At 41.1% G+C, this 288,358-nt stretch overlaps 4 protein-coding genes, 1 long non-coding RNA gene, 3 other non-coding genes and 4 pseudogenes across 22 annotated transcripts; 6 read left to right on the top strand and 6 right to left on the bottom strand.

Annotated features, from left to right (window-relative positions):
* Positions 1-8,044: 8,044 nt before the first annotated feature.
* Sinhcaf (SIN3-HDAC complex associated factor) lies at positions 8,045-33,173 on the bottom strand. 5 transcript variants are annotated; one of them, XM_021165507.3, is made up of 6 exons: positions 32,954-33,173; positions 19,537-19,683; positions 17,051-17,150; positions 15,355-15,481; positions 13,397-13,547; positions 8,045-10,007 (listed from the first exon to the last, which is right to left on the bottom strand). In XM_021165507.3, the coding sequence occupies exons 2-6, from the start codon at positions 19,662-19,664 to the stop codon at positions 9,848-9,850; spliced, it is 666 nt and encodes a 221-aa protein (XP_021021166.1). In that variant the 5' UTR covers positions 19,665-19,683; positions 32,954-33,173; the 3' UTR covers positions 8,045-9,847. The 5 variants fall into 5 exon arrangements, with proteins under 5 accessions (XP_021021166.1, XP_029334592.1, XP_085695878.1 ...); XM_029478732.2 differs by lacking the exon at positions 32,954-33,173 and adding an exon at positions 32,712-32,896; XM_085839752.1 differs by lacking the exon at positions 32,954-33,173 and adding an exon at positions 31,426-31,504.
* On the top strand, positions 32,958-33,734 carry LOC110296748 (uncharacterized). 2 transcript variants are annotated; one of them, XR_015047538.1, is made up of 2 exons: positions 32,958-33,082; positions 33,602-33,734. It is a non-coding gene; the product is annotated as an uncharacterized LOC110296748 (long non-coding RNA). The 2 variants fall into 2 exon arrangements; XR_002378204.3 differs by lacking the exon at positions 32,958-33,082 and adding an exon at positions 33,218-33,390.
* An 18,498-nt stretch (positions 33,735-52,232) lies between these two features.
* On the top strand, positions 52,233-52,355 carry LOC115031369 (small nucleolar RNA SNORA3/SNORA45 family). The gene has a single exon (XR_003837010.1). It is a non-coding gene; the product is annotated as a small nucleolar RNA SNORA3/SNORA45 family (small nucleolar RNA).
* Positions 52,356-73,237: 20,882 nt separating this feature from the next.
* Positions 73,238-189,771, bottom strand: Dennd5b (DENN domain containing 5B). 4 transcript variants are annotated; one of them, XR_015047537.1, is made up of 24 exons: positions 189,278-189,771; positions 169,725-169,790; positions 168,534-168,551; positions 165,769-165,878; positions 154,129-154,795; positions 140,644-140,831; positions 130,231-130,767; positions 127,110-127,341; positions 121,686-121,836; positions 118,188-118,281; positions 114,088-114,219; positions 112,059-112,211; positions 105,571-105,649; positions 104,353-104,434; positions 101,698-101,826; positions 98,673-98,794; positions 95,387-95,532; positions 92,521-92,639; positions 90,772-90,959; positions 86,471-86,553; positions 85,798-85,924; positions 83,818-83,992; positions 78,564-79,246; positions 73,238-76,892 (listed from the first exon to the last, which is right to left on the bottom strand). XR_015047537.1 is itself a non-coding variant. In XM_029478754.2 (23 exons), exons 1-23 carry the CDS (start codon positions 189,402-189,404, stop codon positions 79,063-79,065), a joined length of 3,909 nt encoding a protein of 1,302 aa, XP_029334614.1. In that variant the 5' UTR covers positions 189,405-189,771; the 3' UTR covers positions 73,238-79,062. The 4 variants fall into 4 exon arrangements, 3 of the variants coding, with proteins under 3 accessions (XP_029334614.1, XP_021021528.1, XP_021021529.1); XM_029478754.2 differs by having other exon boundaries at positions 73,238-79,246; XM_021165869.3 differs by lacking the exon at positions 168,534-168,551 and having other exon boundaries at positions 73,238-79,246; positions 189,278-189,770.
* On the top strand, positions 89,774-90,178 carry LOC110297087 (large ribosomal subunit protein eL27 pseudogene; annotated as a pseudogene).
* On the top strand, positions 126,581-126,986 carry LOC110296453 (cytochrome c, somatic pseudogene; annotated as a pseudogene).
* LOC115031472 (U6 spliceosomal RNA) lies at positions 138,244-138,352 on the bottom strand. Its single transcript, XR_003837091.1, has one exon. It is a non-coding gene; the product is annotated as a U6 spliceosomal RNA (small nuclear RNA).
* Positions 156,021-159,060, top strand: LOC110296455 (nucleoporin SEH1 pseudogene; annotated as a pseudogene).
* On the bottom strand, positions 159,299-159,402 carry LOC115031470 (U6 spliceosomal RNA). Its single transcript, XR_003837090.1, has one exon. It is a non-coding gene; the product is annotated as a U6 spliceosomal RNA (small nuclear RNA).
* Positions 189,772-234,186: 44,415 nt separating the features above from the next.
* Positions 234,187-247,725, top strand: Etfbkmt (electron transfer flavoprotein subunit beta lysine methyltransferase). Of its 7 annotated transcripts, XM_021165085.3 has the most exons (7): positions 234,190-234,364; positions 236,827-237,143; positions 238,106-238,215; positions 239,518-239,926; positions 242,661-242,791; positions 245,873-245,962; positions 246,040-247,725. In XM_021165085.3, the coding sequence occupies exons 4-7, from the start codon at positions 239,634-239,636 to the stop codon at positions 246,078-246,080; spliced, it is 555 nt and encodes a 184-aa protein (XP_021020744.1). In that variant the 5' UTR covers positions 234,190-234,364; positions 236,827-237,143; positions 238,106-238,215; positions 239,518-239,633; the 3' UTR covers positions 246,081-247,725. The 7 variants fall into 7 exon arrangements, with proteins under 7 accessions (XP_029334717.1, XP_021020739.1, XP_021020737.1 ...); XM_021165080.3 differs by having other exon boundaries at positions 234,189-234,364; positions 237,111-237,143; positions 245,873-247,725; XM_021165078.3 differs by having other exon boundaries at positions 234,189-234,364; positions 245,873-247,725.
* A 5,434-nt stretch (positions 247,726-253,159) lies between these two features.
* Amn1 (antagonist of mitotic exit network 1 homolog) lies at positions 253,160-287,239 on the bottom strand. Its single transcript, XM_021165500.3, has 7 exons — positions 287,115-287,239; positions 282,777-282,909; positions 281,195-281,339; positions 268,729-268,946; positions 267,326-267,382; positions 265,085-265,196; positions 253,160-253,702 (listed from the first exon to the last, which is right to left on the bottom strand). Exons 1-7 carry the CDS (start codon positions 287,150-287,152, stop codon positions 253,629-253,631), a joined length of 777 nt encoding a protein of 258 aa, XP_021021159.1. The 5' UTR covers positions 287,153-287,239; the 3' UTR covers positions 253,160-253,628.
* On the bottom strand, positions 256,988-257,574 carry LOC110296739 (large ribosomal subunit protein uL6 pseudogene; annotated as a pseudogene).
* Positions 287,240-288,358: the final 1,119 nt, after the last annotated feature.

Raw genomic sequence — 288,358 nt, 5'->3', positions numbered from 1 at the left:
GCTCAGTGCTGCTCTGGACAGGCCTCTGGTAGTGACATGCCCAGTACTGTGATCTCTGATACTATCTCCTACCACTAACTATACTCACCAGCTCTTACCTTTTACATTAGCTCCCTTCTCTGGATCTCTCTCTCTCTCTCTCTCTCTCTCTCTCTCTCTGCCAGTGCATGTGTGTGAATAGAATATCCTCTAGGACTGCCATTTAGCATGGGTGATGTGGGTTTTCTGACCAAAATATGAGGTTCTTGAAATCAAACCCAGGAGCCTTTCATATGCTAGTCACATACTCCACCATTCCATTTTATTAATCCCATTTCCCTCTCTACTCTTTTCTGTCTTCCTTTTCCTTTCTTTTTTTATAATACAGTTTTATTAAGAAGAATGCTCATTTATTTGTTTTAGTAGTGAGTCAAATGCATTAAAATAAATTTAACTTCTCATTGTTACTGGGTATACTCACTTGTTTTACATGGCATCTTCAAGATCTTCCTATAAACACTTGTCTTCCCCCTCTTCCCCTTCCTTTCCTTTTTCTTTCCATTTCCTTCATCTCTTCCTCTTTCTCCTCTTCCTCCTTCTCCTCCTCCTCCTTCTTTTCACACTTTTATTTTGAAGCCGGGTTTCAACTCATAGTCCTCCTTCTTCAATCTCCCCAGTAGCTGTGCAGTAAGCACAGCCCTAATATATGCATTTTGGCATAGCCACTTCCTTCTTTAACCATTTGCTACAGCAGAGCTTCCAGTGTTTTCCTCAGGTCACAGAAGCAATACTTGTAAGACACAACCATACAGTGTACTACCGCCATCTTCTGGACGAGCCAGGGCACCAATTACTGTACCATGAAAAAATGTTGTAAGTAGCCGTAGCCGGGTGTGGTGGCGCACGCCTTTAATCCCAGCACTCGGGAGGCAGAGGCAGGTGGATTTCTGAGTTCCAGGACAGCCTGGTCTACAAAGTGAGTTCCAGGACAGCCGGGGCTACATAGAGAAACCCTGTCTCGAAAAACCAAAAAAAAAAAAAAAAAAAAAAAAATGTTGTAAGTAAACTCTCCCTTTTCCCATTTTAAATTCCATTCCCTGTGTCCAGTCCCCAGGACCCAGTCCCACATATATACCGCAATCCCTGAGGATACACATTAGCCAAGGCCTACAACTATTTCAGAGTACAATCTTTCCTTCCCCTCCAAAGCAGGCCCCATGCCTCTGAGTCTGATGAGTAAGACAGATGGATACAGAGCCAGGGCTATACAGAGAAACCCTCTAAAAAAACCAAACCAAACCAAACAACAATCAAACAAAAATCAACAACAATAAAAACTGCCCACACATAGACACAAAATAAATGTTTAAAAATAATATATATTTTTAAAAAGATGACAAGTTACTGGCAAGCTTTGGCAGACCATGCCTGTGACCCTAGCATTTGACAGGCAGAACCAGGAGGATCAGGAGCTCAAGATTATTCCTACCTACATATAGTGAGTTTAGTCCTCCCTGGGCTACATTTAAAACAAAACAAAAGACAGGTATCACCGTGCCCTGGAAACCCTGATATAGACTAAAATATATCTGGTTCAGCTTTCTTAATGCAATCCGCAATCACAATGGTGTGCTTCAAGTTATTTTTTTTAAGATTTTCATTTTTGTGTTTAATTATGTATATATTATATGTCTGTCTGGGGGGAGGGGAATGTATATGTTGAGTGAGGACTTCCACAGAGACCAGAAGAGTATATCAGATTCCCATGTAAATACAGGCTTGCTTGACAACCTGAGTTCAATCTCTGGGATACACACACACACACACACACACACTAAATAAATAAATAAATAAATAAATAAGTAATAAAGCTGGGCAGTGGTGGCACATGCCTTTCATCCTAGCACTTGGGAGGCAGAGGCAGGCAGATTTCTGAGTTCGAGGCCAGCCTGGTCTACAGAGTGAGTTCCAGGACAGTCAGGACTACACAGAGAAACCCTGTCTTGAAAAAAGACAACAACAAAACAAAACAAAATACAAATAAATAAGCAATAATTTAAATTTTAAATTAAATTTTAATTTAAAATTAATTACAATTTTAAAAATTTAAATAAGACAAACAATAAGTAAATAAATTTAAATTAAAAATATGCTGGCAAGTATGAAGCTGCTGTCAATGGTTGCTGGCTTATTCACATTGCACTTTTCTGGGCATGTGTCTGGCAGACTTCTGGGAAAGAACATGCAGAGGACGACATCAATGTGCTTCTTTCTATCCTTGACAATATGTAAACCCAACACTCTGGAGGCTAAGACAGGGCTGTGGGCGCTATATATTGAGACTGTCCCAAGAAAAAATGAGTAGACTGGAAAGATGGCTCAGCAGTTAAGCACTGACTGTTCTCACAGAGGATCTGAGTTCAGTTCCCAGGGCTGCTAGCTACCAATCCTGATTCAGTAACCATTTCCAGCTTCTGAGAGCACCAGGAATGCACATAGTGCACATAAGCATACAGACAAAACATTTATACACAAAATATTCACATACATTGTAAAAATAAATTTAAAAGAAAGAGGTCATGGGTGAGGGTCTGAGTTTAGTGTGGTCATCCTGCTTCTGCTTCTCAATTCTGGGATTATCCTGGCTAAACAAACAGGAACAGATTGTAAATTGAGTGTGGTGACTCAGGCTGTAATCTCAACACTTAAATGGCAAGCTCAGGCAGGATTCAAGTTTGAGACCAGCCTAGCTAAAGTGAGATCCTGGGGGCCAGGGGGAGTGGAGGGGTTTGCTGGGTGGTTTAAGAGACTCAGGTTCTATTCTCAATACTCACATGGCAGCTCACAACTTTAATTCTAGTTCCAGGGAATTCAAGACATATGCATATAGGCAACACACACACACACACTAAAATAAAATAAAAAACATTTTAACACTTACATTTGGGTTGAAGTAGCTACTTACTAAACTATGGGTGAGGCAACAGATTAACTCATCTTTGCCCTAAAATATTAGAGTGACCACTTAGTGAGTTTACCTAAAATGAGGGTGTTAAGAAATTTTAAGTGTTTTCTTACTTTCTCTAAATGATTACCTGTACATATTTATCTGTGAGTGTGTGTGACTGCCTAAAGGGCCTTGGGTAATCTCTATCACTTTCCCCCTGTTCCTTCAGAGACAGCATGATCAACTCAAGGATAAATGTTTGTGTGGACCTTATTATGGGGGTTCTAGGATGCAAACCTCAGCCCTCAAGATTAAGTCATTCTCCAGCCAGTAACATTTTGTTGTTAAAGGGTGGGTGGGGGAATGCCTACTGGGCATGGGAGCACAAGCCTTTAATCCCAGCACTCAGGGAGCAGAGGCAGGAAGATCTTTGTGAGTTCCAGGACAGCCTGGTCTACATAAACCCATCTGAAATTATACAGGTCCTTCCTTCCACCTCCCTTCTTAGATAGGGTTTCTCTGTCTAGCCCTGGTTGTCCTGGAATTTGCTCTAAAGACCAGGGTGGCCTGGAACTCAGAGATCTACTGGGCACTGCCTCCCAAATGTTGGGATTAAAAGCATGTGCAATCACCAACCTGTTGAAATCCTGTCTTTTAGAAAAGTATCCCTACATTCTTAACATGTTTTCCACTAACGCCACCTGTGGTGCACCAGAAGAAAATTGATTGAGCCTGTTTCCTGGGACAGTTTTCTCAGTACTTCAGCCCACTTGCAGTCTATGAAATGTTTTTGTTACTGAACTTGGGGGTTATAGCCAATCCTCTACTGAGGATTGTGAGTCTGAGGACAGGTAAACTCCCTCTAATTGAAGCTGAGTTTGCAACCTGGTGTTAAAGTTCAGAGGCCCCAGGTAACCGGCAAAGAGGCTATAGAACTATAGGGGATTTGCCACTTCCCATTGGAAGCAGGGACCTTGAGTGATGGAATAGTGAACGGTAAGTTTATCTAAGTAGCTCAAGACCAAGAATACACTTGTGACTTAAACAGCAACACAACTGTTCAGTTCCTTTTCTAATACTACCAGGGACCTGCTTAACTTGAGGCTGCTGAGTCATTATTTAAGACTGAAACATAAACACAGGCACAAACCCCATCTTTCCTTGCAGCTGCAAAATCCCCTGCCTGAAGTTAAGTGCAGGTAAGCTATGTAAGTATAGACATTCTAAAATAATTTCCTCCTTTCCAGACATGGAGACAAAAGGGCAGCTCTGATTTTAGTCACCTTCTACACAGAATGAAAAGATTTGTCTAAGATCCCCTAGACTCAACATACCACAATATTAAGTAGCCTTTGCCCATGGTGAAGGAAACATGATACCAACAATGAGTAACCAAGCCGGGCGTGGTGGCGCACGCCTTTAATCCCAGCACTAGGGAGGCAGAGGCAGGCGGATTTCTGAGTTCGAGGCCAGCCTGGTTCCAGGACAGCCAGGGCTATACAGAGAAACCCTGTCTCGAAAAACCAAAAAAAAAAAAAAAAAAAACAATGAGTAACCAAACTCCACTGCTAGCTAGAGAAATTGTCCAACAGGACCCTCTGGCTCCTTTCTCTCATGAATGAGCCCATGAAACAAACTACCTACCTTTGATCCAACTTGGCTGTCTCCTCCTTTTCCAGTCCCAGTTCATTAAACATCACACAAAAACTGCCAGGCATCAGGATGCTGGATCAAGATGGACACTGGACTAAGGGTGCCTGGAGAACTTCAGCATGACATTGACAGCTGGCACTGAGTTCTGGCTGTTTTGAAGCTGTTTTTAACCCAGGATTTCATATACCTCAGGTGATCTAGAATTGTGATCTTCCTGCCCCCACCTTTTATAATACATTTCAAATCGGCATTAAAAAACAAAACTGGGATTCTGGATCAGCTGGAAGAGTGTTGCTGTCAAGTAAGGTGAGGACCAAAGTTCAGATCCCTTGTATCCAGTCATGTTGGGGCACAGCTGTAATCTCAGTAGTGGAGGCAGGAGGGGTCCCTGGTGTTTCTAGTTATGCCACAGCTTTAGTAAGAGATCTTGTTTCAAACACTAAAGGCGTACACATGAATCACACACAAACAGGTAAACTCATCTTCCATGACCAGCCTTTGCAGGAAGCAGAAAACTTTTCTGGATTAAAGAGGCACTGGCTGCTGGACCATCAAGCTAGTTTACAGAGCAAACAAATGTGGGCTGGAGAGTTAAGATCCCTGGTTGCTTTCCTTTTCCAGAGGAAGGAACACCAACGTACATAAATTTAAGAATAAACAAATCATTAAAAAAGCAAGCAAGCAGGCTGGAGAGATGGCTCAGCAGTTAAGAGTACTGACTGCTCTTCCGAAGGTCCCAAGTTCAAATCCCAGCAACCACATGGTGGCTCAACCATCTGTAATGAGATCTGATGCCCTCTTCTGGTGTGTCTGAAGACAGCTACAGTGTACTTACATATAACTTTGGGCCGCAGCAAGTGGGGCGGGACAGAGCAGAGGTCCTGAGTTCAATTCCCAGCAACCACATAGTGGCTCACAACCATTTGTACAGCTAGTGTATCATATACATAAAATAAATAAAAAGCAAGCAAACAAACATTGCCTGATGGGGTGGCACACCCCTTTAATCCCACCACTCAGTAGGAAGAGGAAGGTGAGCCTCTGAGTCCGAGGCCAGCCTGGTGTACAGAATGAGTTTCAGGACTATGAGGGCTATAGAGAAACCCTGTTTTGAAGAAAAAGAAAGCAAACAGGAATCAGAAAAGCAGGCTTTATTCAAGTTAAACTCTTTTTTTTTTTTTTTTTTTTTTTGGTTTTTCGAGACAGGGTTTCTCTGTATAGCCCTGGCTGTCCTGGAACTCACTCTGTAGACCAGGCTGGCCTCGAACTCAGAAATCCGCCTGCCTCTGCCTCCCGAGTGCTGGGATCAAAGGCGTGCGCCACCACGCCCGGCTCAAGTTAAACTCTTTACACTTCCACTCAGCAGCAGGTTTGTTTGTTTAAGAATGGTGGTGATTTGGATAAGAATGGCTCTCAAAGGCTCATATATTTGTTTGAATGTTTGGGCTGCAGCTTGTAAAAGTGTGGGAAGGATTAGGTGTGGGCTTGTTGAAGGTATGTTACTGGAACTCCGCTTTGAGGAATCAAAAGCCCATCCAGCTTTCTCTACCTCTAGGTTGTGTCTCTCTCATGATTGTCTCAATCTGAAAGCTTTCAGCTTGATTCAGCTTCATGCCTGACTGCCTGCTGTCAAGCTTCCCACAATGGTCACTACTGACATTTCCTTCTGAAACTGTTAAGCAAGATCCCAATTAAATGCTTTCTTTTGTAAGTTTCTCTGGTCATGGTACAGAAATGTAATTAAGACTGAACTTTACAGGACTTTTGATCAGTGTTTGATCACTTGGCTCATAGGTGTTTCAGAACAGATCCACATTCCTACTTCTGTAATCAGTGGTAACATTATAGATCAAAATGCTAGTGTGTTGGTTCAGTTTGTCCTAGTTGGTTTGCCAATTTCACAAACCTAGACTTCTCAGGAAGAGAATCTAAATGCCTCTGTGTTGGTTTAAATAAGAATGGCCTCATAGGTTCATGTATTTGAATGCTTTGTTTCCAGTTGGTCAGCTGTTGGAAAGGGTTAGGACATGTTGGAGACGGTGTGCTTTGAGGTTTCAAAAGCCCAGGCTAAGTTGTTTTACTGTCCACTGACTACTGGCAAGAATGTAAAGCCCTCAGCTACTTGCAAGCACCATGCCTGCCATAACAAAGTAACCCTCTGAAACTGTGAGCAAGCTCTCAACTAAATGCTCTATCAGAGGTGCCTTGGTCATGGTGTCTCTCACACCAACAGAATAACTAAGGCAGCCTCCATAATATGTGGCACATTTTCCAGACTAATGATTGATGTGGGAGAGCCCAGCTCACTGGGGAATTTGCCAGGTAATCCCAGGTTGTAGAACTATGAAAAGCAAACAGTCAGCAGCTTTCCTCTATGGTCTCCGCTCCAGTTCCCACCTTGACATTCTGACTCCTGGCACTGGAAGGACAGAAGCAAACAGTCTATATACAAGCTTTCCAGCTCACAGAAACTGGAATATGAAGTCTGAGAAACATATTTTATATATAAAAGCACCCTGACTCTAGGCACACTAAAGACAAAGGAAAAAGCAATCTTGATTGTGCCACAGCACATGTGAAAAGGTCTGAGGAAAATGGTGAGAGTTTTCTCCTACCTTGTGGGTTCTAGAAACCAAATTCCAGACTGTGAGGCTTGGCAGCACATACCCAAAGCCATCTTACCTGCTCAACAGTGACTACTGAGGCCAGTCTGGATACAAAACTGTCTTAAAAACTTTGTTTAAAAGTTCCATGTTTGATTTCATTTCAGTTTCCTCATAATTCTGTAAAGTTGTTTCACACAAATGTCCCGGTCTAACTCTCCCCACAGATAAGCAACCCTTGTCAAGGACATTCCATTAATGTTAAAACCACTACACAAAGTCCTTTGTATGTTAGCTGCCATATCCACTTATCCTAGAGTCTGAAGACTTTTCTACCCAATCCTCTGCTCATCAAAAATTAAGCTTGGAGCTGGAGAGGTGGCTCAGCAGTTAAGAGTACTGACTGCTCTTTCAGAGGTCCTGAGTTCAATTCCCAGCAACCACATGGTGGCTCACAACCATCTGTAATGTGTATCCGGTGCCCTCTTCTGGTTGAAGACAGTGACAGTATACCCACATACAAAAATAAATAAATCTTAAAAAAAAAAAAAAAAAAAGCTTACACCATGTCTCCATGAAAAACATTTCTTAAACTTTATATCCATTTTATGTAAATGGATGGTTTTGTCTCCACTCATCTGTCCCTCTTGTGCCTGTCTGATCCCCAAGGAGTACCAAAGATGTCAGAGCCCTGAGAACAAGAGCCAAAGATGGTTTTGAGCTGTCATGTGGGTGCTGGGAATCCATCTTGGACCCTCTGTGCAAGTACAGTTAGTATTCTTAACTACTAAGCTATCTCTCCAGGTCCTGAAAAAACTCTTACCAGAGACATCTAAAACAAAGTCATAAGACAGCTTTTATTTTTCTAATAAGACTAAATTTATTCAATACCCTAGAGTAAAGTTTTGATTATAAGTATCCAACAGTATAAAAAGTACAAAACAGATCTGTAGATTTCTAATATATTAATACAAAGTGCATGACTACATACAGTACATCCTACAGGCAGAGAGTGGAGGGGGAGAAGGCTGTGGTTGAGGTCTAGTAATAAATAAATAAATACAGAAGTAGAGATGATCCATCAAAGTATATTCTACCACCAATACTGCAGCCAAAATGTACAAAAAAAAAAAAAAATCCCATGTCAAAGTAACGCAGGAGAATGGTAATGGCTGGACTCTGTATTACACCAGGGTTGTGGAGAAATGGCCCACTCATTGGGCTGTCTGTGCATGTGGTAGCTTGTACTAGGTAGGTTTTTCCTAAAAGGAAGAAATACACAATGTAAAACTATAGGATGCCACAAACTGTGGCTTCTCCTTGTTGTGAAACTCTAAAAGACTTTTAAAAATCCAGTTTCTAAAATAATCATGAGGAACAGAATACTAAGGCAGCCACGTACACCTCCTCTACGAGGTCTCAAGTGGCACTACTGTTTTTCCTGAACTCTGAGAAGAGGCAATTAGACAACTTCAGTTGGGTTCCACCGAGAAGCCAACCGAATCATTGAGATCTAGAGGTGTGGAGCTCCATTCAGTTTCTTGATGTTAAGAAGCCAACCCAACCCACCAACTTAGCCTCAACACACAACTCTTCTCTTCTAGTCAACTTTAAATAGTGAGAGGAAAACAACGAAAGAACAAAGCCCCAAACCCTAATAAGGTCTATGACAAGGCAAAGAACTACTCTATAGATAAAACCTCCACAAAGGTCAACTGAGGTAATCCAGAGCTAGAACTGAATCATGTGGATTTCAGTGAATCCGAGACAGTCATGTTAACACCAATGTCAATTATTTACATACTGTAAGCCCTCTAAGAAACGTGTCCCAAGCAGCATCAACTGTGCCCCGTGCATCCCCAGGACTTACACATTCTGATTAAGTAGTTTCTAACGATGTGCTCTCTACTTTGTGGTGATGCTTTGGTACTATCCCTAGTCGACCTTGCCCATCCTAGAGGCAAGGCCTTCCCCAGAAGGAGATCTGGTTCTGTTTTACAAGATCCACATAAAGTCTTTTATCAATATGAAGATAAAGGGAGGCGACACGGTGCTACTTGTGTGTTCAGAAATTTGTTTCCTCCTTCAAGCTATTTGCAGAAAGCTCAGTCTGTCCTGCTTAATAATCAGTAGTACAGGTCTGACTCATCAGGACCTGGCAACGCCTTAGCATTTACAAATTTTAACTACCTTCTAGGGGCAGGTCATGCTACTGAGTTATGACAAATTATCATGAGGGAAAACAAGTGTAGCCAGCCATTTAAAAATGCCCCAACCACTGCCTCTCCACAGAAAGACTAAACTACATATGGTTTATCACACAACAAATCCCATCTCTGTCCCCTGAAATTCCCCTAATTCCATTCATTAGAGGGGATTTAAAAAAAAAAAAAGACTTAAAGAGCACTTTACAGCAGCATTCAGCTTTCCTATGAAATACTCAGCATCTTAAATATTATGTACACTTCTTTTTCTTGCAGTAAGCTAGAGACTGGCTTCAGAGTTTGTTGGATGAAGGGTAAGGACAGTAACCCATTAAAAACTATTCTAGAAAATGTCTTTTGGCAGAATAGCAGGTATCCAAGTTAAAAATAGGAGGGTCAGTTTGTTTTGTGGTCTTTTCAAAGTTTAAAACGCTCTTTGCTCCCTTCTAAATGAACCTCAGTCACCACTCCTGAGTGGAGATGGGCAGAGGCGCTGGCCCCTGCTCCTCGGGCTTCTCGGCAGCCGCTTTCTTACTGCTGCAGCAAGGCTTGAAGAGATGAGTGTCGATGAGGACTTCCCCAAAACGGCCCTTATAGATGATCCCACAACATATTTTCTGTCTAAAAAGAAAAAGAAAACATGGAAAAGAAAATATATTACAAACATGCATTTTCTGAAGTTGGCTCTCCTCTTCATGTAGGATCCAACTCAGTCAAGCTTGGCAGTAGGGTCTCCTTTACCCTAAGCCATCTTTGCAGCCCCGCAGATTCTCTTCTCTTGAAGCACTTTTTGGTTAGATCTTTTTAACAAATTCCACTCTTCCCTGAATCTCTCCACATCTTTTTTCCTTTTTATTTCCTTTATGTCTATGCTCATGTTTAGGATTTCCGTATTTTATCAATCTAGGATACTCATCAGATTATTTCTAAAAATAAGCTTGCTTATCCCACCTCTACTTCCTAAAAGCAGTCATCATTTGTCCATACATCTTTATTTTGTGTACATGTTGTGTGTGAGTGGTGGTGTGTGCACATGTACATGTCTGCAGAGACTAGAGATCAACAATAGCAGTCTTCCTCACTGCTCCGCACCTTATTTTTAGGCAACACCTCACCACTTTAGTTAGACTTGTTGGTCATACATAGCACAAAGGCCTGGAATCCTATCTCTCCCTTCCCCCTGCTGAGGATCAACCTCAAGCCCACTTGTATTATACTGCCATTTCCATTTATATGGGTTGGTTTCTATTACTTTGTTCTGGCTAATATAATTTTACTGCCTCTTTAATTTTTAAGCTATCTTGTATAGAATATACTTTACTGCTTGCTAGAGTACTAAGTGGTCTTTCAATAGTTAGCTTTGAGTATCATTACTAAAACTATAATCACTAATTAATTTGGGTTCTATTTCTGTTTGGGAAGAGCTAGGTACAGACTGAACCTAGGTCCTTACACATATTATAGTAAACCTATGTGCCCAGTCCTGTTCTAGCATATTACTTCACTTTCTCTGTTCCACTTTTTTTTTTTTTTTTTTTTTTTTTTTTTGGTTTTTTGAGACAGGGTTTCTCTGTATAGCCCTGGCTGTCCTGGAACTCACTTTGTAGACCAGGCTGGCCTCGAACTCAGAAATCCGCCTGCCTCTGCCTCCCGAGTGCTGGGATTAAAGGCATGCGCCACCACGCCCGGCTCTGTTCCACTTTTTTTGTCTTTATTTTCCTGTTTGGCCATCTTTTATATGGGTTAATTTATGCTAATTCAGCCACTGGCTTTTGTTACTCTTTCGAATTCTAGCTACTCAGTATATATTTTATTTAGCTAGCATCTTTAATACCTCAGACAAATTAACTAGCCCTTGCCCTTTATTTTATTATTTTTAATATATATATCTTTGTGTGTATAAAGGTGGTCACTGAGGCCAAAAGATATCAAATTAGCTAGGGCTATAGTTATAGGCAGTTCTGTTAGCTGCCAGACAAGGGTGCTAGGAGCTGAACTCAGGTCCTCTCTAAAAGCACCAACTGCTCTCAATTGAAACATGCTTTTAACCACCAAGCAAGCTCATCAGCTCTTCTTCATTTTAAACTTCTACAATTATATTGGGGGGGGGGGGCGGTCTTCAAGACAAAGCTCTGTAAGATTAGGCAGGCCTCAGAGAACTGCCTGTCTCTGCCTCCCCAGTGTGGCATGCATCACCACCATGCCCAGCTTATAGTTATACATTTTTTTTTAAGTATTTCATTAAATTCACCTCAATATTTACCACTTATTTTTCCATTCCTTTAATATCTGAGATCTCTGAGTGTCGTCGTGTAATGAGGTTACTTTCCAGTCAAAATAATTTGGTTTTGAAGCAGAGTATGCAGCCCAGGGCTGCTTCAAATCCATGATCCTCCTTCCTCAATGGGCTATGGGCATGTGACATCAGGCTTGGCTCTTGTCAATTATGCACTTGTTCATAAAGTGTATTTGGTGGGGTTTTTTTTGTTTTTGTTTTTTAGCTAAATGTAATTTAGGCTGATCTAGACTCACTATGTAGAACAGAGTGACCTCTGCATCGCAAGTGCAGGGATTTAAAGGCCACCATGCCTGGCTCAGAACTAGTATCTCTTGGCCAATTGAAGACATATATACTGTTTTCTGGCTTGCTTTATGCATGTTTCTAAAGATTCGACTTTGTGTCTTAGTTGTTCCTGTGAAAGTAGTATTATTTTGTCTATACATCCTGCACTGTTTTCCATCTTACAGTTCTCAGCACATCTACAGAAAACATCTTTTTTGGGTTTTTTTGTTTGTTTTTTGTTTTTTCTTTTTTTTTTTTATAATTTTTTTTTTAAAACCCTACAGTTCTTTTTTTTTTTTAAAGATTTATTTATTTATTATATTTAAGTACACTGTAGCTGTCCTCAGACACTCCAGAAGAGGGTGCCAGATCTCCTTACGGATGGTTGTGAGCCACCATGTGGTTGCTGGGATTTGAACTCTGGACCTCTGGAAGAGCAGTCGGGTGCTCTTACCCACTGAGCCATCTCACCAGCCCCTGTTTTTTGTTTTTTCGAGACAGGGTTTCTATGTGTAGCCCTGGCTGTCCTGGAACTCACTCTGTAGACCAGGCTGGCCTCGAACTAAGAAATCCGCCTGCCTATGCCTCCCGAGTACTGGAATTAAAGGTGTGCGCCACCACGCCCAGCTACAGAAAACATCTGTTTTCTGGTTCTAGGAAAATATTTCTCTTTTAAAATTGTCTTTTTGGTCTTTGATCCACTTTGCATCTAGTCCAAGTGTTCCCCCATTACTAATGACAGCTGTAACTGCCAACTTGACATAATCTAGAATAGGACTGAGGTGGGAAAACAGTCTAGATTCTGCCACTCACAGTGGGCTGAGCACAGGCACACATGGTTGACACATGTCCCCTGCCCTTGACAGTGATGTGATGTACCTGGTTCTCTCAGGCTTCTATTGCTGTGTCTCCCCCTGGGTGATGGACACTACTATGAAACTGTGAGCCAAAATAAACCCTTTCTTTCTCTCCAAGTATTTTATCATCGCAAGCAAAAAGGAAACCAAGGCACTGTCAGAACAGCCAGTCTATTTCATCAACATAAATTTAAGTACCCTGATTACATTGATTTTTTTTTTTTTTTTTTTTTTTTTTTTTTGGTTTTTCGAGACAGGGTTTCTCTGTGTAGCCCTGGCTGTCCTGGCACTCACTTTGTAGACCAGGCTGGCCTCGAACTCAGAAATCCGCCTGCCTCTGCCTCCCAAGTGCTGGGATTAAAGGCGTGCGCCACCACGCCCGGCTTTTTTTTTTTTTTTGTACATTGATTTTTTTTAACAGAAAGAACACGCACAATCCAAAGTCTGCTCAATTCCTGCTAAGCCAATGTTCTATTAATGCCACCAGTTACCTGTCAATACTCTCAACTGCTACACACATAGAAAATGCCGCAGCCAATGGCTGAGATAGGCTGGTGGTGACTATAAACAGATTTCTCTTTTGCTTTTACCTTTTCCAGTAGGTAAGATCTAAGAAGGAAAAAACCGGAGTTCTATTAGAGCTGGAAGCCATCTCTGTATCTGAGCCCTCATCTGACTGGTTACTGTAGCATGGAGACTGGGCTGGAGAGGCACTTGAGGTGGTGCTGTGAGCATCAGAGTCTGCATTTAAAAAAGAGAGAAGACATTTCATTTCAGCTGCATCATGGCAACACCAAAGTCCAGGTGCTGCCCCATCTCTAGCAGGGAAAAAAAAACTTAAGGAAAAAGGTAATTTACTAGCTTAGAGCTACAACAGCATGTTTGCACCATGTATTTATATGCCAAAAAATAAAGCAGGTACAGCCAGAGCTATGTAGAGACCTGATGTCAAAAGCAAGCAAACAAACAAACAATGAATGAATAAATAAATATATAAATACCAGAAATTAAGCCTTTTTGGTTGATAGATATTATGCTATAGACTGTAAAAGATTACAAGCACCACTTAGATCTCTCATCTATCCAGGACATGGACAGAACAAACGGCCCTGCAACCTAGAGGAACAATTACTAGACATTACTAAACACTAAGACCTAATAAATTTTGTGGGTGTGCACGCACAGATGTGTATACACCTTTGAAGACCACAGTTATCTGATGCCCTGACGCTGGAGTTAGAGACAGTTATTATCCACCAGAAAAGGGTAGTTTTCTGGGCATCCAACTTCGGCTCCCTAGAAGAGCAGCTGCCTGCTGACCCATCTCCTCCTCGGCCTTATTAAAACACTTTTCTGCAGTGCTTACAAGGACAAGAAGTACAGTTTAGTAGTGATGGGCTTCCCTGGCACACATACAAAGCCTTGGGTTCGAGCTCTAACATTACAAGGATGATAAAAGGTTACAAACCTAAGGATCTCACAGATGCTAAGATATAATTACAGACAGTGAAGAACTGAAATTGTAAGTCTTAATAATCACTGAGGATCAATCAGTTAGGCACAAAGGCATATGGGCAACAAGCCAAGCCTCAGAATCAGGACCTCCAAAATTCCTAGCAATTTTAATTTATCTTTATTGCAGTGTAACTCACTAAATGCATAAAAAAGAGACAACAACCTGATCATTCTACCTGCTGTGAACTACATTATTAATATGAAATACTCATGTGTTTAACCCAGCAGTTCTACCTCAGGGTGAAACAAGTATTATGTAGTGTTAAGAGGCTGCTTCCCTCCTGAGAATCGAAAGTCTAAACTGAATATGTAGATAACAACAAACTCTATCAACCTATATGAACCTAGTATGAATTTGACTTTCACATTCTATCCCCTATACAACACATGTGTCTTACACATGAAAGGTCAGAAGCTATTTTTCTCTATGTGAGTTATGATTTCTAAAGTTTCTTTCCAAAAAGTAACTTTTTGGTTGCATGCTGTGTCCACCAATTTGCTGCCCTTATGTAAAAAATACAGTAAGTTAGCAGCACACAGTCTAAAGACACAGCCTTAGTATGACTTGAAATAGTAGCTACCTACTAAGTATGTGTGTGTATGTGTGTGTGTGTAGGCATACACATTCTGTAGCACATATGTAGAAAGAAGTCATGGGATAACTTAATGTGAATGGTTCTTTCCTAATATGTTGGTCCTGTGCAATCAGAACTCTGGTTGTCAGGCCTGGACAACAACCATCTTTCCAATGAGCTCTTTGCAGACCTCCACCCAGGTTTTATGTGGGTGTGGAGCTCTGACTCCAGCTGGTCCTCATGTTTTTGCAGCAAGCTCCTTATCCACTCCAGGATCTCCCAAGCCCCTTTAGTTACTTTAAGATATCAGAGCTATAGTCACAGAAACAACAACCAAGCCAATAGTGCCTTCCAAAGGAAGTGGGAACTACCTCGTACTTAGCAGACTATACACAGAAAATAATCCATTTTCACCCAGCCCCAGTCAAAAACAAAACAGTGTTCAACAGCAAACTTACTGTGGCGTTTAAATTCCTTCTGCAGTTTGCTGATCTGGTTGCTTTTCATCCTGTTTCCAGATAGAGTTTTCACTTTCTTTGGTTTCAGTGTTGTCTTTAGACTAGGGCCTGCTCTTGCATCTACCACCTGGAAGAAAATACTGAATATTTAATACCACTTAGGCCCATGTTTACCTGAGAACCAGTTTTATAGTCTTGAGTGTGAGGGTTCATGGATATCTCTACCTGTTACACGACGTAAAATAAGCACTACTTAAGGCCATTCTGCATGCTAATCCCTAAACTTTATCAATTACAGAAGCATTTTCTCTCCCTTGTCTGGCATAGCATGGTTCTACTTAGGCCTTCAAAGTAAAAAGAGAGTCATCACCTCAAATAAATACCACATGTGTGATTTTTCTCAGATAAGCTATTTAAGAAAAGCTTATTTTATATACCAAGGTCACGACCCATAAGAATCCTACTGTATAGTAACTTAACACTATCAAAAGATAACAGCACTGGGTTGTGTAAAGAAAAATGTCTGCCTATCTAAGAAAATTATATATAAAGCAAATTTCATAAACCCTGGCCAGAGATAGTGGCTCACACCTGTAATCCTGATTCCTGGGAGGCAACTGAAGTTCAAAGTTGTCACCTGTCATACTGGGAGCTGGAGACTAGCCAGGAACACATGAGACTTTGTCTTAATAAATCAAAAAAAAAAAAAAAAAAAAAAAAAAAAAAAAAAAAAAAAACCAAACATTTGGAAAAAAAACTGATAATATTATAAAAGAATTTAACAAAATTCTAGACTAGGGGACTCTGAACACCACAGCTTTATTCTTGCATGCTTCAGTCCCTGGCACACACACACAAAAATTATTTGGGGATAGAAAAATGGCACAGGGATTAAAAACATTTGCTGTTGCTTGCAGAAGTGAGTTTGGTTCACAATGTTCACCTAACTCCAGGAGCAGGGGATCCAATATTTTCTTTTGGCCTCTGCAGGCACCAAGGACATGTGGTGTATTACATGTAGACACTCATACATATTAAAATAAAAACATCTTTTAAAAAAATAAAAAGTGCTGCTCATGTCATCTAAGTTAAATTATGAGAGGGCTGCTTCCCAGCGGACTAGACAGCCATGCCTAGCACCAGGTAGTTCACGACTGCCTGCACCTTCAACTCCAAGGGGTCCCTCTGGTTCACTCACACAGGTGGAATACACACAGAGAGGTAGATATAATTTTACAAAACTGCAAATATATCTAAAAACACCTATTATGAAAATTCTAGTGACAGGAGCAAAAAGGCCAACAAAATCCACATCTACACTGCTGACTTGATCACAGCTTAAATATAGAACAGTACCATCTAGCCTTTTCTTTTATAGGCACCATCTCATTTAGGCCCTAGCGTATCTCTATGGACAGCTAAGAGCTTTGTAACCTACCAGAAGTCTACAACTAGCAAACAGTAAACACAAAAGGCAAACAAGACCAAATTTGTACATCATGAGTTCAAAGCAGCATGCCACTCTTGAAGGTGAAGAGGAACTGTGTCTAAATCAGAATTACTAGTCTAGGAAATGCCACGCCAGGCTAGTGGTTTTCTTTATTCTTTTAGCCTTTTCTATCCCGGTGATACAGAATTTCCTAAATTGGGGATGGTGATGTTAACATTGTTTTAGATAGAAAAGAGATGAACTAACGTGATTCCAGTTTTTTTTTGATCCTGCCGGCAACTTCTTCCATCTTTTCACAAGCAGCACACAGGCATTACAGATGTCTCCTGAGCGAGTCTCATGCAACCTGACAGGAAATCAACATGTCATCATGCTTTGCATTCGTGAGGACTCTGTGTGGAGACTTCTCTTGGAGAAAAACACATCCACTTATGGTTCATAAATGCAATTTCTGCCGATCCTAACATATTCTTTCCATTGTTTCTCTAGTACATTTCAGATATAAAATTAATGTTCTGGTAGTGGTCCTACACCCACGTTTAAGTGAGTAGCACTAAGTGGACTCAGTAGCATCTTAAAAGAATTAAAAGCAAACTATGTATTTTATGTATTGGTTTTAGACAGGATTTCACTAAGCAACCCTGGCTGTCCTGGAACTCAATTTGTAGACTGGTCTGGCCTCATAGACATCTGCCTGTCTCTGCCTCCACAGTGCTGGGATTAAAGGCAAGTACCATGGGAGGGAGGGAGGGGGAGGGAGGAGGGGGGGGAGAGAGAGAGAGAGAGAGAAGAAATGAATGAACTTAGGCAGTTGAAGTTGGGAGAGTGGTGGAAAGGATAAGGATAGATTTGATGAAAACATGAATAAAGAAACAAACTTCTCAATTAAAAAAGAAATTAGCTTAAAGAAACCCAGTCAAAGCCAGGCGTGGTGGTGCACGCCTTTAATCCCAGCACTCGGGAGGCAAAGGCAGACGGATTTCTGAGTTCGAGACCAGCTTGGTCTACAAAGTGAGTGCCAGGATAGCCAGGGCTACACAGAGAAACCCTGTCTCGAAAAAAACCAAAAAAAAAAAAAAAAAAAACCAAAAAAACAAAACAAAACAAAAGAAAAAGAAACCCAGTCAATCAAATCAATGTATTCCAATTAAAAAATCTTTAAGCCAGATGTAGTAGTGCATGCCACCTTTAGTTCCAGCACTTGGGAGGCAGGGACAGATGAATCTCTGAGTTCAAAGCGAGCCTGGTCTGTATAGTGAGTTCCAGAACAGTCAAAGCTGCACAGTGAGAGCCTGCCTTAAAACAGGGGGGAAGGAGGGCTGGAGAGATGGCTCAGCGGTTAAGAGCACTGACTGATCTTCCAAAGGTCCTGAGTTCAACTCCCAGCAACCACATGGTGGCTCACAACCATCTGTAACGAGATCTGGCGCCCCCTTCTGGAGTGTCTGAAGACAGCTACAGTGTACTTACATATAATAAATAAATAAGTCTTGAAAAAGAGTGGGGAGGAGGTGGCTAGAGATGAGATGATTCAGCGGTTAGTTGGGAGAACTGACTGCTCTCTTCTAAAGGACCCCAGTTCACTCAGTTCACAACTATCTGTAACTCCAGTTCCAGGGGACCTGACACCCTCACAGAGACATGCATGCAGGTAAAAACCAATGTACATAAAACAAAATTAGTAAAAGTATTTTTAAAATTAAATTCACTTAGTTTTTATGTATGTGTATCAGTGTGTGTGCCATGCGCCATGGAGAACAGAAGGAGCAGGATCTCCTCAAACTGGAATTACAGAGTTGTCACGTGGGTGATGGGAACTGAACTAGGGTCCCTGGAAATGCAACACGTGTTCCTATTGCTGAGCCATTTCTCCAACCCAAGTGCTCTACATACATATATATAATATGCTTAGGAGCAGGAGAATCTCTAGAAACTCACAGCCAAGTAGCCTGGCCTAAGAAGCAGAAAATACATAGAATAATCACCTGTATGCCAAGGATCAACACTCACGATTGCCCCAACCCCCAACATGAATCCCACAGCACATGCAAGCATTCAAACGTGTCCATGCACCAGGCAGTAGTGGCAGAGGCAGGCGAGTTTCTGAGTTTGAGGCTAGCTTGGTCTACAGAGTTGCAGGGCAACCAGGGTTATACGCGCACCCTTTTCTTGAAACAAACAAACAAAATCAAAACAAAAAACAAAAAGGAAAGGTACATATGCACTCAATCAAACAAACCAAAATCAATGTATGTCTCATCAAGTGCAGGTGTGCACATGTAGCTTTTACTATGAAAAATGGTTCAGTATTCAATATTTTATTCAAGTATCTCTTGGAAAGTTAACATGCTCTGTTAAGTTTCAGGGCAGAATATTTAAGTATACTACTACCATCCTCCTCAGCAAGTTAAAACTATAACTGTTTTCAAAAACAATGCAGAAAGAATACAGGAGGACCACTCCTGGTCAGAGAATAAGGATACATTTTTAAAATACACTTTTAAGAACAAAAGGGTTTGTCCAGCTAAAACCATAAAGGGCTTCACAAGTAATGAGGCAGAGTAAGCAGTCAGTACTAACTCATTTTAAGAACATGAAATCCTTAATACCCAGGTATTAGAAACTAGTGATTTTAATTATTAGCACATAGCTCCCACTGCTTTTCATGGAATTATCTCCACATTTTTCTAAAACTATTTTTCCCTGTAAGAATGGAACGTAATTAATCTTACCCAAAACAGCTCTGGAAGTCCTTTTCGTAACGTTTACTGTCCGTGAACCGGGAGCTGGAGGACTTGGCTCTGCATATACAGCAGCCCTCTATACTTCGGTACATCTTTGGCTTGTGAAAACCAAACATCTTTTCTTCTGGTTCAAAGCTGTAAAGACAAGGGGATTGAGGTCAATAAGAAGAAACCATGCAAGGACTTTTCTCTACTCCATAGCACAGGGAATCTTATAAAGAACCAAGTCGAACAAACTGAAGAAGGTGCCCCAGATCTACTACTCTGTATAGTACCAGGGCCAGTATACAAAGTATATAGAAAAGTGTAGTTCACTAGGAGGCATCCACTACCTCCTTTGCTTTGCTAATTCTGCAAATACTCTAGAAAGGGGATAGCATTATCAACTAATAATATATGACTACCTGTGGCACCTAGCAGCATATAGAAGCCATTCTGGGCTCCAGGCTCTCTCAGTATCACAAATACCTGTATTACCTTTCAAACTGCACCCCAGTCCTTCTCACCTCCCCTTTTACCCTAAACTCCCTCAAGTGCCCTCCCTCCAGCTACTCATCCTTCTTAGAACCCAGCTATTGTCACTGTGCTCTCTCTATTCTCTAACTCTGGTTATTCTCGCTTCTTCTCAGAGAGCCCTGGCCATGTGCAGTCTACTGTCTCTCTCTGCTCTGGACTCTTTCTGATGCCACTGGCCATTCTCACTCTCATATCTGTAATAAAAACCACATCATGGAGCAGTCGTGTTTGCAGTTTCTCACATACCCCACACGCCATTAAGATTGAGCATAAAACTTTAGTTACAATAATCTTGGTATTTTGTGCCTTGAGTTAATCCAATTCCCTGCTAGGAAAGTGTGTGCATTCACCATGACCACTCTGTCCCTAGGGAACAAGAAGCCACATATACATCAACCTCAGGGGGTAACAGCACTGACTGTTCTTCTGAAGGTTCTGAGTTCAAATCGCAGCAACCATATGGTGGCTCACAACCATCCATAATGAGATCTGATACCCTCTTCTGGAGTGTCTGAAGACAGCTACAGTGTATTTACATATGATAAATAAATAAATCTTTAAAAAAAAAAAAAAAGAGAGAGACAGTGAATGCTCAGTGTGGTGGCACATGCCTGTAATCCCAGCACTAGGGAAGCTGAGGCAGGAGGACCTCTGTGACTTCAATATGTGGGTGGAGGGACAATAAACAATGCTAACTTAAACCCCAATGGACCAACCAGACAGAGAATGTGTGGACCAATTACCACAAAGGCATCATACAAAGCAAGAAAAAAGGGACAATTTCCTTTGTATAACCACAGAACCATCTTTATGTTATTTCAGAAATAAAAGGGGGGTTGGGAGTATTGACATCAGAGGGGAGCTTCTTCTCAAAAAAAGAAGGGAAAAGGGATGGGGGAGAACTTTCATGAGGGGGTACTGGGAGGAGAGGAAGGGCTAGCATTGGGTCGTTAAGGGAATATATATATACATGAATGCAATGTCTGAGCAACAAAGCTTCCTTTCTGCTACTAGATTATCTTTTGCCCGAGTCCAGTGTTGTTCAGTAAGCCACAAAAGGTACAACTAGGGAGGTTCAGAAGGAACCTCTTTCCAGAGGCATGTGTATCATTTTTTGGAGATTGAAGAAAGTCTGAAAATAATGACTTAGAAAAAAAATTCTTCCTCCTCCTGAGTGCTAGGATCAAAGTCATGCAAAAGTGGATGAGTAAGATCAGTAACACACTTTAATTATTAAGTCTAAACTAACAGCTACCTGTAAAATCTGTTAAGACAGAAAGAAACCAAGTAGCTGGAACATTAGATAGTATAAGGAAAGTGAGAACAGTGCTACATAATACACAAAACTAAAGGACAAGACTTGCAAAGATGAGATTTGTTTTTCTTAAACTGAACTCATGGAAAAACTATCAAGAAATGTCCTTGCAAGCAAATGCCACTTTGGCTATATAGTATCAAATGACAGACTCAAGAAAGTAGATAATGTAGTTCTTGAATGTGCATATTTCTGTTTCTTCTCTAAACACCCTGGCCATCAAGGTCAAAAGTCTGCAGTTCCTCTTACAATCATCAATAGCACTAGGAAATTTCAGCCTCCTCCGGAGCAAGGACAAAGGAAGTACACACAGCAAAGCTGTCTCCAAATCTACCCTCACTCCCCTTCCTTCCTTGCAAAAAAACACCATGTCAAAACTACAGGGCACTCAGACTATCTGTGTAAGCTGTGAGACACGCCTTCAAGACTGGATCCGAAGAGAAGCCAGGTTGGTCATTTACCATACTGACAAGCTGTGAAGAAATGCTATGGCCACTGTTTGACAGTGAGACTTTCATTTTTAACCAACAAGTCATTGTCAATCTTTAATTTTCTTGGTGAGGACAAACACAATAGTAACCCACCAGCCCCTGTCAAGTGGCTTTTAATAATCCACCGGGTCCTGCGGCCTGGCTTTTGCTAGAAAAAGGATTGAGTGGGAGCAGAGAGACCCAGGGTCCAGCCTCTTCTAGACTGTGCTGTGTATGAGAAATGAAGCACTACTCAAAGAGCACCCAGGAAGTCTTTTATTGGACAGACTTAACCCTCTTAAAGCCCCTTCTGAGCTGCCCTTAAGAGGAACCTGGGAACCTACAGCAAACACTTTGTTTACAGCGACCTAGTTAAGTGCTGATTTGTATTTAACCATTTTGAGGTTTGGAGAACCCTGAGATTAGCTGAAAGTATTTTCATAAAAGCAAAATCTCTAAAGTAAATTCACAGTCACAGCAGACCTCCCCACCCCCACCCATCATATTCTATCTGAGGAGGTGGTAGGTGGGTCTGGCAACCTGGTAGCAGTCCTTTCTAAGTTCCACCTCTGTCAAGTCAAACAGTAAGTGGTTCCTGTGAAACTGTCTCACTTGCTCAAATTGCTTGGCCAGCCAGCTAGCTATGCATCGTATCTGTACTGGCAAGCATCCTCACCACGCCATTCTGCACCAGATGCATTCACCTGCTTCTGACTGAGCTTAAGTCAGATGCAGCTCACAGCAGAGAAGACCCCACACAATCTCATTTGCGTGTATGTGTTTGAGAAACAAAGTAAAAACTATGAAAGGACTTTAAAAGTGCGATTTCTTCCCTAAAGGTACAGATAGAGAGGGTAGTGACAAACTGAGTATCTAAACCCACAGAACTATATGCATAGCCAAGAGTAAATTTTATGACACACAAACTGCGTCTCAAAGTCATAAATGCACGTAGACCAGAAACCACAAGCTATGATTTCTCAATTTACTATCCACAATAAATAATTAATATGTAATAACATATCCATTCAATATATGCACTCCTTCCTTTAACTTCCTTGTATAAATATCGTATTCTTATTGATATCGAAGTATGGCTATTTTGTTACAAAGTGAATGTCTCATAAAATTATAGAGGATGAATGACTATAAACACTATGCTCTATTAATAAAATCAAAGGTACTATTAGAACAACAAAAGAGGTGAGCTAATCTTCCATATGAAAGATTAAGGGCTAAGTTGGAATGATGGCTCAGGATTCTTACTCGTTCTCAGGATCCACAATTTCTGCTCCAGGGCATCCAAAACTCTGCTGGCCTCCACTACATACTCATGCACACAGCACCCCACCCCACCACAACACACACACACACCCCACACACAATCTTAATCACAGTACAAGGAATTCAGGCAAGCTTGGACCATATGAGATCCTATGTAAAATCAGAAAAGAGCCCACGAAAATGGCTGAACACTTAGGTGCACTTGTTGCTAGAAGACACAGGTTCAATTCCTAGCATACACATGGTGACTCACATCCATCTAACACCCCCTCTTGGCCTCTTTGGGCACCAGAACACATGTGGTACATAGACACATATGCATGCAAAATACACATAAAACATAATGAAAGCAAAAACAAAAAAACATCCTTTATATTCACTTTCTTGGTGTCTCAAAAATTGAAAGAAAGAAAGAAGAAAAAAAAAGATCAGTATATGGGGAAGGCAACTGTGGAAGTCAGAAAGAAGACAGCCCTGTAACAGCCCAAGAAGCACAGAGCTTTCAAGCAAAAACAGAAAAAAGAACCAGCGCCCTCCCCCACTCCAGCCCCAGGCAGAATTAAGAATTCTAGTAAAGGGGTTGGGGATTTAGCTCAGTGGTAGAGTGGTTGCCTAGCAAGTGCAAGGCCCTGGGTTCGGTCCTCAGCTCTGGAAAAATAAAAATTAAAATTAAAAAATTAAAAAGAAATCTAGTAAAAAGCTATTCCTTGCACCTAACATAGCGACCCTCTTCTATTCCTACTTAAATATCTGAATTCCCTGCTCATCGCCACAATGGAGTGTTATGCTGGAGCCTGCTGTATGTACATTGTAATACTTTTGTTTTTAAGAAGTAAAATAAAATAAATAGAAAATAGTGGTATCCTCGCTTTATCCTATTCCACAGGCTAGTATTACACCACATCCTAGTAAACATTATATTATCACACCTTCATTCACATCAAGGATCTTAAAAAGCAGAGAGCTTGAGTAAATTTCTTAAAATCAAAATAGGTGGAAAGATACCTACCTGTTAGACACTCCACTCCCCTGCAGATACTACAGAATAGAAAGAAGGAGGACACCTTTATAAAGCAGCAAAGGACACAGCTATGGACAAAAACAAAAGGAACTAAGAAAAATCCAAAGCCAACTTTGAAATAAAGACAGAAAAGGAAAACGGAAAGTCAACATGAAAACCCACTGATGACCACATGGTGGGGGGGGGGGGGGGATTCCCAAGTAGCTGCACTTGCTAATGGTAGTATCTGAATTAACTGGGAGCAGCTTTCTGTAACCACCTGTGCTCACAGGACCCAGCAAACAAAGTGTAACTGGAGTAACACCCTCCACAAAGGGTCAAGAGAAAAAGTTTCTCCCACTGCCAGGCCATTTGGCTGCAGAACTCAATGAAAGCCACTCACTGATCAGCGCTCAGGGACAGCAGGAGACCAATAAGGCATTACTGTTTCCTCCCCTCTCCTAGATACCTGCCTACTCCCTGCAGTAAAGCTTCCAAGTTTACCTAGAGTGCTGAATCTCAGAGATAGTCCCCACTTGTTTGCTAAGAGCTCCAAACATATATCCTATCTCTCAGAAACCATATGCTGAAGCATTTTTAACTGTAGTTGCATTTGGTAGAGCCTAAAACTAACAAGAAAGGCATCCCAACTCATAAACAAGTCTACTGAGATAGCAAAGGTTAAAAATTAAGTCACAAACCCAGGCCTCTGAAGTTTAGATGATTTAAAAAAAAAATGCTCTTAGGGAGGAGACTCAGTGGTTAACAGCACTTGCTGCTCTTTCAAAGGAAGGCTTCCATGGGTACTTGAATTTATGCACATACCCAAATCCATAAACCCATTTAGAAATAACTAAAAGTAAAATCTTTTTGAAAAAAAGAGAAAGAATTGCTTCTAGTCAAGCATGCTGGCACATGCCTTTAATCTCAGCACTCAGAGGCAGAGGCAGGTGGATATCTGTGAGTCCAAGGCATCCTGGTCTACAGAGCAAGTCCCAGGACAACCAGGGTTATACAGAGAAACCTTGTCTCAAAACACAAGAAAAACAAAAAATTGATTCTGGTTTCACTGGCCCTTCAGTAACATTAAAGTGAAATCTCAGTTCTTGACAAGTATATGAAAAATACCGGGATACATTTTTCCTTTCAATTTGGTATGATCTGCACATAACTGAAATACAAAGTTTTCTATTCCTAGAATATATATCCTGGGTATTCGACTGAGTGTTTTCTTCAGGAAAATGTAGGAATGACAGATACACACCTGGCCCAAACTTCAGGTGCATTCCTAAACTTCATGTCATCTTAAAATAGGGCTAAATCCCAACTCTTGCATATTACACACCAACAGGGGGGCTGGTATTATTCAGCAAGCATTCTTCACTGACAGCTGCTTTTTGTGGTGGTAAGGATGGACCAGGACTTGTGTATCCACTATGCTGTACTTCTAACTCAACTGACAGTTTTGTTTTAAGGCCAGCTCCTCTCCAGCCACTCTCCCTCAACATCATATTCTACCATTAGTTTGGACTAGTCTACTCTCAGGAAATTCTCAAACATCCTTGACCAGATCCAATCTCTTCCTTTTGTGACTACCAACCATTCCAACCTTGAAATGCCCCAAACTGATGATAACACTGCCCCTACAAATCTGCTCTTCCTTGGTTATGATCCACGGCCATAGATAAAAATCTGAAAAATTAACTGACTACTTCTCACTCTGTACATGGCCCTCCACCACATCTCAAAGGTCCTTAGATAGTCTGCTGCTTTATTTACTTCTCTGTCCATCTTGGAGACTTATCTTCTACAATTCAAATATTAATCATCCTTCCAGGGTACCAAACTCTGGTTGCAGGATAAGCTCTGAACTCCTTGGCAATGAATTCAAAGCTTTTCAGAATCTAGTCCTGCCTACCAGCTGCTCCCACCTTGTAATACTGGTATTCCAAGAGGGCCAAATCAAGATTTCACAACTAGCCACTCCAGAACTCAGGCTGATATTCTGTCTGAGATGGCTTCTTTTCTATCCCTCACTAGGAAAATTTTATTCATAAAACTTTTCGGGGCTGGTGAGATGGCTCAGTGAGTAAGAGCACCCGACTGCTCTTCCGAAGGTCCAGAGTTCAAATCCCAGCAACCACATGGTGGCTCACAACCACCCATAATGAGATCTGACGCCCTCTTCTGGAGTGTCTGAAGACAGCTACAGTGTACTTACATATAATAAATAAATCTTTAAAATAAATAAATAAATAAATAAATAAATCTTTAAAAAAAAAACTTTTCCACGCATTATGAGGAGAAAAAAAAAAAAAAAAACTTTTCCACGTCTTCATTCTTTCAAAACTCACTTAATTTTTATTCATGTGTATGGGTTTCTACACGTGTGGACATATTGATGTGTGTGGGCCCAGTGGCGGTGAGAGAGAGAATAACTGGTTCCCTATGGAGCTGTGTTGTATACATTAAGATCTGAACTTGGGTCCTCTGAAATTCATGCACATATCTTTGAGCTACCTCTCCAAGCCCCTCATCATTACAATTTTGTTGTTTTGTTTAGTTGATTGTTGAAGATAGGATTTCTGGATAGCCCTTGCTATCCTTGAACTCACAATCACCTGACTCTGCCTCTACAGTGTTGGGATTAAGGATGTACACCACCACCAATCAGCTCAACTTTATTGTTTTGAGGCTGTCACATGTTCAGGAGGTCCTGAAACTCACCATATAACTGAAGATGACCTCAAATTCTTGATTCTCCCCCTACATCTCCCAGTCTGGGATTACAGGACTGTGCCACAAAGCCTAGCTCTTTCACACATTTATTTATTAAAATGCTTAACAAGTAGGATCTCTCTTATTGCTTAACTCTGGCCAGGTGGTGGTGGCAGCACACAACTTTTTCTTTTTTTTAAAGATTTATTTTAGCCAGGCGTGGTAATACATGCCTTTAATCCCAGCACTCGGGAGGCAGAGGCAGGTGGATTTCTGAGTTCGAGGCCAGTCTGGTCTACAGAGTGAGTTCCAGGACAGCCAGGGCTATACAGAGAAACCCTGTCTCGAAAAACCAAAAAAAAAAAAAAAGATTTATTTTATGAGTACACTGACACTCTTCAGACACAGCAGAAGGGGGCATCAGATCCCATTACAGATAGTTGTGAGCCTCCTTGTGGGTGTAGGAAGCAGAAGCAAATGGATCTCTGAATTCAAGTTCAGCTTGGTCTATAGAGTAAGTTCCAGGATAGCCAAAGCTACACAGAGTGTGTGTGTCTCTCAATAAACCAAAACACACACACAAAAAGTTAACCTTGGCAGATCAAGAAGTCATACATTACACCCAGGTACTAACCCTATACACAAAAATGGGCATGTGCTTACTACCAAAAAAGCAGGATAGCAAAGATGAACATAAAGGCAGTGACTAGAAAAATAATTATATTATTATAAAGAAAATAATAATTTATAATAAGAATAATAAAAATGTGAAGACTACAGACATTGCTTGGCAGTTTAAAGCACTTATTGCTCTTCCAGGAGACCCAAGTTTAATTCCTAGCACCCACATGGTGGCTCACATCTATTAGCTTCAGTTCTAGGGGACCTGAAATCTTCTTCTGGCCTTTGCAAGAACCAGGCACATACTTGGTACACATACATACATGCAGGTAAAACATTTATACACATAAAATAAGTGAACAAAAAGATTTTAAGTTTCCAAAAGTAACTTTCTAATCTATGGGTTCCTGTAGTTTTTAAAAAAAAAGTTTTAAATATTTCCAGAAAATGTAAATGAAATGAATTACTAAGAAGATTAATGGTAAACAATTTTTATAGCAAATGGTACAAAAATATTACTATTTCAAGAGGGGGACAATTAGAAGAAATGAGCCTACTTCAACCTAGCATTCATTAACATTAACCAGATAAAAATGTCAAACCCAATCAAACTTTTAATAGATGGAAACAAAATACACAACTAGAAATGGAATTATTTTAGCTCAGGTTTCAACTTTTGTACTACGACAAAATAAATCTGTAACAGCCACTAACTATCTGTGACTTTGCATTCCTGGTGGAGAAAGAAAGCCTTCTCACCTTGGAAACAAATGCCTTTCTTTTTTTTTTTTTGGTTTTTCGAGACAGGGTTTCTCTGTGTAGCCCTGGCTGTCCTGGCACTCACTTTGTAGACCAGGCTGGCCTCGAACTCAGAAATCCGCCTGCCTCTGCCTCCCGAGTGCTGGGATTAAAGGCGTGCGCCACCACGCCCGGCACCTTTCTTTTTTAACTAGATTTTAAAGATTACTTCTACAATACTAGAATTCTTAGTTGCAGAAACAATTTGAAAGAAAGAAAACAGATTTGAGAACCAAATGACATCAAGAATTTCCTACTTAAACCTGTAAGAACTCAAAAGTGAGGGACCCCAGGGTGGCACCGCAGAGAAACCAGGAACAAAGTACTGACATTTACTAGGTCTTCACCGGACTTTTTGGTGTAAAATGGTTGAATCAGATCTGGAATGACAAACAGAAGTTGAGGGCAGTGTCTTCCCAGAACTGGTTTCTGATGGTGGGGGGAAGGGGCCACACACTCACTCACTCTTTTCATTCAGCATTTACTGTTTCTCTGGGCAAAGCAACTGACCCACGTTTCAGTGTTATCTTCTGTAAGATGTCCACTTCCCAACCCTGAGGACAGCAGCCACTTACTTTCACATTTCAGTCATTTTCAACCCTGTGAAATTAGGTATTACTGCCATTGTCAAAGTGAATCAAAAGAATTGCAGCTTCCCACCGGAGGTATTCTTTCTTTTGAGACAGGTCTCTCTGTGAAACCCTGGCTGACTCAAACTCAGAGATCCCACTTGCTTGCAGGCCCCTTTTACAGGTGTCACAACACTAAGCATTCTGAACAATTAAGTTAGGGCTTGAGAATTGTGTTACCGTTTTTCCCAGTCAGTCAGTCTTATCATCTCCAGAGAAAGGGAAAATGATTTCTTTTAAAGAATTATTTTTAGGTACTTAGGAAATAGTTCAAACCTTAAAAAGATTTCTTTTATTTTTAATTATGTGTATGTATGTCAATGTAGGTGTGTGCACAAGTGTCAGAGTGCCCAAAGAGGCCAGGAGAGGGCGTTTGGTCTTCTGCAGCTTACAGGTTGTGGGACACCTGGCTGAGTGCTGGGATCCCATTATCAAGAGTTTACTTAGGAAGAGCAGCAAGCAACCCCAAAGGACATATTTCTAAAGCTTGGCATAGGAAATTAATTGTCCTCAAAGCAGCCTTAAGAAGTTGGCTTCAGATTTTTTTTTTTCCCATTGAGGCTGGAGGAATGGCTCAGCAGTTAAGATTGATAGCTGTTCTTCAGGACCCTGGTTCTATTCCCAGCACCCACATGGCAGCTCACAACTCCAGTTCCAGGGGATCTGGCACTCTCACACAGACATACATAAAGGCAAAATGCCAACACACATAAATTAATCTTTAGAGAAAGAGAGAGATCAAAACAAGAAAAAAGATTTTTCCATTTAAGTTTATTTTAGTTGGCTGGCAGTGGCATGGGCCTTTAATCCCAAGCATTTGGACTGCAGAGGCAGGTGGATCTCCAAATTCAAGACCAGTCTGGTCTAGAGAGTGATTTGTATGTAGGACAACCAAGGCTACAATGGAACCCCTGTCTTGGGGAGGAGGGTGGCATTTTATACCTGTGCAGGCAGCTCAGTGGTACAACACTTACCTAACAGGTGCTATACAAGCATAGCAAGTTTTGAGGGTGGGCATTTAAAACAGGGCTGGCAAGATGGCTCAGCCAATAAAGCCTGACCACCTACCTGGATTTGATCCCTAAATTCATGTGGTTGAGAGATCCAACTTCCCCAATAGTCACCTGGCCTCATATATGAATATATACACACACAGATGTTCTTTAAAATTTCCAACCACCCACAAAAATAAAGGCAGTGAAGACCTTGCTTTTCTTTCTCTCTTAACTCATTCAAATCTCTCTTAGGAACACCATTTGATAATATAACAGAATCATTTAGTTCTACATGATGTGTGTATAGACTTTCCTAGGAAGCTGAAGTCTTGCAGTAAGTAATCTACTTAAAACAAAAAACAAAACAATGTTTGCAAAGTACCTCATGTTATTTTCACAGGTCCCTGGAATCACCCAAAGGGAAGCCAAGGTTGTAATATCCAAGGTTTTTAATTTTCTTGACACACTCTCTATTCACTTCAAAAAATATTATTTCCCAGTCAAGGCCACATCTAGATGAAAACAAGCTAACTGAAACACAGGATTAATTGTTAAAGTTGCAACAGATATGGTGTTGCTGGCGAGATGTCTAGACTGCAAGCAAACCCCAAATACCAAAGAAGCATCCATGTGTCAAACGAGCATAATTTTTGAGCTATGCCTGGAGCCACATACCAAAAAGTTAGCTTGAAAGAAGTGTAAGAGGGTAAGTAGAAGGTCAGTCCCGTTCCCAGGAATTGTGAAACTAGCACGGGCTCCCCAGCTGAGTGATTCTCTGGCAACTTCTCCCAGCATCCTTTATCTCGGAAAGGCCCTACTCCCCAGATGCAGCAGTTCTCAAGGTTATCTAAGATTTATCTGAGTCCTGCATACTTTAAGGTCAAAACACAAAACATCCTCCAGATCATCCTCAGAATACTTTAAATGCATTTAGGCGTTGCCGGGACTCAAAAAACGAACCCCAGACTTTCGCGTTCAGTTTTGCAGCACAAAAACCATTAAAATGATTTTCAAGTCTGACAAACTTCAGTTCAAAAGCAGATGTTTTCCGGACACTGCTAGAAACAAGTTTTACGTCCACCTCTCACTAAAAAAGTTGCCCGATCCTTCTTTAGAAAGCATTAAGAGAAGACGAAGAGCCTACTTGAAACGAACTCCTAACATGGAGGGGGAGGGGGGACACGGTGCACGTCTGGCTCGTAGTCATTCTTCACCTGCAGTAAGGAAAGGTGAGAAGAAAAATAACAAGAGGCGGACTGGGGTGCTGGTTACCAGAACTGCACTGTCTTAAAAGCCGCCCAACCCAACCTGCCCTGCGCCTCGCCGATCGCCCCACGTGTAAACACACAAAGAAGGCACGCACCGCACCCCCTAGTTCCTCAGTCTCCACTTCCAAGAGGGGCAAGAGCCGGCGCCCCGAAACTTCCCCGCGTGTAGTCGGAGGTCCTGGGGTAGGGAGCGGAGCTCCACTCCTGGAGGGAGCCCAGCGCTCCGGGGTCCCCGGGCACCACGCTCCATCCGCCGCCCTCACCTGCGCTGGAACAACGGCCCGCGCCCCGCCGGCGCCGCCCGAAGGCCGCGCCTCTGCTCCCGGGCCGCTCCGCACGCTCGGCCTGACGTAATTCAAACATGGCAACAGTTCCACTTCAAAGGCGGATGCACGGACCTCCCAGACGCGGCCTCCCCTGCCTCGGAGCCCCCGCCACGCGTGCGCCCCGCCGAGTAGCGCTCCGTCGCGCCGCATGGGTGATCCGCAGGCCGAGGCGCCCCCACGGACACAGCCTCGCTGAGCCGCCGCTGAAGTTTCCGAGAGGACCTAAGGGACAAAAGCCGCCCCGCGCCCCGCCCGGCCCGCGCCTCTCGGGCACACGCGGCCCTTTGTTGTCCGGCGGCATCGGCGACGTCGGGGCGACCGGGACCCGCGCCCGGGGACCCACGCGAGCTCGGGTGTCCTGAGCCACTGGTCCCTGGAGCCAAACTTTTGCGGAGTCCCGGATGAGAAACGCCCGGAGGTCCCCGCCGCCGTGCGTATGCTGCGAGTTGGCGACTTTCGCTGTGCTTTGGAAACTGGCAAGACGCCATCACCAGGAAATCACATTGTCCTGCTCCCGACAGCCCCGACGGCGACCGCAGCCCGCGGCTCACTCCGAGCTGGACACTGAGATGTAGCACGGTCGCGGCCCTAAGCACGTGGCTTGTCAGGTGAAGCACACACAACAAAAAGAAAAAAAAAAAAGAGTTGGGTGCCTCACGCAGCGGACCGCGCCGCCGCCTTCATCCTCACTGTTTGGTGCCGCGGGCCACGGCCACCCCTCCCGTGTTGCCCGCACCTACGCTACAGGTGACCAGACGGACAGCGAACTTTGGGCTGCAGACCACTCGGCACCGGCCGAGTGCAAAGACCGCGTGCTGCGCGCTCATTGTCGCAGCCGCGTCCCTGCGGACTTCTCCAACAACGCCACGCCGCGTGCGTCGCGCCACCCCGGCGCTGGCCCTCACCCGCTGCCTTCAGCCTGTGTGGCCGCCGGCTCCAGGAACTGGCAAGTTAGTTTCCTAGCTCCGGCTTTGTTGTTCACCCTCGTGCAAACACCATCGCGAGCGCCGGGGTAGCGCAACACGCGGGTGCACGCGGAGCCCAAGCCCCTGGCCAGAGCAGAGCCCACATGGGATCTGCGACCCCGACCCTGCTCTCCGGGTCGGCAGGAAACACTACGACTGAGAAAAGTCATTGTCACCTTCAGCGTGGATGCAAGTCCGCCGCTGCTCGTTCGTTTCCACGCTGCACTCACTTTCCCCACACCCTGACTTTCGGTTTACCTCAAATATCCTCAATTAAGAAGCGCATCTCCAACACCTCTGTACAAAAGAATCTGGAGTCCGGAGAGCACGAGGGCAGCGCTCCCCGCAATGCCATCTCCAAGACAAAACTTCCTGTGTGTTTGTGTATGGGAAGGACGGAGGAGGCGGGGGAGGTAAAGGGAGGAAAGGAAAAAAAAAAATCACAGAAAGCAAAACCTCGGAGACAGTTTTGCACCGATGTCCGGACTAGAATCACTCACCTTCCACGCGCAGCAGCGTCCCCACGGTGCAAACTGCACCAGGCCAACCTCCTGCAAGCACTCCCTCCGCCAGCGCCGAGTCCAGAAAGATTGTCTCCAGCAGTTCTTCAGTTGCTACCGCGGACGGAGGTATAGATTCCGCTTTCCCTCTGCGCAGGCGCGGCTCCCGGGACCAAATTCTCTTGAATCGAGCTGATTTGCATACGGGCGCGTGCGCGTCGTGGGCTGGGCGGGGAGAGGGCAGGGCGTCCGCGCGCGTTCCCGCGGCCTCTATTGTCCTTTTAAGGGGAGAAGCGGCGAGGCGCGGGAAACGCGGCGGCCCGCAGGGATGGGGGCGGGTCCTGCCTACTCAGCAACGTCACGTAAACAAACGCACCCCCAACCCCCGGGGGGAAGGAGGCGACGCGGGGGCGTGGCAGGACGCGTAAGGTGTAAAGGTGAGGGTTGTCCTCACCGAACGGCACCCCTTAGGACGCTACTGAGCTTGGAAAGTTCTGGAAGCTGCTTTTGCAGCATTCGCGCACCTATGCCCAGGTTCTGACTTGAGGTGGCAGAGAAAGTTGTCGTGGAACCACTCACTTAGTTTGTACTTGTTCCTGCCTTTCCTAAATTCTGTTTAAAGGTGAGCTTTAACATTTTGTCTTTCAGGGCCTGCCTGGCTTGTGAGACTGCTCAACTGGTACTTTCAAGTCTGACCACCTGAAGGCAAGAACCAACTTCTGCAAATTCGCTCCGCGCACCACAATGCACACACAAATTAAAATTTCAATTCTCCAACAGAGTTTTCGTTCTTTGGGGCTTTGATTATAAGTCGTTTAATAAAGTCGCATTTTGCCATGGTCCATTCAGTAATTCCCTCTTGTCCCTCTCAAACATGACCCAACCCATAACTGAGTGGTTTTGCTTTGCTCCTTTGGACTGAAGTTTTCAAGCCTCTGCGAATTTCATGGTGGTAATTACCGTGGGAATGGTGCCACTTTCTGAAAACACACAAATCCTCCAGCCGTGAAGAGCTCCTCTGCCCAGAAAAACCACTTGTGAGGGGAGAAAGTGGAAGCAAAATACACACTATTCCTTGTGGAATATACGATAATCGAACATCAAAATGTTTCTAAAGAAAATCTAAAAGGGAGGTGATTCTAGAAGAAAGGGAGTAATCTAGAGAAAACAAATAGGGAGGTTCCAGAGAATGAGGAAGGAGGAAAAAGGAGGAAGACGCTTAAGTAACTTTTCAGATGAAAAAGTAAGAAATGAAAATATAATTGTGATACTCCTTAAGCCCAGCAACCCATAATACCTGGTTCAGTGATCCTGGGAGGATAGGTAGGAAAGAGAATGTTTTTTCACCAGAACTTGATACTGGTCCGTTGCTGCAAAGTGTGGAAATCAACTGTAAAAAAAAAAAAAAAAAAAAAAGATTCACTGCTTTCGCTGTATGCAGATTCAAACAAATATTTCTGAAATGCTACTTTAATTCAATAGCCAATTCCTAAAACACAGTTTAAACCTACTTGTGAAGACCTCAACGTTTTTTGTTTTTTTTTAAAGTTCTGTAACACTCTTACTCTAAAGGAGTAGAATAAATAAACCTGAACAACTGTCACTAAACCAGGCTGGCCTCAAACTTAGAGATCCACCTGCCTCTGCCTCCCAAGTGCTGGGTCTCAAGACATGTGTCGCCACTGCCCAGCTACTCTTTGAATTTTTACAAACTGTTTTTTATATTTTTGAAGATTATTTTTCCATTTACTGTTAAATATGTGCTTGTGTATGTCTTCGCATGAGTATGTACATTTGAATACAGTTGCTTGCCTAAGAGGCTAGGAGAAAGAATTAGATGCCCTGGACCTGGGGTTAGAGATGGTTTTAAACCACCCAACACTAGTGCAGAGAAACAAACTCTGCTCTTTAGGAGTGGGTACATGCTCCTAACCACAGAACCGTATCTCCAGCCCTATAAACTATGTATCTGGTATTTATGGATCAGAACTTTTCTCTATGCTGAGCTTTGTTCCTTGTGTGTCTATAGGTTTTATCTCTCCTCTTTGCCTAACATCATCTCAGGGACCCTCTAGTAGAGATGCCAAGTCTTTCTCAATTACATATAAAATAAAACTTGGTTGTATCAACCCAACCAAATAAGAATAAAGAGGTTTTTACCCAAATTTTTTGTCAAATTATGTTAAGCTTTATTTTCTGTCAGACGGGCCTATGTCCCCTAAAGCAGGGGGGGAAATAGCATGGAACACAGGAGAAGAGAGGGTTTATATGAACCCCTAGACTGCAAGGCTAGGGGTTTTCAAAGGTTTTTGGTTACATAGGAACTTGGCAGAACAAATCAAAATTATTTAGCAAAACTTCTTATCCTATCATGGTAAAAGGTAAGGTAAAGGGTGTGGAACATGTCAAATTCCAGAAAATAGTTCAAGACATCGTCAAACCCAAGCTTTACAGAAAATGGGAATGAACTTATCTTGACCTTCTAATAAGATGGCTTTTAATCTTAAGATGGAGTCAGGCTGGTCTGTCAGCAGTTAGGGAGTTACTTCAGTGTCTTCCATGTTCAGTGGTCAGTGGTTGGTGAGTGAGAAACTACAACCTTCTCATTCCTTGTCTGTCAAATTGACAATCAGTGTTCACCACCACAGATGCCTAACAAACATCTGTTAAATGATGTCACTATCAACTGTTTTTGTAAACCCAAATGACAAAAGAATATAAACTTGGGTGGGACTGGAGAGATGGCTCAGCGGTAAGAGCACTGACTGTTCTACCAGAGGTTCTGGGATCTGATGCCCTATTCTGATGTGTACTCATATACATAAAATAAATAATTCAAAAAAAAAAGTGTACGCTTGGGCAGGAGAGATGACTTAGCAGTTATCACTACTTTAAAGCTCTTACAGAGCTTTGGTTCCCTGCATCCACACTGTGCCTCAGAACTTTGTAACTCCAGTTCCAGAGGATCTGATACCCTCTTCAGGCCTCCCTGAGCACCAGCCACACAAGTGGCCCATGTATGTTAGGGGCCACAGTAAAGAGCTTGCCAACATGACTGCCCCATGATATGGTTAAGGCAAAGGTGTTTGTGGCAAGTAAAAGAAGAGTCCAGAGCAGAGAGAAAAAGCAGACTGAATATTGCCAGTGCTAAGGAGCAGGAGAGCAGGAGAGACCATAGAGGGAGGGAGAGTAGTGGCCATAGCAAGAAGATAGATAATAATGAGAGAAAGAATAGTGAGAATGGCCAGAGATCAAGAGTAAGAGAAACAGACTTAATGTGGCTGCCAGGGCTATCAGTGAGAGAAGGGACAATAGGAGGAGCAGCAGGGGAAGCTCTTAAAAAAAAGGATATCTGGAAGGAGAGACCCCCCTGGGGAAGTGAAAAGGCCCAGACCTGGGTAACTGAAATTTTTGTAGAGACTGAGGGAGCCTAGAGGGAGCATGGGCTTTGACAAGCAGCTACAGGTACACATCAGTGGAGAGCTGTATGTTACCCATTTTGAGACACGGAAACCAGTTTCACAAGTCCCTGAGGAATGCTAGTTTTATTTAACCACTAGACATTCCCCCATAGTATGGGTTGAGTTGGGCCTAGACTCAATTTTGGACAAAGTCCGTGGCCTGCCCTTTTTGGGGGAGGGGGGTGCTGACTAGTTTTATGTCAACTTGACACAAGCTAGAGTTATCTAAGAGGAAGAAAAAACCTCAATTAAGAGAATGCCTCCTGGGTTGGAGAGATGCCTCAGTGGTTAAGGGCACTGACTGCTCTTCCAGAGATCCTGAGTTCAATTCCCAGCAACCACATGGTAACTCATAGCCATCTGTAATGGGATCCAATGCCCCCTTCTGGTGTGTCTGAAGACAGCTACAGCCACAGTGTATTATTCATATACATAAAAAAACAAATTTTAAGCCAGGCGGTGGTGGCACACACCTTTAATCCCAGCACTTGGGAGGCAGAGACCAGCAGATTTCTGAGTTCGAGGCCAACCAAGTCTACAAAGTGAGTTCCAGGACAGCCAGGGCTACACAGAAAAGGAAATGCTTCCATAAGACAAGCCTATAGGACATTTTCTTAATTAGTGATTGATGGGGAGGGCACAGCCCATTGTGAGTGGTACCACTTCTGGGCTGCTGCTAGTCCTAAAGTCTATAAGAAATCAGTCTGAGCAGGCCATGATTAATTAGCAAGCCAGTAAGCAGCACTCCTCCATGGCCTCTGTATCAGCTCCTGACTCCAGATTTCTGCTCTATTTGAGTTTCCATCCTGACTTCCTTCTACGATGAACAGTGCTGTGGAATGGTAAGATAAAGAAACCTTTTCTTCCCCAAGCTGCCTTGGTCTTGGTGTTTCATTACAACAACAGTAACCCTAACAAAGATGGAGCTGGGGGTGGAGTGTTTTGTCCTTTGAACCTGACAGTCTACAAACATACATGTAGGCAAAACAACCATAAGCATAATTTTAAAAAAAAAAAAAAGAAAAAGAATGTAAACTCATAACCACTATGGAAATCATCAAGACGTTTCTAAAAAAAGTTGAAAACAGGCACTGGCAAGATTGCTTGTTCCCAAGCTTGACAATCTGGGTTTGACCTCCAGGATGCACAAGGTGGAAGTAGAGAACTGACTTCTGCAAGTTGTCCTCTGACCTCCCCAGACATACCATGATGAATCCCAACCCTACCCCACCCCATCCATACAACATAAACAAAAGTGATTTAAGAAAACATGTTAGGCCGGGCGTGGTGGCGCACGCCTTTAATCCCAGCACTCGGGAGGCAGAGGCAGGCGGATTTCTGAGTTCGAGGCCAGCCTGGTCTACAAAGTGAGTTCCAGGACAGCCAGGGCTATACAGAGAAACCCTGTCTCGAAAAACCAAAAAAAAAAAAAAAAAAAAAAAAAAAAGAAAACATGTTAGGGCTGATGAGATAGATGGCTCAGTGGTTAAGAGCACTGACTGCTCTTCCAGAGGTCCTGAATTCAAATCCCAGCAACCACATGAGATCTGACGCCCTCTTCAGGTGTGTCTGAAGAAAGCTACAGTGTGCTTACATATAACAGTAAATACATCTATTTAAAAAAACATAACAGCCAGGCGTGGTGGCACACGCCTTTAATCCCAGCACTCAGGAGGCAGAGGCAGGCAGATTTCTGAGTTTGAGGCCAGCCTGGTCTACAGAGTGAGTTCAAGGACAGCCAGGGCTATACAGAGAAACCCTGTCTCAAAAAAAAAAAAAAAAAAAAAAAAAAAGCCCAAAACAAACAAACAAACAAAAAAAACCATAACAAAACATATTAAGCTAAAGAAAGCATTGAACCCACTTCAACTTTCCTACTCCTGATGTGTGCACCTAAGGTCTTGAAGACATACCTGTATCCACCATGCTTACTGCTGTACACTCACCGTAGCCAGAAAATGGAAGCAAAAAGCAAACAAACAAACAAAATAATAATACAAATAAAACTTTTTGTTTGTTTGTTTGTTTTCGAGACAGGGTTTCTCTGTGTAGCCCTGGCTGTCCTGGAACTCACTCTGTAGACCAGGCTGGCCTCAAACTCAGAAATATACCTGCCTCTACCTCCCAAGTGAAAATAAAACTTTTTAATTGGTGTGTGTGCATATGGGAATGTGTGCACATGAGTGTGTAAGTGTGTGTGTGTGTGTGTGTGTGTGTGTGAGAGAGAGAGAGAGAGAGAGAGAGAGAGAGAGAGAGAGATGAAACTAGAAAGGGGATCGTGAGAGCAAAGGAAGAAATGGAAAGTGAGGAAATGTGTACATAAGAGAACAGAAAGTCAGATTATCTGGAGGAAGAAAAAGGACCAACTAGATCAGTGCATGGCAGAACAAAGGGAGAACAAAGTATAATGATACATATGGATAAAAATGGCATATTAAAATCCATCATTCTGTAAGCTGACCTATATTTTTAATTGAAAAAAATTCATAAGCCCAAATGTGGAATAAGCACTGCTTTCCTTAGAAGATAAGCCCACATATGTGAGGGGGCACTGTGAGGATAGGGTGGGTGAGGTTACAGAGAGCAGGGTAGACCACAGGTTAACAGAATGACGTGAAGGTGTACAGAAACACACCTAAAACGTTAGCACAGAAACCACCACAGAGAATGGACACAGGCTCACAGGCCATGAGATCTGGAAGCATCTTTGTCATAACACCCCTTTCTCTTTGAAGAATACTCATTTTGTCCAGCTTTCATCTGTTTGAAAACGTTTATGACCATAGAAGAATAAATGAGTCCAGCTTCCTAAACTCTCCCAGACTTGTAAGACAGCAAGAATACTAGATCAAGGCTGGAGAGATGGCTCAGTGATTAAGAACACTGACTCTTCTTCCTAAGGTCCTGAGTTCAATCCCCAGCAACCACAGGGTGGCTCACAACCAACTTTAATGGGATACAAAGCCCTCTTCTGGTGTGTCTGAAGACAGCTACAGTTTACTCATATTCATAAAATAAAATAAATAAAATCTTTAAAAAAGAACACTAGATCAAGCTGCTTGTCCTTTGAATAGGTGACCTCGGGGAATGGAGACCTGGGCTTATGGAGCCCTGGGCAGGAATGTGGTTGAATAGCTTATCATACATGCACTGTAAAGACTGTTTTCCTTTTTTCTTTTAAGATTTATTTATTTATTTATTATATGTAAGTACACTGTAGCTTTCTTCAGACACCCCATAAGAGGGTATTAGCTCTCATTTAAGATGCTTGTGAGTCACCATGTGGTTGCTGGGAATTGAACTCAGGCCCTTCAGAAGAGCAGTCAGTGCTCTTAACTGCTGAGCCATCTTCCCAGCCCATAAAGACTTTTCTTACCTGAGGAATCATTTTAGATAAGATTGCTGTTTCTCCGTTGGTAACTTTATAACAACAAAAACCTGTGTGTCTGTGTGTGCGTGTGTGCATCTGAGTGTGTGAGGTGAGCTTTCCTCAAACCTTATATACTAAACATCATGGGCTGGAGGAGATAGCTCAGTTGACAGAGTGCTTGCCTAACAAGCAGGAAGACAGAGTTCAATCCTCAATTCTGCATAAACTGGATGTAGAGGCAAATACCTGTAATCCCAGCACTAAAGGTGTGGAGGCAGGAGATCAGGAGTTCAAGATCAGCCTTGGATACATACTAAATATGAGGCTACCTTGTGGTACACGAGACCCTGTCTCAAAAATAGCAACCACTTCTGTAGCTCTCGTTACTGGCTAAGTGACCAAATAGGAGACTAGAGTTGATGTTGCCTCAGCCAGCAACACCCCTGACCTTCTGCCTGCTTGTCTCCCCCTCTCCCTCCCCCAGGCAGTTCTTAGAAATGCTTATCTCCTCCAGCCCTGAAACTGACCAAAAGTTCCTCTGGCCCTTTGTCAGATGAGGATGATAAGACCAGTTTCACAAAGGGTCCTGCCCCCATAGGTAGAGGAGAAATGCTGAAGAATCCTGACAGACAGGCCTTGCTGGGTTTCCTACCTGACAGTACTTGATTATGTCATCAACTTCTGGTCCAATCCCATTGCAATATTTCGGTGCATTGTTTGATCATACCTACCTAAAGAAGTTTCCATAAAGACCCAATGGACATGGTTCAGAGAGTCTCATTTTGCCTGAGCACATGGCTGTTGGGAGTGGGGCTTGTGTGGCAAGGGTTGTTGGTTGCCCTGGTGCTGTTTGTATTCTGATGTTAATTCTGCTTCCTCAAGGGGGACAGCCCAGAGGAGGAGTGGATCACGTACCACTCAGGTGACTTCATATGAACCTTCTCCCATTCAAATAAAGGCTAGAGCCTGTGATTGGGCAGTGGAAGGGAAAGGTGGGACTAGAAGTTTTAGAGAGGAGGGGGAAGAGAGGAAGGTAGGAAAGATGGAGGAAGATAAGGGAGAGGAGAGGAAGTGAAGATGGAACAAAACCACATGGCCCAGAAAATTTGCAAGTAACAGGGATGTCATACCTGGAGAATAAAGTAGTGTAATGATAAATCTGTCCAATCTAGGCATGCAGCTTAATATTATAACTGTGCTGTGCGTTTTTGCACAGGCATATTGGAGTTGGAGATTTACTACAACAACTGTGCCTAGAGCATTCGATCCTTCACACTATTACATGACAAACATGTTTCCCTGAAGTCTGAGAGCTATTTAAGTAAATTAGTTGTAAATGAGACATTCTAAAACACTGACTGGCAGTGATTGAGCAAAACCATAGTTGAAACCATTGGGGCCTAGTGATGAACCTCCACCTCTGGGATCTGACACTATCTCCAATAGGTGGTTGCAACACCGTGCTAAATTAAGGGAGAAGAGCTGAGCATGATGGCTCATGTCTATAATTCCAACACTCAGGTGGCTGACACTGGAGGATTGTCACAAATTTCAAGCTTGCCTGGGCTATACAGTAATTATGAAGAGCAGAAGTTCAGGGTCAGGTTCAAACATAAGAGAATTCAAAGCCAGCCTGGTTTATATAGTGAATTCGAGATCAACCAGGGCTATATAGTGACACCCAGTATCAAACAAAAACAAAACTTAGGAGAAAGAGTAGGTTGTAGCTCAGTAGTAGGGCACTTGCCTACAATGTGTGGGTTCCCTAAAATTCCCTAGGGTCAGTTCCCAGCACCACAAAAAAAAAAACAAATTGGGGCCCATAATCCATTGTCAGTTACATACCCGCTCTAAGTCTCAGGAACCCCTACATATGTTTCCCGGTGGGAGTTAGTCTTGTGCACTGTGTATTCAGATGCTGATTTCTAAGTCCAGAGATCAGTCCGGATGTTAGCATTGTCTTGATAATTGAGCCATCTCCCCAAATATTTTTGACTGGGTAAGAAAGAGCTGACTAAGGCTGGGCAGAGAAGGTAGGACTTCTGATCCCAGGGCCAGGGGTCTCAGGTAGAGAGAAGTAGAAAAAGAACCACAAGGAAAGAGGTAGAGACCAGGAGGTTTCGCCATGAGGACATACATGGAGCAGAGCAAGCCAGGGCAATACTCATTTTGAAGGTACAGGACCACATGTCTGAGAGGTAAATACTTATAATAGATGTTCATCTATTCTATCTGCCCAGTCATAGTACTAAAGCTTGTGAATAAACTTATTAGGGCTTTGTGTCAATTATTAGAGAGCTAGAACAGGAAGAGATAAGGTTTTCATGCTTAAATTACAGACTACAGGTATCAGAGGCAGCCTATGCAGTGATAGGAGGAACTGAGTCTCGGTTTGTTTTGTTTCTTTCTTTTTTTTTCTCTCCATCTACAAATAGTCCTTTCACAGACATCTTTGATATCAATATTATTTTTAAGTGATGACATTAGAGATTCACCAGAAGTAGGAACATAGCTGCCTGGAACCTCTCTCATTTGACTGAAAACAAGCTGAGGGGAATGAAGTTGCCTTACGTGCCTCATCAAGGACTGAATCATGTCTGAATTGCTCCTTCAGGGAGCTATAGACCACAGGAGACAGACAGTAAGACCACTCATCCCCATACAAACTATCACAAAAGCTCTTACTTTCATCGTTCTAAAAACACACTTAATCCTTTCCCTGGTCCTCCAAGAACCTGCCTTTCATTCCCCTTAGCCTAGTAAGACTACAGGCAACAGAAACAAGAAATCCTAACTTCCCCTCTGAGTAATTTAACACTAGGTACTTTCTTCTGTGTGCCTGACGGATATTAAGTAAACTGACTCTTCCCTATCTCCACTGATTTTGATTGGTAAGGCTTACCCATACAACGTACTTAAAGCCAACTGACTGTAGATGTTAAGCACATCTACAAAACACCTTAACAACACCTAATTCAATTAAAGACAGTACAAAAGCCTAGCTGAACTGATTTTTTTTTAAGATTTTCTTTCTTTCTTTCTTTCTTTATTTATTTAACACACACACATATAATCCCTGAGCATATATATATATATGACAAGTACAATGTAGCTGTCTTTGGAGATACCAGAAGAAGGCATCAGATCCCATTACAGATGGTTGTGAGCCGCCATGTGGTTGCTGGGAATTGAACTCAGGACCTCTGAAAGAGCAGGCAATGCTCTTAATCGCTGAGCCATCTCTCCAGCCCCACTGAACTGATTCTTGAAACTACCATATGAGGGACAACAGGATGAGGGAGATAGGTCAGTGGTTAAGAGTACTTCCCAGGGCTAGAGAGATGGCTCAGAGGTTAAGAGCACAGTCTGCTCTTTTGGAGGTCCTGAGTTCAATTCCCAGCAACCACATGGTGGTTCAGAACCATCTATAATGAGATTAATGCCCTCTTCTGGCTTGCAGGATCTATGCAAGCAGAAAGCTGTATACATAATAAATAAATAAATCTTTTTAAAAGAGAGAGAGAGAGAACAAGAGAGTACTTCCCATTCTTGTAGAGGACCAGTGTTCAGTTCCCTCCACTCACCCACTCGGTGACTCAAAACCCTCTGTGACTCCAGTTTTTAGGGTCCCAAAGCCTTCTTCTACCCCCCTCCCAGATAACACACACACACACACACACACACACACACACACACACACACACGCAAATGAACAGGTAAAACACAGAGATGAAGTAAAATAAGTCTAAAAAAAAGTTTTTTTGAGACAACTAAAACCCTAAAGAAATAATAGAATGTATTGATTAGCCAAAAGAAAGTTCCAGGTTTGAGGCTCAGAAGCAGTGGTTTTCAGGTATTCTTCTTCATTCTTGCTCTGTCTTGGCTTGAAAATTTGGTATATGTATAACATCTGGCTGGTTATAGCTAGAGAGGGTGGCCAAATGACCAAGTGGCACATGTTGATGAGCAGTTAACCCCTTCCCAATAAGGGCCACACTTTGAGTACAGTTCATCCTAGGGAACATATTCTCCTGGATGCTGTAGAAAGAGCACTATGTTACTAAAGATGAATAAGGAGGAGACAGGAGTTTGAGGCCGGCCTCGTCTACAGAGTGAGTTCCAGGACAGCCAGGGCTAAACAGAGAAACCCTGTCTTGAAACAAAAAAGAAAAAAAAAAAGAGGAGACAGCAGTTAAAAATGAGGACATTTTTCTGAACCATGAGGCTGCTGGCTTCCTCTGAGTGGTGGCAGACTGACCAATGAATGCAGTTGCTTTAATCAGTTGGAGTTTAAGTAATTAGTGTAACCCTGAGCACAGGTTTACAAGCTTTCCCCTTTGGACATAAACTTTATTTAACCGGTGTTTTCGTGAGATTCATTCCTATTTTTAGGCTTGGGTTTCTTTCTAAATGACATGTGAGTATGGCTTGTAGATAGCTTGGCACTTGGGCAACTGTAATAATGAAAGCCTGCAGCAGGAGGATTAAACCCCTGCGTGCCCAGGTTGTAAATTGAGTCTGGATATACTTCACTTACTGAGTAAGCTGGTAACTTGTTGCCAACAGAAACCTAAAGAAGCACTTTCTGCAATTAATACATTAACTGTCATTAATGGCTTTGTTTTTTTGCAGACCAGCCAACAGCCTTGGTCTTGGTCTTGATAAACAGGTTCTGAGCTCAGGAAGAACAGGACCAGCAAGGATCCAGCTGTCAAACGCTGCCTGAGTCCCAAGGCGAGTTAAACCTGGAGGTTAGAGGTTCTAAAGACTCCATCTGTGTGTCAGGAATGATTGGTGACATATTTTACAGCCGTTAGTCCAAATTTTACTAAACACTCACACCTTTACTACAATGCTGAGGGTAGCATGCCTCCCAGCTCCCCAGTTCTCCAAACACCATGCATTTTCCTACTTCTACTTCTAAATTACCATTTTCAAAAGCTCGCAGGAGATGGCTAGGGTGACAGGAGCTCAAGGCCAGACTTGGCTGCATGAAACCCTGCCTCCTAAAAACAAAACAAACAAACAAATGAAAAAACAAAAAGAAGGAAAGAAGGCAGGGATTGATAAAGGGAAAAACAAACAAACAAACAAAACCTTTTGGATTCTTCGTGTTTTCTTGGAGGCGTCTCAGACCCACAGCTAAGACAGAGAGGAGTTAATGCCGACTAGAGCCCCTGATAAACAATGTGAAGGAACAGTTATCAACCTGATCTCTTTAGGGGACACCTTCCCTGGGTTGCAAGAATCTAATCTTTACACCTATTTTATCACTTGAGAAAATGAACTTGAGACAAGCAACTCAGCTCTCATGGCTAATGAGCATGGAATCAGTCCTTTCCAGAGGCTTTTAGATGTTTTTTTTTTTTTTTTTTTTTAATTGTGTAAATGTGTACATGCCCACACGGAGATCACAGGACAAGTTGTGGGAGTTGATTCCCTCATTTCACTGTGTGGGACCCAGAGACTGAATTCACATTAACAGACTTGACAGCAAGTGTTTTTACCATGAGCTATCTCGCCTGCCCAGTGTAGTAACTTTTGATTTTAAATATTCTAGGCTTAATCCAATTGCCTTCAAGCTAGCATTTTATCTACTTGGTGTTTAGGGACAATTTCCTAGGAGAGGGCTTCCTCTTCTCAGTCTATAGCGTTATTATAAGTATATTGAGACTGACAGAATAACTTCAGTGTGGTGGATGGTTCCCAAACACTAGTTCACTTTGTTCAAACATAATCACTTTGCATTTCTGACCCGTTCTGACAGCTGGCAAAGGACACAACAGAGAAAAAATTTTTTTCTTTTTGTTGGGGGGTGGGGGAAGAACTGGGATGGAGGATGGTGTTTGAGGCAGACACTCACACAGTCTTGTCTGTGATTCACCACATAGGCCAGGCTGCCCTTGAATTCACAGAAATCCTATCTCAATGTCCCAAATACTGGAATTACAGGCATGTACCACCAACACCACCACAGAGCTCCACTCTGCCTCCACTTTCAGTCTCCTGGCTGTGGTGTGAGAGACTGGTCACATAGCAACGTGGCTCTCTCATGTCGGTGATCTCATCCAAACATCAAACACACTTCTCTGAACAGAAAGGTAAGAAAGCTCCACTGTGAGGTGGGAAAGGAGATACTACCAGCATGTTCCTATAGCAGCTGCTAATAAACACAAGAGTCTGGTGTGACTGGGGAGGGAACCAGAATGTTTCTCAGTGTCCCTGGAACTTCTAACACAAAGGCTGAATTACCAGAAGCAAGACTGACCTGGGAAAGACCCTCAGTAATGAATTCAGAACACTCACACAATCACCTCACCGAGCTGAATGATATATTTGTTTTTCTTTTCAGTCAAGGTGTGGTAGCACAGGACTATAATAATCCCAGCACTCAGCAAGCAGATTCAGGATTGCCACAAGCTAGAGGCCAGCCTGTCTGGGTCAACAAGGACAATCTAGTAAGACACCATTTCAAATAAGCACTTCTTTCTTTTCTTTCTTCCTTAACCCTCCCAGTCTCTCTCTCTCTCTCTCCCTTCCTCCCTCAGTCTCTCTCTCTCTCTCTCTCTCTCTCTCTCTCTCTCTCTCTCTCTCTCTCTCTCTCTCTTTCTTTCTTTTGTTATTTGAGACAGGGTTTCTCTGTATAGCCTTGGCTGTCCTGGAACTCACTTTGTAGATCAGGCTGGACTCAAACTCAGAAATCTACCTGCCTCTGCCTCCCGAGTGCTGGGATTAAAGGCGTGCGTCACCACGCCCAGCTTTTTTTTTTTTTTTGGCCAGTCTCTTTTTCTCCTTCTTTTTTACCACTGAGGTACATTCCCAGCACATATTTTACTTTTACTTTGACACATAGTTTTATGAAGCCACCTAGGCTGACTTTGAACTTTCTTTTCTTCTGACTTAGCTTCTGAAGCAGCTGCTCCATGGATCCAGCAAAATTTTGCATTTCTTTTTCTAATCTTTTTTTTTTTTTTTTTTTGTGGTTTTTTGAGACAGGGTTTCTCTGTGTAGCTCTGGCTGTCCTGGAACTCACTTTGTAGACCAAGCTGGCCTCGAACTCAGAAATCCGCCTGCCTCTGCCTCCCGAGTGCTGGGATTAAAGGCGTGCACCACCACGCCCGGCTCTAATCTTTTTTTTTAAAGATTTATTTATTTTATGTATATGAGTACACAGTTTAGTTGTACAGATGGTTGTGAGCCTTCGTGTGATTGTTGGGAATTGAACTTAGGACCTCTGCTTGCTCTAGTCAACCCCACTTGCTCTGGCCAAAGATTTATTTATTAGTATAAGTTCACTGTCGCTGTTTTCAAACGCACCAGAAGAGGGTATCAGATCTCATTATGGGTGGTTGTGAGCCACCATGTGGTTGCTGGGATTTGAACTCAGTACCTTTGGAAGAGCAGTCGGTGCTCTTACCTACTGAACCATCTCACCAGCCTTTCTCCCAGCTTCTCTTTAAAGGCTCCACCTGGTTGATAGGTAGTCAAAGTATTTGTGATTACCTCAGAAACATCAGCTTCAAGTGCCATGACACTACATGTGGGAAGAACCACAGTTCTCGATATTTGAGTGTCTGTTACTCAGAATCTGATATCACACTGGTCATGTGACCTTACCAGCCCTGAACATCTCTTGGCTCAGTTTCTTCATTTCTGTAAAGAGATAACTATTGTATGAGAGAAGAATCTATTTTCAATAAAAAAGATTTCTAGGGAACTGGAGAGATGGCTCAGTGGTTAAGAGTACTGATTGCTCTTCCAGAAGTCCTCAGTTCAATTTCCTGCAACCACATGGTGTCTCACAACCATCTATACTGGGTTCCAATGCCCTCTTCTGGTGTGTTTGAAGACAGCTACGGTGTATTCATGTATATATATCATACATATATAAAAAGAATCATATATACATATGTATATGATTCTTTTTAAAAAGGTTTATATATGTATATATAAATATATATGTATATATTTTAAAAGAGGTAACAAAGCATACTTCACTGTGAAGATTAAATGAGGTAATATCTGTGGCATTAAGATGATTATTAAATATAACTCTTATACTTAAGGTTAATTATTATTAGCTCTTATTAAATGATACTTGAGGGCAGATGAATTTTACTAGGTGTTGCAATTACAGCTGAGCAACTGCTCACAGAATACAGTTGTGCTGGGACAGAAAACTTATCAGTACAGTATAACTAAAAAAAAAAAATGGAAATACTTCCTAAAGAACGAAACTATAGCAGTTATGGTAGTACATTCCTATAGTCTTAGTATACAGGAGACTAAAGCAGCAGCATTGAAATATGTTTGAGGTCAGCCTGGGCTTCATAGCAAGACTATCTTAAAAGACAAATAAGGCATGAAACGTAACAGCTCATTTAGAAGAGTGCTTGTCTAGCAGGCACGAAGCCCTGGGTTTCATACCCACCATCCCATAAACTGGGTTTGGTGGCCCTAGGAAGAAAGAAGCAGGAGGATCAGAACTTCAAGGTCATAGTCAACTACACAGAGAGTTTGAGGCTAGCCTGGGATACTTGAGACCCTGACTCAAAAGCAAAAATAAAAAAGTAGGGGCTCGGCCGGGCGTGGTGGCGCACGCCTTTAATCCCAGCACTCGGGAGGCAGAGGCAGGCGGATTTCTGAGTTCGAGGCCAGCCTGGTCTACAAAGTGAGTGCCAGGACAGCCAGGGCTACACAGAGAAACCCTGTCTTGAAAAACCAAAAAAAAAAAAAAAAAAAAGTAGGGGCTCTCCGATGTTTTTTTCACCACTTTCCTTCAGGATATTTTCTACATATTTTAGTTATGTATTAATAGTATTTATTTTGCATTCACATTTACTTAATGTATTTTCCCCATAAGTTAAACATTCAGTGACTAGAAATCACGTATCACTTTATACCATTCATCCTTCCTAAGGTAGCTGGGATACATGAGGCCCTTAGCGGTGGTCGGGGGGTGAATAAGTACATGTCCTCTTGGACTGGGGGTGTACTACATGGTAGAGTGCTTTTAGTGGTTCTAGATTCAACCTCTAGCACCAGGAAGGAGAAAATCCATGTCCTTCTAGGCATCTTCTGTGGAAACTGATACCACAGTTGGACACCAGCAGACATCTCAAGTACACTGCTCTGCAGTCTTCTGATGGCCCTGTGCAAGTTTAACTTCTCATTCCTAGTCAAATGCAGGTCCAGATGTACATGACTGAGGCAAGCTGAGCTTTAAGATCAACATTCCTGGCCGGGCATGGTGGCACATGCCTTTAATCCCAGCACTTGGGAGGCAGAGGCAGGTGAATTTCTGAGTTCGAGGCCAACCTGGTCTACAGAGTGAGTTCCAGGACAGCCAGGGCTATACAGAGAAACCCTGTCTCGAAAAAACAAACAAACAAATCAACATTCTTGGCAAGGCTTTTAACCCCAGTATTTCAGGGGTGTGGGGGTGTGGCGATGCAAAGGGGGAAAGGTGGACAAAGACAGAGATGAGCCTATCTCTGAGACAGTGAGTTCCAGGTCAGTCATGGCTACATAGTGGGGCAGACTGAATTACTGCTGAAGCACCCTCATCTCATTACAAGATGATTCTGGTCAAGTATTCTCTATGGACCCTGCCTCACTGAGGATTAGATCTAATCATAGCTATCTCCCCCGCTGTATCCATCGAGGCTGCGCTCTCATCTTATTACTTTTGTTTTTATTTACATTTTTTTCTTTTCTTTTTTAAAGTCTTTTTTTTTTTAAAGGATTTTATTTATTTTATGTGGATGACTACACTGTCAATATCTCCAGACACACCAGAAGAGGGCATCAGGCCCCATTACAGATGGTTGTGAGCCACCATGTGGTTGCTGATAATTGAACTTAGGACCTCTGGAAGAAGTCAATGCTCTTAACCACTGAGCCATCGCTCCAGCCCCCATTTTTTTCTTATTATTATTATCTCCACGCCTTCCAGTCCTTACCCTCTTTCCCAGATCCACTGATACTCCATTTCCCTTTAAAAAAGAGCAGGCCTCCCAGGGCTATCAACCAAACAAGGCATAACAAGGTGCAATAAGTCTAGGCACCAACCCTCACATCAAGGCTGGGCAAAGCAACTCAGAAGGGGAAAAGGGTCCCAAGAGCAGGCAAAATAGTCAGAGAGACCTCTCTCACACTTTTAGGAGTCCCACAAAAACAGCAAGCTGACAACCGTAACATATGCAGAGGACCTAACTCAGAATCCATGATTGTCCTCTTAGTCTCTGTGAGCCTCTGTGAGCCTCTGTGAGCCTCTATGAGCCTTGCTTACTTGATTCTGTGGGCCATATTTTCATGGTTTCCTTGACCCTCTTGCTCCTATAATTCTTCTCTCTCTTTCACAGGGTTCCTCAAACTCCCCAAGGAACCCGATGGAGATCTCTAATTTGGCCTCTTTCTGCCTATCTTTGGCTATGGGACTCTAACAACTGTTGGAGGAAGCCTTGGGTGACGATTGGGTACTCATCATGAGCCCCTTCTTTGTAATATTTGGCAGAAATGGCAATGAAGATCCTAGAAGGGGGTAGAGAACACATGGATATATAGATGTTCCAATCAGTGGTCCCAATGGCCATGAGACACCAAATCTTTTGGGTTCAGACTCCATCTTAGAGAACTTGACCTAAGATTCAATGCAAGTTAACTAACAGGCTGGTACCTATCGCCAGTTTCCAGGCTACCCTGCAACAAAACTTGCGTCTAACATTAGTTTCCAGGTTATTCCCCAACAAATCTAAACTCCCAGGTTACAAGCCGCCCTGACACTTCACTTCCTAACAACCACCAATTTAGGAGGAAAGCAGAAGTTAAGTTTATGGTTTGGCTACCAGGACCAGCCAATTATGTTAAAGGCCATAATGTCCCCTGAATCAGATGTGTACCAGGCTAGATATCTGTTCTTGCGTCTATAACTACTTGCCTTAAACAAGGCTCAGGGCTCCACCTTTCTGTTGCCGATCACAAACAGGAAGAAATCAAGAATCATAGAAAAAGAAATACAACCTGTAAAAAACTAAGAAGCCCAGGGAGGTGATGAGTGGGTTGAGAATACATCCAGAACACCGTGAAAACAATTGCAAGTAGCCTGTTTATGGTCTTTGTGTTTTAGTGGTCTCAACTGGAAGGCACAATAGCAGCACTGGAGGACCCTGGTGGAAGCTCAACAAGAGAGACCTACGTGTAAATGTAAACAGACCTCACTTCACCTTAGTTACTTGGGAAAAGGAACAGGCAAGGAACAGTTTAGAGGGCTATGAGTTGGAAATTGACACTTGATGAATAAAAGCCCTTTTTTTTTTTTTTTTTTTTGGTTTTTCGAGACAGGGTTTCTCTGTGTAGCCCTGGCTGTCCTGGAACTTACTTTGTAGACCAGGCTGGCCTTGAACTCAGAAATCCACCTGCCTCTGCCTCCCAAGTGCTGGGATTAAAGGCATGCGCCACCACGTAAAAGCCCTTTTCATGTCAGTATTTGCTGTTGTTTTGGATTAGAGACTCATGTAACTTTAGGCTGGCCTCAAATTCATTTTGTAGTCAAGGCTGATTCCAAACTCTAAGACTTCTGCCTCCATCTCTTCATTATGCCTGGCTTAGGGCTTTTGGCAAACATTTTCAGCAGAGTGTTGGACAGAATAGGATAGGCCCAACCCTCATGAGAAGAGAGAGGGAAGGGAAGCTATTCAAAAGAGCAGTGCAGAAAAAGAAAGAAAAAGAAAGGAGGCAGTTTTACAGAGACAGGTTACACAGAGAGAATAAGTTAGACACAGGTTAGAACAAGCCAGAGAATGAGAAGGAGCCACAAGTTTAGAATAGATTGCCAGAGTTAGTTTGAGGCCAAAGCAAAGCAAATAGTCAGAGGCTGAGAGAGAAGCCAGATTGAATCAGTCAGTTTGGAGAGGAATTTGAGCCTGAACAGTTGAGTTATCCAGCTAGCCAGAAATCAGAAAGAACAAGAAAGAGTGAGCGTATTCAGCTGTAAGTTTCAGAGGCAGAAAACATTCTAAACCAAGATAAGATTGTACAAAGACTAGAAACTTCCAGGACTAGGCCTAGGTTAGGGACGGAGGCAGTGAAGTCACAGAAACAACAATTATATCAGGTGAATAAAAGTCACATTTACAGTAGAGAGAGCTAGAGACAAGACTCGGAAGTTAAGAGCTTCCCAGTATATACATCGCAATGTCTTACAACTCCAGCTTCAGAAGATCTGACACACTCTTTTGACATTCATAGGCAACTGCCCTCATCTACACATAGTCTCATGGGTACACATACTTTAAAAAACAACAACAATTTAAAAACTTTTAAAGGCATGGTAACACGTGCCTTTAATCTCAATACTCAGAGGCAAAAATATTGAGAGAGGCAAGCGAATCTGTGAGTTTGAGACCAGCCAGTGCTATATAGTGAGACTATTAAAACAAAACAAGGACAGAAGACTAGAGTCACATGCTGACATGGTGCTTTGGTACTCCTCCTGGAGGAGGATCTACAGGTCTTGATTCACTGGTGGGAGCCTTCAGTGCCCCTGTTAGTACCTAGACCAGAAACATGTCCTGTCTGAAAAAGAGCACAGGAAACTGAAGAAAACAGCTGATGCCAACCTCCGACCTCCACACATGCAGACATGAAAGAACACACCCAGCAACACATAAAACACCTGCACACGTTGTGGCGCACGCCTTAAATTCCAGCACTTGGGAAGCAGAGGCAGGCAGATTTCTGAGTTCAAGGCCAGCCTGGTCTACAGAGTGAGTTCCAGGACAGTCAGGGCTACACAGAGAAATCCTGTCTCAAAGAAAAAAGAAAAAAAGAAAAAAGACCTGCACACAACACATCAAAAGATAAATTACATATATATACACATACATGAATATACATGTTTATAGGTATGTTTATAGTATGACAACTCAATATACATATACAGTAAACAGAGGACATTAATTATTATAATTAAATATTCTTATAGTCCTTCTTTGAATTGCAGTTATTTATTTTAACCCTTATATCAGAAAGCCAGTCACAGGACATATGTCAATGAGCACGTCAATGGCAATATTTAATCCAACTGTACTTGTGGACACTTAGACTTGAATTTCATGCAACTTTTAGGTTTTACAGAATAGTCTCTTCTTTATTTTTTCCTTATAACTTAAATGTATGTAAATTAGTCTCAGTTCATTGACCTTATAGAAAAAGGTACAGGTTGTACTCTGTCTGTGACCTGAAATTTGCTGACTTTAGACTTGTTCTAGACTTTAATTTTTGTGTTGCCCTGATGAACTAATGTCACGAAAGAGACTCACTATATAAAAAAGAAATGAAAGTAGTGGGGGGAGGGTTTGGGGGACTTTTGGGGTAGCATTGGAAATGTAAATGAAGAAAATACCTAATTAAAAAATAATTAAAAAAAAAAAAAAGAAATGAAGGTGTGATGGTTTGTATATGCCTGGCCCAGGGAGTGGCACTGTTGGAAGGTGTGGCCTTTTTGGAGTAGGTGTGTCACTGTGGGTGTGGGGTATAAGACCCTTATCCTAGCTGCCCAGAAGTGATTATTCTGCTAGCAGCTTTCAGATGAAGATGTAGAACTCTCAGCATCTCCTGCACCATGCCTGCCTGGATGCTGCCAGGTACCTGCCTGGATGATGATGGACTGAACCTCTGAAACTGAAAACCATCCCCAATTAAATGTTGTCCTTATAAGAATTGCCAGGGCTGGTGAGACGGCTCAGTGGGTAAGAGCACCCGACTGCTCTTCTGAAGGTCCAGAGTTCAAATCCCAGCAACCACATGGTGGCTCACAACCATCCGTAATGAGACCTGACGCCCTCTTCTGGTGTGTCTGAAGACAGCTACAGTGTACTTATTTATAATAATAAATAAATCTTTTAAAAAAAAATAATAAGAATTGCCTTGGTCATGGTGTGTGTTCAAAGCAATAAGACCCTAAGACAGGAGTTTAATGTTCTTTGGCTTTTTTTCTTTTTCTCCCCCTGGTAGGATCATCACTGGGTTCAGAGAGTTTAGACATATAAAGTACTTATAATTGTGCCTGACTTATGATTCTCCAGGAATCATCTTGTATGTTTGTTTTCATGATGCTATATAGACTTCTAGAGAAATTTTCATAGTTTAATTAGCAAACCTCTAATTTTAAACACTGAAAGTTTCTTTTCTTCCCTTCCTGTCTTTCCTTGGTTTTGTCTTTTCTTTCTTCTTTTCTGCCTTTCTGCCTTGCTGCCCAGGAGATCTGAGGGGCCTGTTCTCAGTGCTGTTGTCAGTGAGGGGCTGGGAAATTACTTTTCAAGTTAAATAAGAAAATCTCTGTTTGTGATGCCATTCCTCAGATTTTAACTGCTGTACTCATTACCATGCAGTTTAAATTTTTCAGGATTTTTTTGCTACCTGTAAATAAAGGCAACTATAATACTATTTTATAAACTGAAACCTCACGTTATAAGAAAGGCCTTTGCAGCCTGCAACTTTTCAGCTTAGAACCCCTGGCCTCTAAGTTCCATTGTCCCAGGCTAACTGTGGTTTCCGTACTGTCTACACGATTCAAGTTGGGAATCTGGGCTGACCATCTGCTTTTCTTGGCATTAGATTGCTTATTGCTTACTGCAAATGGTTGATTTGTAAGTCAGTCTTTTGTGAGTTTGGTTACTGTTGGCTTCTGCTTTGAGTGATTGCCTCAGCAGATCTAGAATACTCAGCTCTCTATAACCAAGGACTTGTGGTCTAAATAAAGTCATAAAATTATATTTATTTGTTTGTTGGTTTACTTATTTGTTGTTGTCTTTTTGAGACAAGGTTTCTCTGTGTAGGCCTAGCTGGGCTGGAACTTATGATGTAGACCAGGCTGGCCTCAAAATCAAAGATCTGCCTGCCTCTGCCTCCAGAGTATATACTACCACTACCCAGTTAAGTCACAAAATTCTTTTTTTTTTTAAAGAATTATTTGTTTATTTTAATGAATATGAGTACACTGTAGCTGTCTTCAGACACATCGGAAGAAGGCATCAGATCCCATTATAGATGGTTGTGAGCCACCATGTGGTTGCTGGAAATTGAACTCAGGACCTCTGGAAGAACAATCATTGTTCTTAACCACTGAGTCATCTCTCCAGCCCAAGTCACAAATTTTTTTAACCAGCCAAACTCATTTAGCTTCACAACATCTTGATTATCTTAATTACCATCATTGACAACTAACACTAATTTTATTTATTTATTTATTTATTTATTTATTTATTTATTTATTTATATGTTGTTGGTTTTTTTTTTCCCCCAAGACAGCCCTCTCGAAGTTCAAAGCCTGCCTGATGTACAGAGCAACTTCTAGGACAGCCAGAGCTCACAAAAAAACAAACAAACAAAAAATTATTTTTCCTTTTTTGATAGTTCAGGGTTTCACTATGTATGTAGCTCTGGCTGTTCTGAAACTCACTATATAGACCAGGCTGGCTTCAAACTCACAAAGATCTGCCTGCTTCGGGTTCCCGAGTGCTGGAATTAAAGGTGTGGGCCACTATACCTGGCTTTTCTGTTTTGTTTTGTTTTAATGATTTTACTTATTTTCTATATACATTGATATTTTGCCTGCATGGATGTCTGTGTGAGGGTGTCATATCCCCAGAGACTGAAGTTACAGTTGCGAGCTCTTATGTGGGTGTCGGGACTTGAACCCCAGTACTGCGAAAGAGTAACCAGTGTTCTTGACTATCAGGTCTTAGGTATCCCAAGTTAGTTTGGAACTTACTATGTAGCCAACAACGACTTTCAATTTCTGATCCTCCAGACTATAGGGTACAGCTTATTCTGTGCTATGCTAGGAATTTATGAGTGCAAGACATGCATTCAGCCAACTGAGCCACATCCCCAGTCCCCTAGTATAATGTGTTTGGATCTTTTTCTGATCATGCTTAGATCTGGGCAGTTAAATACTGTCAGGTGATAATCATGGCTGATTGGAAAAATAACAAAAACCTGGAGTTAGTGATCTTCCCTACCAGTTCTAATCTGAATAAGGAACAGAATATGAAGACAGGTTTGACGACTGGAGAATGGAATGATATGTGTAAGTCTGCTGACAATGACAGGGGGCACTTAGCACACCACCATTGTATTTCCTGGGCTTCTGGATCTTCCATGGCCACATCCATCTGCTGCAGGACTGGAACACAAAGGTGCAGTTATCTGACTACGAACAGGAGCAATACCTCTCCTCCTGAGGGGCAGGGGCAGGTTCAGGCACATCTGTTCTGGCATTAGAGCTGGTTTACAGCAATCACCTAAAACAGCAGGCCTGAGAGTCAAGCCAAAAAACTAATAACCCAGGACTATGGCAGAGCACTTATCTAACAGGAGCAAGGCTCTGGGTTTGATCCTCTCTACACAAAGAAACAAACAACAACAGGAAAATAAAAAACAAAACAGTTATACAGAAGTTACAAGGTGTAACTTGCCTATAAGCCCACTATTCACAAGGCTAAGGCAGGAGTGTAAGGCCCACTGGGCTACATAATGAATTTAAGGCTAGCTTCGGCTATATATCAAGACCCTATCTTGGGAAATAAAACAACCAAGCAATAAAAACAAACATAAAAGTCCCTCAACAAGCCAGGCAGTGGTGGCGCATGCCCTTAATCCTAGCACTTGGGAGGCAGAGGCAGGAGGATTTCTGAGTTCAAGACCAGCCTGGTCTACAGAGTGAGTTCCAGGACAGCCAGGGCTATACAGAGAAACCCTGTCTCGAAAAACAAAAACAAAAACAAACAACAACAACAACAAAAAGTCCCTCAACAACATTACCTTTAAATTTTTCCACCACACCAAAAAAAAAATGTGGCATCTTGTCAACTGGATACCAGTATCTTTTAAAGGCTGGTAGTTTCACTCAGTAGTAAGTACTTGCCGGCATTGGAAGAGCCTTGGGTTTGAGCCTCAGTATTAGAAAACAAACAAAAACAAAACCCCAGAGTTTCTTTTGTTTCTTACATTGCCAATGAAAAATTAAGATTGTTAAGCTCTATTTATTTTATTTTTTTTATTTAGATTTATTTATTTATTATATGTAAGTACACTGTAGCTGTATTCAGACACCCCAGAAAAGGGTGTATCTCATTAAAGATGGTTGCTGGGATTTGAACTCAGGACCTCCGGAAGAGCAATCAGTGCTCTTAACCGCTGAGCCATCTCTTCAGCCTTAAGCTCCTTTTAAAATACACAAGTATTTGCATACCACAAAATGTCCTACCTGCCATTTAGTTTTATTTCAGAACAACCTTGGGAAATGGCTTCCCAGCCAACTCAGAGAAGATGGTCAGGTCAAGTCATGTCATAAATGACACAACTGAAATTCAGGAGGGATTCTCTTTCTCTAACCTACTCCCTTTAGTAACCATTTAGCCATGAATGTGTACCACAGTCCACTTATGCAACCTCAGTACAGAGGACCGAAATCAAAGGAGTGTTGGAGGACTCACAACAACTGGTTGGGAGACAGCAGTACAACACAGTGGGACTGCCTTTCTTTCCCCAGGCACTCTCTATAGAGTTCAGGGACCACTGTATTGCTGCATTCCAACCCTTCAGGACCCGGTGACAGACAGGCCAGGCCAGGCTTCAGGTGCCCTCAGGGGGTGGGATGGGGTGGGGGGTGGTGTGGTGATGTCGTTCTTGCTCTGCAGCTCCAAAACGAGAAAGTTGCTAGAAGACACCAGGCTCCACTTTCCAGTTTCACTTCTGCAGGGACCACACACACACCCCACTGGGCATTCCACCCCTACTCTTCATTCAGAAAGTTCCAGGAGAGTGCCCTCCTCCCCCTCACCAAGTTCCCTGCAAACATCTGTTGACAGTAAGAGGCAAGGATTAAGAGGACCAGGGAGAATCGTGCCAACTTCCTCCCTTCCTCCCTTCTCTCAGTTCAGTACCACAACCTGGAGGTCTGAGTATGAACAAGACACTGGTCACTTATAGGAAAGGCTACACGGCTAGAGATAGCAGATACAGACACTTGGCCCTAAAACAGGATGGTGAATCTGGTGTGGAGGCAGGCAGGGGTTCCGTGGCAACATCGTTTAATTAACTTCCCAAACACACTGTGTAAGAAATCTGGTTTGCTTGACAGAGCGCTGCTTAACTAATCTTTCCTGAAGTAGTGGGAAGCTGCCTGCTGGGATGCCCCTTAGTGAAGAAAGCCTTGCACCCCAGGCCCACCCACAGGAATGGTGCTGAATTCCTTTTCCGGAGCGCCACAGCCAGACAGTCTGAAGAGCAAGGGTGAGCAACAACAAAAAACTACAGTTTGCAGGCTACTCAGCCTCAGAGTTTACATCCCATTACTGATTAATAATTCTGCTATTCAGAATTGCACCCAGAAATAGCGCACTGGAGGGAAGTGGCTTATTATGTAGGGGCAGGAATGCCCGGAGGTCAGGATCACAGCGGGTATAAGAGTCACTTGGGAGGTTGAAGGCTGCATACATGTCACAGTATCCACACTATTATTATTAATTATTATTATTAATTATCTGGGGAGCAAGCAACAGGGCTGAGTAAGAAGAGAGGGCAGGAACTAAGAATGGTTAGGGCTGGTGGCACACACCTTTACTCCCAGCACTGGGGAGGCAGAGGCAGGCAGATATCTTGAATTCAAGGCCAACCTGGTCTACAGAGTGAGTTCCAGGACTGCCAGAGCTGCACAGAGAAACTCTGTCTCCAACAATAACAACAACAACAAAATTTCAAACAAACAAACAAACAAACAAACAAACAAACAAGAATGGCTAGGGCAGTGAACACAGGCAAAATTCAGTACGGCTGAGAGAGGACGAACTTGCAAGTGTGTGTGTGTGTATAAAAGGATCTTTTATGCTCCTGATGTAATTGTTGCCTCCAAGGCTTACTGTCTCAGTCTGTTAACTTATACGGAGTCCTGGAAGCTTCTAGCCTCCGTATATAATCTTATCTAGGCCTGGAATGTTTTCAGCCTCCGAGACTTGCTGCTGAATAAGCTCACGCCTTCCTAGTTCTTTCTGATCTCTGTCTGGCTGTCTGGTTCAACTCAGCTGTTCTGGTTCAAAGTCCTCTCTAGACTGACTGATTCTATCTGGCTTCTCTGTGGTTCTCTTGAAAAAAGGGCTGGCTCTCTTGCAGATGAAGACCTCTTTTTTTTTTTTTTTTAAAAAAAAAAAAAAAAGAGAACTTCATCCTGGTGGCTAACGTGGAAGAAATGCCTTTTAAAATATTAAAAGTGGAATGGAGCATGGTGGCACATGCCTGGAATCAGCACTGGAAAGACCAGTGTGGACTACAGAGAGAGTCACTGACTTGAAAGAGAGGGAAGGGAAGGTGTGAGGAGCCGCCCTCACAGTCGCCCGTTACAAGATGGCGCTGACATCCGCTGCTCGTAGTAAAACGTGCGCAGGCGTCAGGGTATCTTTCCATTACCTGAGCCCTGCCTCTCTTGTGGCGTCATCTGGCTGATGGTGGGCAGCCAATCTGGGTGGTGCGCGTCTCCAACCGTACTTCGCAGCCTATAAAAGGGAAGGGTTTTCTGCTCTCTGGGTCTCCTCTCCGGAAGCTGATCATCTATCTCTCGAGATGTATTAAAGCTTTACTGCAGAAGGATCCGAGTGGCCTGCGTGCGTTTTGCTGGCGAGACGGTAGCGTGGGTCAGGAAGGGAGAGCCAACTAGTAATCCTAAGCCAAGGTAGTGAGTGACCAGAGAGGCAGATGGAGTGTTAAGTCATTAAAAAAAACAAAACAAACAAACAAACAAAAAAACTATGGAAAATGGATCAAACTCAGGGTTTCATGTATGCTCAGCAAGCACTCTAGTAACTCTCCAGCTCAGCTTCAAGTTCTGCTATGTTGGATAAGCTGGTTGGTTGCTCCTACACTCACAAAATCCTCCTTCCTCTGATTTTTAAGTGCTGGGATTATGAATACAGCATCATGCCCAGATGAAAGCACTAAGGGCCTTCTGGCTTGAGTCACTAAGAAAAGTCATTCTCTGAGATGAAGTCCAGAAAATGGACGTGGTCAAAAATCATGTATGTTGATAGGCGAATGAAGAGGGATAGAGGTCTGGAGAGCTCCTCAGAGGAATGGGGATAAATGCAGACTAGAGCATCAGAAGCATCCAGATGCTGATTGTGAGCGATATACAAATATTCAAGGGTGGTCATAGACACAGAGCCCCACCTACTACCACAAAGAGCAGCATGGGAGGAGGAAGACAGAGAGCTGAGAAGCACCAGGTCACCCACAGACCTGCCCTCCAGTGCACAGCAAAGATGGGCCATTGATACCCATTTATGGGAGGATGTCACCCAGGGTCCCACCAGCTGCTTGGCCAACCTGCATCAGGAACTACCACAATGGGCAAGTATGTGGTGGATGTTCGAGTTCAGGAATCATCACTCAAACCAATCAAACACTGATCTCAGCTAAGCAAGAATAGTTAATTGAATGCACACCAATAATACTGGGCATCCAGGAGAGCAAAAAGGACTGTGGTCCCAATCTGCTCTCAAGGTTGGCTTTTTATAGGAAAAACCAGGTTCAAAAGTTTAAAGTGCAGCCAGGCGGTGGTGGTGCACGCCTTTAATTGGCACTCGGGAGGCAGAGCAGGCAGATTTTTGAGTTCGAGACCAGCCTGGTCTATAAAGCGAGTTCCAGGACAGCCAGGGCTATACAGAGAAACCCTGTCTCGAAAAACCAAAAAAAAAAAAAAAAAAAAAAAAAAAAAAAAAAAAAAAGTTTAAAGGGCAAGGAGGGGAGTAATAGGCTTACTAGGTCAAGTATTGCCAGCTAACCTTTAAGCTGTCTGGTCCTGAGTAAGGTAAGGGTGGTAGTGGATAGGTGGATAGGTAGTGAACAGGAGAATTTCAGAATATTGAGATAAGAGAGCATGAGTATTATAATCATAACATTTTGGCTTATTATTAGCATTCTTCAGTGTCAACTACAAAAACCACAGTGAGCTCATATGTAGGTACAGGAAGGGCTGCCCAGTGGTCAGTTCTGACTCAAGCCATCTTAGACATAACAGTTCATATTGACCTTTGATTTGATGGGTCCTGTGTAAAGCTTTGTGGAATTTTATTTTATTTTGGTTTTTTCGAGACAGGGTTTCTCTGTATAGCCCTAGCTGTCCTGGAACTCACTCTGTAGACCAGGCTGGCCTCGAACTCAGAAATCCGCCTGCCTCTGCCTCCCGAGTGCTGGGATTAAAGGCGTGGGCCACCATGCCCAGTGAGTAGCCTGTTTTGAGTGGCCAACCACACTACCATGATGAGGTTAGCCCTAGCTGCTGCTGAAGCCCATGTCTGGGTCTGTGGTTATGCAGCGGCAGAGGTTAGTGTTGAGGTCCATGACTCATTTTACCACTAGAGAACATGGGGATAGCCCTAGTTGGAGCAGCTGCTGGATACCATGTAGATGTCTAGGGACTGTGCAGAACTGGCCCCACCCTTCACTGGTTGTATTGCTCTGGAGAACTGGCCTCACCTCTCACTGGTGGCAGCACCCCCAGGAGAGTGGGCTCTGCCCCTCACCCAAGCAGCACAGTGAAGCTGACTCTGGTGGCAAGGACATGAGTAAGCCAGCTCCAAGGTGGGAGAGCTGACCCTGCCACTCATCTGCCATAGGGTGGCACAGGCACAGAGGTGATGTCACTCCCCCAAACCCTACCCCATTATCACCTCTGGCAGTTGGGAAAACTGCCCACATAATTATGAGCCTGAGAGAGCTAGACCTGACCCTCACCAGCTGCAACACTCCAGAAAGTAGGCCCTGGACAGCATAGCAGAGCTGACCCCTGGTGGTGGGGATGCAGGTGAGCCTGTCCAAAGATAAGGGAGAACTGATACTCCACTCCTTTGCCTTGAAGTGTCATGGGTGTGAGGGTGATGCTCTCCCCACCTATCACCTGCAGTAGTAGGAAGAGCTAGTCCTGAGGGCAGAAGAGCTAGCCCTGTGTCTTGCCTGGGCAACACAATGGAGCTGGCCCTGATGGCAAAGGCACTGGTGGGTCAGACCAGGAGATTTGAGAGCAGAAGAGCTAGTCCAGCCCCTGGAAGACTGCAGCACTTTACAGAGTGTCTTCAGCCCCTTTGACTGCGCATCACAGTAGAGCTGGTCCTGGAGGCATGGGTGCAGGTGAGCCAGCCCCAAGGGCATGAGAGCATGATTAGCCAACCCTGCCTCCTGATAGTGTCATTGGGTAGCCAAACCTGAGCAGTGCTGCAGAGTTCATCCTTGTGGTGAGAATAGGAAAGAGCTGGTATGCTGATCAGCTCAGATGCCACCCAGGCCCAGAATCAAGGCTCTGAGCTGGCTCACCCTAAAATCTGTATCATTTGCAAATGGTTGTGATGGATGAAAGGGCCAGTCCTACTGATCCAAAGCTGCAGGATCTCCATGACACAGGGCAACAAGAAAACTGAGGGGTTCCCAGTGAGGATCCAGTATTGATGGTATCACAGAAGCCAGAGGTCTCAATGAACCAGAACAATGACTCATTGCAACGAACACTTGCAATTGAAGATGTGTGGATAGAGGGGTATACTGTGGACACACTGTGACATACTACAGGTTCCATGATGAGATGTTTTCTATGGTTTGTTCTGGTTGATTTATTTATTTGTGTGTGTGTGTGTGTGTGTGTGTGTGTGTGTGTGTGTTTTATCTTGGGGGGAGGTTGCAATGGCAAAGGGCAGATATGAGGATATGGAGAGATGAGTGGGACTGGGGTGCATGATGTGAAACATACAAAGAGTCAAATAAAGTAAAAAAAGAAAAAAAAAAGATTAAAAACAAAAGCAAGCCAGGCCAGGTGTGATGGTATACACCTTTATTCCTAGAACTCTGGAGGCAGACGGGTAGTCAGTTTTATATCTTAAAGAAAATAAGCCTGAAGCAAGAAGGTGTGTGTGTGTGTGTGTGTGTGTGTGTTTCACTCAAAGATATAAGATGGAAGCATGACTAACTCCTCAATGAGTTAGTACATATATATCCCAGAATCCCTTCCTTGATCCAGTTGCTTAAATAGCCTCAACTTCCCATCCATCCTCCTTTTGTTGAGAAAGGGTCTCTCTATGTAGCCCTGTCTGGCTTGAAACTCACTCTTTAGACCAGGCTGGCTTTGAACTTAAAGATCAGCCTGCCTCTGCCACCTGAGTGCTGGGTTTAAAGGCATAAGCTACCATGCCTGCCCCAAATTCTTTTATCTATATAGGATGAGAGTAGGAACCTGTGAAAGGTAACCCGTGTCCTTGGTGACAAAATGAAAACAAACTGATTGATCTGATTGTTACATTTAAAACTTTAGTAGAAAATTTAAAGCAAGTATTCAACAAAGTGACTTCCCACTACAGAGAAAAAACAACTATAAAATATATCCATATACTTAGTACAGTGAGGATGCTTGTAATGATGGTTAAAACGAAGCAAAGGAGAGCTGTACTATAAATTAAATGGTCTGTGACATTTGTAAGTCAGTCATCCTCCACATAGGGTTGGTAAAAGAGCCCAGTAGGCCAGTGAAGGGCAGGTTACGGCCAGGTCGAGTGGTTCCCAGTTGACCCTCACTCTGTGCTGGAGTACATGGCTTCTTCTATTGCCTCTGTATTTTTCTTTTATTTAAAAGTTTTTATTTTTGAGATTATACTACAACTAGACCATTTCTTCCTTTCCTTTCTTGCATCCAAACCTTCCCATACATGCCTCCTTGTGCTTTTTCAAATTCCTGGCTTCTGTCTTCATTATTGCGATTACATGCAATATATACATGTGTTTCTAAATATAACCTGCTTAGTCAATATAATGTTACTTGTATATATGTGTTCTGGACTGCCCATTTGGTATTGGATAATCAACTGATGTGTTCCTCTCCAGAGGAGATTGTTTTTCCTGCTCTCAGCATTCCTCAGTTCCCTGTAGTTCTTTGTGTAGAATGAAGCCTCTTGGGCTTTCCCCCATCCATATGGCGTGTCTGTTGATGCATCCTTGTTCAGTTCATTTTTGGCAGTCACGTAGGTGAGACTTTATGAATGTAGCTTCTGTCATTCCAAGAGACACAATCTCACAGCAACCCCCCTGATCCTCTCTGGCTCTTGCAGTCTCTCCACCCTCTCTTCCACAATGTTCCCATAGTCTTCGGTGCAGGTATGTTCTATAGTTTAATCAGTTGGAACCCGGCTGTACAACTCTGCATTTTGATTAGTTGTGGTTTTGTGAGTCTTTGTTTGCAAAGAGAAATTTCCTTGATGGGAGGTGAGGAAGACATTTATCTGTGAGAATAAGGACAAATGTTTAGATTGTAGTTGAGGATAATGCTGGTAAAGTGGTAGTTGTGGACTCTCTTTCAAGATTCAAGACTTCACTAGCCCTGGGGAGCTATCTAGGTTTCTAGTACCAGGCGTGTTTCCTCTCTTGTTGAGTAACTCTTAGGTTCAGTTAGAGAGCTTTAGTTATTGCCAAGGTACACATGTCACTACTGCACCCTGAGGGGTATTGTGCTGTGCTGGTATTGCTGTGTCTCATAGGCATCAATAGTTGGGTAGGACTACTGGTTGCTTCTCTCCTTTGGAAGCTTGCATGGCACCTTCTGGTACCATGGAAGCTTGTCTTCAGGGAAGAAGTATTCAGGTCAATTCAGGCTTGGGGGCTTCTAGGTTCTGTGTTTGAAGTGCAGTAGGGACTAATTTCCTATCCCTGGGGACAACCAAGGGCAATAGCAATAGTCTGTATGATTTGGGAGTCTCTTGAACAACCCTGATCAACAACTCACAAAAGACTCATCATGTCTAGTTTTTGTAGTCTTTGGCTCTTGGAGGGAGCACTGTCAGCCCAGATGAGAAAAGTTCATTTAAATTATATATTTTTACAGCAGAAAAGAATTACATTTTTTTAGATAGTTAATAGTGATTTCTTATATTTTCAAAGATCCTAACTTATTTATTTTACCCTCCTCTCTCCCTTTTCTGTTAGCCTCCCTCTCCTCCTCCCTAAAGAGTCTCTTTTCTCATTTCCTTGGACAGATGAGTTGCACTTTGCTTATTCCATCTCTATTGCTTCCTGGCACCTAGCACACCCCCACCCCCACCCCCACCTCCACCCCACCCCCATCTCCGTATTGGTCCCTTTTTACTTCCCCCCTTTCTGCAGTCACTCCCAGACATCCGAAGATTTGAAGCTCAGAGATTCAGAGAGAATGTTCAATGTTATCTTCGTGGGTCCGTTTTACCTCACTCAAGAAGATCTTTTCGGGGGCTGGAGAGATGACTCAGCGGTTAAAAGCATCGACTGCTCTTCCAGAGGTCCTGAGTTCAATTCCCAGCAACCACATGGTGGCTCACAACCATCTGTAATGAGATCTGATGCCCTCTTCTGGTGTGCATGAAGATAGAGACCGTGTATTCATATACATTAAATAAATTAATTAAAAAAAATCTTTTCTAGTTTCATTTACCTGCAAATTTCATGATTTCATCGTTCTTTAAAGTGGAATGGTATTTCACAGCGTGTATGTACCACATTTTGAACCTGGCTGATCCTGCTGAGTAGGAGCATGTGCCAAGGAGTGTATGTACTCTATTTTGTATTTGGAAGGTAACTTTGAGACTCAAAAGTCCATTAAAAGTTCTTCCCAGCTTCTTGAGTAAAATATGCAGCCAGGTAAGGACCAAAACCAAACCTCGGCCCCTCTAGTCTCACACACAGCCGTCTGGCAGCAGGCCCCTTCAGTCCCCTGGAAACAACACTCACAACTCTCCACTCATTCTCCCTCTTCCAAGATTGACTTGTTCCCCAGTTTGGCCCTTTCCTAGCAAGATCACAAGATATGCATCTATTTTTCATGTCTTATACAATCCAATCTCCACTAAACCATGGGGATGAACACAAGGAAGCCCACACCCTCACTTCTTAGTGGCTTACTCAGCGAAACTTGCTCCAACACGGTGTGAGTACTCATTTTACACCACTTGGTTCAGTCAAGGTAAGTCACGTAGCAGAAGACTTTGGCTTCACCTTACTGAGGATTTCACTGATCTCCAGTTCCCTTGGGTTTTCTACAGACAACTCAGGGTATTTCTTCAAAATGAACTTAATCTCAATCTAATTAATCCTTAGATTCAAATAATTTTTTTTTTTAAACAACACAATAAGGGTTCTTTGTGCAGCTCTGGCTGTCCTGGAACTCACTCTCTGTAGACCAAGCCCACCTCAAATTCAGAGATCCTCCTGCCTCTGCCTCCCAAGTGCTGAGTTTAAAGGCATGCGCCACCACTACTGCCAAGCATTAAAGGGGTTTTTGTTTGTTTGTTTGTTTTTTAATCAGAAGGACAACATGAACAAAGGAATAGATATAGATAGATAGATAGATAGATAGATATAGATAGATAGATATAGATAGATGATAGATAGATAGATAAATAAAACTATCTATTGAAACCAATAACACTCTGGGAAATGTAATTTACTTTTTACACTGTTGGAAGGATTCTAAATCAAGAGCTTTAAAAAGCTCATATTCTTCAACCTAGGTAATCCCACTTCTATAAAAATACCCTAAGGAAATAATCAAGATATACAGCCAGGGACTTATGAGCAGAGGTATTCATTTGAAGAGGTATAACTGGGAAAGGATTAAGTGTCACTAGCAAACCCTCCCACACTAAAATGGAATGGGACGCAACAAGAATTTAAGTGTCCTCTACCCTGCATTGGACATTTGGCTGGGTGAGCAAAACAGGTAAGTCCTCAGACCCCTGGAATGAAGTCTCTAAAATCCAAGGGCAGTCAAGAAATCTAAGTTTGCTCACATTGTTTCTAGAGTCTGGTACAGGTGACACTTGACGCACTGAATCAACTGCAACTTCATCTTTCTGCCACGAACAGTTTCCAAATCAGAAGAATTTTACCTCAAAGGATCTTGGTGCTTCCTTTCAAAAGCATATTGAAAGTCCCTGAAGTAACCTGACACCAGTGGGCAATTGAGGCTCTGGATTGGTTTCTAGTCCAAGGAAGTTGCTCAACCACCTCTGGGGCTGTTTTTAATCAAATTCATGAAAGAAGGGATCATCTCAATGTTTCAGGTCTTTTTCAATCTAGTAACTTGGAGGCTGTGTTGTTAACTACCTGTGAGTACAGGAGTCTTAACCTCAGTTCAAGAGGGAGGGTAACTGAAACCCTTCATCAGAATCCGGTCATGAAAAGATGACAGAGTCATCTGAACAGAAGGGGAGTCCAAGTGTTATAGTGTGTGAGCATGTGTGCTTGTGCATACATGTGTCCAAATGTTATAGTGTATTTGTGTGCATGTGTGTATGTGCCCAAGTGTTATATAGTGTGTGTGTTTGTAAGAGAGGGAGAGAGAGAGAGAGAGAGAGAGAGAGAGAGAGAGAGAGAGAGAGAGAGAGAGAGAGAGAGAGAGAATACTCAGGTTCCTGTCTGTATCCTATCTTGGGTTCTGCTCCTCAACAGAAAATATCTTCCTTTCTTTTCAGAGTCCATGTTCAGCAATAGTATAGTGTGGGCTGGGAGTGTTGGCTCAGTGGTATAATAATTGCCTCAAATATAACAGGCTCTATGTTTGATACCCAGCACCACACATACAAAATAAAAAACAAATCCAAAAACCAAATGCTAGTCATTATTTAACATTTTAGTTATGTGGCATGTATGATATAGGTGATTTATAGCATTTTCATTCCAAGTATGATGCTTTTATTGCTACCATTTTTTCTGTGTGTATGAAATGTTTATATCCATGTTCACATGTGTGGGGATGCATATGGAGGCCAGAGGCTGATAGGAGTCTTCCTCAATCACAATGTACCTTATATATTGAGAGAGAATCTTGCTGGCCAGCTTGCTCAGGGATTCTCCTATCTCTACTGAGGAAGGCTACCACGCCTACCCAACATAAGCACTAGGGATCTGAATTCTCATCCATTGGCCTGTGAGGCAAATGCTTTATCCTCTGAGCCATCGTCCCAGCCCACTTCCTTTTCTCCCATGAGTAAACAACTATGAGTCTGGCTATATATCCTTGGATGGAACTCACTATGTAGTCCAGGTTAGCCTCGATATTCCAGCAATCCACATGTGTGATGGAATTACAGGTCTGAACCACCTTTTCCATGTTCCTGTTCCTTTTTACATTTATTAATGTGTACGGATGTAGATGTGCTTGAGTTCAGTGACGACAGAGGACACACGAGGGTGTTAGATTCTCTGGAGCTGGAGTTACAGGCCATTGTGAGTCAACAACTGTAGGTTCTTCTAAGAAGTGAACTCTGGACTCCAGGAGGATCCACAAGTACTCTTAATTGCCATCCTGCCAGTCCCTTGTTTCTATTCTTCTAATGGCAAAACAAAAGCATGAGGAGTTCCAGGCTTTCAGGGAAGTGACAGCCCGTCACTGGTCACTAGGCAGGAGCTCTTCACCACTGGCTGGTCTCTTCCCAAAGGCAACACAAAGGAGCACCCTGCTTACCCCTCTTTCCTACTGCAGAGCAGGACATTCTGGCAGCGGATTACCAGCTAGGAAGTGAGAAAAGTCAGTTCTCAGACCGTGGATTAGAAGGGTGTGTTTATATAAAGGATACCCAAACTACTCTAGTCCTCTGCTTGCTTTTGAAAAGCAAAGAACTCCTGCGAGTCCTGATCCTCCACAGTGCCTGGCTCCTGTGGGGGTGTAGGGTGGGCTCTAGAAACAGAGTAATAATAACCCATATGCTCCCCTAGGCAGGAGGAAGTACAGTTTGCATCTCAGAGGAGCTCAGACTCTGGGGCTCAGTTTAGCAACCTTTTTTTGTTTTGTTTTGTTTTTTTGAGACAGGGTTTCTCTATATAGCCCTGGCTGTCCTGGAACTTACTCTGTAAACCAGGCTGGCCTCGAACTCAGAAATCCGTCTGCCTCTGCCTCCCAAGTGCTGGGATTAAAGGTGTGTGCCACCACTGCCCGGCTTGGGGCTCAGTCTAGACTCAGAGCCTGGCAGTGAGAAGCTTCATGACCTGCTTGCTGTTTTTGCTACTCTGAAGCAAGACTTTGAGGTTAGTGTTCTGCAAACTTCGGAATATAAAAGGGTCTTTGAGCCAGGTGCAGTGCACACGCTTGTAGCCCCAGCCATCAGGGAAGACGAAGCAGGGTGATTGCTTGTAATGTGGACTAGCTTGAGGGACAGAGCAAGACACGAATCTTGCTGTTATCAGTCTAAAATTCTTAAATTTCAAACCCAGGACAAGCAGCTGAGGTGCCTATTTAACATAGCAAAGTAGACCTGGCCTCCAGGTTCTCCCAGCATCCCTCAGTCCCCACTTGGTAAGGGGTATGGCAGGGATACTTCCGGTCCAAGAGCTGGGCTTCCCCTCCCCCAGAGTCTCTTCCTTATATAATCCAGCCATTTTAGTTCCAGGTCCTTTTTGTACCTCTGGCCTCCTGTACCCTCTGGTCTGCTGTGCCCTCTCCTCTCTCCCTTCCCCTCCCGCTCTACCTGTTGGCATTTCTTCTAGGCTCTGCCCCATAGTTACCTGGCAACAGCTAAGTATGCCTGACTCAGTATAAAAGGGGCTGCTCACCCCTCCTCTCTCTCTTGCTCTTCTTCTTCTCTTCCCTTTCTGTCCCTTCTCTTCCCATTCCCTCCCCACTTTCTCCATGTGCTCATGGCTGGCCTCCTCTCTCCTCTCTCTCTCTCTCTCTCTCTCTCTCTCTCTCTCTCTCTCTCTCTCTCTCTCTCCCTTTCTCTGTCTCTATTACTCCTCAACTCCCCTCCCCCATGCCCTAAGTAAACTCTATTCTATACTATTTCTATACTATACTTTCCTATGGCTGGTACCTTGAGGGGCAGGGATGCCTCAGCATGGGCCTGCAGAAGCACTCCCTTCCTCCATACCTTACCATGTATCCACCAAACATATCTCTGGCTTTGTTTTCTTTTTTTATAAAACACAACACTACCCCCATGTCCCAGCTTAGTCCGACCATGTCCACTCTGGACTCCTTCAGATGTCTCTGCCTCTGGCTATGCTCTCCTTTTTATCTACAATAAACTTTCTCCTCAATCAGACCAAGTATTAAGGAATTAAGTATTAAGGGTCAACAAGAAGATTCTGAGTAAGACCAGGCATGGTAGCATATTCTTTAAGTTCCAGTATTCAGGAGGCAGAGGCAGCGGGATCTCTGTGAGTTCAGTGCCAGCCTAGTTTACAAAATGAGTTCCAGGACAAAGTCAGAGCTATATAGTGAGACCCTGTCTCAAAACAAAAACAAAAAACCAACACAACACAACAAAGACTTTGTGGTAAAAGACACTTGCTACCAAATCTAATAACTTGAGTCTGATACTCAGAAACCACATGGTGGAAGGAGAGAACCAACTTCCCACAGCTGTACTCGATCCTACACAAGTGTGTGCATACACACATATACACACAAGATAAATAAATGTTAAAAAAAGTGTAAGATTAATTAATAGGGGGTGAGGCAGTAAATCCCTGTAGAATATGTGCCCAATGTTCAGGGAGAACCTCAGCCCCAATCAGTCCACCAAGGTACTACTACTTTCTCCTCTTCTCCCTTCTCCCTTCTCCTTCTCCTCCTTCTTCTTTTCTTCTTCTCCTCCTCCTCTTCTTCTCTTTCTCCTCCTCCTCTTCTTCTTTCCTCCTCCTCCTCCTCTTCTTTTTCTTCTTCTTCTTTCTTTTTTTGGTTTTTCGAGACAGGGTTTCTTTTGTGTAGCCCTGGCTGTCCTGGAACTCACTCTGTAGACCAGGTTGGCTTTGAATTCCGAAATCCACCTGCCTCTGCCCCCCCCCCCCCATGTGAAAAGAAAATAAAACTTTTTAATTGGTGTGCATGCATGTGGTGTGCATACAATAAGAGGACTGATTTCAGAGAGCGATAAATGATGGACTTTAGGTCCTTGGCTGATATAAGTGGCAGAGTTTGAGTCTCAGTCAGAACAGTTCTGGAAGTTAATCTTTCAGCCATGACAGATAAAGCAAAAGGATGCATAAGGAATCTAAGCATCTGGGGGAAGGGAAGAAGACTGTACAGATGCTTCAAGGTTAGGAGCACTTGCCGCTTCTGCAGAACTCACTTTAGGTTCCCCGCACCCACATAGCAGCTCACATCCATCTGTACTGGGAACACTGTGTCCAGGGGATCCAATGCCCTCTTTGACCTCTTCAGATACCAGGTATGTGCTTAGAACATACATGTACAGAGAGGCAAAATACTCACACATATAAAATATAATAATGCACCGGGCAGTGGTGGCACATGCCTTTAATCCTAGCACTCGGGAGGCAGAGGCAGGCGGATTTCTGAGTTCGAGGCCAGCCTGGTCTACAGAGTGAGTTCCAGGACAGCCAGGGCTACACAGAGAAACCCTGTCTCGAAAAACCAATTTAAAAAAAGAAAAAAGAAAGAAAGGAAGGAAGGAAGGAAGAAAGAAAGAAAGAAATGGACTGAACTAGGTGTGATACCACCTTTAATGCCAGAACTTGGAGGCAGAGGCTACCAGATGTTTGTGAATTCCAGACCAGTCTGGTTACATAGTGAGTTCCAGGCTAGCCAGGGCTACATAGAAGGAAGACCTTGTCTCAAAAAACTAAACAAAACAAACAACCCAAAAAACATATTTATGGGGGGAGAGGTGCATAGAGAAATGGCCGAGTAGGTAGAGCCATAACAAGTAGGACAAGCAGGATTTGAATCTCAAGAACCTATGTATATTAGAGTCAAGATTCTCTAGAGGAACCATGTTGGTGGAATGAATACACAGTAAAAGTGCTCAGTGAGCTGGGTCAGTTGGTACAGACATTTGCATACATGTAGGGGAAGTGAAAGTCAGTCTTGTGAAGGACAACGTAGGATGGAGAGCGAGGTACCATAGGCTCCTGCAACTCCTCAAAGAGTCCTGAGCTGCCATACAGGGCATTAAATCTAAAATGGCTCCCGAGAACACCTAAGGCCAGGGCAGAGGCTGCTTCCCCCAACCCCGCCACCTAGCAGGACGATGCTCCTCCCACTCCTGAATAACCTCATCAGGCAGGGCTTTCTTTGGCGCACAGTGAAAGTATGTTGAGATATGACTGACCAAGGATTTAGGGGTTTAGGATTGGCTCAAACACTGTATATAAGCTTATGCACTGTGTAATAAACTCAGATCTGTACTCAGATGTTGGTCTCTTGAGTCTGTTTTCCCCAGGATTTATCATGTGACTCTGTTGCCTCCCTCCACCCCACCTCCCAATCCTCTGTCCCAGTCCTATACATACAGGCCTGACAACCTCAGGTCAATTCCAAGATCCCCAAGGTGGCAGGAGAGAACACTAATTGTACAAATGCACAGTTGTACCTGGTTTAGAGATTTTTTTTTTTTTTTTTCCGAGACAGGGCTTCTCTGTATAGCACTGGCTGTTCTGGAATTCACTTTGTAGACCAGGCTGGCCTCGAACTCAGAAATCTGCCTGCCTCTGCCTCCCGAGTGCTGGGATTAAAGGCATGCGCCACCACGACCAGCTTCAGAGATTTTTATTACTCAGAACATTCTCTATTATGTTTTCTTGTTTATAGTAGTTAATCTTATGCATCAACTTAAATGGGCCAGGCTATCCAGATTTTGACTAAACATTTTTCTAGATGTTTTGGAGAAAGGTTTTTTTTTTTTTTTTTTTTTTTTTGAGACAGATTCTTGCTTCATAGTCCTGACTGGCCTAGAATTCACTATGTAGACTATGCTGGTCTCAAACTCAGATTTGATTCCCAAGTGCTGGGATTAAGGGGGTATCACCATTCATCATCACCACCCCCTTTAAAAATAAGGTTAGCATTTAATGAGTGAAAGTATAACTCAGTGGTAGGATGGCTATCTAGCATGTGCAAGACCTTGCATTTGATCTCCAGCATCCCAATGCCCCCCAAATAGGAATTCTGCTGAGCAGAGCAGAATGTCCCCACAACATGAATAGAACTCATCTTATTAAGTTGAGGCCCTTAATAGAGCAATTGTATAAAGAATTGGTTTTTCTACAAGGGGTAAGGTTGAGCTCACTTCCCCCATCCCTTACTGGATAATCATATGTTCAGCAGATTTTTCTTTCCTTCCTCTTCTGTAATGATTTTGGTTTATCTCTGTTTTTTTGTTTGTTTTTTTGTATTTGTTAGATTTATGTATTTATTTTATGTATGTGAGTACACCGTCACTGTCTTTAGACACTCCAGAAGAAGGTATCAGATCCCATTACACATGGTTGTGAGCCACCATGTGGTTGCTGGGAATTGAATTCAGGACCTCTGGACGAGCAGTCAGTACTCTTAACCTCTGAGCCATCTCTCCAGGCCCCTTATCTCTGGTTTTTAAGTCTCTTGTTTTATGAAACTTTTAGTAAGAGCCACCAATAGTAAAACAAAACAAAAAAGTATCAACCCCACAGTTTTATTTGTAAAGAACAACGCATGAAAAGTCATATTTAAATGTACTCCAAAACCTGAAAACCCATGTCAGTTTGTCTGATATGTTAAAGTGCTTGTCACAATACTCTTCAGATTTTATATTATGTTCAGATGGGGGAGGGGGGAAAACTCCAGTTCTGACATACATTGTTAATAATACAAAGGAAAACAGTGTATAATTTAAATGCAGAAATAGTAATTAAAAACAAAACCAACAACAACAACAACAACAAAAACACAGGCTATCTTTATATGTGGCTCAAGTGTAGCATAAGATTTTTTTTTTCTATGTTTTATATCCGCATTGACTGACAACAGAAACTCCTTACTACCTATGCCAATATTTGTTTAAAATACATATTGGGCTGGGTGTGGTGGCGCACGCCTTTAATCCCAGCACTCGGGAGGCAGAGGCAGGCGGATTTCTGAGTTCGAGGCCAGCCTGGTCTACAAAGTGAGTTCCAGGACAGCCAGGGCTATACAGAGAAACCCTGTCTCGAAAAAACAAAAAAACAAAAACAAAAACAAAGAAACAAACAAACAAACAAACAAAAATCTTGGATCCAACACACAAGTAATTGGACCAAGCAAGCATGGCTACTTCCTAAATCGCTAAGGACATGACAGAACCCTTTCAAAGAGGGGGAAGTTTATTTGATGAACTTTTCTTCAGTCTGATATAAATATGAACACCTCAATGTGTCTTTCTGAAATCAATTTTGATCTTATCCTTGAGAGAGGGAGAGAGACATCAGATTTGGGTGGGGGGGGGCAGCTATAATCATCCTTGAGTTTATTTTCTTTTGCTGGAGTGCTGCTTAGGGCCTTGTGTAAGTATGTTAAGCACATATAACACTGAACTCACTCCAGACCCTCCTTGGATGCCTTTTATCACACTGCAAAAGCAAACTTCTTTAAAAAGCTTAACAGTCCATTGGATTGAGCAAAATTGTACATGTATTCTTAAAAAAAGGGACAGGTTATTTTTTTTTTTTTCTGTCTCCCAGTTATTCTAAATGATATTACAAAAAAAAAATAGTTACATAAGAAACAAAGATTTTGGGCTGGAGAGATGGCTCAGAGGTTAAGAGCACTGGCTGTTCTTCCAGAGGTCCTGAGTTCAATTCCCAGCAACCACATGGTGGCTCACAACCATCTGTAATGAGATATGTAATCACATCTATAATAAGCTTCTGCTCTGCAGGCATACATGCAGCCAGAATGATGAATACATAAAAAGTAAATAAATCTTTAAAAAAGGAGAGAGAAAGAAACAAAGATTTCTAAAGACACTGATGCTTGCCAGGTGTGGTGGTGTATGCCTTTGATTCCAGCACTTGGGAGGCAAAGGCAGGTGGATGTCTGTGAGTTCAAGGCCAGCATGGTTGGTCTATAGAGTGAGTTCTAGGACAGCCAAGGCTATGTAAAACGACTCTAAAAAAAACAAAACAAAACAAAAAAAAAGCAAAACTAAACCAAACAAAAGACACAGAGGCTTAAAGATACCATTTACTCTATCAAAGCAGTAGAGTACTCTGTTGTCAATCAATAAAGGTGTGTTAATACTGAAATATATAAGTTTAGAACGCACTTTCAATACCATGAAAAGGGTAGACTAGCTTCTGTAAACTTCAGAGAAAACACAATTTCCTAAATGAAAACTCTATTGAAAAGCCATTATTCTTAGAAGATATTTCACATTATAAAGAACTCTCTTCCCAATACTGTCAAATATTTCCCTGGCCTTGTCTACTACTTCCTATTTTAGAGATATTGACACATGTCAGACACAAAGTACTATGTACATAGTCTTAATCTGTTTTTCATTACATTTATACATGTGCTTATTGTCAGAAAAGGAAGTAGAAGCAAATGTTTATTATTCATACAGTGCTATAGAAGTTCATTAAAATAAATTTTTTAAAAGTCATGTTAAATAAATCCTACAGAGCTAGAAAAGGTACAATAAATACGAACATTTAAAATGAATTTTAGATGAAATTCAACAGTTGTAAATTTTAGGTTTCCTCCATCAGATTTTCATTCCCAGTGGAAACAGGGTCAAGTCAGAGATCTTCACTTGTTCCTGGCAGCCTGCTTTCTGACTCACAACTCTACCTCACATGGAGAAGCTCAGTCATTGTGAGGTACTAAAGTACTTCCTTCTTAAAGCATTGAGAGCTTTTCACATATAATATGCAAGCCACTGTAAGGCCACCAGAAATATGACATGAAGGTTAAGATTAGAGATTTTATTACTCAAAACAAAGACTTGTAGAACAAGCTTTTGAAGAAGTTAAAAATTTGGCAATTTTATTTGTGCTGAGGACAGAACCCAGGGTTTTGTATTTACTATACAGGCATTCTACCACTGAGCTACATCCCCAGCCACAGCACATTTAATAAGATATTGTTAAAAAAGATTTGTTTTATTTTATGAGAGTTTTGCCTACACATATGTATATTCACTATGCTGGGTGCCCAAGGTGATTAAAAGAGCGCATCAGATCCTCTGGAACTGTAGTAATAGGTGGGTGTGAGGTACCATGTGGGTGCTGGCAATGAACCTGGGTCTTCTGCAAGAGCAGCCAGTGCTCTTAACTGCTTAGCTACCTCTCCTTGCCAATTTAACTTTAAAATTATTTATTTTAAAGGTACTATGTAGGATATTAATCTTGGTCCCAGGTATTTGCTTTAAATTTATTTGCACACATGCAAATAAATAATTTTGATTTTCATTTACTATGAGGTGATTCTAAAGCTTTGTACTAAGTTTTTTTTGTTTGTTTTTGTTTTTTGTTTTTTGTTTTTTTTTGGTTTTGGTTTTTGGTTTTTCGAGACAGGGTTTCTCTGTGTAGCCCTGGCTGTCCTGGCACTCACTTTGTAGACCAGGCTGGCCTCGAACTCAGAAATCCGCCTGCCTCTGCCTCCCGAGTGCTGGGATTAAAGGCGTGCGCCACCACGCCCGGCTGTTTTTTGTTTTTAAATAGCACAGCAAGAAGGATGCCTGTTGTATGGTCCTTACAGAAGTCAGCTTGTACGATTATATGCATCTGTTTTGAGCAATCTGTTACCATTGTGATGCATTTCTCGTATTGATTCAGTTTGTTATAGGTCACATGAGAAGTCTTACTTTTGTATCATTTGCAATGGGTAACCCCAAATTCAGTGGAAATATTTTTCTTTTTTATCACACCCTAAGGTCTTTACAGTGTTTCTACATATTAAATTTATTCTGTAAGGCTAAGATTTATCGCCAGTGGGAAATTCAAAGGAATGGACTATGGGTCAGTCAAGCAGCTCCCACGAGGCCCAGCTGTCTGAGCAAGGCATAAGGCTAGCCATTAGCCCATCCAAAGGACATCATGTGGAACAAAAAACTTTATAGGTAATTTTTTGGGTTTTTTTTTGGTACTACTTTTTAAGTAACAGTTTTATACTTAAGCTGGAATGCAACTCTGCTCCCATTTTTAACAACAGATGTAATGCCTAGAGATTAAGAACAGTTTGGGGGGCAGGGCACTCACATGAATCCCCTCATTTAGGAGGTAGATCTCTCCAGGTGAGCCTGGTCTACAAATGAAGTTCCAAGGCCAGCCAGGGATATACAGTGAGATCCTGTTTCACAAACAACAAAACAATTTAACGCAAGTTTCAGTCCTTATTATTATGCATCACAGAAATATAGCTTCATATCTGTACAGTTGACTGAAGATTCAACAGAAGAAATGCTACTGAGTAAGAATGTCTCCAAGGTTGGTTTCATGCACTCGGGTGTGGTAAAAAGCATAAATTCTAAACCTTGTGTTGTCAAGGGGGAGAGGGCAAGAATACAAAGTCTTTGATTTGAATGAAGAGGCTGTACTTGCTGTTGGGACTCAGCTGTGGAATACTGACTTAAGAGTCCACCAAGTGCTCAGCATCAGGATGGCCCCATGGGAAAAGACAATAAAACCCTGGGATGCACTGTATCTTAATTTGTGGATGTTTCCTATAGTAAGTAGATTGGTCTCTAGAATAGTCTCATTCTACTATAAACACCCTTATTCTAAGTAAACAAACCACTGGGTTACACAGGTCATCTAGAGACATGTTCTAAGCCCTTTCTTTCCATGGGTGTGTAAATGTATTCTCGGCAACCCTTTTCTTCAGAGTTTCTGATAAAGGGCATGAGGTACTTGATCTATTAGTCCCTTCCTCCAGTAAACAGGAAAACAGCACTGCTGGCAAGAGCCCAGGGCCCTGAGATTGCACACGGATCCTGAGAGGCCATGGCTTGGGTTTTCAGCTACAACAGGGAATAAAACCTGGAGCTCTGCCGAGGCAATTTTGCTACTAACAAGGTATCATCGGTGCCTAATTAGAGTTCCGAAACTTACTCACCAAAAGATAAAGATTTATGTAGTTGCTAACATTTACTTAACTTAAAAAAATAAATAAGCTATCAAACTAGAAAGGTTTCAGGAGTTCCTAAACTGTCTCTTGAGTCAAATTCACTCCTCAGTCTGCCAGAGTGGCTTTAACTTCTCTGGGACAATTGCTTTACTTTTCCCTGAAACACCCAGAAAGGCTTCATTCTTTCTCTCAGCCTCTGTTATTTGCATTATCATGGTCAACAAATACCTTCACAAAAGCATTCCAAATCACACTGAGACCTCCTCCTTCTTCCACATTCCTTTTATTTCCTGAGAGGGGGATGGGGAGGACAGAAGGAGTGGCTGGAACCTAACAAAGACTGGGCTGGTAGTTTAGCTACACTTAAAGAGTTTAGATGGCCAAGTTAAAAGTCACACTGTTTCTTGCAGTTATGGCTATATGATTGATACTAAAATTCATTATCTCAAAAACCTTGTCAAAGAACAGTAATAAAAATTCCAAGAACAAAGCCTCCAGGCTAATCTTTCAAAAGTAAAGAAGTTAAAGTCCCATGCTTCTCAGGGCTTCTTGTGTTTGCTTTCCAATTAGCCAAGCTCTTGGGATCTGGTATTTGCTTGCGCTCTCTCTCTCTCTCTCTCTCTCTCTCTCTCTCTCTCTCTCTCTCTTTGTTGAGATAGGGTCTTGCTATGTAGCTCTGTCTGGTCTGCAACTCAGATGTACGTGCCCCTGCCTCCCAAGTGCTGGGATTAAAGGTGTGCACCACTAAGCCTTGCTGGGGTCTGATATTTAAAATACTTTAATTATCTTTTCCTTGTGCCAAATGAAAAAGTTCCCAAAAACTAAAAAAAATTACTCATAATTTAAATGTATTAAATGGTTTATAACTTAAAAGGTACAACGAGGACTGCTTACACTCTGTAAAGCTGTAGACATTCACCACACACAGGATGGGACTCCAGGAGGGATGGCTGCTTCAGGACAAAGCATTCTGGTTCCTTTGTGAGACCTGGAGGGAAAAAAGAAGCCTGCCTGGGTTGCACTATGTACACATTTACTGGCTTCTTCCTGACTAGCACCACTTTCCCCACCCCCAACATTTTTAAACTACTTATTTAAGTCACAGGGATATTCAATCTAAGAAAAGTATCTTATTAGAGTAATATAATTTCTTAAAGATAGCATATTTACACACTTCTAACACATGAAAATACTCTATTTTATACTAAATTTCAGGTTCAAATGAACTACAATACAGCACTTTGCCTTGTCTGCAGAGTGGAGACTGTTCAAACTGGGGCTTCTAGTGCACTGCCCCGGCAGTGCTCACTATGGTCAGACCGGTCCAGATAGGTCCCCATAGTTACGGAAGCTTCAGGAGCCAGGGGTAGATGAAGAGTTTCTGCCGCCTGCTTTACACATCCACTCCTTTGATTAGTGATCCTTCCAAGACTATAGTGAAATCCTGAATGGTCTGAAGAATTCGGATAAGGGAGTTGACAGTCATGTGGTCTCGAAGCAGTGCATTCTCTTCATACATTCGGGTGATGGCAGGACATTCTGCTAGCAATGGAATCCACTGTGGAAGCAGGTGATCCCTACAGACCAAACAGACACAGCACCTGAGCTCTAACAGATACAGTGTAACTGGCTCCCCCTTGTGTCTTTCCCTTTAATTATCAGCCTGTTGAACAATACAATGGGACTACTTTTGTTTCCTATTCAATTCTGTTCCTCAAAACCCTAGGATGACTGGGTGTATATATTTCTCTCTCTCTTCCCAATATGGGGACATTGAATAAATCTCTCTTCTGCTTCTTACTATGCATTTTTCTTGTTTTTTTTCAAGACAGGGTTTCTCTGTGTAGCCCTGGCTGTCCTGGAACTCACTCAGTAGACCAGGCTGTCCTCAAACTCAGAAATCCACCTGCCTTGGCCTCCCGAGTGCTGGGATTAAAGGCGTGCGCCACCACGCCCGGCTTGCATTTTTCTTTTTTTTTTTTTTTAATATTTTTATTACATATTTTCCTCAATTACGTTTCCAATGCTATCCCAAAAGTCCCCCTTAGCGCCCCCCCACTTCCCTATCCACCCATTCCCATTCTTTTGGCCCTGGCATTCCCCTATATTGGGGCATATAAAGTTTGCAAGTCCAATGGGCCTCTCTTTCCATTGATGGCTGACTAGGCCATCTTTCGATACATATGCAGCTAGAGACAAGAGCTCCGGGGTTCTAGTTAGTACATCATGTTGTTCCAACAATAGGGTTGCAGATCCCTTTAGCTCCTTGGGTACTTACTCTAGCTTCTCCATTGGGAGCCCTGTGATACATCCAATAGCTGACTGTGAACATCCACTCCTGTGTTTGCTAGGCCCCAGCATCGTCTCACAAGAGACAGCTATATTTGGGTCCTTTCAGCAAAATCTTGCTAGTGTATGCAATAGTGTCAGCGTTTAGAAGTTGATTATGGGATGGATCCCTGGGTACGGCAGTCTCTAAATGGTCCATCCTTTCATCACCGCTACGAACTTTGTCTCTGTAACTCCTTCCCTGGGTGTTTTGTTCCCAATTCTGAGAAGGTGCACAGTGTCCACACTTTGGTCTTCATTCTTCTTGAGTTTCATGCGTTTAGCAAATTGTATCTTAAATCTTGGGTATCCTAAGTTTTGGGCTAATATCCACTTATCAGTGAATACATATTGTGTGAGTTCTTTTGTGATTGTGTGCATTTTTCTTAAAGATTTATTTTATTTATATGAGTACACTGTAGCTGTCTTCAGACATACCAGAAGTGGGAATCAGATCTCATTATAGATGGTTGTGAGCCACCATGTGGTTGCAGGGAATTGAACTCAGGACCTTTGAAAGAGCAGTCAGTGCTCTGAACCACTGAGCCATCTCACCAGCAGCTCCTCACTATGCTTTTTAAACTTAAGAGCAGTGAATGCTCTTAACTGCTGAGCCATCTCTCTAGCTCTTGCTTTCACTATTAATTAGGCTCTTTTACTTGGCTTAACCAGGACAGGTGGCTGAACCTGGCTTGTTCTGGCACAAGGTATGATCCACAGGTTAGGCAAAAACAGTACACAACGTACACACACTAGTATTTTCAATTGGGAGGGTAGAATGGTGCACAGTCCAGCCTCGTTCTGTGTTAATGTTAGCACAGTCAGTGAGTGTGTGTAAAAGAGAGCACTGACAACGCATTTGGTACTCCACCATCCTGCCTGCCTGGGAGTCAGAGAGCCTAGCTGCAGGTTTGTGATGTACAAACTTCCTCATTTTCAGAAAGGTATAACAATAGGACACACTTGTACAATGTAGGGTCTGATTCTTCTCTTCAGAGACCCTGGTGCAAGGGGCTGAACTCTCCTTGCCCACCCTTTCTCCATGTTGTTGCCTCTTTTGCCTGTCCACTAGGTAAGTTAAGTCTCATTCAGGACCTGTGGCTCCTCCCAGTACTTCTAACCTTGCCCCTACCCTAACCCTCTCCCTCCCAGGGGTAGGCTTCCCTTCCCTTAGCCTGATTTTGACTAGGCAGGTCTTTTGGCTCAGGCTGCCTCTCTTGGTCAGTGTCTCTGCTCTGTTCTCCTTTTCACTTCTCTCCTCTCCTGCACCATGTCCTTCCCTCTCCCTGCTTTCTTCCTTGTCTCTACAATAAGAATCATCTCCATACTTTAGGAGTGTGATGACCACCTCCTCTTATTTCATTTTTTTTTTTCATTCAGTTAACTACTTGGCTAGTGAACTCAGTACCCATCAACTCCTGAGTAAGTGCTGGCTAGGCAAGCATTTTCTGTTGAGCAATTCATACCTCTGCCTCTTTAGTTTGTTTAGCTTTTTTTTTGTTTCTGAAATCAGGTCTCCTTATTCAGCTCATTTTGGCTTCAAATTTGCCCAGAGTAATGAGGGTGGTGATGAATGAGTTAAAGGCAGACATTCATGACTTCAAAGTTAAATAGCAGTTTATTTCCTTTACTTTTTTTATATTACTATTATTATAATAAATATTTTTGGTGGTGCTAGGGGTAGAACCTCATGGTCTTTTGCACTCTGGGCAAGTACTCTACCACTGATTACCATTCCAAGCTTCTTAACTTAAAAACAAAACAAACAAAGCAAACGAAGGCTGGCAAGATGGATCAATTGGGTAAAGGTGCTTGCTGCCAAGTCTGATGACTTGAATTTGAACCCTGGTTCTACTTTCCCCTAAACACACACTAAATCAATAAATGCAATTAATAACATTTGAAAAATCAGACACAGCCAGGTGGTAGTAATACATACTTTTACTCCCAGCGCTCAGGAGGCAGAGGCAGGAGGATCTCTGAGTTGGAGGCCAGCCTGGTATATACAAAGGGAATTCTAGAACAGCCATGGATAGACAGAGAAACCCTGTCTTGAAAAAACAAAAACAAAACAAAACAGACACTATGGTGGGCCACATCTTTAATACCAGCACCTGGAGGCAGAAATGTCCAAACTCAGCTTGGTCTACATAGCAAGTAACAGGATAGCAGGACTACATAGACACTGTTTCCAATTAACCAATCAGTCAATCCGACAGACAGCAAAACAAGGTGAAGAAGTGAGGCAGGATAGAAAGATAGTAAAAATTATAAGGACCTGAGAAGGGAGAAGAACATGGCCACAGAGAAACAAGACAATTAACAACCAGTTAGAGCCTTTCTCCTTTCCCAGATAAAAACCTACAACTTCCCCATACCTCCCTTCTCTCCCTGCTCTTTCTCCAGGTGCTGTGGACTGAGTCTAGGTCTTTGTGTGCACTGGTTAAGGGTTCTAGACTAAGCCATATCTCCAGTCCTTTTTTCAGTATTTTGAGACAATGTCTCACCAATTTCCCTAGTCTGGTCTTAAACGTGCTCTGTAGCCAAAGGAAGCCCTAACAGCACTTGTCTGTCTTTGCCTCCTAAAGAGCTGGGATTACAGACCATAAGGAATGGTTGTTTTCTTAATATATGATTGTGGGATCGTTTGCTGACTATTTAGGACTCATCTATTTCCTATTTTCTCACTTATGAAATAGGAACATGAGGGCTGGAGAGATGGGTCAATGTTTAATAGCACTTGCTGCTTTTGCAGATCTGGGTTCATTTTTCCAGGACCCACTCTCTTCTGGTCTCTGCAGGCACCTGGCACTTAGCACATACACACATCCATGGAAAAACATTTATTTATTTATTTATTTATTTTTTCTTTCGTTCGTTTTTGGCTTTGAGAGACAGGTTTTTCTCTGTAGCCCTGGCTGTCCTGGAACTCAATTTGAAGACCAGGTTAGCCTTGAACTGATGATCTGCATTTCTCTGCTGGGATTAATGGTGTGAGCCACCACTCCTGGCAAGGTGAAACATTATACACAAAATAAAAACTCAGAAATCACCAGGCAGTGGTGGTACACGCCTTTAATCCCAGCACTTGGGAGGCAGAGGCAGGCAAATTTCTGAGTTTGAGGTCAGTCTGGTCTACAGAGTGAGTTCCAAGACAGCCAGGGCTACACAGAGAAACCCTGACTCGAAAAACCAACCAACTGGGGGTTGGTGAGATGGTTCAGTGGGTAAGAGTAAGACTGTTTTCCGGAAGGTCCTGAATTCAAATCCCAGACAACCACATGGTGGCTCACAACCATTAATGAGAGATCTGTAATGAGATCTGACGCCCTCTTCTGGCGCATCTGAAGACAGCTACAGTGTACTTATGTATAATAATAAATCTTTAGAAAAAAAAAAAAAGAAAGAAAAACCAACCAACCAAACAAACCCTACAGAAATCTATTTTAAACATGGGTAAATCAGGAAGGGGCTGGAGAGATGGCTCAGTGGTTAAGAGCATTGACTGTTCTTCCAGAGGTCCCGAGTTCAATTTCCCAGCAACCACATTGTGGCTCAAAACCATCTGTACTAGGGCCTGATGCCTTCTTCTGGTATGTGTGAAGACAGCTACAGTGTACTCATGTACATAAAATAAATCTTTTTTAACAAATGGGTAAATCAGTTGCTATTGTAACAGAAAGGTACCAAGAAAACAGCAGTCTCATAATAAAAGTTGGAATGAAGAAAGCCAAGAGAAAAGGGCATAACCTGGTCTAACCTTTTCTAGAATCATATACTCATGTAACAAAATAAGGAAAACATAACTTTGATTCTGTACCTTGTACCCAGGCAAACTAGAATCTGGAATTTGCCGTCCTTCCCAATGTTCCTGGGTGCAGTGTTAATAGCATTCACGTAGTGGCAGAAGGTTTTGCTTGATGGTTTCTGAATGAGCACATCACCTTCATTGTCTAAAATCTGGTCAGTGGTTTCAAAATAAGCCACTGCTTTCTCTGAGGAAGAAAAGCAAAATCACACTACAGTACAACAGTTGTTTATAGAAATGTCAACATTTGGTATGTAGTAAAAATCATCTAATTTATTCTGGAAACTCTACTGAGGCTTGGCATCATAGCCAGCCCTCTGACCCAAACCATTACTTTTTCACTTATTTCAGAATGAATTACCAAGATCTGAGCAGTATGCTCCCTGGTGTGGTAGTATGAGGACTAAAGGCAGGTGCCACCACAGCCTGGGAGGAATTTATATTTTAATCAAGACCATATTACAGAAGTTTGTTCTTTTCAAATACTTTCATGAAATAGAAATTGACATGAAAAAGCAAAAGAATTAAAAATAAAAAAATAAAAGAAAAAAAAAAAAAGAAGACCGAAAAGGAAGAAAGGAAGGAAAGGAGAATTATCTCCTAAGAGTCAACCTTTCCAGGAATAAGAACACCATGGCCATCTGACAATTAAGGTGGTGCCCTCTCCTAGGATGGCTGCCTTAATTACGATTATTAAATAAACATAAATGGACATTATGGAGTAAATCTGAGGAGAGACATAGTATGTAGACATCAGTGTCAGGAGCAGTAAAATTCTAAGGTCTTTAGAAAAGGGGGAAATCACTCTTAGGCACACTGGCAACTTTCCTTTCTTTGCTAGAAAGCTCTGATCTGATTCATGTTGGCCTAATTTACAAACACAAAATGATGTACTGGACCTTTAAACAAACTGGGAGTTCTAGAATTCTATATATCTAAAGACAAACATAATCCCAGCACTTGGGAGGCAGAGGCAGGTGGATTTCTGAGTTCGAGGCCAGCCTGGTCTACAAAGTGAGTGCCAGGACAGCCAGGGCTACACAGAGAAACCCTGTCTCGAAAAACCACACACACACACACACACACACACACACACACACACAAAGACAAACAAAACAAAACAACCCAAATCAAACCAAAAAAACCAAAACCAAAAAACCAAAACAACCAACAAAAATCACAACACTTAGCATGCTTTTAAAGACTTATTTTGACCAAAATGTGTATGACAGTTTTGCCTTCTTGCATGTCTGTCTGTGTACTATGGGAGTGTAGAGCCTTCAGATGCAGCACAACACATCAGATCCTCTAGGAGAGTTAGAGAGTTGTAGCCATCATGTAGATGCTGGGAACTGAATGCAGGTCCTCTGGAAAAGACGCCTGTAGACACCTGTGCTCTTTTTTTTTTTTTGGTTTTTCGAGACAGGGTTTCTCTGTGTAGCCCTGGCTGTCCTGGCACTCACTTTGTAGACCAGGCTGGCCTCGAACTCAGAAATCCGCCTGCCTCTGCCTCCCGAGTGCTGGGATTAAAGGCGTGCACCACCACGCCCGGCTGACACCTGTGCTCTTAACTAATGTGCCATCACTCCAAACTCCTATTTTATTTTATTAAATACTTATTTTGTGTGTGTATGTGTAGGGGTAACTTGTGGGAGTCAGTACTCTCCTTCCAACTTGTAGGTCCCTGGGATCAAACTCAGTATTTTTTGAGCCCTCAGCAGTCCAAAACATACTAGTTTATTATTAACTTTCTTTTTTTTTTCTTTTTAAAGATATGGTTTCTCTGTGTAGTCTGGAACTCTGTAGACCAAGCTGGCTTCAAACTCAGAGATTTACCTGCTTCTGCCTCCTGAGTGCTGGGATTAAAGCTGTGTGCTACCACCACCTCCTAGCTTATTATAATTTTTTCTTCACTCTTCAAAATTTTGGCTTCCTGAGTTTTTAAAGAAACAGTTCAGTGGCTTTATAGTAACATGCATCTACTTAATTTACCTACGAAGTCCCAGATGAAGACATTCTTGTGAAAGATGCGGGTAGATTTGAACCCATGATGGAAAACTTGTTCAAGTGCAGCAACCAGGCCATTTTCTCCACACAGCAGCACTGTGAGGCTTCCTCTCTGTAAAGCATAATGTTAGCACAGTGACAAGGGATTCTGTTGTTTCTATGCTTAAAAAAACACTAGATGGGCTGGAGAGATGACTCAGTGGTAAAGAGCATTGGCTGTTCCTACAGAGGATCTGGTACCCCACACTATGGCTCACAAACCTTAGATGTAGTTCCAGGGGATCTAATGCCTTCTTCTACCTTTCCAGGCACCAGGCACAGATGTGGTACACAGATATACAGCAAGGGAAACACTCAAACATATAAAATAAAGTAATCCCTCCCCCCCCCACCCCCCCCCGTGCAATAACAACCACACAAGAGAATTAAAGAGCTGAGGGTAGCTGAACAGATGATATTTTTGTAGCCAATAGAAAGCTTACAAATGAGCCCAGTAGTGGTGGTGCTACCACTTAATCCCGGCACTCAGAGGCAGAGGCAGGTATATCTCTTGAGTTTGAGGCTAGGCTGGTCAACACAGGAAGTTCCAGGTTACATAGAAATACCCTGATAAGGGGAAATAAAAAGTCCCACCATACAGTTTTATTGCCCAAAATACCTCTTTCTCAGGTTTGTGAAAATGCTTCACAATATTGTTCACAGCTTCTCCAATTCCTTCTTGGATCTGTCCAGCATTGGGTTCTGCAAAAAATAATTAACAGTGTCTACATCCTGGTGAAACATAAACCAAAATACTATGGGATGTTCAACTGTAAGTCTGCAGGAAACACTTCATCCAAGCAAGCTACCTTTTTCAGAGATTTCATGGAGTTTGCCACTGGACAAACCGGCCAAGCCCAAGGCTTGTGATACACTGGAAAAGAATTCAAGAGATCCTGAGACTTAATTCCCAGTGAACTACACTGCACTACCTGCAAACTACAACCCAAGCCAAGTGTCTAATTTCCTGTTTGTTTGTTTTTTTCTCAACTGAAATAGAAAAACAAAACAAAACAAAACAAAAACAAAGAAAAAAAAAACCACTCCTCACTGGGACAACAGAACAAGTTATCTGGTGCAATGATATGGCAGGTTCCTAGCATGAAGTGCCAGTGTTCTGGATTTGAGGGGTGAAATGGGAAGACTCTCTTTATCATTATTCGAAGGTTCCCTGCAAGGAAAGAAGCCAGACAGAAACCATACAGTGCCCTGGCCAGAAGACAGCTTTCCTTCCCTTCCTGGCTGGTCACTCTCCCTGCTCCATTCCTGCAGTGACCACTTGTTCATCATTGCCTCTTTCTAGATAGCTTGATGGGCTGCCTGAATGGGACCTGAACCACGGTGGTGATTTGATGAGAACAACCCCCTCACAGGCTCATAGACTTGAATGCTTGGTCCCAGTTGGTAGAACTGTTTGGGAAGGACTTGGAGGTGTAGCCTTGTTGAAGCAGGTATATCACTGGGAGGGACTTGAGGTATCAAAAGCCTACACCATTCCTAGTTACAGCCCCCACCATCTCTGCCTCAAGACTGTGGTTCAGGGTATAAACTTTCATCTATTGCTTCAGTGTCATGCCTGCCTGCCTGCTGCCATGCTTCCGGCCAGATGGTCATGACCTTACCCACTCTATCAATCCCAAATTAAATGCTTTTTTTTTAGAACTGCTCTTGGCCATGGTGTTTTAATTACAGCAATAGAAAAGCAACTTAAGACAAAGCCACCTTGTCTACCACATATTACGACTAGTAATTTATTTTTAGGGTCTTATGTAGTCTCAGTTGGCATCAAACTCACTATGAATTTGAGGATGGTTTTGTCCTTCTGATCCTATTTTGACACCTTAAACAGGAGAATTATGAACAGGAGCCACCATGCCTGGATTATGTGGTGCTGACAGCTGAACTGAGAACTTCCTTTTTGCCAAACTACAACAGAGGTACTACCTCCATGTGATGGTTTGGATTAGGATGGCCTCCATAGGCTCATATACTGGAATGTCTCGTTCCCATAGGGGTAGACTATTTATGAAGGACTAGGAGGTGCAGTGTTGGAGAAGGAAGGTATGCCACTGATGATGAGCTTTGAGGTTTCAAAGATTGATTTATGTATGTATGTATGTATGTATGTATGTATGTATGTATGTATGTGTTTTGTCTGCATGTCCATCTGTAATCTGAAGAGGGCATCAGATCCCATGGGACTACAGTTATAGATGGTTGTGAGCCACCATGTAGGTGCAAGGAATTGAACTCAGGACCTCTAGTAGAATAGCCAGTGCTCTTAACCAATGAACCATCTATCCAGCCCCAGGGGTTTCAAAAGCCCACTCGAGGCCCAGTTTCTTTCTTTCTTTGTGGATCAGATATGAACTCTCAGTTGCTACTCCAGTGCCATGTCTGTCACTATGATGATCATGAACTAACCCTCTCAAACTGTTAGCAAGGCCCCAATTAAATGTTTTTTCTTTTTTGTTTTTTCCCATAGGGTTTCTCTGTGTAGTCTTGGTGGTCCTGGAACTTGCTCTGTAGACCAGGTTGTCCTCAAGCTCAGAGATTCTCTTGCCTCTGCCTCCTGAATGCTGGGATTAAATGTATAAGCCACTACTGCCTGGCTTAATTGCTTTTTCTATAAATTGCTTAGGTCATGGTGTTTTGTCATGGTAATAGAGCAAGCAGTAACTAAGTCACCCCCTACCACCAACCCCAAGAATAGTTTTAAAATAAAAAAGGTAAGCAAATTTTACCTAGAGTCAGAAGTAGAAATAGGTAATAAGAAGAAAATGGAGGTGTGTGGGCTGGGTGTGGTAGTGCACAACTTGGAAGGCAGAGGCAAATGTAGACAGATCTTTGTGAGTTCAAGGACAGCCTGGTCCTTGAACCTATGTATAGTGAGTACTAGGCCACTGGGGTACAGAATGAGACCCTGGCACAAAGCAAAGTGAAGCAGAGCAAAGCAAAACAAAACACAACCAAAACAAAATGGCATATGTATGTACACCTTGTAACTACCTGTGACTCCAGTTCCAGGGGATTCAATATCCTCTTCTGGCCTCCAAGGATAACCCCACATACAAATCAAATCAAATCAAATCAAATCAAACCAAATCAAATATTTAAAAGGAAAAGGAAATTGTTTAGTAGAACACAAGCTTAGCACATATAGCTTTCCTTTCACAGAGATTATCATAGTGATATGATAGGCCAGGCAAGGTAGCTCACACCTTTAATCCTAGTATATCAGAGTCAGAAGCGGATGGATATCTGTAAATTCAAGGCCAGCCTCGTCTACATAGTAAATGCCAGGCCAGCCAGCCATAGTGAGACACAGTCTCAAAAATAAAAGGTGGAATGAAAGAATGTGTGTGTGTGTGTGTGCTCTCACGTACATCATGCAGATGAGAAAGTATTGGGTTTTTTGAGACAGAGTCTCTTACTGATCTCAGAGCTCATCTATTGGCTAGACTTTAAGAAATCCTCTGACTGAAGGTAGGCTTGTACATAGGTGCTAGAGATCTAACCTTAAGTCCTTAGGCTTGTGTAGCAAGCACCTTACCTACTGAGTCATCTTCCTAATTTTATCTATCTTCTTTCTTTCTGTTTCTTTCTTATTGATTTTTCTTTCCAAACAACCCCTTGAATCTTGTTTTTTATTTATATATTATTATTGTTGTTAGTGTTATTATTATTTTAAAAGATTTATTTTTATGAGTACACTGTAGTTGTCTTCAGACACACCAGAAGAGGGCATCAGATTTCATAACAGATGGTTGTGAGCCACCATGTAGTTGCTGGGAATTGAATTCAGGATCTCTGGAAGAATGGTCAGTACTCTTAACTGCTGAGCCATCTCTACAGGCTGAATCTTTTTTTTTTTTTTTTAAACAAAAGCCTTTCTGCTGGGTGCCGGCTGCTTGCTGTAAAAATGGGCAAGTTGTTCATGAAACCCAGGAAAGTGGTGCTGGTCCTGGCCGGACGCTACTCCAGACGCAAAGCCGTCAACGTGAAGAACATTGAGGATGGCACCTCAGACTGCCCTTACAGCTGTGCCCTGGAGGCTGGAATTGACCGATATCCCCGAAAAGTGACAGCTGCTATGGGCAAGAAGAAAATTGCCAAGATCAAGTTCTTTGTGAAAGTTTATAACTACAACGACCTCATGCCCACAAGGTACTCTGTGGATATCCCCTTGGACGGGACTGTTGCCAACAAGGATGTGTTTAGGGACCCAGCTTTGAAACACAAGGCCAGGCAGGAGGCCAAGGTCAAGTTTGAGGAGAGATACAGGATGGGGAAGAACAAATGGTTTTTCCAGAAGCTTCGCTTTTAGGTATATTTTTGTTTTCGTCATTAAAAATTAAAACACACACACATGTATATATACATACATACACATATATAAAAATATATGTGCATGTGCATATATGTGCATGTGTGTGTATATTTGGAGAGTCAGGTATTTACATATGAGTACATTTTGCCTGCAGAGGCCAGAGGTGTGATCTGTCTAGGCTGGAGTTACAGATGGTTGTGAACTGCCTGATGTAGGTGCTAGAAATGAAATTCAGGTTCTCTGGAAGAGCAATATATCCTCTTTACTGCTGAGCCATCTCTCTAGCTAGGGCCTCTTACTGAACCTGGTGCTCTGTATTTATGTGGCTAGGCTGGCTGGTCCATGAGTTCTAGACACTCCTGCCCCCTATTCCTCCCAGCACTGGCTTGCAGATGCGTGCCTGAGCCTTTCCCATGGTTGCTGGGAATCAACCTCAGATCCTTCTGCTTGGGAAGAAAAGCACTTTACCTTCTGAGTCACTTCTCCTGCCCCTTCTTTTTAATCTCTTCACCATAACTCATTAACCCAACTGTTTTCTGGAAAATGGGCCATGGAGCCTGCACATCTGAGGGACACTGAAAACAACTCACTGGCAGGCTTTCCTGTTAGTGAGGTGATACTCAGTCTCCTGGTTGTTGTGGGAGATTTCTGCTGTGGTGGAGTCCGACACTGCTTTCCCAGGTCTTCATCTGAAGCTGATGTCATCAATTCTCCAATAAGAATTCTCTCCAGGCTGCCGTCATCCACGCCTTTCCCCAGCCACCGCCCACAAGGGAATCTGGTAGGGTAGGAAGAAAATAATTTGATCTAAAATCTTTCTAATCTACTTTTGTTATTGTTGTGAACTTATCCTTTGGTCTCCAGTGATCCCATGAATCTATATTCCTTAAACACTAAATTTCTATTTTGCTTTTAGTTTGAGACAGGGTCTTACTCTATTGCTAAGGGTGTTCTAGAATTTATTATGTGGAGGGCATCAGGCTAGTCTCTAACTCCAGGTAATCTTCTGCCTCAGTTTATGGAGTTATTGGGGTTACAGGTATAAGTGCATTATGCCTGGCTTCCAATACTTTTTTTTTAAAAGATTTATTTATTTATTATATGTAAGTACACTGTAGCTGTCTTCAGACACACCAGAAGAGGGAGTCAGATCTCATTACAGATGGTTGTGAGCCACCATGTGGTTGCTGGGATTTGAACTCTGGACCTTCGGAAGAGCAGTCGGGTGCTCTTACCCACTAAGCCATCTCACCAGCCCCCCAATACTTTTAAGTAAAGTTTAAAATTGGTATTATGGGTGAAGTCCATGGTGCCAATGCCTGAGGATTGTTTATTTAGTCACAAAAAAAAATCTCAAAAATATAGAAAAGTAGAGAGCATCTAGGTGTGGCAATATGTGCCTTTAATTCTAGCCCTTGGGAGAAGGGAACTCTGTGAATTCCAAGCCAGCTTGGTCTACACCAGTGCTACATAGACATCATACTTAGACATATTCTTAAACTAAACATTTTTTTTTTTTTTTTCCAGACAGGGTTTCTCTGTGTAGCCCTGGCTGTCCTGGAACTTTGTAGACCAGGCTGACCTCGAACTCAGAAATCCGCCTGCCTCTGCCTCCCAAGTGTTGGGATTAAAGGCGTGCGCCACCACCACCTGGTGAACTAAACAATTATTATTTTGTGTATATGAGTGTTTGTTTACATGAATGTCTGTGTGCCATGTGTATGCCTGTGCCTATACAGAACACAGAATCTCTGGAACTTATGTATTGCTATATGGGTGCTGGGAACCAAAAACATCAAGTTCCCTTAGCCACTGAGCCATTTCTCCAGTTTCTACAATTGTTTTTACCAAAGGTAAGTATCTTTTCTTATTCGGACATGTGTGCATTTGTGTGTGCATAGGAATGCAGATGTATGTGAGTACCCTTGGAGGTCATTACAAGGCACTGCCTCCTCTAGAGCTGGAGTCACAGGGAGTTTTGAGCTACCTGAGGTGGACGCTGAGATCTGAACCTATGTCACCGAACGTTTTTGCCAACATTATTATTATTATTCTGTCTGTGTAGCTCTGCTGTTCTGGTACTTGCCTTGTAGACCAGGCTGGCCTCAAAGTCACAGAGATCTGCCTCTCTCTGCCTCCTGAGTGCTGGGATTTAAGGTGTGTACCCAATCACACCTGGCTAATTTTATGTCCTATAAATAGAATAAAATACCCCCCCCCCAAAAAAAAAAAACCCTCATTCAAGAGGCAGTGGGAAAAAAGACTTAGGAAGAAAGTCAAAATGTTCTGTTATCTAAAAAGTTTTGAAACAAAGAGTTCTGCTAAGTCCATTTACTCACCTGTATGTATGTCCTGTGATTTCATTTCTGACCATGACACAATCCACTAGCCATTTAGCTAACAGTCCGGAGTTATCATGGCCAATCTGAACCGTAGTCAGCTTTCCCAGGTTCTGGCACTGTGTGAGATAGGACCACACATTATTCTGTACTCAATTCTTTTCTATTCCCTTCTAGCTTTAGTCATGGACTTGGCTCCATCTAAAACTTACAGACCTTCCCTATATAATATGCTGAGTTTAATACCATAGACAATCTCTATGTAGTCTTTGCTCTCAGGGGACCTTCATACAATGAGACAGGAGATGGACACTGACTATCAGATGAGGTGGAGTGTATGAGAAATGTAAGCAAGTATTTGAAGAATTCTGGAGAACATTTACTTCTACTTGGGGAATCCAGTAACAGAATCTCTGACAGTATTGTGCTTTAGTTGAAGGGTGAAAAGATTTCAGTAAGTATGAAAGGGTCTTATTTAGATGGATTTACAGCACATACACAGATTTTTAAAAAAACCACTAACTGATAGTTTTTTATATTTTTTAGCAAGTGACTTAGGGATACAGCTCAGTGGTACTGTGCTTGTTTAGCTTGTTCAAGGTCCTGAACTACTAAAGAAGTTAAAAAAGTTATTTGTAAAACTCATCTTGACTGCAAGGGGTCAAGATTCCCAGTATGTGCATGAAACTACCCTAATACTAAACCTACACATACTGTCTTTTTCCTATATGCTTTGCAATGTTGCCACATGCCAGAATTCTGCCATGTTTTATGGTCTGGATCCTTCTCTGTAACACTACTCTTGTGCTGTGGGGCCACTCATAAGTAAAATAAAGATTACGTAAAACATAAGCAACTGCTATACCTAAACAGTTAATCTGATAACCTACATGTTTACTGTAACTAATGGGAGGGTAGCCCATACAGTGCAGACATGCTAGATGAAGACAGAATTCATGGCTGACCCAGGAACAACAGAGATTTCATCCTGCTATTCATAATGGTGCACAATTAAAAAAATAAAACAAGCATGTAAGTTTTGGACTGAGGGTGTAGCTCAATGACAGAATGCTTGCTGATCATGGGTAAGACCCTGGGTTTGTTCCTTGGTATAACAAAAACTAAGACTGTGTAAACAACTCCCACCTTCAAAAATTTTAATTTCTGTTTCGTTTTTGAGACAGTTTCATTATGTAGACCAGGATGGCTTTGAACTTGCAGCAATTCTTCAAATTTTATTTTAGGATTACAGGCATGTGCCTGGAAATTTGACTTTGTTGTTGTTGTTTTTTGAGACATGAACTCATGTAACCTTGGCTGGTCTCTAACTTGTTATATAGCTGAGGGTGATTTTGAACTTCAAATCCTCCTGTCTTTGCTTCTCAAATGCTAAGGTTATAGGAATACACCACCAATCCTTACCTTCTATGAATATTTTTTAAAAGAATTCTCCACTTCTCCACTATATTTTTGGATCATAATTAATACCAGGTACTAAAACTGTAAATACCAGGTATTAAAACTGTAAAAAGTGAAATTATGAATAAACTACGGTTATCAATGTCCTTGCTGGTTTGTGGACAAGTACAAGACAAAGCAATGGTGATAGGAACTACAAAAATGGATGATAACTAAATCCTGACTTAAAAAAAATATCCGATTAGATGATCAGACACACTATATGATGGACTGAAATATCAAAGTTGCAAGTTTTAAAAGCATTTGCCTTCTTTGTATATCAGTGAAAGGCATCATGTGACCTAGCTGAGGGAAGATGCCAGAGAGAGAAAGAGACAGACAGACAGACAGACAGACAGACAGAGAGGAGGTGGGAGGGAGAAGGTGGGATTAACAATGTAGTTTTTGTTCCATAACTGGTGGGCCAAGAAAAGCCAAGGCTTTAACTTCTTTTTTTAAAAATTTTTAAAGATTTATTTATTATTATATCTAAGTACACTGTAGCTGTCTTCAGACACACCAGAAGAGGGCATCAGATCTCATTACAGATGGTTGTGAGCCACCATGTGGTTGCTGGGACTTGAACTCAGGACCTTCAGAAGAGCAGTGAGTGCTCTTAACCACTGAGCCATCTCTCCAGCCCGGCTTTAACTTTTATATACAGATAGATATGAGTGTGCCACAAACAGAAAGCCAGATGGACCACTGTGGGAGCCCTGTGATTCCAAGTGAAATGACTGATCTTTGACCCCAGGGAACATAAATGGGAACAGAACACCCTATGACTGTTTCTCTCTTATCTGTTTTACTCCTGGCATATCAGGACCAACCTGAATATGGGTTCAAACATATGGGATTACTCTACTAGATGAGACCCCCAAACTGACAATATAAAAAGCAGTATTTACAGGAGCCAGGCATGGTGGCACACGCCTTTAATCCTAGCACTGGGGAGGCAGAAGTGGGCCGATCTCTGAGTTAAAGGCCAGCCTGGTCTATACAGTCCAGGAGAGCCAGGGCTACACAGAGAAACCCTGTCTTGAAAAACAAAAACATTCTATAATGCCACTATGTGCTTCAGGAGCCATATGCAAGGATGTCAGGTCTCTGGTCCTAAGGACCACGTTAGGGAAAGCATTTATTTAACATTTTCTGTTTGTCATGTTCTGTGTTAGGCACTGGGAATCAAGGAATAGGACCTGGTGAAGCCCACTACAAGTAGAAAAATAGGAAAATAGGGCTTGACAATAAAAATATAAAGCAACTCGTTTAACATGCTTTAGACATTGTAAGCATATGATAACAAAATGATCATGTATGTTTGCATGTTCCTTTCATTTGTTTAAAGGGAAATGAAAAGGCAAAGCCAGAGATCTTCTGTAGAGCTAAGAGGTGTTAGCTAACCTACCTCAAAAGTCATCTCAAGCAAGTTCTTTGGAATCTGCATTACTCCGGTGTCTCCCAGCTCTCCTGAAACACAGATCCACGGGTTCGAGGTAATGATTGCATTGCTCAGCTTTTTAATTGGAATGATCACTGATCTATAAGGAATCACTGAAAGAAAACACAGAAGTGAATTAAAACATCACAGGATCTAGAACTCGATGCTTTTAAGATCTACGTTGCTTTTTATTTATTTATTTTTTATGTGCATGAATGTTTTCCTGTATGTATGTATGTACACCACATCTGTGTCTAGTGACCTCAGAGGTCAAAGAGTAGAGTCAGGTCCCCTGGAACTGGAATTACAGAACTGGAGTTATGAGCTACTATATGGGTACTGGGGACTGAACCCAGGTCCTCAGCAAGAACAAGTGTTCTTAGTTACTGAGCCATCTCTCTAGCCCCTAATATTTGTTTTTTTATGATCATTTTGTTTCTGTTTTTGTTTTTTGTTTTTTTTTTTTTTTTCCGAGACAGGGTTTCTCTGTATAGCCCTGGCTGTCCTGGAACTCACTTTGTAGACCAGGTTGGCCTCGAACTCAGAAATCCACCTGCCTCTGCCTCTCAAGTGCTGGGATGCACCACCACCACCTGGCTTTTATGATCATTTAAAAAAAGATTTACTTATTTTATATATTTGAGTATACCATCGCTATATTCAGACACACCAGAAGAGGGCTTTGGATCCCATTACAGATGATTGTAAGCCACCATGTGGTTGCTGGGAGTTGAATTTAGGACCTTTGGAAGAACAGTCAGTGCTCTTAACTGCTGAGTCATCTCTTTAGCCCCTTGTTTGACAAACAAGTTTTTGAGACAGGGTTTTCCTGTATAGTCCTGAGTGGCCTGAACTTGCTCTGTAGACCAGGTTGGTCTCGAACTCACAGAGTTCTGCCTGTCTCTGCTGAAATTAAAGGCACGTGCCACCACCATGACTGCCCAGCCAGTTTTTAAGATATACTCATGAGGGCTAGTGAGGTGGCTCAGTGGTTAAAGGTACTTGTCTGACAACCAGATTCAATCCCCAGAACCCATGTGGTGGAAGGGGAGAGAACCAACAGAATGCTAGGATTAAGTTACTGAGCTAACTTATATGCATAAGGAATCAGGGACAGCCAGATGTGCAGAGGCCTATATAAAGCCTTTTCAAAAGACTCACCACTAGATGTCAGCATCCTGTCATGGATCTTGGCTCAAATGTGAAAGCACAAGAAAATTAGGAATTTACAGCAGAAACCATGTAAGAACACTGCTGATTGTTGGCTCACTCACAGGTTGTTACTTAGCTAGCTTTCTTGTACAGTCAGGACCACCTGTGTAGGGAGTGGTGCTGCCAACAGTGGGCTGGACAGTCCTAAATCAATTAACAATCAAGAAAAAAAAGATAAATTAAATAAAGAAAGAGAGAAAGAAAGAGAGAGGGGGAGGAAGAGAGGGAGGGGGAGGGAAGGAGGGAGGGAGGGAGGGAAGGAAGGAAGGAAGCAAGTAAGAAAGAAAGGAAGGAAGAAAGGAAGAAAGAAAGAAAGAAAGAAAGAAAGAAAGAAGGAACGAACAAGACAGACCTTATAGACATGCCTACAGGCTTATATGATCTGGGTAATTCCTCAACTGAGACTCCCCTCTTAAGCTATGTAAAGTTGCCAGTTAAAGTTAACTAGGGTACTCAGCTCTTGGTGGACAAGCCCAGTTCAGCATTCTTCCAAGGTTTCTGCTTCAAGCATTTACTTGTGTGAGTTTCCACCCTGACCTCTAAGCTGGAACAAACCCTGTCCTCTAGCTGCTTTTGGTCATGGTGTCTGTCACAGCAGCAGAGAGGAAACTAGGACACCAGGATATTTCGCTATACATTTCAATGCCTCAAATTGAAAGTTTCTCAGAAAAAAAGAAACCTAAAGGTACAAGAATATTTTTGGAGATTCTTAGGCATCTTAATTATTAGTGTGTATGTGATGTGCCCTTTAGTGCTGAGACATCTTGCTAGTCCTTTCTAGATTAAAGGCGTGTGCCACCATCGCCAGGCTGCCAGTCTTAACTTTTTGATCCTCTTGCCTCAACAGGGATTACAGGAGCTACATGCCCAGTCTTTAGATAATTAAAAACAAACAAACAAAACAACCAACCAAACAAACAAAAACAGTGCTGGGATTGAACCCATTGTTTAACACATGGTAAGCAAGTGCACTCCAAGTGAGCAATAGTTTTACTCTAACAACTTAGATTCTTATGCATGTAGTAATTGAATAAACTAGAGATTATTAGGTTATTACTTGTAGATATCATTAGTATTTGATAAGATATCTAATAAACTCATTAGATAATTATAGGTATCTAATAAGATATCTAATAATCTTATTAGATATTACCTAGTTAGATATTAATATTTTATTAGATATCTAATAATACCTTATTAGATGTTGGCCAATTTACGTTGGCCCTATCAATTCCAACTCTTTTTTCCTTATCTGTTTCTCCAGAGACCAGAAATCTGTGCCTTCACAGTTCTGACCAGTGAAATGACAATGATGCTTACTGAGATTAGGAGAAATTATGCTTAAAACAACAACAGCTGGAGAGATGGCTCAGCAGTTAAAAGCACTGACTGGGCCAGGCGTGGTGGCACACGCCTTTAATCCCAGCACTCGGGAGGCAGAGGCAGGCGGATTTCTGAGTTCGAGGCCAGCCTGGGCTACAGAGTGAGTTCCAGGACAGCCATGACTACACAGAGAAACCCTGTCTCGAAAAGCCAAAAAAAAAAAAAAAAAAAAAAAAAAGCACTGACTGCTCTTCCAAGAGGTCCTGAGTTCAAATCCCTGCAACCACATGATGGCTCAAAACCATCTGTAATGAGATCTGACTCCCTCTTCGCCCTCTTCTGGTGTGTATGAAGACAGCTACAGTATATTTACATACATAACAAATAAATCTTTGGGCTGGAATGAACAGAGGTCCTGAGTTCAATTCCCTGCCATCTGTACAACTACAGTGTACTCATATACATAAAAGAATAAATAAAATCTTTTTAAAAAAGGAACATATGAATTATTTTATTCCAAGCGTGAGGAGAATCCCCTGACTCCTAAGTCAGGTTTTTGTTGTCGTTGTTGTTTTTTGTTTTTTTGTTTTAAAAAAACTATTTGGTTTTGAACAGGCAATTTTCTTTTTTAGTCTGTGAGTGTTGAGGTTAGAAGTATTTGCCACTGTGCCTGCTCATCTGAAAACTGTTTACTTAAAAGTCAATTCTCCAGACTTACTGATAGTGGTGAACACACTGGTAAAGCAGAAGTAGTCCACAGCGTTGAGGGAAAGCAGATGGTAAAGAAACTGTTCTCTTTCTTCTTCACAACGGAGAAAAGCATAGCGCTTATAAAGCTTCCTGAAAAGGGTTAATGTAAGCATAAATATCAGTTACAATTTTCACTCTTTGATTTAAAAAAAAAAATTTTTTTTTTTTTTTTTTGGTTTGGCGCTGAGGACCAAACCCAGTGCCTTGTGTCTGCTAGGCAAGCACTCTACCCTGAGCTAAATCCTCAACCTCATGATTTTCACTCTTAAAAATAATGATTAAGGAGCTGGAGAGATGGCTCAGTGGTTAAGAGCACTGACTGCTCTTCCAGAGGTCTTGTGTTCAATTCCCAGCAACCACATGGTGGCTCACAACCATCTGTAATGAGATCTGATGCCCTCTTCTGATGTCACTGAAGACAGCTACAGTGTACTCATATAAATAAAAGTAAATGTATTTTTAAAAAGTGATTAAAAGTTAATACCTCTTGAACTAGTGAGTTGGTTCAGTGGATAACCCTCATGATCATAATTAAACCCCTGAGCTCTGCATGGGGGAACGAGAGAACATAACAACCCACAAGTTGTCCTCTGACTTCCACTCTGTGGCTCTTGTATACACTCATGTGAGCAAAATACAAAACCAAAAATCAATCATCAATCAATCAACCAATCAATCAAAACCCCTCAAACCTGGAGCTGGAGACATAGCTCAATGGTTGAGAGCACTGGCTACTTTTCTAGATGGATTTGGTTCCTAGCACAAACAAAGCAGTTCATAACTGTAACTCCAGTCTCAGGATAGTGGGTAGTCTCTCATGGCCTGTTGGGGCACTGCACACATGTGGTACACAGACATACACACAGGTAAAACATTGATTCACCTAGAATGGTTGGTTATTGAGCTCCAGGGATCCATCTGTTTGTGTACCATGTTCTCCACCCAAAGAGCAGCACACACTAAGGAGATTATAGGCTTATGCTACACATCTGGTTTTTGTCTGTGTAGGTTCAAGGGGTCTGAACTTTGTCCTCATGCTTACCCAACAGACACTTTACTAACCAAGCCATCTCCTCAGCTTCCATTTTTTTTTTAAGTTATGTAACTCAGGCTGGCCTCAAACTTGCTATATATATAGCTGTTGTTTTTAACAAAATCTCAATCGGTTGATTTCACCAATGAAGACTCAGGAACCAGATACTGGGGCTGAAAGCCTGCTAGCTTAGAGAGGCAGAGAAAGCATCTAGCTAACCAGCCAGTATTCCTGAAGCAATCTTTCTTTCATGTTTTCTCAAAAAACCTCCTTCAAACTGAATGTCCCTCTCCTCTACTACTTCCTGTGAGTCTTTCTATCCGTCCTCCTGACTTTCTCTTACTCTCTATGTTTTTTTTCTTATGTTTACTTCCTGTCAACTGGTTGCTTGCTCTGACTCTTGACCCTTGACCTATAGTTGACTTTATTTAATCCTGTTTACAATAAACAGAAAGCTCTTAAACTAAAAGTGTGTGCTAGGATTGAGCCATACCACAACTAAAAATAGGTTTTTCCAGTAAGTAACAAAATCTTGGGGTTCCCAGTGTGACCAAATATCCTGCAACACATAGCCGAGTTCATACCTTGAACTTTTGGTCCTCCTGTCTACAACTTTAGAGTGCTGGGGTTATAAGTATGTGCCATTATACCCCATTTAATTGGTGCTGGGGACCAAACAAATGACATCAAGTGTAGCAGACAAGCCATCTACCAGGTGCATTACAGCTTAAGCCCTTACTTTTTTTTTTTTTTTAAATCAATCTACTCTTTGAAAATTAATACTCATTCTAAGCTTGGTGTGGTAGCACATGCCTTTAGTTCCAGCACTCAGGAGGCTGAGGTAGACAGATCTCTGTGAGTTTGAGGCCTGCCCAATCTAAGTGAGTTCCAAGGACAGCTTAAGGGTACATAGCAAGACTCTATCTCAAACAACCCAAATCAAATCAAAATGAAAGACTCATTCTACAATGCTTCAGGATGATCTATGCAAATGTAAGAGTACAGGCAGTGCTGGTTACCATGACAGGTCCAATAGAAAGCCATGTCTAAGGTTTAAATCAAGTTCTTTGCAAATCTTTGTTCTTGAAAACAACTTTTTAGCTTTCAAATAAATTCTAATATTCCTATCATTTTAAAGAATTTCTTGTGAGGCATGATGGCTCATGCCTTTAATCCCAGCACTCAGGAGACAGAAGCAGGTAGATCTGTGAGTTCGAGGCCAGCCTGGTCTACACAGTAAGTTCCAGGACAGCTAGAACTACACAGAGAAACTCTGTCTCAAAAGACAAAACAAAATGTTTGTTTATTTGTTTGTTTATGGTTTTCTAGAGACAGAGGCTGGCATGCTTGTGTCACTGCTGCCCAGGGTTGCCCAGGGTTTTTTGGTTGGTATTTTGAGACAGAGTTTCTCTGTATACAGTCCTGGATGTTATATTACTTGTTCTGTAGACCAGGCTGGCCTTGAATTTATAGAGATCCAATTGCTTTTGCCTTCTGAGTGTTGGAATTAAAGGTGCTTGTGCCACCAATGACTGGCTGGATTTTTTTACTTTTGATAAGGACAGAAACTATAAAGCTGGTTGACAGTTATCTGACTTGTAAGTGACTAGTTTCCTGAATCTAAAAGATTAAAAGTATCTATTAGACTCTCTTTTTCTATTCCATTTCTTACTATAAGTTTTATACTATGAAGTTAAAGTAAGTTCAACCTTCTAGATAGCATTTATTTTTCTGATTACAGCATAGTAATCTGGTCTTTGGCTGTTAAGTCTGGTGTGCCCTCCCAGAAATGATCAAATATTCTACAAAGGTAGTTTCTGAAGCATATACCTGTATTACAACAGCAATGCAAGTGTTCATAAGTCAGAATTTATGCTGAAAATGAGAGTTTGTCAGCTTACTCAATTTCCTTTGTATGCACAAGTCACAGAAACACATGTCTTGAAAGGCAGGGTCTTACTTGGTCAGTGGCTGGTTAGAGAGCAGCTGCTTGAGGTGCTGTGACAAGAGCTTCTTTTCCAGGGACAACCTTATCCACGCCCGCGCCCGTCCAACGTCAGTCTTGATCTCAGTCATGTTCTGAATATGCCTAAAAGTCACAGCCAACAAGCAAGACATTGTTTTTGCATTTAAATAATCTTGTTTTTATACAACTTATATGAAATAATTTTTCTTAAAACAATGCATCCACTTCAAATAAATCATAGTCAAAATAAAAGCTCAAGATGACATGAGTCCCATGTGTCTTATGTCTTCCTGTTGCATGGATGACAAGCAACATCCAGTTACACTGATGGGTGAAAGACCTAAAATAACTGTACAATTTTAACATTTTTCCATTTTTAAACTGTCCTTAAAGAAAGTCATATGTAGAGAACCACACTATTTTTACAGTAGTCTAAGAGAGCAATCATGCCATCTGAGATAGACTCATGTTTTACAAAAACAAAACAAAACAAAACTGTTAACTACTGAAATTAGCAAGGATTTGCTTAATTTGCTCCATAGTCCCACATGACCCAGAAACAAGAACACACATGGACATACACAAACATGCATACATGAACATGAGCATACACATGAACACACATGCACACACACATGCACACATACAAATTATATCAACAAAGTACAACTTTAAGAGAACTCAGTGACTTTTTGTTTGTTTTGAGACATGTTTAGCTCTGGCTATTTTGAACATCATTATGTAGACTAGGCTGGTCATAATAAACTCAGAGATCTGCTTGCTTCTGCCTCCAAGAGTTGGGATTAAAGACATGTGTCATCACAAAAGGTACAAAAAGTCAGAAGTGTTACAATTTTTTTTTCTTTTTTTCTTTTTTTAAAGATTTATTTATTTATTATAGGTAAGTACACTATAGCTGTCTTCAGACACACCAGAAGAGGGCCTCAGATCTCATTACAGATGGTTGTGAGCCACCATGTGGTTGCTGGGATTTGAACTCCAGACCTTTGGAAGAGCAGTCGGGTTCTGTTACCCACTGAGCCATCTCACCAGCCCTACAATTATTTTCTAAATCACATTATTTTTCAAGGCAGGGCTTCTCTGTATTCTGGAATTTGCTCTGTAGACTAGGCTGGCCTTAAACTTGAGAGATCTACCTGCCCCTGCCTTCTAAGTGCTGGAACTAAAGGCATGGCCCTCCACTGCCTGGTAGAAAATGCTAAATTTTTTTTTTTTAAAGATTTATTTATTTATTATATGTAAGTACACTGTAGCTGTCTTCAGACACTCCAGAAGAGGGCGCCAGATCTTGTTACGGATGGTTGTGAGCCACCATGTGGTTGCTGGGATTTGAACTCTGGACCTTCGGAAGAGCAGTCGGGTGCTCTTACCCACTGAGCCATCTCACCAGCCCCGAAAATGCTAAATTTTAATATTTGTATTTTTTAAGCTACAATTTGCCAGGCAGTGGTAGGTTGAGGCAGAAACAGGACAATCTTTTGAGTTCTGAGGCTAACTTGGTTTACAGAGTGAGTTCCAGGACAGCCAGGGCTACACAGAGAAGCCCTTTCTTGAAAAACAAGCAAACAAACATACAAAAATCTCTATCTTTCTGAGACCAATTTTCTGCTAAGTACCTGTTGCTATTTACAGGGTTTTTTGGTCTATATATGTATAGATAACAGGCATTTTAGAGACTTTTCAAAAATCCAAACAGGAGATGTTGTAGTTTAGAAAACTCTTCTGCTCCACCTTCCCTTTTTATTTAATGTCAGAAAGAACAAAACAAAACAGCACAACAGTAAAACAGTAAGACTGGGGCTGGAGAGGTGGCTCCCTGGCTAAGGGCGTTTGCTGCTTTTGCAGAAGACTCAGTTGGTTCTCAGTGCCTACAAGTCAGCTAACAACCATCTCTAGTTCTGGTTCTAGGAGATACAGCTTCCACGTCTGAACTCTGGGGGTCACCAGGCGTGCATACGGTTTTGTTGCAGGATTTTCCCTGTCCAATTACATTAGGGCAGCATGGGGCCTGTGATTGGACAGGGAAAAGGGAGGCGGAGCTAAGAGTTGCAGGGAAAGAGAGCATGGGGGGGCGGGGGGTGAGAGAGAGAGAAAGGAAAATGGAGGCAGATGTGAACCAGCGTGCCTTTAACCAGCCATAGGTAGTTATGATATCATAAGGTTAGAATATTTGGGATAAAGCTCTTAACATTATCAATTGGTTCTGAAATTATTGTATTGGCATCTTGTAAATTGAGATTTTATTGATACATAAATCTAATTGGTTAATTATAAGGTTCAAGAATTTTGCTTTACTTGGTTACTGGAATGTGGTACCACCAAAAGTAGAGAGAGAACTAGTAGCTCCAGGGACAAGCAAGCCAGACACTATGGGGGCTGGCTGGAGAGAGTTTTTGGGGAGTTGGCGGGTTGAGAGAAGCAGGAGCGGGAGAGTTGGCAGGTTCATTTTTAATATTTCCCGAAACATGGTTTATGTATGTGTCCTTCCACAGGTCAACACTAATACTCATAAGATAAAATAAAAATATTAAATTATGATACTTTCTTCAGAATATATAATCAAAAGGTATAGTTATTACTTGAGCAATATAGGTGAAAGCTACATTTATTACCATGTGTAACAAATACCTCATGTCTTGAATAAGAGAGACTTTGAGTGTTGGTAACATAATTCCTGAGTCAGATTTTCTTCTTTCTGGTCCAAGGGCAACTATGTAGAAAAATATTAACAAAGTATTAGGACAATAACAGTAAGAATTTATACTTTAGGTTTTTTTTTTTCCCCCAAGACAGAATCCTTTTGTGTAACTCTGGCTGGCCTTGAACTCACATAGATCCACATGCTTCTGCCTCCCAAGTGCTGGTTCTGATGGGGTATACCACCATGAGATTATAATATAAATACATCATGTCAGCCTTCCCTTTCCTCACTCCAAACTCTCCCATGTGCCTTCCACTCCCCACAATTTTGCTCTTTCAGAATCATGGACTCTTTTTTTCATTAGATGTGTGTGTGTGTGTGTGTGTATTTTAAGATTTTATTTATTATTATATCTAAGTACACTGTAGCTATCTTCAGACACACCAGAAGAGGGCATTGGATCTCATTAAGGATGGTTGTGAGCCACCATGTGGTTGCTGGGATTTGAACTCATGACCTTTGGAAGAGCAGTCAGTGCTTTTAACTGCTGAGCCATCTCTCCAGCCTGTATATATATTTCTAAATACATAAATACAACCTACTCAGTCTGTATGATGTTACTTGTTTGTATATGTTTTCAGGGCTGACCATTTAGTATTGATACTTTATTCACACAGTAAACTAGCTGTGGTCACAGTTGGAAACAAGCTATGTGAAAGAATATGACTCTTAAAGAGTCTTGGAGATAAACACACATTTTTTCCTGGAATTTAATTTATCAACACAAGGTCCAGGATTTGATCCTGACAAAATAAAAAAAGAAAGGTTACTGAGATAGAGCAGTGGATAAAGGTACCTGCCACCAAACCCAACAACCAAGTTAAATTCCCAGGTCTCATGTGGTGGAAGAAGAGAACCGATTCTTCCAAGTTGTCACCTGACTTCCACATACAAATGCCCACATAAAAAATAATCAAACGAAGTGTAACAAAAGATATTAAGATTATTAATGGTGGTCACGGAACTTTTCTTTAATAAATTAGTATCTACCATATCATACTCTAACACACCTTCACAATTGTTTTTGTCCTTTTATATCAACATGATCATTTGGAATTGGTACTATTTTCTCTGTCTTATAATGAGGAAGTAGAGCTCTAATTGATGAGACTTGAAGCAATCTACCTTATCCAACACCTTCTTACCTGGAGAGTCTGTGAGGTGCTCTTGTTTCTCTTCTCTATCCTGAAACTGGAGCAAATGTGACCACAAGGCAGACTTCCCCTGAAAGTATAACATTTTCACTTTTTAAAAGGCTCTCTTGAGTGGAGGTAGTATAATTTGGACTCCAAACTTAAATGATTTCAGGTTCTTTGACTACAAATTCTTAAAATAGTCTTACTTTATCCAGGAATTAAACCAAGTCAGCTTTGTGTCTCCACTGCTAAGGAGATTGCTTCCTGATCTTCCCTCTGTGGTCGAATCCTGAATGAAGTCTGCTTGTGAACCAGTTATCTTCAGGAGATCCTGGCTTTTGTCTTCTCTCTTCACATATTTAAACATAATTCCCTAGTTTGTGTAAGCTCACAGCTCCTCTCTAAACCCCTTCAATGTCAAATGCTGAACCCACTCATATATTTATCCCTCTTTGTTTTGTTTTTTTCCTGGATCCTGAAGACTTCCATACTTTCTAGATTACATGATAAGCATATTTGTTCATCATTCTAAATAAATGTGTACTTACCACCTTAAAAAATAAACAATTCATCAAAAGATAATTTCTCATCAAGACCAGTGAAATTTTATATTAGCCATTGAAAAGTCTGGGAACTCAGGCTCATCTATTCTTAGCTGTCTGCATCTCCCCCCCCCCCCTTTGGTAATGCTGGAGATTGAAAACAGGACATTATTTTATAGTAATACTGCAATACTGAGCCACATCCTCAATCTTGTGTACCATTTTGAGCATCTCATTTCGGGTATTATAAGAGTCTTTCTTTACTTTTCTGGGAATCCTGGCAAGTGCCAAAGGGAAGTAGCTAAGAAGGCCAGGGCAGTCTTAAAGAGCTCTGAACTTGGCTCATTTGTTGCTTAGTTATATATGATTAGGCCACAATAACAACCTTGGAATTTAAAAATTAGCTGCATTTATATAACTGATTTATAACATCTTTAGATTTATGGAACAGGAATGAGGAAAGAAAATTAGAAAGGAAAAAGAGAAAGGGGGAGCCTTTTAGGAAGAGTAACCTGAAACAAAAGCAAAGAGGACCATTTGATTTTTTTCTACCTTGAATAACTAAATAACTTAAAATAATAAAGAACTATTAATTTTGTCCAATATTGACAAAAAAAGACTTTAAACAACTTTTGCTAGGTCCTTTTTAAAGTATTAATGATAGCTACTAAAAGGATTTCCTTTGCTCAAGTTGGCTCCAAGCAAAATTTTGGTGTTTTACTCTCTGCCAGAAGAAACCACACCCCTAGGACTGGCCTAACACCAAGTGTTATAATTGTTTAACTAACCAGTTTAGCTACCTCTAACCAGAGTAAACAATACCCAATGACCCAGGAAACAAAAAAGGAAACTGCAGTCATATCACTTGGCTTGAGGAGACAGGCATCCTGGTGCCCTGTCAATCACTATGGAATATGCCTCGCCTGCCTGTGAAGAAACCTGGGACCTCTGATTCTCATGAGTCTGATTCCTCCAGAGAAACTGGTGTACACTGTCTTGGACTTGAAAGATGCACTCTTCAGCCTCCCATTGGAAGAAGTAAGTCAACCCATCTTTGCTTTTAAGTGGGCAGACCCAGTAGGAGGTTACAGTGGGCAACATATCTGGTTGCTCCAGAATTTTTTTTTTATTAGGTATTTTCCTCATTTACATTTCCAATGTTATCCCAAAAGTCCCCCAGCCCCAGAATTTAAAGACACAAAATGCAGACTTCTGGCCCTTCCATCAAAGGTTTTCTGGGAAAATAGATTACAGAAGGGCCATTGAAGGACTGCTGCAAGAGTCACAGACCTTGTGTTATAGAATGTCGGCTAAGAAAGCCCAAATTGTAGAAGGCTACCGATCTTGGCTAACAGCTGAAGGAAGGCAAAAGGAGCATGTAAGAAAGCAGGCTGAGCAAGCCATAGGAAGCAGGCCAGAAGGCAGCACCCCTCCATGGCCTCTGCATCAGCTCCTGCCTCTAGGTTCCTGCCCTGCTTGAGTTCCTGTCCTGATGTCTTTTGGTGGTGAGTAGCAATGTAGAAATGTAAGCTGAATAAACCCTTTCCTCCTCAACTTGCTTTTTGGTCAAGGTGTTTTGTTGCACCAAAAGAAACACTAGCTAAGACAGAGTGTGTCTCAGAGTAGGATTCTACCATACTTCAAATATCAACTCCAAAGACTGAGACAGGTTCAAGAGTTCTCAAGTGCAGCTGAATGTTGCTGCCTCTGGATACAAGAGTTTGTGGAAATAGCAAGGTCTCCAGACATTAGGACAGGGGGAGGGGGCACTAAGCCCCTAATCTCGCCTAAGAATAAACAAAAGGCATTTGAGGCTTTTAAAAACAGTTCTGATTTTGCTCCAGCCCTAGTTTTTCCAGATGTTCCATAATCTTTTCATCTGTTTGTCCATGAAACAAAAGACAGAAGGGGTTTTTAACCCAAACTTTGGGACCATGGATATGCCCTATAACACACTCATCTAAACAACGGGAACCTTTAATCACAGGATGTGGCCTTAGACACCTGTCTTAAGAGCTGTGTCAGCTACTACTAGTTTTTTTTTTTTTTTTTAAAGCAAACAAGTTGACAGGCGGTGGTGGCACACGCCTTTAATCCCAGCACTTGAGAGGCAGAGGTAGGCAGATTTCTGAGTTCAAGGCCAGCCTGGTCTACAAAGTGAGTTCCAGGACAGCTAAGACTACACAGAGAAACCCTGTCTCGAAAACAAAACAAACAAAAAACCTCCAAAAAGAAAAAGCAAACAAGTTAACTCTTGGGTCAAGGTTTTACACTGACAGCACCTCACAACATGGTTGTGGCTCACCTGTGAGGAGTGTCAGAATGCTGGCTGTCTAATGACTGTGACCCAGTACCAGACCCTACTCCTGGACTACCACTGATACTCATTTGAGAAACGCACAGCTATCAATTCAGCCACCCTTTTGCCTGATAGCACAGGTGTTCATCCATGACTGTCAGATGACAGAAGAAAATAGGTACGTGGGAGCTGGAATAGTTACTTTATCCAAAACAATTTATACAAGTGACCTAAACAAGAACCACACACACACATAAAAAAAATGTTTAACAGCAGCCCAAAAATTACCCCCCAAAACCAAAAAACAAAACAAAAAAACCAGGAAGGTAGTGGCAAATACCTGGACTATCCAAGAGACCAAGCCACTCTCTGAGTCCACTACCAGTTTTTCCCATTCCAGTCCAGTGGTACATCTAGGTTAGGCAGATAGCCCAAGTGACACTGAAACCAAGGTGGAACGGACTCTGCATGGTGATTTTCTCCACTGCTATGGCAGTGAAGGTACCTGGTGTTATCCCATGGATCTACCAGATCCAGGTCAAGAAAATGGAAGCCATGGATGCTGTCAAATGAACAGTCTCTGGACTACAGGTCCACTGAAATTAAGATTTCATCGAGTCTGCAGGCCCTTTCACTTCTTGGCCCTCTGCTTCCTCCTGAGTCTTGTGTTTTACAAGGGGTATGAAATAGAGGGTCATGGTCCAGCCCTCACTGCCCTCAGGCCTGGACTGGAAACCGAGGAAGGCAGATACAAGGAAGATGTTAGCTTGTTTGACTATAGATCAGCAACCCATATTCCATCTTGACCTTACTTGCCGATGCCTACTTTAAAGTGTCTGGTTTTATAGAGAAATGAAAAGAAAATTTATCATCTTTTGAGATAAAATATAGAATTTAAACTTCTTTGCATGTCCTACAGCTAGGCCCCCAATTGCACGAAGCAAGGGAATTTCCATTGCAAATATTAAGAGTTATAAAACTGAGACTTCCTGAAAAATTCCTTTTAATAGATTCTACCCTTTGGAAAACAGGAAAAATCTGAGGAAACAGACTCTATTCCACAGGAAGGGACTCTGGGGCTAGTGTATCAGCCAGGATTGCTGGTTATGCTTAGACACCTAGCCCCTATACTGTATGGGGATAGGAACTAACCAGACTGTCAGTAACTGACTGACAAAACTCACTGACTAGAGACAGCCCAAATTAATGTTAGAGGACTTATAAGGGGCTAAAACTTGTCTAATATCCAAAACTTTTAATTTAACCTATATACTTTCCCTTATTCTGATTCCTGCTATTCTGCCTTATGGGTTAATTCATATGGAAAGAACAATATTACTGGGGCAAGGGCATGTACTAATGATTTGACTAATGGGACTGTGGTTTTTTGTTTTTTGTTGGTTTCTCTATGTAGTTTTGGCTGTCCTGGAACTCACTCTGTAGACTAGCTGGTTTTGGACTTAAAGAGAGCTGCCTGACTCTGCCTCTCAAGTGCTGGAGTTAAAGGTAGGCACCACCTCTGTCTGGAAAATGTGCCTCTTAGGCCTTCCAACGAAGTAGACAGGTTAATCTGGATGTAGAGGTACTAAAAGTTTATGTTTCTGAATGAAAACAAGAGTTAGAGTCCCTTGTAGAAATGGCCCTACAAAACTAGAGATGCTTGGTCTTCTCATGAGATAAAGAGAACTATGTACAGCTTTGGAATAAGCGTGTTGTTTCTATGCTAATTTATCAGGAGTCATCAGAGAAAGTCTTTCAATGGTTAGGAAAATAATTGGTACCAGTCTCTTCAGTCTCTTTTCTCTTGGTCCCACTGGATAACTACTCTGCAATCAGCACTGGTTAGGCCTTTAATTCTCATTCTAAGTGGATTAACAGTGGGGATCTGCACCTTAAACTAAAACAGAATGAGTCCATGATTTGACTCATTCACTAAGACTAGGGGGAAACGTAATGTAATAGGCCCCAGACCTTAGCACAACTGACTCCATGATGAAAGTACCATTCAGGCTATAAAACTCAGGGTTAGTTTAGTTTTGACCTGCCAAAACTAAAACAAAGATCTAATCCATCAAAGTCTTTGAATGAAGTAATACTGCTTTTTGTTTTCTGTAGTTCTGCTTTTGTCTAACTGCTCTTGTTAACTGAAATAATGTCATCCCAGGACCTGGTTTTTGTGCTTAACAGCCTGCCCTGAAGCCAGGCAGGGATAATGCACGTCTTTACTCCCATCACTCTGGAGGTAGAGGTAGGTGGATCTGAGTTCAAAGCCAGCCTGTTCTACAAAGTGAGTTCCAGGGCAGCCAGGGATACACAGAAAAACCCTGTCTGACCTTCCTCCGCCACTGGAAAAAAGCTCACTGAGAAAGGCTCAGGCCTACACTGGGATCCTGATCACTCGCCATAGTCACCAGCTGGCTAACAAAGACTTTCTGTTGGTTTAAACCATGTCCAATCAGTCGTATCTGAATACCTCACAACGGTGGACTAAAGACACCACACACACACAGCTTGGTTAGCACATTTTTTAATCTGGACAAAAGAAGATATTTACTGTAATCAATAGAAGATACAATTTTTGTAACAGCTGGTGTTCAGGGATCACCACTCAAACCAAATACTGATCTCAGTTAAACAAGAATAGTTTACTGAACACACACCATAGTACTAGGCATCCAGGAATGTAAATAAGGACTGTGTAATGTGAACAATTTTATGCTTTTCTGTTTGTTAGGAAAGGTCCTCCTGATCACAAATTTTCTTTCTTTTTCTTCCTTCCCTTCTCTTCCCTCCCTCCCTCCCTCCCTCCCTCCCTCCCTCCCTCCCTCCCTCCCTTCTTTTCTGTTTTGAAACAGAGTCTCACTGTGTAGGCTTAGCTGTCCTGGTACTTACTTTGTAGAACAGCCTACCCCTAACTGTATCTGCCTCCCAATTTCTGAGATTAAAGGTTCATACCACCATGTCTGGCCTAGATTATGTATCTGTTGCTGGAACTGAATGGCCTATGATATATATCTAATCATCTTGAGGGATCTTTTTCTTGTCACATTTCTCACTCATGTGTAGATATTAGAGGAAAGCTTTCAGGAGTCACTTTTCTCTTTCTACTGTGGGTTATAGGTGGCAAGCACCATTACTTGCTGAGCATCTTGCCAGTCTCATCCTTGTCTCCTTCCTTCCTTCCTTCCTTCCTTCCTTCCTTCCTTTTTTTTTTTTTTTTTTTGGTCTTTCGAGACAGGGTTTCTCTGTTTAGCTCTGGGCTCTATCTGTCCTGGAACTCACTCTGTAGTGGCTGGCCTCGAACTCAGAAATCCACCTGCCTCTGCCTCCCAAGTGCTGGGATTTTTTTTTTTTAATTTGAGACAAGGTTTCTGTGTAACCTGGTTGCCTTAATAGACCAGGCTAACCTCAAACTCAGAGATCTGCCTGCCACTGCCTCTCAGATTAAAACCATGCACCACCACTGCTTGGGCTTCTTTCCTTTTCTAGGACAGGGTCTCACTATGTAGACCAGGTTAGCCTCAAACTCACAGAGATCTACCTGCTTCTGCTTCCTCAGTGCTGGGATTAAAGGTGTGTTATTCCTTGAACAGCTCCCTGACATGAATAAGACCCTTAAAAGTGGCAATACCAGCCACACCCCTAGAGTTAGTTACCTGCTTGACCAGTAAGCCGTGGCTCCATATCCTCTCCAGTAGGTCACACAGGCTGGCGATCAAGGTGTTTTCTTCCAAGCCAGTAATGTTTGCTTCTCCATGGCCCAGTTCCACTGCTTCATGTCCCATCTTCTCTACCAACATGCGTTTTGTCTAAAAACATTACGTATGCTTATAAATTGCTACAGCACTGAAACTCAAAACCAAGATCTACTATCTTCCCCTCATTGCAATTCTAATTACAGATGTTCTAGTCACAACATCTTAATCTGGTGGTCAGCTGGCTGGAGTAATTTTATATTTCACTATTCTATAGTTTACTATTATGTCAGAGAAATGGAAGGGCACTAATGAAACAATAAAATGATATTTGTAAGGCATTCTCATGTTGAAAAAACATATATAATTTATTAACTTCTGCAAGAATACAGGTATCTTGAACTTCTCAAATTGCCTTGAAATTAGAAAATGTACTACCTGACACCAGAACCTCATTCTGTCACCATAGCTTGCCCTTTGCTGACTCTAGCATTTGACAAATTAAAACTATCTATATTTAAGCCAAAACTACAACAGAAGTGAGCGGCTCTACACTCTTTCCCCCCCTCCCTCCCTCCCTCCCTCTCTCCCTCCCTCCCTCCCTCCCTCCCTCCCTCCTCTCCTTCATTTTTCTTTTTTGAGAACTTCCTAGTTTCTATATCAACTAAGACCACTGCCTCCCCCTTTCTCTCTTTTTTGCTCATGTACTAAAAACTGAAACCAGTTTCAGGTAGATGGTTTTCAACCTAAGCTTGTCACACACATAAAGTGAGAAAGCATATGGTTCCTCTAGGTGGGACCTTTTCTAATTTACTAGAATACCCTGATATTGAAAATATAATCACAAGCTACCCTGTATAAATGCAGTTTTGTGAGAGAATTATATGTAATATTCACTGACATATAACATAGTTAAGATCTTTTCCCTTAAACAAATACCACATGTATGAGCATAAGCAAGGCTTTATACGGGTATATACATAGGCACAAAAACATGTTGCTTTTCACATAAGAGTAACATTCTTTATATAATTTATGCTTAACATCATGCTGAAGAGGGAAGACAGTAGCTAAGGGCTGGAGAGATGTTTTTTGTTTTTTTTGTTGTTTGTTTGTTTTTTATTACATGTAAATACACTGTAGCTGTCTTCAGACACACCAGAAGAGGGCGTCAGATCTCCTTACAGATGGTTGTGAACCACCATGTGGTTGCTGGAATTTGAACTCTGGACCTTCGGAAGAGCAGTCGGGTGCTCTTACCCACTGAGCCATCTGACCAGCTGGAGAGATGTTTTGAGAGTAGAAGTGCTTGATACACATGCCTGACCACCTGAGTTCAGATCCTGGGGACCCATGTAAAAGCTGGCACACACCTGCAATCTCGGTGCTCCTATGTAAAATTTGGGATGAAGCTCACAGCCTGCTATTTTGAAACAGCTAAAGCAGTGGCAAAAAACAAGAAAGAGGCTGCCTCAAAATGAGGTACAAACTGATTCCACTGTTTCCCTCTGATTTCCACATGTACACACACACACACACACACACACACACACACACACACATCCCAAGGCTCCCATGTCACTTATGCTATGGGCCATGGGACTTCATGAAGGTTCATGACTTCAGTGAAGAGCATACTAAGTCTATGCCACAAAAAATTTTTTGGGGGGTAGGGCTTAGAGACATGGCTCAGTGGTTTGGAGCACTGGCTGTCTTTGCAGAGGACCTGGATTTGATTCCCAGTACCACATAGTAACTCACAAGCATCTCCAGTCCTATAGGATATGCTGCCCTCTTTTGGTCTTTACTGGTACTGCCCACATGTAGTACACAGACATACATTCAGGTAAAACACCCATATTCATACAAAAATAAAATATTGAACTTTTTTTTAGAGAAGTTATAGGCACAAATGGGGTTGGCTCATCCCATCTTAGATCCACAGATAGTATAAATATGAATGTACACTGTCTGGCAGCGGTATACATACCTTCATTCTGCATTCTTTTAATAAGCCTTCTACAAATTTCCAGTTGGTTTGTGCAATCACAGCAGGTGAGAGATCTGACAGTTTTGGTTGCCTCAGGTTTTTTCCTAAACTTCGTGCCTCTTGCATATATTTCTAAAAATCAGGAATATTTTAATGTGTTAACATCATATATTCTTTTCTACTTATAACTTATACATACAAATACAACAAGCAAGATGTAAAAGAAAGCCGTAAGTATATGTGTATAACAGCAACTAAGATTTTAGTGCTCTTGATAGAAGGCAGAGGACATGTGTACTCCTACTGAAACCAGTTAGCTCTTGTGAAAGGAGAGTGACAGAAACTTTATTAAGTTGAAATGCACTCAAAACAAGGAGTTTCACTGAGTTTAGTCTTTTTAATGGGACTACCAGAATTATGATTAGTTAGGATCAAGGTAAGAATAAAAGATTTAGGTGTCTAGTCTAGTCTAGTCTAGTCTGATATTCCACAGAAATGGAGTGGTTCTCAGGTCACTGGCTTTGTCTGTTCCACTCCACTCAGCAGAGACTTTAAATTCCTCAGTCATCAAGAACATTGCTCTCCAGCCAAACCCTTAGCTCTAATTATCTTTTGATAGCACCAGAATTGTGTTGTAGCTAATTTTTATGATTTCAATCATATCTGCTAATGTCTTATGATGATGCATCTCATTGTATGGTGCATGCTATCTAGCTCACAGAAATGGCTGAAAAGTATCATGTGCTTCTAACACAGGCTGGGACGAGGTGAATGGGAGGACTTTAAGATGATTCCATAAAACCTTCCCTTGCTTTGTTCTATAATCCCTAGTATTATGTCCAGAGTCCTCTGTTGACTGTGGACACACACACACACAAATTTCCAAGGTTCTTGAACTTTGTTTAGTGAATTTCCATAAAAGCCAAAAACAGGGAAAAGGGTATAGCTCAGTTGGTAGAGTTTTCTTATGCACAGGTCTTGGGATCACTCCTGAGCATGGTGTAAACCATGTTTGGTGGTGCATACCCACGGGCTGAGTGCCTGGAAGGTGAAGGCAGAAGGGTCAGCAGTTCAAGGTCATCTTTGTTTACATGGCAAGTTTGAGTCTACCTGGGATACTCAAGACCACATCTCAAATCCATAATAGTAAACAAGCAAGCAAACAAACAGACCACTGCCCCCCCATCCCTACCCCTTGTTAATGGAGAACTATGTTCTCTGTGTCTGCATGCTACCTGAAAAACCCCATCTAGACTTTTGCATCAAGATGACAAGGCATAATGTCTAAAAGAACCAAGTGTCTTAAGACTACATTTTTGAAGAACTGCTCTAAATCATATAGTAAAACTAGTATTTTGTTGAGGGAGAGAGATTGTAAGCTAGCTAGCAGTTACATCCACAGGCACAGATAGATGTAAATCCACCCTTATTATCTTAAGGGGAGAATCTGATACCGTAGAGAATGATGTGTAAAATACTTCACATTCTTTAAATGTATGAGAATTTGTCTTCCTTTTAGAAGAAAAGTAACTTGTTAAAGCTGCTGAAAATCTTACTGATTAAGTGATCAATTTCTCTCAATATTTATGACAAAAGACAATATTAACAAAATAACATAGCCTTTTCCCAGTCTAATAATTTAAAGAATCACTGAAAAAGCAAATGAATTCTCCAAGTTACAGTTTCTTCAGCACCTATGTGTACTATCTGTTTTAAACTTTATTCAAAGGAAAAAAAGTGTGTGTGTGTGTGGAGGGGGGGAGGAATTGAGATTGAGACATTATCAATAGAGCATTTAAATGTAGCAGTGGACATAGATACATACTGAAAGTTAATTTTCAAGTAAGTAAATGTAGGAAATAAAATCAGTTTCAGAAAAAAAATCAATCTGAGCTACAAGGCAGCATCCCTATATGAGAATTATAATTCATTCGGGGACAGGATCAAAAGCTAGATACAAAGATTGGTAAAAATAAATTTTTAATGTTTAAAAGAGTTTTCCCATTGGGAGTGTAGCTCAATTAGAGTGCTTGGTTAGCATGTACAAAATCCTTATTTGAGCCCCAGCACCAAATAAAAACCAGGTGTGGTGGGGTTGGTGAGACGGCTCACTCAGTGGTGCTGAGTGTACACTGATTTTACAGAGGACTTCAGTTGGTTCTCAGCACCCACTTTGGACAGTTCACAATGCCTGTAACTACAGCTATAAGAGATTTCAATCTCTCTTCTGGCCTCTGAGGGCACTGTATTCATGTGCCATACACACACACAAACAGACAGACAGACAGACAGACACACACACACAGAGCACCCAAAACAGCTGGGTAAGGTGGTGTACACCTTTAATCTCAGATCATGAGAAGCAGAGGCATGCAGATCCTGTGAGTTTGAGGTCAGTCAGTAATATGATTGATATCCTGTCTTAAAACAATGACAACAACAACCCAGAAAAACCAACCAACCAAAGATGAAGCAATAAGCCATTAGGAAATATATATGAAATTGCAATCTTGTTCCATAAACATTGGACTAAATGCTCTTTAAAGAACAGACTATTGTAAATACAAAGGACTAACATAATGAGGACAAAGTTGTAAGCCAGAGTCTTAGAGTATTTGTATCCTCAGGTGAGCAGTGGTTCAAGCAGACCGGTGTGCATGACTAATGGGAAGAGACTTGAGCCTGGACACTAGGAGTCCTGTGCTACAGGCTCAGCCTTGTCTTTGTATGTCCATTTAACTGGGGGCAAATTTCTTACTTGACAGTTAAATTATATCAAGTTAGCCAAGAAGACCTTAAAGGTTCCTCTTAGCACTAATACTCTATGACAATGAGTGAGTTTTCTGAAACACAAAATGTAGATCAGGAGGTTAAATTAAAACGTTACAGAGACAAACATCTAGCAAAAGAAAAGCTGATATCCAGCTACTTCTGCACTTGTGAAAAAATGCTTAAAATAAGAAAGAATTATAATACATTCTTCCCCAACCTAAGAAAAGCAATTTGTTACCAAGGATATATATACATGTAAATATACACATATATAAATATACATACACACAAATATATACATACATCCCCAAAGACTCAGGAGTTGAATGTCAGTTTTACTGTTAATATTATAGAATTACTTGTGTGAACACATTCTAGCAAAACTAGGCACAAACAGGCTAGAAGAAGCAGAGATCAATCATGCCACATGCACTCTTAAGTGTGGGCCACTCAAGCAATCTTGTGACTCACTTTCAAGGCAAAGGACATACCAGGCAGCATTCAGAGAAGGACTTTTTAGGAAGCCGTGCAGGAGGAGTTGGGCCCTGATCCCACTCCCAGAATGCCATGGAGTTCTGACAGACCAAAAGTTCCCCGGAAGGCTAAAATGATGGCGACGTTTCAATGACAGAAAAGTAGAAAAAGGAAAAGAAAAAAAAAAAAAGAAAGCAAAGATAGAGAGAGAAGCAAAACCTGCATGCACATGGTATAATGACAAGGGGCAGGGCGGGGCGGCAAAGGAGAGGCAAGGAACAGGAAAGGCTTATTAAGCTCTTAAGAAAATGTTTAAATCACACATGTATGAACACAAGTACACAAAGTGAGGTTTGGAATGATGCTTTCTCTTCTATTTCTATATATCTGAGCTCATAAAACAGTTAACAAAAGTTCTGAGTGCACTTTCTTTTCATTACAAGAAATAAAATATTTAAACGTAATTTGAATTTTATTTTCAATGAATACAAATATAGTATATCTAAAAATGGGGTCAGCAAACCAAGGACAAAGAATATGTTTATGTATCTTTACTTACCCAGCCTAAATTATATTTGAAACTTAGATAGAGGTGTATCTCAATATTTCTACCTTCAGGAGACCTAATGACCAAAAACTTACTACTCTAAACAAAGCTTCTGTATGATTTAACACAGAGATGAATAAAAGGATAAAGCTGGAAAAGTGTTTTCTGCTATACTTCAGTACAAAAACAATATTTTATAATATAGATGAGCTGCTTTTAAAAGAACTTGGAAGATCATGTGTAATGAACCTCAGGTGAGTTCTTGTGACCTCTGCATCATGGTGTCCCAGGCAGCCAGACCACATACCTCCCGTAAGTCACTGTCCAGCCCAATGTGTTCAGAGCTCTGGCGAAGGCGCTCTTTCCTGCGCTGTGCTGTGGCACTTCGACTCACCCAGCGACTAGAAAGTGAATACACCCAAGATAATGCAGGTTTAAAAAAACAGCCAAATAAAAAGACATGCGATTTATTTTCGTAGACAGAACGAACCATTCTGCACAAAAGTCTGTTAACAACTATTTTTTTCTTCTCTGGTTCACTTGTTTTTTCCTTTGGACAGTCTTGCTGCTTAGTTTAGTCTGCACTTGAAATCATGATCCTCCTGTCTCTTGTGCCACCATACCTAGTTTTTCAATCAATTCTTTTCAAAATATGTTTAAAGTTATAATTTCAGATACCATTTAATCTTATAGGCAGGTTCTTTTACTTTTAACTATATGTACAATCTTAAAGTTACCCACTTTAGCCGGGCGTGGTGGCGCACGCCTTTAATCCCAGCACTCGGGAGGCAGAGGCAGGCGGATTTCTGAGTTCGAGGCTAGCCTGGTCTACAAAGTGAGTTCCAGGACAGCCAGGGCTATACAGAGAAACCCTGTCTCGAAAAACCAAAAAAAAAAAAAAAAAAAAGTTACCCACTTTTACTAAGCTTGAGCATTACATTTCAGGCAAATTATTTCTAGAAGAAAAAAAAAAAACCCTCAGATCTAATTTCAGGACCGAAAAGGAATTTACAGAGTATCTTGGCTACAGTAGTTCGGGAAGGCAGAGAAGAGAGACTCTTTTTTTTTTTTTTTTTTGGTTTTTCGAGACAGGGTTTCTCTGTATAGCCCTGGCTGTCCTGGAACTCACTCTGTAGACCAGGCTGGCCTCGAACTCAGAAATCCGCCTGCCTCTGCCTCCCAAGTGCTGGGATTAAAGGCGTGCGCCACCACGCCCGGCTGAGAGACTCTTGAAAGTGGAGGGAAACCCACCCAACAGAGGGTAAGGACAGTCTGGGATGACCATAAATGAAAGGGATACCCAGCCCATCCCTAGGTCCACTGTTCTTCTGGTAGTCCATAAATATGTTTTGGTGCCAGTGGCTCCTTGGACCCAAGATTGTTTTGCTGGAGACTGATCCATCAGCTTGGAGGAGGACCGAGTGTTGGGTCCACCAAGAATTGGGTGGGTTTTCCCTCCATTTTCAAGGTTACCCTGGGCTTGGGGAGGGGGTCTGAACCCCGTCCTCCCTAGTCACTGTCTTCCCCTAGGGTTGACACCTTTGATACCCTAACCCTGATTTGGGAGCACTTTTCCCAAGCCTGGGATTTTCCGCCCCACCCCACCCCTGGCTTCTGTTTGTTGTGGGTACTCTTGGGCACAGTGGCCCCTTTCCTTGCAGTATGTGCTCTGGTTCTTTTCAAGGATTTTTCTGTCTCTGGTTGGAGTCTCTCTTCTCTTAGTTGGTAGAATTCTTATCCAGCATGAACAAAGCCTTCACTTTTCATCTCCAGTACTATATAAAACGTGTGGTACCGCACATCTGCAATCCCAGCACTCTGGAAACAGAGGCATTATGAGAATTGTGCTCAGCTCCCTGTCACTGAAAGGCTCAGCAGTCATTGTAAAAGAGAGAATGAGGGGGCTGGCAAGATGGCTCAGCTGGTAAGAGCACTGACTGCTCTTCCAAAGGTCCTGAGTTCAAATCCCAGCAACCACATGTTGGCTCACAACCATCCGTAATAATGAGATCTGACACGTACTCTTCAGAGTCAGCTACAGTGTACTTATATATAATGATAAATAAATCTTTTTTTAAAAGAGAGAGAGAGAGAGAATGAACCAGGGAGAGAGAGAGAGAGAGAATGAACCAGGCAGGAATGGCTTGCACTTTTAATCCCAGTGCTGGGAGGCAAAGGCAAGCAGACTCACAGAGATGAGTTCAAAGCCAGCCTTGTCTACAAGAAGAATGGATAATAGAAAATGAGGTCTATTTACACAATGGAATACTACTCAGCTATTAAGAACGAGGACATTCTGAGTTTTGCAGGCAAATGGATGGAACTAGAAAATATCATCCTGAGTGAGGTAACTCAGACCCAAAAGGACATGCATGGTATATACTCACTAATAAGTGAATATTAGCCAACAATAATTTTAAAAAGTACAGAATACCCAAGATACAGTCCACAGAACTCAAAAAGGTCAACAAGTTGAAGTGCCCAATGAGGACACCTCGGTCCCACTTGGGAGAGAGAAGAAAGCAATCACAAGTCGGGAGGGAGGGACCTGGGAGGGAAAGTGGTTGGGGGGGAAAGGGAGGGAGAGGGGAACCTGATCTGGTATTGGGTGAGGGAAAAGGACTGAAGCCCTGAGGGCCAGCAGAAAGAATGGAAGCAGGCAACCTCGGGAGGTAGGAGGTTGTGGGGACCCCCCAGAATGCACCTGGGAGGTGAGAGACTCTCAGGACTCAAAGGGAGGGACATTAGATGAAATGCCCGACAGTAGGGAGAGGGACTTATAGAGCCCACCTCCAGCAGGAAGACAGGGCATCAAATGAGGGAGGGGGCCATCCCACAGTCACAACTCTAACCCATAATTGTTCCTGTCTGAAAGAATTACAGGGATGGAAATGGAGAGGAGCCTGAGGAAAAGAAGGTCCAGCGACAGGCCCAAAGTGGGATCCAGCTCAAGGGGAGACCCCAAGGCCTGACACTATTACTGAGGTTATGGAACACTCACAAAAAGGAACCTAGCATGACTGGGTCTGGAAGACCCAACAATCAGCTGAAAGAATCAGATGCAGATAATTTGCACCCAACCAATGGACAGAAGCAGCTGACCCCTGTTGTTGAAGTAGGGAAGGCTGAAAGAAGCTGAGGAGAAGGGCAACCCTGTAGGAGGAACAGCAGTCTCAATTAATCTGGACCCTCAAGATCTCTCAAACACTGAACCACCAAACAGGCAGCATATATCAGCTAGTATGAGGCCCCCAACACTCATACAACAGAGGATTGCTGGGTTTGTGTTCATTCAGAGATGATGCACCTAACCCTCAAGAGACTGGAGGCCCCATGGAGTTTAGAGGTCAGGTGGGGTGGGGGGTGGGACATCCACGTGGAGTCAGCGGGGTTGGGAGGAGGTATGGGATGTGGAACAGTCGGAGGATGGAGGGAGGGGGAATAAACTATGGAGTGAAAAAAATCAAATTTCTTTTTAAAAAGAGGGGTTTTGAAGGTTAAAAAAAAGAAAAAGAAAAAAGAGAGGGTGCTGAGGAAGGTTATATGTTTGAGGCAAAGTTTAGATTATATACTGAATTCCAGCTCAGTTGCAACAACAATAACAAATCACAAATTAAAAACAAAAGCAAATGTGTCTATTTACAGTTCTATAAAACAAATCCGGTCTTTAGAGTCTTTTACCTAACAGAATTAAAAGTCAATTCAATTTAGATTAATATGGTCTTAAAAAGATGTAAACAGATAAGATATTTAACACTCACACTCTTCTTTCATTCCACTAATCACAAGTAAAATGCATGCTCACTTGTTATTGGCTGGTCCTGTTGCCAAGACATCGGACTGTAACTTTGGAAAGAACCCTTGCTCATATTTGCCTTGACCAATTTTCATATCAAGTAGATGTGGGTGGATTGCAGTGTGATCCATTTTCATCAATCTTTGTTCAATTGACTGGGCTATAAATTAAATTTATATTAAATTAGAGACATTTCAATCCTAAAAACATACTGCATCATATACCCATGCACCTACAGAAAACTCAAGTCATCTGGACACTTTGAAACAGTTTTTTCTTTTCTTTTAAATTTGAGACAAGGTCTCACAATGTAACTCTGGCTGCCCTGGAACTAACTCACTGTGCAGACCAGGCTGGTCTGGAACTTACAGAGACCCACCTGCCTCTGCCTTCAGAGAGCTCGGATTAAAGGATAAACAATTGTTTTAAAATGAGAAATTCAATATCTTTAACCAAAACACAGTTCTAAGCACAGTATTAAAGAACAAGATAGCAAACAAAACTCTTGAGCTAAGACAGTGTAAGAGGGAGGAAAAGAAGCAAGCTTAGCTGCTACATACTTCACTTTGCGCAGACGTCTAGTGAACATTTATGGCTCATCATCTATAGAAACAAGGAACTGTGTGAAGTCTACAATCTCATTTTAGGGAAGTTAGGGAAGAAGTAAATAAGAAGCAGGCATTTAAAAATGTTCAAATTAAAGACCCCTGTACTTTTCAAGTATAAAAAAGGTCAAAGATGAAGGAGGATTTCTCAACATGTCTATTCTAAAATACCTTAAATTTAGTGGGGTTGGAGGGTCTCTCAATGAAAGTGATTTACTTCAGTAAAACAAAAGAACCATGATTTTAAAAGTGTTTTTTGTCTACCAGAGAAAATGTATTATTTGAGATAAAAGACTAACCCTTCAATCTTTTGCTTGAGGATTATTAAAAAGGAATAACAAACAGAAATCAGAGTTATGTGGTAAACAGATCTCTGCAGGAATAATGATCATGTTCCTTATGAGACAAAGGTAACTTTATACTGCCAGCAGACTGAACCCTGGTCACACTCCACACCTATGCTAAGCTCCACTGGAAGATTCTGCCCAAGACCTTTTCTGATTTTGTCAAAACAATGCTTAATACTGTCTGACACCAGACCACAGAAAAGGTGAAAGAGTTGTAAGACAAAGAAAAACCGGGGCTGGTGAGATGGCTCAGTGGGTAAGAGCACCCAACTGCTCTTCCAAAGGTCCAGAGTTCAAATCCCAGCAACCACATGGTGGCTCACAACCATCTGTAACGAGATCTGGCTCCCTCTTCTGGAGTGTCTGAAGACAGCTACAGTGAACTTACATATAATAAATAAATCTTAAAAAAACAAACAAACAAACAAACAAAAAAAAAACAAAAAACCAGAGTGTGACACCAGATCACAGAAGGGCTCTACCCAAGCACTCACTGTGGAGATGAATGCTGCTTACCATGACCTAAAACTTTAAAATGCTGAGATGTATTTCTTTTGAGACAATATGTATCCCAGCCTTCTTTTATTGTACTTCACTGTTGTTTTTTGAGACAGGGTTTCACTATGTAGCCCTTGTTGGCCTAGAACTCTATAGAGACCAGGCTGGCCACAAACTCAAAGATCTACCTTGCCTCTGCCTCCCAAGTGCTGGGATTAAGTCCTAGGTTTTTATTGGACTTTTAATATGCAGCTTGTGATTTCTCTTAAAATACACTTTAAATTTTCTACTGTAGGCATAGAGAAACCCAAAGGGGGGGCTGGTTTATGAGTGTGTGGTTTGTTTGTTTTGTTTTGTTTTTTCGAGACAGGGTTTCTCTGTATAGCCCTGGCTGTCCTGGAACTCACTTTATAGACCAGGCTGGCCTCTAACTCAGAAATCCACCTGCCTCTGCCTTCTGAGTGCTGGGGTCAAAGGCATGCACCACCACGCCCGGCTTTTTTTTTTTTTTTTTGGTCTGTGTTTTAATATGAAATATCATTTATTCTTCAGTGATGTCCCCTCAGACTGTACAATTCTAGTAATAGTTCCCCATGTTTCATAATATTTAATCATAAATACTGTGAGGGAAATGTTTGCACAATGGACATTATAGCAAAACTGGCACATAAGTTTTCTGATATTTGTAAACATAATTAGTTGCCATAACAATGCCTAAATTTACAGCATGACAATATTAAAAAGTCTTTCTCAATTTTATGTTGCATGAAGTACAACAAAATCCCCTTTCTGCCACTGACAGCTTTTGTCCTCATAAAAGGAAAAGAATTTCAGTTTTTTCCACTTGGTTTTCAATGACAGAGAAATCTATGTGATGTTGACTTTTTTCTTTTATTTGGAAAGGTTTTTTTTGCTTTGTTTTGTTTTCAAATAAGAACCATAATTCACAATGAGTTACTCTAGACTTTATATGTAAAATGGCATAGGGAGCATACAGCAATGTAACTTTTTAGTAATTACATTGCCAGAGAATACTGAATATTTGGAAATTATCAAGTGCTTGCTTTGTGAGGTCAGAGGTTTACTGTTAAAGAATTTTAAGGTATGAGTTGATATTGGTTTGTGGTCATTGGTAAGGAAAAAGAAAATTATATTCCTATCCAGTTTTTGTTTTTCTACATAGAAATCATAAGGCTATGTAGCCACAATGTCGACAGCAGATAGTCTGTGCTTTGTAAGTTCATCTGCAAATCAAAATTCTTTTTGGTTAGAGATTCAACAGCAGCAGAGCACACCGACACATAAGCACAAAGACAGCAAGAATCCAAAGCCAGAAACAACACCCATCTCTTTGTTTGTTTCTTTTTGGGGGGTAAGGGATGAAAGAAATAACTGAGCCTGGCCTGGTGATACAGGCCTGTAACCCCAGTTAGTCAGGAAGCCAATCGTGGGGTCAAGGCTTTCCTGTGCAATTTATTGAGACCATCTCAAAATTTAGAAGTATGAACAGTGGTAGCATGCTTCTCTGTCATGCCCAAAGCAAGCACTGAAAACAGATACACACATACACACACACACACACACACACACACACACACACACACACACACAAGGAGATATAGTCTCCTTTTACTTTTTCAAAAGTCTTTAAATTTCTAGGGAACTATAGTCTTAACCTAATTTTGTTTTCAGACATGCTAAGTCTCAGTGAAGTTTACACAATTTCTGTGATGAGAATGGGATTATCAAGCTCCAAGAGGCAAAAAGAAAATCAATTTTAATTGGTAAGATTTTCCAGAGGCACATTAAGCTAAGGAATTGGTACTTAGTTCCATTTTAAAAATTCTGTTGGGAAGAGAGGAATGAAATTTTCCCAATGAAGTACTCATATAACTATTAAAAGCTTCACTTACTCTATCGCCTCAGGTTCTAGAAATACAGAGGCACTTGCCACTTTCTGAAGAGACTCCAGGGAGTTGCCCTCATACATGGAAATACAGAGTGATGTTTGAAGACTATAAGCACTGCATAAAAGTTATTTAATATTTCTTTCCTTGACAATACCAAAACAACTGTATTATTCCCATAACTGAACTATTTAGATGTAGATGGAAAGGTGAGCAAGCCATAGAAGCAGAGCAAGAAGACCTTCTTAGCTGTTGTGCCCTTTTTTCTAGTACAAAATTTGGTCTAAAAAGTGCCACTTTTTATGGAATGAAAATAAATAAAGGAAGAGACACTTGTGTGATATATATCTCTATTCAGCAAAGAATGGGTTGGGAACTAGGCATAAATGTATAAAACTACACAAATTGGTACATTTTTACATATTTGTTAGTGAATAAAACCACTAAAAAGATTAAGGCATAGCTATTAGAAATCAGTCAGATTTGGATCCAACTCATGGCTCTACCAAAAACTAGCTATAAAACCACAACCAAGTTCTATAATCTTTCAGTTTCCTAACCCATAGAATGAGAAGATATCTATGCATATATCCTGCCATTAAGACTACATGTAAAAAGGCACGTCAAATCAAACACTAGCATAATGACTGACACACAGGAAGGACTCGATGCTGGCTTTTAATATGATTATTGTACTGCACTATCAGACAAGAGCAGGAAAATTCCTCATTCTTTGAGGGAAATCCATGTTAGGGTTGAGAGACTCTTTCATTTGACTGCAAACATCCAGAGGTTTAATTTCAAGAAATGAAACTATGTAACTAACTACCACAAAGCTTGTAAGAACTGTTTTAGTTATGTAAACTAGACAGAGCCTCAGACTTCGTCTTTGTTTTGGTTTTACTTTAGACAGACTCCTTGCTACACTGCCCAAGCTGGCCTTAAACTCCCGATCCTTCTTGCTTGGCCTCCCAAGTGCTAGGATTTAGGCATGTACTACTATGTCCAATTTCAGGTTTACTATTTTAAGTTAATAGCTAGAGACAAGAGGTGATGGGTAAAAAGGCAACATCAGTAGAGCAAGAGAGAAGTTAACATTTTTTCTCCCAACACAAGAAAGTAACAAAAATCTGCATCTTCTTGTCAATTCAATTTATTTTTTTCCAGTTTAGGGTGAAGGAAAAGGAATGTCCATAGGAACAGGAATTCACAGGAATCTAAAGAAAAGTACAAAAACTTCTTGCTAACATGGGGATTATTCATGATGTCCCAAAATGAAAGTTAACTTTGTATCTTAGGTGTGGTGGCCCATTCCTTTAAAATCCAGCATTCAAGAAGCAGAGACAGGCAAATCTGAGTTAGAGGCCAGTCTGATTTACAGAGCAAGTTCCAGGATGGCCAGAGCTACACAAAGAAACTCTGTCTTAAGTCGCCCTTCATCCCCGCAAAAAGAAAATTAACTTTGTGTTGAAAATGTCGGAGAGAGCAGGACGTTTGTCTTCGAGTCTGAATGTTTGTGGTGTTGACCAGCCCAGAGTGAATTAAAAATGGGTGATGTTGAAAAAGGCAACAAGATATTTGTTCAGAGGTGTGCCCAGTGCCACACTGTGGAAAAGGAAGGCAAGCATAAAACTGGACCAAATCCCCATGGTCTGTTTGGGCGGAAGGCAGGTCAGGCTGCTGGATTCTCTTACACAGATGCCAACAAGAACAAAGGCATCACCTGGGGAGAGGATACCCTGGTGGAGTATTCGGAGAATCCCAAAAAGAATATCCCTGGAACAAAAATGATCTTCAATGAAATTAAGAAGAAGGGAGAAAGGGCAAACCTAATAGCTTATCTTCAAAAGGCTACTAATGATAATTCCTCTGCCTTATTTATTACAAAACAAACATCTCATGGATTTTAATGTACACCATAATTTAATTCATACACCAAATTCAGATCATGAATGGCTAACAATGTTTTTGTTGGACAGTTCTAATTTAAGTAAAACTGACTTATCGTAAAAAATAAAAGTCAACAGTTTATAAAAAGAAATGATTGTGCACTTAAAACATGTACGGTAAATATACCTGCTTCTTTTAAACTGCTGCATTTCTGATATATAGATGTCCGCAGGGTGGGTGCCCTTACATTATACAATCTGATCTTCTCAATCCGAGAATCAAAGACCCGAAGCAGAGGGTCTTTCTCTTCCCATTGAGACATGATCTTATTATCAATAAAGGTGGCAAACATCTGTGTTTCAATGAAGCGTGAAAGAAATGGCAGGTAAGGCTCAGGCTGGTCAGAGAGAAAAGAAGCCTGTAATGAGATAATTAGCAAATTATTACTTTTATCTTAATATTATAAAGATGAAACAAGTTTGTTGTTAAGGTCATTACTTTTCAAACTTACTACACATAAAACTGATACTTGGCATTTAAAAAGCCTTGCAAATCTGTTTTTCTTTCTCTAAATTTATAGACTTTAGGCCAGTTAGGGCTTTGGTATTTGATCTTACCTTTCACAATGGATTTATATTAGTATCCTGATGACCATTATGGAGAATATAGGACACTAGTGAATGATGGTGGATATGTTGCTATTCAATGGACTGTCAACCACCCACTTCTCTTACCATTACATTTTGAGTAATCTCTTCTGTTCTCTGATCCAAGCTTAGGAAGTGAACCCCTACCAAAAGGCTGCTAGATGTGTAACTGAGATACATATGTATATATCACAATAATTGCATGTTTATGAAAGAATTTAAAAATGACAATGTAGAATTTGTGCCTATTGGTCAACTTCATTTGGTCAAGCAGATGTTTTTCTAGGCTCATTCTTCTTGTTAACTCAAGATCAAACTCCTTCTACACCTGTTTTGACACAATTGTCTGAGACTTAAAGAGAGAGAGAAACAATGCCTAAAAAAAATCATAGAAGTGAACCTTCAAAAACATACAGGTTGTTTTCTTCTCCTACTAGCCTGTCTGATGTAATATCATTTATAATTGGATTTTAATCTGAAGTGTTCACTTTTTTTTTTGTGCTCTGCGGGTTCATGTGAGATGTATGTACGAATTCTAATCTTGGTTAAGATTATCTCAAACTTGTAAGTGAATTCCTGTTTTAGTCACTGTGTTGGTTTGCTTTTCATTCTTTCACTCTTCAGGGTGGATACCATGTATCAGAGCCAAAAGAGAGATGGGGCAGTTCTGACACAGATTGGGGGCAGTTCAAACATAAGATGCTTTGCTTAGTACTCACCAGTTACTTCCTGGCATATTTAATTTTTCCATTTCAGTACTTTAGGAGACTTTTAATAAAACCTTCTTTATAGAATCCACTTTTCAATTTAGGTGCTTCCACTGTTTAAATGCACTTATGTAAGTCCAAATACCCAGACAGACTCATAGTAATCTCTAGAAATCAGTTCACCTTGTTAAGTGCTATTTCACAGATGAACATCAAAATTACTTTTTATAGGACAGATATAGCCTCGTCCTCATCTGGCCTTTGATTTTCAGATTCTTGTGTTCTGTAAAATTTAAAATCAACTAGAAGAGGGCTTGCAAGCCTACTATGCCTTGTATGTTTCCTTTGTAAAAAGATGATCACAGCCTTCTGGAACTCAGCACGTACATTTCATTTTCTTAGGGGTTATACAGAAAGAATTCCACTTCTAGTATGAAACTACTTAGAGAGTAAAAAAGAACTAGATACTAGGATATGAACTTAAATCGGATTTTGAACTGCTCCAAGGATAGATTATGAATGTATAAGTTTAGTTCTTTTTTTTTTTTTTTGGTTTTTCGAGACAGGGTTTCTCTGTGTAGTCCTGGCTGTCCTGGAACTCACTCTGTAGACCAGGCTGGCCTCGAACTCAGAAATCCGCCTGCCTCTGCCTCCCAAGTGCTGGGATTAAAGGTGTGCGCCACCACGCCCGGCATAAGTTTAGTTCTTAAGGTAGAGAAAAAAAACATAATAAAATTAAGCAAAAATGAGGACAGGTCATAGAGCAGAAATATATTTGAAAAATGGTTTCTTAATATTAAAGAAATTTAATCAAGCATTAACTACACCAGTAAATCCTGATGTACATAGTATATTATCCTCCATAAGAAAAAAGATCTGGTGAAATCAGAAAATAATCTTTGATACTACACAAACATTTAGTAAAAACCTATTTGTCAGATGCTCCACAATTAAACATTTAGCATCTTGGAGTGTAATGGCTCCTTTGGGAGTTCTTCTATGGCACATTCCAACAGCAGACTTATGTTTGTTCAGTAACAGAGGCAGAGGACTCAACTGCATCCCCGTGGAAGACTTCCTGTGTATCTCTAGTGCTTGTCTCTGTTGGAGAAACCCGGGGCACACAAACAACACTGGACAGAATGCAGCAAACCTTGAAAGATGCTTCCACAGGACAGTAAAAGCTGCTACATTTTCTAATCTCCTTTTCTAATACTGGAACATAATCCTAGAGTAATAGTCACAAAACCCAATTTGTTCTCTTTTAAGATACTAAAGATATAAAAATTAGTCTTATGAAACTGAGCTTTACATGAACAAACTGTGACCTACATCACTGGGTGAAAACTAAACCATCGGTGAGAATTTCTTAGAAAAGGAACAGGCTTAATTTTTTTTTAGACTTAGTCATAAAACAGGACTTGTGAAAATCAAGTTCCTATAATTTAAGCCTTGTTCAAGTGCAGAAAATTAAGATGTAGCAATTTAATACACAATTTAAAGGCCAGTTCTATGAGCGGTCAATTTGCTTTTTTGTTTTTAAGACAGGTCTCAGGTTTCCTAGACTGGTCTCAAACTTACTACATAGCAGAGGATGGCCTTGCACTTCTCCGCTTCTACCTCCCAAGAATGTGTTCTCTTGTGAAACTATTTTATCTCACATAAAGTACATAATGGAATAGAAAAAAAAAAAAAAGGAAAAACCTGTGCTTAAAAAGGTAAAAAGATCCTCTTGGAGATGGGGGAGGAGGAATGGGGAGAAGAACTGTCGAAGGGTGGATTGGGAGGGAAATAACGACTGGACTGTAAAAAACATAGATAATTTAAAAAAAGAAGGAAGGAAGGAAGAAAAGAAGAAAGGAAGAAAAGAAGTGTTACAAAAAAAGTTTAAAAGATTAGTAATTTAGGCCATTAATAATCATAAAGAGGAAAACTATGTATGGTTCTTTTTACTTTGTCAAAGTTCTGCATCTGTTCCCGGTTGGTCAGCCAGGACTCCATGTCCTGGGCAGTCTGAATCACAAATGCTTCGTAATCGGCAAACATCTGTGTAAAACGGTTGGCAAAGACCTCTCGCAGCTGTACATTGAGCTGGGAGTCCCTCAAGTCGGCCTCTTCACACTGCAATTTTAAATCCTTTTCTTTTTCACTCAGAGAAGCTGGGAGGTCAATTTTTTCCATGGTCACCCCAGTCCTCTTGGCAAGAGCCTGGAGGCGGGCTATGGTCTCACTGCCCTTCAGTAGCTCATACACGCTGACGCTGTTGTTGGGGACATTTCCATTCTTTTTGTCATTAGCCAAATCTTTCAGAACCATATTCTTCAGTTTGGTGGCACTCTCACTACAATGTAGGCTGCCCTCAGGAGGAATCCCAAATTGGAGAAGAACTTCAGACAACTCCTGGATAAAATCCACTTTATTGGGGAACTGTGGAAATTCTTCAGGCAACTCAATAAAATGGTTGTCAATATCCACGAAGCACAAATTAGCCTGAAATGGAAAAAGAGAAAAACAGAAAGGTTTTTTTGAACTTGTACAAGGCTGACTGATTAACACTTTAGTGATTTCAAGGGCTCCAATGTTATAGATCTAGAGCCAAATTATCTTGTGCTATTTTTTGCCTCCTGAATAGCATTACTGCCCACCTGTGTTTGGCCTAACATCTTTATAAGTACCAGTGAGGCGCTTTAGCTTCTACCAACCTAAAGACTAGGAATGTCATCAAATAATATTTGAGGTCTATATCAGAGACATCCCTGCTTTGCTGTAACCTGCTTACCTCTTTAGAAGCAGTAAAAACAAAAATTTAACTCAGGCATGGTAACACACATCTTTAATCCCAGCACTAGAGACAGTGGAAGGTAGGTCTCTGAGTTCAAAGCCAGCCTGGTCTACATAGTGAGTTCGAGGACAGCCAGGGCTACATACTGAGAGACCATGAAGAAAAAAAAAGTTTTTAAATATTAAAGAAAAAAATTAAAATATCATATGGAAGGAGGAAGTAACAGCACAATTAATCCCAGTACTTGGGAGGAAGAGGCAGGTGGACCTCTGAGTTTGAGGCCAGCCTGGTTTACAGAGCAAGTTTTAGGACAGCCAGGGCCACACAGAGAAACCCTGTCTCGAAAAACAAACAAACAAAACAAAACAAAAACCAACCAACCAACCTAAAAAGATCTAAAATATAGGGGCTGAAGAGATGGCTCAGCAGGAGTACTGTTCTTTCAGAGGACCTAGGTTCAGTTCCCAGCACCCACATGGCAGCTCACAATTATCTGTAACTCCAGCCCCAGGAGATCCAATGCCTTCTTACTTTCATAGGCACCAGGCATACACATAGTGAGCAAACAACACACAGTGCATATACAGGCATGTAGGCAAAACACTCCTACGCATTAAAAAAAAAAAAAACTCAAAAAATTTAAAACTATTCAGAGGGAGAAAGGGAAGATGGAGGTAGCAGGGCTTTTCTGAAACTCACTAAAGGAAAATTATTTCTTCCTGGTAAAGTATGGCTATTTTATAGAAATAATTATCTATTTTTTCTTTAATTTTCTTGTTACATGATTTCTGGTCACAAGAATACTTTCTGAGTTCTATACTTCTGGCTCAAGGCAGAGACGTGGTATTCTAAATTGCTCAAAGATGGATACACTCTTGTCCCCGCCTTTAAGTTCATCCACCTTGGCCTGAGAATCCCTGTGATGGCTAGTCTTGGTTGTCAATTTGGCTATATCTAGACTTAACCTAAAAACCCAAAATGGCTGGGCACACCCATGAAAGCTTTTTACTAAATTAAACCACTTGAAGTGGGAAGACCCAATTCTAATCTGGGTCTTTGAGGTGGGTAGATACACTTTTTTTTTTTTTTTTAAGATTTATTTATTTATTATATGTAAGTACACTGTAGCTGTCTTCAGACGCACCAGAAGAGGGCACCAGATCTCATTACGGATGGTTGTGAGCCACCATGTGGTTGCTGGGATTTGAACTCAGGACCTTCAGAAGAGCAGTCAGTGCTCTTACCCGCTGAGCCATCTCGCCAGCCCAGGGAAAATACATATTTAACCTGGACCACACCTCTGGCTGGCCGGTAGCTTATACAAAGGCCATGGAAAAAGGAAGTTTGCTCCCTATCTCTGCCTGTTTGATCTCACTCTTGCTAGCAAGGCCATTCTGTCATTGGTTTTAGAGCCTACTTCTTCAGGATTCCAGTGTATACTGAAGACCAGCTGAGAAATCCAACCTCATAGACTAAGTAAGCAACTACTAGATTCTTGGATCTTCTGTTGGTAGACAGTCGTTTTAGACTAGGAGGATCAGAGCCTGTAAGGCATTCTAATTCTAATAAATACTTTCTCTTTCTCCATGTATATAATTTCCCCCTCCATTCTATAAATTCTGTTCCTCTAGAGAACCCTGATTAATACAATCATGTAGACAGTAAACTGCCCCTCAGGAAAGCTGTCTGTTATACTTAAAGACTTGTTAAGAAGATGGGAGGAGTAACTATTCCTTTAATGAGATAGGCACTTACATGCCCCAGAGGCCCTCCAAGAATGTAGTTGCTTACATCCTCAAAGCTAAGCCTTTGTGCTTTCTAGGAAAGTGTAATTTGTTCTCTTTTTTCCCCCTCTTTTTTAAAATTTACCTTTTCAGATCCTGGCCAAAATTCTAAGTCAGTTACCTCTGAGCATCTTTACTGTCCTTCTGAAGCCCCTGTCTCCCATGAAGGTGGTAGAAAAATTTCACTGCTGAATCTGCCACTGTTTTGTAACTCAAAACACAACTTTGTTTGTTTGTTTTACTCTATGTGGACCTTCCCAGCAACTGTGAGATTTTTACCATGCCTACCATTGTTTTTTCTCTCAAACACTAATTGTCTTTAAGTTTCTTTCTGAGTTGTCTTATTTTACTTATGAGACTAAGAATTGGAAAAAGGGACTCACTATTCCCTGGTAATAATGCACTTTTAATTTTAATTTTTTTTTAATAGCACAGGGTCTCAGGTAGCTCATGCTGGCCTCAAACTACCTAGGCAACTGAGGTAACTTTGAACTTTGGGTCCTCCTTGCTACGTCTTTTGAAGTGCTCTTACAGATATGTGCCACTATACCTAGCTTACTTTCCTGTCATAAATGTATACATACACACATTATCAAATCTAGATCCTATATGAGACCTTGTCTTACCCTCCGTTTCTCCATTTCTCCATTAGATCTTTTCCCTACACAGCCTCCTTTCTACTGTCATCTCACATATGTGTGTTTGTGTGTCTGTTTATGTGTGTATGGTGTGTGTGCATTAAAAAGGATCTAGATTCCACATTAAAAAAAACACACAATATTTGTCTTTGTGAGCAGGCTTTTTTTTATTTAACATGATCTCTAGATCATTCATTTTCTATCAAATGAAATAACTTCCTTTTGTGTCTGAATAAAATTCCATTGTGTATGCAAGCCAAATTTTTCTTATTATTCTATCTGTGTATACTGATTCCCTATTGGCTATTATGAATTGTGCATCAATAAACATGGATGTGCAGGGATCTCTGTGGTATTCTGACTTAGATTCCTTTGGGTATATGCCCAGGAATGTTATAGCTAGATCATAAGGTAGTTCTATTTTTCATTTTTTAAGGGACTTCCATAGTGACTTTCATATTGGCTTTATCAATTTACATTCCCACAAGCAGTATGAGATAGTTCTTCTTTCTCCACATTCCCACTAGTATTTGTTATTTCCTTTATTTTCTTTTTATTTTTTGAGACAAGGTCATATAGACCAATCTGGCCCTACCTTGCTGTGTGGTTAATACGGGTGCTAATGCACTGCTTCCACTTCCACTTCACTGCTTCTTTCCTTCTCCCTTCCTCTCTGTGGGGGATTTGAATAGGAATGACACCCACAGACTCACTTGTGTGAAGGCTTAGCCTATAGGGAGTGGCACTGTTTGGAGGTGTGGCCTTGTTGGACAGTGTGTCACTGTGGAGGTAGACTTTGAGGTCTCTTAAATGCTCAGGCTATGGTCAGTGTGGCGTACAGTCTCCTGCTGCTGCCTGCAGATCAAGATGTAGAACTCTTGGCTCCTCCAGCACCATGTCTTCCTGCACACTGCCATGCTTTCCACCATGATGATAATGGACTAAACTTCTGAAACTGTAAGCCAGCCCAATTAAATCTTTCTGTATAAGAGTTGCTTTGGTTGTGGTGTCTCTTCACAGCAACACAATCCTAATACACACTCTTTTTTTCCTCTCCTTCTTCTCCCCTACCCCAAATTTACTCTTCTACATCCCACCATGCTGGGAATAGGACCCAGGGATTTGTACATGTGCTAACTTGGGCTATATCCCCAGCATCAGAAGATGTTCTTGGTTTGATAAAAAGGTATGACAAATCAGAGGAAGTATTTTCTAAGCTTATTTATACCTTTAATTTGCCAGAAGTAAAGTCAAGTCTCAAGTTAAACTCAATAAAAAATTTCCAGGATTTACCCTTGTTCAAAAACAGGTAATCAACAATTATTCCTAGAATCTGATGTAATATTTAAGTCTAGACCTTTAATGGAGGTCCAACAAGTTAGGCGGTTTTCTGGAACCTGCTCTAATGTGTATCTCCACACACCTATGACTCTGCTAGGTTTTGTGGACGTTTCCTTTTCCTCATTTTTCCTTATTATTTCCAACATCAGTAGTTTTCTCTAAATAAAGGGCTGAAACATGACATCTTGATAACTTCCATGTGTGTCTGTCTTTAGCCTCTAGAAAGCAGGCTACACTTGAGAGCATAGCAGGGAGAAGGCAGGGCATCAAAATTCAAATAGCTGTTTAATATCTTTTAAAATGTATTCACTTATTCATTTTTTTGAGACAAGGTCTCTCTAGGTATTCCTGGCTGGTCTTGAACTCTCAAGATCTGCCTACCTCAGCCTCCCAAGTGTTAGGATTAAAGGCCTGTGCTACCTGACCACTGTCAGCTGATCCTCACTGGTTTTGAGTCTGTTCATCAGAAACCTCTCAGCACTCTCATTGCAAACTTCTTCTGTATTGATACTTTCCTGCTTTCTTTCTGTTTTCTCCCTCTCCTTTCTAGTGAAAAGAGAGAAGGCACTTGCTATCTTGCTTATAATCATGAAATCACTGCTGTCCTACAAATGTGTTGCCAGATGAGAATCTGGCACCTCAATTACTGACTGTCTTCACATTCACATACAAGCCTCCCATAGCCTCCTATGCTTGCTCAGAAAGGCCCCAAAGGGCCTTAATACCAACAAAACAGAAATGAATACAAACCCCTGATACTCTATTGAAGAAAATCCAAAGGCCCTCTTCTTTGAAATAAATAAATAAATAAAAGAGCTGGAGAGATGGTTCAGCAGTTAAGAGCACTGACTGCTCTTCCAAAAGTCCTGAGTTCAATTCCCAGCAACCACATGGCGGTTCACAGCCATCTGTAGTGGAATCTGATGCCCTCTTCTGCCATGTCTGAAGACAGCTACAGTGTATTCATATACATTGAATGAATGAATGAATGAATGAATAAATAAATAAATAAATATTAAAAAAAACCCAAGAATTTCACATAAAAGGAATTCTGGTAAATTGCCTTCTTTTTTTTTTTTTTGAAGCTATTCATTTTTAAAATATTCTGTCACAAGAGCCCATGAAGTACTGTATATATGATAAAACAAATATGCTTATATTTGTTTCTATATTTCTGATATTTCTAATTTCTATATTTCTGAGTAACAGTGCCTAAAAACTTTCATGATATTACCTCTAATTAAAAGCAATGCATGGCCAGGCGTGGTGGCACACACCTTTAATCCCAGCACTTGGGAGGCAGAGGCAGGCAGACTTCTGAGTTCAAGGCCAGTCAGGGCTATACAGAGAAACCCTGTCTCGAAAAAACCAAAATACATACATACATACATACATACATACATACATACATAAATTAAAAGCAATGCATATGAGCTGGAGAGATAGCTTAGAGGTTGAGAACACTGACTGCTCTTCCAGAGGTCCTTAGTTCAATTGCGAGCAACCACATGGTGGCTTACAACTATCTTTAATGAGATCTAGCACCCTCTACTTGTGTGCTTGCATGTATGTAGGCAGAATACTGTGTATATAATAAATAAATCTTTAAAACAAGCACAATGCATATGCCAGACCTGGTGTCAGACACCTTTAGTCTTAGCACTCAAGGCAATCAGATATCTTCGAGTTTGTGATCAACCTGGTCTATGTATGGGGTTTAGGACAGCCAAAGTTACTTAGTGAGACTTCGTCTCTAAAGCAAAAATGAAATAAAATACATATTTCCTCAGAATCTCAAAGCAAGGTGCACTAAAAAATATGATTCTCTTAACTTTTTTTTATAGATTCATTTATTTTTTATTTATATGATACACTGCAGCTATCTTCAGGCACACACTGGAAAAGTGCATCGAATCCCATTACAGATGATTGGGAGCCACCATGTGGTTGCTGGAAATTGAACTCAGGACCTCTGGAAGAGCAGTCAGTGCTCTTAACCACTGAGTCATCTCTCCAGCCCGTCTCTTAACCTTTTTCTTTTTCTTTTTAAAATATATATTGCACAGCCACATCCACAGGAAATAGCGAGAGTCATGAAGCCAGCACAGCTGCTTGGCACAGTTCCAGCAAAGCTGAGCAGAAAACTGCAGTGGCTGTCCTTCATTCTCTAACTTTTGGGTTTTGGTCTCTGCACGCTGCATTCCTGGATACATTCTGCATTGTGATTCATTTTATGTTTTTTCCTAAGGAAAATTACATCTGAGTCCTTTTAGTAAAATCCTAAAATTAATTTTATCTGGCCACTATGTGGAAGTCTTCCTATGCCCTGGAGATCATTAAGCACAGATAAGCACATAGCTAGATGGGGCTACTACTTAAGGAATCTTCTTGGGGTATCCGCCCCTGAGCAAACTCAAACAGTATAATTGGTGCAGGGTAAACAGAACTGACAAACTGACTGGCTAGGAGAACAGGTTACAGATTCAAGGTCTCATTTTATTATAGCTTAGAACTCTCTGAAAATGTAGTTTAAAGATGGGGAGCAGTCATACAGGGTTATACTCTTGAGAAAATAAAACCCACTAAATAAGATAGATTGAATAAAATAAACGTTTCCTACTTATTAGTATAGATGATGAAACATATAGTAAAACATATAGTAACATAGAAACAGTAAAAGAAGTTAGGTATTAGTATTTGCTATCATAAAAAGACCAGTTCAGATATTTTCTGCTTGTCTAGAGTGTTTTCAGGATGTCGTATAATAAGTGTGTTTGCTTTAAAGGGTTTAGATTCTTTAAATTGGAGTTATAGGGCTCATAATAAAAATAAAATCTGTTCTGTTTATATTTTTTTAATTGGGACTGAACTTGTAACCTTGGACATACAATAAACAAACCAAACACAATCTGTAACCATCAGTCTGTCTTTGATCTGTGAATCCTGTAAAAATAAAGAAGCACCTGACTGGTCAGTCAGAGCTGTGAGGCTCCCTGGCCCACTGACACCTGACTCCCTCACTCCCCTAATACAGTAAAGATGAGCAAGAACAGTTGGTTGTAGGTAAGGTTCCAGACTCCGTAATCAGAGCTGCGTTCTTCTACCCTCCTCCCACTCCCCATGTTACTCCCTAAAAGACAATACAACAAAACTAACATCTATCATTTTGGAATCATGAGAAAAGGGAGTAGGTGGTTAATTATAAGTCTAGGCAGTTACATTAGACACCCAACAACTAAAATCATACCTTCCTAAAATAATCATTTTGTAAGCTTGCCATTTTCATAACTATTTTTAGAAACTTTCTTGCTAGATTTAGTCATTATTTTATTTCTGAGTTTTCAGGGGGAAGGGGAGGAAAGCATCCCTGGAGTGCACATTTAAGTCTCGTTGTAGAAGACTTTTATTTTTAATATACATATAAAATTTGGAATTCTTTGTGAATTTTTGCGCGTCATCCTTGCACAGGGGCCATGGTAATCTTCTCTATATTGTTCCAATTTTTGTACATGTGCTGCCGAAGTGAGTACATATTTTTGGCTTTTTGAGAGAGGGTCTCACTATATATGTAGTCCTGGCTGTCTTGGAACTCTCTATGTAGGTCAGGCTGGCTTTGAACTCACTGAAATCCACTTGCCTCTGCCTCCCAAGTGCTAGGATTAAAGGTATGCAACACCCCACTCAGCTTAAAAAGACTAATTTTTTTTAATGTGTACTTCCTCCTTAAAATTATGTGAGGCTGTTTATTTCATTTCACTATAAAATGCTTCCAGAGTGTAGAGACATATTGTTAGCTTTTTCTTCTAAAACAATGGGGCTCTTAATGTATAGTTTCTACACAGAAACACTGCTTATTTTTATAGTTGATTCATGTTACTTCATATTATCATCCCATTATATGAATAGATGAGTTTGTGTACTGAGCTCAAGATTGGAAAAAAAAAAACCCTAGAAAATCACAGACATCATTCTGAGGCCTTTTAGAAAATTTAACTGGCTTATCTTTATTTAGAGTCAGATGATACAAACAAAGATCTTCCAACTATGTGTATATTAAGTGGCATTAAAATGTTTCAATAGGTAGTCATATAAACTGGGAAGAACTTTTATATATTTAAATAAAATTTCTTATATCATTTGATGATACACACACACATATAAAATCAATAAGAAACTAAAAACATTTTTTAAACAAAAAATCCATATGGTAGCCCATTTCTTTTCCTTTGAAAATGCAAAGAATTTAGTTCTTTAAAACAACAAGATACTGCATTAATATAATTAAGGAGAAAACAAGAAAATTCAGGGAATAGAGAAAGAAGTCAGTTACGGAGGAGAGAGAAGACAACACACTTCCTTTCCCCTGACAAAGGACAGGACAATATGCACCTGTTTCATATGGCCTCAATCAAGCTATTTCCCAATAAATGACAAAGCTAATTTAGCCAAAGGCAACATGGTTGACTGATTACAGGATTAGCTACTCATTATAATGGCTGTGATAATGTGTTATTTTAAATTCACTTCTTAAAATGAGGATCTCTATGAGAAATAAGAACAAGTAAGGTGAATGTGCTGACTGAATGCTATAATCTAATTACATCATTAGCTATTTCATGTTTTAAATAGACTATGCCACTCTCATCAATATTTTATTTCAAAGCTGTCCATTAAATAAATAAAGCTGTCCATTCCAATTTTGAATGGCATTAACAAAAGCTAAAAATTAAATTTCTAATGCTTTCAGAATTCTTATTTTCTTCCTAAATATTTTAAAATTTAATGCACAGAGAGCACAGAAACATTAAAGTGCCAAGAAGCTAGGGATTAATATTTTTGTTAACTTGGCATTGTCTGTGAGAAATTAAGAATAGGCTAATACTAAGATGGGAAGCGGTAAAGCATTGCTGCTTCCATTATCCCCATTTTGCTGAGAGATACTACTTTCCTTTCAGTGGAGGTCAAAAGTCAAATTTAATTCAGTAAGAATGATTCTTAAGGAACATTAAATATGACTGTACTTACTTGTCAAACTCACAACTAAATTAACTAAAACTCCCCCAGAATGGAGGTGTACACCTGTGAGGTGTTTTTGCTTAATTTAAAGAGGGAAGATCCACTTACAATCTAGATCTTTGAGGTAGGACAATACACCTTTAATCCAGATACTTTGAGGTGCGAAGACCACTTCTAATCTGGGCCATGTCTTCTGCTGGAAGTCTACTTCATAAGGACAGAAAGAAGGAAGTTTCTCTTTGCCTGGTTGTTCTCACTTGCTAGCAAGACCATTCCTTCAAAAGCATTAGAGCCTACATCTTCAGTAGTCCAACGTCTATTGAAGTCCAGCTGAGATATCCAGCCTCCAGACTGAGCAACTAGTGCATTCCTGGACTTCTTGTTGCTGGACAGCCATTGCTGGACTAGCTGGACCACAACTTATAAATCATACTAATCCCCTTTCTCTATATATTCATCTATAAGTTCTATTCCTCTATAGAACCCTAATACATTGCTTAAAAACAAATTTTATAGCATGAGGCTGGAAAAGAAGATAAATGCTTTTAGAATAATAAAATGGTAGTATCATACTATTATTGAACCACCTTCAGGAATGTATAGTTGTGAAAATTTGTTATTGTCTTCCTCTAACGTATTTTAACTAGTAGTTGTGTTATATAGCAAGTTTGCAGGCTAAGGCCTTAACCCCAAAGCACCTGGGAGATTCAGATGTTACTACTGCACAAAAACAATGCTACTTAATAAAAGAAGCCATGACCTAAGTCAACAAACAGCATGCTTCATCACTAATGACAAGTTTTACCTCTTGAGGAAGTTCTAATTTAGACCGGTCAGTTCCTTCTTTTGACTGAAGACCCATCAGATAAGGGACAGGGGCATCAAGAAAATGTAGCAGAGAGGCAGGGAGGATGGGTACATAAACATGCTGCCATTGAAAAGGGAACAAGAGTGTGGTAATGCCTTCTGCCACTGTCATCAGGCGCTGATAATCTGTACAGAACAAGAGAAATAAAAGGGAAGAATCCAAGTGAAAACAATTGCTTCAGTGGGCCTAAAAATATTAGAAAAAAAAATCAGTGTTAAAATAAGTATTTCTGGACTGGAGAGATGGCTCAGTGGTTTAGAGCACTTACTGCCCTAGCAGAGGGCCTGGATTTGATGCCCACCACCCATAGGATGGCTCGTGAAGGTCAGTATCTCCAATGCCAGAGGATCTGACACCTTCTTTTGACCTTTGAGGGCACCAGACACATAGTGCACACATATGATGCAGCCTGTAGATAACATGCATGTGTGTCTGCACTTTTACACATAAATAAATAAATCTTTTAAAAATTGAGAAATATTTCTTCATGATCATGGAGAAAGTAGGTCAGTTCTGGTCCATCACAATTAAAGAGTTAAATTACTTCCCCCCAATAGCTATAGAAAGTTGGAAACACCATCACCACTCTTTGGTTCTTGAAATCAGCAGTACTTGAGTAATTTGCATTCTCTCCCTCTCCTCCCCACCTCCCTGTCTTTCTGGGGTCTTACTGTATAGACCAGGCTGGTCCAGAACTCACAGAGATCCACCTGCTTCTGCCTCCTGAGTGCTGTGATTAAGGGGTGAGCCGCCACACCCAGCTCTGGTTGTGCTTTCTTTACATGGACTAATTTATTTATCAAAACTAGCGACTGTCTACAATATTATGCTGCCCTCTTAAGCAGTCTGCTGTAGATGTTTTATACTTACGCATGTTCACAATCCCTACTTAAGCCCCCAGATAGATACGTTTTATAATTAAGTTTGAAAAGTAGATCATAATCTATGGGGGATGCAGCCTGTAGATAACACTAATATTTTCAGAGCAAGCGATATAGTTTTCTATAGGACAGAGAGAGAGAGAAAGAGAGAGAGAGCGAGAGAGAGAGAGAGAGAGAGAGAGAGAGAGAGAAAGAGAGAGAGAGAGAGAGAGAGAGAGAGAGAGGGAGAGAGAGAAAGAGAAAAAGAGGAAGAGAAAGAGAAAGAGAAAGAGAAAGAGAAAAAGAGAGAGAGAAGTAAGTTTACTTTGGTTCTGATCTGGTTTTGATGATAAATCAGTTATAAAAAGACTCATTTTCAAAATTGTTTTAGACTTGAAAATTGAAGATAAGAGATTATGGACTTGTAAGAATTTCACAAAATTCTGTGTACACAATGACAGTAGATCTGGGGGCTGACTTTTTAACTTTAACTTTGCAAAAGGTTAAGGACAATGATCGTATGTTACTTGTCGCATTTGACCAAGCATAAAAAGGATGTTTTCCACTTAAAAATTTTGTGCCATTTCAACATTAAAAATTTTTAAAGATTTTTTTTATTATTTTAAAATTATGTGTATATGGGGGGCCAGACTGTGCACATGATTGCACAAGAGGGTGCTGGATCTCCCTGGAGCTGGGATTACAAGTACGTGTGAGCTGCCCTACATGGGTGCTGGGAATTGAACTGGTCCTCTGTAAGAGCAGTACATGTTCTTTTTTTTGTTTTTTGTTTTTAAAGAATTATTTATTTATTTTATGGACACGAGTACACTGTAGCTGTCCTCAAACACACCAGAAGAGGGCATCAGATCCTGTTACAGAAGGTTGTGAGCCACCATGTGGTTGCTGGGAATTGAACTCAGGACCTCTGGAAAAACAGTCAGTGCTCTTAACCGCTGAGCCATCTCTCCAGCCTGTAGTATATGTTCTTAACTGATGCTGGAGAGACAGCCAGAGGTGCTGGCAGGGGACCCAGACTTGATTCCTAGCACCTACATGGTGGCTTACAATCATTCGTAATTCCAGGAGATTCAATGATCTCTTCCTTTTTCAACATAATATTTTTATTGATTATTTAGAATTTTTTAAAAAAAATTTAATATATTTTTTATTACGTATTTTCCTCAATTACATTTCCAATGCTATCCCAAAAGTCCCCCACACCCTCCCCCCCACTTCCCTACCCACCCATTCCCATTTTTTTGGCCCTGGCGTTCCCCTGTACTGGGGCATATAAAGTTTGCGTGTCCAATGGGCCTTTCTTTCCAGTAATGGCCGACTAGGCTGTCTTTTGATACATATGCAGCTAGAGTCAAGAGCTCCGCGGTATTGGTTAGTTCATAATGTTGCACCTACAGGGTTGCAGATCTCTTTAGCTCCTTGGATACTTTCTCTAGCTCCTCCATTGGGGCCCTGTGATCCATCCAATAGCTGACTGTGAGCATCCACTTATGTGTTTGCTAGGCCCCGGCCTAGTCTCACAAGAGGCAGCTATATCAGGGTCCTTGCAGCAAACACTTGCTAGTGTATGCAATGCTGTCATTGTTTGGAGGCTAATTATGGGATGGATCCCTGGATATGGCAGTCTCTAGATGGTCCATCCTTTTGACTCAGCTCCAAACTTTGTCTCTGTAATCCTTCCATGGGTGATTGTTTCCAATTCTAAGAAGGGGCAAAGTGTCCACACTTTGGTCTTCGTTCTTCTTGAGTTTCATGTGTTTTGCAAATTGTATCTTATATCTCGCTATACTAAGTTTCTGGGCTAATATCCACTTATCAGTGAGTACATATCATTTGAGTTCTTTTGTGATTGTGTTACCTCACTCAGGATGATGCCCTCCAGGCCCAACCATTTGCCTAGGAATTTCATAAATTCATTCTTTTTAATAGCTGAATAGTACTCCATTGTGTAAATGTACCACATTTTTTGTATCCATTCCTCTGTTGAGGGGCTAGAATTTTTATATAATGTACCGGATTATATACTTTCCAGACTTCCCAGGTCCACCCCCCACCCCCACTCTTGTGACCTTCTCCAAAACAAAAGCAGAAAAAGAAAAAAAAGAAAAGAAAAAAGAAAAAATTCCAAATCCAATTTAAGTTCCCTATATACTTACTAAAGCATGGTCAAACTTGCAGTGGCCAGCCCCTTAAAGAAAACTGAGTCCTCCCTTACGCCTACTTTCACCAGCAGCCAACTGCTGTGAAGAGCTGCACTTCAGTAGTACCCCTATCACAATGGTTTCCTTCGACAACCTCTCCTTACATCCAAGGGCACCAGGCATGAATGTGGTACATAGATACACATGCAGGCAAAACATCCATTTACATAAAATAAATGTAAAATTAAGGAAAATTTACATTACATTTATTTATGTAATTAATTTATGTAACTGGGGAAGGGGTTAGAAGACAACATTACAGAGCTGGTACTCTTCTACCCCTATGTGGGTCCTGAGGACTGAATTTAGGCAAGCACCTTTTCCTGCTGCGTTATCTCACCAACCCATTTTTCCACCTCTCCCTATTTGAGGCAAAGACCTTTAATAGATATTGTATTTTACAAATACTGGAGAATCATGCTCTACTGCCTGAACTGGACGCATGCTGGCACCACGATTCTGCAGACTCTTTTGCAATTCAACCTGTAATGAAGGAACCTTTCAACCTATCTTTACTGAACATAATTAATTTGAAGAGATTACCTTTAATAATCTACAATATTGTAGGAATGCAGGTTAGTAGTAGTGCATTTATCTCCCTAATATTCATGAGATGCTGGCTCTATCTCTCTGTCTCTGTCTCTCTGTGTGTGTATGTGTGTTATTTTGTAGATCACACAATAATAGTGCTTGTTATTCTTTTGAAGCTAAGTCGTACAGAAAAGAATGGCTTAGATGTGAATACCAGATCAGTCTGTAGAAACATCAAGAGCTACCTGTGAGAGATCAGTTCTAAGACATCAGTATCTGATTTTATATTTCTTTCTCCATCATATGCCAGATAATGTGAAAGGCTTCCAATCCATTCAGTTATTACAATTGGTGGGACTCTAACCACTTTAACAATGAATACAGACAATAAATTAACCTTTGCCAGCAGAGGGCAATGGAGACACACCACAGGGGAGCCGGGTAGGTTTTTGTTTGTTTGTTTGTTTGTTTGTTTGTTTTGCTTTCTGGTCCCAGAGTGCAATCTGTCTTGCTATTGCTGTATGGGTATTTGAGGACATCTGGTGGCACACTGCTATGCCACATGCCAAGAATGAACAGTCAACAGATGATACCTCTTATGGCCCTAAAACAATGTATATTCAGACCTCACACCACAGTGATATTCAACAAATCCTGTGGGTCTGTTCACCAGCCACAGAAAACATGGGTCTTGGACTTTGCCTTCTGTTAGATCAGTGACTAAGGACCAGCTCTGGTCTCCAGGCAACATACTGACAAGTAATCCACTGGTCTTCTCCATATTTTATGAATGGAATTTCTTCAGAGAGGTATTCACTACAGCTCTGGGTATGGGCTCTCACTTAAATGTTTGTGCTTCATTGAGTATCCTTCAGAGTTTCTTTATAGCCTATTTTCTAATACAGTTTAGTAATAATTCATATTACATTCCTCTGCCTAAATTACGTTATGGTTTCTGTTGCCTAGCTGAACCTCAACTGAAAGGTAAAGAGATTTGAGCAGTCAAACTAAATTCCTATCAAGTTGGCTAGTTTATTTGTGGTTGGGGGAAAAACAACAGTCTCCTGGAAAACACTTTCTCCAGGTAATGGTGGATTGTAATGTGGAATATTTTCTTGCTTTATTTATAGAAACACCATGGGAAGTAAAAATAAATTACACATTTTTCTCTCCTCCCCTGGACTTTAAAAAACAGGGCTCATTTTCCTTCCACTCCTATTTCCTCCTTGTAAATGCTCTATGGCCAATCTTTTCAGTTTTGAATTCTCTACAAAACTGGTTGATATATCATACTTTTTAGTAATGAAATCAATTTGCAGAAAGACCATTTCTTTTAACTGGATCAAGAAATAAGACGCAGGGGCCGGTAATCCAGTCATGCAATGCTTGTCTAGCATGCGCAAGGCCTCTGCATTCAATCACTAACAGAAAAAAATAAGTGAAAAAAAAGTTTTTCTTTAAGCACTTTTTGCATGTGATATGTGTAAAACATGTGCATGTCAGAGGTTGATATCAAGTGTCTTCCTCAGTTGCTTTCCATTTCATTTAAAAGATAGGGTCTCTCCTTGGTAATCACCACTTTGGCTACACTGGCTGACCGACCTCCAGAGACTTGTTTGTACTACTCCCTTCCTCATAGCTGAAGTTACAGGTGTGTACCATTGCAACTGGCTTTTATGTAAGTGACAGGGGTTTCAATTCGATACTCATGCTTACCTGGCTGAGCTAACTTCCATTCAGCATTATCTTAGTCAGTGTTCTATTGTTGAAGAGTCACTATGACCACAGCAACTCGTACAAAGAAAAACAATTAATTGAGGCTAGTTTACAGTTTCAGAGGTTTAGTCTATTATCAGCATGGTGGGAAGCCTGGCAGCATACAGGCAGACATGGTGCTGGAGAAGGAGCTAAGAGGTCTATATATTTCCTCCAACAAGGTCACATCTATTCCAACAAAGCCAAACCTCCTAATCCTTTCAAATAATGCCACTCCCTAAGCATTTAAGTATATGAATTGATGGGAGCCACTATTATTCAAACCACCGCAAGCATGCATATCCATCCATCCATCCATTATTTGTTTGGTTTTTCAAGATAGGTTTTCTCTGTGTAGCCCTGGGTGTCCTGTAACTCATTCATGTTTTGTAGACCAGGCTGTCTTCAAACTCAAGATCTTGAGGGTTGGGATTAAAGGTGCATGCCATCATCCCTGTCCTCATCCAGCATTTTAAGATAAAATATATATTTTTGTCCCCAGTGATTCCAAGAGATGGATATGTGATAGCAGTTCTTTTTCAAGAATTATCTACTTTATGTATATGAGTCATGAGTCCACTGTAGCTGTCTTCAGACACACCAGAAGAGGGCATCAGATCCCATTACAGATAGATGGTTGTGAGCCACCATGTGGTTGCTGGGATTTGAACTCAGGACCTTTGGAAGAGCAGTTGGTGCTCTTACCCACTGAGCCATCTCTCCAGCCCTGATGACAGTTATTTTAAGACAAGCCTCAACAGGGCACATGCAGCTTTTCATGATTTAGCTCTTGTTTGCTTTAGTTCTCACCATTACCTTACAGGCAGCCAAACTCCTGTTGCAGGTCATTCTGTGACTAAAACATCTTCAAAGGTTTGTGAACCTCTGTATATCTTCCTCTTTGCAGAAATGTTCCTCCTTGTATGTGGCAAAACTTTTTCCTTTAGAAAATCTCTAATACTACTGCTAGAGACCTTTACACTGATCCTTTTCTTTATTTTCTTTTAAGACAGCCTTGGCCAGAATTCACTATATAGACCAGGCTGGTCTCAAACTCACAGAGATCTGCCTGCTTCTACCAGCCTGCCAATGCTGGAATTAAATGCTCACACTACTACACAAAATTGACAACTCTATTTCTAATCTCAGAATCTTCAGCATGGCATACAGGGTTTACTACATTGTAATTAGCTGATAAATGTATCTAAGGCATGTAAAATGAAATACAATGTGCTTGGCTGTTACAAATTAAAATATACTGTTATAATTTTGCCTAGAATATCCACTAGGCTCCAATGGATGGCCCTGCTTAAACTTGGCGAGTCACAACAAAACAAAATACATGAACATGTATTCGTGTACCTGGTGTTCTCTTGCTAATCGTATTATCCCACCCCCTAAAAACCTGTTTGCAGTGTCCTGAACACAGGCTAAAGGAGGCCTGCCCCCAGCTAGATTTGACTGGCAATAAAGAATTGCTGTACAGCCAATAGCTGGCCAGAGGGAGATGAGGCAGAACCCTTAAAGCTGCGTGGGCTAACACACAGGAGGAGGAAAGGGAGAATCACCATGACTCAGGAGAGACAGATGAACAGATTTAGAGCTGCAGAGGGGAGGTCATCTGAAATGTAGGAGTAAAGTGGGAGTGGCCCCCGGGAGGGCTGCCCAGAAGTGTCCTGGGCAGCAAAGACCAATGGGCTTCACAGAAGGTAACAGGGCAGCAAAGTTAAAAGTAGATTTAAAAGATGTTGAGCCAGGAGTACCGAAGGGAAGGTTATGCTAGCCAAGGGAGGCTTAGAAGTACACAGACACTGAGCTAGTAAGGCATGTTAGAAATAAGATAATGTATGTGTCTTGCATTCATGGATCCAAAAATAGCTCCTAGGTGGGTGCACGTATGCGACCTGCCAGGAGCCAAAGCCAGTGTAGCAAAAACTCATCACTACAAATATGGGACAGGGACTTGTAGAGAGGAGGGGGTTTGTTGGGGGTGGGAAGGGAGATAAGAGGATGGAGAGATGGGAGTAACCAGAATGTATTATAGAGTCAATCAGATGAGCTCAATGGTGTAAAGTGTTTGCTGCACATGCCTGATTCCCAGGACCAGTGAAAAGAGAGAGCTGACTCCCAAAAACTGTCTTCTTACCTCTACACCTATACTGTGCCATATATATTTCCTCCAACAATAAACAAAAGACCTTGAAATCTTAAAAAGAGTGTATTAGCACAGCAGTGCAAAGATCTTGTCTCAGAGCTAAAACCTCAAAGCTGTCTTCTGACCTCTGCATGCATACCATGGCTCACATGGGCCTGCACCACACCATACAACAAAAGAGCATTCACACACAGTCATACACTCTTCTCCCCGACCCCCATCTCTCCTCAAAAGTCCTGAACACAACCTGAGCAGGTGAGATGTCCCAGTGGCTAAACATGAATGACATGCAAACTTAAAGGCCTGAGTTTTATACTTGGGGAAAAAAAAAAAAGCTGTCTGTGGTGGCACTCACCTCGCTATATTTCTAGCACTGGGACACAGCTCAGTTGGTAGAATACCTGCCTAGCATGCATGAAGGCACAGGTTCAATCCTTAACACCATATAAACTAGGCACAGATACACATCAGTAACCCTAGCACTTTCAAGGTGGGAGCAGAAAAATCAGAAATTCAAAGTCATCCTTGATAACATAGAAAGCTCAACGCTGGCATCTGCTAGTAAGATTGTCTTTTAAAGAATTTTTTCTTCTTTTTTACAATAGAAATTGAACCTAGGACCTCATATATGTTAGGCAAGTACTCTATCACTGAGCTATAGTTCTAGATCAGTTACCTGGCTGCTATTCTAGAGGACCTGAGTTTAATTCCAGCACCCACATGGCAGCTTAAAACTGTCTGTAACTCCAGTTCTAGAGGATCTGATGCCCTTTTCTGGTCTCCATGGGCATTGGTGGTAAACAGACATAATATGTAGGCAAAACAGTCATATACATAAACTAAAATAAACAAATCTTTAAAAAAAAACCCAAGATATATTATATACACATATGAAATTATAAACAAAAATTATAATAAAAAATAAATAATATAAAAAAGATGTTGATGAGTTTAAACAAGGGTCTTACACATAGCACTCTGGAAGGCAGATAAAAGATATTTTAGTTAATATAATTTATATAAGTTAATACGATTTTAGTTAAAAATAATTTAGTTAAAAATAAAAGCACTTTATATTTTCCTACCATTAAGGAGTCCAATGAAGTTTCTTTGTTTGCTTATTTGTGTGCTTTGTTTTGTTGTCTCAGTTTGGAGAATTTTAAAGTGCTAAAAGTCAAAGCTATCAATAAGAAACATGAATTATGGGGCTGGAGAGACAGTTCAGTGGTTAAGAGCACTGGCTAGTCTTCTATGACACCTGGGCTCTATTCCTAGCACCCACAAGCCAGCTTACATATAACTCCAGTTCCAAAGGATTTGATCCCCTCTTCTGGCTCTGTGAGTATTGTACACATGTGGGGCACATACAAACATACAGAAAAAGCATACACATAAGATAAAAAATAAAAATTAAATAACATAAACTACAACCTGCATGAGCCATAATTAAGATTATGACTAGACAAAGGACTAGTATCTCTTGGCACAACTCATTATAAGAGGCCTAACTCCTAATTCAAAGGTGCATGTAACATGGTCAGGGATAGAGAAAGATGCCTCTGGAACAACTTCACAGAGCTGTTTCATATACTATGGTACCAAAATCAGTTAACATAGGCTATAATTAGAATAATAGGATATTTAAGTGTTAAGAGTTACACTGGATAGTGATGGTACAGGTCTTTAATCCAGAGACAGAGGCAGGTGAATCTTTGAGTTTAAGGCTAGCCTGACCTTACAGCTAATTCCAAGACAGCCAGGGCTACACAGAGAAACCCTGTCTTGAAAAAACAAACAAACTTAGGGTTGATGGAATTATGGTACAAGTCTGAAGTGAATTAGAATATTTAAACAAGGTTTCCATGTATGGTTTATGGGAATGGTTCCTCTATGTAATATACACTATTATAGGCAGAAGTTATGTAAATTCACTTTTCAAGCCACACTAATTAGGCATGCTAAATGGGATTGAATGAGTCAGAGTTCATAAGCAAACAGGATGACCTAGAAGCTGGAGTGCAAATTCTCAGTACAACAGCTTTGGAGACTATGCTAGATATCTGTACCTCCCTGGAAGTACAGAATTTCCATTTGAGGAACAACTATGAGCTTGTAATTGGATATTAAGCCAAACAGATACCATGGTTGAAGTACATCAAGTAAACTTGAATCCTTAAATTCTCAGGTGTCTTGTAAGGTCAGAAAAACTCTGAAGGGAAAGTTGCATAATGAAATGGGATAGTTTATACTTGATCTCATTAGTGCTGGAATGCAAAGAGATTTATAAACTGCAGAGCATTTCTTTTCCTTTAGGACTGGTTAAAACTGTGTGAGAATCTGTCAGGTTCTATTATCACTTCTCAACGGACCAAAAAAAAAAAAAAAAAAAAAGGGCTGCTTCGTCTATGGATGGCAGCTTCAAAGCAAATGAATATATCCTATTTAGAAGGTCACTATGACAATGAAGAAGCTAAAAACAAATCAGCTCAGCTGCCTGACAAAATCACATGGTGTTTCTCTAGTAGTGATAAAAGAGCAGGCACAATGGTAAACATTCTTACATCTGAATCTCTACTAACTCATGACTTGGTCATATGGTCAGATAGATTGGGCAGTGTAAAATTAGACTATTAAAGGCCTGCCTGCATAGGCATCCCATATATCTACCACAATTGGCCCAAACAAAAGTCTGCTTTACTGAATTAAAAAAATACCACAAATAGAGCTAGTCATGGTAACATATGCATGTAGTCCCAGCCCTTGGGAGGTAGAGAAACAAGAATTAGAGGTGTTCAAGGTTATTCTGAGATACATAGTGAACTCAAGGCCAGCCACAACTACATGAGACTCTATCTCAAAAGAAGAAAAATTTTAACAATATTAATATTATGTTTATCATAAAATAAGTCTAATAGTAGACATACTTATTGGTAGAGCACTTGCATTCAAGGCAACTCCCAACCCATGCAAAAATCTAATAATAAAACAGTAGTCAAAACTGGTCATATTCTACTGCTTTTTGGTTCAAGGTCATGGAAATATAGTTGCTATAACCAGAGCATTAGGTTCATTTTTATAATTGATGAACCATGACCAACAAACTGTATCTACTTCAGCATGGCTAGCAATATATAATAAAAAGACTTCCAATATTTTCAAGAAAACTCCAAGTAGCTTCTACATTAAAACAACTGGTAAAGAAGAGTGCCAAAGGACCAGCAGAGGAGTCCTGCAGGGGCACACAGGAACAGGAACAAGGGTTGGTGTAGGCATCGGTAACTACTTATTTCTTATGTGAAAAGACAAAGGAGGTAAGCAAGCAAGATCCAAAAGTGTTCTGGAGGCTTTATATATTGGAGCCAAAGTTAGACAGTGGCATTTAAATTCCTGATCTTTTATATTTCCACTACTCTTTTGAAAAGAAGACCATACTTCCAGCTCAGACTGTCTGGTTTCAAGCAACCTTTGAGCATTCTTTTGACTTAAGGTACTTAGAGGCTTGACTTCCTGGGTGCATTCTCTACTTAAAAATTTATAGCTCACTTTCATTGAAGAAAGACTGTGATGTAATTATTTTCTAGATAATAGACTGAATCTGTCTAAGTAAATTTTGGACTAAATTACAAGTCAGCTAATGAACATTTTCATCATTGAAATCCATCTACTTACGTACCTCAAGAGACGAGGTCTGGTAGGGGTGGGAGGTGGAGGGATGGGGACATCCTTGTGGAGATAAGGGGTTGGGGAGGAGGTATGGGATGGGGAGCAGTCAGAGGGTGGGCCAAGAGGGAGATAAAATCTGGAGTGTAAAAAAAAAGATTAAATAAAATAAAATAAAATAAAAATAAATTAAAGAAAAAAAAAGAAATCCATCTACTTAGATTCATTTTGGATTTTCTCAGTAATGTGGTCCTTGAAACATCTTTAAATTTTACTGCATATATTTATCAAGCAACATCAAAATATATTTATCATATATATATACTGCATATATTTATCAAGAAACATCAAAAACAGTCTAAGAATTCTATACAGGTCTTCTCATTTAACTTTGACAATTAATCATGGATGGGTGGCAAAGACATCCCTAGAGAGATGAGGGGCAACACTCCTGAAAATTAAGTATCTCACCTACAGAAGTTATAGTTAATAAGGGACAGAATAGAAATTTGAAACTAAGATTTTTATGACTTCTAAAATCAATATTGGTTAAACATTTTTTAAAAGACTGTTTTCTTTTTTAAAAAATTGTTTATTTATTTAAATTTTTTATTTATTTACATTCCAAATATTGCCCTCCTTCCTGGTCCACTCTCCAAGAGTTCTTCACCCTCTCCCCCCTCCCCTTTGCCTCTGAGAGGGTGCTTCCCCTACTCCCCACCTCTCCCACCCAACCACTCCCACCTCAGCCCCCAATCCCCCTACCTTGGGGCTAATTAGAAAAAAAGAAATGATTATTTTCTTCTACGTGTAAGAGGGTTTTGCTTGTATGTATATCTGTGCTTCATGCGTGTGCCTAGTGACCTTGGAGATCAAAAGAGGATCCCAGATCTCATGGAACTGGAGTTATGGGCAGTTATGACGTGCAGTGTGCGTGCTGACAACCAAAACCAGGTCTTCTGCAAGAAGAGCAAGAACAAGTGCTCTTAAGCACTGATGCATTTCTCCATCCTGTTTAAAAATTTATAACCCTAAAATCTGGAATCTCTGACCCTGAGAGCTGGTATCACGCACTTCTCCAATCCTACCATCTCTCCAGGGAGAACAATAAAGCAGGGCAGGGTTACTAAGTTTTTCAGCTACAAGCAGGCAGTGTACTTGCAGGCAATGATGGGCACTAAGAAAATGAGAGCAAAATAATGAACTTAGGTAAGCCATTAGAGAACTCCCCATAACAAAAGGCAACATTGGAACATATTATCAAAAAAAAAATTATGTAGGGTAAACTGAGAAACCTCAGGGAGGGCTGTCAACACACACACAAGATGGGGAAGTATAAATATAGCCTGCTTGGCTCAGTTTCACTTATAATTTAAAATAGAAAAATAAAAAAGAAAAGTGAGAAAAAAAAAAAAAGCTGACAGCAGCAGCAGAGACTGCCAGCCTAAATACAAGCTAGCAAAAAGCTAATCCAAATGCCATAGTATTTTCCAAAGTTTCAACAATGCACATGGTCCACAATTCAGTACCTATTATGACACAATAGCTCTATTTTTTATGTAAATTCATATGCAGATGGAAATAGGTATTGTAGTCTAGGTTCATTATCAAAAATACATTAGTGAAGCAAAATTTAACTTGTTAGTATCTTAAATAAATCAGTGTTGGGATAAGAAGATACACTAAAGATAGTGCCTCCTGGGATTGGAGGTTAAAAACACAACTACCCACAATATTAGCGGATCTATTGCTAGGTCTGGGGCAGTCCTATCTGTTCTCTACCTGCACATCTCCTCTTTCTACTCATGAAATACTCCTACAAGCAGAGGCTCAAAGTTTTCCGCCAGAGTAAACATTTCATTTACTCCTTTCAAATGCCACTTGAATTTTCATGTGACACTTTACCAATTTATAAAGAACAGAAAGTCCATTAGTCACTTACAGAACAAGTCTCAATGTATCTAATGATGATTGCATGTACTGGAAAAGGGTTATTTTCATTAAAAAATAGATATACTCACACTGGTCAACAACATAACCCGTTTGATCCCTTGCTGTGTATGTCTGTAGCCACTGATACTTCAAAGAGAAACAAACTACAACTTTCCATCTCATCCAAGCCCACTCTTTTAATGCAAAACTGAAGAGACTTCATATCATTATTTGATTCTATAATGAAACAAAGTAGTTCAGGGCGAAAGCACTTTTTTTCAGAAGACAAAGTGCAAAGGACACCTACCTTGTGAGTAGAGAAGGGTCTGCATCTCTAAAAGAACACAGGTGAACACTTGCACTAGGTTCTCTAATCCCAGGAGCTCACAGGCCTCTCGAAGAGGGTAGTCAGAAAGAGGGAGTTCATTGGGCCCAGGCCTCTGGCAGATGACAGGTTCATAAACACCATAAAATTTCAGTGACCTCCCAGGAGGCGGAAGGGGCACCTCGTAGAGAATATTGTGGATGTAGCTCTCAAGCGGCAAGGGTGGTGGCTGCTGTGAGGTAACTGCCTTGTGAAGTTGGAAGAGGAATTTCTTGCAGGCTTGCATGAAAGGCAGAGGTGTGATCAAGCAGATACTTTTTGAAACATACAAGGTGTCTCTGTTGATGTCATAAGAGTTGTATCGCTGGAGTTTCAAAAGAGAGGTTGCATCTCCCTCATCAATACTACTTGCCAGTGAGTCCATACTGCAAGAGGATGAAGCGTACACACTGCTGTACTGCTCAGCGTTATGCATCTGGTACAGTGTCTGCATGGCTGTACAGATTTGCTTACTTGTAACTTCTTCATAAAAAGTGAGAACAAAACCATAGGTACGAGAACCATCTTCCCGGGTAATTATAAATGAGTGGAACTGAGGCTCTTTATTGTCAGCTTGTGTTCTGAAAGACAGCCCTTTGGGCATGCACAGCTGTGGAGAAATGGGGGGAAAGCATCAGAACGCAGTACAGGCATAACTAAGGAGGGGGTAAGGGGGAATGATTTCCTTTTTAAGAGGATTCAAAGGACAAGTTTTATCCAGATTTAACTTTATGTATTTTATTTATATGAACACACAGTAGCTGTCTTCAGACACACCAGATGAGGGCATCAGACACTGTTACAGATGTTTGTGAGCCACTATGTGGTTGCTGGGAATTGAACTCAGGACCTCTGGAAGAGCAGTCAGTGCTCTTACCCACTGAGCCATCTCTCCAGCCCAATAACAGTCCTAAATTAGAAACGTAGTGTAAGCTCTTCCCTTACTTGTAGATAAAACATTCTCAAAAGAAATATATGTGGGGCCAATTTGGCTCAGCAGGTTAAGGTGCTTGCCTCCAATTGTAAGCCTCACAACTTTCGTTCAAGTCCTGGGACCCACATAGTAAAAAGAGAACTGACTCCTACAAGCTGTGCTCTCACGTCCACACCCATGCACACACACAAACAAGAAATGTAATAAAGATTTAAAAATAGATGTATAGACATAAATGGAAAAACTGTTCACTGCATGGGTATTATACAAAGGGTTTTATATAGAAGACAAGAGCCAGGGAGATAGCTCAGCAGGTAAATACGGTTGCTGTCAAGCCTGAGTTCTGTCACCAGAACCCACTCTACTGCAGGCTGTTTTCTGATTTCCACACAGAGTGATATGCACATGACAGACAAACGCACACACTCAAAACCCCACACTAAACACATGTAAAGTATTTTTTAAAAGAATGAGAGCTTTGCCGGGCGTGGTGGCGCATGCCTTTAATCCCAGCACTCGGGAGGCAGAGGCAGGTGGATTTCTGAGTTTGAGGCCAGCCTGGTCTACAAAGTGAGTTCCAGGACAGAGAAACCCTGTCTCGAAAAAAAAAAAAAAAAAGAATGAGCTTTAATTTGGACTTAGTAACCCAGTTTAAAAAAAAAAAAAAGCTCTGACCTGGAAAATGCATGAAGACAGAGTATGCCGAAACACTTACAGGTATTTCTTTGAGACAGGGTCTATATCTCTGGCTGGTATAGACTCCCTATGTAGAACTCTGGAACTCAGAGATCCAACTACCTCTGCCTCTGGAGTACCAGCAGAGCTCTCCCTGTGGGTGTGGATGTGCCTGAGGAAAGGTTCTAGGAGAGCTGGCCTCACCACTTGTCTGCCTTCAGATGACATGGGTATGGAGGCAATGCCCTCCCCTCACCACCTGCAGCAGTTGGGATAGCTGGCCCTCTCCCTCGCCAGCTACAGGCCTAGCAGAGCAGTGCTGAAGAGCTCGTCTGCTGGTGCAGATCAGGGAGAAGGGGCACACTGACTAGCTCAGCTACTATCAAGGCCCAGATCTAAGGCTCTGAGTTGGCCCACCCCAAAATCTATATTATCTGTGAACACTTGGGATGCATGGAAGGGCCAGTTCTGCTGATCCAAAGCTGCAGGATCTCTGTGACATAACACCAGGATACCCAGGAATAGTCCCAGTGAGAATTCAGTATTAATGGTGTTACAGAAACCAGAGATCTTTAACTAGGCCAATGACTTGTTGGAATGAACATTTGCAAGTGAAGATGTGTAGAGAGAGGGATATACTGTGGGCCACTCTGTGACATACTACAGCTTCCACAATGAGATGTTTTCTAGGCTTTTTTTTTGTTTGTTTTTGTGTGTTATTTGGGGGGATGGAGGCTGCAAGGGTGAAGGGTGGATATGAGTCAGACTGAGGTGCGTAATGTGAAACTCATAAAGAATAAAAATATGAAATAAGTGTATGCCACCATGCCAACCTTAAGTACTATTTTTATAGTGATTATGACAGTGTTTTAGGGAAAACAGGCAAAGGTTCTTTTGATTGGTAAAAAAGAAGTTAACAGAAATAAAAAACAACAGTTATCCTACGCAGGACAGAAAGAAAATTCAGAAGACATGAGAAGGTGCTGGAGAGATGGCTCAGTGGTTAAGAGCACCGACTGCTCTTCCAGAGGTCCTGAGTTCAATTCCCAGCAACCACATGGTGGCTCTCAGCCATCTGTAATGGAGTCTGATGCCCATTTCTGATGTGTCTGAAAACAGCTACAGTGTACATAAAATAAATAAATCTTAAAAAAAAGAGAAGACATGAGAAGAGAAAAAAGTTCTCCTCCTCCAGAGTCTGGTTGGAGTCTCTGTCTTGTGAAAATCAAGAATTCTAGCACATGGGGTTGGAGAGATGGCTCAGTATTTAGAAGCAATGGGTTGCTGGGTTGCTCTTCTAGAGTACCTGAATTAGATTTCCATTCCAGGCATGAATGTGGTGCAGACATAAATGCAGGCAAAACACCCATATACATAAAATAATTTTAAAAATTATCTTCCTCTGCAGCACTTGTGATCTAGGGTGGTTTTGCTTTGTCAAGCTGCATTGCTACCCAATCCTGTCACAATCTTATTCTTTTTTTTTTTTTTTTGTTTTTCGAGACAGGGTTTCTCTGTGTAGCCCTGGCTGTCCTGGCACTCACTTTGCAGACCAGGCTGGCCTCGAACTCAGAAATCCGCCTGCCTCTGCCTCCCGAGTGCTGGGATTAAAGGCGTGCGCCACCACGACAATCTTATTCTTAAGTTCCTTGGCAACCCTTTGAGATATTTCATGATACCAAACATGTACATTTGGCTTTGTCTATTTTATTTTTTGTTTGATTTTTTTTTAAGACAGAATCTCACTATGTAGCTCTCACTGTCCTAGAACTTACTATGTAGACCATGCTGACCTTAAACTGAGAGATCTACCTGGCTCTGCTTCTGAGTGCTCAAATTAAAGGGGTACACCACCACACACAGCAATGTGTGTCTATTTTAAAGACACTTAGTGTAACTCTCCCTTGAAAAGTACATGGGTATACTTGGGTTTATTTTACTCTTTCCCTGAGCATTTCTATGTTAAAATTTTCTTAATATATACCAAATTCATACAAGTCAGTCATGAATCTTCTCTAAGGACAAAGTCAAGGATTCTAGGTCTGTGTGAGTAAAAATCTCTTATTAAAAGTTGTACTTCTGCTGGACAGTGGTGGCGCACATCTTTAATCCCAGCACTTGGGAGGCTGAACGTCAAGGTTTAACAAATACCCATGCCCTCAGAGAGGTGGTTCCCCTCTGCCTCAGGAAGGTCTGAGATAAAAGTTAAGGAGGAGAGTGGCATTGTACTGCTAGTTGGAAGACACACAGTTGATCTGTATAACATCTGACACGGACTCATTCTGAATTTGGACAGGTTTGGGCTTCTTGTTCTTCTGGCTGCTACATGGAAAGAAATAGCAGGAAAATCAAATGATAAACTATGAGGACAGAGTCACTGGGTGAAGAGGACAACTCTAGCAGACATCAGAACATGCATTACTAACGTGACATTTGCTCCAAAGCATATGGGTCTGTTGTAGCAACCTGTTCAGCAGATGGTATAGTAAGAAAATGTGAGGCACCAGATGTTATGAGTCTCAGCCAGTGGTCTCTGTAGAATGAGATCTCATGTTGTAAGTTGAGCCTGTAGCTGTATTTCTTGGAACACTTCCAACTCTATGATAGCTATGAGGGGTGATAACTGTAGTCCAAATACAACAGCTAAGGTTCAGAGTTCTATTACAATAAAAGCACCATGAAACGTGCAAAGCCGAAACTCTTATGACAGTCTTTGATCATGTTTATGATAGTATACTTGCTCCAAATTCGGGAAGATCTTCCCACATTCTGGCAACAGCAACCCAACATGTAAGAATTTTAAGATTAAAACTTGTGAGGAGAGAACTTACTTCTGGTGGTCCAACAAAATTTGAAATTCATACTGTGGCTCAGTTTGATAACCATACTTCTCAGGTCTACCAGGTAAGTCGGAACTTAACAAAAACAATGCTAGCATCTTCAGGAGATGACAGCTGTGTAAGGTTGTGGGAAGGTAATTACATGGCCAATTAGAAGTGTACTGGTATTCTGAAAGGTGCCAGGAGTCCAGCAAATGGGAGTTCTCAGCTGGGAAACTCAAATCCTTCACTAAGCTCAAATATTCATCAAAGCTTCAAAACTCATTAAACAGATCTTCTGCTGGCTCAAGGCACAGCTGGGAACAAGCTGGGGTAACTGATGTTTTACTGCTTGTGGCATGGATACAGGAGTGGAAAACAGACTCTTTCCCTGTATCCCCAGCACCATTTATCTCTCCCAAGATACATCAGCAGCCTGCTCACTAATAAAAATACAGTGTATGTAATTTTTTTGCACCAGTTGATTGACACTATAAAATGGAGAGGCTTTTTGTTGAAACAACATCACCAAAACAATTGTTTGTAAATGTTCTTGAATCCTGGATTAAAAACTAAAAAGATTGTAAATATTGTCATAAATATTTGGGAGGATTTTGCCATGGAATGAGTGAGTTTATTATGCACGTAGCAAGCAAAAAGAAGAGATGACAAGTGCAGCCGGATAAAAAATATGGAATGCTTTACAAATTTGCATATCATCCTTGCGCAGGAGCCATGCTAATCTCTGTACTGTTCCAATTTTAGTATATGTGCTGTTGAAGCGAGCACAAGGGAGAATATTTTATTCCTTTAGAAAATGTAGGCATATGTCTTCCATTTTCTAAAACAATAAGCCAAAATGATAGGTTTTTATAATTTTAATCTGAAATTGAATAAATGTTTTTCATAGATTAAAAAAAAAAAAACTAGCTGACTTGAAGCTGTCATGTTGCATGGAAGACCAAATGAAGAGACAGCAGTGTCAGCAGTCTTAGCCACAATCCTAGCCTAGGAGATAGACCTGTGAGCACTAGTCCTCCTAGTCATATGCCTAGCCTAGGAGACAGAACCGTGACCAGTCTATGAACCACTCTAATGCTAAATACAGAAGAACATGCCAAACTTGCAGATTCCTATACTATCTTGCTTACTTACTATTTTTAAAACACATTCATATATAGCCAGGCTTTTGACATGTGTCCAAAGATGGTCTTGATTTACTAATACTCCTGTTTATGCCTCCCCAAATGCTGCAATTAAAGGCCCGTGCTACTGTGCTGTTGCGTGAAATATTTAAAAAGCAATCCATGTTACACCAGCATGGCACTGGTGGACAGGCCTGCCTGTTCTCAGCCTGGCAGACAGGCACTATGGCTGGCTCATTTTGTATTAAAGGATTTGTTTTTATTTGATGTGCAAGAGTGTTTTGCTGTATATATGTACATACACCATGTGCCTGCCTGATGCCCAAGAGAGTCTAAAGAGTACCAAATCCGCTGAAACAGGAGTTAACGGTTGTTAGCTGCCATGTGAGCCTGGATCTTTTATGAGAGCAGTAAGTGCTCTTAATTGCTGAGACATGTCTTCAGCTCCCCAAATCTTCTCTTTTTATATCAAGTAGGCACTATGACCAATGGAGGAGCTAGAGAAAATACCCAAGGAGCTAAAGAGATCTGCAACCCTATAGGTGGAACAACATTATGAACTAACCAGTACCCTGGAGCTCTTGACTCTAGCTGCATATGTATCAAAAGATGGCCTAGTCGGCCATCATTGGAAAGAGAGGCCCATTGGACTTGCAAACTTTATATGCCCCAGTACAGGGGAATGCCAGGGCCAAAAAGTGGGAGTGGGTGGGTAGGGGAGTGGGGGGGAGGGTATGGGGGACTTTTGGGATAGCATTGGAAATGTAAATGAGGAAAATACCTAATAAAAAAAATAAAATAAAATAAAAAGAAAGAAAATAGAGTAAAATACAAAGGCACTATTTTTAAAAAGTTAAATTTAACTTAATTTTTTTGTTTTCATGTTTTTTATTGTTGTTACTGTTGGTTTTGATTTTTGGTTTGTTGATAGGGTCTCATGTGTTCCTGTCTGGCCATGAGCTCTGCATAGCCAGCCAAGGATGAACTTGAATTTCTGATCCTCCTGCCTCTATGTTACAAGTGCTAAGATTATGTCACTATGTAGGCTGAAGACTCAATTTTATTGACAGGATTTCCTAATATCTAAGCTAGAAAATCAAAGCTCATAGTGTTTTTGAAAAGTGGCCACATATATAGTTAAGGGTTTGTAGCTTTCTTAAGAACACATTCAAACATTTACAGGAAAAGCTTGCCAGAAGTTATATTCAAAGGAAGAAAGACTTCCTATGCCACAGATAACAGATGTAAGAATTTTTCTTACATGCTTTTCTACAAATCAAAAGGACAAGATATGTATTTATAATCTGGGAGTTGTGAATGAGAAAACAAGATGAGGCTTTTAAAAGCCAGAATTATATAAATTACCAGGAAACAAGACATCCCTCTCAGAAAACCTGAGACGTAAATCGTAATTTGCTTACAATGGCTCAAGTATCTTGTTAACCCAGAATATTGTATTTTCTAACGATATACTCTTCAACTCACAATAAAATAACTAAAAAATAAAATGTGTCTTGTAACCAAATATTGGACGGTGCTGTCCACAGCCCTCCTCTAGCATGATCAGCCAGTGTCCTTAGTTACCTCCCCTTCCAGGCACTTTGGCTACAATTTCATCAGATTTATTTATTATTTATTTAGCTGGCTGGTTTCTTGAGAGTTTCATGTAGCCCAGGCCAGAATTTAATTTATGAGTAAATGTGGATGATAATGAACCCTACTGCCTGCATTTGTTAAGTACTGGGATTATAATTTTGGCTTGAGGTTTAGCAAGTCCCTCTTCCATATTCTATAATTCTAATACTCCATATTCTTTTTCCTCATTAGCCTATGAAAGAAAAATTATTCAGAAAACCCAATGGAGCCGGGCTTGGTGGCACACGCCTTTAATCCCAATACTCGGGAGGCAGAGGCAGGCGGATTTCTGAGTTCGAGGCTAGCCTGGTCTACAGAGTGAGTTCCAGGACAGCCAGGGCTACACAGAGAAACCCTGTCTCGAAATAAATAAATAAATAAATAAATAAATAAATAAATAAATAAATAAATTCCTTAAAAAAAAGAAAAGAAAACCCAATGGGACAGCTCACTTTGCCCTCTTACCTTCTTTCTGCCTTCCTTTCTTTAGTAAACCATTATTTTATCTTGTGTATTGCATCAGACTTAGAAGAAAAATATGAGAATAATTCTTTACTTAAGTGATTTCATAGTCTAGCAGGAAAGACAGACATAAACTAAACTGCTATGGGAGATGCTCAAGGTGCTCCAGGAGCGAGAAGAGATCACTCAATTATGTAGCTTCAGATATGGTTTTGTACTCAGTAGCACCTGACGACAAGGACAGGGAAGAGAAGCAAACAGGGTCTCCTTATTACTTAGTCAGGGTTTGAGTATCTACCACTATGTGTTAAGTTAGGGTTCTAGCAAGGAATAAGAGAAATTATTTTTTTAAACTTTTCTTTTCACATCATGTACCTCAATCCCGCTCATCTCCTTGTCCCTTCATATCTATCCTCTACCCTTGCAATCTCCCCCATAAAAGAAAACAAAAAATAAAATAAGAAAATAATTAAAAGAATAAAACCTCGGTGTGTCAGAGTATATATTCTTTTACCCATACAACTTTACTTCCAAGTGTTCATTGCAATGAGTCACTGGTCTGGTTCCAGGCCTCTGGATTCTGCTACACTATCAATACTGGATCCTCACCAGGACTCCTCTTGGATATCCTGTTGTTGAACTGTGCCATGGAGATCCTGTAGCTTTGGATGTGAAGGGCCAGCCTTTTTACATACTCCAGAGGTTCATGGATGAGGTAGATGTTGGGGTGGGGCAACCAAAGCCCTGGATCTGGGCCTAGCTGGTAGCTGAGCTGGTCAGCCTGCCAGATCTCTTGTGCCTGTGCCACCAGAGCCAGCTCTCCTGTCTGTGGCAGCCAGAAAAGAGCAGACTGGTTCTTCTATGCTCACACCATTGGGGCCAGCTCTTTTATACCTACACCACTGAGGCCAGCTCTCCCTTACCTACCACCAGGGCCAGCTCTCCAGCACTGTCCCAGTGAGGGGTGGGGCCAGCTCTCTGCAACATTTATACATCAACAGTATCCCAGGCAGCAGCCCAAACCAGGGACTTCCACAGGGCCAGGGACTTCAACACAGGCTCTTGCTGCTGAAGGGCAGTGGATCCAGATGTAGCCCTCAGAGGCAGCATGGGTGGGACATTACCATGGCCTGAGGTGGCAGTGCAGGCTACTCCCATCAGGCTGTTCCTCACCACTCTCACATTTCCAGTTCCACCTCTCTTCACAGAGCACAAACCATTCCACTTCTCCCATTTCTCTCCCACAGATTTGATCATTGTGGTGGCATTGCAGGCTGTGCCATGTGGCAGTGGGTAAGACTCTAAGTGAAACTATTTTGTCCCTTGTGATGTCAACATTATAACAAGAGATATAGATTTGAATGCTAACTATGTCATTAATAACTCCAACTGAAACAGGGATTATAAAAAGATATAGGATAGTAAGGAACCTGTTAAAGGGATACCTTCTCTAAGAACATCCAATTTAAAATAAAATCTTAACAATCAAGAATTTACCACAGGTGCTGGAGAAATGGCTTAGTCATTAAGTCATTAATAGTGTTTTTGCAGAGGGTCAGAGTTTGGTTTTCAGTACCCATGTCAAGAAGCTCACAGTTGCTTGTAACCAAGGGATCTGATTTCTCTGGATGTTACTGGTACTCACTCACACAGATATACACATTAATAAATACTTTAAAAACATGTATGTATGTACATACATACATAGGGCACACATGCCATTGTATATGTGTATAGGTCAAAGGGTAATTTTTGGAAATTGATTCTATTCTTCTACAACTCGGGTTCTGGGGACTGTTTGGTGTTGAATTGTTCGGTGGCAAGTGCTTTTACCTGTTGAACTTTCTCACTGGGCTTATAATAAGCCTTTCATAAATAATAATAATAATAAATAATTTACTTTGGGAAAGAGAGTCAACTGAAGAGAAGTATTAGCAGAAGCAGAAGCCAACTAAACAGTGATTAATAAATCCAAGTAAGAGATTGGGTTTCTTTGTGTAGCCCTGGCTGTCCTTGAACTTGATCTGTAGACCAAACTGGTTTGTCTCATAGGTTATTCTAAATCCAGGTAAGATAACAATGAAAGATTAACCATCATAATGCATATGGTGGTCTGAATAGATATGGCCCCCACAGACTCATGTGTTTGAATGCTTGGCCCATAGGGAGTGGCACTATTAGGAGGTGTGGCCTTGTTGGAGAAAGTGTGTCACTGTGGGAGCAGGTTTTGAGGTCTCCTAAGCTCAAGTTACACCCAGTGTGGAACAGTCTCTCCTTGCTGCCTGAGAATCAAGATGGAAAACTATCAGCTCCCTCTCCAGCACCATGCTGGCCTGGATGTTGCCATGCTTCCCGCCATGACAGTAATGGACTGAACCTCTGAACCTATAAGCCAGCTCCAATTAAATGTTTTCCTTCCTAAGAATTGCCATGGTCACGGTGTCTCTTCACAGCAGTAATACCCTAAGACAATGCATATCTAAAAACAACATACCTGAAGTACCTAGCAGGCATCTACCAAATAACTTCCTTTCCTTACAGTCACTCCATAATGGAAACCTTTATGTTTTTTGGCTCTACTTTTGAAATTCTCAAGAACTACATCTATACCAGATCTCAACCTGCCATTAGTAGTTTCTGTGTCCATCTTGTCTAATCTCTTATTTGCTTATGTTGGGTCTCTTTAATTATGTTTGTTATAGAGGTGGTAAAGGTCTAAAGTACTACCAAGCAGAATACTTCATAGAACACTGAAAAAAAAAAAAAAACCAACCAACCAACCAAACAACCAAACAACTAAACAACCAACCAACCAACCAACCAAACAAACCTATTGCCTTCCTCCCTCCCATGAATCTCAAAGGAGACATTTATTTAAAGATTATATTTATTGTTACTGTTTATGTGCATACACATATGGTGTGTGGGGTATTGGCTAAGTAGGTGTATGTGCTTTGAGGTCAGAGGACAACTTTCAGGAGTTGGTTTTCTCCTTCTACAGTAGGATTTGAGAATCAAACTCATGTCATCAGTTACCTACTGAGCCAACCTGCTTGCTGCCCAGAGAAATTTTAATCACTACTGGGTAACATATTATAATGATTCAAATGCTTTAATCAATAGACTTCTAGCAATGATTAAATAATGAATGTAGGCTCCTCTCCTTTCCACCTCAGTTATGATGATTTTAACACCTGAGAGACTGAGTTTCATCTACTGCTACAAGATAGAAAGAAATCAACTCTTACAAGTTGTCCTCTGATCTCCACATAACAGAGCCCAAATACATATATACAAACAAACGAACAAACAAAGAGTTTTAAAGTTCCTTTCCATCTTCATGATGTCTGTGAAAATGATAAAATATAAGTCCAGGATACGTTATTCCTTGGTATACAGAAACGTATTATTCTCCTTCCCTTGATCAAAGTGGTTATCATTGTTTAAAGTATTAAACCCAAACACACATTAATAATAGGAAATAAAATGGACTTGAGGTTCTACTGTGGGAAATCTGACTATCTTCTCGGAGACTCAATTTCTCCATCTGTAAGATAGGCAGTATTATATTTCTAGGGTTCTGTGGAGAGATGGCTTTGTATTTAAGAGCACTTGATATTTTTCCAAGGATCTGAATTTTGTTCCCAACACCCATACTAAGTGGATATCAACCCACTCTAGCTTCAGCTCCAGGGGATCTGATGCCCTCTTCTGGTCTCTGTGTGCACTAATACATATGTAGCATACAAAAACCAGACACACATGCACACACTAAAAAACAAAATCTTAAAAAATACTATTTCTCATATAACTTAAAGGATTAATTGAATTAAATAATATAGATATTTATCATTTATATTTTAATAAACTAATAGCAATGCTAAACAATGGAAAGAAAAAGGAAAATATATACCATGTTCACTGCATCTTGATCAAAAGGGTTCCATTCTATGTTTTGAGGATAGTGGGCCAGAACTTTGGATTTGAATGTTCTTCTCAGAGGACTCTGATCAAAATTTTCACCTACAACAAATAATTGATAATCAATTAATAAGTGGAACTTAAAAAGACATAATTTTAAAATTATTATTGTTATTAAAGATAGGGTTCCTCTGTGCAGCCCTGGATATTCTGGAACTTGCTCTATAAACCAAGCTGGCCTCAAACTCAGAAATCCACCTGCCTCTGCCTCCTGAGTGCTGGGATTAAAGGTACATACTATCATGTGTGGTGCATATGTATTTATATATGTGTGTATATATGTATATTTACTAATTATATTTAACAACCTTAGATGAAAAATATTTGTCTCCAATATTTGGAGAACTATCAATTAAAAAAAAAGTCTGGACTCAGGAGGCAGAGACAGGTGGATCTCTGTCAATTCTATAAAGTGAGTCCCATTTCAATCTAGTCAAGGTTATACAGTAAGATCTTGTCTCAAAAACAAACAAACAAACAAACAATAAACAAAATGTAAAAAAATAAAAGTCAAAGAAAAAGAAACCTGCGGTTAGAAACTTAAAAAAAAACCACTAATATCATTGGTGTCATGTAATTACTATACCCACATCAACATATGGTGATTAAAAAGTTATATAAAAACATTTCACTGAAGTAATTTAAACTAAAGGTTACGAGACTGAAAATTTACACACAAACCCAATGCAGAGGAGGCAGTTTTATTTACATTGCCACAAAACTGGCATACAGATACAGGTTTCCAGTGACTGAATCAGCAATATCAGAAACACCATTGTTGGGCTGTCTAATGGTAAAGTCCACTAAACACATTAACTTTTTAAAGAAATGAGTAATTCTATGCCCAAGTTATCACCTGTCAAATCTTTAGATAGTTTATATTATATATGTATATTTACATATACATATGTACATACATACATATATCTACATATAGATATATAAAATTCATGATGGGTGGTGGTAGCACAAAACTCTAATCCCACTACTTGGGAGGCAGAGGCAGGTGAATCTCTGAGTTCAAGGCCAGCCTGGTCTACAGAGTGAGTTCCAGGAAGGCTAGGGATATACAGAGAAACCCTGTCTCAAAACCACCACCCGCAACAAAAATTCTGTAAGAAGTAGTCAAATTTGTTTTTCATTTCCTTGACCAAATTAATTTTCATAAGACTTATTACTCTCAAATACCTTAGTTTTATAAATTAGCTTGATTCTGAAGGATCTGTTTTAAAACATCCAGTGTCAAATAGTTGGTATCAAGGGGTTAGAAGAACTCAAAGAAATTTCATAATTTTCTGTTTTTCTTTTTTCTCTTTGTTTCATTTTTCTTTTTTCTTTCTTTCTGCCTCTTCCTTTCCTTTTCCTTTCCTTTCTTTCTTTCTTTCTTTCTTTCTTTCTTTCTTTCTTTTCTTTTCTTTTTTTTTTGAAACTATGCTATTATACAGCTCTGGCTCTGGAACTTACTTTTTAAGTTCTACTTTAAATTCTAATTAAGTACTACAGTTATAAAGAGATATCAGTGTAATTTACCAGTATTTGCACAATTAAAAGTATCACAATGCAATCAGACTTAGAAGTGACACTGCCATTTTGCTAGACATGACTCAATTTACACTTGGGGTAAAAATATGAATAGACATATACTAACTTTACTTTGAATTGAGTAAAAAAAGTTAAAAATCACAGAAGGGAAATATTACACACTAAAATCTTGCTGGAAACTACAATATTAGATATTTAGGAACTTAATTTAAATATATTTGGGGAAAGCAACTAAACTATGGCTTTCAATTGGTGTCCTTGACAAATGATCTTTTTCCTTTGGAGTCTCCTGATTTGGTTAGCTAAGTACCATAGCTCTGTATCTTTCTAGTCTGTAGCTCCGTATTCTAAGAGTTGAGAGCTTTCACTTCCAGGAGAGAAACTGTTAAAGATATCCTAAAACTAGGTGTGGTTTCTCATGTCTGTAATCTAAGCCGTTGAGAGGCATAGGCATGAGGATCACTGAGGCCAGCCTGAGCTACAGAGTTGAGCTTCTTTTCAATAAATAAACAGACAAATGCTCCTTTAACAAATTCATCAATTTTTATACATTGCTACTAGAGTTACCTATGACCAAAAGTCGCGTAGATAAATATTAAACTGTCCATGAGTTAGTGTGACAGAGAGTCACAAGATTCAGAATTCAAAACTGTTCACTTCTGGATAAATGATTCTCTTAAGCTGATACTTGAGTTCGTGTGAACACTAAGATAATTTATGTTTCTTGCTTAAAAAAGAGATTAGATTTCACTTTACTCTATGTCCATAAATAAATAAATACACAAGAAAAAGTTCCTATAGTTCTAAAAATTTGTGCTACTCGGCTGGGCATGGTAGTGTATACCTTTAATCACAGCACTTGTTAAGTAGAGGCAGGAGGACCTCTGTGAGTTTAAGGGCAGCCTGGTCTACATAGTGAGTTCCAGGACACACAGGACTAAATAGAGAAACTTTGTCTCAAAAAAACAAAACAAACAAAAAGCCCTATGCTACTGACTTAGCTATTGCCATAGCAGAACTCTAAGAAACCCTCTCTTTGGCCCACAATCTAAGAGACAGAAATTACTACTTTTATCTATAATAAGTAAAATGCAAAATACCACAGGAACAGAAAAACAGCATATAGCCCAGGATAAATCTATTTGTAATACTTACCTTTTAGTGAATTCCTGCCTGTGCATGGTTAAAATAGCAACATCTTCATTCAGATATCAAGTTATAAATGGGATAGAAAATAAATCAGAGAAGTCATTACAATGCCATTTTTAATATAATTGTTCTGTTGCCTGTGGAAGTCCAACCTTCTTAAGGTACAACCTATTTACCTCCACACACAATTTCACAAAACCACAAAACATATACAACAATGTGTATCCTCTATCACCACCACCACCACCACCACCACCACCACCACCACCACCACCATCACCACCACCACCACTGTTATTACTTATGCCACTATTAACACTTCTACCTTGGTAACACCACCACTATCACTGTTAACTCTATCACCACTCCAGCTACTAATAACACCATCACCAGTTCTCTTATACTGTTTAAAAAAAAAAAAGAGCAAAAAGAAAGATCACTGCTGTATTACAGATGTCTTGGCAAATATTTTTTTGAAATAAATTAGGGAAAGAATCTGATGCCACTGGTAAGAATTTAGAAATGAGTGAATGTAGCTATTCTATTCTTACTAACATCTGTGGGAGAGGGGAAAAAAAGTCCCAGAATTACCTTAGGGACCTAGAAACTAGGAGACCAACCTACTCTTTTCATTTTGAATTCACATTTTTATATGTCATTAACTCAGAATTTATTGCTAGGACTAATCAGGAAAAATGACTGGGTTTGGGATTTTGGATTTGCATGAAACAGAAATTGTATATAAACATCCTTAAATTAAAATTCACTTTTTAAATACAGTCCTCAAACAAATAAGGACTGTAAATTTCTTCAAGTATTTATTTACTTGTAAGGCCCTATATTAAATTTTTACCACTGCCAAAAGACAGTTACAATGTTAATATCTTTGCTATAATTATATACAGCCCTAATTTCAAACAATATTGCCACGTAATCTACTAAATTTAAGCTGTAATCAAATCTCTCCTTCAAGAAAATATAAAATACATGCCAAGACACCTTAGACTGGTAAATACAATTTTTTCAAGGCTTGAAGCAAAAGAGGTCTTTATGAAAATTAAGATGCAGATGAGAGAACAAAATATAAGTATCATCTATAATTTTGTCTAAACAAATTTAAGAAACATTTATATTAGGATGTGGGGTGAATTAAAATTATGATTCTAATACCCCAATTCATTTTTAAACTATTTTTACCTGAAGTTGTATTTGCAGTATCTTGGCTCTTGCCATGACGATCTGCTTCTAGCCATTGGTACAAAACTACATAATGTAATAGAAACAAAAATCTTTATGAACAAAGCAAAAACAAACAAAAATGATATTGAAGAATGGAAAAAGAGAATTAAAAAAATTAAACAAAAGCAATTAAATTAGAGACAATCAGGTCAAGCACACAGCTTAACATCAATAATATGTAGCTTACAAGCAAAGAACACGAGTAATTTTAACACAATAAATACTAGTTATCTGTTTCAGTTATCTATATGGAAGAAAAGCACATACTGTTCAAGGTTAATTTCAGAGAAATGTCAACAGAAAGTTAAAGTATGGTGATAAAACTAAGTTAACAAAGTATGATGATAAAACTTGTATAAATTATATTGTGAGCAATGCTATCTACTATAATGGGTGTGGCCCAAAAACTACTCTTCCAAAATGCTAACAAAATTGTTGAATGACAAGAGCTCTCAGTCACTGCCAGTGTGAGAGATGGTTTGATACTTCCTAATAAGATCAAATAATGCTCTGGACATATAACTCCATAAATCTAGTCTCATTAGTAAAACATCACATTTCAAGAGGAGTAGTTTATACCTGGTAAGTACTCTCCAAAACTATCAAAGAAACCAGAAACAACAAAGCCTGAGAAACTGTCACAGCAAAGAGGAGCTTCAGAAGATTTGACAACTAAATGCAAAATAGCAGGATGATCCTCCAAGAGAAAAGAAACACTAGGTAAAAACTAAGAAATCCAAATAGGGCTTCCATCCCTCAACTCCACCTTGTATTGTAGGAGTTAGAAGTCTAGGTTATCGGAGGTTAGGGACTCCACAGGAGACCAACAGAGTCAAATAACCCGGACCCTTGGGAGGCTCCCAGAGACTGAACCACCAACCAAAGAGAGAGCATGGACTAGACTAGTTCCCCTCCCCCACCAGATATACATAGCAGATGCACAGCTTGGTTTTCATGTGGGTCCCCAACAACTGAAGTGGAGGCTATCCCTGACTCTGTTGTCTGTCTCTGGATCCTGTTCCCCTAACTGGGATGCCTTATCATGCCTCAGTAAGAGAGGATGTGTTTAGTCCTGCAGGGACTTGATGTGCCAGGGTGGAGTGATACCCAGAGGAGCCTTCCCCTTTTTCACAGAAGAAGGGGAAGAGGGAGTCGGGAAAGGAGGTGTGTGTGTGTGTGAGGGAACTAGGAGGAGGGTGTGCTGATATTGGAATGTAAAGTAAATAAATAAATAAATGAAAAAAAATTCTGGGTTGTAGCTACAAGCTTTTCCACCCTCCTCTTTGCAGCAAACCCAGACTAACACGATTCTGAGACTAATAATTTATTAGTAAATGCTTAGGCCATTTATTAATAAGCTTCAGCTTATTCCCCAACTAGCCCATTACTTATGTAACCCGTTGAAACTACTCTATGTCTTCTACATGGTTAGTCATCTTCAGTTTCATGAGACTGTCTCCAGAGTTTCAGAGCGAACCTTTTCCACCTGACTCTTTCCCAGAATTCCTCTCTCTTTCTCTACCGGATGTCCCACCTTCTAATTCTACTTCAGCTCTTTATTGGCCATGGGCTTTTTTTTTTTTTTTTTTTTTTTTTGGTTTTTCGAGACAGGGTTTCTCTGTATAGCCCTGGCTGTCCTGGAGCTCACTTTGTAGACCAGGCTGGCCTCGAACTCAGAAATCCGCCTGCCTCTGCCTCCCAAGTGCTGGGATTAAAGGCGTGCGCCACCACGCCCGGCTTTTTTTTTTTTTTTTTTTTAAAGGTGTGAATCTTTTTTTTTTCTTTTTTAAAGATTTATTTATTTATTATATGTAAGTACACTGTAGCTGTCTTCAGACACTCCAGAAGAGGGCGCCAGATCTCGTTACGGATGGTTGTTAGCCACCTTTGGAAGAGCAGTCGGGTGCTCTTACCCACTGAGCCATCTCACCAGCCCGGCCATGGGCTTTTTTTATTAACAGGTGATGCTTCTATTCGGCATATAAGAGACTCTAAACTGGGTCTTCAAATGTGGCTTGAAGTCTCCAGAAACTCAAAGACAGAGTTCTATTCCATCAAATGTCCCTCTTACGCCGTTATATCAGGCCCATTCTCAAAACATAACAGGTCAAGAATAATATCTAAAATGTCATCTCTGAGTGTTGAAGTATTATTCAAATGTCTCATTTTTCTAGGATTATTAGCAAACATTTTCCACTTGACTTTTAGTTATGCCTTCAGGATAATATTATCTTCTCACTCCAAAGTGACATAAGATCACCTGAATAAAGTATTCGCTCAACCTTTCAATCCCATTAGATTCAGATACATTATTTAATAACTCTACTTCATCATAATTGACTGATACAGCCTGTCCTCTACCTCCCTTTCCCCTTTCTTTTCTCCTGTTCATGCTATGCTAATTTAACCTCATCTTGGTAAAAAAAATATATATATATATATGATCTTTCATGTGAGATAGCTTCAACAACTGTGGCTGGATTGTGTACAAACCAGTTTTGTTTATTCTTTATTGCCCTAGTATTGATTGGGGGCTAATCAGCATTAAACTCGTGCCAGAAACCTTAGAGCAAGGCTCAGTAACAGAGCTGTTCAGAAAATAGATTAAAACAAAGTTGTGTAAAAATCTATGTGAAGAGTTTTTGCTTATGACACTTGGATGAAAATAACTTGTAAGTAGGTATTAGAAGAAAATAGATGTCAACATTGTACATCTTTCTGAATATAGGGGACTAGTAAGGATGTGTTACTAACTTCAGAAGGTAGCAAATGGGAAAGTTATTAATAAATCTATATGCATAGCTACTGAGCTACTATTTTAAGTTTAAACACTGCATGGCTTTCCCTGATTTATCCAATATCCAAGTTCAAATAGCACAAATTTTCTGTAGAATGACTCTGAAGTACCAGAAACAGAGAACATGCTTAACAATATCCAGAGTAGATAAACATAAGCAGCTGTGTCTACAAAGTATGTTTATAGAACCTATGCATGGTATTATTATACTCTTAGAATCTTGGAAGCTAGGAGGCTAAGGCAGTGGGTGATGAATCTGAGGCCAGCCTGGGATCCACAGCAAGACACTATCTCAAAAAACAAACAAAAAAGTTCTCTAACTCTCTGTTAAAGACAAAATTCCTCAAAAATCAAACGTTTTGTGTGTTTTCCCCCTTACTCACCTGCTGGGCTCAGCCTACACCTTCCAGGATATCACAATCACTTTGTGATATATCTTGAATGAGAATAAAATACTCAGTCAATCTTTCAGTGCTATTACCTTAATGTACGTCATTTAACAACTTCTAGGCCATCAAGATCCCCTAAAATACAGCCAGACCTAGGAGCTCTCTGTTGATTTGTTTATGTTTGTTCACCCAATTTCCCATTAAATGACTGGAAAGTCAGTAACTGCAACAGATATACATGTACAAATTGACAGGTTTTTAATAATTAGTTTTATTAAGATATACCTCACATACTTTAATATTTACCCTTTAAAAAATATATGATTCAGTGATCTTTAGTTTTTTTCACTGAGCTACACCAGCAACTTAATTTTGAAAACATTTTATCACCCCCCTCAAAAAAAAAAAAAAACCCATTACATGATGTACCACACAAATATCCCTGTTTGCTAAATGCTTTTCCTACCTGATTCTTGGCTTTTTTCAGCTAGATATGGAAAAATTAGTGTCCAAACGATATGTAAAAAGACTCAAAACACTTGGGGAGGAGGGAAAATGTAAGGCTCTTGCTCCAAACCTGATGCCCTAGATCCTATCCCTGGGGACCACATGGCGGAAGAGAACAGACTTGCACAGGCTGTCCTCTGATCTCCATTTACACACCACACACTAAATAAAGTATAAAAATAAGGAAATAAATTTAAAAATTAAGGTATTCTTTTTTGTGTGTGGTTTTAGAGCTTTATTGTAGAAAGGCAGAGAAAAAGGAGAGAAGGTAGAAAAAGAGAGAGACCGGCCATGGCCACGAGGAGAGAGGGGGGAAGGGAAAGAGAGAAGGAAGGCTAGAGAGTAAGAAAGGTGAGGGCTAAAAAAGCTAAGGTTTTCAAATGAACTTTTTTCCTGTCCAATTATTATTCATATACTAACTTGGGAACTTATAGAAATAATTTATTTGTAAGAAAATCAGCATCCAACTTATGGATTTCAAAATTAATTATGGCATTACCTTCAAAAACCAATTTCATGCAAATATTCTGTGGCAAGGCTATGTGTGTGTCATATGCACATATGTACATGTGTAGTGTAGCTGTGTATGTGTCATGTGCACATATGTACATGTGTGGTGTGGCTGTGTGTATGTTGATTCACGGATGTGTATGTGTGGCATGGCTATGTGTGTGTCGATGCATGTATGTATGTGTGTGAAGACCAGATGCAACCTCAAGTTTGTTCCTCTACCGATCTATGTTTCACTTTGAGTTTCAATATTTTATTCAAGTTTTATTTTAAGTGATGTTGATTACGCATTTAAAGGAAAAGATATAATTCCATAAAAAATGGAAACTCTAAAATGTACTCATTAATGTACTAAAAAATAAACTGAGTGGTAAGAACACACAGAAGTCCAATTTACATCCCCAGTGTTGTCAGCATGTGATTACAATCACAAAACCTCTGCCCAGCCCATAGCTGAGGCTCCAGAAAGCTATGTCATACTCCGGTGCAATGAGAAAACAACAAACCCACACACAACAAGAAGAGGACTAAGTCCTGAATTACTGTCTACCCCAAAATAACACAGTAACACGAAAGAAGTAACTACCACACCCTGTAGGGTACTTCTGGGGTAAACAGTAAAGATGGCTAGAGTAGGAACAAAGCATGAAGAGTTGAAGAGTTATTTTAAAATGCTCTTTACAGATGGGTCTGTCTGTATCATCCAGCCACAAGTTTTTCAGCAATTAGAGTTAAGAAACTAAGGTTCAATGCCAAGGAAGTCGTAATTTTATCTGTTAATACAGATTTGCAAAGTGACAATTACTAGTCCCCACCTGCAGCTACACCTAGATTTTAAAAAATAAAAAACAAAAACTAGCATCTATACCAGGGCCAAGTTTCTCTCAATTGAAAAAGTTAGTTTTAGAACTGAGTTTCTTCTGTTCTTCTGAAACGTTAACACCTTAAAGGTGAATCTTTTTTTCCCCCCGAGACAGGATTTCTGTGTATAGCAGCCCTGGCTGTCCTGGCTGTGCTTTGTAAACCAGATTAGCCTCGAACTCAAAGAGATCTGCCTGCTCCTGCCTCCGGAGTGCTGGGATTAAAGTTATGTGCCACCACACCTGACTTGAATCTTTTTATTTAATTTATTCATTTTATGTGCTTTGCCTGCACATAAATATGTGAATCATAGGCATGTGCATCACATGGTGCCTATGGACGTCAGAAAAGAGCATCCAATCCATCTGCAAGGATGGTTGTGAACCCTTGTGGTTCTGTGTGGTCTAATCTTGGTGCTGGGAGTTTAACCAGGGTCTTCTGTAAAGAAAACTGAGTGCTCTCAATCTCCCCAGTCCCAAAGCTGAAGCACTTTAAATCTGGAGGTCTAACATGATACTCAGAAATATCATTTTCCGTGTTTGTTTGATACAAGGTCTCATATAGCCCAGGCTGGCCTTAAAATTCTTATGTAGCTGAAGATGACCTTCCTTCTGCTACCCTCAAGGGTGGTGATAACAGAGTGCACCATAACATCCTGTATGACAGCAACTCTCACGTCCCAGCATACAATATTAAATAATATATTAAATTCTGGAGTCTCTATTTCTGCCGTGTACTTGTGGATCAGATGTAAGCTCTCAGGTACCACTCCAGTGCCATGCCTTCCTATCTGAGGTCATGCTCCCAATCATGATGATCATGGATTATAACCCTCTGAAACACAAACCCAATTACATGTTTTCTTCTATAAGTTGCCTTGGTCATAAGTTTGGTAGTGAAAAAACACTTGTCTTACAGGCCTGATAACCTGGGTTCCATACCCAGAACCTACATAAAAGTGGAAGAAGAGAGTGACTCAAAAGTTGTCCTCTGACTGTCCCATGTGACATGTACAAATGTGCCCTCCCCACACTTTATAATAAAAATATTAATTTTTCTTTAAATTCTGAAGGTAGCTATATTCACAAAGTTTAAATAAATGATTGTATACTATTTACTTATGTTTGCCAGTTTTATACTAAGCTTGCGGCCACTGGCACTGACAACCTTGCCATCTAGTAATTGATAGTTATCAGTTTGATACTTAGCTTAGCTTCTATGTATATCCTAAACCAATCAGTTAGTTGTTCACTAGGGAGTTGATCTGATACTTGACTGCTATTTTGAGGTGTTACTGTTTCCTGCTCTCCAATGGAGGCTGACAATGTTATCCAACCTCTTGTTCATCTCTGGGTAAATGGAGACACTGAACTTTGCCCAGAAGTTCATAATAATGTGAGGCTGGAATTGTTCCTTCTGGTAGCCATCTAGTAGCTAGACAGGTAGCCCTCACAGCTCAGCATCACTAGAGGGTCCTAGACAGAGGCTTGCTGATATCAAAGTCCATACTTTAGCCTAAGCTGATGTGCTCTCTCTTGCTCCCTGCCTTGACGTTAGCATTTCTCCCTCCAACAACACACACTGTTATATGAGAAGAACAAATCAGGTAATCTTCAGTCCAGAGGTAGGCTAATCTTCCACAGTAATCTCTATGTCCTACAGTGTTCTCTCTGTAAACATCAGGCTGCACTTGTGTCAAATACTACCTGTACTTGGTCTCCAGATTGTTGTTCACTTTGACGACCTCAGTATGGCAAAGCCTGAGCTGGTAAACCCCAGTCCATTCTCAGACTTTGCTTTCTTTTTTTCTTTTTAAAAGCTATGTGTATGTGTATATGTGCTTAAGATATGGCTCAGTAGATAAAAGCACTGGCTACTCTTCCACAGGATCCAAGTTCAATTCTCCACATGACAGCTCACAACCATCTGTAACTTGTTCTGTGCTCAATTCTGGCGTCTGCAGGCATCAGGCACATAAATGATGCACAGGTATACCTACAGGCAAAATACCCACCACATTAAAATTCCATTAATTAATTCAACATTTTAGAATACAAAATTTGCAATGGCAGAACTAAAATCTGATCTCAGGTATTCCATCTCCAGAATCCATATTTACAATCATTATACTAAACTGTTTATTTTAAATGGCCTCAGGGTTAGACAGTGAAAAGACAGAGAGCTAGAGAGAGGGCTCAGTGGCTAAGGTCCTATATTATTCTTCTAGAGGGTTGGACTTTGGCTCACAACTACCTATGATGTCAGCTCCAGGGATCTGACAACCCACTTCTGGTCTCCATGGACACTTGCACCCATGTACATATACGCACATAGAGACACTTAAATAAAAACTTTTAAAAAGTAATTGGAAGTAAATTAATACACCTGGACAGCCCTACTTCATTATTCTCCAGAAGTCTAAGTGACAAATATGAATGGCTAATTGTTCACAGATAAAAGAATAGTATGTATGTTTTGAATTACAGATGTACTCCTTGAGGACCGGATGTAACATTATTTATTCATTTATTTATTCTTTTCTTGTAGTGCTAGAGATCATCTTGTATACAGCAGGTAAAGTAAAGAGGGGTGTTATTTAATGATCAGAAGAGATTCATTCAGAGATGTTTAAGTATTCTATGTATCTTAAGGCATAGTAAACTATGATGATTATTTTGGTCATTGTTCCCCATTCTGAAAAACTATGTCATTTAGTTTGTCCCACAGCTTAGTTTGCCAAGAGAAATTAGACAGCCAAACTTTTCCTTGAGTGTCTACTTCCCATCGGTTATATTGGAAGCAGCATGAAAACAAAGCAAGACAACCCACCGCGAATCCTTAGCAGCCCTGGAACATGAGAGCACGTAAGAATCTAATGGAAACAAGGCAGGGACTGTGGGAGCCCATGAATATTTCAGAATGATGAAAAAGTATGCCAGATAGGTTTACCTGAAGCTGACTAAAAACTAAAATTCTGACCAAAGCCAAATGTTTTTCCTTACATAATTATCAAGCACTTTCCAGTTTTTCCCCATTAATACCCTATTCTTTCTCTTTCTCCTTTTCATTTTTAAAGGCAAATACTATCATCACTTTTATTTCAAGTAAAATCATTATAAACTAAAAACTAAACAGAACAAATCATACGTGCCTAATTGCTTTTCAAAACCCGAGTCCAAGTACTTATACAAAAGCAACAACAGACATAAGAATCTCTAGGCATTCTCCCTCTAACCCTGGGAGAGGGTGGTGTCTACTTTGCCTGCTCTTGGAACCCTTTCTCTCCTACTGGGTTGCCTCTTCAGCTTTGATACCAGGATTTGTGCCTAGTCTTACTGGCACACATGTTATGCCATGTTCAACTGATTTCCCTGGGAGGCCTATTTTTATTTTGAGGTGAAATGGAGGAGCAGTGGATCTGGAGGAGGGTGTGGGGTTGGGAAAGGTATGAGAGAAGAATCAAGAAAGAAAGAAAGAAAGAAAGAAAGAAAGAAAGAAAGAAAGAAAGAAAGAAAGAAAGAAAGAAGAAAGGAAGAGAGAGAGAGAGAGAGAGAGTGAGCAAGCAAGCAAGCTAGCTTAATTAAAGCTTACATGCCTTTAATCCAAGTCAAGGAGTCAGAGGCAGGTGAATCTCTGAGTTTGAGACCCACCTGCATGAGTTCCAGGACAGATAGGGATTCACAGAGAAACCCTGTCTCAAAAAACATAAATAAATAAATAAATAAATAAATAAAGTCCAACAACTACAAAGTAGTTTGAAATAAACATTACTTGCCAAGAACAGCAGCTGTATATATGCAAATCAATTCTGCTTAGCCATCAGAAGCCAAAGCTACTCTTCCCCGAAAACATTGGTTCCTACCTACCTTTTCTGCCTCTTCCTATACACTATCCTACATTCCAGATACAAAAGCAACTGAATTCACCAGGGCTTAACTTCTACAACCAAATTCTAGGCCTATCACTTGCTTTCATATATATGTACATGAACACAGATAACCAATACTATCAAGACTATGTGAAGAAAATCATTCTAATTCTCCTTGCTATAAAGGAAGAAAAAATATTAAAAGAGGAAAGAAATTAAAGAGTGTCTGTATATTAGTACTATCGCAAAACAAAAAGGACCTCAATATGTACCATCTCAAACTTCCTCCCTGATACATACCACGTCTACAATGCCCAAAACTAAAACCTGACGCAGAGTTAATTTCAGAAAAAAATGCAAATACAACCTCTCTAAATAGAAGCTAACCACTCTGTGTTCATTTTCTCTTTGCTTCCCTCCACCCTCTCTAGTTTACTTCTTTTGAGACAGTGTCTCACATTTATAGTATGGCTTCAAAATCATTCTGTAGGAGAGGCTGGTCTTGAGCCTCCTACCTCAAGCCCTCCAAGGACTGGAACTATTCATGTCCAGTTCTCTTTTCTACGGTATTTTTTTTTCTTCTAGGAGTTTTGTTTCATTTATTCAAAATAAATAAGTAAACAACAGATCTTAGAAGGCACTACTTTACTAACACAAGCCATATTCTATGTCAGGTGTGACAGTACACATACTTAATCCTAGTGCTCTAGGAGTTTGAGAATAATCTGGTTTACAAAATGAGTTCCATGCTCTATACTAAGTGAGACCTGCCTTCAAAAAAATCTCCAGCGCTAGAGTGGCTCAGTAGTTGTGGGCACTGGCTATTCTTCCAAAAGATCCAAATTCCACTCCCAGTACCCACATGGCATGTCACAATTATCTGTAACTCCAGTTGCAGGGGATCAGGCATGTGAGTGGTGTACAGACATACATGCAGACAAAATACCTATACACATTAAATAGATAAAATAATTTTTAAAAATCTATTAATTTTCAGTAAACTGAGAAGTTAATTGAAAATTATAAACATTTATCTTTGCCTAAGTTTATTATGACTAATGAACTTTTTAAATTTTTAATTACTTTTGAATGTCTTTAAGTTACATTTCGAGACCAGTATACAAAGTTGTAGGGTTTTGTTTGTTTGTTTGTTTGTTTTCTGGTGATGTTTCATTTGAAACTCATATTGTGTTTTAGGAAAGTCGTTCTCAGAAGGGATCAGAAAAAAAGAGCAAATCAAAACATTGTCTCTGGCGGTTCCTCAGAAAATTGGACATAGTACTACCGGAGGATCCAGCAATACCTCTCCTGGGCATATATCCAGAAGATGTTCCAACCGGTAAGAAGGACACATGCTCCACTATGTTCATAGCAGCCTTATTTATAATAGCCAGAAGCTGGAAAGAACCCAGATGCCCCTCAACAGAGGAATGGATACAGAAAATGTGGTATATTTACACAATGGAGTACTACTCAGCTATTAAAAAGAATGAATTTATGAAATTCCTAGGCAAATGGATGGACCTGGAGGGCATCATCCTGAGTGAGGTAACCCAATCACAAAGGAACTCACACAATATGTACTCACTGATAAGTGGATATTAGCCCAGAAACTTAGGATAACCAAGATATAAGATACAATTTGTTAAACGCATGAAACTCAAGAAGAACGAAGACCAAAGTGTGGACACTTTGCCCCTTCTTAGAATTGGGAACAAAACACCCATGGAAGGAGTTACAGAGACAAAGTTTGGAGCTGTGACGAAAGGATGGACCATCTAGAGACTGCCATATCCGGGGATCCATCCCATAATCAGCTTCCAAACGCTGACACCACTGCACACACTAGCAAGATTTTGCTGAAAGGACCCAGATATAGCTCTCTCTTGTGAGACTATGCCAGGGCCTAGCAAACACAGAAGTGGATGCTCACAGTCAGCTACTGGATGGATCACAGGGCTCCCAATGGAGGAGCTAGAGAAAGTACCCAAGGAGCTAAAGGGATCTGCAACCCTATAGGTGGAACAACATTATGAACTAACCAATACCCCAGAGCTCTTGTCTCTAGCTGCATATGTATCAAAAGATGGCCTAGTCAGCAATCACTGGAAAGAGAGGCCCATTGGACTTGCAAACTTTATATGCCCCAATACAGGGGAATGCCAGGGCCAAAAAGTGGGAGTGGGTGGGTAGGGGAGTGGGGGGGAGGGTATGGGGGACTTTTGGGATAGCATTGGAAATGTAAATGAGGAAAATACCTAATAAAATATTTTTAAAAAAAGAAAGAAAATAAAAAAAATTGTCTCTGTTCTTATTACTCCTGCTACATGTAAAGGGAAGCTGCAGACATTCTAGAGTCAGTGCCCAGGGGTGACCATGGAATGTTTACATAACCTTATCTTGAGACTTAGGAAGGAAACTGCTGCTGTTGTTGGGCGGTCCAGCCTCCTCAAATATTGTCTAAAGCAACATATAAGGAAGACAGCTACGTTTTCTTCACAAGTTTCTTGTAACCTCTGAACATCATGATTTTGCTGAGTGATACAGAGAAGTCTCACAGGCCAGCAGGACAGAGATCCAGAGTTGTCACCGAGTTGCCTCTTCGGCTCACTAAGCTTTGCTGTCTTCCCACTTAATTTATTGTAGTGTTTTCCTTTCTCCTTTCCATTAGAGGAAAAAAAAAAAAAAGAACAACTAAAGAGTAGATTATTTTAATGTTACGTTCTCAAGATTCAAAGTTATTCTTTCTTTTCCTATTATAGTTTAATTACTGATGGTATGGAGGGATTCTGAAAGGAATCAAAATGTATTGCAAGCACCAGGGTTTTGAGTTCTCTGACAGTGTTTACTGAAGGGGAACTTCATTATATAGCTAGTTATTCTTTGAACCAATAGGACTATATGTTGAGATCTTTACAAATATCACATGCCAGATTAAATAGTAACAATTTGGATAAAATATTTTGCTGATGCAACTAGAAATTATTATAATTAAGTAAATTGTGCCAATTTCAGAAAGACAAGCATTGTGTGTTTTCTCTCGTTTTCATTCCTGGGTTTTCATGTGGATACTTAAAGCAGCTGCTTTATCTCACATGAAGATAGAAGTATCAGGCCAGGTGTGGTGTACATGACTTTAGCTCCTGCACTCAGAGAGCACAGTAGGTGGATCTGGGAGTCCCAGGTCTATATAGGAAGTTTCAGAACAGCCAAGGCTACATAGAAAGACAATATCTCAGAAAACAAAACAAAATGAAAGAAAGAAAGAACACAGAAGTTAACCGAGGAACAAAGGTGACTAATAATGAGTGATAGGACAGGGCTGGCAAGATGGCTCAGTGGTTAAGAGCGCCGACTGTTCTTCCAAAGGTCCTGAGTTCAAATCCCAGCAACCACATGGTGGCTCACAACCGTCCATAATGAAATCTGATGCCCTCTTCTGGAGTATCTGAAGACAGCTACAGTGTACTTACATATAATAAATAAATAAATCTTAAAAAAAAAATGAGTGATAGGACAAAAAAGTTCAGAGGGTAGAAGGATTTGAGCAGGATATGCTTCATATATAATATGCACAGGCATAAAATCTTTAAAAATAAATTTTAAAATATTACTCAGTTTTTTTTTTTAATTAATGTTCAGTTCATTTAGCAGCAATCATGTGGTCACTCTGGCTTCCAGTTAAAAACCGGAAATGAGAAGTTCTATTTTTATTTTACATTCTGTCTCTGTGGAATAACAGGTGGTGGTTATTTCCTTAAAGCTGTCTGATATACACTCTAGTTTTAGATCTGAGTGCATATTACTGTTCAAATGGACAACTCACAATTCTTTAAAAATAACAAAGCACTTACTGCCCTTTGTCATTTCAAACCAACTACTGTATTTATCTTTACTCTTGGTAAAATAAGAAAGTGCCATGAGAACTAAAGTCTACAAGTTTCATTTTATAAATCTTTCAGACAGTATTTAAAACAGACAGTCCTCAGGAATTTCTATTAAAATTACTGAGATATACTGGGTACGGTGGTGGCATACTCTTATAGTCCCAGCACTTGAAAGGCAAGAGGATCAAGACTTAAAAGTCATCTCCTTATCTATTCAGTGAGTTCTGAGGTCAGCATTGGATACATGAGACCCTCTAAACAAACAAACACACAAACAAACAAACAAACAAATGGAACAAAAAGATGCTCCGTTTTCTAGATAAATCTGAGGTAGAATGCAAAATAAAAAAACACAGAGTATCTTCAAACTCTTGTTTTTTAAATTTTTACACTGATTGACCTGAAAGAACATCAAAGCCAAGGCATTTGTGGAAGTCAGAGGACGGACGGCTTTCCAGGTTTGGTTTGGTTCTCTCCTTCTATAATGTGGTCTCAGGTCATCAGGCTTAGAAGCAGGTAGGTGCTTTTCCTGCTGAGTTAAAACTCTTTTACGACTATTATGATTGTGTGTGTTTGTGTGTGTGTGTGTGGCTGTTGTTTTATGACTATTATGATTGTGTGTGTGTGTGTGTGTATTGTTGTTGTTGATGATGATGATGATGCACCTGTGACGGCAAGAGCACAACTCTGTGGAGTTTGTTCTCACCTTTCATTTCTAGGGGACGGAACTCAGGTCATTATAGAGCTTGCATCACTAATTTTACCTAATCTCCAAAAAGCAGCTTATTAATAACTAACAGATAACAACTAATATGCTATTACTAATAAGTTCATCTTTGGAATTCCTTTGTTTTTTTTTTCTTAATCTATTTTCGAGAATTTAGATAAAGTCCAAGTCGCTCATTACAGAAAGATTAAAACAGTGATTTTCTTTGACCATAAGCAATTTACTGGTCATGTATTATACTCTTTCAATCCAGACGCCAAGTTCCCACGTCTAAAAGGACAACTATGAAAATCAGCAGTGTGGAGTCTCTCCTGAGCTCCTTACCCAAGAAAGCTCTAAGTTTTAGCCGTTTCCTAAACAAGCAATTTTATTTTATTTTAAAGGATTTTTTGTTTTGTTTTAAAATATTTATTTATTTTATGTATATGAGTACACTACAGCTGTACAGATGGTTGTGAGCCTTCATGTGGTAGTTGGGAACTGAATTTTAAGACCTCTTCTTGCTCTGGTCGGCCCCGCTCACTCAGTCCCTGCTGGCTCTGGCTCAAAGACTCATTCACTATTATAAATAAGAACACTGTAGCTGTCTTCAGACACACCAGAAGAGGACATCAGACCTCATTATGGCTGGTTGTGAGCCATCATGTGATTACTGGGATTTGAACTCAGGACCTTTGAAAGAGCAGTCAGTGCTCTTACCCGCTGGAGCCATCTGGCCAGCCCTAAGCAATTTTATTCTATGAAACTTTCCAATAACATTTTATTCACAAAGGGGGAAGGCATATTAAGTCATACACAGATAAAAAAATTAAAGGTTCTACTAAAAATATAATTAAATACATACTTTGGACATTAAGGAAGAAAAAACTTTTTAAAGAATAATTAATTGTTTATAAAACTCATATCTGGCCAGGCAGTGGTGGTGCACGCCTTTAATCCCAGCACTCGGAAGGCAGAGGCAGGCGGATTTCTGAGTTCGAGGCCAGCATGGTCTACAGAGTGAGTTCCAGGACAGCCAGGGCTGTCTCAAAAAAAAACAAAAAAGACAAAACAAAAAACAAAAATCATATCCACACTTAAATCTGAGTTGTTTCTTCATTTCTAAAAACAGCTTTTTAAGGAAAGCTAAAGTTTTATGTTGTGCAAGGAGATCTGAGCAGGCTGGAGAGAAACTCAAAGGCTCATAATCTCATTACATAGCAGCAGGGTTAAAGAACAAAGGTCAGGGAACAGGGGAATGGAGTGCAAAGTCGTTTTCACACTAGAAAGTAGACTATCTCATTATTTTAGAGGCGTTAAAGGATAGTCAGTTGGATTTACAAAAGCAAGAAATCACTTATGCAACCTTTTAATATTAATACTTTATTATTAAGAGCAAGAAAATTAAAATTACTTTACCCGTACTTGAGTAATCTCTCAAACATACACTAGTGCTTCAGGTGTCCCTTCAAAGACTTTCAGGAAGTTGTCACCTGATCTTTTCTAATGAGTTCCATAAGGCACAGAAATAAATACTGCTTGTATTATGTATTATTGTAATGTGTGTATACATGTCAACAGACATTGCATTCCAAGGTCTCTATCCCCTAATGATTCAATAAGATATGTCTATTTAATGGCCTTGTGTCCACATTCAGAAAACACTAAACTTTTACTGCTGCTTAAATGAGATTTAACTTCAAAAGCAAACATAATTTTGTTACACTTTCATTAAACAGGCTTCATAATTCTAAAGGAGACTCTACAATTGACTGAGTCTCCCTTGGCAGGCAGTCATACCTTTGGTTATTCTACGGAGCTCTGCTACCTAAATTTTAAGTCATAACCCTATCAACAGTCACATAAAATGTGAAGAGGGGAGTCACAAAAATGGAGTAAACACTAAAAGGATTATGAGCATGCAACAACTAGAAATTAATTTAAAGATCAAATGCATAAAGAATTGAAGTGTTTCTGGCTCTACTGTACAATATCACTGAAGTCTTGGTTTTGAACATGATCACATTTTTGCCAGGCACAAGATGTCTTGCCACCAGACACTAATGAATGTTCTCTCAAACAACCTGGATCATAGTCATGCCTACTATATACAGCTATGAATTATAGGTTTTATTGTGCATTTGAAGTTTTCTGGGCCTGGTGGTACATGCCTGTAATCCAGCTACTCAGGAGGCTGAGGCAGGAGGATCACAAATTCAAGACCTAGCTGGGTTACCAAGTGAGTACCAGCCCAGCCTGGTCAATTTATGAGACCCTGACTCATAACTGAAAATAAACAAAGGAGCTAGGGCTAGTCATGCTGGTGAACACCTGTGATCCCAGCAGAGGCAGAACTCTCTGAGTTTGAGGCCAGCCTGATTTTCATAGTGAGTTTCAGGATAGCCGGGCTATGTAGTATCTATATCATAAGACTCTGACTTAAAACAAACAAAAAACATGTGAAAGGAATTTTTTATTAAAATTAAGACAAAATTTAACATTTCTGAAATGGTTCTTAATATACTTTTGTCATGTAGAGTAGTAGTAGCACCGACAATTACAAAATCAAAATAGCAGTCAACTCGGAAATTGCCACCCATCTCCTGCAATATCAAATATTCTGCCAAAATTTAATTCTTTACAAAAAAAATAAGGCCATATATTTGTCTCATTCATATGCAAATATATTTTCATTCCCGGCAGATGGTAAAACTGTATGTATATCAAAGAACTATTTTTTTTTTTTTTTTTTTTGGTTTTTTTGTTTTGTTTTGTTTTTCGAGACAGGGTTTCTCTGTGTAGCCCTGGCTGTCCTGGAACTCACTTTGTAGACCAGGCTGGCCTCGAACTCAGAAATCCGCCTGCCTCTGCCTTCCGAGTGCTGGGATTAAAGGCGTGCACCACCACGGCCCAGCTTAAAGAACGATTTTTGAAATAAAATTTCTTATGATTTTTTTCAGTAAATGTTTGGTTTGTATACCTATATTCTCAGAGTTATATAAATTTATCTGGCTAAAAGTAGTTATGATTGGAGAGATGGCTTAGCAGTTAGGAGCACCTTTTGCTCTTCTGGAAGACCCTAGTTTAGTTCATTCACACTGGGCATCTCATAACTGCCTGTAATTCTAGCTCCAAGAAATCCAATACCTTCTGGTCTCTGTGGATACCCATGCATATACATACACACTGGTGAGAAATTAAATTTAACATCTTAGTAAACGAACAAAAAAATAGAAGGGATCAAAAGAAATCTTAGGTCTACAGAACTTGTCTGGGTAATTCTGCACCATTTGTCTTCCTCTAACTGTAAATGTGTTCCAAGCTAAAAAGAGAAGAATTGTCAATATCAGCAAAAGAGATCCGTGGAATGAAGAGTGGGTCTTACGATTTGTTTTCTACCAATTTTTATCCATATGCCCCTCTTTCACTGTCTCCCACTCATCCCTTCCACCAGGAACAAGATGGTTTATAAATGATTCACAATAAATAAGACCTGTTGGTGTTTCCACTAAAAAGATGTTTCTTTCTGGCACACAAACTTTCAAGGTTTGGAGGTATGGCTGTCAATGAACCAATGAAGAAATAAGTACTGACAGGAGTGGGAAGATCCAAACAAAATAACGCTGACATAATCACCTCAGGGGTACCAATGTCTATGTTTTTAAAAACTGTGAGATCACAGGCATTGTTTTTGTGAACAATTGCACCAAAAAGTAAAGCCAAGTATGAAATCACATAGATAAGTTTGTTTATTCAGAAAAAGGATACACTTAAGACAGGAGATAGGAAACTTTTTTTTTTTAAATCTTATCTTGTTATCCCAGCCACTTAAACTTCCTTAAAGGTTAAGTTGAACTGAAAAGAAATTAGCTTAGAAAATGAAACACTTGCCAAATAGCTGTATGATTCCTAAACCTTAAATCTATAAATTCCTAGCATGCAGGGGTCACAACCACCCCTAATTCTAGTTCCAGACGATCTAACACCCTCCACTCTCTTCTAAATGCTGAAGGCATCAGACATGCACATAAACATTCATACACATAAGATAAATCTAAAAAAAAAAAAAAAATTAAAGGGTTGGTGAGCTGGTTCAGTGGGTAAGAGCACCCAACTGCTCTTCCGAAGGTCCTGAGTTCAAATCCCAGCAACCACATGGTGGCTCACAACCATCCTTAATGAGATCTGACTCCCTCTTCTGGAGTGTCTGAAGACAGCTACAGTGTACTTACATATAATAAAGATAAAATAAATTTAAAAAAATTAAAAACAATTCCTTCATTATATTACTAGCACAGAATATCTTTTTTCCAGATTTTTATACTTTTTAAGTGTGTGTGTGTGTGTGTGTGTGTGTGTGTGTGTGTGTGTATTAGAGAAAATGCCCTCAGAGGCCAAGCGTGTCAGCTCCTTTAGAACCAGAACTAGAAGTGCTTATACACCTCCTAATCTGGGTGCTAAGAATCAGACTTGGGTCCTCCTTCAGCAAGAGTAGTGCATGTTTTCACTGAGCAGAGTATTCTGCTGGCCCAAAAATCTTTCTCTTCTAAGTAGTAATACAATAAGAACAATCAAAAGAACAATAGGAGATACTGCTTTCTGAAGACTGAGGTGAATGAAAAGGGCAAATACAGGCTTTTTTCTTTCATCATTCACCTGCCATAGAAGGCCCAAGAAATCCTAGTTGTTTAGAGGAGTCCTGGAAAAATATATATTTTTACTAGCCCAAAAAAAACCTCTTTCTCCAAAATCACTGTTGCAGACACCCCCCTGCAAACGTCATGTCCCTTAACCATACTATTCTTAACATGTACATGAAATCTTAGCTGAAGAAACAGTAGGATTACATAATTATACATAAAGGGAAAACTTGGTATTTCATTATTCCTCTAAAACTATACTTAGTTTTTGTTGAAAACATTTTGCTGTGAAGCTGACTTAATAATATGCTCAATTAAGACGTGAGACTGTATTAGTAAAGGCTGACCCGTTTTGTTTACTATCATTTATTATTTAATACATTCTTCCCAGCCCTTTCCTCAAAGGAAGAGAGAAAAAATCTATACTAGTGCAATCAACCAGGGATGCTATATTCCAAAAAAGCTGCTTTGAAAGGCTATGACCTAAGTGTTTAGCACTGACACAGATAAAGTTCTGGTGGTAGGCGTTATGTGTCTCACCCTTACAAAAAAAAAAAAAAAAAAAAAAAAATCACAATTCAGATTCCACAGAGGAAAGCGGAATGAAAAATTCAGTCAGTTATTTCCCCCGGCCTGCTTTCTACATTTCACATTCCCCGGTCCCTATCATCCTTCAACTGCCCGGGTTCCCAGGGTACATTCCCCAGCTCAGTCCCGCACTGCGTCACCAAACCCGTCAAATGGGGGCCATGCTCCTCCAGTGACACCTCGGCGGTGACTCACGGCGCGCCCCTCTTGGGGAGGATTGTCCAACTACATCAACTCAGAAACCAGGCAGGGGTATCAACAAAGCATCAGGCCGCAACCCAAGCGTCCAAAGGTCCTCGCTAGCTCGCGGCACTGGCACTGCCAAATCCACAGGATTCCAAAGGGTGACTCTCATCGCAGAACCAGGGGGAGGGGTGGCGCCAACCCAGAGCGGTCCGGGTCGATCCCGCTGGGCCTCCTGCCCGAGCGGACCTCACCGTAGCCCCGCGGTCCCGACTCCTTCATGGAGCTGCCGACCACCGCATCGGCCGCCAGGGCCAAACTTCACGAACCACTGCACAGCCCGGTCCCGCGCGCCATGAGCCACCCGCAAGCAGCGGAGGGTCGGGCCCTCTGGGGACCCGCACGGGTTACGAGGACCCAGCACCCAGGGGCTTAGCCAGAGCGCGGAATTAACAACAATGTCATTATGTCGCCCACGAGTGCCCATCTAGCCGGAGCGCGGCTATAGCCGCCGACTTTTTGTCTGGAGCCCGCACCTCGCCTCCCTAGCGCCTCCAAAGCCAGCCCGGCCTTACCCGCCAGCTCGTCGGGCTCCAGCCCGCTGTCCGCATCGATCCCGCACAGCACGAAGTAGTGCGCGAAGCGACAGGCGGCCGGGGAGGACCCCGAGCCCGGGCCCGGCGCCGCGCTGCTACCGCTCATCCCGCCGCGCTGCCGGTGCGACCGTCGCTGGGGTTCGCGGAGGAGGCTCTCCGGCGTGAACCGATGAGAAGCCTCGCTGAGAAGCGTCGCAGGCTTCCCTCGCGGAGGAGGCCACCGCGCCGCTCGGACTGCGGTCTCCGCCGCGACCCTAGGACGACCCCGGCGCGCCCATGGCCGCGCAATCGCCGCGGCCGGGATCCTTCTAGACGCTGGTACCGGGGAAGCGGCCTCGGGCTCGCGCGCGGACCGGAGGGCGGGCGGGATTCCGCCGCGGCGGGGGAGGGGCGCGCAGGGGGAGTGTCAGCTAGGGAGGCCCGCGCCGCCGCGGCTGCGCCCGCCGGAGCGCAGCGTCTGGCGCCCGCGGGTCAACTGAACCGCGCTGCGCGACGGGAGCGCCCGCAGAGCTCGGTGGCGCGCGGTTCGGGGCGCGCACCAGTGAGCTCGGAGGATCGGGGGCGCGTCTGGGTGCGTGCCCGCCCGCGGTAAGAGCGAGGAAACCTCTCTTGCACGGCGCAGCCCCCAACAGTCGGTTCGAGCGCGAGCCGCAGAGCAGGATCGTATCTTCCAGAGAGGATGTCGCCCAACCCAACCTAAACAATAACGTAGCTTTGAAAAAGGGAGACAGCACGCTGAGGTCATTTCCCACAACGTCTGTACCGTATTTTTAAACTGTCATGCAGATGCTTAAACCATTTTAAGATCCTAGTCCCCGGCTGGACGTGGTGACTCACATCTATAATTCCAGCACTCTTGTGACTGAGGCAGGAGGATCCGGAGTTGGAGATGAGCCTCTGTACCTAGTGAGACTCCATCTCAACACACACACAAATGAGGCAGGGTAAATAACAACCTGGGTAATTGACCCTTAGCTTCTATCGTACCCTCCAATAATCTTCCGGAACCCTTGAAATGACTTCTCTTACCGTTTTAGCTGGATTGTACTTGGGATGGGGAGTATTTATGCTTCCTGGTTCATTCTTTCCAGTATCTATAGAACCTTGGGTCCCACTTGACCTGCCATTTATATTTTAGTGAATGAAAGAATGATGATAATCTAGGTAGTATCAGGCTGGTGCTATTGGGAAAATAACCAACTTTGAAATCTGTAATGTTTATGGACATTTAATGTTATGCAATTATTGCTTCTATTATGCAGAGTACACATAAAAATATTTTACTGAGTATTTCTATTTTTGTTGGCGACTTCTTGCAGGATGTTAGATTCTAAGCTAGTCAAATATAGCAGAAAACTGATTTATTTTTTGTACTAATCAAGAAACATGCTTTCTGTTCATTTGAGCAGTAACTGATTTATAAAATTGTAAACATTAATGATTTAGTTTTGTTTTATTAACATATATAGAATACTGGATTTAATCATGACATTTCCATACATGTACTTTCTTGTTTTATTTTTTGAGACAGAGTTTCTTTGTGTGACAGCTCTCGCTGTCCTAGAACTCTATTTGTAGACCAGGCTGGCCTCAAACACACAGAGATCCTCCTGCCTCTGCCTTCTCAGTGCTGGGATTAAAGGCAAGTGCCACCACAACCCAGCTTCATGTACATATTTCATCATATCTTTTTATAACCTTCTTGTACCCCCTGTCTCTGATCTCCTTCCTTTTCACATCAACTCCTTCTTCTGCTTTCATTTCTTTAACCTTTTTGGTGATCAAATAAGTTCACCAAATTTATTTTAATTTTAAAGACTTTTTAAAATGACATTGTGTGTGTGTGTGTGTGTGTGTGTGTGTGTATGTTGGGGGGGGGTCAACACCTTTAATCCCAACACTCAGAAGACAAAGCAGGTAAATCTCCATGATTTGGAGACCAGGCTGGTCCACAGAATTAGTTCCAGAACAGCCAGGGCTATGTTAGAATACTGCCTTCCATTCTGTTGGGGGTCCCTAACACAATTGCCACCTGAATGGAAAACCTTCAGTGGAGTCAGTAATCTCAGTTTTAACCTCTAATTAGCATAAAACATGCCAAGCTGTCACAATTCCAATTTCTACAAGAAAATCTGGAGTGACATTTTCTTATGCCAAGATTTTGGCTTTCTAGGAAAATCTTATAACAAAGACTACTTGGAAAACTGTATCCCTTATTATTTAGCTTTTTATGTTTTATTACATTTTATTTGTTTTGTGACGTGTGTATGTGTGTAGGCATGATTGTGGGGGTCAGAGGACAATTTGTAGGAACCAGTTCCCTCCTTCCATCATCCTAGGTCCTAGGAAATGAGCTCAACTTGTCAGACGTGGCAGCAGGTGTCTTCCCCTGATGAACCATGTTGCCAAACCCCTTATAGTTTTAGAAAAGGGGTCAGTTCATGCCAAAAAAAAGTTTGGTAGTATAGCAGCTGATTTAAATTTTTGTTTAAATTCTTTTCTATCTTATGTATGTCTACTACTATTAAGTATCCTCAGCTGGAGAGATGTTAAAATGTTTCATATATGCACTCATAAACACAAACACACACATAACCTTACAAGGCTGTTATTAAAGAATTCATACAACTTAATAATATTTTTTAAAAACATTTTTAAGAGTCTGTTCTATATATACTATGTGGTTTCTGGGAATTGAACTCGGGTCTTCAAGTTTGACAAGTGCTCCTGTCCACTGAGCTATCTTGTCTGCCAACCAATACAATTAAAATTTTGTTTTTATTTGTTCATATGTAAGTATATGTGCCTGTTGGTATCTATGTATCCCATGTGCACGCAGTGCCCAGAAGGCATCAGATCTCTTGGACTGAACTGGAGCTACAGGTAGTTGTGAACTGCCTGATGTAGATGCTAAAAATCAAGCCAGGTCCTCTGCAAAAGCAACATGTGCATATAAACACTGGGCTATATCTCTAGCCTTACAATACAATTTTTCTTTTGAGGCAGGAGGGTGTCTATATTCCTGGCTGCTCTGGAACTTGCTATGTATACTAGGCTGGCCTTGTGCACAGAGCTATGCCTTGCAAGGTTGTTACCTGCCAGAGGTCTGGGGAAAGACTCCATGTAGTGCCTCCATCCTGGCTTCTGGTTTCTGCCAGCATCACTGTATATTTGGTGGCTGTCTTAGTAAATGCTCTATTGCTGTGAGAAAACAGCATGCCCACAGCAGCTCTTATAAAAGAAAGCTTTTAATTGGGGCTAATTTACAGTTTCAGAGGTTTAGTCCATTATCATCATGGTGAGAAGCATGGCAGACATGGTTGATGGAAAGGTGGCTGAAAGTTCTGCAATTAGATCAGCAGGTAGTAGAAAGAGAAAAACTGGACCTGGCTTGAGGATTTGAAACCTCAAAGCCCATCCCTAGTGATACATTTCTTCAAACAAGGTCACACCTTTTAACAGTGCCACTCCCAAATGACCAAGCATTCAAATCTAGGAGCCTTTGGGAGCCACTCTTATTCAAACTACTACATTCCACTTAGCCTTATCACAATACAGAAATGCATTTAATTCAACTTCAAAAGTCTTCTTAGTGTATAACAGTCTCTACACTGTTTAAAAGTCCAGAGTCTCTTCAGAGAGTCATGGCAATCTCTTAACTGTGACCCCTGTAAAATAAAAATAAAAAAACAGATCACATACTAACAATACACAGAATATATATTCCCATTCCAAGAAGGAGGAAAGGGAGCATAATGAGGAAATACTCGATCAAAGCAAACCCAAAAAACAGCTGGGCAAACTCCAGTCTACATCTCCATGTCTAGTGAAACTCTTAAGATCTTCATCTCCTTTCAGCTTTGTTGACTGCAACACACTTCTCTCTCTTGTGGGCTGGTTCCACTCCCTGTTAGCAGCTCTACTGGACAGGTGTCCTACAATTCTGAAATCTCTAACATCTTGGGGGCTCCAAGGCAATCCAGGCTTCACCTTCTCAGCGTCACTCAGTGGCCTCACTGGGCCTCCATGCAGGGACATCCCTCATACATGCTTGGCTTCTGCAGTTTTCCTTTGCTGGAGAGGGAGATGCTCTCCTTAGCTGGGGAGGGAGATCCTACATCCGCTTTCTTGTATCTTTGACTCTAAAGTTGGAACTACATGGCTAAAGCTGCCAAGTCCTACTGCTTGCTGGACCTGAAACATGGCTGCCTTGTCCAAATACATTTTTTACTAGCTTTCTTTTTCTGATGTTTTGTTTTTCTTCTGTTTTGTTTTTGTTTTTGTTTTTGTTTTTCGAGACAGGGTTTCTCTGTATAGCCCTGGCTGTCCTGGAACTCACTTTGTAGACCAGGCTGGCCTCGAACTCAGAAATCCACCTGCCTCTGCCTCCCAAGTGCTGGGGTCAAAGGCATGCACCACCACGCCCAGCTTTTTTTTTTTTTTTCCTTTTTTTCTGATGTTTTCCTTCACTGCCTAAGTGTGGCTTTGCCTGGAACTTGCTCTGTAGACCAGGCTGGCCTTGAACTCAGAGATCTACCTGCCTCTGTCTCCTGACTTCTGAGATTAAAGTCATGCACCACCAAACCAGGCCCTAAATTTTTCTTTAATTCCTTTTTACAAATTAGAAGCTTAGCTGGGTGAGATCTTACTCTGAGGTCACCACTTCCTTTATTCTGTTTAGCATCAGGCTTTTTTTTTTGTTTTAATCTTCTTGAGCACAAGACTAAGTTCCATTATATCCCCTGTTGCCTCCTTTCTCCTCAAATTGTATGCTTTGTATTTTACCTTGCTCATCTTGCTCCCTTTCATTATAGATCTACATAAGCTTAGCCCCTAAAAGCCAAGCAATACAGTCAAGACTAGGCTGTTGTGAAATCTCTTCTCCCAACGCTGTTAATCTAAAACTCTTTACTTTAGCCTCAGACAGATTTTTTTTTTTTTTTTTGGACAAGGACAGAAAACAGCCACATTCTTCACCAAACTATCACAAGACTCTTTAGGCCACTTACTAATATTCTCCTCTGAAACCTTCTTAAGCTTCCCCACTCCAACCCCCACCCCCAGGTCAAATCACTCTCAGCACCATTGACGGTTATGCTCTACTTACATGGCCCATTAAGACCTACTTAAAGCATTCAACTTCTTTCCTAATACAAAGTTTCAAAGTCTACATTCCTCCAAAGAAAAGCATGCTAAGGCCTATCACAGCAATACCCCCACTTCTGGTACCAACTTCTATATTAGTCAATGTTCTATGGCAACTCTTATAAAGGAAAACATTTACTTGGGACTGGCTTACAGTTCAGAGGTTTAGTCCATTATTGTCATGGCCAGGAAGCCTGGAAGTAAGCAGACAGTCAGAGGTAGCTGAGAGTTCTGTATCCAGATCTACAGGTAACAAACAGGAAGAGAGAGGACACTAGACCTGGCTTGAGGCAGGTCTTTCCAAGCCTACAGCAGGTAACAGCCTTGCAACCATCTTGATATTGACATTTTAAAATGTGTTTCACTATGTTGCACAGGAAGCCAGCCTTGAAGCCTGTGCTTAAGCCATACCCCTTCTGGCCTCACATGGGACAACAGGTTTGCATTATCACCTGTTGTTGAAACAATAGTATCTTACTGTATAGTCCAGGAAGCAATATTCCTGCTTCTGGCTTCCAAGTGCTAGGATTATAGATATGAGTCACAATGCCTTGCTAACATCCAGGTTTTAATAATTCTTTAAAAATCACAGAAAATTCACTGTCTATTGTCTCACACTCTGAATTCAGAGGCATCTGTAATTAGTCACTCTGTTAGTATTATATTATTATTTCAGGTATCTTAACTGTGTCAATCTGATTCAGCTACTCTACACAAAGTACTATAAACTATATAGCTTATAAACGACAGAATTTATTTCTCAAATTCTGGAGGTAGGTAGTCGGAAATGTAGGCACTGAGAGACTCTGTCTGGTAAAAGCTGTTTCCAACTCCTATGCCATGTGTTTTTAGTGTGTTCTCACACAGGGTAAGAGATAGGTGTTCTCTGTTGTAAGAGCACTCATCCCATTTAGAAGGAGTCTATCTTCGTAGGGCATGGTGTCATGCTTCTGTAATTATGTTTGGGAAGTGGGAGGAGGAGGGCCAGGTGTTCAAGACCATCCTTGGCTACACAGCAAGTTTGAGAACAGCCTAAGTTACATATCCTCCCTCCAAAAAGAGAGAGTCCATTCTCTTGACCTAATTACTTCCCAACAGCTTCTTTTCCTCGATATCATCACCTTGAAGGGTGGGTTTCAACATAAGAATTTAAAGAGGCCATAAATCATTCAGTCCATAACATTTAAGTTTTCCTTCCAAGCGGTGGGAATATTGCTCAGTTGGTAGAGTGTTTGCCTAGAATGTACAAAGGCCCCAGTTTGATTGCCAGCACTACATAAATCGGGGATTTTATGTGCCCCACCAATAATCCCAGAGTTTGGAAAACAGAGATAATGAGCACATGTTCAAGGCCAACCTGACCTATATATTGATTCACAGGCTGGACAGTACTATTTAGTGAGATCATGTCTAAAACAAAAAACAAAAACAAGCAATCAAAAGACCTCAAAACCATCCTCAGCTGCACAGCAAGTTCCAGCCTGGAATACATAAGACCATGGCACAAAAACAAGTTCCAGCCTGAACACATAAGACCCTGCCACAAAAACACAGCACGGTTTTTCTTCCCAACTTGTGCAACCAAGATTTTCAGAGGCTAACAACTGTTCTCTTTCCTCATAACCACACACCACAATTATTCTTTCAGATAATCGATTCACTAAATTCATTCCTCAGCTTCCTCAGCTGGACTAAATATAAAACACAGGCATTTATGCTCTTCAGTTATAATCAATTCAATATGACTACTATTCATGAGGCAATTATTTTAAGCTTAGCAACTCAGCTACAGCTCCTTTATTGAATTAGGCTTGGTATCCTAGAGCTTCCAGGGTGTTTATTTGCCTTAGCTTATTTCTAAGCAGTCTTTAACCTCCATGTTAATATCCCCCATCCTCTGGCTCCATCTCTAGGGAGTGATTTTAGTTTAATGAGAGTTCATGGAAAACGTTTTAGAAAAGGTCTCATTAAAAAAAAAAACTTGTAATTGATTCTTTGTGAATTTCACATCATGTACCCCAATCCCACTCATTTCCCTATCCCTTCATATCTACCCACTGCCCCAAAAGAAAACAAACAAACACCCATCTCACTGTGGAAGCTGCTGTGTGTCATGCTGAAACAACTTTACTTGCAAAAGTTCTTTGCAATGAGTCATTGGTCTGGTTTGAGCCCTCTGGCTTCTGCTATACTATCAATACTGGATCCTCACGGGGACTCCTCTTGGTTATCCTATTGTTGTCCTGTGTCACAGAAATCCTGTAGCTTTGGAGCTGTAGGACCAGCACTTTCACTCACATCAGAGGTTCATGGATGAGATAGATATTGAAGTGGGCCAACTCAAAGCCCTGGATCTGGGCCTGGGTAGTAGCTGAGTTGGTCAGTCTGCCAACTCTCATGTGCCTGTACCACCAGAGCCAGCTCTCTGGCTTTGTCCAGGTGAAAGAAGTGGGACCAGCTCTCCTGTACTCCTGCTTTTGAGGCCTCTGACTCTACTATGCTGCCCAGGGGGCCCACTCTCCTGAATGCTATAGCCAGTGAGGGGCAGGGACAGTTCTTCCTCCTTATTGGGGACAGCTCTCTGGCACCAACATCAGCAGAGCCAGCTCTTCCATGTTGCTCAGGCAAGGGATGGTTATCTAGATTAGTGATCTCACTGTGTAGTACTGTCCAGCCTGTAAATCAATATATAGGTCAGGTTGGCCTTGAACATGTGCTCATTGTCTCTGTTTTCCAAACTCTGGGATTATTGGTGGGGCATATACCATCCCTGATTTCTGTAGTGCTGGCAATCAAACTGAGGACTTTGTGCATGCTAGACCAACACTCTACCATACCAAACACTGTGCTGGGGATAGCTCAGCACAGTGCTGGAATATCTACTCGGCCTTAGGCACCAGCCCAGACCAGGGGTGGTAACTTGGGTCATGGTCATTGACACAGACCCAAATTCAGCAGGACCAAAGACCCAGATATAGCCCTCACTGGCAGCCTGTGCTAGGATGTCACCATGGCTTCAGGTGGCAACACCAGCCACTCAGATCAGTTTGCCCCATCCCTGTTGAGCCCCCAGTGTCAATATGGTCTCAGGGATTCAAAATGGTCTCAGGTAGCAGTCCAGACCACAGACATATGGATGGTCTTTGTTGCCAACACATGCTACAGCCATCAGCATAGACAGCTATAGGGTCATGGACCCAGACATCACCATGACCACAGGTGGTTGTGCAGGCTCCTCAGATCCACCCACTGTAGTGTCTCTAGTTCTATCTCATAATAGTACACAAACTGCTTGACTTTGCTTTTCCATGTCTACACCTTGTACTCCCTCTGTCCTATCTCTCCATCACATATTTCCTCGTTGTAGTGTGCCCTTGACAGGGTGAGGGAAGTAAACTGTCATCTCTATATTTTCTTAGCCAGGCACCATGGCTTATACCTGTAATGATACTTGGGAGGCCAAGACAGGAAGATTGTAGTGAGATCCAAACCATTCTGGGCCACAACAGGAGATTCCGTTTCTTGGATTTTGTTTTTAAAAGGATGTGTGTATAGAAGTATTGGATAGATGGCTCTGTGGTCAAGAGTACAGGTTGTGTTTTCAATGACCCAAGTTCAGTTCCCAGAACCCACACAGTAGTTCACAATCTTCTGTAATTGTCCCAAGGAATCCTATCCCCTCCTCTGGCCACTGTGAACTGTTATGGGACATTTGATTACACTCTGAACCTCAAGATTGTGTTATTTACTGGAAAACCCTGTTTCTAGCTGTGCTGTAGCTCAGTCCTAACACACACATTTAATTTAAAAGCTTTCTGGTTTTAGACGGGCGTGGTGTCACACGCCTTTAATCCCAGCACTTGGGAGGCAGAGGCAGGTGGATTTCTGAGTTCGAGGCCAGCCTGTTCTACAGAGTGAGTTCTAGGACAGCTGGGGCTACACAGTGAAACCCTGTCTCAAAAACCAAAAAACAAACAAACAAAAAAAGCCCAACCAACCAACCAAACAAAAAGCTTTGTTTATTGTAAACAGGATTAAATAAAGTCAATCAAAGGTCAAGAAGAAGAGCAAACAACCAGTTGACAGGGAGTGAACATAGGTAAAAACCATAGAGTAAGAGGAAGTCAGGGGGTTAGAGACATGGCTCAGAGGTTAAGAGCACTGGCTCTCTTCCAGAGGTCCTGAGTTCAATTCCCAGCCACTACATGGTAGCTCACAACCATCTATAATGAGATCTGATACCCTCTTCTGGCCTGCAGACATACATTCAGGAAGAACACTGTATGCATATATTTAAAATAAATAAATCTTAAAAAAAAAAAGAAGTCAGGAAGACTGATAAAGAGATGCACAGGAAGTAGAAGGGAAGGACATTCAGTTTGGGGTTTTTGAGAGAATGTGAAAGACAGCCTACTTTCTTTTTGGGATGTCGCTGAGAAGGAAGGTCAGGTGGGTGCTTCCTCTGCTTCTGTGAGCTAGCAGGCTTTCACCCCAGCATCTTGCTCCTGAGTCCTTATTGGTAAAATTGAATGTTTGAGATCTTGTTAAAAACAACAGTGGACACTGCACAGTGTGCTGTACAGACACACCTGGAGTCAAAACACCCATAGTTATAAAATTTTAATTAGTTTTAAATTAATTGACTAATTAATTAAAATGGTATGGGATTTTTGTTTTTGTTTTTTATATTTTTGAGACTAGATCTCACTATGTAGCCTTGGCTATCCTGTAACTCACTATATAGACCAGGTTGGCCTTGAACTCACAGAGATTTGCCTGACTCTCCCTTGTGATTCAAGTTATGTGCCTCTATGCTCAGCCAACTAAATTTTTTTAAAAAACTGGATCTCCACCGGGCAGTGGTGGCGCACGCCTTTAATCCCAGCACTTGGGAGGCAGAGGCAGGCAGATTTCTGAGTTCGAGGCCAGCCTGGTCTACAGAGTGAGTTCCAGGACAGCCAGGGCTACACAGAGAAACCCTGTCTCAAAACACCAAAAAAAAAAAAAAAAAAAAAAAGAAATTGCATATTTTTTTTTAAAGATAGAATCTCACTGTGTATCCCAATCTTAGCTAGAACTTAATATGTAGACCATGCCGGCCTAATGCCATAGATTATCACCTTAACTCTACCTCCAGAGTGCTGGAGTTACAGGTCACCACACCCATCATGAATTCCTATTTATTTATTTATTTATTTATATATTTATTTTGGTTTTTCGAGACAGGGTTTCTCTGTGTAGCCATGGCTGTCCTGGCACTCACTCTGTAGACCAGGTTGGCCTCAAACTCAGAAATCTACCTGCCTCTGCCTCCCGAGTGCTGGGATTAAAGGCATGCGCTACCACTGCCTGGTGAAATCCTATTTATTTAATTTGTTGTTCTTTTGAGATGGAGTCAGATATAGCCCAAAAAGACCTCAAATTTGATTTGTACCTGAGAATGACCTAGAACTTCTCATCTCCCTGCCTCTATCTACTGAATACTGGGATTACAAGCATTCCCTGAGTGTAGAAAGAACGTCTTGTGTATTTTATGGGTGCATCACATGTCAATTAAAAAGCCTATGACCTGTGGCTTAGACAGGAAATAGAGGTGAGACATCTGGGAGGAGAAAAGATTCTGGGATAGAGCCAGGTATAGGGGATAAGCCCAGGAAGATATGAGGAGACAGACCATTGATACCTGGGCACAGGTAACCAGCCATGTGGCAGAATGTAGGTTAAAATAAATAGGATATATTAAGTTATGAGTCTAGTCAGAATAAAATTTAGTCTATAGAGCCTAGCTATATAACCAAGGTATTTATAAATATATTTTGAGTCTGAGTCTTATTTCTGAGAGCCTGGTACTGGGGGGAAGAACGGGGCCTAACTTCAACACCTAAGAATTGAAAAAAAATGAGACATTCTTTAACACATGTTTGCCTGATCTTCTTAGCTTTAAAAATAAAATCATTAAATGTCTGGATTTTGCTCAGAAATTCTTTGCTTGTTTTGCAGAAGGCCCTGGGTTCAATCTGTAGCATCACACTGGGAAAAAATGCTTTAAACCAAGTGTCATGGTGCCTTCTTATAATCTCAACACTTGAAAAAATGTAGGAGGATCAGGAATTCCAGGGCGCCCTGGGATATGCAGCTAGTCTGAGGATAGTCTGGGCTACATGAGACTGTTTCAAGAATCAAAACATTAAAAATAAAAATAAAACAAGCAGCTGGCCATGGTGGTGGTGCACACCTTTAATCCAAGCACTCAGGAGGTAGAGGCAGGTAGATCTCTATGAGTTTAAGGCTAACCTGGTCTTCATAAGGAGTTCCAGACCAGCCAGAATTAAATGGTAAAATACAGTCTTAAAAAATAAAATAAATAAAATAAGGGTTAGGGAGATGTCTCAATGGTTAAGAGCATTTGCTGCTCTTACAGAGGTCCTGGGTTTGATTCCCAGAAGCTATGAGATGGTTCACAACACTCTGTAACTCCAGTTCCAGGGAACCTGAGGCCCTCTTCTAAACTTTGAGGACACTGGATGCATATGCACACTTAAATGCATGCAGGCAAAACACACACACACACACAAATAAAATAAATACAATCTTATTTTTAAAAAAAACAACAACAAAATAAGCAAAGGTGCCAAGTATTATTGTATTTACCTATAATCCCGGCACTCAAGAGGCAGAGGTAGGTGGATCTCTGTGAGTTCAAGACCAGTCTGGTTTACAGAGCTAGTTCCAGGACAGCCAGGGTTACACAAAGAAACCCTGTGTCAAAAAACAACAAAAACCCAAACCTAAAATTACAACTTAATATACAACAAAACAGGAGGAGGCTAACAGTCTAGGGATGTGGCTCACAGACAGAGAGCTTTCCTAGAACACATGAAGCCCTGGATTGCATCCCAGATACGGGGGTGGGGGATAATACTCAAACATACATTCTTTTTCTTTTTCTTGTTTTCGTTGTTGTTGTTTCCTCTGTGTAGCCCTGGCTGTCCTGGAACTCACTCTGTAGACCAGGCTGGTCTCAAACTCAGAAATTCACCTGCCTCTGCCTCCCAAGTACTGGGATTAAAGGCGTGAGCCACCTCTGCCCGGCAGCAGTAAGCATTCTTAACCACTGACCCATCTCTCTAGCTCCACATTTATTACTTAGTGTGTGTCTATGTGTTTGGATGAACATATGTGAAACAATGTATATTCGGAAGTCAGAGGACAATCTTGGGAGTTTTCTCTTTCCACCATGTGGTGTATGGGCTCAAACTCTTGGCAGCAACTGCATCTATCTGCTGAGCCATCATGCTGGCCCACCAGAGCTATTTATAAAGTGAATCCATTTTGTAGCTATAGTTACTACCAGTAGAAATAATCAGTATTATCTTAAGTATACACACTATATAATTTATAGCTAAAAATTTAAAAATATGCGCAACCACCTTATCAATGCAGTTGGGTCAAAGTGACTTTGGACACTTCTCTAAAGTAACATATGGCTTGTCTGAATTAAAGGACCAAGTCAATATTAAAAATTTTGGCTTAAAATATGGAAATGTACACATGAATTTAAAACATTAAAATATTGTCTTGTAATGTCTTACTCATTGGCTCCATGCCAGCAGCAGCCACACATAGAGTAGTAATTAAAGTGGCAACACTTGTCTTGAGGCCAAATTAGGGGAAATTATTTACTCTCCTTGCTAAGGTTAGGAGCATTACAAATCCCAGAATCTAGATAAATGAGGTTATGGTTATATACATACTACTTTTTATATTCATCTTTAAATGTACAATTTGATAATTTTTTTCTAAGAAAAACTGCTCCAAAGCAACTGAAATAAGAAACAGATTGCAATCTTTTATCTTGAGTATCTGTTTTGAGCACCATCCTCATACCCCAAACCCTGACAAAATATTGAACACTTTCTTGCTTTTTGTAATAGAAATTCCCAAACACACACAAGATAGACTAATGAGCCCTCCAGTGTTTGTTGTGATATATCTACATATCTTAACTTTTGGCCGATCTATTTTATGTCTACCTTCCATTTTGGCTTATTTGAACTCAACGATCAGAGGCTAATGTTATAGCTTAGTGATAGATCTCTTGCTGTGGTGGCTTAAATGAGAATGGCTCCCATAGGATAATTTATTTGAATGAGTCATTATCAAAGTGTGGCAGTATTTAGAAGAAATGAGGAGGTGTGGCCTTGTTGGAAGAGATGGAAGTGGGCTTTAAGGCTTCAAAAGCCCAAGCCAGGCCCAGGGTCTCTCTCTCTCTCTCTCTCTCTCTCTCTCTCTCTCTCTCTCTCTCTCTCTCTCTCTCTCTCTCCCTGACCCTTTTTCTTGCTGCCTACAGATCTGTATGTAGAACTCTCAGCTACCTCTCTAGCACCATGTCTGCTTGTATGCTGCCTTGCCTCCATTATGAAGATAAAGGACTAAACCTCTGAAACTGTAAGCCAGCTCTAATTAAATGCTTTCTTTTATAAGAGTTTCTGTGGTCATGGATCTCTTCACAGCAATAGAACACTGAACAAGAACCTATCTAATAAATCAAGGACCCTGGGATCCAGTTCCCAACACTATATGAAATATAAAATAAAATCAACGACCTTGTTTGGTTCATTGGCCTTTTAAATTTTTAATTTTGGAGGTTGGATGATGGTTCAGTGGTTAAAAGGGCTAGCTGCTCTTCCAGAGGACCTGGATTTGTTTCAACTAAACTGAGGTGTCAGCATTTGTGTCGGTGTTGCTCATTTTAAGCTGTTTGGGGCTGGGGTTAGCCCAGCCTGTTGAGTGCTTTTTTAGCAAATACAAACACTTGGACTTATTTCCAGCACTTTGTAAACCAGGTGTGGTAGTACACTGCTATGGTCAGCACTGGGGAGAATGGAGGTAGGATTATAAATTCAAGGCCTTCCTTGGTTCGGTAAGTTTGAGAACAGCAAGGCACAGATAAGTTCCTGTCTCAAAAATAAACCAAACTAACAAAACAAAAAGAAAACAAATAAAAACCCACCACCAACAACAAAACACAAGTTTTATTTACCATTGATCTAATTTTGCCTGCTGCCAAGCAAGTTTGTTCCAAACAAGACAAGTTTGCCAGGGAAGCATGAAAGAGCCCTTCACAGACTTTTCCCTCTGTGCAAAGATCCAGGATTCTCTAGGTCCAGTGAACACCTACATTTCATCCTTTATCTAAAATACAGCATGTGAAACAAGAAATACAAAATTTGTCAGTGTCAGTGTTCAAGTTTTACTTAGTCCCTGTTACTCTAAAAAAACAGTTTAAAAAAAAAAATCCTCCACAATCCATTTTCTGGAAAACAGCTTACTTCAAAGACCCGCCCTTCCTGTAGGACTTTAGTACGCCTTTCAGGTACTCCTCTTTGTTTGCCTAGGACAAGAACAGACACAAGGCTTCACAATTCGTTGATAAATGATAAATGATTAGCTGAGTTGCTTGTTCCATTGATCACCAGGAGCAAAGTGCTTGTTAGTCAAACTTTGGTTAAGCCCTTTTTCTTCCCAGGCCCCTGAACCTTGGCCCACACGCAGTCTGAGTCAACAAGTGTCCCCTAGAGGACAACTGGCCTCAGGGTCATTCTCAGATCAGCACACACCCTTTCCATAGTCTCTTGTTGAAATAGCGCCCTTCTTCTACTGCAGAGGCTCCCTGACCCTCTAAATGTTACTTTTAGATAAAAGTCTCTCTTTACTAAGTCTGGATTTTTACGTTTAAAGATGCAGAAGTACAAGACAATCTCTCAGCTCTTTTGAGCTTTAGCTGGTGCACACGTTGTTAATACTCTTCAACCCTGCTGGTGAATTTCTAGTGATTCCAGTGGCTTGCTCTGACAAATGATGGTAAAGGCAGATAGTCAAGATGATGGAAAGATTGTTTGCATTGTCTTATATATACCATTGCATTTAATTCCTCTAACTTCTATAAAAAGTAAGTACTATCTTTCAGCTGTTTCACAGGTGGGGAAAATGAGGCCTGGAAGAGTTCAAAACATTCTCAGACAGCCGGTGAGTTGTAAAATTGGATGCAAATCTGGATCAATCTGAGGTCACAATTGGTTCGGTGTTGGAAAGCATCATCAATCCCTCTGCACAGATCCTGACAGTGCAGGTAACCAAAGTGAAGACTGACTGAGCCTCTCCTCGTGGCATCAGCATTTGAGGGAAGGAGTTTTTGTAACAGCAGCCAAACTACAAAATTAATCATCCTGTCTCATACCTATTCCACACCCAGACCCTTCATTTTGATCTGAGGGACCTTGAGTGTTTACTTGATAATGGTATGGCTACGGACGAGAAGCACATGAAAAAGCTACTACTGTTCTGCTAGGATCTAGGTTGGTAACAACAGGGAGGACACATGTCCACCTGCTGAGCACAGCCCATCTCATGGAACTGTTGCAGCTGCAGAGGCTGAGGTCTGTGGTGAAAATAAACACTTTTTTAAAGGCCTGCCTGGAGTCACAGAGTGTGTGAATTACATAAATGAATAAATACCCCCCTCTCCTGGCTATTGTGAGCATTGCAACAGCTTTATTAATGATCCCTCTCCACAGACTAGGCATTTTAGACTCCCAGCATCTTAGGGTCACAGCAGTGGTGCTGGCCTACAATACCAATACCAGGAGGCTGAGACAAGAGGATCAGAAGTTCAAGATCACTCTTGGCTACAAAGCAAGTTGGAGGCCCAGTAGGAAAATGTGCTTACCACCAAACCCTGTCTCCTTAGCTGATGCCACCACCTCCTCTTTTTCCTCCTCCTCCTCCTCCTTTAACGGAATCTTGTTATATGACTACCCGGGCTACCCTGGTATTCCTGATCTTCTTGCCTCAGCTTCCTGCTGAGATTACAAGTGTTACCTTCATAATAAATTTACTCCAGATACCCATAATAAATAAATAGGAAGAATTTTTGAAGTATTTCAAAATGAGTTTATGGGTTTTGTTGAATGGCTGAGAGTTTTTGGGAATTCTGATTTCTCAATCTGAATCATAATGACTGACAGATTATCCAAGAGGCTGATGCAGAAAGACCTATGAAAACTCAAAGATAGTGTGGGCTACACAGTGAAATCCTCTCTCAACAAAGATAATAAAGAACTGATATCTTCCAGTAATTTGAGAATACCACCCTAATTTAATGCTCTCTGTGACCTATGGAAGATTAAAGTTTCACAATCTCGGAAAAGTACAACTTACAAATAGTTGTAGGTCCTAATTTTGACATAATCTGAAGTCTAAAGATAGGGAGAAAGAGCCAGTGTTCTTCCATTTATGGAGAGAGTTCTACAATTAAAACATTCTTCAAAATTAAGGGATATTTCAGGAAGTTCAACTTCCTGACCCTCTTCTTTCTTTCTTTTTTTTTATAATTTAAGTTTAAATTTTCTTTTCTTTTTTTTTTTTAAGATTTATTTATTTATTATATGTAAGTACACTGTAGCTGTCTTCAGACACTCCAGAAGAGGGTGCTAGATCTTGTTACGGATGGTTGTGAGCCACCATGTGGTTGCTGGGATTTGAACTCTGGACCTTCGGAAGAGCAGTCGGGTGCTCTTACCCACTGAGCCATCTCACCAGCCCCCTCTTCTTTCTTTAGACATTTTCTCACTATGTAGTTTTGCTTGAGTTGAAACTTACTATGTAGAATAGACCAACCTGACTCTAGGAAATCTGTGTACAAGGATGTTAGTGTGGGGCTGGTGAGATGGCTCAGCAGTTAAGATCGCCGACTGCTCTTCCAAAGGTCCTGAGTTCAAATCCCAGCAACCACATGGTGGCTCACAACCATCCGTAACGAAATCTGATGCTCTCTTCTGGAGTGTCTGAAGACAGCTACAGTGTACTTACATATAATAAATAAATACATACATACATACATACATACATACATATTTTTTTTAAAAAAGGATGTTAGTGTGTAAGTTTGTGTGAGACTGTGTTGCTAGGAATCAAACCCAGTGTGTGTGCATGTGCATGCTAGGCAAGCATTCTACCACTAAGCTATATTCCCTGCCAGGAAACTTTATGTAGATTAAAGTGCTCATGTACGTTAAAATGTTTTTTGATGATCTCACAAGAAGATAAAATGTTTTATTTTTCCCTGCTAGTAAAATTTTATACAATCTAAGAAAGTGGCCAGGCGAGATGGCTCACTGGGATAGCGTTTCCTTTGTAAAACCCGAGTTTAATTCCAGGTTGTACACACACAAAATAAATAAAGGTAATTTTTTACAAATGCCCCTGAAGCTCAACACTATATATGATGAGAAGAAAAGGGAGGGAGAGAAGAAAGGAAGGAGGATGCAAAACAACTCTAAGGTCAGATTGCTAGGTTTGGTATTCCAGATTTCAAAGGGGTCAATCATCTGTTCCAGCAGATAGAAGCCACCAGGGCTGCATTGACTGGAATAAATCTATAGGCTCTTGAAAGAATGAAGTTAGTCAATTAACCCCAAGACTACATTTGAAAGCATTTGAAAAGTTACCTTAGAGAGGCAACAAAAATCAGATTATATTCTGAATGTCTAATAGTCCGAAGGTTACATGGTAGTTTGCATTGAACTAAATACATTAAGTAGCAGGTTGTCTTCTTTTCCTCCTCTTCCTTCTTCTTCCTCTTTCTTTTGTCTAGGGTCATACTTAGTGTTCTAGACTAGCATCAAACCCAAAGTGATCCTTTACAGTCTGCTGTCTGTCTATCTATCTATCTATCTATCTGTCTGTCTGTCTATCTATCTATCTATCTATCTATCTATCTATCTATCTATCTATCTATCACTCTGTCTCACTATGTAGCCTTAGCTAGTGAGATTTCAATATATAGACCAGGCCAGCCTCAAATTCATAAGAGATTAGCCTGCCTTTACCTCTGGAATACTATGATCAAAGGCATGCACCATCCCCACTGGCTGTTGTTTATCTTAAAGATTTTTAAATTATGTGTGAGTAAGGGCACATGAGTGCAGGTGTCCTTATAGGCCAGAAGAACATGCCAAATCCCCTGAAGTTGGAGTTACAGGTGGTTGTGAGCTGTTTAATGTGGCTCTCCCTGTTTACATGTCACTTGGCAGGCAGATATTAGCAATGGCTTCCTGGTGATCAACTGAGGCTTCTCTCTTATTTCTTTTACTTAAAAAACAAAGCAAAATACTAGTTTCTCTGACTAGCCTGGAACTTGCAGTGACCCTCTGCTTCTGCCACCACACCCACCTAACATTTTTTAAGAGAATATCCAGTCAAGATCTAGATGTACTCCTTTGAAGACCTTTTGTATTCTGTATACAGAATTTGTCCTTTTGTGTGTGGAGTGGTGCTGTGGACCTTTTGTATTCTGTATACACAATGTGTGCTTTGTGTGTGTGTGTGGGGGGGGTGTTGTAGACTGAACTCAAGCAAGCAAGGTAAATGTTTTGCCAATGAACTACAGCCTTGTCCCCTTTTTATTTAAAAAAATTTAATTTATTTTGTTTATTGTTATTGTACATGATCAGTGTGTGTGTGTGTGTGTGTGTGTGTGTGTGTGTGTGTTGGAGGTGCACATGTAGAGAACAGAGGAACAATTTTGAGCAGTTGATTTTCTCCTCCTACCAGAGGTTCTGGAGAAAGAATTCAGGCCATTAGGTTTGTGCAACAAGCTCTTTTGCCTGTTGAACCATCTCTCTGGCTCTTTTACTGTTTTATTTTGAGCTGAGTCACACCAGGTTGCACTGAATGGCCTTACTTACTCATTAGCCCAGGCTACCCTTGAACTTGTCTTCTCCTGCTTCAGAAGCTGACTAGGCAAAATAAAGGCAACACCAGGGTTGGTTTACATGTTGCTTTTACTTGTAAATTTGTTTCTTGTTTTCACAAGTTCTATTTGTTCACTTAATTTCCAGTGCTGGGCTTGAAATCAGGACCTGGAGCTTGCTAAATAGGTTCACCACTACTGAGCCACAAACCTAACCCTTCTCATTTTGTTAGTTAAAATAAAGGAAAATGAAGTGTTAACTTACTTGGAGAAACAGCATTACATAAAGTCTTCAAACAGTACTGTTGACAAAAATGTCTGCATTCAAGCCCATCACTTGGTAGGTTCCAAGGTTTATCATCATGCAGATGTGATAGTGGCGAAGGCTAGATGTAGAGAGTCCAAAACTGCCTAGGATATTTCAGTTTCCTTTGGAGACTACATCTGCTTATTTTTTTCAGTGTTAGGAACATATCCCAGGGCCTTATGCATGGTAGATTCAGTTCATGTATGCTGTCATCTAACTCATACAAACATACATACATACATACATACATTCACACATGTATGAGTACTTACATGGTGGAGTAAGACTCTGTCTCTCTCTGTAGCCCCAGCAGGCCTTGGAATTCACTCTGTAACCTAGGCTGGACTTGAACTCAAGGTAGTTCTCGTACTTCAGTCATCCTAATAGCTGGAATTATGCTGTGCCACCATGTCCCACTAATCCTTATGCCACAAATCTTCATTAATTCCAATCTAGATGGTTGTTTCTTTTACATGTGTATACATTAAATTTTTTATTTTGCTGTTGTATTAATCACTTTTCTGGATAATGCACCATGACCAAAACAACTTATAGAAGAGTTTATTTTTGGCTTATGGTTCTCAAAGGTTAGAATCCATGGCAACAGAGTGAAGATGTGGTGGCAGGAGCAGGAAGCTGAGGGCTCACATCTGTAACTGCAAGCACCTAGCAGAGAGAGCCAAATGAGAATGAAGCCCTCGCTCAGTGGCACACTTCCTCCAGCAAGGTTACACTTCATCAATCTACTCAAAAAGCACCACCAACTAAAAACCAACTCTTCAAACATCTGAGCCTAGGGGGAGCATTCAGACTGCTACAGCTACAGCTACGCTGGGGATTGGGTATAGCTAAGACGTGCTATACCATTGACTTACATTCCCCAGCCCTATACATCCTTTTAAATAAAATGTGTCCTCATTTTGTCTTTCTTTCTCTTTCTTTCTTTCTTTCTTTCTTTCTTTCTTTCTTTCTTTCTTTCTTTCTTTCTTTCTCTCTCTCTCTCTCTCTCTCTCTCTCTCTCTCTCTCTCTCTCTCTTCTTCTTCTTCTTCTTCTTCTTTCTCCTTCTCCTTCTTCTTCTTCTTTCTTCTTTTTTCTCCTCCTTCTCCTCCTTTTCTTCTCCTTCTCTTCTCCTTCTCCTTCTCCTCCTCCTCCTCCTTCTTCCTTTTTTCTCTCTCCCTCTCTCTCTCTCCCTCTCTCTCAAGATTTATTTTATGTATGAGTGCTCTATCTGCATGTACACCTGCTTGTCAGAAGAGGACATCAGACTACATTATAGATGTCTGTGAGCCACTATGTGATTGCTGGGAATTGAACTCAGGACCTCTGGAAGAGCCACCAGTGCTTTTAACCTCTGAGCCATCTCTCCACCACAGCCTCTTTTTAAAAATAATTCTTTCATTTTTATTTATATGCTTTGGTGTTTTGTGTGAGGGTGTCAGATCTTGATGTTACAGACAGTTGTGAGCTGTCGTGTGGGTGCTAGGAATTGAACCTGTTCCTCTCAGAAGAAGCAGTCTTAACTACTGAGCCATCTCTCCAGCCTTCTTCTGTTTCTCTTATATTTCATGCAGAGATGCAAAACCATTTCTTCTTTCCTTCTTTTCTCTTTCTTCTTCTCTTTCTTTCTTTTAAAGATTTGTTTATGTGAGTGCACTGTCACTGTCTTCAGACACACCAGAAGAGGGCATCAGATTCCATTCTAGATGATTGTGAGCCACCATGTTGCTGGGAATTGAACTCAGGACCTCTAGAAGGCCAGTCAGTGCTCCTAACCGCTGAGCCTGCAAAACCATTTCTAATAATGTCTGGAGGACGAAAAAGTCACACAAGATGTTGAATGAAATAGGATTTTATAAAACCCAATGAAGTCAGGCGTGGTGGCGCACGCCTTTGATCCTAGCACTTGGGAGGCAGAGGATGGTGGATTTCTGAGTTCGAGGCCAGCTAATGGCCTCTAATAATTAAAACTACAGAGCATGGACTGTTGTGACAGTGAAAGGAAAACTTTTTTGTCAACAAGCTCAAGCTACTGTTTCACAGTGATGTCTGTGGGCAAATGGAAAGGTAACTCAGCCATGTTCACTAGAAATAGAGATCAGAGCCTATAATCTGTCACGGTTAAGAGTGAAGATGCCCGGGCTGGAGAGATGGCTCAGTGGTTAAGAGCACTGACTGCTCTCCCGAAGGTCTTGAGTTCAAATCCCAGCAACCGAATGGTGGCTCAAAAACATCTGTAACCGTCTGATGCCCTTTTCTAGTGTGTCTGAAGACAGCTACAGTGTATTTACATGTAATAATAAATAAATCTTAAAAAAAAAAAGTGAAGATGCCCATACCTGGAATCACCTGAAAATGTGTGCACTGTCCTTTGTATCCAATTTCTACTTTAATCTGTGTAGGAACTCATTCAGAAGCACTCTTAGCCATCTCTCTAGCCCCTCCCTTCTCTCTCTCTCTCTCTCTCTCTCTCTCTCTCTCTCTCTCTCTCCTTCATTTCTTTGTTTGCTTGAGACAGGGTTTCTCTGTGTATCCCGGGCTATCCTGGAACTTGCTATGTAAACCAGCTGGTCTTTAACTGAGATCTGCCTGCCTCTGCTTCCCCAGTGCTGGGATTAGTGGTGTGTACCTCCACTGCCTGGCTTTCCCTCCTTTCTGAAAAGAGTTTATTTGCAGTGAATGGTGATAAACAGATTTAATCCCAGCACTCAAAAAGCAGGTGAATCAATGTGAGTTCCAGAATAGCCTGATCTACAAAGCCAGTTCCAGGACATCCAGGGCTACTAAGAGAAACCCTGCCTTGAAAAACAGAATATTTTATTTATATTTTATGGGTATGATTGTTTTGCCTGCATATATGTCTTTACCACCTCTGTGCATTGCTTACAGAGGCCAGAAGAGAGCAGCAGATATCGTGGAATTGGAGTTACAGATGGTAGCAGCCATGTGGGTTCTGGGGATTTGAACCAACCACTGGAAGAGCAGCCCAGGCTTTTAAGCATTGAGTCATCTCGTCAGCCAAGTGGATTCTGGGAATGTATGGCGGTTGCCATGACTGCAGATGGTCTCTGTCGCCTATGTGTGATGTCACTGGGTTTGGATCCGATCCTGATACCAACAGAGACCATACTAGGGAGGGGTGGGAATCCACTTTTAAAATGATGTATTATCAAAAAACATTTATGCCTGTTAACAGGTATCTGCTGAGACCCAGCTACAGGTAGATACTATGGAAGGAACAAGATGTGTAAGATTTAAAGCTTCAAGAGTGTTACATGAATCTCCGTACTTTCAAAGTATGCATACGAGTTGTAAGAAAAGTCTGTGTTAGCCAGGCAGTAGTGGCCCACACCTTTAATTCCAGCACTTGGAAGGCAGAGGCATGCAGATTTCTGAGTTCGAGGCCAGCCTGGTCTACAGAGTGAGTTCCAGGACAGCCAGGGCTATACAGAGAAATCCTGTCTCAAAGAAAAAGAAAGAAAGAAAGAAAGAAAGAAAGAAAGAAAGAAAGAGAAAGAAAGAAAGAAAGAAAGAAAGAAAGAAAGAAAGAAAGAAAGAAAGAGGGGGAGAGAGAAATCCGGCCTACATAGGGCCACAAGCCTCATCCGGTCAGAAAAGCACCGGGGCAGCTGGGGCGCAGGGTCGGCTGACACTCGCCAGCTACCCACAACACCCACCACAGGATCTTAAGACTTCTGGTGAGTGGAGCACAGCTTCTGCTCCAATCCAATTGCGCGCGGGACCTGAGACTGCATTAGTTAGGGAAGCAGAAACCGGCCTGAGTAGGGCCACAGGCCTCATCCGGCCGGATCAGCGCAGGGGTAGCTGGAGCGCAGGGTTGCCTGACAACCGCCAGCTACCCACGACCCCCGCCGCAGGATTTTGGGACTGCTGGTGAGTGGAACACAGCTTCTGCTCCAGTCCAATCACGCGGGACCTGAGACTGCTCTGGTTGGGGAGAGAGAAATCCGGCCTACATAGGGCCACAAGCCTCATCCGGTCAGAAAAGCACCGGGGCAGCTGGGGCGCAGGGTCGGCTGACACTCGCCAGCTACCCACAACACCCGCCACAGGATCTTAAGACTTCTGGAGAGTAGAACACAGCTTCTGCTCCAATCCAATTGCGCGCGGGACCTGAGACTGCATTAGTTAGGGAAGCAGAAACCGGCCTGAGTAGGGCCACAGGCCTCATCCGGCCGGATCAGCGCAGGGGTAGCTGGAGCGCAGGGTTGCCTGACAACCGCCAGCTACCCACGACCCCCGCCGCAGGATTTTGGGACTGCTGGTGAGTGGAACACAGCTTCTGCTCCAATCTTTAAACAGTGACAACGACAACAACTAACCCCAGAGATTACCAGATGGCGAAAGGTAAACGTAATAATCTTACTAACAGAAACCAAGACCACTCACCATCATCAGAACCCAGCACCCCCACTTCGCCCAGTCCAGGGCACCCCAACACACCGGAAAAGCTAGACACGGATCTAAAAGCATATCTCCTGATGATGGTAGAGGACTTCAAGAAGGACTTTAATAACACACTTAAAGAAATACAGGAGAACAATGCTAAACAGGCAGAGGACACTAAAGAGGAAGCACAAAAATCCCTTAAAGAATTGCAGGAGAACACTGCTAAAGAGTTACAAATCCTTAAAGAAAAACAGGATAACATAATCAAACAGGTAGAAGTCCTTACAGAAAAACAGGAAAACACATCCAAACAGATGATGGAAATGAACAAAACCATACTAGACCTAAAAAGGGAAGTAGACACAATAAAGAAAACCCAAAATGAGGCAACACTGGAGATAGAAACCCTAGGAAAGAAATCTGGAACCATAGATACCAGCATCAGCAACAGAATACAAGAGATGGAAGAGAGAATCTCAGGTGCAGAAGATTCCATAGAGAACATCGGCACAACAATCAAGGAAAATGTAAAATGCAAAAAGATCCTAACTCAAAACATCCAAGAAATACAGGACACAATGAGAAGACCAAACCTACGGATAATAGGAGTGGATGAGAATGAAGATTTTCAACTCAAAGGACCAGCAAACATCTTCAACAAAATTATAGAAGAAAACTTCCCAAATCTAAAGAAAGAGATGCCCATGAACATACAAGAAGCCTACAGAACTCCAAATAGACTGGACCAGAAAAGAAATACCTCCCGACACATAATAATCAGAACAACAAATGCTCTAAATAAAGATAGAATACTAAAAGCAGTAAGAGAAAAAGGCCAAGTAACATATAAAGGCAAGCCTATCAGAATTACACCAGATTTTTCACCAGAGACTATGAAAGCCAGAAGATCCTGGACGGATGTTATACAGACACTAAAAGAACACAAATTCCAGCCCAGGCTACTATACCCAGCCAAACTCTCAATTAACATAGATGGAGAAACCAAAGTATTCCACGACAAAACCAAATTCACACATTATCTCTCCACGAATCCAGCCCTTCAAAGGATAATAACAGAAAAAAACCAATACAAGGACAGGAACCTCGCCCTAGAAACAACAAGAAGGTAATCCCTCAACAAACCTAAAAGAAGACAGCCACAAGAACAGAATGCCAACTTTAACAACAAAAATAACAGGAAACAACAATTACTTTTCCTTAATATCTCTTAATATCAATGGACTCAACTCCCCGATAAAAAGACATAGACTAACAAACTGGCTACACAAACAAGACCCAACATTTTGCTGCTTACAGGAAACTCATCTCAGAGAAAAGGATAGACACTACCTCAGAATGAAAGGCTGGAAAACAATTTTCCAAGCAAATGGCATGAAGAAACAAGCTGGAGTAGCCATTCTAATATCTGATAAGATTGACTTCCAACCCAAAGTCATTAAAAAAGACAGGGAGGGACACTTCATACTCATCAAAGGTAAAATCCTCCAAGAGGAACTATCAATCCTGAATATCTATGCTCCAAATACAAAGGCAGCCACATTCATTAAAGAAGCTTTAGTAAATCTCAAAGCACACATTGCACCTCATACAATAATAGTGGGAGACTTCAACACACCACTTTCACCAATGGACAGATCATGGAAACAGAAACTAAACAGGGACACAGAGAAACTAAGAGAAATTATGAATCAAATGGATCTGGCAGATATCTACAGAACATTCTATCCTAAAACAAAAGGATATACCTTCTTCTCAGCACCTCATGGTACTTTCTCCAAAATTGACCACATAATTGGTCACAAAACAGGCCTCAACAGATACAAAATATTGAAATTATCCCATGCATCCTATCAGATCACCATGGACTAAGGCTGATCATCAATAACAAAATAAATAATAGAAAGCCAACCTTCACGTGGAAACTGAACAACACTCTTCTCAATGATACCTTGGTCAAGGAAGGAATAAAGAAAGAAATTAAGGACTTTTTAGAGTTCAATGAAAATGAAGCCACAACATACCCAAACTTATGGGACGCAATGAAAGCATTTCTAAGAGGAAAACTCATAGCTCTGAGTGCCTCCAAAAGGAAACTAGAGAGAGCACACATTAGCAGCTTGACAACACACCTAAAAGCACTAGAACAAAAGGAAGCAAATTCACCCAAGAGGAGTAGACGGCAGGAAATAATCAAACTCAGGGGCGAAATCAACCAAGTGGAAACAAGAAAAACTATTCAAAGAATCAACCAATCAAGGAGCTGGTTCTTTGAGAAAATCAACAAGATAGATAAACCCTTAGCCAGACTCACTAGAGGGCACAGGGAAAGCATCCTAATTAACAAAATCAGAAATGAAAAAGGAGACATAACAACAGATCCTGAAGACATCCAAAACACCATCAGATCCTTCTACCAAAGGCTATACTCAACAAAACTGGAGAACCTGGATGAAATGGAGAAGTTCCTAGACAGATACCAGGTACCAAAGTTGAATCAAGATCAGGTTAATGATCTAAACAGCCCTATATCCCCCAAAGAAATAGAAGCAGTCATTAATAGTCTCCCAACTAAAAAAAGCCCAGGACCAGATGGGTTTAGTGCAGAGTTCTATCAGACCTTCAAAGAAGATCTAATCCCAGTTCTTCACAAACTATTCCACAAAATTGAAACAGAAGGTACTCTACCCAACTCATTCTATGAAGCCACAATTACTCTGATACCTAAACCACAAAAAGACCCAACAAAGATAGAAAACTTCAGACCAATATCCCTTATGAATATTGATGCAAAAATCCTCAATAAAGTTCTTGCTAACCGAATCCAAGAACACATCAAAACAATCATCCATCCTGACCAAGTAGGTTTCATCCCAGGGATGCAGGGATGGTTCAATATACGGAAATCCATCAACGTAATCCAGTATATAAACAAACTCAAAGACAAAAACCACATGGTCATCTCGTTAGATGCGGAAAAAGCATTTGACAAGATCCAACACCCATTCATGATAAAAGTCTTGGAAAGATCAGGAATTCAAGGCCCATACCTAAACATGATAAAAGCAATCTACAGCAAACCAATAGCCAACATCAAAGTAAATGGTCAGAAGCTTGAAGCAATCCCTCTAAAATCAGGGACTAGACAAGGCTGTCCACTTTCTCCATACCTATTCAACATTGTACTTGAAGTCCTAGCCAGAGCAATTCGACAACAAAAGGAGATCAAAGGGATACAAATTGGAAAAGAGGAAGTCAAAATATCACTTTTTGCAGATGATATGATAGTATATATAAGTGACCCTAAAAATTCCACCAGAGAACTCCTAAGCCTGATAAACAGCTTCGGTGAAGTAGCTGGATATAAAATTAACTCAAACAAAAATTCAGGTGACAGCAGATGCTGGCGAGGATGTGGAGAAAGAGGAACACCCATCCATTGTTGGTGGGATTGCAAGCTTGTACAACCACTCTGGAAATCAGTCTGGCGGTTCCTCAGAAAATTGGACATAGTACTACCGGAGGATCCAGCAATACCTCTCCTGGGCATATATCCAGAAGATGTCCCAACCGGTAAAAAGGACACATGCTCCACTATGTTCATAGCAGCCCTATTTATAATAGCCAGAAGCTGGAAAGAACCCAGATGTCCCTCAACAGAGGAATGGATACAGAAATTATGGTACATTTACACAATGGAGTACTACTCAGCTATTAAAAAGAATGAATTTATGAAATTCCTAGCCAAATGGATGGACCTGGAGGGCATCATCTTGAGTGAAATAACACAATCACAAAAGAACTCACACAATATGTATTCACTGATAAGTGGATATTAGCCCAAAACTTAGGATACCCAAGATATAAGATACAATTTGATAAACGCATGAAACTCAAGAAGAATGAAGACCAAAGTGTGGACACTGTGCCCCTTCTTAGAATTGGGAACAAAACACCCAGGGAAGGAGTTACAGAGACAAAGTTCGTAGCTGTGATGAAAGGATGGACCATTTAGAGACTGCCGTATCCAGGGATCCATCCCATAATCAGCTTCTAAACGCTGACACCATTGCATACACTAGCAAGATTTTGCTGAAAGGACCCAAATATAGCTGTCTCTTGTGAGACTATGCAGGGGCCTAGCAAACACAGGAGTGGATGTTCACAGTCAGCTATTGGATGGATCACAGGGCTCCCAATGGAGAAGCTAGAGAAAGTACCCAAGGAGCTAAAGGGATCTGCAACCCTATTGTTGGAACAACATGATGTACTAACCAGAACCCCGGAGCTCTTGTCTCTAGCTGCATATGTATCGAAAGATGGCCTAGTCGGCCATCAATGGAAAGAGAGGCCCATGGGACTTGCAAACTTTATATGCCCCAATATAGGGGAATGCCAGGGCCAAAAGAATGGGAATGGGTGGGTAGGGAAGTGGGGGGCGCTATGGGGGACTTTTGGGATAGCATTGGAAATGTAATTGAGGAAAATATGTAATAAAAATATTAAAAATCAAAAAAAAAAAGAAAGAAAGAAGGAAGGAAGGAAAGAAAGAAAGAGAAAGAAAGAAAGAAAGAAAGAGAAAGAAAGAAAAGAAAAAGAAAGAAAGGAAATAGAAAGAAAGAAAGAAAGAAAGAAAGAAAGAAAGAAAGAAAGAAAGAAGAAAGAAAAGAAAAGAAAAGAAAAGTCTGTGTTACAAAAGGAAAGCTGTCTCTGATAAGTGGATATTAGCCCAAAAGCTCCAAATAACCAAGGTACAATTCATAGACCACATGAAGCTCAAGAAAAAGGAAGATAAAAGTGTGGGTGCTACCGTTCTTCTTAGAAGGAGAACAAAATACAGGAACAAAGATGTAGAGCAGAGACTGAAGGAAAGGCCATTCAGAGACTGTCCCACCTGGGGATTCATCCCATATACAGTTACTAAACCCAGATACTATTGTGGATGCCAAGAAGTGCAGCCTGAAAGAATCCTGATACAGCTATCTCCTGAGAGGCCTGCCAGAGTTTTACAAATACAGAGTCAGATGCTTGCAGCCAACCATTGGACTGAGTGCAGGGTCCCCAATAGAGGAGTTAGAGAAAGGACTGAAGGAGTTGAAGGGGATTGCAAACCACACAGGAAGAACAACATCAACCAACCAGTCCCCCAACAACATCAACCAACCAGTCCCCCAAGAGATCCCAGGGACTAAACCATCAACAAAGGAGTACACATGGCTCCAGCTACATACGTTGCAGAGGATGGCCTTGTCATGCATCAACAGGGGAAGAGGTCCTTGGTCCTACGAAGTCTCGATAGATGTCCCAGTGTAGGGGAACTTAGGGCAGGGAGGTTTTGAGGAATACTCTCATAGAAGCAGGGAAAGGGAGGGTGGGATAGGTTTTTTTTTTGGGGGGGGGGAGGGGGAGACCGGGAAAGGGGATAACATTTGAAATGTAAATAAGGAAAATATCCAATTAAAAAAAGAAGAAGAAGAAAGAAAAAAAAGAAAAGCTGTTGAAAAGCAGAGCACAGTGGCCCAGCTGTCTGAGTCCTTAAGACCTCTATGAAGTGTTACTTACTTGGCTTCAGTGGGCCATAACCTGATCTATAAATGAGATGAGATCCCTACTCTGTAGGGCTTTGGTGAGGAGAGCATGGAACATTCAATACCCTCTACTAATAATCATTATTTATTTGTTTTGTTTTTGTTTTTCGGTTTTTCGAGACAGGGTTTCTCTGTATAGTCCTGGCTGTCCTGGAACTCACTTTGTAGACCAGACTGGCCTTGAACTCAGAAATTCGCCTGCCTTTGCCTTCCGAGTGCTGGGATTAAAGGCATTGGCCACCATGCCCGGCTATAATCATTATTTAAAATACACATAAATATTATGTCTCTTCATTAGTCAATGTGCTAGAATATATCCTGCAATATCAAGAAATTCCATGCTATATCAAGATTTGGAGGGCATCTTTGTGTGTGTGTTTTATTGTTATCCCTGTAGCCTTGGCTGTCCTGGAACTTGCAGCAGTTCTGCTTGGATCACAGACCTGCACTATCAAGCCTGGCCTGGAGAAGTTTTTACACAGAAACATTATTATAAATGATACTTGGTTTAAAGGCAGCAGGAGAAAAGGACTCAAAATCATGCCATCACCTAAGACTTGACTATTTGCAATTTAAAAACAAATTTGAGGGACTGGAGAGAGGGCTCAGTTGTTAAGAGCATTGCCTATTTGTTATTGTATATAGTTTACTGATGTTAGAGATAAAGCCATTTCTTGGACTAAAAGACAATGTTAGGGTAACCTACCCCCACACTTATTGAATAGGTTGGCTATGAAGGTATGTCTCTGTATTCTCAATTGTTAATTGCTGTGTTGGAAGAGCCAGGTGCTGGCTGGGTATGTGCTATTGTCATTTCTATAGCCCAGAAGACCTCCTTTTAAATGTAAATACCCCCCCCCCCCGAAAAAGGTGTAAATAGATGGATCAATAATTCTCTGAGATTATCATGTTAAAAAGCAATCTGCCCTTGAGGAAGTGACTTAATCCTCAAATCTGGCCAAAAGGCACTACTAAGAGATTGATGGGAGTGGGGGTGGGGATAACCATGCTGCTGGTTGGTTCAAAGTGGAACTGTGAAACCTATCTCACAATGCTAATAAGCCTTTTTGTATCAGGAAGGAGGAGTGGTTTTTGATGAATAAAGAGCTGGGGAAGGGACAGAGCTGGGAGAGCCAACTTTGTGGAGATAAGGTGGCAGGGGAGTTGGGTTGAGTCTAGATGACTAACAGGCTTATACTATATAGATGTTTCCATTAAACCCCAAGTGGAACCTCCAAAAGCCCCGAAACATCCTCAGCTAAAGGTCAACTTGGTTTGTTTTTTTACATTCTTCCTCTATAATCTTGTGATTCACATGACATAAACTGTTTCCATTGTTTCATGGTATGTTAGGGGAACCATCTGATCATAACCCCACAACATGTACTTTTCCCATGCAAAATTCCATTTGTATAGTGACTTGCTTGCTTGTTATAAAAAGGTGCTCCCGCTCTCAGTCTGTGTGGCTTTCTTCTACTCTCAAGGAGATTGTAAGTTTGGTCTGGCCATAAAAATACATGTTTTACATTGCAACATCTCAATATCAACTAGTTTTTAGTACTATAACACTGGGGATTTCTTTTTTAGTAAAAACATTTTAAAATTAAAAAATGTTATTGTGTATGTTAAGAAAATAATACTATGGACCCAGTTCTTCCTAGTTTTGCATGGTTCTGGGGACTAACCAAAATTAGGTTGCCAAGTTTCCCAACAAGCAGTTACCAATGAGCCATCACTCTGGTTCCACACTAGAAACTTCTAACCTTTCTGGTTTCAGTGATTGAATAAAAATGAGAATGAGGGGTGGGGTAGCCTGGCCATGCCAAGATGTACCCTTGAGAAATGACACCAAACAATAAATCTAGTATAAGAGGCTTATTGGGGGAAGGGAGATGAGAGATGAGGGAGGGATAGAGGCAGGCAGACAAGCAGAGAAAGAGAGAGAGAGAGAGAGAGAGAGAGAGAGAGAGAGAGAGAGAGAGAAGCTGGAACCACCTTTTATCTGCAGAACTGAAAGACCCACAATGTGAGGACTCTCCCACGTTCTGACTCAGGAGAGGTGACACCCCAAATCACTCACAAGAAAAGGTCTTGCTGCAAACTGCAAGAGGATTTTTATTCAAGAGCGCTCTCAGGCCCACGGTCATACACCACGCAGGGGTAGCTGGGTAAGGGGGTATTTAAAGGAAGATACCATAACTCAGGGAGGTGGGGAGGGCGTTGTTGGAAAATACCAAAGATACCAGTTAAGAGTCACAAGGAAGTGCAAAGTCACAAAAGTCACAAGGAATACCTGGTAATTGTGCAGGCTATCTTTCAAGACAGTTTCTAAGAGCCCCTAACAATAGCACATTTGCATAGAGGGTTCCAGAAATGGTCAGGGTGACTTTCTTTGAATGAACACTCTTTGAACCCAGGAAGCAGGTGGGTGGAGGAATGTCACTATCTGTTTTATGATTAGCATACCTTGGAGCATTGAGTCACAAAGGTCACATTCTCAAGCCTGGGCCTAAAGGCTTTTACCTTTTTATACTTTTACCCCACTTCTACTTGTTAGTAGTTCTAATCTTAGAACTAGACACTAGCTTTTCCCTGACACACTTGATCCTTTAGGGCATGGTACTGTTGTCTCAAAACTAAAAGCCGCACTGCATTAATTCTTGTTCTAATAAAGGTGACTTGCCTATTTAACACACATGGACCTATAATTAAAAGCAGAAGCAAAATCAAAAGGGGTCTCATAAAGGTAGAAAGTAGGGTGGTCAAGAGTACAAGATAAGGGCCTTTCCACCGAGTCTCAAGGTTTTCTGCGTGGAGACGTCTAATGTAGACCGAATCTCTAACTTGGAACTGATGGAGGGGTTGCAAGTCTTCTTCTCTTGAGTAGACCTTCTGGAGCTGATTCTTCGCTTGCTGTCTCACCCACTCAAGTGCCTTGAGCCTAGAGAACAAAGGCTGGGAAAGCAGCATGTCAGCACTATGTCCAGAGGCTATTTTTAGCAGTGGAGGGCCCCCCCCGTAGAGTGATTTATAGGGGGTCAGCCCAAACTGTCCAGGGGTGTTTTTAACCCTGAAGAGCACAAAGGGTAGGAGAGCTATCCAATCATTAGCGCCAGTCTCCGCTGTCAATTTGGTAAGGGTCTCTTAATGGTTCTATTCATTCTCTCTACCTGTAACTTCTAATCAGTCCCCAATATCTTGGCCAGTCCCTGACTTACCTGGGCAACAAAGGCAGGTCCGTTATTACCTTTTATTGGTTATACCAATTACCTTGGGTATCTCAAATCTTGGGAAGATTTCTTCTAGGATCTTCTTGGCTATCACATTGGCTGTCTCAGTCCTGGTAGGAACTAGACACCTTTTCTACTCACCTTGAAAAGGTATCTATGAACACTAATAAGTACTTGTTGCCATATCTAGCTGGTTTAGATTCTGTAAAATCTACTTCCCAGTAGGCTCCAGGCCAGTTGCCCCTGAGCCACTTCTCAGGAGTATACATGGAGTAGCCTGCATTAGTCATAGCACAGGCCTTGCAGCTTTTGACTATTTCTTCTGCCAAGTCAGAGAGTCCTTTAACCAGGAAGCTACTGCCATCTGTGTATCAGCTCAAACTCCCAGGCCAAGGCTGATCTAATCCTTCAGATCATTTCGAGTACCAGTTTCTTTAGCCAGAATGTCAGCGCAATGATGAGTAGGTGAAGTCTCGGGCAGTAGGAGTGAGGACAGCAGGAGGAATGAAGGTCACCCGTTCAGTCATCTATCGGTCAGGGGGCTGTCGGATAATGCTTTTAAGAGCATGGGGTGCCACTACAGTTATTTGCTGTCCCAGAGTGAGCTTATCAGCATCCTTGACAAGCAGAGTTATGACAGCAATAGCTTTCAGGCAAGAAAACCACCCGCTGGCAACAGGGTGTAACTTCTTGGATAGGTAAACCACAGGCTTTTTTCAAGGTCTCAAAATCTGAGTAAGGACTCCTCTGGCGACCCCTGCTCTCTCTTCCACATAAAGAGTGAAAGGCTTGGTTGGGTCAGTCAAAGGCCAAGGCTGGCCGTCAGTAGGGCCTTTTTAAATTCTTTAAAGGCTTTCTGGTGATCTGGGGTCCACAAAACATCTCCCCTTCCTTGGTTAGGGGGTACAACAGGGCAGCTAAGGTCGCCAACCCAGGTATCTAGAGTCTGTAGAAGCCAGTGGTACCCAAGAATTCTCTTACTTGCCTTGGTGTAGTTGGGGTGGGGATCTGAGTTACAGACTTTTTCCTGGCTTTCTTTAGCCACTGCTTCCTGTCTCGAAGGGTGTATTCCAAATAAGTAACTTCAGTCTGACACAGCTGAGCCTTTTTAGCTGAGGCTCAGTCTTCTGCTGTCTAGATTTCCTGTCTAGATCTTGTCTTTTTCTTTCTCTCCTATCACTGAGGCCAAGATTCTAGTCAAATTTCTCTCTTGTCTATGATCCCTCCTGTTTTCTCTTTCTTCTGCCTCCTGCCTCTCTCTCTCTCTCACACACACACACTTTCTCTGCCTCTTTCACTAGATCGCATAACTGTCTCCCTCTTGTAATACACCTTCTAATCTCTGAAGTTTCTTTCTGATATCGGGGGCCAACTTCCTTATGAAGGCCAGGGCCACTGAGGCCTTCTGGGCTTCCGAGGTAAGATCAAAGGGGGTGAACCGCCTGAAGGCTTCCATAAGCCTTTCAAGGAACACTGAGGGAGGTTCGATCAGCCCCTGCATTACCTCTTACCTTAGCCAAATTAGTGGGCCCGTCTTGAGGCACCTTGGTGATAGCTTTTAAGCTCTCCCTACCTTCAGCCATGTTGTAGTCCCAACTGGGGCGAGTCAAAGGGAATCCCATGTCGATCTCATTTTGTAGCTGTGTAGACCGCCCGTTGGCTCCCGGCTATTTTTCTAGCCTCTAACAGAATTCTCTCTTGGTCTTCGGTTGTGAAGAGCATCTGCAACAGCTGTTGACAATCATCCCAAATAGGCTGATGAAAGAACATAAGGAACTCCACCAACCCTGTGAGGTGTTGGGGATCCTGAGAAAGGGGGTGGTTAGTTTTCTAGTTATAAATATCAGCAGAGGAAAATGACCAGTACTGAAGGGTTTGAAGTTTGGGAGGGTCCAGAGTCCGCCGGGACTCTGCGCTCTGTTGCTCCATGTACCCACAGCGGTCCACCTCTTGACGCCCCGAGGGGTTTGGGGTTCCCCCGGCAGTTGGGGTTGAGGCTGTGGATAAGCGGGAGGTAGTGGACTAGGCCACTCAGGAGGCGTCATAGATTTTGGAGGAGCCGATTTAGCTGGTGGCTGCGATTTGAGAGAAGCCTTAAATTTCTCTTGTAACATGAGAGTACAACCACAATTTTGAGAAGCAAAACCCAATTTTAACAGTGCAAGCAATCCATTCTCTTTAAAAATGAACTCCAAAAACATTACTTGCTACAAAGTTTGGCTGCCTGTTCCTGCACACAAACACAAGAAGGTGTAGCCTACCCTAAATCCTATCTTTTATAAGTCGGGTTTCTAGGATAAGAATTACAAAGAATATTACCCAATTCAGGCGTATCTTTAGAGACCTGTTTTCATGGGTTGTCTCATGCTGCATGTTGTAGTTCTAAATTACTCTAATCCAGAGTTACCAGCAATCACATGGTGGCTCACAACCATCTGTAATGAGATCTGGCACCCTCTTCTGAAAGTGTCTGAGGACAGCTACAGTGTACTTACATATAATAAATAAAAAAAAAAAAAAAAAAAAAAAAGAATCCAGTGTGGGTTGGACTCAGGCTGCCATCTTAGGACATTGTTAACAGTACTGCCATTTGGAGGCCTGTTTTGTGACCTAACAATCACGAATTTGATTTTGAGATACATTTAAAGTTTTTATTTTGAGATGGGATTTTGCTGTGTTGCCAGCCTAGACTTTACATCTCCATCCTTGAGCCTCAATCCTTCCGTTGCTAGGGGTCTGCTTTTCTTTTTCAGGAGGGGGTGTGTCATTGTGTTTTTGTTTTTGTTTTTGTTTTTGTTTTGTAGAGGGTAGGCCAAAGGGGGAAGGGTGGAAATTGCAGGTTAGGGGACAATTGTAATAATTCAGGTGAAGCAGTGCTTAACAGAGGGAGAGGGAAAGAAGAATGTGTTTTGGATGATACCAAATTGTTCTTAAACGTTAGGGCTTATCTATCAGTCACAAGTATTTTTGCCATATGTACAACTAAAGAAACATGCCAGCATGTAGTAATATTATCAGTGAGAATCGTTGTTCTTTATACACAACACACTATTTCTGTTTTGGTTTGGTTTGGTTTTTGTTCTTAATCTTTTTAGGTAGGAATTAGTGATCATTAAATTACATTACCACTGGGTGGCACCACAGCATCGGTTAGCTAAAGACTGGGCTGGGCTTAGTTCTCTCTGCAACAATGGTTTTCAGGTTTGAGCCTTTGCAGTTCAAGTGCAAAGTACAGACCAGGAATCAAATACAGGAAATTCACAGATGCCCTCAAAGCTGGTGTTAGAGATTTGTCATGAAGGCAATTTGTTGGAGAGAGAAGTTGGAAGAATGAAGCTCTAGAAAATCAAACTTCTTGGGGGAGTTGGGGTGGGGTTTATTGTTGGATTGCACATGCAATCACATTTCCTTGGATACAACTTAATTTATCCATTGCTTACATCTGAACTCTGATTTGTAAAACTGAACTGAGGAGAGATGGCTCAGCAGTTAAGAGCACTGGCTGCTCTTTCAGAGATGGTGATTTACAACCATCCATAATGGGTATCTGATGCCACCTTCTGGTGTGTCTGAAGACAGCTACTGTGTACTCATTTAAATAAAAATAAATCTTAAAAAAAACTGAACTGAGTGATTTATTAGAAATACAGTTACAGAGGTAGGTGGATTTCTGAGTTTGAGGTCAGCCTGGTCTACAAAGTGAGTTCCAGGACAGCCAGGGCTATACAGAGAAACCTTGTCTCGAAAAACCAAAAAAGAAAGAAAGAAAGGAAGGAAGGAAGGAAGAAAGAAAGAAAGAAAAGCAGTTACAAAGCCATTCATTGTATAATTATAGTATTTATCAAATGGTTGACTTATAAGTAATTTTACCGATGTGGGGATAAGGCCCAACAGGAAGGCTCCACAATCTCATCCAAATATAACAAATAAAGGAAACAATAGGGTGAAAAGCAGAGACTTATCAATGTGCCTACATTGGGAATGAAGGAAAAAATTAAAACAAGCTAGTGTCATAGTTTATGTTATAGAATTAATGTGCTTTTCCAGTAAGAAATTATTCCACACATTAGAAGTTAATAAGGAAAAGACACAACTGGTTTTAACTAATGCACAAAAAGGAACCAGTCTTAAACAGAAGCTGTTATCAGTTTATACATTCTACATAAGCTGGCATCCTTAAATCTCTTTCTGGACCCAGCCCTTCGTTACAGTTTGAACAATTTAAACAGATTCAAGAGACTGATAGTCTGGCTACTTGAGCAGAAGAGAGATTTACACAGCAAAGATACTGTGAGAACTATTTAAATACCTCAGTTTTCTTTTCAAATAGAGTTACCCAGGTTCATCTTGCATACCTGGCAGAATTTGCTTTTCCTAGTAAGAGCACAGACTAGGACTTCATGATGTCTGTGACTCCCTGTCCCAGTCCCGCCCCAGGTCCATTTTAGGCATGTTCTTTGATATAGGAGTGAGCCTAATTGTCAGTTGTAAATCAGGGTTGTTGTTTTTTTTTTTGTTTGTTTTGTTTTGGGGAGAGACCATAATTGGAGGTCAGTCTTGGCAAAGAAACATTAGCAGGAATGTTTCCTCAGCAACCCTAAACTTCAATTATGCTTTGCAGTTTTCTTTCTTACAGTTTCTAACAAGTTTGGAGGCAAGACTCCTTCAGCTAAATTCTGCTTTGTTAAGTTAATATTTCCTAGGCAAGTTGATTAATCAATCTTTTACAGCATCAGCTCTATTATTTCAATTTCTCCTGCAGCAAATAAGTTTTCCTAGAGAATATTAAGTAACACAAAGTAATATTTAGCTAAAGTTGCATTGTTCAGTAATAACCTCAGGCTGTGAGGAATCTGTGAAGAATTGCCTAACCCCAGCCTGACCTTTCTGCAAAGCTAACTCACCCTGTTCCCAGTAAAAGCACAAAAACAGCGGCAACTTTATATATATATTTGTCCCTCAGCCCCTCTAAATTTACTCAAGCGTCATCCCTCAGAAAGGTTGTGCTCACTTGCTGTTTTCATTAAGCATTGCTGACCAGGACTGCTTGCTCATTGGGCCTATTTCCATTTCAAAAGGAGCATGTTTTTGCTTGGCAGTTCAGAGATGACCTGGCTAATAGCCTCTTATCAAGAAAAGCATAACTCTGCCAGAGAGGCAGAATGACCCAGGTTAACTGCAGCCCCAAAGTGCAGTTCTGGCCTGGACTGTTTCAAGATAACCATGACAACTACCCATTTGTCCAAATGACCAAAATTTGCAGGTTTGTCTCTGTAAAATATCATGGGAGACATGAGAGCCAGTCCTAACCTGATGGCACTGTGTTTCTGCCCAGAAATGAACTTCTCTATCCCAGTCATTAGAGTGCCCAGATCTGCGTAATAATTTACACAGGTCCCCAGGATGACTAAAGGAACTTATGTGGAACCAGACATCCAATCCTTAAGGGCCACTGACCTTTTTCTCTGGAATGCCTGGGAGTTCCTAGTGGCCTGCAGGGGAGATAAGAATAGGATAATGGGCCCTGAGGTATTAGCAGCTGCCTTTGCTTCTGTAAAACCTGTTTATTGCTGTGGGAAAGGAATGAAATGGTCTTTTTATTACTGTATAGTGGGAAAGTAAGAAACAACTGAGGGCAGTAAAACAATTCTCCTGCCCAGCTGTGGATTCCATGGATTTTTGTGAAAGATCCCGGAAGGGAGACCCTCACGAGAGACCAAGCTTGATGCAAGCCACACAAGGCTTTATTCGGGGAAAGCCAGAGCTCTGGGGACCACTCGAATCCCATGCAGGGGTAGAGGGGTAGAGAGTCGACCCCTCACCTTAACCCACCTTCTGCACATCATGCTGTTCAGCAATAAGGCTGTTGTCCTTCTGCTAGCAGTAAGGATAAACTCATTTCATCTCAAACTGAATTGAATCTAAGTGTTCGGTCTTTCCTGGTGTTTAGTTTTCAAAGTATAATTTGGGAATGGGAACCTACAGGCAAACAAACCAGCATAGGCTATGAAGATTTCTGTTCCAGTCAAGCTTCTTTAAGCAATAGTTAGGAGCTCAATAAGGTTTTTTTCTTTTATCTCTGGGTGCTTTGAGCAACTTCTTGCTGTGAAGATAAATTAATCTGCCATTTCAGGAGTGGATGATCATTAGGTTTCAGACCTGGGACAAATGGCTGAGGTGACTATTTAACATACCAAAACAGACATGTTCTAGGTTTTTCCAGCATTCCTCAGCATACCTGTTACAGGGTACGGCTGCAACACACTGTCCAGGGACTGAGCTGCCCTTACCCCAGCTGCCCTTCTCTTTTTTGTCTGCTCTTTACTCTCCTGGCTCTCCCCTCTCCCTTCTCCTTACATGACCCAGCTCAGTCTGTTCATGTTCACTTTGGACACTCTCAGCTGTCTCTACCTCTGGCTATGCTCTCCCCTTTATCTACAACAAACTTCCTCCTGCACAATACCCAGGAGCAGTCACATCCTTCCTTTTTATGCATATATATTGTCACGGACCACCCCAGTTGAGTATGGGGGTCCCTGGGATGAGGGTCCTCGAAGGCTAGGTGGGTAAGGCTTTGGCGATGACAAACAGACACAAACACAGAGGTAGTTTGAATCTGAGTGTATTCTGCAGCTCTCAAGCAAGGATTTTTATACATAAAAAATAAACAAACAAACAAATATTACAACTCTGGAAAAAATTTATTCAGTGAATCACAAATAGAACAGGTAACATTATTATTATTTGGCACAATAGAAATCATCCAAGTGTTACAACTCTGAAAGGATGTACTCAGTGGGACAGTCATCCAAGGCTAATGGCATATTTCTAAGAGCAGGTTAATAAATCTTTATGGTCAATTATTGTTAAACATCTAATGCCTGGTTTTTTATACATCTTCGGCGCATAAATTTAAACTGTTTTAATTCTTTTTATTTAAGGCTTTCTTTACCATATACCAAAGCCCATCTCCAATGACACACGTGTAGCCATATAAAATTTTATTGTTGGGAGAGTTTTTATTTATCATAACGCTATTATGTAATTTTGTAAATGATTTATGAAGTAAAGTGTTGGTTTCCCCAGAGATAAGGTCATGTTAGTGACCCCATCTCAAGGGATAGTTTCTTATCCATTATTTTCGCTTAAGATCTTGGCCTAGGCTATCAGGAACATGTTGTAAATAAGAAAAGGAATAAAGAAAACAAAATAATATGCATTTACTTAGTTATTACTTATTTCTTTATCAACCATAAATGGTGCTTGATGTGGCATAAATGGGAGTGGCATAAATGAGCTCTGACTCAAGCTGCTGATCATTTGTGCCCTTCCCTCAGGCTTAAGCAGGCTAAACAAACCACTAGCGCTTGCCACAACCCAGGTGTAGTCTTGGCCTTGCTGCACTCCTACAGGAACTTAGAAGAATAGACTGCCCTCTGAGCTGGCTTTGCCACATAATCCAGCTGAAACAAAGGATGGGTTTTGTGGTTTTTCCCTTTATAAGCTGGAGCTGCAGAGTTAAACTTTGAGCCTTGATCAGAACCTTGTCTTGGCTTCATCCTTCTCTCCCACCCTGTCCTTTTCATTTCCAGCCCCCCACCCTACCCACTTTCAGGTAAACCCATTTCTCCATGGCCGCTGGACAGCTACAATCTTTCCATTTTATTTTTCTTTTTTTTATTCAGTAACCACTGACCTGCCTGAAAGAAGATGTTCTAGAGAGACAGTGTGTCTCTCAATCATCAGACTACTGAAACAATAGACCCAAAAGACATGGGAATTCTCCCAGCATTCTAATGCTGGGAGAAGGGAAGTTCCCAGCCAGAGAGATAACCTATCCCCCTGAAAAGAGATTTCACACAGTTCTAAGAATTCGCCAGAGCACTTTACAGGATGGTACTCAAACCTAGATAATGATGTACATATTGCTGATCCTCTAAACTTTGGTCTTACTTCAGGACTCTCGGGGAGGGGGCCAGGGTTTGCTAGATCTCTTTGTCTTTCTTCTTAATGTAGCCACACTGCTTTCTACCTTCTCTGCTTTATACTTTTAATTTGCCTTTTTAAATTGATTTATTGAGGATGGGTACCTGGACCTGACTTGGGGAACAAGATGTGACTCCACATGCCCCCAAGTTAGATACCAATAGGAGGCATAGTTTGGTAGAGAAATAATTGAATCAAGGAACAAGAGGCATGCACAATTAAGCATTCATGATGAAGGTGTGTTCTAGCTGATCACTGTCTTTGTCAACTCTTGAGGGAACAAGCTGGTTCTCCTGAGATAATTAATTCTGCTGTAGGGTAATGCCTCACAACCATGGATAATTGTCCCCACATGGATATAGCAGGCTCCCGAAGGCTCATGTTGCTTGGGGATAGTTTGAATCTCAGCTTATAAAGATGTTTATCAATCAGTACTGCTGTTCGTGGGGTCTAGATGACTCCAGACGAAGGGCAAAGGAAGCAACCAGAACCAGAAGGACAAGATTGAGTTATTTAGTCAGTGACCTTTGGCCTAGTGACTCACTCTGCCTGCTCTTATGGTGGGTTATTATGATTGGCCAGCAAAGCAGCAGTACCTTTTGAACTTATGGGTCGGCTAGTAACGCCACAGCTATTAATGTCACAGGTATTAACGTCACAGGGAATTGTAGCGACAACGTCAGGGCAGTTTCTGGTTTTTCTCAGAATTCAGTGTGGGGCAGGGTAGGGGAATTTTTCTGGGAACTGCTAATCTTGTTTTGGCAGCTGCAGGCTTAGTCTGGTCTTTTTGACAAAAAGACTGAAAGCTACTCATTATGAACCAGTCAGCAGCTGGACTACGCTCCTCCATAGTCTTCCCTTTGGGCCAGACTGAGGGCTATATGATCTCCCCCACAACAACTTGTGTAATTGTAAGTGGCTTTTGTGTGCTTGTGTAACTTTTATTCTTCTTATGTAATTGTCATCTCTGAGGCTTATTAACTGTCTGCTAATGTAGGCCTAGTCCTGGAAGCTTCTAGACTCTCTGTACAATCTTATCTAGGCCTAGAATGTTTTCAGCCTCTGTCTTAAGGTTTCCATGGCTATAAAGAGACACCATGACCAAGGTAACTCTTATAAGGGACACCATTTAACTGGGGCTGGCTTACAGTTTAGTCATAGCAAGAAGCATGACAACAGGCAGGCAGTCATGGTGCTGGAGGAGGAACTGAGAGTTCTGACTAAAAGTTTGATCTGAAGCCAGCAGAGGACTGCTTTTCAGGCAGCTAAAAGGAGAGTCTCAAAGCCCAGCCCCACAGTGACATACTTCCTCCAACAAGGTCACACCTCCTAATAGTGCCACTTCCTGAGCCAAGCATAGTCAAACCAACACAATCTCTGATACTTGCTGCTGAATAAGCTCACCTCTTCCTAGTTATTTCTGTTCTCTGGCTGGCTGGTCAGCTCAGCTGTTCTGATTCAAAACTCCTCTCCATTTGGACTGATTCAATCTGGGTTCTCTCAGTCTCTCCAGAACTGTTCTGCTTGGCCTCATACTAACTTTGGCAATCTGTTCTAAACTTGTGGCTCCTTCTCATTCTCTGGCTCGTTCCATCTTCACTTGTCTCTGTAGAACTGTCCTGGTAAAACTGCCTCCACTCTTCTCTCTGTGCAGTGTTCTCTAGCATTCCTTTCCTCTCTCTTCTCATGAGAGTTAGGCATAGCCTATTCTGTCAAATTTTTCTCTGATTCATCACTTTGTCTGCCACTCAATTAGACATTGCTTTCAAATATGGGTGCTTGCTTCTACCAATTAACTTTACCTTCATTGTTTGGGGTTAAAGGAGTGTACTAAGGGTGTGTCTGTATTCTAGCCAGAGGCATTAAATATATGTGCTAAAGCAGAACTAAATCACAACTAGAAATAGGGTTTTGGGGTTTTGTTTGTTTTGTTTTTTTCAGTAAATAACACAGTCTTGGGGTTCACACCCCAAGATAAATATCCTGCAACAAGCTTACTTTTTCTTTTTGGGCAGGTGAGGAATGACAAACATTTACATATCCTGCTAGCCTGGTGCTGCTGGCACAGCAATTAACAATTGAGAGCACAGGGGCACATCTTCATAGTTCCTCAATACAATATGTGTGGGGGTAGGTCACACCAACAGAAACTTGTCTTAAGTACTGCCATTTTGTTTTCAGACTCCATTTTACTCATAAGTGAAACTAAGTTCAAGTTCCCAGGCCCTAACTGGAGTTTTCCCAATAGCTGAACAGCTTCTATTACTCATCTCTTCTTTCCCTAAACATAATGACTCTTCCTAACAACAGCTTGCATTATTTATCTATTGTTCCCCTAAACATAATGACTGTTCCTAACCACAGAAGAACAAATGGATTTGATTGGTTGAACTGCTAAACTTACACTTTGTATTGGTTGACATAGATCAACCACATAAGGAAAGCTCCTATCCCTAAATCCTGATCAGTGCGAAAATGTAGCTATAACTTGGCACAGATATTTGTGGTGTCCAACCTTTAAAGGAAACATTCTGACTCAGGGTTGTAGTTCAGCACCGAGTCTGTTCTGTAGCCCTGATCAATCAGTAGGGGCTTGATTACAATAAATTTTTTTGTCATCTGCATTGACCTGGTATTTGAGTTGTGTTGGATCCAAGTGGACACTATAATAATATCTTCAGAATTACAGAATATGAAAACAAGACAAACGCACAAAAGTGATAAACAACTTATCAATAAATTGCAGACTTTTGTTCCATTAAATAGCATATATGTGTGATAATCCTGATGAATGAAAGAAATGACAAAAAAAAAAAAGATGGCTCAGTGGTTAAGATAATGACTGTTATTTTAGAGGACATGGGTTCAATTCCCAGAACCTATATAGCTGCTCACAACTATATATGTGCTCTTTTGGCCTTTAAGAATACACATGCAGCCAGGCATGGTGGCACACGCCTTTAATCCCAGCACTCGGGAGGTAGAGACAGGTGGATTTCTGAGTTTGAGGCCAGCCTGGTCTACAGAGTGAGTTCCAGGACAGCCAGGGCTACACAGAGAAACCCTGTTTCGAAAAACAAAAAACAAAACAAAACAAAAAACAAAAAAAACAACAATCTCCAGCACTCTATAAAACTGGGTGTAATGATATACATCTGTAACCCCAGTATTCTGGAAGTAGAGGCAGGAATGTCAGAAGTAAAAAATGATCCTTGGCTACATAGCAAGTTCAAGGCCAGCTTGGGTTATAAGAAACCATCTTTAATTTTTTTTTTTTTTTTTTTTAGTGAAAAACTGGTAAGGTAATTGTGATTTGAATGAGAAGTTTATATCCTAGCCTCCCTTAAAGTTAGCTCTCTCTGCTTTCTCCTTGCTGTTGAAGATGTCATTCAGCTTCCTGCTCTAGCCATCTTCTGTCATGCTTCCCCTGCCATTCTGGACTCTCCCTCAGGAATTGTAAGCCAGAAAATAAAATAATACTAATTTAAAAAACCCACAACTTTCTTCTGTAAGTTGTTTTTGGTTACCATATTTTGTCATAGCAATAGGAAAGTAATTAGTTTGGTAATGTTGGCTAACCTATACATAACCTATACATATCTTATTTTCAGTTAATAGAATTCACAGCACATCTAAATTGTGTCCAAAGGTAGGAGAGATTTGCCTTCATGAGGGTTGATGGGGGAGAAATGCAATGGCTGTGCTGAATGACTGATATATTCAGGGGAGGCTAAGGAAATACCAGGACTTACATTCATTCGATGGGGATGGTTGAGTTCTCAGGGATGAGAAATGACTAGGGTGGGGGTATTTTTGTTTGTTTGTTTTTGATGGTGGTGGGAACCCAGGTGCTCACACATGTTAGGGGTGTTTCAGATAGGACCTTGGTACAATACTCCTGACTGGCATGATAATCACTATGTAGTTTAGTCTAACCTCAAACTCCAATCTCTTCTACCTCTCTTATATGTGTACAAACACCCCAGGTGCCAACATTAGGAGGTAGTTTCCTGAGTTTTCATCTCAGGAAGACGTTCCTCCTTGCTGGCAGGATCAAAATCGAGTTTCTGTTTCCAGGCCCCAGGTCCCAACTCCTGTCCTGCTTATTCAGATGTTTCATGTTTGTCTGTTAACCAGTAAAGAATGTAAAGAAGGGAAGATGCTGCTATCCTGTTATCTAAACTGAGGCACACAAGTCATAAGTGTGCTGCCTTTCTTGACTTAATCGACTACATACTGCTTGCCCACTTCTTTATTCCTCTGTCACCCTAAATTCCAGGTCAGAGTCCAGGAGGTGACCTAGCTGCAAAGGCTGACTCAATGACCCTGAAATCAGGTGACCTGGATAAGGCCCAGTCATCAGTGTTAACCTCCTCATGTAACCCCTTGTGTCAAAATATGATTGGTCAATGCAACAGTCCTCCCATTATCAGAAAGTAGCATACCATTCATTCGAGGCAAAGGATAATACATTTGGGGCTGTTACTTGGTATAATGGTGGTGTTCTCCTTACAGGCTCTTAGAGATTTTAGTTATGAACAGCTGGGAAATCATTAAAAGGAAAGCACAGGGCCCTGGACTAAAGGTTTAGCTCTGGTAGAACTATATACCTAGCATGAAAGGACGAGAGGGTAAGTTATAAGTACAGATCTATCTATCTATCTATCTATCTATCTATCTATCTATCTATCTATCTATCTATCTATCTATCTATCTATCTATCTACCTGTCGGTCTTTCTGTCTGTCTGTCTGTCTGTCTGTCTAAGGCAAGGTTTCTTGGTCTAGCCTTGACTGTCCTGGAACTGGCACTATAGACCAGGCTGACTTTGAACTCACAGAGATCTACCTGCCTCTGCCTCCTGAGGGTTTAAAGGCATATGCCACCACTGCCAGTCTCAGATTTTTAAAAATTCCTCCAGCCCTCCCAACCCCCCTTTTTTTGAGATAGGATCTCACTAGGTCTGGGACTTGCTATGTAGATCAGGTTGGCCCTTATCTTACAGAGCTTCACCTACCTATACTGGCTAAATTCTGGGGTTTGAAGCACATGTCACTACATCTGGAACTTTAAATTTTTCATTTTTAATTATGTGTGTCTGGGTATGTCTTCGTACATGAGTATGAAGTACCCAAGGAGGCCAGAGATCTCCTGGAGCTGGGATCACAGGAAATTGTGAACCACCCTGTATGGGTCTGAGAAGAGAACTCAGGTCCTAGGAAAGCACTATACATGTTCAACCACTGAGCATTTCTCTGGCCGCTAAATACAGATTTCTAAAGTTTTTATTACATGTATGTATTCTGGTGTGTGTGTGTGTGCTGGGGGTGATAATCAGAGGACAGTTCTTCTTTCCTTCTACCATGTAGGTCCTGAGAAACTCAGGTTGTTAGACTTGGCAGTGGGCCTGTACTCACTGAGCCACCTAGATAGGGTCCAGTTTTTGTTTCCCTTTCCTTCCCTCCCTTCCTCTTTCCCTTTCCCTTTTTCCCTTTTCTTTCTTTCTTTTTTTTTTTTTTTTGGTTTTTCGAGACAGGGTTTCTCTGTATAGCCTTGGCTGTCCTGGAACTCACTTTGTAGACCAGGCTGGCCTCGAACTCAGAAATCCGCCTGCCTCTGCCTCCCGAGTGCTGGGATTAAAGGCGTGCGCCACCACGCCCGGCCCCTTTTCTTTTCCCTTTTCCTTTCCCCTTTTCCCTTTCCCTTTTCCTTTTTCCCTTCCCCTTTTTCCCTTTCCCCTTTTTCCCTTTTCCCTTTCCCCTTTCCCTTCTTCCCTTCCCTTTTCCCTTCTTCCCTTTCCCTTTCCCTTTTTCCCTTTGCCTTTTTCCCCTTTTTCCTTTTTCCCCTTTCCCTTTTTCCCTTCCCCCTTTTCCCTTTTCCCTTTCCCTTCTTCCCTTTCCTTTTCCCTTCTTCCCTTTCCCTTTCCTTTTTTCCCTTTCCCATTTCCCTTTCCCTTTTTCCCTTTCCCTTTCCCTTTCTTTTCCCCTTTCCCTTTTTCCCTTTCCCTTTTCCCTTTCTTTTTCCCTTTGCCTTTTTTCCTTTTTCCCTTTTTCCCCCTTTTCCCTTTCCCCTTTTCCCCCTTTTCCCTTTCCCTTTTCCTTTTTCCCTTTTCCCTTTCTTTTTCCCTTTCCCTTTTCCCCTTTTTCCCTTTTCCCTTTTTTCCTTTTTCCTTTTCTCTTTTTCCCTTTTTTTCCTTTTTCCCCTTTTCCCTTTTCCCCTTTTCCCCTTTTCCCTTTTCCTTTTTCCCTTTTCCCTCTCCCTCCCTCCCTCCCTCCCTCCCTCTCTCCCTCCCTCCCTCTCCCTTTCCTTTTGAGACCGTGTCTCTTGTATCCCGGCTAACTTCTAACTTGCTGAGTATGACCTTGAACCATCCTCTCCTAAGTGCTAGAATTAGTACCAGGGTCTCATGCTATATAAACTTTCATAATAACTGAGCTACATCCCCAGGCCCCAAATCAGATTTTGACCAGGCATCTGAAGAACATTTTTCAATTTGCAAATTTAGATACATGGTTTGCCATTTTCTTTCTTTTTTTTTTTTTTTAAGATTTATTTATTTATTATATGTAAGTACACTGTAGCTGTCTTCAGACACTCCAGAAGAGGGCGCCAGAACTCGTTACAGATGGTTGTGAGCCACCATGTGGTTGCTGGGATTTGAACTCTGGACCTTCAGAAGAGCAGTCGGGTGCTCTTACCCACTGAGCCATCTCACCAGCCCCGGTTTGCCATTTTCTTAGTTTGGGATTTTTTTTTTTCTTTCTTGTACATCATAGCAGATTTTCGGTAATGAAGGTGAAATGGGTTAATTTTGAAGTCTTGAGTTGAGGGGCCAGTGGAAAATTTAAAGTCATTAGAAAGTTGGATATAAGAGATCCTGAACCTACAGGCTGAAAACAGCCTTACAGTGTGACTTTATAATTATGACACACCACAACTGAATGTCATAAAACTTTACTCGGCACTCCAGGTTCATACTCTTAACAGTATGCTTGGCATACAGTGCTAGCAGCATTAAGTCCAGCAAGACTGATTTTAGAAATCAGAATTCGCAGACATGGCTCACACGAGTTGTGCAATTGCGCTTCATTCAGGTCTAAACGGTCTGACCTGAGGAGTCTCCAGGTTAGGGCTTCGGCGTTCCCAGTTGCCTTGGGAACCGAGGGACGTCCAAAACAAAACACAGTTCGAAAGAGGGCGGAGCCGGTGCGTAAGTCCTCCGGTCCGGGCGGCCCCGTGTTCCGCGTCTCATTGGTTCCAAGTTTCGCCGCCTTCACGTTCCCACTGCGCTGTGTAGTTCCAGCCACGGGCTCAGTCTTCCATTCCCGAAAAAGGAGACCTACCGTACTTTTTTTTTTTTTTTCTCCTGCATGTGAAGGGCGAGTTCCACTTGCTGATCGAATAAAGTCAGGTAAGGCCACAAGGACTGCACTACCCTTTAAAGTAGACTCCTGTCCTTTGTTTTGGAGGAAAGTAACGTGGTCACAGCATTGTTTGGAGTGTAACCTTTTTGTTTGCTTGGCACAGTCTCACGTTGTAGTCTCTGGGCTGCAATGTAGCCTAGACTGTTTCGAGTTAGAGGCAACCCTGCCTTACTTAGCTTCCCAAGTAATGAAATTAGAGAAATGCCCTGCACTGTTTGCTTGTTTACATACTTTATCAGTGTGTGCACGTGCGCCTGTGGAGGCCAGAATGTGCCCCCAGAAGCTAAGACATTGGAATCTGTGGTCCTGTAGAAGAAAAGCAGCTCTCTTAATACCCGAGCCTTCCTTCTAGGCGGTTGGTTAGTTGGTTGGTTCGTTTCGTTTATTCGTTCATCCATCCATCTATCCATCCATCCATCCATCCATCCATCCATCCATCCATCCATCCATCCGGTCTGTCTGTCTGTCTGTCTGTCTGTCTGTCTTTTTGTAAAGTACTAGTACAGGGAGGCAGTCCTACAGCGGGCAGATAGGAAGAGGGACCATGGATGGGTAATAAAGGTAGAAAACTTTAAAGATGGTTGGCTTTTCCTCACCCACCTGACCCAAGACAAAAGCCTGGCAATTTAAAACAAAAGCCTTGTAGCTTTTTCTCCTCCCCATGCTGATGGCCTGGTTCAAAAAGTTCAAAGCCAGATCAGGGCAGTTTTTCAGCTATTTCAGTTTTCTTTCTTCAAAGTGACCCACACTAAATTAGGGGAGGAAACCTCTTCAGAGACTTCAAAACCAAAAATAACCTGCCCCCCCAATTCTCAAGAAGGGACTATTTTCAGCTCCCCTCTGCTTTGCCGAGGAGGGTCTTTTTCTCTGCGATTGCTGCATGTGTGTGTTTCTTTACCCCAATAAAAACATTTCTTCAACATCTGATTATGTCTGCTTCTGTCTTCAGGTTTTGATATTTCTCCACTGCTACCTGTTGAGCTCGGAAGTTTTTTAACTCTTGGCAGAGAAAACTGAATCCAATCAAGAACCTTTAGACAGTAATGCCAGCTTAATCAGGTATTACCGAGTACACAGACAGGGCTGACTTGAATTCAGCCCTTCTTATCATTGCTTCCTTTTTCCATGGAGATCTGCCTGCCTCTGCCTCCCAAGTGCTCAGATTAAAAGCCAGGAGTTTACTACTGTGCCCAGCCTGATGTCATTCCAGTAACATAATTTGAGTACCTACCCAGATTGGCTTTAAAACTTCATAACCAAACTGCCAGTGCTGGGAAGACATGGTATCCAAATACACAGTAATTCCCATATTACTCTGCTGTAAACCTTAAAGCTCATATGGTAGAGTGCTTGCCTTGAATGCATGAAGCCCTGGGTCTGACCCAAGCAACAATAAACTTTGGAGGGAGGAGGAGCACTACAAGTTTGATGTCTGGTCTACATAGTGAATTCCAATGCAGCCTGGGCTATGGTATAAGTCTATATTTTATTTGATGGATATGCTTTGCCTGCATGTGTATAAATGCACTGTGTCTACGTAGTGTGTGTGTGTCTGCTGCCTGAAAAAAGCCAGAGGAGGGCACCAGATCCCCTGGAACTGAAGTTATGATTGTGAGCTGCCGTGTGGATGCTAGGAACCGAACCTGGGTCCACTGCAAGAGCATCAGGTGCTCTTTAACTGCTGAGCCATTTCTTTACATGCAAGGCTATCCTAAGACCAAAACAAACAAAAAGATATACCTTATTTCATTTCATGGACATTGTTATAAAAATAAAATGCCTGTATATTTGTGATCATGAATTACTGAAAGGATTTCACAGTTAGGAAAAAAAAAAAGTGGGCTTGGAGAGATGGCTCAGTGGTTAGGAGCACTCACTGTTCTTCCAGAGGTTCTGAGTTCAATTCCCAGCAACCACATGGTGGCTCACAACCATCTGTAATAGGATCTGATACCCTCTAACGGTATATCTGAAGACAGTAACAGTGTACTCACATACATAAAATAAATACATCTTAAAAAAAAAAAAAAGCCAGGCAGTGGTGGTGCATGCCTTTAATCCCAGCACTTGGGAGGCAGAGGCAGGTGGATTTCTGAGTTTGAGGCCAGCCTGGTCTCCAGAGTGAGTTCCAGGACAGCCAGGGCTATACAGAGAAACCCTGTCTCAAAAAAAAAAAAAAAAAAAAAAAAAGCAATTAGATTTCTTTGCCCAAACTGGAAAGCCAAAGCTGTCCTCTGACATGAATTTGCACTTGAGTTGTTAGTGCATATTATTATGTGGCTAGCTTATTTTCTTGTTATGTGGAAGGATATGGACATGTTGGCTAGACTAAGAAATTTCAGTATTGTTTCTTTGTTGTAGAGATCCAGAAATTCCAGTGTCAATTAAGTGGAAAGATGGACCCTCATTCTATCTGCTTGGGAAACAGTCCTTATTAATAGCAACACTGACAGAACCTGAGGTTTGGAGATGTACTAATGGCTTTCAGCCTGTGTTGGAAAGCTCCCAGGAGCCAATGGAGTTTCCTGCAGGCTGTGAACAGTGGGTCTCCCCTGTTTCTCTGGAGGACAATGGGGAGCTGTTTGGATCCTAAGATGAAAGCCTACCTGGAGGAGAACACTGAAGTCACCAGCAGTGGTAGCCTTACCCCCGAAATCCAGTTACGGCTTTTAACCCCCAGGTGCAAGTTTTGGTGGGAAAGGGCTGACCTGTGGCCCTACAGTGATCCCTACTGGGCTATTTACTGGCCAGGAGGCCAGGCTCTGTCTAGGTATGTTTCATTGAAATATCGAAAATCCTTCTTCCTTTACGCACCCATCCCCACCTCCATTTCATTCTCTCTGGCCCCATATCATAGCAGCAGAACCAGAAAGCCAGTGAGGCCCATGCAAGTCCCAACTTTTATATGGTTTGGATTGCCATCCTTCTGGTGAAGTAGAAGAGGATTTGTCCTGTGGGAAAACAAAGTCATCTCCAAAAAGATGGCATATAGTTACCCATGATAGCGGCACCCTGTAATCCTATCACTTAGAGGCTGAGGCATGAGGCTAGGAGTTTGAAGCTATCCTGAGATATGGAACAATGCTTTCTTAAAACATTTAAATAGTCTCTTGTGCTCACATACTTGACTTTGGCACTGCCAAAAGAGAGGAAGACAGATGTTGAGGCCTTTTGAGTTTGGGTTTTTAGCTGAGACTAAGTGAGAAGACAGGGATTGTCAACAAAACAGAGAGGGCTGCACTACATCCAGAACTGGTCACTGTTAATTTAGCTTGGCTTCATGACAATCAATAGATGTGGATATCTTCGTAACAAAATAGTTCTCTTCACACCTGCCCTGGGCAACCTTTGTTGTCAACTCCAATGAATCTGGAGTTACCCCGAAGATACACCTCTTGGCATCTCTATGAAAGAGTGCTTTTCTTATGTTTTCTATTGCTGTAATAAAAAACCATAACCAAAAGCAACTTGGGGAAGTAAATGTTTATTTCATTTTATACTTCTAGGTCAAAGGAATCTATCATCAGGAAAGTCAGGGCAGGAACTCTAGGCAGGAACCTGGAGGCAGGAAATAAAGCATAGTCCATGGAGGAGCCCTGCTTATTGGCTTACTTCTTGAAGCTTGCTCACTCTGCTTTTTTAGCACCATACAAGATTACCTGTCTGGGACATTGCCCCCAATAGGCTGGGCCCTCACAAATCAATCATTAAACAACAAAAAAAGTCTCTTAGGCTTGCTCATAGGTCACTCTGGTAGAGTCATTTTCTTAACTGAGTGTCCCCTTTCGCACTTGCCTTTAGCTAGTGTCAAGTTGACAAACTAACCAGGAAAGGATATTTCCAAAGAGGTTTAACTGAGGAGGGAAAGCCCACCTTGAAGTGGGTGACACTTCTAACTGGATTGCACTCTGAATACAAGGAGAAGGAAGAACACTAGCTGAGTCATAGAATCCCTTTTCTTCATAGTTTGTCCTGAGAGCATCAGTCTCATTTTTTTTAAAGACTTATTTTAAGTTATATGAGTACACTTAGCTTCAGACACACACCAGAAGAGGGCATCAGATCCCCTTACAGATGGTTGTGAGCCACCATGTGGTTGCTGGGAATTGAACTCAGGACCCCTGGAAAAGTAGTCAGTGCTCTTAACCACTGAGCCATCTCTCCAGCCCGAGCATCAGTCTCATACTCCTGCTGCCACAGGTCCCTACTGCCATACCTTCCCACAATGATAGATTGCATCTTCAAACTGTGATCCCTCAAAATAAACTCTACTTCCCTTAAAAGTTTCTTGTCAAGTATTTGTTTACAGCAACGAGTCATATTCCCCCCACCCTCAGGGTCTTACTATATAGCCCTGGCTGTCCTAGAACTCACAGAGATCCACCTGCCTCTGTTTCCTTTATGCCACCATTGCCCAGCTTCCAACCGTTTTTTTTTTTTTTTTTTTTTCTTTTTTAGACTTACCTATTTTGTGTCTGAATGTTTTGCCTGAATGTTATGTCTGTGCACTTCATGTGTGTGCCTGGTGCCCATGAAAGTCAGAAAAAGTCATCTGATCCTCTGGAACTTGAATCTTCTGCAAGAGTACCAAGTGCTCTTAACCACTGAGCCGATTCTCCATCACTGAGCTAACTCTCTAGCCTTCCTACTAACTTTTGTAACACATACATACCTTGACCCAAACTCGTTTTTATAGCAGTTTGTTCATCGCTTTGTTGCATAGTTTTACTGCCTTAAACGAACTTAAGGCATAACCGCAGATTAAGCTTCCACCCCTCAAGAAACTCTAGTATGAGCTATTAAAGAACCTACATGGTCATAAAGATCCATATGCCTTACTTTGTGCTCTGATTCATGTGCATATCAACAATTAGTACAGAGTTCCTTGATGGATCCTAAAGACCCAGCCCTTCAAAGATCCTGCTTTAATACTATAAATGCTACCTGCTTCTAGCATTGGCTCTTCAGCACACAGAAGCTGATCACTTGGGATTTTCTCTTTGGTGGCTCATTTTAGGTGGGTCCTGCATTTGATTCAACCTAGCATCGTCCATCTTGTTTTTTCATATAGTTGCAACTATACTTTTTGTTAGGAAACAGTAGCTGAAACAAAGGCAAACACTTTTAGTATGTCCATCTACTCTTTGCTTTAGCATTTATCCTGATTTCATCTGATTGTCTTAAAGATGTAGAGCTGTCAGACAAAAGGTCTTCTATTTCCCAGGTATAGTACTGTTACTGCTACAGGCCAGGTAGTTTCTCTACCATCAGAAAAAAATTATATTTAGTTGCTTTGTGTGTGGTAGCACAGGTATACTGTGGTGTGCATGTGAAGGTCGAGAGGATAATTTGCATGGATTGGTTTTTTTCTACATTATGTTGAACTCCGTTCACCAGATGTCCAAGCAAGCACATTTATCTACTAAACCATCTTGCCTGTTTTTGTTTTAATGCTTCTTACGCTTGTTTTCCATACCTCAGCTGTTTCCTCCTTCCTAATTTAGGTATCTTTTGGATAACCCTGCTGTTGTTAGAGGAAAGTCTGTCTTAGATCTTGGGAGTGGATGTGGAGCTACAGCCATTGCTGCCAAGATGAGTGGAGCATCAAAGATCTTGGCCAACGACATAGACCCCAGTAAGGACTGCATATTTTAAAACATTTAAAGCTCATCCTCTTACACCCTGTGCCTCTCTTTTCATCATGATAGTTTATTGCCTTGTTTTGTAATCTGATACTGTGAGGTATGTTCAGTGGGGCCTGAACTGGTGGCTCATTTCCCAAAGAGGATTTGATTTGTTTGCCAGACATTCCACAGGGATGTCCTGCAGGGACACACATGTTAGCTCAGGGTTGAGAATGCCCTGAAATAAGTAAGTAATGTTTATTTGACACAAAATGCAAGTAAAGGGGCTGGTGAGATGGCTCAGTGGGTAAGAGCACCCGACTGCTCTTCCGAAGGTCCAGAGTTCAAATCCCAGCAACCACATGGTGGCTCACAACCATCCGTAATGAGATCTGGCACCCTCTTCTGGAGTGTCTGAAGACAGCTACAGTGTACTTACATATAATAAATAAATAAATCTTTAAAAAAAAATCTCAACTTTAAAAAAATGCAAGTAAAGATAGGCTTGTGTCTTTAATAGATATTTTTCCAGCATTAAAACCAATCTGTGTTGGGTGCGGCAGCCTATACCTTAAATAAATTCCAGCACTCAGGAGGTAGATGCAGTTCCAGGCTAGCTAGGGCTACAAAATGAGACCCTGTTTCTTTCTTTCTTTTCTTTTCTTTTTTTTTTTTTTTTTTTTTGGCTTTTCGAGACAGGGTTTCTCTGTATAGCCCTAGCTGTCCTGGAACTCACTTTGTAGACCAGGCTGGCCTCGAACTCAGAAATCTGCCTGCCTCTGCCTCCCAAGTGCTGGGATTAAAGGCGTGTGCCACCATGCCCGGCTGAGACCCTGTTTCAAACAAACAAACCAAACAAAAAACCAAGAAAGAAAAAGGCCCAAGTTGTGATAGTTAAGCTTTTATTTCATATGATTTTTTTTTCTGAACCTACCTTCATTTAGAATAGAGGTCTTCAGGGGTCTTTAAAAGGTTTCAGATATAACTTAACCAAGCCCAACATTTGTTTTTCTGTACATAAACATACAAAAAAATAACCCACCACTGCTCTTCTGTATCTAATATATAGCGTTTTAAAAACATTCCTTTATTGGCTATAGCCCACATGAGAAAGTGATAGACCACCATGAATATAAAACCAAATAAGAACTCTTTTATTTAAGCTAGAGAACTGAGAGCAGGCTCTTGTCACAACCCTAACCCTGATTTATACAAACAAAAGACAATTAAATCACATGCCGCAAGTTAGGAGAGTTTTTACTTTTAACAAGGGATCATTTCCCAACAAGGAAGGAGGAATGTTGGGAGTGACCTTGCTCGAACCTTAACTGCTTTACTGCCTTGTCAGCCTAAGCGCTTACTAGTACAAAGTCCTGGCCTCTGTGGGAAAGTACTAGCCCAGTTGAGAACAAATAGCTATAGATCTTGTGGACAGGTACCTAGCAACCCATTCTGTTCTGTTCTTCCTGCTGATCTTTTTACCTAGCCAATATCCTGGTCTTGAGAACAGGTGTGGTTCCCAGAGATAAAGTGACCCTGCTCTATCCCCAGCCCCCAGTACCCCATATTCTGCTTCTATGAGTATATAACCTGTATGGGAATAATAAAAATTTGTCAGCTTGATCAGATCTCCTGACTCGCTGTCCGTTCTTCTAGTCTCTTGCCCCTCCCCATTCTCTTCCAAGTGCCCCCCAAATCCCTGTCAACTATCCCGCAGGTCAGGACAGAGGAATCCTGATCTGTTAAACATTTTACAAGCATCATCTCTCAGGAGAAACTGTTTTGTCAAGCAGGATATAATTCTGGGTGTGAGGGTAGGTATGGGGTCAGGATAACCTGATCTCTCCTAGACCATTTCCCTTTTCTTTCCCTCCCTTTCTTTTCTTTTCTTTTTTTTTTTCCTTTTTTCTTTTTGGTTTTTCGAGACAGGGTTTCTCTGTGTAGCTCCCCCCCGCCCCGCCCCCCGTCCCCCGCCCCCCGTCCCCCGTCCTGGAACTCACTCTGTAGACCAGGCTGGCCTTGAACTCAGAAATCTGCCTGCCTCTGCCTCCCAAGTGCTGGGATTAAAGGCGTGGGCCACCACTGCCCAGCTCTCATTTTTTTTCTTATGAGACAGTTTCATATAACCCAGGATGGTCTCAGTTAGTTCTTTAACTAAGGATAACCTTGAATTTATGATCTTCCTAATTCCACCTTTGGGGTTATAGGCATGTGCCACCATGTCCAGCCTCTTTGTTTTGTTGTTTGTTTGAGGAAGGTCTTAGGCTGAAGACACAGCTGGCTTGGTACCCCCTTTGTATCCCAGGTTGGCTCATACTTGCAGGAATCTTCCTGCTGTATATTACCAAGCCTTAGGGTGACAGGTGTTCACCATCATGCCTAGCCAGTATGTAATTTATACTGGCATAAATTTTAAACTTCTTTGCCTAAAAAATAACAGGAGCTGGAGAGATTGCTTAGTGGTTAAGAGCTCTGGCTGCTTGTCCATAGGACCCAGGTTCAATTCTCAGGACTCACAGGGCAGCTCACAATTCTCTGTAGCTACAGTTCCAGGGGATCCAATACACTCACATAGACATGAATCCAGACAAAAACATATGAAATAAAATTGAAAACAACAAAAACAAGAAAAAAAATCTGTTTTAATAAAAGGTAAGTATTAGATTATTTTAAATTTATTAGTTCATTTGTGAGTGTACACCACATGGGGAGATCAGGGTCATTGTGTGGGATTTGGTTCCTTCTTTCCACCATGTGTGTCGCATGTATTGAACTTTATTTTTGTTTGTTGAAACAGGGTCTTTCTATGTAGTCCTGGCCGTCCTGGAACTCCCTATAAAGACCAGGCTGGCCTTAAAATCACAGAGATCTGCTTGTCTCATCTGAGACCTGGGATTTAAGTTGTGTGCCACCATTCCTGGCCTTCAGGTGTTGAACTCTTTAGGTTCAGCAGCAAGCATCTTAACCTTCAGAGCCTTAAGCCTCTTAATCTGGCCCCTATTGTTAGATTTTTAAAAGTGTCTAAATAATAAGGAATTAAAACAGCCTACTGATACATGCTTACAGACCAATTCATCATATGTTTTCTAAAGTTGCAGGAATGGCGATTACACTAAATTGCAAATTAAATGGACTGAATCCTTTTCCTGTTTTAACTAAAAACATTTTGAATACCCAACAAGGTAAGTTTGATCTCATTGTTCTTGGAGATATGTTTTATGATGAAGACCTTGCAGACAGTCTTCATCTGTGGCTGCAGAACTACTTTTGGACCCATGGAACCCGAGTACTGATTGGTGACCCTGGGAGGCCCCAGTTCAGTGGACATAGCATTCGGCATCAACTGTACCAACTAGTAGAATACACACTTCCAGAGCCAACTCAGCAAGAGAACAATGGACTGACCACAAGTGCTGTATGGGATTTTCATCCCTGATTTGTTAAAGTGCTTTCAAGTATGAATATAGTTCTGTTTGTGTTAAGTTCTAAAAATATCCTCTGTAGGAGGTATTAACAGTATAAAGAATGCAATTCAGTGGCTTGTGGTGGATTGGGCCTTGAATACTACCACTTGGGAGGCTGAAGTAGGCGCATCTCTGTGACTTTGAGGACATCTTGGTCTATAGTGAGTTCAAGGACAGCCAGAGCTATATAGTAAGACCCTGTTTCAAAAATTGATAGATAGATAGACAATAAAGTAAATTTCTTCATTCCTTTGCTGTGACACCTTGAATAACTCTGTATGGTTTACTAAAGTTAGTTATGGTTATGTTCCCATTTCACATACCAAGGTGTCAGGATTTTATAACAAAACACTGTATCATATACAATTGCATATGTAGAAGGTATATCTATATATGTATGTATGGATGTAATATACATAATTTGCTTCAGTATTAATAAAATATCTCTGGAAAGATAAATAAGGAACTCAAGTGTTATCTTTCTGATACTATATCAAAATAACTGAGGAATTCAGCTTAAAAGAGAAGTGATCTAGCTCAGTTTCAGAGGCTCCAACCCATGGTCTGCTGGTTCCATTGCTTTGTGTTGAGGTGGGGTAGGATATTAAGGCAACCACAGTATGCAGCAGAAATGGCTTCTCACATTATGGTGACCAGGAAGCAGAGAGCAAGAGACCAGGGATAAGGGTGGGCTCACTGGTCCCAAGGAACAAGACCAGGGAAGTTGCCATGGGGAGGGAGACAGAGGGGATGGGGAAGAGAATGAGAGAAAGAGTGTACAAGCAGGGAGAGAAAATGCAGAGGGGGGGAGGGAGGGAGAGGGAGACCAAAATATCTGGGTTATATAGGGAAGATCTTCTATGGGTGGGGAAGCCCAGCGTGTCAGCTGGACAGTTCACGGCAGAGGGCTGGGTATGCCAGTTGTGCCCTGTAACAGGTGGGAGAACCTGGAGGTCAGGTCCACTTTGTTATGTAAAATATGCATCTCAGCCACTTGGTTCCAGGTCTGAATCCCAACACTTAAGATCCACTTATGAGCACTAATTCACTGGGGATGAACTAGGCTTTCAACACAAATCTTGGCAGTGAGGAGGTATTACAGATTAAAGCTATAACTGGTTATGTAGAGGAATTTTAGTTCAACAATATGGCTGCTCTGGCAAGGGATCACATCCAAAGGCTTTCTAAGTTTATGTGATTCAGCTGGAATACAGATACTCCCTAGATCACAGTAGTTGTGGTGTGGCTGGAATGCAGTCATTCCTTTAGTGCATACCTTTAGTCCCAAACAATGAAAAGTAAGGTTAGGGGCTGGCGAGATGGCTCAACGGGTAAGAGCACTGACTGTTCTTCCAAGGTCCTTAGTTCAAATCCCAGCAACCACATGGTGGCTCACAACCACCCGTAATGAGATCTGACACCCTCTTCTGGTGTCTGAAGACAGCTACAGCGTACTTACGTATAATAATAAATAAATCTTTTTTAAAAAAAAAGAAAGAAAAGTAAGGTTAGTTTATAGATGGAATCAGTCATGTTTGAAAGTGATAGCTAGTTGAAGGGCAGAGAAAGTGACTAATCAAAGATTTGACTGAATGAGTCAGAGAGTAGGATATGCCCAACTCTCAAGACAGCAGCATGTAGAGTGAGAGAGGAAGCAGTTTTATAGAGATATGTTGCAGGAAGATAGAACAAGCCAGAGGATAAGGAGCCAGAAGATTAGAATAAAATGCTAGTTAGTTTGAGGCTAAGCAGAGCAATTCAGTGAGAAGCTGAAATAAGCCAAACTGAGTAAGAGATTGGAGAAGAGTTTGAGCCAGAGCAGCTGAGTTGAACCAGCCAGCTAGAGTTCAGAAAAAAGCTAGAGAGTGTGTTGTGGTAAATCTCCAACTATGCCCCTGTAATAAAAATAACTCACTCAATTAATATGATGAATTCATGCTGTGTGCCTAGATTGGGCAGATCTACCGCTGCACTACCATCTTCCACATCTGTGAGACCCTTAGGACTTGCGGTTTCTCCAGGCCATGTGCTCCTGCTCACTTTCTCTTCTTCCTCCTCCTCTGTTCCTCTCCCTATCCCATTTTTCCTTCTCCCCTCTCCCCACCTTCCTCCCCACCTTCCCTTTTATCTGCCCAATCATCAGCTCTCCTTTATTTTATAAATTAAGGTGTGAAGTTTACAGGAAATCACCTGAGTGTTGACTCATTCCTCCTTTGCAACCACTCACAGGAGAATGGATTTAACATCAAATATAATTAGCCCCAGGGCTACCCACAACAAGAGGGTGAGTTCATTCAGCAGTAAGCCTCCAAAATAATTTTTATCAGGCAGATTAAAGATACTTCTATGGGCTTAAAAAAAATAAAAAAATAAAAAACCCAAAGTTCTCTCTATGCCTTCTGAGGCAACCAAATGGTCTATTCACTGGGTTAAGAAATGGATTTTATCTTGGGAGGCAGAGGCAGGCGGATTTCTGAGTTCAAGGCCAGCCTGGTCTAAAAAGTGAGTTCCAGGACAGCCAGGGCTATACAGAGAAATCCTGTCTTGAAAAACCAACCAACCAACCAAACAAACAAACCAAAGAAAAAAGGTTCTTAATTATTTTGGAAATTTTGGATTTGTACTTACATATGTTATACTTCCTATTATCTAATTTAAAAGTTGAACACTGCCACTTTGCATGTTATAAATACCAAATTTAGTCTTTCCAAGGTACCATGATAGTCTTATACATTGCTTTGGAATTGTCTTGGAAGCTTGAATTACATATTTTCTAACAATAAACACCAGGATACTATGATGATAAGATTAGATTTAAAAGGCAGAGAGGTAGCAAAATTAAAAACAAACAAACAAAACTACGGTAACTATATAGGAATTTGGGGGCTAGGGATGCAGAATATTGTTTTAGAAGGTTTTTACTGTTTTGTGTCCATCTATGTGTCCGTGGCCTTGAACTCATATTCCAGCCTCTACCAAAAGTGCTGGATCCTGATTTGTGCAATACTAGGGACTGAACCCAGGTGTTTGTATAAACTAGGCAAACTATCAACTGATAAAATGCACTTTGATCTTGGAAGTTCTGTACTTGTGATTCTGGATTTTTGGAAGTCAGAGGATTTTAATTACCCAGTGAATCGACTCCTGCTACTCGAAATTTTCATTAGTATCTATGGGGGCTTAGAAATATAAAGCTGGAGAGATGGCTCAGTGGTTAAGAGCACTGACTGATCTTCCCACGTGGTGGCTCACACCATTTTTAATGGGATCTGATGTCCTCTTCTGGTGCTGTCTGAAGACAGCGTCAGTGTACATATATAAATAAAAGAAATGTAAACATGCAGTTAGGGAAGCAGGTAGGAAAATATCAGATTCTCACCTCTCTCTCAGCTCCTCTAAAGCCAAGCCCCTAGCCCTATTTCCTGCTTTGCAGCAGACCACCTGCTGCTGCTTCCCATTCTCCCTGCCCCCATCTTCAATGGATCCCCTAATTTCCCTCCTGCTTCTCATTGCTTTTTCCCAGCCCCCAACTCAAGCAGGCACTCCCTGGAAACTTTCAGGCCACTTAGGTCAGTGATGCTGGTAGGATAATGGCAGAGCTCTCTCGGCTGCTTCCTCTGACACCAATCCCCTAATCTGTGCGAGACCAAACTGTGGGAAACCAGACCTTCAACAACTCCCACCCTGAAGATCCAACTGACCCTTTGATGAGAGCAGAGTCACCCCCTTCTTCTTGTCTTGGTGCCTGGGACTGTTTAGATAGAGCCAGCATTCCAAGATAAGCTGCTAGATGTTTGAAGCCTGCACTCAGCATCCTCCCCAGATGTCCATCCCCCTCTCTGTGCTTTGATCGTTCCTCCTGGGCCCCTCCCTATTTTCTCTCACTGTGTGCTTACAATCCTAGCCTCCATTAAACAGACCTTGACAACCCTTTGTTTGGTCTCCCTCTCTCTTCTCGCCCGTTTCTTTTTCAGGCTTGGTCCCCCTCGATCCCACGAATAACTGAATAACTAGGTCGGGATACTAATCTTATATCCAGTTTGGTAACAGACCACTTGCAGCAGCCCCACCTCCTTCTCCAGTGGGTCACACAAATCTCCTCCAAACTCCATTCACTGCTTTATTCCAGCCCCAACACCAATGGGCACTCCCTGCAAATAGCCCAGGCTTTGGTTTTGGACCCCTGGACAAGAAACTGAGCTGAATATTTTACATATCGAAGCAGATCTGGCTTCCAGGTTTTCCCAGCATACCTCAGTCCCTACCTGGCATACCCTGCCTCCAACCCTGAATTTTCCAGACCAGGGGCTAGGCTGCTCTCCCCCCAGAGGCTTTTCCCAATATAATCCAGACATTCGATCTCTCCTCTTCTCTCTGCAAGTGCCTGCACCCCTTTCTCTCTTCCTTCCTTACCCCCATCCCCCATTTTTCCATGGTGACTTCCCTGGCCTTGGGGCCAGTGAACTCCCCCACCTGAGAGCAGCTTTCCAATAGACACCTAAATCTAATCTGGCCTAAATTGGCTCATATCACCAATGGTGTTGAAATAACCTATCAGATGGTGCTGAAACCTGGGAATAGAAAGCTTCCCAAAAAAGTAAGGGTCTAAGAAATGAAGGTCTAGGGATGAAGGAGTCTATTCATTCCATTTTGTCTCCAGCCAGAAACTTGGCCATCAGCCACCTGCTCCAGCAGCAGACCCCAAAGTCCAAGGAACAAGACAATAAAATCTCCCACCCAAGGAATGGCCTGAAGATAGCCACATGAATGGGAGATATCTGGTCTCAAGATAAGCCATCTGTGCTTGGCAGCCGATTCTGTGGTTAATCATTCTTGAAGCAAAAATCCAGTCCTGGCACTCTCCAATGAGGTTTTAGATTACTTAACTCTAACAATATAATAATGAAATATTTACCTATATTAAGTCTAAGTCACTTTGCTTCTATAGCTGACCTGCCTAACTTGCTCTGAGGCCAGAAGCTGCAGTCTCAGGCTTTAGCACCTCATAGTAAAGCAAGGGGTATTAAGCAGCCTTTGATCTATTTCTGCAGGAACTGCTTGGCTCTCCTCCCAGCCTGCCTAGTTGAAGTCACAAGAAGAAGGGTGGGGGAAGGAGCACAATTAGGAATGAACTTGGTGGTTTTTACTCCACAATGTGAAATCAATAGAACTTCAGTAAACAATCTCTGTAATGGTGTCACTGTGAAGCTTTGGCTGGCCAAGATTATGCTATGTAGATCAGGCTGTTCTCAAACTCAGAGATCTGCCTGCCTCTGTATCCTGAGTGCTGGAATTAAAGAGGTGCTACCACCATGCCCAGGTCTATAATGGTATTTCATATTTAACTTTTTTTTTTTTGGTTTTTCGAGACAGGGTTTCTCTGTATAGCCCTGGCTGTCCTGGAACTCACTCTGTAGACCAGGCTGGCCTCGAACTCAGAAATCCACATTCCTGAGTGCTGGGATTAAAGGCGTGCACCACCACACCTGGCTCATATTTAACTTTTACACACTCTGGGCCCGGAACTGCACCTACCTAGCATGCATGGAACCATAGGTTCAATATTCATTAAACACACACACACACACACACACACACACACACACAGAGAGGGAGAGAGAGAGAGAGAGAGAGAGAGAGAGAGAGAGAGAGAGAGAGAGAGAGAGAGAGAGAGAGAGAGAACCCATTTTGCCAAGAAAGAAGCACATTAGCACATCTTTTGAAAGAGCAGCCATAGAACCCAATGAAATTGCCTTGGGATACAACAGCTCAGTGGTAGGATGTCTGTCTAGTATGTATGGTACCTGAGTTCAAGCCATAGAATGGAGGAGAGTAAGAGCCAATGAAATGAGTGTCTTATCGGAAGCCTCAGTGATGTTAACACATTGAATGGCTGCCTCTGTGTGTGTGAATCCCACCCAAGCCTCATGCAAGCTAGGCAAGTGTTCTGTCACTGAGCCATTTGTGCAGCTGAAGGTCTCATTTTAACTGATGAATTATTACCATTGACTTAAGTGAAATAAGTATATCAGTTTCTGTAAAGAGGTAACAGGGCTTATGTTCCACTTTGCTTTTGGCTGATATTTTCTAAACACATCTTTATTTAGAATTCTACCCATATCTCCTAGAATAGCTCAAATACCTACACTAGAAATAGAAATATAAAGGTAAAATAAGTTGAAGTGAAATTTCTGATTTCTTTGGAAACTATGTCATGTCATATGATGTTTTGCTAAAGCAGACACATGGAAGAATGTTAAAGCAGACATGTGAAAGAATGTTTTGCTGAAGCAGACACAGATGAAAGGATGTTTTGCTGAAGCAGACATATGATGTTCAGAAAGAATATAAATATATCCCCATAGACAGTCGGAGGAGGCTCTGGCATTGCATCTTGCTCTGCCTAACTAGTCTTTGCTGATGAGGCTCTGGCTTTGGTTTGTCTTGCTTAGCCTCCCTAGTTTTCACTGATGATGGTTCTCCTTGCATTGCTGATTTGTGAGTGGTGACTGCCCAGTGGACTGGATTGAAGCTGCTGATGCCTATTGGTGTTTTGCTAGAGGACTGGACTGCGGACAACAAGGACTGAAATAGCCCGCCGCCCCCCCCCCCCCAAAGAACTATTTCTAAACAGTTTTTAAATAACCTTTCTTTTCCACTTCCTCTCGAGGGTGGTGAGCTAGAAGGGAGAACCCTTATTAAAGTAGGTTTTGAAAAATCTAAGCCTACAATAAGTCATTTGAAACTTTTTTTTTTTTTTCTTTTTGGTTTTTTGAGACAGGGTTTCCTGGCTGTCCTGGAACTCACTTTGTAGACCAGGCTGGCCTCGAACTCAGAAATCCGCCTGCCTCTGCCTCCCGAGTGCTGGGATTAAAGGCGTGCGCCACCACACCCAGCGAAACTTTTTTTAATTAAAGAAACAAACCCAGCCCTGTCCCTATCAAGTAGAATTTACATAATTACCACTAAAAAATGGCTCAAGCCGGGCAGCTTTAATCTCAGCACTTGGGAAGTAGAGGCAGGCATATTTCTGAGTTAGAGGCCAGCCTGGTCTACATTATGAGTTCTAAGACAGCCAGGGCTATACTGAGAAACCCTGTCTCGAAACAAAAAAACAAAAAACAAAAAACAAAAAAACAAAACAAAACCCCCAAACCAAAAACAAACAAAAAAGAAATTGGCTCAAATAAATATGGGATAATAGAAGTGTTTAAATGTTGAGTCTTGTTAACTTTATAGCACAAATATTTACAGTAAGATTGAACAGATTCTCTGAGAGTCACAGCTTTACTAAGACAATAGTAAATTGGTGTTAAATTAAGTAATAAATAAATATTTATAGCGCAAATCCTGTGCAAGGTTTTGAGATCAGCCTTGGTAAAGATCAATAAACAGACCAAGTCACTTGCTTTAGTTTTCTTGATCCTATTAATTGCTCCAAGACTTCTTGTGAACGATCTATAAAAGAGAACAATGACACTATATTAATTTACAATAATCAAATGTATTTAATGTTTTTTCATATATAAACTAGATGTAAGCTGAGAATATGCCTGTAATACTAGTACTTAGGAGGTATAAATATAAGGGTCAGGAATTTAAGACAGATCCAACTCATAGCAAGTAGTAGGCTAGCCTGGGCTATATGAAATATTGTCTTAGCACAAAGTTAAAAAAAAAAAAAACCCTAGGTGTGGTGATAACTATTACAGGGCTATTGGAAGGATTAAAAACAACATGAAATAAAAGCATAGTGGTAGAGATAAGTAAGCCAAAGCCCTCATGTTTGGCTTTGATGAAATGTATAGTAAAGCTTTGCTTTGCTTGGGTTATCAGCAGAGGCTGTGAAATTGTTTTGAGACTAAACCTTGAAGAAATGTCTTTCTGCAAAGTCTGCACTTGGTGCTCTGTGAGAGCTTGTAGTTGCACAAACCTTGGTCCTAAGATACACCTGGTGAACCTGGAGTTCTTACTTTTAATTATGGCTAGTCATGGTCAAAAAGGACTGAGATTTATGTGTGCTGTCTGATCTCTCAGGCATCAGGGGCAAGAAACTCTGGTAGATGGAACTTTTCTCAGCCCCAATTAACTTTGTGTAATGATTGAATAAAATAACTGGAGTGAGCTAGCTGGTTGTCAGTCTTTTCAAGAAGGCTGAACACCTCTGCTCCTTTGGAATATGAAGGCTTAGTATCTTGGTGAGCTTCTGTCTCCACTGTGGCACCTATGACCAACATCATTCAATACATAGTGGGGCTGGCAAGATGGCTTAAGAGGTAAATGTACTTGCTGCCAAGCCTGACAACCTGAGTTGAATCCCTGGGAGCCACATGGTGGAATGCCTAGTCTGACCTCCTCTACGTGCATACTAGATGATATATATGTACCTCTCTATACACAAATAAATAAATGAATGTAATTTATCAAGCACATTTTTAAAAATTATTTTAATTTTTTTTTGTTTTTGTTTTTTGTTTTTAGAGACAGGATTTCTCTGTATAGCCCTGGCTGTCCTGGAACTCACTCTGTAGACCAGGCTGGCCTCGAATTCAGAAATTCACCTGCCTCTGCCTCCGGAGTGCTGGGATTAAAGGCATGGGCCACCACACCCGGTTTATTTTAAATTTTAAGTGCTTTGCCTGAATATATTATCAGTGTACCATTTGTGTGCCTGGTGTCCATAGAATCCAGAAGAGAGCATCAGATTCCCTGGAACTAGATTTATAGACATCATGGGTTACCATTAATTATTAATGAGTTATTCAATTGCATACTATGCTTTGAATTTTTAAACTAAATTTAATTAACAGGGCTGGCAATCTAGCTCAAAGGTTAAGGAGGACCCAGGTTCAATTACCAACACCCACATTCCACTCCCTGGCCCCCATAAGCTCATGGTTATATCATAATGCAAAATGCATTTAGTCCAACTTGAGAAGTCTCCACAGTCTTTCAGCGTCATAAAATGGTTTCTCAGGGACTCTATGCAGGGACCACCCTGCCACACACATACCTGGACTTGTAGCAGCTTTATTTGTTGCTGTTTTTTAGCAGCAAAAAAATTCTCAAGTTGGGCATGGTGGTGCACGCCTTTAATCCCAGCACTCGGGAGGCAGAGGCAGGCAGATTTCTGAGTTCGAGGCCAGCCTGGTCTACAGAGTGAGTTCCAGGACAGCCAGAGCTACACAGAGTAACCCTGTCTTGAAAAACCAAACAAAAACAAAAACAAACAACAACAACAAAAATTCTCTTTGCCTTTTCTTTTCACAAGTTGGAAGCTTAGCTGAGTAGGCTCCTGCCCTGAGGCAATCCTTTATATCCCAATGCAGATTTGGCCTTGCCTTGTTTTCCATCTCTTTTACACACAAATGTGGCTCCAACATTAAATTTCCTGGTGTTCTTTTTCTCTTCAAACTGTACATTTAGTATTTCTTTTTGTATCACTTTCTCTTTTTCACTGTAGACTGACATAGGAGGGATTACTAATAACCATGTGACAGAATCAATATTAGGTTGTATTGAAACTTCCTCTGCCAAATAAATTAGTTCATCATTTGCCAACTCAGCCTCAGACAAATTATTAGGACAAGGGTAGAAGACAGCTACAATCTTTGTCAAAATACCACAAGAATTGCTTCTAGCCCTGTTGCTAATATTCTCTTCTTAAATCTCTTAGGGCCGGGCGTGGTGGTGCACGCCTTTAATCCCAGCACTTGGGAGGCAGAGGCAGGTGGATTTCTGAGTTCGAGGCCAGCCTGGTCTACAAAGTGAGTTCCAGGACAGCCAGGGCTATACAGAGAAACCCTGTCTCGAAAAACCAAAAAAAAAAAAGAAAAAAAGTATAAATCTCTTGCGCCTGCCTCCATAGTCTATATGGCTCTCAGCACTGCTGTCTTCCAAGATCCTACTAAGATGGCTCATAAACTCTGCTTCCAGCGTTCAACTGCTTTCCTAGTCTTAAATACTGGATCTTCCACACTCCTCCTATACAAGCATAGTCCGGTCTGTTACAGCAATACTCGACTCCTGGCACTAACTTCTGTCTCAGTTACTTTTCTACTGGTGTGACAAATAGCATCACAAAGACCAAGAAAGTGTTTAATTGGGCTTATTGTTTTTCCTAACCATTCTGAAACAGTCCCAGCAACTAAAGACTAAATATTCAAACATATGACCTTGTGGATAGCCCTGTGGTTGCTTGTATTTTGATGGTAATTTCCCTCTCCTGGGAGGGGGCTGCAAACAAGGAATCAGGTGAATTTTTTTTTAAAGATTTATTTATTTATTATCTGTAATTACACTGTAGCTGTCTTCACACACACCAGAAGAGGGCATCAGATCTCATTACAGGTGGTTGTGAGCCACCATGTGGTTGCTGGGACTTGAACTCAGGACCTCTGGAAGAGCAGTCAGTGCTCTTAACCACTGAGCCATCTCTCCAGTCCTCAGGTGACTTTTTTGGTTTTCTTTTTCTTTCTCTTTCTTCTTTCTTTCTTTTCTTCCTTTCCTTCTTTTCTTCCTTGCTTCCTTTTCTTCTCTTTCTCTCTCTCTTTCTTTCTCTCTCTCTTTCTCTCTTTTTCTTTCTTTCTTTCTTTCTTTCTTTCTTTCTTTCTTTCTTTCTTTCTTTCTTTCTTTCTTTCTTTTTCTTCTTTCTTTCTTCTCAATATATAAATCTTTTATTCTCCCAGAAGAGCCCAAATTGTACTTGTGATCAGGATCTCGTTTCAGGAAACGGAGGCCTCCTCACTCCTCAGCCTGCTGCACAGTTCCCTTCTCAGACACATAGATGCCGTCCAGAAACTTCCTGAGATACTTGTTTTTAACTGTTGTGGCTTGCTGAATCTGAGCCAATGAATTTGAAACAAGTTCAATATCATGTTCTTCAAGGATTAACTCATCCTTCTGGGCTTGAGACACAGAACAAGCAACACCTGTCCTCATCTGAAACCTGCAGATGTATTTTTCACCCAAGAAATTTTGGATTTCAACCAAAGGCCCGTTCTCTTGGATGACGACGTTGATGGGGAAAGTGAGCATGCACAGACTGCATCTTGTAATGGAAGCCCAGTGTGACACCCTTGATCATGTTCTGAATATGACTGCAGATGGTTCTGATAGTGGCCAGGTCCTTTCTGTTACCCCATCATTTGTCAACCCGGAGCCCGGAGCCTTTTCTTTTTCTTTCCAAGAAGACTCAGCTCCACATTGATGTGATTGAAGTCCCTCTGCAGAGCCCCCTGGGGCCCTTCACAATGACTGTGTGTGTGCCCCTTCAGAGTGATTTTGACATTCTCGGGAACAGTCTGATTGCTGAGAATGGTCTTCATCCTCGAGGTAGCTGGGTTTTTCTTTTTTTGGTTTTTTTTTGTTTGTTTGTTTATTTTATTTTATTAGGTATTTTTCTCATTTACATTTCCAATGCTATCCAAAAAGTCCCCAATACACTCCCCCCCCCCCACTCCCCTACCCACCCACTCCCACTTTTTGGCCCTGGCGTTCCCCTGTACTGGGGCATATAAAGTTTGCAAGTCCAATGGGCCTCTCTTTCCAGTGATGGCCGACTAGGCCATCTTTTGATACATATGCAGCTAGAGTCAAGAGCTCTGGGGTACTGGTTACTTCATAATGTTGTTCCACCTACAGGGTTGCAGATCCTTTAACTCCTTGGGTACTTTCTCTAGCTCTTCCATTGGGGGTCCTGTGATCCATCCAATAGCTGACTGTGAGCATCCACTTCTGTGTTTGCTAGGCCCCTGGGTTTTTCGAGACAGGGTTTTTCTGTGTAGCCCTGGCTGTCCTGGAACCCACTCTGTAGACCAGGCTGGCCTCGAACTCAGAAATTCACCTGCCTCTGCCTCCCAAGTGCTGGGACTAAAGGCATATGCCACCACTGCCTGGTCCTCAGGTGACTTCCTGTGAACCTTCTCCCCACCTTAATTTGTAAAATAAAGGCTAGAGCTGGTGATTGGGCAGGAGAAGGGAAAGTGGACCTGAAAATTTGGGAGAGTAGGAGGAGAGGGAAGAAGAGAGGAAATGGAGGAGGTGGAAGGAAAGTGGAGCAGAAGCACATGGCCTGGAGAAACTGCAAGTTAAAAGGTATCTCATAGATGGGGAAGATGGTAGTGTAGTGGTAGATCTACCCAATCTAGGCATGCAGCTTGTATTCATATTAATTGAGTTGTGTTTTCCTTGCCTGGGCTTATTTGGGTTGGAGATTTACTGAAACATGACCCTATTTGGGGGCTGGGCTATCATTCTCATCCAAGATATCACAAATGCTTGTTATATAAGTTTGTTACATATGAAATCATAGTAGTTGGTAATCAGACACCTTCCCCTTTCTCCCCAATGCTGGGTATTCAATCCAGGGTCATAGCATGCTAGGAAAACTACTGCTAATCTACTCTTTCCCTCTTCACTATCACTTAGCCTTAAATTCAGGCAATTATCAAGCGGAAATATTAAGGTCTTTAAAAGTAGAAGACAGGTACCAGGCATGTTGTCAAAGTATTATCATAAATTAGAGGCAAGCCTGGGCTACACAGTGTATACCAAGACACTGGCCAAATGCCAAATGAGTCTGGCTAAAAAAGTTAAAATAAATGGAAGAGAAAGAGAGAGAGAGAGAGAGAGAGAGAGAGAGAGAGAGAGAGAGAGAGAGAGAGAGAGAGGGAGGGAGGAAGTACAGCAGAGATGGCAGCATGTTGTTTATGTTCAATAAACAGAAAGAGAAGAACTATCCTATCCATTATAAACAATTAGAACTAATAAAATAGCCAGGTTGCAAGGTACAAAAACAAAATATAAAAATCAAATATTTCTGCATACCCAAAAGTAGAATTAAAGTAAATTTACTTATGTTTTCATGAGAAAGAATAGAAACCTAAGCATCTGAATTAAGTCCATAATACCAGGCACTTGGGAGGCTGAGGCAGGAGGATCACAAGTTTAAGGCAAAACTGGGGTACCCAGTAAGAGTCTGTCTCACAAAACAGAAGAAAAATAATTCTATCTTTTATATATATATATATATATATATATATATATATATATATATATATATATATATATATAATGGTTTTTCGAGACAGGGTTTTCTCTGTATAGCTCTGGCTGTCCTGGAACTCACTTTGTAGACCAGGCTGACCTCGAACTCAGAAATCCACCTGCCTCTGCCTCCTGAGTGCTGGGATTAAAGGCGTGCGCCACCACACCCGGCTGAAAAATAATTCTAAATAACAAAACATTGGAATATTTAGAAATGAGTTCATAAGAGTGATATCAGCACATGGGAGGCACAAGTAAGCAGATCTTGAGTCAGAGCCCTGCCTCATTTACACAGAGAGTTTCAGGTCAGTCAGGGATACATTTGCTTTTGTGTTGTTATAAATGCTATAACTAAAAGCAAGTTGAAGGAGGAAAGGGTGACAGTCTATCACTGAGAAAAGTTTGAGCTGTTTTTTTAAGTCTTACAACTATAATTACACTGGTACTGAATTGTGGTTTTTTTCTCCTCTCCTCTCCCTCTCCCCTCCCCTCTCTCCCTCTCCTCCCTCTCCCTCTCCCCTTCCCTCTCTCCCTCTCCTCCCTCTCCCTCTCCTCTCTCCCCCACCCCCTTCCTCCTCCTCCTCCTTCTTTTTCTTCTTTTCTTCCCGAGACAGGGTTTCTCTGTGTAGCCCTGGCTGTCCTGGAACTCACTCTGTAGACCAGGCTGGCCTTGAACTCAGAAATCTGCCTGCCTCTGCCTCCCAAGTACTGGAATTAAAGGTGTGCACCACCACTGCCAGGCTTACTGTGGTTGGTTTTAATTGTCAATTTGACATAATGTAGAATCACTTGGGAAGAATCTGAGAGAGTGACTGTCTAGACTAGGTTAGCCAGTAGGCATATCTATGTAGGACTTTCTTCATTATACCTGCCTACTCTGGGAGCCACCTTCCCAAGGCAGGAACCCTATCTTGGGTAAGAGTAGAGCAAGTGAGCTGAGCTAAGAATGTATACATTAATTTATTTCTTGTTGCTTCTGACTGTCAATATACTGTGACCAAGAGCTTCAAGTTTCTGCCACTTTGACTTCTATAAATGATGAACTGTAATGTAGATTGTGAGTCAAGTAAACCCTTTTCCTATAAGTAGCTTTTGTCAGGGTATAATGTCAAAGTAACAGGAAACAAAACTAAAACTCTTAAGTATAATGTATGTGTTCGAGTGTGTAGTTTATTATGTTTAAAAAAAGATTTATTTTAATTATGTGTATGTCTGTCTGTGTGTGGGTATATGCAGGTAAATGGAGTTATAGGTGGCTATTATCCACCTGACATGAGAGTTAGGAACAAAACTCAGGTCCTTTGCAAGAACATTATGTGCTCTTACTGGTGAGCAGTTTCTCTAGCCCCTTCTTGATGTTTTTTGAGACAGGGTCTCATATAGCCCAGGCTTATTTCCCACTGGCTGAGGTTGACCTTCAACTCCCTCCCGATTCTCCTAACTCTTCTCTTGTGGAATAGTATGCCTAGCTTTATTCTGGATATGGAGGATAAAAAGTAATGACACATTACAACCTTGTATTTTAGAGGCTTACAAATAACTGCCAGGGCAGTACTTACAGCCACTATATAAATACAGAAATTTCCTTTGATTTTATTTGTTTTTTGATTGGATATTTTATTTACATTTCAAATGTTTTCCTCTTTACAGGTTTCCCTTTTGGAAACCCCCTACTCCATGCCCCTTCCCCCTGCCTCTATGAGGGTGCTCCCCCAATCACCCACTCTGATCCTCCCACCCTAGCACTCCCCTACACTGGGGCATTGAACACCCTCAGGCCTAAGGGCCTATCTTCCCACTGATATCCAACAAGGCCATTCTCTGCCACATATGTGGCCAGAGCCATTGGTACTATATTGAATAGATAGGGAGAGAGGGGGCAGCCTTGTCTAGTCCCTGATTTTAGTGGGATTGCTTCAAGTTTCTCTCCATTTTGTTTGATGTTGGCTACTGGTTTGTTGTGAAGGTGGAAAATTACTGGCCACCTGAACTCTTCACCCCAGAGTCCAACCCCTCCCAACTGAAGACCTGAACTCTTCACCCCAGAGTCCTACCCCTCCTAACTGAGGACTGTTCCAAGAACATTTTTGAGATAAGGGTTTCCTGGAACAAACCTCAGAATGTTCCAATAGATCGGGTACATTGCCAAAATATAGGACACGACCCCTTGGTTACGTAAAACCCTTGGCAAAACCCCTCAGTTAAGCAAACTTGTACTTTTCCCTGCCCCACTCCTCCACTTGGCTTTTTCCTATATAAGCCTGTGAAAAATTTGGGTCGTGGTCGATTCTCCTCTATACCATGCCTGGTGTATGAGTTTCGACCCCAGAGCTCTGGTTTATGTGCTTTTTATGTGCTTTCTTGTTGTTGCTTTATTAAATCTTACTCTCTACATCTTAAGTTCGGTCTCAGTGTCTTCTTGGGTACGCGGCTGTCCCGAGGCTTGAGTGAGGGTCTGCCCTCCGGGGGTCTTTCAGTTGTATATTGACTGCTTTTACTATGTTTAGGTATGGGCCTTGAATTCCTGATCTTTCCAAGACTTTTATCATGAAGGGATGCTGAATTTTGTCAAATGCTTTTTCAGCATCTAATGAAATGATTATGAGGTTTTTTTTTCCTTTGAGTTTGTTTATATAGTAGATTATGTTGATGAATTTCCATATATTGAACTGTCCCTGCATCCCTGGGATGAAGCCTACTTGAATGATTGTTTTGATGTCTTTCTTGGATTCAGTTTGCAAGAATTTGATTGAGTATTTTTGCGTCAATATTCATAAAGGAAATTGGTCTGAAGTTCTCTTTCTTTGTTGGGTCTTTGTGTGGTTTTGGTATAAGCATAACTGTGGCTTCAAGAACAAATTGGGTAGTGTTCCTTCTGTTTCCATTTTATAGACTAGTTTGAAGAATATTGGTATTAGGTCTTCTTTGAAGGTCTGATAAAACTCTGCTCTAAACCCATCTGGTCCTGGGCTTTTTTTTTTTCGGTTGGGAGACTTTTAATGATTGCTTCTATTTCTTTAGGGGTTATGGGACTGTTTAGATGGTTTATCTGATCCAGATTTAACTTTGGTATTTGCTATATGTCTAAAAAAATTGTCCATTTTATCCAGATTTTCCAGTTGTGGTAAGTATAGGCTTTTGTAGTAGGATCTGATGATTTTTTGAATTTCTCAGTTTCAGCTGTTTATATCTCCCTTTTCATTTCTGATCTTGATAATGTGGCTACTGTCTCTGTGCCCTCTAGTTAGTTTGGCTAAGGGTTTATCTATCTTGTTGATTTTCTCAGAGAACCAGCTCCTGGTTTTGTTGATTCTTTGTATAGTTCTTTCCACTTGGTTGATTTCGCCCCTGAGTTTGATAATTTCCTGCTGTCTACTCCTCTTGGGTGAATTTGCTTTCTTTTGTTCTAGAGCTTTTAGGTGTGCTGTCAAGCTGCTAGTGTGTGCTCTCTCTAGTTTCTTTTTGGAGGCACTCAGAGCTATGAGTTTTCCTCTTAGCACAGCTTTCATTGTGTCCTGTAAGTTTGGGTATGCTGTACCTTCATGTTCATTAAATTCTAAAATGTCTTTAATTTCTTTTTTTATTTCTTCTTTGACCAAGTTATCACTGAGTAGAGCGTTGCTCAGCTTCCAATGTATGTGGGCTTTCTGTTGTTTTTATTGCTATTGAAGACCAGCCTTAATCTATAGTGATCTTAAAGGAGGCACGAGATTATTTCAGATAGATAGTAGAAGCTTAGGCCTTGATCTCATGTAGGTCGGGGCAGGAGATAGTGAAGAAACACTGTCTCAATGGATAATAATAATTGTTTAGATTGCTTCAAATTGTTTTAATTATCAAAATGAAGATGATTATAAGTTTGGTGGTATTTATGATATTCAAAGTCCTCTGGGAGAGAGGTTAAGCTACTAGATTAATCTATACCTTTAGTGATTTCGGGTTACTGGACCAAGGGCATGCTATTTTGGGAGAGAGGCTCTATATCTGTGTTAACAGGAAAGGAGTGATATGGATCAGATATGACAGAGGAAGACCCCCTGAAGATCTTGGCTACAGAAAAGAAAAACTGGAGAAAATCAATCAGGATAGGTAACTTGATCCTCTGATGCCTTGACACAGGAGCAGCCCTATAACTGGCTTAGATATAAAAAGGTCTCTAGGCAAAACTTCAGCTAAAATTAGACAATAAATCTTGTTGGTTGTGGAGTCATTAAGATTTATTGATTCATTGTGCCATCCTTTATATGGCATAAATAAAGATCTATTACAATTGATTATTGATCAAATTAACTCATAAAAGGACAGTTGTTTTTCACCTGCTCAAATAAGGAGCAAAAATTCAGCCTTAATTAATCTGTGCACCTTGCAAAATCCATGCGAATATCTTTATAGTGCTAAAATTTTGGTGGAAGATTCATAGATTACAGAATATACCTCTGGAAAGATTCATTCTCTATGACCTGTGGTTCTAGTCCCCTACCTCCTGAAGCTGTTTTTAGAGAACTGCTTCCAAACAGCTTCAGGAATAGCTCAGCATATGTTTTGCCTCAGCATGTGTATTTAATCAGGCTAAGTCCATGGAGTCCTGACAAATGGCACTCATCTAAGCAATGTAAGGCATACTGTTAGCAAAGAATCCTTCATCACATGTCCTTTCACATGTTTGCCTTAGCAGAACATCCTTTTTCCTGTGTCTGTGTCAGTGAAATGTACTTTCACGAATCTGCCTTAGTCTTTTACCTTTGTCTACTTCAGGAGAACACTCTTTGGCGTGTTTGCCCCAGCAAAACACCATCCAACACAATTGATATTTCAAAGAACCCTTAAATTTCCACTTTAGTAAACCAATCATGTAACTGCAAAGTTGGAAGGTCCCTAACCCCTGCTGTAGCTATGATAAAAGTGTAAGGCTTCACCAGCTCAGGGCCTTCCATACCCATCCACTGTATTGGAGAGGTTGGAAGGTTGGTGGTCTCTAGTGGTCTGTAGGGAACTAGCAACCTGGGCAAACAATCTGGGTATCCAAACTCTGTGCCTAAATTTTGTTCAGCAGGAGCTTTATGTGCTGAGCTATGTCCTCAGCTCTCAATGGATAAAATTTTTGTTGAGGTATTTGAAATGATGTTTATAGCCCAGGTCACCTCAGAATTTACTATGTATCTGCAGCTAACCCTGAACAAGAAGCCATCCACTCTACCTTAGCCTTATGAGTGTTGGGATTACATGGATGAGTCATGATGTAAAGGTTAAATTGTTCTTAGACTCACTTTCTATATTTTGAGTAAATGGCAGTCAACTGATCATTTAGCATATTTAATAGATATAATATAATAAACTTGACATTTTTTTTGGTTGCTGTTTTGTTTGTTTTCAAAGACAGGGTTTTTCTGTATATCCCTGGATGTCCTGGGATTTTGTAGACTAGGCTAGCCTTGAACTCATAGATCTGCCTGCTTTTGCCTCCTGAGAGCTGAGATTAAGGTGTGCCAAATTTGATATTTTTTATTGTATGTATAAAATATCATATTAATACTATCATCATTGTTGGCATCATACTTATGTAGGTAACAATGAACCTGATCACCATCATTACCATGACTACTATCTGCTTTAAGATACAAAATAGATTAGATAATCACCATGAGTGAGCCTATGAAGGAAGTGTAGCACTGTATCATTTTACTGACAAATACAATGAATAATAGAACTGAAGGAGTAATGAATTTTCTTAAGGTTCTACAGTTGGTAGAAGATGAAGTCAAGATTTAAACACTAGCAACTTGTTAGACTGACCTGTTATCAGTGGGCAGCCATGGAAAAGAAGTATACATATCTGAGGACATGCAGTCAGAGCAGCTTCTACAGCCTTATCAGTTAGATTTATACAGTATCTCATGTTAATCTCCTATGTAGAAAACAAAATAAAAGAGATTTAAAAGCTAGATTTATAATAACAGCACAAAAAAGTTTAGAAAGTAATTTCATACAAAAACCCTAATGTGACTAAGTTACCATCTTGTCCTGACCCCACTTTGCGTCTGCTTAGACATTTCTTAGCCCCCTGCCCTACTAACAGCTATGTCTGCTTTGACAACACATTTGAGATTTTCTAAGACTCTGACCATGGTTCAAATGTATTAACCAAAATAACTGATGTTTATATAAATTAAAGTAACTGATAATGATAGAAATGAAACTGTTATGTTTTGACTGAAATAATTGTCATGTTTTGCCAAAGCAAATGTAGGGTCATTCTGACCCTCATCTGACATTGATGTCATTGTGGTTTTCGTCTTTAAAAATTCTGTATCTCTGAGTTTCAGGACTCAGTCTCTATGAGGCACTACCCTAATCTTGGTTGTCAGCCAATAAAAGATTTTTTTTTTTTTTTTTTTTTTTTTGGTTTTTCGAGACAGGGTTTCTCTATATAGCCCTGGCTGTCCTGGAACTTACTTTGTAGACCAGGCTGGCCTCGAACTCAGAAATCCGCCTGCCTCTGCCTCCCAAGTGCTGGGATTAAAGGCGTGCGCCACCATGCCCGGCAAAAGACTTTTTTTAAAAAAAAATAAATAAAAATAAAAGACTTTTTATAGCACTTAGCTGGCCTAATAAGCATTTATTTGTAACTTTCTCATGTGGATTACTTCAGAACCAAATATCTACTTATTTTTAAAAATCCTACAACTATGTATAAAGAAGTGATGAATGTCCTTATCTTTATATTTCCAATACTTGGGGTGTGGAGGCAAAAAGATCAGTTCAATGCCAACCTCCATTACAAAGCAAGTTCAAGGCCAGCCTGGGTACCAGAAGACCTTATCTCAAAACCAAAAAAATGTTCCCTCGCTGAGCACTTTCTTTCTCATTCTTGCCACCTCCTCCCACCCCGTTTCTGCCATGAAATGGTATAGCAGAAGCTAAGGCATAGATGTTGGACTTTTCAATCTATAGAACTGAGAAGTAAATATCTTTCTTTTATAAAAAGAAAATCAAAACCAACCAATCAACAAAACAAAACCATGAAAACCAAGAGTGGTAAAAATAGAGGCTGGGAAAATGGATGAGTAGGTAAAAGTTCTTGCCATGCAAGCCTGAGGAGCTGAGTTCAATTCCCATGTAAAGGTGGAAAGACAGAACTAACTCTGTAAAGCTGTACTCTGACCTCCACACATGTTCTGTGATATGCATGTGTACAAATAATACATAAACTTAAAGAAAGAAAGGGGCTGGAGAGACAGCTCAATGATATCTGGTATCTTAGCAACCATATGTTGGCTCACAACTGTCTTTAACTCTAGTTCTAGGGCATCTGACACCCTCTTCTGGACCCTCAAGCATCAGTCGTGCATGTGGTGTACAGATATATATGCAGGTAAAACACCTGTTCACATGGAATAAAAATACGTTTTTTGGTTTGTTTTTAGTCAGGGTTTCACCATATCACTCTGGCTGGTCTGGAACTTACTGAATAAACCAGTCTGGCCTTGGACTCACAGAGATTGGCCTTTAACCCCAGAGCTGGGGTTAAAGAACATGAGCTACCACACCTGGAACAAACACACATGTTTTTTTAGAAAGAAAGAAAGAAAGAAAGAAAGAGAGAGAGAGAGAGAGAGAGAGAGAGAGAGAGAGAGAGAGAGAGAGAGAGAGAGAGAGAGAGAAAGGAAGGAAGGAAGGAAGGAAGAAAACAGGATGAAAATCTGGGTATGGTGGTGTACTCACTGTAATTCTAACAATGAGGAGATTGAGGCAGGAAGACTGTTGCAAGTTCAAGGCCAGTTTAGGCTCAAAATATAAAGCAAAACTGAAATTAAACAAGTATCTTCAAAAGATAAAAAGGCCAAAGGAAAAGGATATCTCAGCAGGTTATCTCAGGTTTGTTTTACAAACCTGAAGACCTGAATTCTTCAAAGCTCATGTAAAGGTGGAAGGAGAACCAAGTGTACAAAGTTGTTTTCTTGTTCCTTGCCCATCAATAATAGTACTCTTTTCCTGAGGATAAAATTTAGTACATTCATAATGTTTCAAAATTACCTCTAATTGTTTGGCACATGGTCCACTAACAAGTGCAACCACACCATTGTCAGATACCTAAACAAAAGGGAAAAGAAATATATCTTGTGATGGAGATGAAAGAATTTTCTAAAGTGCATTAATCATGAAGAATAACTACCTTCCATTCAGCAAACATATATTTTAGTTATATATTCTTCCCATTAACTAAGAGTGAGCTCAATGCCCCTAACAAAGGACCATTCTTTCTGTTTATTGAAAAGCACATCCAGAAAAATATAGGAAAGGAATAAGTGTTATATTAATCTTTTATAGAAGTTTTATAAGGGAAGAAATACTTTATCTGACTCATTGACCCAGAACAGCAAGAAAAACCACAAATCACATTATTCCTTATACACAAATACATTGTTCTGAGTTAGGGGCATGGAAAGGTTACAAGGGAGACATATATTGTTCTGAGGCAGGGTCATGGACTGGTTGGATATGAATGAAAAATAAGTAATATAGTGTGAGACCAAAGTTATGTGTTCAACTTAGCTTTTAAAAGTTGATTACAAGACTGCCATACCTGGGGATCCATCCCATAATTAGCTTCCAAATGCTGACACCATTGCATACACCAGCAAGATTTTGCTGAAAGGACCCTGATATAGCTGTCTCTTGTGAGGCTATGCCAGGGCCTGGCAAACACAGAAGTGGATGCCCACAGTCAGCTATTGGATGGAACACAGGGCCCCCAATGGAGGAGCTAGAGAAAGCACCCAAGGAGCTAAAGGGGTCTGCAACCCTATAGGTGGAACAACATTATGAACTAACCAGTACCCCCGGAGCTCGTGTCTCTAGCTGCATATGTATCAGAAGATGGCCTAGTCAGCCATCATTGGGAAGAGAGGCCCCTTGGTCTTGCAAACTTTATATGCCTTAGTACGGCGGAACACCAGGGCCAAGAAGTGGGAGTGGGTGGATAGGAGAGTGAGAGGGGGGAGGAGGGTCCAGGGGACTTTTGGGATAGCATTTGAAATGTAAATAAAGAAAATACCTAATTAAAAAAATTATAAAAAACCAAAAACAAACAAACAAACACACAAAAAGTTGATTATGTGAAGAGTTCAAAGTAGAGTAAGATAGATTATGTTGGTTTTTTTTTTAAAGGTAAGTTATATTTAAACAAGCTGAATACACAATAAAAAAGCTTTAAATGATCTCAAAGCATATAATTAACTTGGTAACAATTGGGCAAATGTTCTATCTGTGAAGGCAAGTTTTAAGAAGCATTCTTGAAAAATCATCCTCATACCATCAAGATCATGAAATAAATGGTCAACAATTTAAACAATAGCAAAAGAACTAATGATAGTCTGATTAGTCATGGATAATAACTGGGACAGTATGTAAGTTGTGCCAAGTTATCTCTCACTTACCTGCGTAGTTGAAATGTCAACACACTGCAGAAATGGGCAGTTTTTTCCTAATGCATGTAAGGACACATCAGTAATACCTAAGCAGCCACCCAAATCAATGATCTTTAGCAGCTGACAATTGAGTGCAAGAGCAAGGACTCCTTCATCAGTGACACTGCAACATCCTTTCAAATAAATTTCATGAAGGTCTGAACAGGATGAAGCCACAGCTTTTATTCCTGGGAGAAAACACAATTACTATCAGTGAACTATATTGTTATAAAGGTATTACTATAAAATTAAAAATACCCAAATAATTATCAGGAAAAAATTCTTCACACATTAGTGGGACAAGGACATCCTTTATGAAACATAATCATAAGGAAGCTTAGTGGAAGCCTGTAGGATCAGATACCAGAGGCTGCTTTTATAAAGGCTACTTCAGTCCTTTAGAAAGCAACCCCTTTTGTTCTTGACCTGATATTCTGTTAGATAACTAAAGTGGATACATGTTAGACATATCTGCCTTGAAAGAGTAGACCCATACTTGACTGTACTAATTACTGGATTAAAAATGCAGTAAGGTAGTGAGTCTGTCAGAGTTTCCTTGCTTTACCTTAAACTAGCTACGGTTTGCCCTCACCAATGTAGTCATAGTTACTTTTGTCTTATACTTTCAAAAATTGTTACAGTTTCTTTTTCTTTAGAATATTTTTATTTCTGAGAAATTTGAATCTATATCCTAGGCTATCCATATTTGGTTCAGAATAAACTATTTTCTTATCTCCTTCAAGTGAGGTCAGTATTTTGCATCATATTAAACAGGCAAATGCTCTACTCATGAACTATAGACTGTTTTTCATTCTAGCAATCACCAATTGTATGTTAGCCAGTTTCAGAGTAGTCCATCCTACAACAGGCCAAGTATATCCAGGAAAAGGTGCAGAGGCAAGAAAAGTAGATTTATGAAGGTAGCAGTTTTGTTAGTTGTGAAGGCTAGGGAGGGAGATCTTAAGAGGTAAAAAGACCAGATGAAGCATCCTGCTAGCCATTTCCAAGTTCCCATCATTGGCAAAGAACTCAGAGACAAAGTATGAAATCAGGATGAAGTTTTACTCTACAAGAGAGTAGGAATTTCAAGCGAGCCTCAGGACTCAGGCTTTTCTTGGTAGGTCATGTGCTTTAGACAGGAATGTTTGCCATCATGCACATTCCATGATCCCTTTTTTTTCCTCTGGCCAGAACATCACAATGGACTTGAACTTTCTGTAGCTATTTATTTATATACTCAATCATCCCCAACCTCCTCCTCTTTCTTCAGACAGGGACTATGTAGTCCAGGCTGGCCTGTACCTCACAATGATCACCCTGCCTCACCTTCTAAAGTGCTAGAATTACAAATGTGAGTCACCATGGTTGGCTTCTTGTCTTAAAACACACATTCTTCATGTTAAGTTTCATAGCGATTAGCTAAAAACTAAGGAATAATTTTATAAAGGCTAGATATTTTGGGTTCTATAGCTGTAAAGAGAGGTCTGACAATTTACATACTTTCAGCAAAAGAATGAGAAGAATGGAAAGGCAAAAGGGCAAAAGAGCAGAGGATAAATCCGAAGGAGCAGCTCTGTGAAGACACCTGTGAAGATATACTTATTCTAGTGATGTTGAAACAGGCACTTAGACACAGCTTTTGTTAAAAAGGGTTGCCTATTCACGTGGTCTGACAAGGCAACTAAGGTGAGATGTAAGCCTGACATTGTTGCCCTTGTTTTATGTCTATAGCTTTTACTTTTAAGACAGGCAACAATGGAAATATAGTTTAGTTTGGGACTCTATTTGGATTATATACATGTTCTCCTCTTATAATAATGTACTTGGAAGCCTGTTTCTTTTATCTGTATAATTATCCACACATATATATATAGCAACTTCAGAACTCCACTTCCCACCTTCTTCAGGCTATTTATACTCCCATCTCTGAAAAATAGTACAGATCCTCTCCAAGACCCCAGTAACAGTGTATTTCTTTTACTTTTTCTTTTTTGGAGGGGGGGGCGGTTGAGACAGGGTTTCTCTCTGTAGCCCTGGCTGTCCTGGAACTCACTCTGTAGACCAGGCTGGCCTCGAATTCAGAAATCCGCCTGCCTCTGCCTCCCAAGTGCTGGGATTAAAGGCACGTGCCACCACTGCCTGGCAACAGTGTATTTCTAATTATCCAGGTACAAAGAATCGAATTCAGGATGAACTGATTTTGGGTGCATCACCATAAGGCAAAATTGTGTCCTTCTGTAAACTTTCAGGGAGAATCCCCTATTTACCATTTTGTGCCTATGCATAGTTGGGCACAGAAGGTAACTTATGGGAGGGGACATGTACAATAGGCAAAATAAATACATGAGTTAATCTATCAATCAAAATAGAGAACCACCTAAACTATGCTCCTTAGTAATCAGCCCTCCTTTAGACCTCATTGATGCAAAATCACTACTCTTACCTCAAATTGTTAAGAGATATACTGTAGAGCTTATGAATGACTATGGTTATAGAACACTGGTTCAAGTTATCCCCAATTCCATATTCCAAGTTAACAGCTTCATGATACTGTTATAGTAATAGAACTGAAAAAAAAATCGTAACTCAAAACACTTTTTTTTTAAAAAATAAAACAACTGGGGGCTTGTTTATAAGTTCAGAGGGTAAGTCCATGACCACCATGGTAGGGAGCAAGGGAGCAAGGGAGCAGGCAGTAGGCATGGTGCAGGAGCAATAGTTGAGAGCTTGCATCCTAATTCACAAATATGGGCAAAGAGAATAAGACTGGGGGCTTTTGAAACCTCAGTGGCACACTAACTCTAATAAGGCTACCCTACTAATCCTTCCTAAACAGTTCACCAAATGAGAACCAAATATTCACATATATGAGCCTATGGAGGCCATTCTTATTCAAACCACCACTTTTTTCCCCCAGGTGGTTCTCAGTGGTCTCTGGTTCAAATAACTAGTGTTTTACAACAGAGGACACATATTCCTGGCCCAGGCCACACTGCTAGTATTCACATGCCTAGGCAGAAAGCCAGACAAGCTTCTGGGACTGCCCAATATTGTGTCTAACATTTGGACAAATTGCTTCCTTGTGGGACTAGACACTGCTAGAGAAGCTCTTTGTAGGCATGTGGCTTAGGCAGCCAGAACCATATGTTCATTGGCCTTGTGGGAACAGCATAGGCCACTCTGGCAGTGAAGAGACCTGACCTGCTTTCCTGCTGCTCGTGCAGTTAGAGCTCCCCTTCCCCTTGTCCTAGCATAGATGCCTCTGGCCTTTTGGAAAGGGCAAACAGAGAGGGCCCAGCCTGGTGCTAGAATATTGCAATTCCCCTTTTCATGGTGGCACTCCCTTCCCCTTAACAACTTCCCTGTGGGAGAAGGCAGACACTAGCTTTGGGAACAGACAAAAGGCAACACTAAGGCTGACACTCTCCTTGATAATAGATAACCAACATTTCTCTGGTGCAGATGGCTCTTGTCCTCAAAGGGAACCTGGAACAAACATCCTTGAAATGATAAGTGGCCCACTCTTGGACCTTAAGAGAAGGACAATTAAGTGTTCCCAGACAGCTGTGACCAGTTTGTAAAAATACACTAGCTCCTGATAGCACTATAAAGTTACTTCCCAGGTCAGTAGGTTCCCCCTCCCAGCTGCACAAATATTATCAGGTTTGAAGAATGGCTTCCCCTTGTTACCTCCCCAGTCACATAACCCCAAGGTCCGAGGATCCCTGCTTATGCATATAAAACCTCCAAGCCCTGCCTGGCAGTGGTGGCCATGCTTTTAATCTCAGCACTTGGGAGGCAGAAGCAGGCCAGTTTCTTAGAGACCAGCATGGTCTACAGAGTGAGTTCCAGGACAGCCTGGGCTATAACAGAGAAACCCTGTCTCGAAAAACAAACAAACAAACAAACAAACAAACAAACAAACAGAAACGACAAAAGCTCCAAGCCTCTGGATTCGGGGATCACATTTTTAACTTGCACAGTGAGAAAGGCTTGTGATCCGGGTCTGACTCATGAATAAAGGCTCTCTTTGTTATTATAGTGGAGTTGCACTTCCTGGTGTTCTCCTGGGGTTCCTGAGAACTGGGCATAACAGCAGCAGATGATCTCAAAGGCATTTCTGTCAGGATCATGTATGGTTTTCTCCCAACCATCTGCTCCTGATTCCTTCAGTCCTAGAATCTGAGGGCTGTGTCATTATGGGCCCCATCTGATTTCTGTGTTCTGGCATAGAGCCTTGTAGCCAGGAGCTATGTTTCAACTCTCACAGCCAGAATATCTACATGGTTATCTGGAGCTGGGTGGCAAGGAGAGCCAGCACCTGGGAAAGATCACTCTCTGCAGTGGGACCAAGTGGCAGACTATCCTCAATATGCCCCAGATGGCATCTTCTCTTGACAGCAGTTTCCCAAGGGACCTATAGTCTTGCCCTGCCAGGGTTTCCAGTCCTTTCAGCCGTGTCTTTAATAGAAGGGAGAAGCTGGCATTGTTCAGCACTGTGGAGAAAGGGCAGCCCACTGGATACTCCACGCTGGCAATGACATTGTCCTGGTCTGCCAAACTCAGAGCTACAAAGTTGGCAGAGGAATAAGCCTAACATGAAGAGATGGGTTGTGAGTGGAAGGCCACAGTACTGACAAGGAAGTCCCAAGAAGCAAATGAGGAAAGACCCACACAGAATGCAGGGTGATCTGCAGAGTGAGACATTCAAGGACCCCAAAGCAGCTGGTGATTAAGCAGTTAGGATTGAGGATTTGGTTCTAGGGTGCTCTCTGATTGGTCCATGTTGCCATGGGAACAACCCTGTGTTACCCCTAATATTCAGCCTAGTCTGGCTGCCCTCTTGGCCTACTTAACCTTCTATAGTCAGGATGTGCCCTTCCCTGGAGTCACCTGTCTTTGTGTTGACAGGAAATGGCTTAGGAGCCATTTCCTCTTGACCATTCTCACAAGGCAGGATCTGATGGCATCTAGGAGGAAAGCTTATTAAGACACAGGATGTTCACAGGTGAGGCAACAGGATACTCTAAGAGGAGGTTGAAACATTTCATTCAGCAGTAAAGCTTAAGCGCAGGAAGTCCCTGAAATTGGACAATCTAGATTCACTAGGTCTCAAACACCAGCCTAACTTCCTGTAAGCAGCAGATACCAGTGAGTTGCCTGGAAGAGGCCTGGCAACCTCGGGCCAACTGGAGAGACATTTTCCAACTTCTTGAGCTAAAAGGCTGTACAATGTGTTCTAGGTGCCCAGCTTTTGTGAACTGTCACATATGCTGGGTGTGGGCTTTGGTGATGCAGCTGTCTTTTCATTATTTTTGCTCCTGTTAAGTGACCCAAATAAAGCTAGCTGGTTCACCATGTTGGACTTTGGTGGTGTCCTTACTTTGGCTTGTCATTGGTTCCCTATCTGGAATAAATAGATGTTCATGTCTCCCCAGGAATAGTTTACATAACACTGTACCATCTACAATCCCAAGTGTGTTAGTTAATTATCTTTGGCTATTTAACAAGTAACTCCAAAGTTTAATATTTTAAAGAGTGAGATTTCTTTTTCTTCTCGTGTGTACGTGTGCATGTGTGTGTGTGTGTATGTTTTGAGACAGGGTTTTTCTGTGTAGTCCTGGCTGTCCTGGAACTTGCTTGTAGACCAGGCTGGTCTCAACTTAAATTATCTGCCTCCTCTCTCTGGACACTTTTCAAATACATTGGTGGACACATTATATAGGCAGGATACAGAAAGAAAGAAAATTAGCCCATATATATAGTATCAGATGCTATCTGTAGGCATTCTCAGTCTTTTGATTGGTGGAAACAAGGATTTGTCCTTAGATCACACACAGAGGAGGCAACAAGTGCCCTCCTCTATCAAGAGAGACATACAACATATGTCTCTGGACAGTCAACATCCAATCTTTGTACAATCCCTGAAGTTCTAATCAGTTAAGCCACAGAAGGTTCACTGTAACATGTGACTCTAGGAACTTTCCTTTACACAACTCTATAAAAGAAACCCAAGGCTGTAGTCTAGGGCCCTTAAATATTTTTGTGTGGGCCATAGTCGTCAATCTTGAGAATATATCCCTCTACAATCAGTACTTTAACTTCATTCTAAATAAAATTATCTTACTTCTTCTGTACATCTCTGTGAATCCTTTTTTTTCCCCCTCCCAATTCTGTGGATAAGAAGCCGAGAATCTGTAAACACTTGGTTCTGAACACTGATTTAAAGTACAGTGATAAGTGATTTCCCTAAACCTGTAGGCATCTTTGATTTAAAGAAAAGTCAAACTTCAGAGGACAAACTATATGAAAATAGAATTACCCATGAAGGTACCCTGTAGCAGAAGTAACCATGTTGTAGGAACTAGATTGGTTTCCTTAAGTTATATAGCAGAGTTAACTATTCAACTACCCTTTGGTACCAAAGGATCATAAGGATCATAAGACCTCTTCACCTGCTCCACTTGCAAATGTACACTGATTTAATCTCTTTTCTTTGGTTTTCATCATTATTCATTTCCTTAATTGGTAATTTGATGTGGGTGGTAAATTCTAGATTTCTGGCGTTGTCAGAGCTGGGTTATTGACCTAGCACTCCAATTCTATCGGGGGTCCTATCCTGGGGAACCATTCTAGAGCTTCCCCTATGTTTTTCATGTAGCTGATCATCAGTGTCCTTTATATATACCATTTGCAATTAACTAGTAAACATGTGCTGAAGAAACTGAGGTAACACCATCTTGTCCTGATCTTGACTCCATTTTGTATCTGTTGAGGTGCTTTTTCACTGCAAACCCACCCCTGACCATAACCAAAGATGTATAACCAAAATAACTGCTGAATGTAAAACCAAATAACTGTGTTCTGCCAAAACAAATGTTAGAAAGGTCTCCTAACAATGTTATTGTGATTTTTTTAATTTATAAATGCTGTATTCTTGAACTTTTGGCTGAGAACTCTTCATGACAAAAGCCTACTCTGGCTTAAATAAAGGACGATTACTTAACCTTATATTAGTGATGGTCTGTAACTTTCTCACATGGATTAGAACAAAGCAAAGCATAGTCCCGAGTTCTGTGAACCATTGTGACAAGTTATCAATTTCTAAGGAGTGTTCCAGGATTGAAACCCAAAGACTGGGGCTGGAGAGATGGCTCAGCAGTTAAGAGCACTGACTGCTCTTCTAGTTCAAATCCCAGCAACCACATGGTGGCTCACAACCATCTGTAATGAGATCTGATGTCATCTTCTGGTATGTCTGAAGACAGCTACGGTGTACTTATATATAATAAATAAATAACTAAAATAAGAAAAGAAAAATAAAGAAACCCAAAGACCATTCAGCACCACCAAAGTCTGAATTTGAAAGTCTTTATTTAGCTGGAGAGAAACAGTCTCACTGAGCAGCCTTAAATGTATTACAGGGAACCTTAAAAGGAAAAATAAAAATCATAGAAAAACTATATCCTTGTTGGCAGTTGCAAGGAAGTAAAGCAAGCAAGCAGTTTAACAGAAGCTAAAAGCATGCAGTTAGCTGCAGCATTTTGTTTCCAGAACTTTTCCATGGGACTTTTCATGGCAGGAGTAGTAAGGGGATAGGGATCAGTTAAAATAATGATGGCTCCAGCTGAGACTACTGGGTGGAACCTTTGCTGTGACACAAGGAACAAGTTGTGGGATGTGGTTATGTGAATAAAAATGGTCCCCACAGGACCACAGGGAATGGCACTATTAGGAGGTGTGGGGTTTTTTGTTGTTGTTGTTGTTGTTTTTGTTTTGTTTTGTTTTGAATAGGTATGGCTTTGTTGGAGGAAAGCTATCACTAAGGGGTGAGCTTTGAGGTCTCAGAAGCTCAAGCCAGGCTTAGTAGCTCATTGTTTCCTGCTGTTTGTAGATCAAAATGTAGAATTATCAGCTCCTCTAGCACCATGTCATGCCTCTGCCTGCATGTCACCATGATGACAACAGATTAAACCTTTGAACTGTAAGCCATCCCAATCGAGAGCTGTTATGGCATAGTGTCCCTTTGCAGCAACAGAAACCCTAACTAAGACACAGAAATCCTGTATAGCTGGTTAATCAGAAGTACCTATGTAGGCCAAGACTTGGATTTGGTCTATGAACTGAAGACAGTCTTAACTATGGGATGTGATACTACCTCCACGTAGATAGTGACAGAACTGAATTAAATGATAAGAAATTCAACTAAGGCTGACAAGATGGCTCAGTATGCAAAGGTCCCTGGCAGGGACAACTTCCCCACTCTGTTGTCTTATCTCTACAGAAACATACACAGCCACAAACTAAAAAAATAAATTAAAAGTGAAAAAACAATCTAGCTAGTATATGAAGAGTAAGATAATTGCTTGGTATAGAGAAACATACTCATTTGCTATCAGAATGGCTATGCTTTTTTAGAGTTCTTTTTTAATGAGCTATTTTTCAGGTAAACATGTAAAACTTTTTTACAGTATTATGAATATCCCAAATGGATAACCAAGATGATTGGTAGATAAAGTCAACTAGCCAAATCATTATCTAGAAACCTACTTATGCAATTAAGTTCTTCCTTCCACTCTGCCTCTGTCTGTCTTCCTTTTCTTTGGGACAATCTCATTGCACAGCCCAAGTCAGCCTGAACCTCAGGCCTTCCTGCCTCAGACTTCTGAGTGTTGGTAAATAAGTGCTACCAAAGTTCAAATCTAAATTGAAAAATAATCTAGACTAGAAAAAAAACCTTAATCAAATATAAAAACCCACTATTTCATATAATTACTCTGAGAAAACAGTTGGAATATAAAACATATACTACACTGACAGTACCCATGCAAGAGCTGAAGTCAGTATTGGAGCCTGAGGAAAACGACTCACCAGTCAGCAGAGCTACCATGAGTGTACTTCAGAGAGGCTAAACCCCAACGGTCCTTTTCCTGAAGCTCCCTTACAGCTGCTAGCCCTAACGGTACCTGTTGCTGCCTTGGTCATCTTGTTTTTAGCCTTGTATGAATATCCTTGGAGTGTTTCTAATTTCCCACTCTGCAATGAAATCACAATGCATAACAATAGCAGTGATTTCTCAAAAAGCAAATGCTACTCTGATTAATGATTCAGCTGAAGATTTCTGAGAAAAAACTAAAAATATGTATGGTTAAAAAGATTAGGTCAAGGTGCTTTTTATGTAAAATTAATTAAATCAGGTTAGGGTGCTTTGCCAGCTGCTTTGTAGCAGAAAACCTAGAGTATAAGAAAAAATAAAAAACATATTCTTAGTAACCTAATGAAAGACCTGCTAAGGCCAGAGAACAAGAACAAAGCGAGCCCAGTTGTGAAGGGTTTGAGAGTTTCACCTACAGGGGACAGGCTAATGACCAAGGATAGTAATTGAGATTCAGTGCCCACTGTTAAGACTGAGCTTCCATGTCCATTGTAAAATCTGATTTTCCTGGTTTTATAAGTATAAATTTGCTGATGAGTTTTAGTGTGCTACTTCAGGCCTTAGTGCTGTGTAGCATGTTACTGAATAGATTCTTCTTTTTCTGTTGGCTCAAAAAAAAAAAAAAAAATCTCTGACTTAAAGTTCTCTAGTTAACTATACATTTACTTTCCTATGAAAACAATATAAGAATAGGTAAATGGTTAACTATGTTAGATAAATAAGAATTGTGTTAAGTTAAAATAACATGATGTCTATCTCCTCTCTAGTAACTGAAAACTGCTACCTGCCAGTACAAGAGAAACTGGCAGTTAAAAAATATTCGGCTTGCTCAAATTCAGTTAATTCGTAATAGAAAAACTATTACTTTAGGATATAGATGTATTGTGGGAAGAGATGAGTAAATTAGATGTGGGATTTAGAATAACCTGTTTTTAAAAAATATGAAACTTGTAATCATAAAGTGTAACTGAAACATGATTAACAAGTAATTGTAATGTGTTGTTTTTCCCCCCTGCTTGAAGGATTGTATTTGAAAGGTATCTAAGGCTGGGCAGTGGTGGTGCATGCCTTTAATTCCAGCTCTTGGGAGACAGAGGCAGGTGGATTTTTGAGTTCCAGGATAGCCTAGTATACAGAGTGAGTTCCAGGATAGCCAGGGCTACACAGAGGAACCCTGTCTCGAAAAACCAAAAAAAAAAAAAAAAAAGAAAAAAAAAAAGAGAACCAAACCAAAATACCAAAATAAATAAATAATATAAAAAAAGAAAGTAGTATCTAAGGACTAAGAGAGAAAAGTGTTGCTGCAGCCTTGATGGTCACATCCACCAAGCCTATGAGAGTGTGTGCCTGCTTCATGTTAGTTGCAGATCTCATACCTCCATGGATCACTGAAATTATTATTGGAGCTGTGCTGACACTCCACAGTCATTAGTTTTTATTTTATGTGTATAGATGTTTATCCTGAATGTATATCTGTGCAACATGCTCATGTGGTGCCCAAAGAGGCCAGAAGAGGGTATTGAATCCTCTGGAACTGGAGCATGTGGGTGTCAGAACAGAACTTGGTTCCTCTACAAGAGCAGCAAATGCTCTTAACTGCTAAGCGATCTTTCTAGCCACACCCTCCTTAATATTTTGGGGTTTGGTATTGGACAGTCTTGCAGAGATTGCCTAGTTTATTTAATCTGTTTTTTCTTGTTTTGAGATAGGGAATCATGTAGATCACCTGAGCTATAAGATCCTATAAAATCTTATATGATCTAAGGATGACTTTAACCCCTTAATCTCCAGGCCTTCATCTTTCAAGTGTTGGGTTTACAATAGGAGCCTCCCCACTCCTCGTAATCTGATGACTGTTTCTGTTATAATACCATATCAAAAAGTGGTGGTATAAGCCTTTATTCCCAGTATTCAGGAGGCAGAAGGCAGAAGGATCTCTGTGAATTTGAGCCCAGCCAGGCCTATATAGTGAGATCCTGCTTAAACAAACAAGCAAATAGCCATGTGCCTTAACCACACTGGAGGTTGACATAGACAATTTATAAGAGTTCCTGGATAAACTGGTCTACACAGTGAACACCAAGCTGGTCAACATCTAAAACCAACTATAAAAACCAAAACAGTAGTTTTGTTTTCTTTTTGTGATGTTTCATTGTATTTTAAGCTAACCTCAAATTGGCTATGTAGCCCAAGATGACCTTAAACTCTTGATCTGCCTGTATCTACCTCACAAATACAGAGATTATAGGTTTTGTTATTACACCAGGCTAACTACAAAAGCCTTAATCTTAACCAAATATCAACTGGCTATGTCATATACTATAACAGGGAAAATGTTTAAAATATAGCAATATCATTTTAAATGTTTAAATTATAAGTGACAACATATTTCATAAATGGTTTGTGAGAGACCAAACTGGGAAACCAGACCTTCAACAACTCCCACCCTGAGATCCAACTGACCCTTTGTTGGGAGCGAGCCACCCCCTCCTTCTTATCTTGACCAGGAGCCTGGGACTGTTTAGACAGAGCCAGCATTCCAAGATAAACCGCAAGGTGTTTGAAGCCTGCACTCAGCATCCCCCCCAGATGTCCGTCCCTCTCTCTGTGCTTTGGTTTTTTCCCCCTTGGCCCCTCTCTATTTCCTCTCACTGTGTGCTTATAATCAGGCTCCTAGCCTCCATTAAAGTAGACCTTGACAATCCTTAGCTTGGTCTCCCTCCCTTTTCTTGCCCGTTTCTTTTTCAGGCTTGGACCCCCTCGACTCCACGAATAACTAGGTCCTGCAGGTCAGGATAAGGGTTATCTATAAGAATTCTAACTTGGATTACTTTTCTTTTTTTTTTTTTAAAGATTTATTTATTTATTATGTCTAAGTACATGGTAGCTGTCTTCAGACACACCAGAGAGGCCGTCAGATCTCATCACAGATGGTTGTGAGTCACCATGTGGTTGCTGGGATTTGAACTCAGGACCTTTGGAAGAGCAGTCAGTGCTCTTAACCGCTGAGCCATTTCACCAGCCCTTGGATTACTTTTCTTACTCTGTTATTTTTTCTTAGTTCGAATAGTTTTACCGATAACATAATTCCTTTTTGTTTTGTTGTTGTTCTTGTTTTTCTCATTTTGGTTTTTTTAACTTCATATTCTCTCGCTCTGTAGGCCCAGGTTGGCCTGAAACTATGTAGACCAGGCTGGCCTCAAATTTTCAATGATCTTCTTGCTTTTGCCTCCCTGAATGCTGGAAATTCCCTATCTCTTTCTTTTTAAAAAAAAAAACTTAGTTAACATACAAAATAATGTTTCATTTAACATTTTCATATACATATACAACATTGTACCTTGCTCATATTCTCCTCTAACCTCTCCTGTCTCCCCACTCATATGTATATGATTATATGATCATATAATCTCCTCTAAGATTTTTTTCTTCTTTCCTCCAAAATTATCTCAGGTGCTAAAGTATAGGCCTGTCCATGTACTCAAGTAATCATAAACATACCTTCTGAAGTTATGCTATTTCTATGTTCTCTGCAGGATTTTAGATTTAGTGCCTTCAGTTTTCTGCACTTACACAGGTGCTGGAGAGCCACATCTGAGATATCACAGCTCCTCAGATCTAGTCTTTGAACTTCAGGATGTAACACCTGTAACAAATACATGATTTAAAAAAAAAATGAATTAAAAAAAAAAAAAGTGGCCAGGCTTGGTGATGCACACCTTTAATCCCAGCACTCCAGAGGCAGAGGCAGGTGGATTTCTGAGTTTGAGGCCAGCCTGGTCTACAAAGTGAGTTCCAGGACAGCTAGGGCTATACAGAGAAACCCTGTCTCAAAAAACAAACTAAACCAAACAGATAAACGAATAATTTATTACTATTACTACTTTTAATATTATCTTTGTGTGTGTGTATATGTATATGTATATATATGTATGTATATATACACACACACAGAGGTCAGATAGCAACTCTGGAGAGTCAATTCTCTTCTTCCACTGTGATTTTTTTGAGCCTGAATTCAGGTCATCAGGCTTGCCTGGCAAGCATTTCCCCCCACTGAACCCCAGCCTCTCTTTTTTTGTTTTCTGAGATACTGTCACATAACTCAATCTCTCCTCAAACTCACTATTTAGACAAGGCTGGCCTTGAACTCCTGAACTCCTTGCCTCAGCCTCCCAAATGCTGTAATTATAGTAAATACCACTGAGCCTTTTTGTTGTTGCTTTGTAACCAGGGTCTCTCAATATAGCTCTGGCTGTCCTGGAATTCATTATCTGGACCATACAGGCCTCTAACTCACAAATATCTGCTTGCCTCTATCTCCTGAGTGCTGGGATTAAAGCGAGTCACTGTGCCTAACCTTACCATGACTTTTAAAGATTTTTTTTTTTTTTTAAATATTGTGGGTGACTAAGGAAGCCTAGCATTAGATCCTTAGGGACTAGAGTTAAAGGCAGTTGTAGGGCTCCTTATGTGGATTCTGGGAACTGAACTCTGATCCTCTGGAAAAGTAGCAAGAACTTTTAACTGCTGAGCCATCTCTTCATCCTCACCTTTTGTTTGAGACAAAGTCTAACCTTATAACCCATAGTGGCCTAGTACTCACTATGTAGATCAAGCTGTCTGGAAACTCACAACAAATCTGCTTCTGACTCCTGAGTAATGGAATTACGCACAAAATCTTCCATGTCTAACTGTCCAAGTGTTGGGGGCAGTTAGTACATATTCATTGTTTTGGGGAGCTACTATTCAGTGTTTCCTTGAGGCCAATAAATAACAGCACAGTTTCTAAATAGGCGGATCTCTGTGAGTTCAAGGCCATCCAGGGCAGTGAGATTCTGTCTCAAAAGCAGTAACAATAAAGAGGTTTTAAAATCTAATTAAGTGTAGAGAGAAGACAGGAGGGAAGAAGAGAAGCAAGAAAGGGTAGAAGATAGTATACATCCAAGGATGAGCACTGGCTTTTCAAATCAGTCTTATTTTAAAATGAGTAATAATTTATACTATATATCTTTTTCCATTAAAAAAAATCTAAAACTAAATCTAAACAGTGAAATAAACTTTTATAATTATACATTCTTACCTCACTTATATTGGAATCTGTTATCCGACCTCGAATGCTCATTATTTTAATTAGTCTATCTTTAATGTCGGAAGGCAAATATTTAATATCTGATATATATCTGGAAATATTGATTATTAGGTACTGAAGACATCTGGAATACAAAGACAATACAGTAAATTATTCTGCATTGGCACTGAAGGAGGAAAATTACTGAACTCTTCATGAACTCTTCAACTCAGAGTTCTACCCCTCCCATCTGGAGATTGTTCCCGGAACACTCCTGAACTTCTCACCCCAGAGTACATTCCTGAACTCTTCACCCCAGAGTCCGACCCCCTCCCAAATGAAAACTGTGCCAGGAACATTTTTTAGATAAGGGTCTCCTGGAACAAACCTAGTCCAACCCCTCCCAACTGAGGACTGTGCCAGGAACATTTTTGAGATAAGAACCACCTCAGAATGTTCCAATAGATCGGGTACATTGCCAAATATAGGACACGACCCCTTGGTTACGTAAAGCCCCTTGGAAAAACCCTTGGCAGAACCCCTTAGTGACGCAGATTTGTACTTTCCCTGCCCTGCTTCCCCCTTAGTATTTTCCTATATAAGCCTGTGAAAAATTTGGGCCGGGCGTCGATTCTCCTCTACACCATGCTTGGTGTATGAGTTTCAGCCCCAGAGCTCTGGTTCATGTGCTTGCTTGTTGTTGCTTTATAAAATCTTACTCTCTACATCTTAAGTTCGGTCTCAGTGTCTTCTTGGGTTCGCGGCTGTCCCGAGACTTGAGTGAGGGTCTCCCTCCGGGGGTCTTTCAGGCACTAGTAGCTAACACATATCAATACTGTTTGTAAGCACTTAGTCCTTTCATAAAACAGTATTTTTATTAACATTTACAAAGTTAGCTTGATGACATTCATAATCACTGCCTCTGTAAAGTTATATATGATATAATTTTCCTTTACCACTTCCCTCTGTAAACCCATTACCAATACACATTTTAAAATTTTGCTTTGAAACAGAGTCTCAGGTAGCCTGGGCTCATCTCCAACTCACTACACTGTAGCCTAGGATGTCCTGGAATTCCTAGTCCTCCTGCTTTACATCTAGAATTTGAGGATAACAGTCATGTTATCCTAACATGCTTGGCTTTATTAAAAAATATTTTAAGAAGGGCATGGTAGTATATGCCTATAATCCCAGCACCTGGGAAGTAGTAGGAGATTATGAGTTCACAGCTATTCTCAGTGAGTTGGAAACTAACCTGAGCTACATGAGACTGTCTCAAAAAAAAAAAATCCTAAAACTAGGGACTGGGAAGATAGCACACTGGTCCCTGCTTTTCCAGAGAATCTGAGTTTGATTCCCAGCATCCACATGGCAGCTTACAACCATCTGCAATTCTAGTTCCAGGGATCTTATGGCCTTTTCTGACCACCATGGATCCCAGGTATATATGTGCACACACACGTATGCATACGGAGCACCCTACCCGTACACATGAAAATATATATTTCTAAGTTATGTGGGCAATGACTACAGAAAAAACTATAACCATAAAGATTTATGGAGAGAACAGTTACCTGCATATGCAATTACCAGAAGAGACAACCACTAAGAGCCTGAAGCACTGAGGACAATTTAATCAGGACTTCATTCTGACACACTGATTAGTTCAGGATAAATGCAGCTTGCAGGAAGGACTTATTCTTTTCTGCACTAGTAAACCACAGAAATTCCTCTGAACAGTATGCCTTCCTTGAATACTGTTCAGAAACAACCTTAATCCAAGAGCCTGGGCAGTGTGGTTGCCTTGGGTCATACAAACTTCATAGCCCTCCTTACAGCTTTCACTGTCAGCTCTAGAATTTACTACCCAGCCCTGTCCTGCCATTCCTTCACATATTATTGCTCTTTGTCAGAAATGTTAAAGCCTTCTAGTTTGGCCGTTTCTCCGAAAAAATAACAACAACAACAACAACAAAAAAAACCACCCCAAAAAACAAAAAACAACACTTTTTAAGCAGCTCCAAAGTATAAGCAGAAATTAATAAAAACTTGGTTTTTGTTTTGTTTTTCTTGCTAATCTTGTGTTTGTTTGGTTCCTAGACACAAAGATGCCACTTAATCAAAGTGGTGGCTAGGGATGTAGTTTAGTAGTTCTAGTATCTGTAAGGCCCTGGACTTGATACTTAGCACCACAAAACCCAACAAGCCAGGTAGGTGTCTTAGTCAGGGTTTCTACTGCTGCTTTGAAACATCACGACCAAGAAGCACAGTGGGGAGGAAAGGGTTTATTCTGCTTACACTTCGACACTGCTGTTCATCACCAAAGAAAGTCAAGACTAGAACTAACATAGGAACCTGGATGCAAGAGCTGATACAGAGGCTATAGAGGAGTGCCACTTTACTAGACTGCTTCCCCTGGCTGGCTTAGCTTGCCTTCATATAGACCCCAAGACCACCAGCCTAGAGAGATGGCACCACTCATAATGGGCTGGGCCCTCTCCCTTGATTACTAATTGAGAAAATGCCTTATAGCTGGATCTCATAGAGGCATTTCCTCAACTGAGGAACTTTCTTTGTGATAACTCCAGCTTGTGTTAAGTTGACACACAAAACCAGCCAATACACCAGCATAGGTAGAGTACTTCTTTAGCCTCTTTTAAAGTAATGTAACCAACATGTTTTGGGGCTTCAAATTCTGGCCATCTGAGAAACTCATACCTGTGTCAAGCAACCACAAATTCTGTTTACAAATACACACACACATTCTTTCTTCCCTTGTGCTTGCATACACATCCCCACACAAACATATAATATGGGTATTGAGAAGGGAGGTGTCAGTTTCCTAAAACAGCATCCCGGTATAGTTACTTCTCAGTACCTACTGTCCTTTTCATTCAACAATCTCTTGTGAAAACCTTAAAGCATTTCAGTATTCTCATCCTTTGTAATGGCTATACGCTTCACATTGGACATCTCATTTAGTTATTTCCCTTTAGAAAAGCATCCATATTGTTCTGTGGTAAGGTAACAATATGGCCAGATTACTTTCTGGTAAGTCAGCTTTAAGTTCTATCCACACAAACAATTGTGGCATACTTGCAATCCCAGAACTCTATGGGTACAAGCAAGAAGGATCTTGAAGTTCAGGGACATCCTTTGCCACACAGTGAATTTGAGGCCTGTTATGCTACACGAGACCCTGTCTTCAAAAAGCCAAAGCCAAAACACCAGCTGGTGCTGATAACTAAAGTCTATAATCTCAGCATTTGGAAGGCTGGGGCAGAAGACTCAAGAGTTCAAGGTTAGCCTGCCATTGTGGGTCTGAGGCTAGCCTTTGCTACTAAGATTCTGTCTCAAAACAAAAAGGTTGGGGATGTAACTGAGTTGGCATTATGCTTACCTCGGGCTCAGGAGGCTGAGGTAAACTGGGAATAGTAGTGTATGTCTGTAATCTCAACATTCAGGAAATGAATGCAGAAGGATCAGAAGTTTAAAGTTATCCTTGGGTACACACACAATGTTCTAGGCCAGCATAGGCTACATGAGACTGTCTCAAGGAAAAATAAATAGCAACAAAACAATACAGAAGAAAAAGCTGAAACTTAGGCAAGAAATAACATTTGTTTATGTACCGTTAAGTCAACAACGGAACCAAAGTAGTCTTTGTAGTTTCCAATCGTTAAACCATTCCTGCTTTTCTGTTAAGAGTTTTTCTTTCTTTTTAAAAATAGAAATAACAACAACAACAACAACAACAACAAAAAAGTAGAAATAACAAGTAATACTAAAGCCTGCCTCTAACTCACTATATGGCTGAAGAGGGCCTTGAACTTCAACTTGAATTCTCAAGAAGTGTTTGGATTAAGGGCTTTACATATGTTAAGCTGATTCTCACAAAGACTCCCTGAGACAGGTACTAATACGCGAGTTTTTAAGATTTTATTTATTTGCTTGGGTATGCGTGTGTCTTACAACATAACCCCGTTAGCTTCGAATTTGTGGCAATCCTGTTTCAGTTTCCAGATAGCTGGGATTATAGGCGTGAACAGCCATGCCCTACTGTTACCCGAATTTTAGAAAGCTCTCCTGTACAATCGGGAGAGATTGTTACTATTCATGGTTCCAAAGCTGGCGAGTCACGCCGGTATTAGTGGAGGTTTGTTGGTCCAGCCCGGCTCCAGGTTTCTTTTGTTCTGCCTTCACCCTCAACGCCCACCCGAGCCAGGCCATCGGGTGGAGCCGCCAGCCCCACGGTGCACCACAGTCCTCAGAGACCTGACACAAAGCCGGGACATGGACTAGGAGCCAGCAGGACGTGAAGGAAGGGACTGGGAGCTGGGGCAGACTCACAGTTCCAGGAGCTGACTGACTACTCCGGACAAAGGCATTGCGGAAGCCCTCTTAAGCCTGGACGGCAGTTGCGGCCCTCCACAACCAACTTCCGGTCGCGCAGGACTGGTAAATCCAAATGACGTCACAGAGAGTTGGGTATGGGGCGTGGCCACATTAGGAGCGGAAGTTCGGCGCTCTCTCTGGGCAGAACTTCTGAGGGCAGCTCAGAACTAACTGGCACCCAAAATGTAGAGGCATCCAAAGCAGGGGCAAAGCCCCCTGGGACTTGTAGTTCTTTCTGCCCGCTATTGCCAGTTACTGCTTCTCCTGCCCAAGAGTCGCCAGAAGTCGCTGTCCAGGCAAAGGCTAATGGCAGCTCACTGCTTTTGTTGGTGCGATGCCAGGTCCCATGAAGCAAACCAAGTCTCTAGTCAGATACAGACACCGACTTCAAACACGCGTTTTACAAGTCTGCAGTAGTCATCTCCACAGAGTGTGCCTGAAGCAAGAGCTGAACCGCGCAGTCCTGGGTCATTCCAGGAAAGGGACATATTAAGTCCTGTTCCTTTTTTTTTTTTTTTTTTTTTTTTCAAGACAGGGTTTTTCTGTATAGCTCTGGCTGTCCTGGAACTCACTTTGTAGACTAGGCTGGCCTCGAACTCAGAAATCCGCCTGCCTCTGCCTCAAGTCCTGTTCCTTTTAACATGACTGTAGCTATTTTAATTTTAGACTCCATATTGCTCATAAGGTGAAATTAAGTACAGGTTCTCAGATTGTGCTTCCTAGAAGTAATTATTCGTAGCTGACATAACGTTCTCCACAATACTCATGCTCTGTTATCTCAATACTCTGGAAACCCCTAACCACCACCTTACCCATCTCACTTAGTACCAGTCAGCTTAGAGGTCAGCTCATAATACTGATAAGACTAAGCGACTCTGATCGAACCCTGAGATGGCTCCAGGAGAGGGTATTAGGCCTCAAGGGACAGTTTCTCGCTCCCGACCCCAGGACGATTTTGCAGAAATGACTGACAAAACACTTCTCAGAAAAATCATACAATGTCCTGGCTGAAGGCCACCTTGGCCCTCTGGGGAACGAAGTTACTCTCCCAGGATGATCTGATATCGGCCCAGCCAATCAGCCAAAAGGTCAGCCTAACAACCTATCACCAAGTGCCTAGGTGTTGTTACTGTAATCTGCTTGCTTGCTTTCTTTCTTTCTTTCTTTCTTTCTTTCTTTCTTTCTTTTTTTTTTTTTTT

The sequence above is a fragment of the Mus caroli genome, unplaced genomic scaffold, assembly GCF_978045245.1.
Source record: "Mus caroli unplaced genomic scaffold, Mus_caroli_1 scaffold_7, whole genome shotgun sequence".
Lineage (NCBI taxonomy): Eukaryota > Metazoa > Chordata > Mammalia > Rodentia > Muridae > Mus > Mus caroli.
This window is presented reverse-complemented; position numbering and strand designations above follow the sequence as displayed.

Excerpts from the sequence above, each read along its gene's own strand:
- Sinhcaf (XM_085839751.1), bottom strand. Across the intron at positions 15,482-17,050 it reads CAAAAAAAAACTGGAATCAC|GTGGTAGATGCAAGAGCAGG; the intron begins GTTAGTTCATCT and ends ATTTTCTTCCAG. Across the intron at positions 10,008-13,396 it reads GATCTTACCTACTGGAAAAG|ACAGAAAATATGTTGTGGGA; the intron begins GTAAAAGCAAAA and ends TTTTCTTTTTAG.
- Dennd5b (XM_029478754.2), bottom strand. The coding sequence starts at position 189,404 with ATGAGCGGTAGCAGCGCGGCGCCGGGCCCGGGCTCGGGGTCCTCCCCG. Across the intron at positions 130,768-140,643 it reads AATTAGAACTTCCTCAAGAG|GCTAATTTGTGCTTCGTGGA; the intron begins GTAAAACTTGTC and ends TTTCCATTTCAG. Across the intron at positions 118,282-121,685 it reads ACAGGACCAGCCAATAACAA|TCGCTGGGTGAGTCGAAGTG; the intron begins GTGAGCATGCAT and ends TTCACTTTCTAG.
- Etfbkmt (XM_021165084.3), top strand. The coding sequence starts at position 239,634 with ATGGCTTTCAGCCTGTGTTGGAAAGCTCCCAGGAGCCAATGGAGTTTC. Across the intron at positions 239,927-242,660 it reads GGAGGCCAGGCTCTGTCTAG|GTATCTTTTGGATAACCCTG; the intron begins GTATGTTTCATT and ends TTCCTAATTTAG. Across the intron at positions 242,792-245,872 it reads GGCCAACGACATAGACCCCA|TTGCAGGAATGGCGATTACA; the intron begins GTAAGGACTGCA and ends TGTTTTCTAAAG.
- Amn1 (XM_021165500.3), bottom strand. The coding sequence starts at position 287,152 with ATGCCTTTGTCCGGAGTAGTCAGTCAGCTCCTGGAACT. Across the intron at positions 281,340-282,776 it reads CAGATTCCAATATAAGTGAG|GTGTTACATCCTGAAGTTCA; the intron begins GTAAGAATGTAT and ends TATTTGTTACAG. Across the intron at positions 268,947-281,194 it reads AAATAGCATAACTTCAGAAG|GAATAAAAGCTGTGGCTTCA; the intron begins GTATGTTTATGA and ends GTTTTCTCCCAG.